This window comes from Plecotus auritus, assembly GCF_963455305.1.
Source record: "Plecotus auritus genome assembly, chromosome: 7".
Lineage (NCBI taxonomy): Eukaryota > Metazoa > Chordata > Mammalia > Chiroptera > Vespertilionidae > Plecotus > Plecotus auritus.
The window spans coordinates 105,835,332-106,079,134 of NC_137774.1; the positions used below are offsets into that span (position 1 = coordinate 105,835,332).

At 40.5% G+C, this 243,803-nt stretch overlaps 1 protein-coding gene and 2 pseudogenes across 8 annotated transcripts; 1 reads left to right on the forward strand and 2 right to left on the reverse strand.

Moving 5' to 3' along the window:
• Positions 1 to 53,158: 53,158 nt before the first annotated feature.
• COMMD10 (COMM domain containing 10) lies at positions 53,159 to 228,458 on the reverse strand. Of its 6 annotated transcripts, none has more exons than XR_013961113.1 (8): positions 228,303 to 228,458; positions 226,901 to 226,991; positions 224,994 to 225,104; positions 221,976 to 222,131; positions 197,402 to 197,512; positions 115,541 to 115,618; positions 54,723 to 54,782; positions 53,159 to 54,014 (listed from the first exon to the last, which is right to left on the reverse strand). XR_013961113.1 is itself a non-coding variant. In XM_080678525.1 (8 exons), exons 1-8 carry the CDS (start codon positions 228,341 to 228,343, stop codon positions 53,976 to 53,978), a joined length of 723 nt encoding a protein of 240 aa, XP_080534651.1. In that variant the 5' UTR covers positions 228,344 to 228,458; the 3' UTR covers positions 53,159 to 53,975. The 6 variants fall into 6 exon arrangements, 4 of the variants coding, with proteins under 4 accessions (XP_080534651.1, XP_080534652.1, XP_080534653.1 ...); XR_013961114.1 differs by lacking the exon at positions 115,541 to 115,618 and adding an exon at positions 176,001 to 176,077; XM_080678525.1 differs by lacking the exon at positions 115,541 to 115,618 and adding an exon at positions 81,509 to 81,622.
• Positions 67,090 to 71,372, reverse strand: LOC308254481 (neurofilament light polypeptide-like; annotated as a pseudogene). The gene is made up of 2 exons: positions 71,367 to 71,372; positions 67,090 to 68,202 (listed from the first exon to the last, which is right to left on the reverse strand). The product of its transcript is annotated as a neurofilament light polypeptide-like (transcript).
• Positions 222,525 to 223,088, forward strand: LOC308254482 (non-histone chromosomal protein HMG-14-like; annotated as a pseudogene). The gene is made up of 2 exons: positions 222,525 to 222,774; positions 223,048 to 223,088. The product of its transcript is annotated as a non-histone chromosomal protein HMG-14-like (transcript).
• Positions 228,459 to 243,803: the final 15,345 nt, after the last annotated feature.

Sequence of the window (243,803 nt, forward strand, 5' to 3'; positions counted from 1 at the left end):
GGAGGGATTGTATTAACATATAAAATGATCTATCTCCAAAGATTATATCACTTTCAAAATCTGAACCATCATTCTGAGAGAAAACTTAGAGGATGCTTATCTTAATTTTAGCCCTAAACGCGAGACAAGGTGTAGAGGGAGATACCTTTGACTGAATCCCATGCTTTGCATTATAAGTTTGCCCTTTGAGGGAAACTCTACCTGGGATAATAATACTGCACATCCAATGCTAGTTCTAGTTCACAAACTTGTTTTCTTGATTCAGAAAGACCTTGAAGGTTCCAGTCCATCACTCAGATTTGGTATTTAAAGATATATTTTTCTCATAGTGGGGAGCCTCTGACCAGACCTGAAATTATGTGGCTCTGAAGACTCCTTTCTATCTCTCAGACCCTAATCCCAGACCAAACTCGGGAGTTCTTCCAAATCCATGTGGAGGTGAGGAAGTGGGAGGCTTCATTTGGGAAAATGACGAGGTGCTTCCTTCCTTTTTGAGCTGAGTGAGCTCCCTCTTCAGGACTCCCACGGCCTCAGAGATCAAGGGTCAGGGGCCTCAGAAATAGGGCAGAATCAGGTTTCCTTTTGGACCACAGACAGCACTTTTGCATCCATTACTCAATCCATTGCAACATTTGAGTGTAATCTCATGTAATCAAAGTGTAAGAGATAGTGTTACTAATGGTTATCCGCTTCGGCTCTTAGGTCACTTAACTTGGATAAGTGACTTCATCTACTTAAGCTTTAGTTTCCTCATCCGTAAAATTGGTTTAGAAACAGTCCCCAGGTACGGTGTATGTGTAGTGCTAGGTGGGTACTAGAATTATCGAGGGATCACTTTATAGATTATGTAAATGTCTAACCACTATGCTGTACACCTGAAATTAATATAAAATAATGTTGAGTGTCAACTGTAATTGCAAATGAAATTAAAACTTATTCAATCAGATAATTCATTTTAAGTATCTGGCATATAGAAATTGTTTAGTACTACGTAGCTCTTGTTTTTGTTGAATCTCGAGTATGCAAACACTTTTCTTTGTCCCCCAAAAGTCTTTCCTGAGGACAGGGTATGACAGGATCTACATTGGTTGTGACCTACATACCTCCTCTGGGAAGGCGGTGGTTGGGGTGGGCATGAGGCAGTTCCCTGATTTTGCACCTGTGACTTCACTGCACCCAGGCCCAAAGCACCTCCTCTGCCATTTGTAGATGGAGGTGAGAAATGAGTCATTTTTGCCACCTTGCTCAAACCCTGATAATTTCAGTCACACCTATGTTCATTAGTGTTCCATGGCAAACATAAAATAACTTTTAGTTGAGGTTTGGGCACTCAAATGCACCCAAGCTTAATTAGAAAAAAAGAGGTTATATAACTGCACACAAAGAGGAATAGTCACCTGTGGCACCTGCAGCTGAACCAATGGAATCGAGGGTCACTCATCTGACTCTGCCACTTGCCAGCTGCATAGCTGTGGGCAAGTTGTTGAACCTGTCCAAGGCCTTGCTTCCGCCTTTCTGAGGTGTAGGTAAAGGCCTAGTAATAACCCCTTCCCAGGGTGATGCGGAGACAGTGTCGTGTAGTTAAATTTTGTTACTGCTGAATCCCCTGGACTTCTCTCCAAGACACTGTTTGCTGATAGGCGATTCTGTCACCATTTGGTATCTCCTCATCAACAGCAACCACAAACATGCAGCCCAACCTCCCTCGGGGCCCATCTCCAGCGAGCACTACGGCAGTATGGCCCTGAGACTCCAGATCAACACGGAAGACAGCGTGTCTCCCTGTCATCCACGTGTCAGCCTGGGGTGAGCTACAGTCACAGAGCCAGGACCGCTTCCACTTGGTTCCATTAGAGCTCTCTCACCCCTGAGAGGGTCCACATCCTGCTGGCCTGCGGTGGGAACTTGAATCAGGGATTGTGGCTTTGACAGGATACACAGAAAAGCCCCTTCCTCCCCTCCTTCCCTCGATGACTCCTTCTGCTCCTCCAGTGGAACTTCCCATCCCTTGTCCTTCAAGTCTCAGTCATAGCATCTCCTACCTCGATGTACTGTTCATTTTTTCTTACTAGTAAACTTTTAGCAATTAATAGCATGGACTCTGTCTCAGACTACCTGAGTTGAAGTGCTGTTCTACCACTTGCTATTTATGTGACTTTAGCCAAGTGACTTAATCTCTCTGTCTCAGTTTCTGCAACTGTAAAATCCTATATAATAAAAGGCTAATATGCAAATCGACCGAACAGTGGAATGACCCGTTGCTATGATGCACACTGACCACCAGGGGGCAGACGCTCAATGCAGGAGCTTCCCCCTGGTGGTCAGTGCACTCCCACAGGGGGAGCACTGCTCAGCCAGAAGCCAGGCTCACAGCTGGCAAGCGCAGCAGCTCCCACCACCTCGGCAGCGCTAAGAATGTCCGACAGTCAGACATCCCCTGAGGGCTCCCGGACTGTGAGAGGGTGCAGGCCGGGCTGAGGGTCCCCCTCCCCCCCACCCCACGCCGTCCCCGAGTGCACAAATTTCGTGCACTGGGCCTCTAGTATTATTATATAGCTCCTCCTTTACAGGGTTGTTGTGAGGATTAAGAGAGTTTATGCAGGTAAAGCAGTCAGTGCCCTGTCAGTAACATGCTAAACACCATATTACCATGGACTGCTTTATTGTTGCTCCCATAATATGCCTCAGTAATAACTCGTAATTAGCGGGTTCTTCAGAGGTTTTATCTTTCAGGAAAGAGGGAGTAGAGACTGCCCAGTCAGCAATCCACTCAGGACATTGAGTTAATCCGTCATGTTGCAACACACAGTTGGCCTCTCACTGCCTGTTTACTGTGATCCCAGAACAACCCAGTCCGTCCTGTTCTTGGGACAGTTCCTCTTTTGCTGGAACTATCTGTTTACTCACATTTCTGTATATCCACCCTTCCCCACTTACACAGAGAGAAATATGTATCTACTAGAGGCCTGTTGCATGAAGAGATTCGTGCAATAGGCCTTCCTTCCCTTGGCTTCCAGCACCGGTTTTCCTCCAGCACCCGGTACCCAGGCCTTCGCTCTGGCCAGAGTCTGCCTTCTTCGTCTTCGCTGCTTCGCTGCAGACTCTAGCCAGAGTCTGCCGTCTTCACCGCAGACTCCAGCCTGAGTCTGCAGCGAAGGCGAAGATGGCAGACTCTGGAGTTTGCAATCTTGTCTTCGCTGCAGCATTCCGCTCCTGTAGATCCCTTCGCCACCTGCTCCCCCCACCCCCCACCGCCCTCCCTCTCATAGCAGGCGTCCTGCCCCATCCTGCGCCTGGAGCAGCTGGGTGGCCGCCATCTTTGGCCTTCTAATTTGCATACTCACTCTGATTGGCTGTGGGCGTAGCGGAAGTATGGTCAATTTACATGTTTGTCTATTATTAGGTAAGATATTTTATAAACAGATATATACTTAATTTTTAAAGTCAAAATACCCAAAAAATGTCAACCACACGACCACCACCATCAGGCTCGAGCCCACATCAAGGCTCAAGATAGGAGAAAAAGGCAGCTATGCTGTGTCTCTAACTCTCTCTAAACGTGGGAGGCACACAGAAGACTTGGTTTTTCTTAATATTTTCCCTCAATAGCTCTCTCTTTTTTTAAATCCTCATCCAAGGATATGTTTATTGATTTTAGGGAGAGAAGAAGGGAGGGGGTGGGGAGAGAGAGAAACATCGATGTGAGAGAGAAACATCAATTGGTTGCCTCTTGTACCCGTCCCAACTGAGGATTGAACCCACAACCTAGGTATGTGCCCTGATCTAGAATTGAACCCACAACTTTTTTGGTGCATGGAATGACTCTCAAACCAACTGAGCCACCTGGCAGGGGTGATACCTATCTCATTAAAAACTACAACAACAGAGGAGTAGAATCAAAAGAGAATTCTCTAAGGTAAAAAGCTATGAAAATAATTTTCTCAATCCCCAGACACCATCCTCTCACTACCCAATGCCCCAGTCCCCAAAGCCCACAGGCAGCTTGAGAACAGAGCCCATTTCAGGAAGAGCCCTGGTGAAAGACATGGTGGAGAAAGCCACGTTGCTGTGGCCTCTGTCTCTCTTCCACCGTGACCTGGATCATTCCTCATGTCTTTTCCCGATCTGCGTGGCACTACAGTCATTTCCAAATAAGTGCCCACCAGCTTCCCAGTAAAACAAAAAGGCCATAGTTGGCACTTTCTTTTCTCTCTCCACCCATGTTGTTCATGCAGAAAAAAATATTTAAAGTCTACAAGTTGAAAAAGGCTTTTTTGAAATGCAGCTACCCACATTAAAAGAAGACTGTTTAATTCTAGATCTACAGCTAGAAGATCAAAAATAGGAATAATTAAAGCCTGAGATGTAACTGTTAAGAAAGGCGTTTTTATCCTCTCTGCCAAGTCTTTAAACAGGTAAACCACATATTTAAAGAAAGTACTAAGGTCTGAAAATCCCAATGGGAATTTTTTTTCTGGTTTAAGACATAATGAATTCAGTCTTCAGAGACCACAGAGCAGGGTTTGTTAAGCTCTCTGACAGTCAGCTGAATAATTATCTAGCAAAGCTTGTGTGTAGGTGACTCCCTGTGATTCAGCTTCTTTCCTGTTTTGAAACAGAAGGTTACTAACCTCTGGAACAAAATTTGGCAAAGTCAAGGAACGTCAGTTTTATGCAAACAGTATTTCCTTTTTGTGGCCTTCCTTTTCACCCTATGATATTTGATTTTTAAAAGTCTTATAAATGTAATGAATTCACTCGAGTACCCTTTCCAAACACCCCAGAAAGAATGCAGAATTAATAATAATAATAATAATGAAAAAAAAGCCAAACCAACCAGTTGAAAAACCTCCCTTTTCCAAGGTGGCTGGAGCCAAGTGAACTTTATGTCAAACCTCATGAACAGTCTGACAGTTTCTATCCCAAGGAGAAGGTGAAGCAGGCATATTAAGGGTCATATGCAAAATAGGAATTCTGAGGGAAAAATCTCTGAATTACTGCCAAACCTGTTGGTTTTTTTTTTTTTTTTAAACATGATTATAATTTTAAACTGTGACTTTAAAAGCTCTGAGTGCTTGGATGTTATTGCTATAATGTCTCCCATTGAGAGGTGGTGGCTGTGGTTTCCCTTTCACCTAACAGGAATGGGGACAGCTGAATAATGGGCTCATCCTTTTGTTGTGTGAAGCTGTTCATCAGATTTGGAAACTAACTTATTCAGCTTTCTTCCCCACAGGATGCAAGCACCTTCAGGCAGAGACAATGCATCTCATTATCCTAACTCAACTGAAGGAAGAACCAAGCTATGAACTCAAAATCAGACACAAAACCTGACGTGGAGCTGAAACCGTGCCTGGCTTGCTGGAGTCCCAGAAGAACTTTGCCTGGTGCCAGACAGGGCTGTGGTCTGCACCCAACCAGGCAGGAGATGTGGGGTTTGCAGAATAGAACACACAAAAATAATCACTTCATTGTTGTAAAGGAGAAAAATTATTAACAGCCCACCTGTTCCAGAGCTGGCCAGCTTCCCTCAAGTTTAGTCAGGCAGGATGTTGTGTTGCTCTCCACGGTTGCTGCTGCCGCTGCCGCCTGCACCTGCCAGAGGTCACACTGAGCCAGACAGCAGCGGGCAGGTGGTTTCCTGCTCAGCTCTCCTCTCAGAGAGAAGCGGAATTGAGGGGAAGGCAAGGGTCAGCAATGCTCTCCTGCACTCCTGTCCCCAGCTACACCTCATCTCCATTACCCATGTAGGGAAAGGTGGTTACACAGAGGGGCGACCCCCCCACAGTTGTAACTGTTCCCCCTGATGGAACCTTATTTCTAGACTCATCAGCCTGGACTGTGCTCCCAGGACTGTGCTCCCAGGACCGGCAGGCACGCCATCAACATTCACTGACAAACTCACAAATGAAGAAACAAGCGTGAAGGAGCAATCCTGCAACCACATGTCAAGTCGTTTCCCTGGGAATCAGGAGGTACATTGTAGAATATTTATTTTACCCTGATTTTTTCAGGTCACCCCAGTCCTAGAAAAGCATGTGTTGATGACTCCCTCTTACCTCAAGACAAGCTACCAACTTCTTGGGAAACTCCTCTGTCCTGACACCAACACCTGCAAAGCTTGGGGGTGGCATTCATCTCTTCACTCAGGCTGCTTGATGCTCAGTGCTCCAAGAACCATCAACGTAAGAGTTTCTTTCACTTTTTCCCTCCGCACTTCAAGATCTTGTGAAAACTGACCCCCAGGGTTGTCCTGATGCCTTGGCGTTCCCGGGTCCTACATCAAGAGTAGACCTTGGCTAGTCTGCAAGGCCAGTTTCAAATGGGTGGCACCACATAAACCCAGGAGAGCTTGCCACTCTGGATGCCAGCTGCCTCTGTCCTGAGGAAAATGGCACGTCCGCTCAGTCTTCAGCAGACACTGAGAAAATGTCTCAGCACAGCCAGAAAACAGATATTCCTCTAAACATCCTCATTCTTCAATACTATAAACTCTCCCGCTCTAATCCTTGGTGTTACCATATCATGTTGCAGCCAATCCCAGTCTTTCCCGGCTGCATGAAGGTCAGCCACGAGCTGTCTTCACCCCCTCCAACCCACTTTCTCTCTAGAAACTACAACAGTATGACACCTTGAATCAACCAATGAATACAGGAGGTCATTTTGAGGATTAACTTTTAGTTCTGCAAAACCTATAAATCAAATTTTTAAAAAATACAATATAGTGGAGTCATTTAAATCCCGTAGGGGCTAAAATAATAACTGATTTTGACAGGTGGGTGGAATGGTTACTCTAAATTTTGGAAAACCTGTATGAGCAAAAGTTAGTCATTGGGAAGTCATGAGAAGTCACTGGTCAAATATTACAATGTGGACCCATCTTCCCTAGCCAGGTCCCAGCAAAACTTCCTTTAACCGTATAACTAAGCAACTCTTCGGGGTTGGGAGGGGGGTCTCCTTAAATCTTAAGGAAATTGTTTCAGATTTCTTTTCCATGCATATTTTTTATTTACATAGTTTATTCCTGAGTAGCTTAGAGCTTCATAAATGTCATCTTTTGTTTTCTCATGACATTTTTGCAATTGTTTAGTAATGGGTAAAGTATCTGGCCAACTTGCTCCATTCTCTTATTAGTTCAAAACATTTTTCAGTTGATTTGCATGAATTCTTTGAGTTGACATATTATTTGCAAGTAAAAACAGTTTTGTCTCTTCTTTTTCCATATTTATATGTTTTATTCCATTAGCTAGGATGCTGAGTGATAGCAGTGCTAGTGTCTTGTCTTTGTGATTTCAAACTAGTGATTCACCATTGATAGGATGTTTCTTTCCTTTGTTAAAATGAGGCTGTTTTCATTTCTATTTTGTTAAGTGGTTTTTTAAATGATAAATGGGTCTTTGTTGAATTCATTACCTTTTTTTTTCTAAATTTATCAAGATGATGTTATGATCTTTCCCTCTTAATTCTTGATCAAATGAATTCCATTAATAGATTTCCTAATGTTCAAATACCTGGCATTCTAAGAATAAGCCCCACTTAGTTAAGCTGTATTATTCCTTTAGTATATAAATGGATTAATTTGCTAATGTTTTATTTAGGATTTTTGTATCTTTGTTCATAAATGTGACTGATCTATAGTTTTCTTTTCCCACGATATCTTTGCTTAGGCTTGGTGTATGGTTATGCACACCTCATAGATGAGTTGGGAGGCCTCCAAGTTTATTGTATGTTCTCAGGGAAGTTATAGAACCCAAACATTATCTATTCCTTGGTGACTGGAGCTTTATGACTAACTCTGACTAAGTTTTAAATGTTTGTGCAATTATTTATCTCTCTTTAGTCAACTTTAGACATTATACCAGGACAACCACCCATTTTTAAATCTAGATTTTCAAATATACTTAATGAAGTTGAACATGGTATGTTTTTATGTTTTAAATACCCTAACAGTCCCCAAGATGTGCTTCTGTGGTATGCAGATTATTTTGAGCTAAAGGCAACTGAGACCCTGTGGGCTCAAGACAAACTTCTGTCACCCACCTATAAACTTACAAGTACATTATATTAAAAATGAAGATAATATACAAAAAAATGCCCTAACAGAATATATGCCCCAATAAATTTAATTAATTTTTCAAATAAAATACAATATAATGATAGTAGTAACATACATTAATAAATATCAAAACTAATGTAAATAAATATAGAAAGAAAATAAAATTTAAAAAGTATTTATGTCCTTTCTTATTTCTAACTAGAGGCCTGGTGCACGACATTCATGCACTCGGGGTGGGGGGTTCCCCCTCAGCCAGCCTGTGCTCTCTCGCAGTCCGGGAACCTTCAGGGGATGTCTGACTGACAGCTTAGGCCGTCAGTCAGACATCCTTAGTGCTTCAGTGGAGGCCGGGAGGCTTCCACTATTGCCGCTGCGCTTGCCAGCTGTGAGCCTGGCTTCTGGCTGAGCGGCATGCCCCCTGTGGGAGTGCACTGACCACCCAGGGGCAGCTCCTGTGTTGAGTGTCTGCCCCCTGGTGTTCAGTGCACATCATAGCGACCAGTCATTCCACTATTCGGTTGCTTTGTATATTAGCCTTTTATTATATAGGATGTTTCATTAATTTCTTCCTTGTTCATAATTGGAGTTGCAAAGCCTTGGTCAATTTTTCTTTTTGCTTTTATTCCATTAACCCTTCATTTTCACATGTTTATTAATTCTTTCTTTTACTTATTTTGGGTTTACCTTATAATTTGTTATTTAGCTTCCCAATTCATAAGTTTAGCTCATTTTTAAGAATTTATCTTTCAATAGGGCACACTTAATCCATTTATGTATATTGTAATTACTAATATGACTGGATATATTTGCACAATCTTATTTTGCTTCCCATATGTCTTATTTTGTACAAAAAAAAAATATTTGCTTCTTTTCTCTTGTTCCCCATCTTTTAAAATTGATTTTTAGTTCTTTGAATTTTTTTGCTTCAGTAGTTTGGACATTATACTGCCTATTTCTATTTTGTGTGTGTGTGTGTGTGTGTGATTATCCTTACGTTTTAACACAAATTTAATTATATTTTTTCTCTGGTACTTACCAACATTTCTACATTTTCCCTGAAAGGCTATCTATTGATTTGATACAATTCCAATTATGAGTCTACGTTCACTTTCTTCTTCATCCCAAATCATTTGAAATTTTCATTCTAGGTTAGTTCTATTAATTATTTTTATACTGTGCTATCAAAACCTTTTTATATCTAACTACTTGCAGCGTTATTGGTGTACCACTTTCTTGTTACTTTTTGATCACTTTCTTAGGTTCATTTTTCTTCTTGCGAGAAACACTTGAGTATCTCTGCTCCAAGAAGGTCTGTAAGTGGTAATTGTTCAATTCCTTGCATGTCAGTGATTTCTATTTTGTCCTTCAACTTTAATGCTACTTTGGCTTAGCATAAAATAGTAGTTCCCTGCAGCCATTCTCTTTCCTGCGATTGGAAACCAATCAGTTCCCCTCAGTGGCTATTGTTTTGGTCTACTGCTATTTTTCTTTAGGTTTCAGTTTAACAAGTATTTGTTGAGTCCCACAATGTGCTGAGTACATTCCTAGGTGCTGGGGATATAGGGGTGACTAAGACGTAGGCCTGGTTTCACTCCCCATCACTGCAACTGTGCTTTCCCCAGTGACTGGCCGAGGGGCTACCAATGCTTAGGCTGGTCAACATGGTCTGATATTAAACAACAACAACAAAAAACACACAATAAACAACAGCAACCAAAACTGAGCTGTGCTGATTCCGTTCCCATTCTTATGCATTTGAATGGGGAAATGCCCAGAGAATGAAGCTGTAAAAATAACGCTGCCTGCTTCTTGGCCATCTGCCTACCAAGGGCAGAGCTCAGGGCTTCTGGTCCCTCTGATAAATGCTCTGACCCAGCTCTGACTGTCAAGCCACAGGTTTCTCACTATCACTTTCTGAGCGATGACATTTGGGAGAGGAAAGGCTAGCTTCTTGGTAAAATGATTCCCTGAAGAAAGGAAATTGTGGTTGGGGGAGTATTTATTAAATCACTGGGGGTACTTTTTCCAAATGCACATTCTGGGTCCTTACCCTAGAGAACAGGACTTGGCTTCTTGGGGATCATGGGTGGAAGAGGGGGGAGCAAATACACACATTTTGAAAAAGTCTTTCAGGAAATTATCATCTGCATTTTATGTATGACCACTCTGCCACCTCCTTGTTGACAACCACCAATGTTATCTAACCCTGCCATTTTATAGATGGAGAACGTGGCCCCTGAGGATAGGTGATTGATTAATCTAAGGCCACACAGCTAGTTAATATTGGAGTCAGGATGAAACTCAAGAACACTTGATTGCCAGACCAGTGCTTCTTCTGACATTACCCACAATTCATCTTTAATCCTTGCTCTTCTGGCAATCATCCCCATTACCACCACCACCACCATCATCGTCTTCATCATCATCATGGTCACCAGACACTACTGACCACTTTATATAAAACTAGAGGCCCGGGGCACGAAATTCGGGGGGGGGGTCTCCCCTCAGCTCAGCCTGCACCCTATCCAATCTGGGACCCCTCAGGGGATGACTGACTGCCAGTTTAGGCCCAATCCTGCAGGACATCCCTCTCACAATCCAGGACTGCTGGCTTCTAACTGCTTTCCTGCCTGCCTGATTGCCCCTAACCACTTCTGCCTGCCAGCCTGATCACCCCTTAACCACTCCCCTGCCAGCCTGATTGACGCCTAACTGTTCCCCTGCCGGCCCAATTGCCCCCAACTGCCCTCCCCTGCCAGCCTGATCGCCTCCAACTCCCTCCCCTGCCAGCCCAATTGCCCCCAACTGCCCTCCCCTGCAGACCCGATTGCCTCCAACTGCTCTTGCCTGCCAGCCTGATAGCCCCCAACTGCCCTGCCCTGCTGGCCTGGTTGCCCCCACTGCCCTCCCCTGCCAACCTAATGGCCCCCAACTGCCCTCCCCTGATCTTGTGATGACATGGGGGCAGCCATCTTGTGACAACATGGGGGTGGCCATCTTGTGATGACACGAGAGCGAGGCACCACCTAGGCTTTTATTAGTATAGATTATCTCCCAATTTTGCAGTAATCCTACAAAGCAAGTATTATCTCCATTTCTCATATTCTGACCATGTTCCTAACCTTTACACACTGTATACCTTGACATTTGGGTATCTATCATCAGCAAGTGCCTTTATATCTTTTGTCTTTTTTTGTTTCTTCACCTCTTGCCCTGATTTGTCTGTCCCTTGCAAATACCACCTCATATGCAGCCTCTCTAGTTAAGGCTCATCTGGCCTCAACTCCATTCTCTTTATATTAGAGGGCTTGAGGGTGGGGTAGGTGTCTCATTGAACTTGCAATTCAATTATCTTCCCTCCTCCTTCAAACTTCCCAGATCCTTTGAAAATCATGCCAGATTTTACCACCTGCCACCTGTACTTGCTACTGATATCTACCAAACGATTTTCCTTCATTAATTAATTACTTTAGCACCTATATTCCTGTCACCATTCTTAGTGTCTTAACCTTGTAGAAGAGTGACCCATTCATCACCTTGTTCTCTGAGTTCTGACCACCTCACCTCCATCTCAGCCACCCTCTCATGCTTGTGTTCCTAACCCTGTCATCACCACTTTCTGATATTAGTCCACTGATCCTACCACCTTCACATCTTTATAAAGACACAAAACAGATACAGATACCATATATATATTCTTCCCCTTCTACACCCACTTGCCTCCTTTTCTGCTTGGTTCAACATTACAATTACTGTTTTGTGAGCTCTCTTTTCTTGCCTTTTCCCTTCCATCAGCTTCATCTGGTGAAAACATGTGGATTTAGATATGTCTATATCCACATATTTTGTGATTACTCCTGAGATCTTCAAAGGTGTGGTAGATGCCGCAAAGGTGCTGGGGGTTTACCTTAAACACATCGCTGTACATCCCGAATAGGAACCCAGCACACTTGGCAGTTTATGATACTTTCCTAATGTGCTCTTTTGCACTCCGTGAAAAGATTGTTTCATACTCCCCACCCCCTTAAACTTTATACATGGCTGACTTAGCCTGAGTTCCCGAAAAGCTGTGCCTGAGATACAGGCTTACCTGCAGGTCGTTTATATGGGACGTGATCCCAGGGGTCCAGAGAGAGAACCTGAGGAGTGAAATGGGAAAAGTGGGAAAGGCAAAGATGCATGACTGTGTTGGCTGCTCCTATGAGCAACAGGGGGTCAATCCCTTGGGATCTTCTAAGGAACTTGATGGGATGCCACTCAGATTTTTCTGCCCAGGGAATGAAATGGGTGGGCATTTATCAATAGATTTCTGTCTTCATTGGTCAAGCGTGGCCCCTGGTGCTAACTCCCTTACATCTCCAGGCTGTCCCTGGAGGGCCCCGTGGATGCTGAGGGCATTTGCACAATGGTTCAGGGAGGCCCTGGGCAGACACTGTGACGTTGCTGCTGAGCAGGGCTGTTTTGAAGCCTGTACTGAATGGGTTCCTGCAACAGCCATAAAGTAAGGAGTGGGGCTGAGAGGACCCTTGCGCCTTCCTATCTGTCATGGACCCATTTAGTCCAACTGAATTTTTATTCAAGGCTGCAACCTCTGCCAGGACTTAAAGCAAGAGAGTGAATGAAACAAGTCCAGGTCCCCCTGCCCAGGTGACCTGGAGGCCATAATTGATATTCATCATCTATTTCTATCACCCAGTCTCCATTTTCCCCTCCTCAGCCAGCACTTAGCTGGTGTAAGTTGATTGCTTTATGCAGCGACAAAGACATTTATTCCCCAAGAGGTCTGATCCTTAATGTCTTGCCCTTATTAGGTCATGGTTGCTAAATTGCCCATTTAGCATAGTCATTGGAAAGGAAATTCTCTACTATAGATCCCCTGGGTTCAGACACAGACCCCTGCCCTCATGGCCATGGGGGCCTAGCAGCAATCCAGTCCTCATTTGATGGGGGCCTGGTATAGCATGGGGTATGAGGACATTGGCCTGAGTGGAAGGTAAGAGATAAAAAGATTAAAGAGCTTAGAAGGTAAGAAGTCTCAAAAGTTTTAATAGGATTGAGCGGAGATGCCAAAGACTTTCTCCACTAACTTCATAAGAAGGGCCTGTCTTTTCTTAAGTACCTACTATGTGCGGGCAGTTTAGGTGACTTGTTTTCATGTAAGAATGGCATTGTTACAAAAACATTCCCAGTTCTTATAAGAAGAAACTGAAGCTCAGATCTGACTTGCTGAGCCAGAGCACACCCCCAGGACTGACTCTAAAGCCCCTCCTGTCAGCCGATGCCTCCGCTCCAGGAAGGCATGTCTGTGAGGTGACACGTAAGAACATTCCTTCCACGGCCGGGAGACTCAACCTGATTAGGCCTGATTAGACGTGTGTAACAGCACACTCCCTGAGGCCTCTCTCCCCCAGCCTTCCTCCACTGTGGCTATTGGCTTTTTTCTCACTCTTCTTTTCGGAGTGGGGTGTGTTGGGCAGAGCAATAATGTGATTTCTTCAAATCCATCTACTAAATGCCACTTTCTCCTTCTTCAAGTCACTCTCTTCCCACGAGCTTCCCTGTCCTCAACAACCAAGTGTGTCACCCTCAGCAGGTTGGATGAAGTCCACGGGGCGGTCAGCAAGTGCTGTTCCTCCTTCTGTGAGGAGCCCAGGTCTGTGCTGGGAGCAGCAACACCACAGTAATGACAGCTCACAGCGTGTGGCTAGGAGCGGGCGGCGTGCAGGCCGGACCCGAACTAGAGACTCTCTCCAAGGAGAGGCAGGGACGGCAGCCAAGTCCAGAGTGTGCCAGTCCCACTCGAAAGTGCTGGGCGCCTGGGGACGAGCAACCAGTGGGGGAATCCCTAAACCTGGGATGTGTGGGGGAGACAGCAGCACAGCGCAGGGCAGGCAGTCAGGTCTGACCACGGCTCACTGACCAGAGCCGGTCAGAACTCAGCGCCTAGGTTTCCAGAGCACCTGCGAGGGAAGCTATGGACTGAGAGAAGCATCCTGGAGCAGGCGGGCTGACCTCAGCACTCTTCAGGGTCCCCACTGACCTTGCTTGTCCTGCCTGACCAGCGCCTCTAACTCATGTGTCATTTCTGCACTGTGCTGGCCCCCACGTGCTGGCAGCCAGAACACACCCTGAGCAGCTCCGGCCGGGAGGTATGGGAGTAAAGGCTCAGGCTCCATGTGTGCCTTTTCCGGCCAGGTGTGGGCCAGAAGTTCCCCCACTTACAGGGGGCTGGAGAGCACAGCCTAGGTGTGCCACACTTTGTGGATCCCCTGCCTGGAGTCTTGGGTCTGCCACCTTACCCACTTCCTGGCTGTGAGACAAGTCATTTAGCATCTCTCTGCCTCAGTTCTCTGCCTCCACAAAAAGGGTGTGTGAGGGTGAGGATGATATGACCTTCCTCCCAGGGTTGTGTGGATTGAAAGAGCAATATGTGTGGAGTTTCTAGAGAGTTGCAGAGTGGGGTGTGTTTTGATCCATTTATTTACTCTTCAGAACAATGTGACTTGTCACATTTTACAGATGGAGAAATTGAGGCTATTACTGGATGACATGCATGGAACAGGCGCTGCAATTTGAAACCCAAACGTTGTGACTCCAAGGCCCATATTCCTTTTGGTCTCCGTCAGAGGCACAGGCAGGCAGGCAGGTAAACAGGCAAAGGGAACCCCAGTCACGGTTGGGCCGGCCCTGGGCCCTGGCCAGAAATGGGGATTCCAAGTGGTGCTACTTCATTTTTACTTCTTCTCGGCCTCCTGGAAGCAGACCAGGGTGCAGAGCCAAGATTCCTGCTGCAGAGTGACAGGCCTGCCTCCAAACCAGACGAGCGTAGGAACAGAGGCACAGGTGATCTCTCCAACCCCCCTCCCCTCCCCGCAGGCAGGGCCTGTGGTGCTCTGGCCACCTGCCAAGAAGCCCTGGGCTCCTGAAAGGAAGGTGGGCTCCTGTGGAGCCTACACTGAAGCAGGAATCAGTCTAGTTCAGAATCCCATCAAAGCCCTTCCCTTGGCCTTCTCGAGGCTCTGTTTCTGGACAGAAACCAAGTGAGAGGATGGAGGCCGTGGAGGTTGTGCTCTGGGCAAAGGCTCCAACCAACCCCATTCTCCAAGCTCCCCCAGTCCTCGCCTTTCTCCTCAGTTTACTTCTGGCAGCCCTGTGCCAAGCATTCAATTACCCACGCTGCTTCTGCCTCCTTCCCAGCCAAATGGGTACCAGATGCACCGTGTAGACCTTGGACAAAGTGGGGAAGAAAAACTTCACTCAGACAAATCAGCAGAGAAAACACAATTAGGCAAAGAAAACAGAGCTGAAGAGGCAGCAGGCAAGCCAAGCGTCCAGGAGCCCACCTGCAGCACATTTCCAGGAGCCCCTCCAGAGCCATCCTCTGTTAATGCAGGCCACATGGACGCCACTGCCAGGCAAAGGGAGGATCTGAGCACAGCAAATCAAGACAGCCGCCCTGCCGGAACCGGTTTGGCTCAGTGGATAGAGCGTCGGCCTGCGGACTGAAGGGTCCCAGGTTCGATTCCGGTCAGGGGCACATACCTTGGTTGCGGGCACATCCCCAGTGGGAGGTGTGCAGGAGGCAGCTGATCGATGTTTCTCTCTCATCGATGTTTCTAACTCTCTATCCCTCTCCCTTCCTCTCTGTAAAATATCAATAAAATATATATATATAAAAAGAAAAATATCCTCAGGTGAGGATTAACAAAACAAAAAATATTAAAAAAAAAAAAAAAAAGACAGCCGCCCTGCCAGGGGCTGCGGGGTGGGACGAGGTGAGTTTGCTTGTGTTCCACCCTCTAGTCTCCAGGAAGGATGTAGGGTCTGTGGCTGCTGTAAAAACATGAGAGTTCGGTGCCAAGAAGTGACCAGAACATTGGCTCAGCTCCTTCCTTATATTGCAATCTAGACCTCCAGCCAGAGCCAGGAGATGCAATCACTGGAAAAGGAGGGGTAAAGGGCCTTTCTTTGGGAGGCCTGCTCCAATCATGGAGGTAAAAATAGCAGCTGCCTCCCTGGGGGGACAGAGAGGGGGCGCTCCCTGAGGTCTTGCCTGGAGCATCAAGCAGGCCTGGAGGGGCTTCTGCCAACAGCACATGCCAGGAGCCCCAGATCCCATGGTCCTGCTACTCCTGGGAAGCAGCAGCTGAATGCAGTGCTCATCCACCCTCCGCCAACATCACAGGCACTAAAGTGAGAGGTGAAGAGCCGCCTCTTACCTCACAGAGCACAGCCTTTCTGATCAGACAGGCATCACCTCAATTCTCAGTTCTGCCGCTCACAAGAAACTGTGCAACTTTTAGCAAGTTACTGAACCTCTCCGGACTTGCTTTTTCTTTTGTAAAATGGAGATGTACGCCTAAAGTTACTAGGAAGATTAAGTGAGATATGTGCATCCACGGTGCTGACCGTGTACCTGGCACACAGTGGCAACTCAATAAATGGCAACAGCTTGGTGCTGAGCTCATTAGGAGGACCTGCACACCTATAGGAACAGGAGGTGGGAGAGAGAAGAGGGAATATGAAGAAGAAATCTAGTGGAGAGGTGTGAGGAGATGAAAGAGCTACAGTTGAAAACACACAGAAAGTGTTGATAGAACTGCATCATCCACACCCTCTTGTAAAAAGAGGAGCAGACTCTGCCAGCTTATTAGCAGGGAAAGTGTTCTATTTTAAAAACCACCCCACCCCAAGCAGACATCAACTGCCCTGCCTCAAACATGGTGGGAATTATCACCCAGCTCTGTGTCTTCTCCATCCACAGCCTTGCGTGAGGCCAGAGCTGGCTCCCCACCCCTTTCCCAAGCCTCTCACCCCTGAGCAGCCTTTCCTCTTTCCTATCCTCCCTCCCTTTGTTACAGAAATGACACTAGATGCGAGTGGTGGATTCCACCTGGAAAGGAAGGTTCCCAGGGTCCTGCAGCGGCTCAGTGTCATGGCTCAGTCCCAGGAGCTGGTCTTAACAACACAGAGGTCTGGCTGACCTCCACGGCCACAGCCTCTGTCACGGGTCTGACAGCCCCACGCCCCTGGAGTGCAGCCGGCGTCTGCTGGGAAACCTTCCTTGGAGCTGACCAGGGCTGAGGACCTCGAGCGCTCATGGAGAGCTGGAGGGGGGCCATGTGGCTGAAACCTGGGCAAACCAGGCCACGTGCTGTCACTCATGGAGTTTGTGTTTTGTATCACTCACCCGGCCTAAGTGACTGCAGAAAGCACCGTGGGCTACATTTTGGGCTGGCACATCCTTAAGTTACTCCATTGCTCAAGGCAGAATTCTGCCAAACCTCTTATAAAGTCTGCCACCTGTTTCAGAACAATAGCTGATGAAGACAAGCTCCGTGATTTAATTCAACAGTGTACCAATGAACTTCATTCTGGCAAATGTCGCTCCTCACCAGTTTCCGTGCAGCTATAGGGTCCTGTGGGGGTCCCCAGGCAAGGGAATGAATGGGCTGGCTAGGTGAGCTGCCGAAGGACACCAGAGAGCAGCCCCTGAAGGGCAGAAAGGCAGCAAGAAGTCCAGCCTTTGTCCTCTGTGTCCAAGGACAAATCACTGTCCTGTTTTGAATGGCCTGTGAGCAGGGGCCCTTCTCCACGGAGAAGAGGACTTCGGGTTGTGGAGAATCAGCAAGCCTGAGTCTGAATTTGAGGCTAGCAGTGTTTTGTGTGGCCTCAGGAATGGGATTTAATCTCTTTGACCTGTTCCCCATAGCTCAAGTAGTAGGGTTTCTGTGAGGATTACGTGCTATAAACTAAGTATATACAGGGGCTGGCTAACAAATTCCCTTCCCTTTGGTTTGGGTTCACAGACGAAGCTTGCTTGGTCTGGCCAGACTTACTGGGCTGTACCTTCATCTCCCATGGCCCCATGCTCACATACAGCCCCTGGCTGCCCCATCCCCACCCCATGCAGCCCCTGCCCTGCCCACAATTGCCTGTCTCTGGCTCCTCAGTAGCCACAACAATGGGATACCCAAACCACAGTCCAGTATTCAGTCTGGTAGCATTTTTCTTCTTCATCTCATCTTGACTCACCCCAAAGCAGCTACTCAAGAGTTAGGATCAAAATAATGTCGTCTTGCCCTGACCGGTTTGGCTCAGTGGATAGAGCGTCGGCCTGCGGACTGAAGGGTCCCGGGTTCGATTCCGGTCAAGGGCATGTGCCTGGGTTGCGGGCACATCCCCAGTGGGGGGTGTGCAGGAGGCAGCTGATTGATGTTTCTCTCTCATCGATGTTTCTAACTATCTATCCTCTCCCTTTCCTCTCTGTAAGAAATCAATAAAATATATTAAAAAAAAATAATAATGTCGTCTGGGCAGCAGCAGAAAGGTCAGAGCTAAACTCTTTTCCTGTGAGAAACTGGACAGGACAGTATGAAGGGGGAGCATGTCCGTTTTTCAGGACACTCAGAGGATCAAAGTGCTCTGAGACCCAATTTGACATCAGATTTACTAGATGGTACCTTGGATTCATGGGGGAAAAAACTGATTAGATAAATCTGCAAGGAAATGTAAGTTGGCTTTTCTGATGAACAGTAACCCTGAAGCTCTTACTTGTTTTCTACTTTAGCATGTCCCCCGAGGCCGCAGGCGAGCTCACACCCTACCAGGCAGAAGACCCCTGCATTGGGCATACTCTGGGCCAGGACGACACTCAGGTCCCAAAGCACTTTGGCCTCTGAGCCCATGTCACTCGCCCGTGCCTGGATGAAGCACAGTCACATTTGTATTTGGGGCTGGCACATCCTTCTAAGTCCCTATGTTACTCCAGTGCTCAAGGCAGAATTCTGCCAAACCTCTCGCAAAGCCTGCCACCTGCCCCAGAACAACAGCCGAGAAAGCCAAGTGCCAGGGCGGCAGGGAACTGTCTCGTCCGGGATTATTTCTCCAGTATCTGCCCCAATGCCTGGCACCTACTAGGTGCCCAGTGACTGTTTGTGAGACTGAGTTCCTCTGGTCTGCTGTGGACCCAACTGTGAGTCAGACAGTTCCAAGAAAAGAGATATGTATCACAGGCAGACGTTTCCAACTCGGTTCTGTTGGGCTTCGAGTGCAGTGACAGAGCTGTGCACAGGAAGGAATGCGGAGACAGGGAACTGATGGAGTGTAAGGTGCGAGGAATGGAGAGGGGGGTGCAACAACAAGAGAGCTCACTTGTTTAGGAAAGGAGAGACACCTGGAAGCTTTAGAAAACAAAAATAGTCATGCTTCAGCCCTGCTGGAGTGGCTGTGGTTGAGCGTCCACCTATGAACCAGGAGATCACAATTCAATTCCCGGTCAGGACACATGTCCTGGTTGTGGGGTTGGCCCCCCTCCCCCGAGTAGGGGGCATGCAGGAGGTAGCCAAGCAATGATTCTCATCATTGATGTTTCTATATCTCTCTCCCTCTCCCTTCATCTCTGAAATCAATTTTAAAAAATAGTCAAGCTTCAGACAATGGGTATTAGGTTCTTCCCAGATGAGTGAGTGAGAGAGAGAGAGAGAGAGAGAGAGAGAGAGAGAGAGAAAGGGTGATTTCAAATTTTGGAATTTGCAGTAAAATTACTTATCAACCTCGCCTATCCCTGCCATTCTAATCCAGCAGCTAACAACAAAGAAGAGCTGCTTGCCACTCCGATACTGCCCAGATGCTACCCACTTGGCACCAGCAAGGCAGTATATCAGACACTCCCATCCCACGAGGTGTGCGGCTTGCCCTGCCCATGTCAAAGAGAAAGCTGAACTCCGAGGCCTGATGCCAGGCACACAGCCAGCCTTCCATCGAATTCTCTGCTGAACCCAAGTCAGCTGGGCTGCCTACCTCTTAGTGAGAATTACCTGCACTAGGACATGCTTCAGGGAAATTCACCCCAACTAAACCTGATTGGAAGGCGGAATTCTTTGCTCTTGAAAGCTACAAAATAACACCATGTGAACTTGGAAGGCAAAAGCAGAGGGCAGGTGATGAGGGAAGAAGTACTTAGGTGTCAAAGCCAAGACATGAATACCATATTTCGGCAATAAATGCTACAGGAGAAGTCCCTATCAAATCCCCTACATTCCTGCAGAGTGCGTAGCTGCCCCCATGGGGCTAAAATGTGATTTATCTCACCCTTACTCCAATAGCGTGACATTTTCTAAACATACCTAACTTTTTCTAATCAGTGTAACAGCATACATTAGTGCTAATTTTAATCTCTAAGAAGTGAGTGAACATGGATACCTAGAGAGATTTTAGTAATAATTCATTGGTACAAATAAATGCTTTCTGACTAACATAAACTGCTCTTAACTCATATTTTCCCTATCACCTCAGAAAACCTTATATTTTAAAACCTAGGTCTCTTGTTTCTCCATAATTATCCACAGTAACTTGTGGCTTCAGTATTGAAAGTTCTATGTAGCTGTGGTTCAGTTGCTCCGGTCCCCACCCTCTCGCCCCAGTAGAGTGTCACCTGCTTCCAGTCCCTGGCTTCTGATCTGTTTGTGCAGCTTAGTTTTAATCGCCCAACCTTCCCTTCAGACATGGTGCTCTCGTTTGCTTTTCAGTTTATAAAAGTGCCCCTCCATTGGCATCCTTTTAAGCACCGACTTTTGTCAATATTTTCCTTCTTTGATGCTCTGAGCATTGAAAAACAGGCATCTCATTATTATTATTTCTTTTCAAGCTGTGCTTATTGAGCTGTTGCTGTCTAATGAGCTATGTGGACTCCTACTTGCTGCAGTTCCTCTGTTCAGCGTGGCTTTGATTCTGCCTCTTTCTCGTCGTCAGTCTGTCCCATGGAAAGTTCAGCTTTTTGGTTGTGTTTCCCTTTCAGGAGAGAAAGCAGTCTTCAGGATGCCGGATCACTCAGTCCCCCCTAAACTGTGTTTTCTGATTAGGATGCAGTTACCTGCGTGACTGAGATACTAATTTCAGAGCTGCTATTCTTTTCCTCTTTATGCTCCCGAATCTGTTCAACTTCCTCTCTTTATAACCAAAGAGGCTGAGTGATTGGCAGGATCCCAGCAGTTTTTCCCAAGCCCGTACAATCTTCTACTTATGGTGTATGGGTTTTTAAACTGTTATACTATTGAAGGTGACTCACATGGTCCATTTAAGAGCTGTTATGATCAAAGAACTTCATTCTAGCAACCAAAGCAGAATTTTCAAAATAACTCACCGTCCCTTCTTTCTTTCCTTCCTTTCTCACACATATCTTTCTTTACCATTTCTTGAACATCTCGAAGACAATACACATTCGCAGGAACAATTCTTAAAATTCCACTTTCTCTTCCTTCGGTTTCTCTCATATATTCCATATCCCTTCTCCTTGAATTACGCTTCCCAAATTCCACCCTAAGGCTCACCTGTCTCTTCTAAAGCTCAAAGAATACCTCTAAAAATAGCAGACTTCCTCGGAGGACAAGGGAGAAGAAAATGGAGCAGAGGAAACTAAAAAACCAGGTTCCTCTTTTAAAGGAAATGGAAATGTTGGGAAATAGAAAAAAACACATGCAAAATATTTTTTTGTCCTATCATAAACCCAAGTGTACAGTGTTTTAATATGATCCAAGTGCTCTCCAGTACCTTTCCTTCTGATATGCTGGTGGGCAGGAGTGATAATGTGCAGTAGACCCTGCTGCTGGGGCTGCAGGTGATGAGGACAATGAAGGGATCCAGTGTAACTTGTTGGCCTGGGCACAAGAGGTGTTAGGAAGCCCTCACACTAGCTGTCACTGATGTTACAGTGAGCCAGTGCCATAAACCAACAATATTAGAGATCAGAGAAAGAGGTCTCGAAAGTTCCTGAGCTCATCATGTTTTAAATTATGCTCTTTGGAACACTAGGCCATCTATAATATTAAAAACGTAATATGCTAATTAGACCAAACATCCTTCTGGACAGCCTTCGAAGCCAGGGTTGCTGCTGCTGTGAGGGCCAGGGTGAGCCAGGGCTGCTGCTGTAAGGGCTGGGGCAGTAGCCAGGGCTGCCACCTCGGCCCTCAGAGCCCCTTGCACGAATTTCGTGCATCAGGCCTCTAGTATTATATTTGGGAGTGGAGGGGAGGGGAGGGGGAGAAAGAAACTATATGTTAAATAATTTTCTTTACTGCAGGATCACTCAGAAACTGTAATATGGTAATAGTATTTACATATCCTTAAGAGGAAGAGACCATAAAATGTTTCTTTAATGTATTTGATCATGGAACTCTTCTCTTTCTGGAACCCATATTTTGTACAACATCTATACTAATAAAAGGGTAATATGCTAATTAGACCGGGAGACCTCCGGACGTCAAAGTTATGATGGCGGGGCCGAGGCAGAGGTGGTTAGAGGCGATCAGGTCAGGAGGGGAGGGCAGTTGGGGGTGATCAGGCTGGCAAGGGGGGGGGGGAAGTTGGGGGCAAGCAGGCTGGCAGGGGGGGGCAGTTGGGGGTGAGCAGGTCGGCGGGGTGGGGGGCCAGTTGGGGGCAATCAGGCCGGCAAGGGGGGGCAGTTGGGGGTGAGAAGGCCGGCAGGGGGTGACAGTTGGGGCAAGCAGACTGGCAGGCAGAGTGGTTAGGGGCGATCAGGCAGGCAGGCAGGTGAGTAGTTAGGAGCCAGCGGTCCCGGATTGTGAGAGGGATGTCCCGAGGGGTCCCAGATTGGAGAGGGGGCAGGCCAAGTTGAGGGACACCCCGCCCCCGTGCACAAATTTCATGCACCAGGCTACTAGTAATTTAATAAGAGTGAATATATTTATATATTTGCCTTTATTTTTCTAGAGGTTTTGTAGCTCCACATGTTTTATTTGGTAACAATGTATAGTGTGATTTTGAGGAAACTACAATAGGATGCAAGATATTTCTTTATGTTTAAGACTAGAGGCCTGGTGCATGGAATTTGTGCATGGGGGGGGGGGGGGTCCCTTGGCCTGGCTTGCACCCTCTCGCAATCCGGGATCCCTCAGGGGACGTCCCACAGGGATTGGGCCTAAACCGGCAGTTGGACATCCCTCTTGCAATCTGGGACTGTTGGCTCCTAACTGCTTGCCTGCCTGCCTGCCTGATGCCCCTAACTGCTTGCCTGCCTGCCTGATCACCCCTAACCACTCAGCCCCTCCCTGATCGCCCCTAACCGCCTCTGCCTCAGCCCCCGCCACTGTAGCTTCATCCAGAAGGTTGGAGAGGGTGCAGGCTGGGCTGAGGGACACCTTGAAAATTAGCATATTACACTTTTATTATTATATTGTCAACATTAGAATTCAATTTTTCTAAATAACCTTAAAGCTGACTTAAAAAAATATATGCTCATCATAGAAAATTTGTAAAATATAGGTAATGATCAAGAAGATACTGACAGCCTGGTTGGTGTAGCACAGTGATTGAGCATTGATTATGAACCAGGAGGTCACAGTTCAATTCCTGGTCAGGGTATATTCCCCAGGTTGCAGGCTTGATCCCCAGTGTGGGGAGTGCAGGAGACAGCCGATCAATGATTCTCTCTCATCATGTTTCTAGCTCTCTCCCTCTCCCTTCTCTCTGAAATCAATAAATATATATATATTTTAAAAATAATAGAACTACTTAGAGATTCTCTTTACATATCACCAAATTGCTTTCAAGGAAGATTATTCTGATTGTATCATCAGCATTGTATAAAATAGCCTATCTCACAACAGATTGGTATGAATTTTTATGACATTTAAATTAAATTAAATTTATTTATTAAGCACTACTGTAGGTAATGCAAAATTTAAAAAAATTTAAATGCAGTGAAATTTCTTTCACCCCTATCTTCCAGGGACACCCCCCCTCCCCCAGAGGCAACCAATACTTGTGAATACTTTAAAGACATTTTGTGTACGTGGTAGCAAATATATGTAAATATATTCTCTTTTTCACAATCCTGCTTATTTCAGTTGAAAATATTACATGGATCCATTCCCTGTTAGGACATAAAAGATGTCCTCATCTATTTTAACAGTTGGTTGGCATCCCATTGTATAAAATGTGCAATTTTTAAACCAATCCTCTATTAACAGACATTTGTAATATTGCCAGAAAAAAATACATACTATTTCACATGTATGCAAAAATATCTAGGTCATCTTCCTAGAAGTAGAATTGTTGCTTTACAAAGTGTGTGAATCAGTAGCTGGCTAGATATTAACAAATGCTCTGTGGAGTCTGTGCTGCTTTATATTCAAAGCACTACTGTGAGGGGCCTGCTTCTGCACACTGGCCTGCCGGTATGCTGGTAAATGATTAACCGGCTTTCAGGGGAGTGAAAAACTTGATTTGTAGTGTTTGCTAATTTCCATGATATAAACACTTTCATTATGGCTGATTTCAAGCTATCAACATGAAGTCACTTTATTTGGTGTTGGGAAGAGATGTCCACAATTGACTCTTACACTGCCCACACAGAGTGCTGGCGAGCATTTTAATCGTCACCTGACTGAAAAATGAAGTGCACGAGATTGAGTATACTTTCCTCTATTTAAGAACATTTTTTTTCCTAGGCGCTGTTTATGTCCCTTGTTCATATTCTATTGCGGTAGAGGTCCTTTTCTTATTTGTAGACGCACTTGATATAATGGTTGTCTGTTTCTTATATGATTGGAATAGCAAATATTTTCCTTGGTTTATTTATATTTTGAATCTGCTTATGAAGGTTTTGCCATGAAGAAATTTTTTACTTTTATAATTGTATTCATCATTCTTTAAGCTACTTGAGTCGCATATTATAGTTAGGTCTTCTCTTTTCTAAGATTAAAAACCTAATTCTCATATGATTTTTTTCTCATACTTTTATAATTTTATTTTTTTATACATAAAATTGCTGCTACATTTTCTTTTGTTTGTGTTTTATTTTGAATGGCATATTCTCTAATGCCAATTAGGTCAAGTTTGTTGATAGTGCTGCTCATGTCTCCTCCTTACTGATTTACTTATTTATTTTGTCTGCTGGTTCTATTAATTGAAATCTTCAACATTTGTGGGTTTGTCTTTTTTTTCTTCTTTTTGGTTCAATCAGCTTTTGCTTCAGGTTTTTTGAATGTCCATGATTAGGTAGGTGCATACACATAACTTGGTATAACACTTATTCTTGTTGATATTTTGATTCCTTTATCATAATGTTAGTGGCAGTCTTCATTCCTGGAAATATTACTTGCTCTGAAGACACTACCTTCACCGTGCACCAGTGGGGTCCCTCGGCCTGGCCTGTGGGGATCGGGCTGAAACCAGCTCTCCAACACCCCGAGGGGTCCTGGATTGGTAGGGGGAAGTTCTGAGGTGACAGAATCGAGATCCCGCCTCTCTGGTTCCGGGCAAGAACCGCAGCTGCCAAGTCACCGCAGCTCGGCAGCTCCTGCCCCCTGATGGTCAGTGCGCATCATAGCTACCAGTCGGCCAGTCACTTAGGCTTTCATATATATAGACTAGAGGCCCAGCACACACGAAATCGTGCATGGTTAGGGTCTCTAGGCCTAGCTTGACCTCTGTCACATGGCCTCTGCGATCCTGCGATGCTACGTGAAGCTCCCCACCCCAGGATGCTCCATGATGCTCGCGGCCCCTCGACTGCTCTACACCCCTCGACTGCTCCATGAAGCTTGCTGCCACCCCGCGAAGCTCACCGCTGGATGCTCCGCGAAACTCCCCCAGCCCCACCACTGCTCTGCGAGGCTCCCCGACACTGCAACTGCTCCGCGAAACTCCCCCGCCCCGCGACTGCTTCACAAAACTCGCTGCCGCCTGGGTGACTGCTCCGCTAAGCTCACAGCCACCCTGCGAAGCAGCACGCCACCGCTGCTCAACAGTCCCCAGTCCCGCCCCACCGCCAGCGCCCCCTCATGGTGAGCGGCTCAGGGGCTGGGTGAGAAGAGGGACCGAGAGGTGCTCCATGCACTTCATGGTGATCTGTCGCCTGTTTGGTCGTGACGCCACCTAGGTCTTTATATATATTAGGATAGTCACCTTAGCTTTCTTTTCATTAGTGTTTATATGAGATATCTTTTCCTTTTATTTTTATTTATTATTTTTTTATTTTTTTATTTTCAGTGGCCTTTATTTTTTTAAAATAAATCTTTATTCAGATTATTACAATTGTTTCTCCTTTTTCCCCCCATAGCTCCCCTCCACCTGGTTCCCACCCCACCTTCTGCCCTTACCTCCCCCTCACTGTCCTCATCCATGGGTGTATGATTTCTGTCCAGTCTCTTCCTGAACACCCCCATACCCCTTTCCCCCTGAGAATTATCAGTCCACTCCCTTTCTATGCCCCAGATTCTATTATATTCACCAGATTATTCTGTTCCTCAGGTTTTTAATTCACTTGATTTTTAGGTTCACTTGTTGATAGATATGTATTTGTTGTTCATAATTTTTATCTTTACTTTTTTCTTCTTCCTCTTCTTTAAGAATACCTTTCAGCATTTCATATAATACTGGTTTGGTGGTGATGAACTCCTTTAGCTTTTTCTTATCTGTGAAGCTCTTTATCTGACCTTCAATTCTGAATGATAGCTTTGCTGGGTAGAGTAATCTTGGTTGTAAGTTCTTGCTATTCATCACTTTGAATATTTCTTGCCACTCCCGTCTGGCCTGCATAGTTTCTGTTGAGAAATCAGCTGACAGTCGTATGGGTGCTCCCTTGTAGGTAATTAACTGTTTTTCTCTTGCTGCTTTTAAGATTCTCTCTTTGTCTTTTGCTCTTGGCATTTTAATTATGATGTGTCTTGGTGTGGTCCTCTTTGGATTCCTTTTGTTTGGGGTTCTGTGCACTTCCTGGACTTGTAAGTCTATGTCTTTCACCAGGTGGGGGAAGTTTTCGGTCATTATTTCTTCAAATAGGTTTTCAGTATCTTGCTCTCTCTCTTCTTCTGGCACCCCCATCATCCTGATGTTGGTACGCTTGAAGTTGTCCCAGAGGCTTCTTACACTATCTTCAACTTTTTGGATTTTTTTTTTCTTTTTGCTTTTTCGGTTGAGTGTTTTTTGCTTCTTTGTATTTCAATTCTTTGACTTGATTCTTGTGTTCCTCTAGTCTGTTGTTGGGTCTCTGTATAATATTTTTTATTTCAGTCAGTGTATGTTTAATTTCTAGTTGGTCCTTTTTCATATCTTCGAGGGTCTCATTATATTTATCGGCCTTTTCTAGGATATTCTTGAAAAGCCTTATAAACATCGTTTTGAATTCTATATCCAGTCGTTTGTTTTCCTCCATTTCTTTCGTTTGTGATCTGTTTCTTTGACGCCGCATTTTCACTGCTTCCCTGAGTTGGTAGGGTATATTTGTGTGCTAGGTTTCCTATATGGCCCAGTGGGTCGGCCTACCAAGGTGGACACTCTTGGTGCACCCCTTTGTGGACTGTGTGTACAGCTTTGTTGTAATTAAGTCTTGATTGTTGTTGGTATCACTGGGAGGAATTGACCTCCAGGCCAGTTGGCTGTAATGATCAGCTGTGTCTACGCTGGGAGAAGTTCGGTGCTGGAGACAGCCTTATAGGATTAGACTTGCCAAATTGCAATAGCCTCTGTGCTCAGCTTGGATGGGGTGGAGTCTCAGGGCGGAGCAGACAGTCTTGGCTTCCAGTCAGCCTTGCCCTTGCACACGTGCGCGCCTGCAGACCTCTGCCTTCCCCGGCTCCCAAGTCTCCACCCGAGAGTCCAGATTCCCCTCACAAGAGCGTGGGTCCCCAGGGGCTCGCCTGGAACTGGGGTTCAGTGCAGTCAGAACTGGGGCTCAGTGCAGTCAGGAGCTTCTGACTCCCTTCCACTAGGGAAAGCCTGTGGCAACCTCCACAGCCTTTGTGCGCACTGGCATGCGCATGCCTGCAGACCTCTGCCTTCCCCGGCTCCCGAGTCTCTGCCCGAGAGTTCAGATTACCTCCCGTAAGAGCGCGGGTCCCCAGGGGCTTGCCTGGAACTGGGGTTCAGTGCAGTCAGAACTGGGGTTCAGTGCAGTCAGGAGCCTCCGACTCCCTTCCACTAGGGAAAGCCTGTGGCAACCTCCACAGCCTTTGTGCACACTGGCGCGCGCATCTCCAGACCCCTGCCCACCGGGGCTCCCCCGGGTCTCCCCCGGGTCTCCGAGTCTCCGGGTGCCTTTCTCTCTACCTGACAGTCCAGACACCCCCTGTATGAGCCTGGGTCCACGGGGTTTCGCCCGGGACTGGGGTTCAGTGCAGTCAGAACTGGGGTTCAGTGCGGTCGGGGGCTTCCTTCCCCCTTCCACCAGAGAAAGTCAGCCAGGCTCTCAGCCACCTTTCCTCTCTGTGCACACAAAGACCCTTGGCCATACCTCCAGTTCTCTGTGAGCTTTTCTCTTTCCTTCTAGTTGTAGAATTTTCACTCAGCCAGCTTTCCTGTGGTTCTGGATGGTGTCCGTTCTGTCTTTTAGTTGTAGTTTTGAAATTGTGTGAGGCAGCAGTTTAGGTGCTTACCTATGCCGCCATCTTGGTTTCTCTCTTCCTTTTATTTTTAATGTCTTTATATTGAAAGTATGTTTTTGTAAACTGTTACAAAGTTGGTTCTTGTTTTTCATTTTATGTATTTTTAATTGCAGTGCTTAGACCATTTATATTTAATGAATTATCAATATAGCTGAATTTACATCTAACATGTTCCTGTTTGCTTTCTATTTCTCACATTTGTTCTTTGTCCTCTTTTCCTGACTTCCTTTGAATTGAATATATTTTAGAACTCCATTTTATCTCTATTAGCTTATTAGCTATATCTCTTTATTTTTTAGTGGTTGTTCTAAGGTTTACCATATATATCTCTAATTTATCTCAGTTTACTTTCACATAATATTGTATATGGTTAAAGAATCTTAAAACAGTATGCTTTCATTTCCCTCTGCCCATCTTTTGTTCTCATATATTTTACTAATACATATATCTACATTTATTATAAGCCCCCAGACCATTGTTACCATTCTTGTTTTAAACAGTTAGTTATATTTACAAGACAGTAATAATTCAAAAATGTATTTATTTTCTATTTACCCAGATACTTTCCATTTCCTTTCTTCATTTGTGTGTGTGTTTTCAATTTTCCATCAGAAAAACAATTTCACTTCTGCCTGAAAAGCTTCCTTCAACAATGCTTTCTAGTGCAGGTCCAGTATCAATGAATTTTCTTAGCTTTCATTTGTCTGAACGTCTTTATTTTACCTTCATCTTTTAATGGTGTTTTCATTAGTTTTAGATTCTAGGTTGATATCTCTCTCCCTCTCCCCCTGCACTTTAAAGATGTTCTATGAATGTATTCCTGAGGAGTTGGCTGTCACATTTCTTTATTTCTCTACATGTAATGTATATTTTTACTCCTGATGCTTTTACCTTCTCTAATGATCTTCCTTTTTAATGTTTTTTATCTACACCTTTTCCTTTCCTTTAATAACTTATTTTAACATTTCTTGCAAGGTAGGTTCACTAACAACAAACTCCCTCAATTTTTATCTCAGAAATTCTTTTATTTTTTTCTCTTGAAGGTATTTTCACAGGACACCGAATTGTAGGTTGATGTGTTTTTTTCCCCCTCTCTCTCAATATTTTAAATACTTCACTCCACTCTCTTCTTGTTTCTAAGGAAATGTTGGATATAATTCTTACCTTTGCTCCTCTATAGGTAAGGCACTTTTCCCACTCTGTTTTCAATATTTTTTCTTTATCTTTTAAATTCTGCAGTTTGAATATGATATGCTTAGGTGTAGCTTTTTATTGTTGTTAATCCTCACTGAGGACATTTTTCCACTGATTTTTTTTGAGAGTGGAAAGGAGAGGGAGACACACAGGGAGAGAGAAATATCGATGTGAGAGAGACACATCAATTGGTTGCATCTGCACATGCTCCCCAACCATGGCCAGGGATGAGCCTGCAACTGAGGTACATGCCCCTTGACTGGAATCAAACCCAGGACCCTTCGGTCCGAGGGCCAATGCTCTATCCACTGAGCCAAACCAGCTAGGGTGGTATAGTTTATTATTTATTTATTTATTTATTTATTTATTTATTTATTTTCTTTTTATTTATCCTGTTTGGTGTTTTCTAAGCTTTGGATCTATGGCTTGCTGTCTGACATTAATTTGGGGGAAATTATTCATTATTGCTTCAAATACTGTTTCTGCTCCTTTCTCTCCTCTCCTTTGTACTTGTCCCGGAGTTCATGGATATTCTGTTCCATTTTTTTTTAATCTTTGTTTTCCATTTTTAAAGATTTCTTTTCACACATTCTCAAGCTCAGAGATTCCTTCATCCACTGTGTCCAGAGTACTAACAAGCCCATGAAATGCATTCTTAATTTCTGTTTGTGTTTTTGAATTCTAGGATTTCTCTTTAATCCTTATAATTTCCATCTCTCTGTTTACATTACCCATCCATTCTTGCATGTTGTCTAATTTTTCCATTAAACCCATTAGCATATTAATCAGTTATTTTAAATGTTTAATGTCTGATAATTCCAACATCCCTAGTATTGTGTAAGTCTAATTCTAATGCTTGCTTTATCTCTTTAAACTGTATTTTTTGCCTTTTATATGCCTTGTAATTTTTTACTGAAAGCCAGACATGCTGTATTGGGTAAAAGAAACACTGGTAGAAAGGCCATTAGTGATATGGTGGTGAGACATAAAGAAAGGGAAGGTATTATATGGTTCCATGATTAGGTCTCAGTCTTTTAGTGACCCTGTGCCTCTGGGCTGTGAACTTCCCAAGAGCTTCTTAGCTGTTGCACCTCTTAGGTGGGACGAAGTGGCTAGTGAGAGCTAGAGTTGGGTATTTCCCTCCCCCCATGTTGGCCAGGCTCTAACAAAGCCCCAATAGGTTAGGCTCTGGTAAAACAGTTTATCTTAAGGGCAGGCCTTGTCAAGAACAGAATGCTCTGGCCTATTTAAAAATAGTTCTTTCCCCCTCCCCCACCAGAAGCATGATGGAGGGTTCTACAATATTCATCATGGAAACCTGGTGAGGCTTCTAGAGGTAAAAACTCAGCCAAAGTGTGGAGGCTCCTCTGTACTTGTCCCCGCTGGGGTTTTTAGCTCTCAAACAGTTCAACACTGAGCCTCCAGCAATTTGTCACGTACAGTATAGGTTTTCTGCCTGGAATTGGTTCCCACAGAAGTCCCTGCTCTAGTAAGATGTGATTCTCTGTACCCTCATGTCTCCAATTTGGGGAACTGTTATTTGCCCCGGGACCTCACTTCTCTGACAGATCTAAAAACTTGTTCATTCAATTTGTTCAGCTTTAAAAAAAAAAAAAAAAAATTATATTTAGGACTCAGGAATGAGTCCCAAGCTCCTTACATCTCTTTATCACTGGTTTGCAGCCATTTGATTATGATGTGCCGTGGTGTGGTTTTTGGGATGTTTCTTCTGCTTGAAGTTTATTGAGCTTCTTGGAACTGTGGGGTTTAATGTTTCTGTTAAATTTGAGAACATTTTGGCCATTCCTTCATTTTTGTCTGCTTCACCCCACTCTTCTTTTGGGATTCCAATTATATGTGTGTTTGCCTGCTTCGTATTGCCCCACAGCTCACAGATGTTCTGTTCATTATTTTTAAGTCTGTTTTCTCTGTTTTATTTTTGGGTAAGTTTTTCTATATTTGGATTTATATTTCTATAACTTCTGGTTACTGATTTTTTTCCTTCTGCAGTGTCTAATCTGCTCTTAAACCTACTCAGAATATTTTTTATTTCAGATATTGTATTTATCATTATCTGAAATTCTATTTAATACAGATTTCTTCCATTTCCCTCTTCATTACATCCATGTTTTTTTTAATTACTTAAACAGAACATATTTATAGTAGCTGTTTTAAAATACTGTTAATTTCATCATCTCTTTCACTTCCAGCATTATTTTTATTGATGTTTTTTCTCCCAGTTATGAATTGCATTTTTCTGATTCTTTGTAAAGGTAATAATTTTTACTGGTTACCCAGACATTGTTTAACATTGTTGGGTGCTCAATTTTGTTGTATTCCTTTAAATAGTGTTAAACTATTTTCTGGAAGGTAGTGAAGTTGCTTTCAACATTAATTTGAACCTTTTAAAATATTTTTTTAAAGTTCTTTTTAGGAGGGCCTTGAGGAGCTCTTGGTCAGAGCTATTTTGCCCCACTTTCAAGACTTGGCCCTTTTGAGGTCTCTACTGAATGTCCTTCAACTTAACAAAATATCTTCACTCAGTCAAAACAATTTCCAGTCCTTTATGAGGTCTGGGAATTATTTATTTTACAGTTTCCCTGTAATTATTTTACTTTGGAAGTTGTTTTTGCCCAACTTTGCAGGAAGTTTCCCATTTCTCTACTCCTTATATTCATGTTTCCATTGAATTCTTTGAACAGAGCATGCACAGATTGGTAACCTATCAGAGACTCAAGGGCCACCCATGCACACGTCTGTAGCAGTTAATCCCTTGCAGACAGAAGCAGAAGAAGCTCTATCTATGTTTAATGGAGATGGAGGGAGATGCAAAAATGTTGTATCATGTCTTCACATTTCCCAAAACCAACACATTTGTCTTAAAGATTTAGAACTCATTCCTAAAAATAAGGCATGTGGGACCATATCTAAATTGCTTTATACCCAACATAAGTTTTCTGTCCTTTGCTTTATGTAAAGCAGGGAATACATGGTGAATGGGATTAGTACGTGAACACAATAAATGGCCCAGCTTCTTAAACTGATGTAAAATCCACTGTGCACTCTATGCCTCTGTAAATAGAGCTTAGACTTAAATCGCTATAAGGCAGTTGGGTCAGTTCCCACTACCCAATGACATTGAAAAAATTTAGGGGTAACAAAACGACACCTCTCATTCCCTCCTCTTGTCTCTTATCACTCTGAACAGAAATGCTCACAGGGAATATATTACTACAAAGACCTCAGACCATATCTCCAAATGCCGCCTGTGTTATCCAATGCTTCTTATGTCAACAACCCAACACTCCTCTCTGATTTGTGAACAGCTCTGGCCAGGGTGCTCTTCTCTTTTTTGGAAAGAGAATCCACTGCCAAAGAGACTTACACAGCACTTCTTAGAGTTCTTTCCTCCAAAAAACAGCACAGAGCCTGATAGCATACCTGGTCCTGATTTCCTTTCTGCTGAAGATACAAAAACTGGGAAAACAGCATTTTCTGAGATGAAATAGTGGAAAGGAAATAGATTATACATAATCACTTTAAATGTTGGTATCAGCAGAGTTGGAAAAATCCCCTGGCTAAATCCCACCGTGAAAAGCCGCTAATTTTGAGGCGATTAAGTCAACTGAATGATTTTGGATGGGCAGAAAATAGAAGTAACTATTCTGACAGTTGAAGTGCTCCAGGGAAGGAAACTTAATGTTTAAGTCTCTGGCAATAATTGCAAATAGAATTTGGTATTTTTTAAGCTACACAATTGGAACTGTTTCTTCTGATACAATTTACATTTCCATAATCCCTGCATGCCAGTAGTGTTAACATTTTATTCAGATACAAATTCACAGTTCAACTATTACTGTCTGAAAGCCATTAGATGGTAATCTCCCTATTTACCTTATCAAAAAAGGACCCAGGCATGATTGGACCTGGTTGGTATAATAATTCCTACAAAAGATTTCCTTTCCCATTTTCAACACAGTGGCCAATCTCTCAGAATGATACTGTTTAGCAGAGGCTAGTGGCCTGTGGGGTCAGTTTCAAGCTAAGAGAAGCACAAAACTTTCTCATTTCTCTTGCTTACAACTTTCTGCCTGGTTGGCAAAAAACTGGCAGAAGACACAGACAGGAAGGAGAAACAAAAAACATCTCATTGAACACATCACTAAAACTCTTTCCTTACGAACTGCCTGCGAGGACTTCAAAAATGTGGAAGAAGCTGTGATGGGGAGCTGGGAGCTCCTCTGGGACAGAGCTGTGTGTATCATTTTATTCCTATGTCCTCAGTGCCTAGTGTCCTGCTGGACAGAGCAGAGGCTCAACACGTGATACATGCCAGTGGGAGAGCCCGGGAGTCCCCGTTCTGAGAAGGAATGTGCCTCTCACCCGGTCCTTGCTGAAGTGGGGGAGCAAAGCAAATGGACCAGATGGAGCTCACGCCTCCTCTTCTCGAGGACATGTGTTTCCTGATGGACTCATCCTTCATCTTTATGGCCAAAATGTGAAGTCTTATTGTTTTTATCTATTCTGGTGTCTTGTTTAAGAATCAGGATATTTCCAGCAGAGGGAACAGTAAGGAGGCATAAGACTGAATAGTGTGTTTAGAAATGGTTCTCTCTCTGTGTTTTTCTTTCTTTCTTCCTTTAGCTGTCCAGAGTGAGTTCAGAGGTTAGAGTGGATCATGTTCCTTTATCCATGGCATATTGTCATAATGGGTCTGCTCAGTTTTCTTTATTTTATTTACACGTCTATTACTTTTTCTCATAGACTGGCTTTTGGCTTGTGACACACTAAGGCTCCTATTGATAACAGATAGCATCTGTAATAAACTTTTCTTTTTTAAAAAAATCCTTTATATGAAGACATCGGAGGGGATAACAGGGGTTGAGATACACGTGAATTGATCCTCTGTAGCTGTGTCTTCTCTGCAGGCATTTGTTATTTTGCCCGAAGTGCAAACACCTGAGAATCAGGCATTCTACCTGAGCACAGCACAAGAAACCAGAAGACGTTTCTGGTAGTCTCACAGGGATGGAAACCTGATTGGCCACAACGCACCTCATTTTTCCCTAAAGACACTTGTCAATTTCTGGAGCTATAAAAATTGTAAAAAGATATGTAGAAAGCTGTTGAAAAGCAGAAAGGCCTTTGGGGTAGTCTCACAGTAATGATGAAACAAAGAATAGAGTTCAGGGCTTACCAAGATGGGGGACCCAATGACCATGCCAGGAAGATTTGGAAGACAATCCCCTAGGAGCAGGGATGAATGTAAACTTAGCCCAAGTCTATAACTGATCCAGAGGTAGACTGGACTTAATAGGTGTACTGGTTAATAATGGTGGATTTTATAATCAAAGAAAACACAATAATTTCAAGAGAAACATCAAAAGTGCTTTATTCAAAATAATGTCCATCGCTAGCTACACATTTCCCTATCTTTCAGGTAATTTGTGGATACCGTCCCAATAGAACTTTTCTTGTTTTGAGGCAAACCATTCAGAGATCCAATTTTCCACTTCTTCATATGTTTTGAAGTGCTGCTCAGAAAGTGCGTGTGCCATTGATAGGAACAAGTGGTAATCTGAAGGAACAAGGTCTGGTGAATATGGCGGGTGGGTTAATACTTCCCAGGCAAGATCTTTTAACGTGTCTTTAACTGGTTTTGAAGTGTGTGATGGTGCATCATCATGAAGCAAAATTACTTTGCCGTGTCTTCTGGCACATTCTGGTCATTTAACGATCAAACCGTGGTTCAAATTGATTACTTGTTGTCAGTAGCGATCAGTATTAACTGTTTCACCTGGTTTTAGAAGTTCATAATACACCACACCTTCCTGATCCCACCAAACGCAGAGCATTGTCTTCTTTCCAAAGCGATTTGGCCTCGCAGTCGATGTTGATGGTTGACCTAGATCAACCCATGATTTTGTGCATTTGGGATTCTCAAAATAAATCCACTTTTCATCAACAGTCACAATTCGATGCAAAAAAGACTTTCTTTCATGCTGTTGAAGCAACATTTTACTGATGACTTTTCAGTTTTCCATTTGTCTTTTGTTCAGTTGATGTGGCACCCATTTTCCTTCCTTTAAAATCTTTCCCATTGCTCGTAAACAATCGGAAATTGTTTGCTGAGCAACAATTAATCTTTCTGCAAGTTATTTTTTAGCTTGACACGCATCTTCATCCAATAATGTTTGTAATTGTTGGTCTTCAAACTTTTTCGGTTGACCTGGACGTTCTTTGTCTTTCACATGGAAATCATCACTTTTAAAGTGTTTAAGGCAGCATTCACAAGTATCTTGAGATGGAGCATGTTCACCATAAGCTTCCTGAAGTATACGATAACTTTTTTTCAAAATAAAGTAATGAATTAAAACTTCCCGCAAATGCTCTTTTTTTGGCATGAAATTCAATATTTTTAAGTGTAAAAATATCTATGATGTTAACACCTTCAGCAAATTTGACAAATGAAGTTTTCAAGCTTGCTGTCAATACAACAAAATAGCATACATATCAAATCGCAAATATATCAACATATGTGTAATTCCATCTATTGAAAAAATCTGCATTATTAACTGGTACACCTAGTACAAAAGTGGCATATAAGCATTTTCTTAGCCCAGATCCTGATTGGATTAAGTAATCAGCTCCTATTCTGTAAGCCTCATAAAGGAAATGGTGAATCAATTCTGGTGAAAGATAACATCTCTAAAATTTTCAAATCCACAATGTTCAGCATATAATAAAATAAAACTAGAGTTAAGAAACAGGAAAGTGACTGATAATCAAGAGATAAAATGGTTAATAGAAGCAGATGAGAAACGAACCAGACGCTGAGGTTTACAGGCAAGAATTTCAAAATAAATAAGATTAATATACAAATAAAATAAAAATAAAAGGATGGAACTACTGAATGGAAAAAATGAAACATTATAACAAATAATTTGAATATAGATATAGATAGTTGTTAATCCTCACCCAAAGGACATTTTTTCCATTGATTATTTTTTTTAGAGAGGGTGGAAAGGAGTGTGGAGAAAGAGAAAGAGAGAGAAACATTGATGTGAGAGAGACACATGGATTGGTTGCCTCCCGCACCACCCTGGCTGGGGTTGGGGATGAAACCCAGGTAAGTGCCCTTGACTGGGAATCAAATCCATGACCCTTCAGTGTATGGGTCAATGCTCTAACCACTGAGAAATACTGGCCAGGGCTTGAATTCATATTTTAAAGAGTCATATTGACATTCTAAAACTGCAACATAAGTATCACAGAGGCTCTGTTTTCAGTTTTAGAAGGACTAATGAACATATTCTCCTTCAAATAATAGCTATACGCCCTGAAAAAATACAAAACAAAGGAAAAAAAACTATCTGAAGACTCTGGAAACTGAAAAACACGGCTGGTTATAGAAAGAAATTGAAACTTAGAAAAATGATCAGCACAAAACAAATTCCCTGTTCTTGTCCTTTACCCCAAGGCAAACAGTTGTGGTGGCAACAATGAAAAGTTCGTAAAACTCCAATAAGAAAACCCATTAACTTATTGTCCGGAGTTAGCAGGGACAGGAGTATGGGACAACCTTGGAAAGGAGTGAGCCAGAAAGAAATATACCCTAATTCTGCATGTAAACATAGCCCAGGTCTATAACTGATCAATGCATCATGCATTCTGGGTAGAATTAGAATGAACTTGAAGCTAAAACAGAGAACTAAATTGAGAACCAAGCTGCCACCCACCTCAGGCATGACAGTATGCAGTCTGAGTAATTATTAATATAAAAAGTCTAATATGCTAATTGTCCCTCTGACCATTCAACCAGTCGCTATGATGTGCACTGACCACCAGGGGGCAGACACTCCGACTGGTAGGTTAGTTTGCTGCTGGGGTAAGCCGAGCAGGACTAGGACAAACTGGACATGCCCTGGAGCCCTCCCTCAGTCCTTCCCCTGCCAGGGAGGGGTCCCGGATTGTGAGAGGGCGCAGGCCAGGCCGAAGGACCCCACTGGTGCATGAATCTGGGCCTCTAGTTATTAATAAGTATGATCCTCCATGTTCCAGCTTTTGAGGTCAGACTGGGCTCAAAAGTGGGATGTCAGGATTACCGTGGATCTGATCATCAACAGGAGTGTGTTGGGACTCTCTTATGGCTCTAGCTACCACCGGGGTTCAGGAATATAGTTTCAGTTGTTAAATCATCTATCATTTCCCAAACCCCTACTATGTTTCACAACCATCTGGCTCTCTGTCCTCACCAACATTCCAGTCACTTACCTTAGCAGTATATACATGTGCTGGCCTGGGGTCCTAGAGAAAACCATTTGCATTCTAGTTTCTGGACTGTGGGGGGTATATATCCCAGAGTCTTGGGACAGGCACCATGCTATGTGTGCTGCCATGTTTTCAGTAGCTAGCACAGTGCCTGGCCCAAAGTGGTTGCTTAATAAATATTTGCTGAACTGAGTTAAATTTATTTGAAGCCTTTGGAGAAAAATTCAGTAACTTTATGCCAATCCTCCAAGGACATACTTTTCCTGCTACCTATCACCTGTAATGGGTAAAACCTGTCTTACTGGTTGGCAGTCCCTCAGGCTTATGTAGATGGACAGTGGCTATGTGGCTTAAAGGGCCTTTATATACTTTACACACATAAAGTATGAGCTCCAATTGTTTTTATTCCTTGTGCAAGATTTAAATTCCTGCTGGAATCATTATACATTGTATTTCTGGGATCACCATACGCCGTATCCACTGCTGAACAAATACTTTCCCTACAACTCATTAGTTTCTAGGCATTTCCACAAGAGAAATGAAAGCATGTGCCCTCCCAAAGACATATACGATTGTTCACAGTAGCTTTACTCTTAATTGCCCCAAAATGGAAATAAACCAAAATCAGATCAACAGATAAACAGGTAAACATTTTGTGGCATATCCATACAATGGAATACTCTTCAGCAATAAAAAGGAACAAAATTTGGATAGATATAACAAAATAAATAGATTGAAAAAATATGCTAAACCAGTGGTCGGCAAACTCATTAGTCAACAGAGCCAAATATCAACAGTACAACGATTGAAATTTCTTTTGAGAGCCAAATTTTTTAAACTTAAACTTCTTCTAACACCACTTCTTCAAAATAGATTCGTCCAGGCCGTGGTATTTTGTGGAAGAGCCACACTCAAGGGGCCAAAGAGCCGCATGTGGCTCGCAAGCCGCAGTTTGCTGACCACTGTGCTAAACAAAGGAAGCCAGACACAAAAGAATACATACCGTATACTTTTTATTTACATGAAATTCTATGATAGGCAAAACTAACCTGTAATGGCAGAAAACAAATCAGGGATAGAAAAAATTGGCTGCCAAGGAGTATATAGGAGCTTTTGGGATGATGAAACTTTTCTATATCTTTTTTTAAAATGTATTTTTATTGATTTCAGAGAGGAAGGGAGAGAGAGAGATAGAAACATCAATGAGGAAAGAAAATCATTGATCGGCTGCCTCCTGCACATCCCCTAATGGGGATCGAGCCTGCAACCCAGGCATGTGCCCTTGACGGAAATCTAACTGGGCACCCTTCAGTCCACACTCTACCCACTGAGCCAAACAGGCTAGGGCAATGTTCTATATCGTGATTGTAATGGAGATTTTATGGATCTGTGTATACATCTGTGAAAACGTATTGAATTGCACAATTAAAATGAGTACATTTCATTGTATGCAAATTTAATCTCAACAAAATTGACCAAAAAATAAATAATTTCTAGTTTTTACATTTAGTTTTCAGACTGTCAGCTGATCTCAAGTCCAGGATGATGTACCACAGTGGAGCAAGCTATGCCATTCTAAGGCCCGAGCTCTCGCCAGCGGCTGGACTAGAGCCTTGGAACTGACTTCCTCTCAAACTCAATGACATCCCAGGACTAAAAGTCCACTCTTCTGAATGTTTCTGTTTACAAAAATTCTCTCCTAGGTGTTAGGAGATGATGGTGAGGTCTTGGCTAACAAAGAAGTCCCATGAAGAGCTGTTGAATTCCCAGAGCTTGGCACAGTGTCCTTTGAATGAATGAATAAGATAAAAGTAAAAGAAGAGTATTCCCAGAGGAAACCTTAGATTTCTAGAACACCACATATGCAAGGACTGAGAGAGTCAGGGTGGAGAGGGAGAAAAACAGTGGCTTTGAAGAAAACCATCAGGTCAGGAAGTGCCTCAGTACTGGTTCTCATTGCAAGCCCAGGGTATGAAGTGCATTTGCAAATCCTGGCAGCCTCATTCCCCACTGATTTCAGTGGGCCAGGTGAATAGAGCAGCTTTCCTAGTGAGGGAAATCTTATTTCCCATGCACTTGCACCTCCCAAAAGATGCATCTCCAGCGAGGTCTAGCCTGTAAAGTGTAACTCTGATTTCACTAAAACTCCTTGTGGAGCATCTGGCCTCTCCCAGGATGCTCACAGGCAAGCCTCTTTTCTCTGGACCCATGTGTCTCTTGCTTCCCACCACAGAGGTGTGTGCACATCCTGAGTCAATTAATCAGCATGAGTTCCTTCTCAATGACAGCCAACAAAGGCATTCTAAACATGGTCTGACGTAGCTAGCACAGCCCTTGGCTCATATGCATACCATCTGTTGATGAAAATTAATGACACACTGTATGTCACATATGCCCATATGTTCATTGTAGAATGCAAGCTAGAAGTCATGCTTTGGGGAAGCTTCAGAAGAGTATGTGGAGCAGGCTCTGTTGGCTCTCCCCTCTTAAAAGGTTCCATGCTTTTGGCTCCCTGGAAAAACATCTGATCAGAAATCACAAAATGTCCTACTAAGTAAACCTACATAATAAAGGAAATTCATTAGCACAATTAAGCTGCAGATGTTGGAAGGCTTATGAAGAGACCTTATGTGGGGGTGTAGGACCACCTCAGAGAAACCAGTAATGCTTTGAGGAGGGTAGGAAAGGGAAGATTTTGCTTGGCCCCCAAGCCTGCGATGCTGTGGACTAACAGGTGGCCAATTACCTTGAGGGATATATTTACTAGTATCTGACAGACTGCTAGTTGCTTTCCCAAAGGTAATAGTACTGGCAGGGGAATTTCCTGGATCCTCCAAATAGAGACTTTTGAACTACTAGGTAAGGGATAACCATGTTTTGGGTTGTTCCTCCCACTTGATGGCAGTTTGTATCACCACCCCTTCAAATCCCACTTGAAGAATCACTGGTAAGGCTTTGGACTGAGGATCAGGAGACCTGTCTTCTATTCCTGGCTCTACCAAGGAGGGGCCACATGACCTTAGATAACTCATATCTTTTCTGAGCCTCACTTGTGGTTAGATCATTTAGTATTACCCTAGTTCCTTCTGGGTCTTTCCAGGTTATTTTCATTTTGTCTTCCAGAATGTTCCTTTAACTTATCCTCTAGTACTATTCATTTACCTCGTCCCCAGTGGAGGACTAATGCTGCCGTTTGACCTGCTGGTGGGGCAAATGCTGCTGCTCCCATTTGGCATTTGGTCAATTTTAATAAATAAATGAACAGATTACTATATGCATAGATGAATTTCTAACTTCTTCCTGCATGCCGGCTCTCTCTGTGGGCTGCTATTGCTTCCCATCAAACAGAGATGTTAAAATTAACTTAAACCTGCTCAGTTAACCAGTTTACTCAGAAACTCTATGTAGTAGGCATCAAAGAAGGCAGATACATGCAATGATAAAAGACATATGACAACATCCCTGCCCATAAGAAACTTTAACTGTTTCCTTAATATAGCCTGTGACTATACAGAGATTTAAATAAGGGAAGTTTAACATAAAGAATTATTAAGTTACTAGTGGCCCAGTGCATGAAATTCGTGCACGGCGGGGGAGGGGGTGTTCCTCAGCCCAGCCTGCACCCTCTCCAATCTGGGACCCCTCGAAGGATGTCCTACTGCTGGTTTACAGGGATCGGGCCTAAACCGGCAGTCAGACATCCCTCTCACAATCCGGGACTGCTGGCTCCAGCCGCTCACTTGCCTGCCTGATTGCCCCTAACCATTCTGCCTGCTATCCTGCTCGCCCCCCAACAGCCCCCCTGCCAGCCTGCTCACCCCCAACTTCCTTTCCCACTGGCCTGCTCACCCCCAACTGCCCCCCTGCTGGCCTGCTCACTCCAAACTGGCCCCCCGCTGTCCTGATCACCTCCAACTGACCCCCACTGATGGCCTGCTCACCCCCAACTGGCCCCCCTGCTGGTTTGCTTACCCCCAATGGCCCCTGCCATCCCATCCTGGCCTGATCACCCCCCGGCGACCCAAGGTCCCAGCCCCTCCTTTTTTTCTTTTTCTTTTCTTTTTTTCAGCACCTCCTTGAGCGGAGGCCAAGGCCGGCTGGAAGCAAGTATCTAGGCTTTATTTATCTTCTATAATTGAAACTTTGTAGCCTTGAGTGGAGGCCAGGGCGGGCAGGAAGCTTGGCTTCCTCCAATGCTGGGTCAACCCAAGCCTCCTGCTTGCTCCAGCTCCATGGCCAGCCGCCATCTTGGTTGGGTTGATTTGCATACTCGCTCCTGATTGGCTGGTGGGTGTGGCGTGGTGTAGCAGAGTGATGGTTAATTTGCATGTTTCTCTTTTATTAGTGTAGATGATAAAACACTAACTATAATACATAAGATAACTTCATAGGGTCCCATAGGGCTGAGAGAGTGCCCAAAGAGGAATAAACTTGGAAAAGGATCCCCCTCCTCAAGGCTGGGGTTCATACCTCATTGGAGAAGGTATAGTTGAAATACCAATATATTGAATGAAAGACAAGTTGGTTGGTTTGCCCAGGCCAGAGCTGGTCTACAGTCACTGGGAGAGCAGGAAATAACCCTCTGGGAAGTAGGTAAGGCACAGTCAGTAACCAGATGTGCACAGAGAATGCCACTGTTTGTAGAACGCTTGGCACACTCAGTGTCCATTGTCAGGATTGCAAACCTGAGGGGCAGGGAAAGTGAGCAGAGGGAAGCAGGGCATAGGTGAGTCATAGTTGGTGAGGAGGGAAGTGGGCACCCTGGGAAAGAGGCCTAGAGTATGCAGTATCTGTGGAGAGGGCCACAGGAAAGAGCTCACCAAACTAGGCCAGGGCTGCAAGGTGGACAAAGGACTATGTGTTCTGGACCCATGGCTGGGGCAGAGCACCACCAGATGGCCTCACATTCACATTGGTGACCGACATTTTCTTTCCAGTGCCCTCTACTGAGAAAGCTTACCATGGTGCTCACCATATAGAAGAGCTTAAAGGGATTCCAATCATTATTACAGAGCAGGTATTAAAGGGGACATTCAGAGCTGAGGCAAAAAAGTTGATATTAAAAGAGCCCTAGCCCGGCCAGTGTGGCTCAGTGGTTAAACATCGACCATGAAATAAAAGGTCACTGGTTTGATTTCCAGTCAGGGCACATGTCCAGGTTGCAGGCTCGATCCCCTGTAGGAGGCGTGATGGAGGCAGCCAACTGATGATGTTTCTCTCTCATAGATGTTTCTATCTCTCTACCCCTCTCCTTTCCTCTCTCTCTAAAAATCAATAAAAAATATTTTAAAAAATAAACAAAGAGGACCTCTGTAATGAGGACGGGGATCCTTTTTCAAGTTTATTCCTCTGTGGGCACTCTCTCAGCCCTATGGACCCCTATAAAATTCTCTTATTTCTTATAGTTAGTGTTTTATCATAACTTAATAATTCTTTATTGTATTAAAGCATTACTTTTTTTTTTTTTTTAAGAACCCTAAACTAAGGCTCAGAAATTCTGAGTATATCTGTGTGATCTTGGGCAAGTGACTTGTTGTCTCAGTTTGTTTATTCATTTATAAAATAGAAATGATACTTGTCCAGTTTACTTAACAAGAATACTGTGAGGATCAAATAATATTAGGAGTATGAAAGGGCTTTGTAAACTTTAAAGTGCTGTACATTTTCAATGGGTCATTGCTGTGTGAGTTGTATTCAGTATTACACCTGCTGTTCATCAAGCTGGGTGATGTTCCGCCTGGTATTAAGGCCACAGAGATGAGACCGTCTTTTTCTTTTGAATTCCTGGCACCTAACACATTAGCTGGCACAAAGCACACAGTTAGTCTGTTACCAGAACTATACTGTTTTACTCATTTATTGATAGTCTCATTAACCGAGGCACTGAAGCTGAAAGTAATGCTGTGCCTGAACAGGGACAACCGTAGCTCCTCAGAGGTGGCTCACACTGAGGTGGCCCATCTTCCCTACCACCACATAGCCTCTCTGCCCCCTGATCAGCCTCCTCCTGAGGTCCTGGGGCAATTCCTTTATTGTAGATCCTGATACTTGAGCAGAATAAAAGAACTTACTTGTTGGTCTATTACAGTGGTCGGCAAACTGTGGCTCGAGAGCCACATGTGGCTTGCGAGCCACGGTTTGCTGCTCTGTTGACTAATGAGTTTGCTGACCACTGGTCTATTAGATAGTTAATCTACACCAATAAAAGAGAAAGATGCAAATTGACCATACCTCTGTGACACCCACCAGCCAATCAGGAGTGGGTATGCAAATTAACCCAATAAAGCTAGCTGGTTAATTTGCATACACAGGCGCGGAGCGAAGACTGAAGGCTCTGCCCGAGTGAAGACTGAAGACTAAAGACTGAAGACTGAAGATGACTGAAGACTGAAGAGGCTTGGCTTCTCCGCTGTGGCCAGAGCGAAGGCCTGGGTCCCGGGTGCCGGAGGAAAACCAGTGCCGGCAGCCAGGGGAAGGAAGGCCTATTGCACGAATCTTCGTGCAATGGGCCTCTAGTGAATAAATAAATATATAAATGAGTGAATGAACAAGCAGAATTGTCCAGCTAAGGTCTTACCTAGCATCCTATCTGGATATGATAATCATAAGACTACCAAAATGCATTTCTCTTAACTATAATGACTACACACACACACACACACACACACACACACACACATACACACACACCTTTGTCCATTTCTTTCTCTACTATTCCCTTCCTTCCTTTTTCTTTAACAAAATTAAGAAATCAAGGTATATATGCAAAGCAACTGCTGATTAATTAATTCATTTATTGTATTTCTGCAGCAGAAACCTCATAGTAGAATACAGCAGGGCTCTGTCTGGGCATCTTGGGCACTACTGTTGAAGGTCTCAAGCTGTCTGATTTCTGAAGAGTCTGTCTCAGCGTGAAGGGCAAGTTCCTGGTGGTCTGGGCTCTCACTCGGCCCATCCTGGGAATGCTGCTGATTGATGTAGGGAGGAAGCTGGGAACATGCTGAGGCTGGAGGGGCAAAACTGAGGACATGCTGCTGGGTCTGGGAGAGGAACCTCTGCCACATGGCTATCCACCCCCACAACAGCAGTCCCGAAGGAGAAGCAGGAAAAGACAAGCAAATTTACTCTGAAGCATATCCTGGGATATTTCAGAGCTCCCTGCAGGGGGGCTGAACTGCTCTTTAAAGCTAAACATCACATATAATTAGAGAAAATGGTTTTGTCCAGCCTATAACACATTTTATGGTGAAGTTCAGCCAATAAGCACACAGATTTGGGCATGGTAGTGGTTAATTGTTTGAGGCAGAAACAACTTGGCATTGCAGAATCTGTTTGCTCTGCTTTAGATACACACTGGGATGGGTTAGCTATTTTGGGGGTGAAACCAACACATGGAAGAAGTCTTTCATTCATTCCCATCTGAAGCAAATCCTGTGGGTTTCATTTGATGTGTCAGCCCCACTTGCAGATAACACAACACATTTAAAAAAGAAGGCACAAAAGTAGCCCTAAAGTGGCTTGGACATCTGTTACTGGAGCATATAAGGGTAACTTGATCAGTCAGTTAATCTCATCTTCCTTTTTCTGATTCATACTTAGCTGTGTTTGCATGGTAAATGCTGAGTCTGAAAAGAGAGGAGCTTCCTTCCACAAATTCAGCAAATGGTCAAGACAGAATCCTGTCAGACTACCAGAAGGCACATTCATACCTCCTTAGAGTGCTAGAGAACTAGAGGGAGAAGTTCAAGTTCTTGCTCAGAAATGTACAGGAAGATGAATGAGGTCACTTTCCATCCTGGCAAAAACTGGTCTCACTGGTCTATTGTAGCAGGTGAGTAGCCAATGAGCCTTTGAAATTGACTCAGCTGTGTCTCCCCTCTGTTCTCAGAAAAGTGGATATTTTGCTTATTTAGAAAGGATAGTTAGAAGTGTCAAGTTGATCTTCTTCAGAGGGAGTGGGACTCATTGATTTTAAAGCCCTCTTTTCTTACTCAATGCCCACTTGAGAGTTAAAAGGTATGAATGATGCCTTTGATATTTTTGTCCATAGCCCACTGCACGCTTACCGCTGAAAAAGAAAACAGATTTACTAAGAAGGGCTATAAGGGACAGGAGGGAAATTGTGATTGCATTTAATGGCACTTGACTAGACAACTTCCAAATGCCCAAATCTTGTCCTGCCAATCATTCCTCAACCCTTGATATTCCCAAAGGAGCTGCACACAGAAAGACTAATAGCAAATGAGAAACAAAGTGACACTTTCAGAGCTTGAAACCTAAGCGCTTGAAACTTTACCTAAAGCTAGGTTTAGAGCACATGGTTCACTCTCAGGGCCAATGATGGACCCTCCTGCCCTGCTCCTCTACACACCTCAGCTTCACCTCAAATTAGCTAGTTCCTTCCAGCCACATGGCCCAAAACTAAAGCAATGATGCATTATTGCAGCAGAGAAAGATGACTAGGCTCCAAGGGATCCCTAGTTCTACTAGCAATTCCAAGCCATGAAGTGTCACAGAGGATCACCAAGAGCAGACATGGTCTTTTTAGAGTACTCTGTCCATCAGTAAACAAGGCCAATCAATATTTTATAACTTACCAAACAGAATAGCAAGTCATTATCCCTTAAGAGAAAGAGAAACAGGAAAGTAGGCAAAAACCAGAAGTATCCCTTTCTCTATAGAACATTCACTCTCTCCCCACAAAAATGTTGTTTCAAGCCCCATACAGATAAGCTTATGAAATAGAGGTGGCTTCTATAGTAAAACTTAAAATACATATTTAGTCTTAGAAAGCTGATGAAATTAGTAATTATTTAATCATAAGAAAATTTTTTTTACTTCTCAAAAAATATGATTCTATAGAAAGAAAATTTGACTTTGTGAGGTCCTACCTTTTCAGGCAGACACTTTGAAATCCTGGAACCTTCAGCAAAGACTATAGTGCTAAATATGAAAGTTAATTTAAATGTTTTTGAGATTACACTGATTACAAATTTAACTGAAAAGGGGCCCAAAAGTATAAATGCATTTGGGGGAATAGCATTAACCAAGGAAAATGATCCAGGAAGACTCAGAAGCCAGTAGAGGAGAACCAAAGCACTATAAAATCAGCACATTTAGGCAAATTCTCATTTAGCGCTGAAGGGATAACCCTGCAGATGGTGGTCACACTCTATGGTTCTGTCAGGTCAGGGAAACTACTGACACATCTGAGCCCACCTAGAAGAACTTTATAAGACCTCCCTTTACGAGGGAGGCTAATGGCAACGATGGCCACTCCCAGAGTCCCTCAAGCATGCTCTGGGTAATTTGCAAGTCCAGAAAGCTGATGTACCCAAACTTGCTGACTTTTTATTACTACTCCAGTCAGTTTAGATCACACAGGTAAAGTACAGAACATACTTTTCAATATGAAACACCAAAACTCTGACAAAGAGGGCCTTTTCTGCCACAAGGTAGAAAGGTGTTATAGTCATTCTATCAAGAAGAAACTGATCCCTCATATTGGGCTCTATACTACAGGGGCGAGGAAATCCTGGCCTGAGGACCGTATAAGCCCAAGAAATCATTTGGTCTGGCCCTAGCATTAGGGGTGAGTTAATTAAATGTTTGCCCAAATATAGCAGGCTAATTTTTAAGTTGATAATTTTGTATGGCCCAAGAAAGATGTTATAAACATCCCAAATGGCCCTTGGCAGAAAAAGGGCTCCCACCCCTGATTTAAAGGCATGGACTTGGTTGCATAGGGAAAATTTTAAGTAAAATGACACTGAACAGCTTTCTGCCTGGCTCTCTGCATTTTGCTCATATTCTGCATTATCTGTGTGAGCTTGTTCAGATTCTTCTCCAGCCTATATGTTTATGATAACTTGGAAACATCTTGTAAGGGGAGACTTCTTTCTAAAACTTTGTCATTGAATTGCCCCACATCAGTGAGGAAAGCCTCTTTGTAGTCAGTGTATATATGTGTGTGCTTTTAGTCAAGACATATTGCTTTCTACAGGAAATTAAAATCTGGGTAATGAGCTCACAAAATCTATACATATTTTAACATAATCATAATATAAGGACATGTTGAGATGTCTTTCTGGAGCACTTCATTTGACCCTATCACATAAATCACCTCTGAATTTGGTAGGAACACAGCTGTTTTGCAGTTTTTGCAACATTAGCACCAGAACATGCCTAGGTCAACTTCATGACTATGGTAAATCTCAGCAGTGAGAACTTGCTCTAGCATTCTGGACAAGTAAAGTACAGAACATACTTTGTTACCAGGCTTTCATTCTCCTCCTGTATATCTCTTGCTCCATGAATGAAAAGATCAACAACTTCAGGAGATCCTCCCCAGATATGGCTACTCCCTAGGGAATTACCAATGTATTTAACTAAAGCAGTTTGAAAACTACTCTTGTAAATCTGAGGTTTATGATGGCATGGTCTGTTTTCTAGAATTCAGATGGTACTGTGCAAATAAGAGAGGAAGAGGGAGAAAAACTACTTATGTACTCCATTAGTTCACTCAGCCAATATTTCTTAAGTACCCTGATGTTCACAGGACTACTTACATCAGCATGCAATAGAGTGAGAGGCTGGATTACAAAGTTGAGCACATGGTCTAGGCTGTGTGATCATTTGGAAAATTACTGTGCTCTGCTGCCAAAGCATAACCACATTCTGGGACAGGAAGGGATGCTGAAGCTTCCAATGCTAAAGTGTTAGAGCAGCCTGTTTTGGGGGACAGCTTTCTGCTTTGTTAATGAGTATCCTGGCTGAACCTGCAGGAAGAATCTGAAATATGAATTAGAAATAGCACAAAAGAAATCTGGGAATCTCAGAAGCAAGGAGATATGGGAAAAGACCTTGAGAAATCACTGAGCTCCATGCCTCACAGCACATCTACATTTATTATAGACTAGAGGCCCAGTGCACGAAATTCGTGCACAGGGGCTGGGGGGTGTCCCTCAGCCCGGTCTACACCCTCTCCAATCTGGGACCCCTCGAGGGATGTCTGACTGCCCGTTTAGACCCAATCCTGGTGGGCCCAAACAGGCAGTCGGACATCCCTCTCACAATCCAGGACTGCTTTTCCTTAAACAATTCAGGTAGGATGTATTGTATTCTTTAAAATGCAGTTTCAGAAATAAATGCAACTATTAAATTTACTATTAACTGCTTTTCCCTTCTTTCCCTTACTTAGATTCCTTTGAAAAAATAATTTTAAAAAAAAGTATTTTATAAAATGAGATTCACAAATTCTCATTAAAAGATGCTAAAAATGACTGAACTCTGGTTTTACAAAGGGGACATTATTATATACTAGAGGCCCAGTGCATGAAATTTGTGCATGTGGGGGGGGGGTGTCCCTCAGCCCAGCCTGTACCCTCTCCAATCTGGGACCCCTCGAGGGATGTCCGACTGCCCATTTAGCCCACCGGGATTGGGCTTAAACGGGCAGTCGGACATCCCTCTCACAATCCAGGACTGCTGGCTACCAACTGCTTGCCTGCCTGCCTTCCTGATTGCCCCTAACCACTTCTGCCTGCCAGCCTGATCACCCCCTAACCACTCCCCTGCCAGCCTGATTGATGCCTAACTGCTCCCCTGCCAGCCTGTTTGCCCCTAACTACCCTCCCCTGCAGGCCTGGTCACCCTTAACTGCCCTCCCCTGCAGGCCTGGTCCCCCCAACTGCTCTCCCCTGCAGGCCTGGGTCCCTCCCAACTGCCTTTCCCTGCAGGCCTGGTCACCCCCAACTTCCCTCCTCTGCCAGCCAGGTCGCCCCTAACTGCCCTTCCCTGCAGGCCTGGTCGCCCCAACTTCCCTCCTCTGCCGGCTTGGTCACCCCTAACTGCCCTCCCTTGGAGACCTGGTCCCTCCCAACTGCCCTCCACTGCTGGCCATATTGTGGTGGCCATTTTGTGTCCACATGGGGGCAGGATCATTGACCACATGGGGGCAGCCATGTTGTGTGTTGAAGTGATGGTCAATCTGCATATTACTCTTTTATTAGCTAGGATAGAGGCCTGGTGCACGGGTGGGGGCCAGCTGGTTTGCCCTGAAGGGTGTCCTGGATCAGGGTGGGGGTTCCCTTGGGGTGTGGGGCGGCCTGGGTGAGGGGCCTATGGTGGTTTGCAGGCTGGCCACGCCCCCTGGCAACCCAAGCAGAGGCCCTGGTATCTGGGGTTTATTTATCTTCTACAATTGAAACTTTGTAGCCTGGAGCAGAGCCAAGCCTTCTGCTTGCTCTGTGGCGGCAGCCATTTTTTTGGGATTTATGTATCTTCTATAATTGAAACTTTGTAGCCTTAAGCGGAGGCCAAAGCAGGCCAGGGCTGCAGAAGCTTGGCTTCCTCCATCGCCCAGGGCAACCCTAGCCTCCTGCTCTTTCCAGCACCATGGCTGCTGCCATTTCTGTTTGGGTTTATGTATCTTCTATCATTGAAACTTTGTAGCCTTGAGTGGAGGCCTAGGCCAGCAAGGGCAGGCGGAAAGCTTGGCTTCCTCCATTGCCGGGGAAACCCATGCCTTCCTCCTACTCTCTGTGGCGGCAGCCATCTTGGTTGGGTTTATTTGCATATTCACTCCTGATTGGCTGGTGGGCGTGGCTTGTGGACATGGCTTGTGGGTGTAGCAGAGTGATGGTTAATTTGCATATTACTCTTTTATTAGATAGGATTCATTATTTTTCCTGCCTTGGAGATTTAAAACATTTTCTCTAATCCTGTAGCATCCTTTTCCTTACATATTGATAGACTGGCCCCGCTTCAACTTTCTTGTCTTTGCAGACTATTTCTTTTGAAACAAAAACTAACAATTTTCCACTTCCAATAAAACAAACAAAGCAGGCTATGAAAACTGCCAGCATTTCAATCTGAATCGTGGGCTGCCAGTCAGCTAGCACAACCTTACAATTCAGAGAAATGCAAGAGACATTTTAAAAGATTCGGGGGCCGGGCGGGGGGCGGGGGGGGCGCGGGTGCGCAGTGGCAAGGAAGCAATGATAAAATCTTGAAATTCTCCAAATTTATATATGCCACTAAACTTTACTATAAAATCCCTCAAATAAATGTGTTTCTAATATTAGCATTAAAGGAGGCTGGTGTATTGAGTAGAACTATTTGCATAATAATGACAAAGTTTCAGGGATGCAAAATAGACTCAACTAAACTTAAATTCTAATTCTTGAGCAGTTTCTGAGTAATGAGCCTGAACAAGTCAGAATTGTCCTGGCCCTCTTCTTCAACAGTGGAAAAGGAATTATGTAAAGATTTTTTTTTTCTGAGAAATTTACAATGTAACCTATGGTTTCTCAAAGTTTTCCTTCCATGGAACCACACTGGGGAAGTAGGGTGAATATATCCTCCCAGTAGCTGTGAATTTAGCCTGAAGTTGCCCATTTCTCTTTAACATTCATATATATTTGAACTGTATGACATAAAATATTTATCTTTCTGTAAAAATATAAATGCTCTAAATTACTGGTTACTTAAAATGTTACCCCGTATTAGTTAGACTATGCGCTAAACTGCTATATTAAGATTCCAAGTATACTTGCTAGAACAAGATATTTTATTTCTCATGTTAATAGGCTGGAGATAGCAGTTTGTTAAGAGTATATCAGCAATATTGCTCCATGAGGACATTCAGGGACCCAGCTTCCTTCCATGTTGTTGCTCCCTACCCTTTAAGGAATAATCTTTGCTCAGTCAAAGCTCACTCATCTCCAAATCTATGTTTCAGATTTGGAGATACAGAAAAGTAAAGATGAGTATCATTTCCACTTACATTTCATGGGTGAGACCTAGTCATATGGCTGCAGTAGCTGCAGAGGGTGGGAAACATAATTTCCAGTTTCCATGAGGCTGGCAAAAATTAAAGTAAAAGTGATGCTACAGAAATAAATACCACATATATTGATAGATGGATAGAAAAAAACTTCCATAAAACCTATTGAAATGTCACTAATAGCCATTTCTGAATTATGTGATTCTATAAATTTAGGTCACTTAAAATTTTTGGTATTTCCTAATTAAAAATAAACATATTTTATAATTGAAGAATTATATATATTATTTGTAATAGGTACAGAAATAGTATATTGGTTCCTTTCTAACAAGTAATTCTACTTTTTTTCAATCCTCATGTCAAACACTCATACAAGGCATATTTATTTGCTAAGATAGTATGTTCAAGTCCCCACTTATCCTCTCACCAATCTTATTTCTATTAAAAAGTAACATGCAGTTAATACTTTTGGGGAATGATATCTTCTTTGACTTGTGTATCGAAACAAAAGTGGTGCCTTAGGGAAGAAAATGACCTGCAATTAAATATATTTCAGGAAAACATATGTTCTTAGTTAGAATTAGACCTTCTACTTGTCCTTTCTTCAATGCCTGTGATCAGACTTCCTTGAACTATTTACTACATATTTGTTTAGGTTTAGATATACACTTCGAAACTATAAAACCAGCTCTTTTAGGGGGCATAAAATGAGCTACCATTAGAAAATACATTTTGAACTGCCACATTTAATTTAGATACCTAAGCTGGCTATGAAACCGACAAAAACTTCTACCTATCCATATGGTCAGGAAGGCCTAACAAATTCAACTTGAGATGATATATGTTTATTTGTACATAAGAAGTCTAAAAATATATTTATCAAAATGTTTATAGTAGGAAGTTCCCTCTGGGGTCTGGCAGAACAGAGAGTATAAACAAATAAGACAGATCTATCCCACAAGACACCTATAGAGACAAATCTCATTATATTAAAAATATGTCTTCCAGATATCCTGTCAATGGAAGTTTGAGTTTAAAAACTTTTAAAATCAATCAACTATGGACAGCAACTACAACATTTATTTTCTGAAATACTGAAATAATCCAAACTCCCAATTCTTATAAGCGACAACATAAAAGCACAAATATAAATAAGGGCATAAATTATATATATTGAATATTTATTTGGGAGACATTTAACACTTGTATTACTCAGATACCTCATATAAGAATGTGATTTACTATCAATAGCTCTGTTTGTTTAGGACATTTCTGAAATAAAATCCCTTCATGTGAAGAAAAGGCATTTTGAATCTCTCTCTCTCTTTCTCATTTTCTCCCCCTCTCTGACTTTCTGAAAACAATAAATTCAATCGATATTATTTTTTACAGACAGCCATGCTCATATTTATATATATTCATAGCATAAAGTACTGTGCACTTCAGTTCAACTACTTCTGAGACAAACATTTTATTGAATGAAAAGAATTAACATATTTACAAAGAGAGAATGTAAAAGCTATCTGTTTTGAAATTTTAAGGATAACCCTACAGCACTCATTACAATTCTTTTTCTTTATGATTTGAATCTGTCTCCCACATTATGAAATGAATCATTATTAATCTACAGTAGAAAGAAAAGCATAGCAAACCCTGAACTGTTATTAAATCATTAAATTCAGAAAAAAGTAAAAGTGTGCAGAGAAGCTCACACTGGAATCACTGGATAACTACTACCAGCTCATTTTTAATTTCTTTCCTATATTATTTCCAAAGCAAAGTATACTCATTATATTCAGGAAAATATACTGTAATGTGTTTGACTGCATGGGGCTGCTTTCTTATTTTTATCAATGTAATTGTTAAGTTCTGTATTCTACGGTTACTCAGTATACCTTTATATCCATGGACCCTCCTTGATACCTAAAGGTATCATCAAGTATGTAAAAAATGCATCTAGGCAATAAAACAAAAATAGGACAGTAAAAACAATATGGTGTTCACTTTTGTTTTTTTTGAAAGCAAAAGTATTCTTAACAATTGCTTGCTTGCTGTTGGCTCACGGAACTAGAGAATGTATATTAGAATCTTAGTCCTCAGAAAATTATTTCCCTTAGCTACTATTTGTCTTAGAAGTGATAAACCACATAATTTACAAGAAGAAAACTACTGAGTCCTTCAGAAAACACAACCTGGCAGTCTGTCTTCAAAGCAAAATGATGAGGTGGCAGGTGTGTGATGCGGAAAGTGGTCTTCAGGAACATCAGGTAAGAGAATCCAGCTGTGCCTGGATGGTCTCTAGCTATTTACAAAGACAGAGAGAGAGAGAGAGCTGGTAAAGAAAGAGAAATTCATATGAAGTGCTGTTTAGAAACATGCAAATAGAAGGGAAAGGATGGCATTGGCAATTATTCTTATTAAATCCATTCACAGCAATAAATACACCACTTAATTTTTTTTCTTTTTTTGTGATGATATTAGAGTTAGTGCTTGCTAAATTTTCAAATTTGTAAAGGAGGATTTCTAAATAATACTGTTTTAAGTACACCCAGCTGTGTCATTTTAAATGCTCATTATATATGACTTTTAAAGGTGTGTGTGGGGGAGAAATTCCTGGATTACAAAATCAGTATTTGGAAAGAATCATCAAAAATACTCAAAGATAAATCTTTAAGGCCTGGCATCTTCCTTTTCTTTGCAAACAGAAATTAAAATATTTAACATTACTTTATATCTAATGTGCCAGTGTGGCTAGGTACCACACAAGTCATTACTTATTGTTTACAGCAATACTCCTATTGCTTTAATTAAAACCATTTCCATTTTCTTCCTGATTTAGTTTGTCAGATTCTCATCTCAGCAATGCTTCCTACTGTGAAACATAAGGTGTTTACAAGTCAAGTTTAAATAACTTAGTTCCATAATAGGGAATATAAAAATAAGAATTCATAAATAAAGGAAACATTAGGAAAAAAACCCACTTCTCAGAAATTACTTTTAAAATACTAACCTTGTTATAGAAATCAAACAACTCCTTGTGATTGAATTCCACAAGAACTTTCTCCAGACTCTATAAGAAAGAAAAAGAATTTAATTGTATACAATTTATAGGTGTTTTTTTTCTATTCAGCTAGCCCCCAAATATGCCATCTTATTCTGAGTAGGTTTAAAAGAAATACAATATAAATGTTACCTGCTCTACTTAATGTCATTGTTCCTAGAACTCACAAACACACTTAATAACACTCCACATTAGCAAAAGGTTTCAACTCTATAGAGACATCTGTTCTTTAGTTGACTCTGCAAAGTTTAATAAAATAGATGCCAGCAAGAGAACAATTTCATTATCTATCTTTTCAAGACAGAGATAATACATGAGATTATATTTCATCTTTCTCAGCAGTCCATTTGAAATCTGGTAAATGCCACTACATAAAGACACCGGGGGCGGCATATCTGATTGGATCCATCCAGCCATTAATGCCTCACATCAGCACTGCTGCTGTCTCTAAGCATCTAACAGTTATGATCTTAACATGCTGAGATTGCTACCTTTTTCAATGTACAGACTCAGCAAAAGTTAACAATTAACACAACAGCTACAAAGCTGGGACTTAAACATGCTCCTTCCTTTTAACCCACAATGACTTAGAGAAGACCTCAAGAATAAGGGAGGAGGCAGCCGATCAATGACTCTCTCACCGTTGATGTTTCTATTGCTTTCCCTCTCCCTGAAATCAATAAAAAATGTCAAAAATTCTAAAAATAATAATAAAAAAAAGAATAAGGGAGAATATAGAAGTGGTTTTAAGTGTTTCATGTCTATATGTAAAGAGATTATCTTTAGAATTTAAGAATCTATGTTTATCCATGGAGTGGCCAAGAGCAATTGTTCTTTAGGAAGGTAACAATGGAGCCTAAGATAAGGCTAAAAATGAAAGGGGAGCTGGCCTGCTCCCCACATTGCCATGTTCTGGCATGAAACCCCAAAGAGTCTAAAATTTTAAATTCAAATCTGGCCTTCTAGGACATTATTAAGGTATATTATCCAGAAAGGAGTAAGATCAATTTCATTTAACAGGTTGGTAGCTTTATTTATGATTCTAAATTTAGACATACCGTAGGTCCTCGGGTTACATCGGAGATATGTTCCTATGGCGTGATGTAACGCGATTTTCGCTCTAAATCAAAACCCACCTACAGCACCTACGTCACTCACATGGAGCACACACACAGCAGTAATGAAGTGAAACAGTAAAAAAAATTTAAAAGAAAGATAACAATTCCTGACCTTTATTTGTGGTAAATAAATAATAAAAAACATAAAGCACATATGTATATACGTCGAAATGACAGAACTTTTTTTTTTTTTGTAAATAAATGGGAGAAGGCGGCATAACCATGGAATGATGTACATCGAGTCCGATGTAACCCAAGGACTGTCTGTATGGTCCATGGCTCCATTTTTACTGTTGCTTCAGGCCTGAAAATATTAGGAAACTAATATTTCCTAAAACTTTTCCATGACATTTTAAAGGAAAACACTCCTAGCTTTCCTTTTTTTTAAATTTTTTTTTAAAGATATTTTATTGATATTTTTACAGAGAGGAAGCGAGAGGGATAGAAAGCTAGAAACATCGATGAGAGAGAAACATCGATCAGCTGCCTCCTGCACACCCCACACTGGGGATGTGCCCGCAGCCAAGGTACATGCCCTTGACCGGAATCGAACCCGGGACCCTTCAGTCCGCAGGCCGACGCTCTATCCACTGAGCCAAACCGGTTTCGGCTCCTTTTTTTTAAATTTGTGGATATTGTACCAACCTTTCAATCCTTGAGAATATAATTAGAAAGTCACAAATTTGCTTAATGGCAAACCAAATTCAACTCTCTAACTTTATTATTTATTCCTCCAAAAATGTTTGGAAGGGTCTGTCCATTAAGGAAGTTATGTTTTCAAACAACTTCTTTTCAGCTTACTGTGAGGACCCAAAGCTGAAAAGAAGTTGTTTGAAAATGGTAGTCTAGACCCAACAAGGATGTAAGAAAAGCATTATGTTTAATGAGAGTTCAACTGTTCGTATTTAAGGGGTGCGTCTCTTTGGATTGTCTAGCTCTACATATATCTTCAAACACTTTATATCGCCCTGGACTTTAAACCAACTCCGGGTTCATTAGTATCTTTGTTAAGGGAAGAAGAGGAGTAAATAAATTGGAATCCAAACCCTCCCTATCTCAGCTATCAGTAGCAACTCTAACAACAGGCTTTCTGGAGGAAGACGTAGAAAATCCTGGCTGAAGTCATTTTATAGGCTGAATTTGACAATGGATTCAATTATTCACTTGCTTCCTGTCTATCACTGTCATTAGATAATGAGACTTGATTAGTTGGTCCTACCCTGCCTCCCCACCCCAAAAGAGTCAGAAAGATCATCTGGATAATAAGATGTAGCCTATCCTATATAAAAAGGCTAATATGCAAATCGAATGAACAGCAGAACGACCGGTCACTATGATGTGCACTGACCACCAGGGGGTAGACGCTCAATGCAGGAGCTGCCCCTTGGTGGTCAATGCACTCCCACAGGGGAAGTGCCGATCAGCCAGAAGCTGGGTTCATGGCTGGCGAGCGCAGCAGCGGTGGCGGACAGCGCTAAGGATGACCAACTGCCAGCTTCTGTGGGGAGCAGGCCTAAGCCGTCAGTCGGACATCCCCCAAAAGCTCCTGGACTGCGAGAGGGTGCAGACCAGGCTGAGGCACCCCCCACCTCGAGTGCACAAATTTCGTGTACCGGGCCTGTAGTTATATAATACTAACTAAGAGAAATATCTTAGTGCCATAAAACTACATTTTCAAGTTATCAAATGTATCATCAATTTGTCAATCATATACCAAAACTACTTTTAAACTAGAACTAAACAACTCTAATCTTACTTGGGGAAACCAATTAAATATAAATATTTTAATATATGTATATATAACATATATATCTAGATATATGTACACACACACACCTTTAGATAGTATGGTACTTCATTTTTTTAAAAATATATTTTTATTTTTTTGTAATATATTTTTACTGATTTCAGAGAGGAAGGGAGAGGGAGAGAGATAGAAACATCAATGATGAGAGAGAATCATTGATTGGCTGCCTCCTGCAGGTCCCACACTGAAGATTGAGCCCGCAACCCAGGCACATGCCCTGACCGAGAATCAAACCTGATCTACTGACCAGTAATTGAACCATGACACTCAACCACTGAGCTACGCACGTGCCCTGACCGGGAATCGAACCGTGACGTTCAACCACTGAGCTATGCCGGCTGGGCAGTACTTCACTTTTTTACATAGTCAAGTGTTTAAGAAAAAAGTTTACAAGAACATTACATCCTCATTCTTCCAGTAACCAGGTACAAAGGATATGTTTATACAAGGAAAACTGTATTTTAAGTAAAAACATGTTAGAGAAAGAGCAGAGAGTTTATATTGTCTTCCAAAGGAATATAATGACTAGATAATTAATGAAAAGTATTTCTGGGAAGACTTTTTGTTGCTTGTTTATTTAACAGAAGTATCAGTGGATACTGCTATTATTTACCATAACTCATTAAAAACTTACTAGATTTGTGTGTGGTTTTTGTTTGTTTGTTTGTTTTAATATATTTTATTTGATTTTTTAACAGAGGAAGGGAGAGGGATAGAGAGTTAGAAACATCGATGAGAGAGAAACATCAATCAGTTGCCTCCTGCACAACCCCACTGGGGATGTGCCCACAACTGAGGTACATGCCCTTGACCGGAATCGAACCCTGGACCCTTCAGTCCACAGGCTGACGCTCTATCCACTGAGCCAAACCAGTTAGGACTAGATTTGTGTGTGTGTTTTTTAAAAAAGAAGTAATTCCATAATATCTAACTAGGCCAAGATATTGTTATACATGCCCTCTACATAAATGAATACTTTTTAAACATAAAAATAAAGTAAATAAATAAGATAGCTTTGTTTTATTTCACTTTGTTATTGCTATTGCTTTATTGGAGATAAAGAGGGTGGTGGATTTGTACTGTGTCATCCACACAATTGCACGGTCCCTCTTAAGACAAAAGTAAGATGGAGGCCACTGCTAATGATACCTGCTCAAGTGAGAATAAAGCAGGGTAACATTTTTTTAGTCTCCTCGGTTCTACACAATCTTCCTTGATCTAACTTTCTAGTTTTATTTCCCACAGGACCCTCAAAAAACCCATATTCCAACCAAACTGATGTACTCATTATCTCTCACATATCCCACACTTTCTTCCCTATTTTTGCTCATGTGGTCTCCTACTTTCAGATCAACTGTGGTTCTAAATAGGTAAGATAAAACAAAAAACTAAAAGAAAGTATAAGTGAATATCTCCATTACCTTGGGGTATATAAAGACTCCTTCAAAAAGACATGAAAATATACTAACTATGTAATCTTTAGTTGCATATAAGCTGTTAGTAAATAATATACTAACTATAAAGAAAATGATTGATAAGTTAAAATACATTAGATTTCATCAAAACACATCATCAAAAGAGTTAAAAGGTTAGCCATCAAGACTCATATGTAGAATACATAAAAATCCCTACAAATGAAAGAGACAAAACTCAGTTTAAAAATGGACAAAAATATATGTAAAATCATTATATTATACATCAAAAACTAACACAATGTTATGTCAATTATATCTCAAATTTTTAAAAAGCCACCTGGGTGGTAGTGTTTGGCTTGGGAGAAGGAAGACACTATCAGAAGATTCTTATGATGCCAAATAGATTGTTCAAAGAGACTCCACTCTAGCTAATGTGAATGCATTTGGAGGCCTGGCTGGGGGTGGAATGCAAGAGGTGGAGGAATTAATAATTAGGAACACAGCCCTTCTCCTGGTAGACTTCCTGGCAGTTTCCCTGGCTGAGAAAGGTGTCCAAGAATGCCCTGGATTGACAGATATTCTCTGGTTAAAGGAAAAAAAGAAAAAAAGACAAGAGACTTGAACAGACACTTCACAGAGGAGGATGTCCAAATAGCCAAAAACATACAAAAATATATTAGAAACCATATTGCTGGGAGGGATGGAAATTTGTATAACCATTCTGGAAACTTGTTTGGCAATCCTATATAATAATAGAGTAATATGCAAATTAACCATCACTCCGCTACACCCACAAATCACGCCCACCAGCCAATCAGGAGTGAATATGCAAATAAACCCAACCAAGATGGCTACAGCCACAGAGAGCAGGAGGGAGGCATGGGTTTCCCCAGCGATGGAGGAAGCCAAGCTTTCCGCCTGCCCTTGCCGGCCTAGGCCTCCACTCAAGGCTACAAAGTTGCAATGATAGAAGATACATAAACCCAAACAGAAATGGCAGCAGCCATGGTGCTGGAAAGAGCAGGAGGCTAGGGTTGCCCTGGGCGATGGAGGAAGCCAAGCTTTCTGCACACCCTGGTTGGCCCAGGCCTCCACTCAAGGCTACAAAGTTTCAATTACAGAAGATACATAAAAAAAAAATGGCTGCCACCACGGAGCAAGCAGAAGGCTTGGCTCTGCTCCAGGCTACAAAGTTTCAATTGTAGAAGATAAATAAACCCCAGATACCAGGGCATCCGCTTGGGTTGCCAGGGGGCATGGCCGGCCTGCAAACCACCACAGGCCCCTCACCCAGTCCGCCCCTCGCCCCAAGGGAACCCCCACCCTGATCCGGGACACCCTTCAGGGCAAACCAGCTGGCCCCCACCCATGCACCAGGCCTCTATCCTAGCTAATAAAAGAGTAATATGCAGATTGACCATCACTCCAACACACAAGATGGCTGCCCCCATGTGGTCAAAGATCCTGCCCCCATGTGGACACAAGATGGCCACCACAAGATGGCCAGCAAGGGAGGGCAGTTGTGGGCAATCAGACCAGCAGGGGAGGGCAGTTAGGGATGACCAGGCCTGCAGGGAAGGGCAGTTAGGGGCAAATAGGCTGGCAGGGGAGCAGTTAGGCATCAATCAGGCTGGCAGGGGAGTGGTTAGGCTGGCAGGCAGAAGCAGTTAGAGGCAATCAGGAAGGCAAGCAGGCGAGCAGTTGGGAACCAGCAGTCCTGGATTGTGAGAGGGATGTACGACTGCCCGTTTAAGCCCGATCCCACTGGGCAGTCAGACGGGCAGTCAGACATCCCTCAAGGGGTCCCAGATTGGAGAGGGTGCAGGCTGGGCAGAGGGACACTCCCCTCCCCCATGCACGAATTTCGTGCACCAGGCCTCTAGTATTTAATAAAGTTGAATATATGCACAACCTATGACCCAGAAATTCATTCCTAAGTATAATATAGCACTCAACAGAATTGTACCCATTTGGATACCATGAGATCGGTAAAAGAATATTGATAGGATCATATTCAAAAGAACCAAAAAATGGAAGTAACCAAAATTTCTTTTAGCAGAAGACTCTATGAACATTGTAGTACAGTAATACATTGAAATATTATACAGACATTAAAATAAACTACAGCTAAATACAATATCTTGTATGACTCTCACAAACATAATGTTAGAGACAGGAACTGAAGAACGCATACCGATTGATTTTGTTTATATGAAGTTTAAAAACAACAAAATGTTTTAGAGAAAAATACTTAGGTGTTAAAACTATAGAGTAAAGCAACCAAGATACTATTAGAATAATGACTTCCTCTGCCAATGTAATGCCAGCAGTGATAGAGAAGTGTGAAAACTTCAGATTTGATTTAGAGGTAGAAGAGATAGCACTTAGTGACAGACTTAAGTTGGGGCGGAGGGGTTGAAGGAATAGAAAAAGTCAAGAATGACTCTCAGGTTTCTCTGGCAAGAGAAACTGCATAGATGTAACTAAGATAGGAAACTCTAGAAGAGAAGATTTGAAGGGGGGAATCAAAAGTGCAGTTTCAGACATAATTAGCTTGGTGTCTGTGAGATTTCCCTGAAAACATGTGAAGTAATTCTGGAAAGCCAGAAAAGAGATTTAGGTAAAAGAAAAACATTTGAAAGTTACTGATATATTGATATTTAAAATTGTAAGAGTGGATGAAATTGCCTTAGAAAAGAATGCAGTATGAGAAGAGAGGGTAACCTGGGCTGAACCCTCTTTAGGAATGCCAATATTTAGGGTAGGTATGTGTTCCATAAATGATGAGTATCACTAGATTAGCATGTGTTTTCTATGTGGTATGTGGTAATATATGGTGGGCATTTATTACATGGATCAAAGTAATTTAGTATGTTAGTATACAGGCAATAAAACTGGTGGCTTATTTTAAAATATGCCTTCAGTCTTCCATATTCCAGTAAAACCCATTATAATCACTAATATTGTTAACTAAACATACACAGACTAGAAGACTTACTCTCTTTCTTCTGCCTTATACATATAAGATTACAACTCAGGACCCATTTAGGAAATTAATTACTTAAATTGTCTAAGCTGGTCTCATGCATTAATAATAATACCAAACTTAAACTTCTGCACCTTATCTGAAAACACTGCAAAGTAAAAATGAAAGTGCAAAGATTAACATCCTGCCAATTTCTTAAAAGAGAAGATATATTGTTCACCCATTCCTTTTCATCTTTAATTTGTAATCCTGTCTACAAGTACCTGGATAATGTTGCACATAGCCATTAGCAAAATTTCCATGGAAACAATCTAGTGAGGGCTTCAGAGGGGTCTAGCTTGATGAAAGCTGACAGTAAAAATGTCCTTTGCTTTCCCATTAGTTAGGAATTAGGAACACATACACATTTTCCAAGAGAGAAATGTATTAGCCTCTCCATAAATTATCTAAGCCGAAATAGCCTCTAAATAATACAGATATAAACCAGATAAGAATTAAATCAAATTTACATTGCTTAGCTTTTAAACTTAAATTGGATATCAGAATTAGAAATGATACAATTATCTTTTCACCTAGAAAATTATGAGTGGAGGATACTAGTAAAAGTAAAATTACTACTACCTTATAAGTAGGAAGTGAATGAAATAAAGGATCTCCCTGAGGATTTTCTACTGTGAAAAAAAATTATGTAAAACTGTGCATGAAATACACTCACTAAATGTGTAATCAGAAGTATCTATTTCAGCTGTTAAAACATTTAACCCGTTATCTGTATATGCCCTTTCATTCTGGCTAAAATATTACTTTGTTTTTGTATAGACAATACAATGTGTCTGGCAGTCATATCATCACCATTTTCTGTCCTCTTAAAAATTACAATGTCCTATGCATGAGCAGATCACAAACTTGGGGCCAAAAAAAATGCACCGCATATAGTAAAATTAATTGTAATTTATTCTGTGTATGCTGATATGTCATTATGATTTTCAGCTTTGGCATTGAAATATTTAGCTATGGTTGCTGAATATAATCAGCAAGATAAGAGGTTTTGAATATGATTACATGAAGCTCCTTATATATAGTGAGAAATTATATTAAGGTTAGCACTGAGAACTATGAAATGGAGCTTTTTTCCTGTAATAAATATTATAGGTGATGCTATCTTTTTTTGGGAAATTATACTTTATTCTAATTATAAGTACTTATCTGATTATTGAAGCATTATCATTACAGGTTTAGAATAGCTGCATTACTTAACTTTTCAAAATGTGTATTAGTATCCTAGCTGACGAATTCCAGGTAAATTACAGATACCAAACAGAAACCATATTATGTTTCCAGTATATAGTTTTAAAGACTATGAGCTCAATGCCATTTGTTCATCAAATCACTTTATTGTCTTCATACACATAAATTTAGATGAGGTGTGTGTACTTTCAAGAGCTACAGTGTATTTTGCATCCTAAATTAAATAACCTAATATAATTTGCAGTGTTAATAAAAAGTAATTAAAAACGTATGTTGGTTTTATTTTTTTCTATTTTGTGCTGTCATGTCAGTGTTCAAGGAAAAGAGGAGCAATATGTGCACCTAAATGAGTATTAATTTCAATTTAGTTACAATTTACATCTCTTCTAAGCTAACTGAAAGCTCTGTTTCTGCAAAATAAAAAGGGTAATTTCAGCATTTGCTTCATGTTATGAAGGGTACTGAATTTATCATATAGGGGGACACCTGAAAATCCACTGTTAACCTTAACATAATAATGGGACACCCCCTATCTTACTCTCAACACACTGGGCCCAAAGTCTGAAAAAACAGGCAAACACAATAACTCATTTAATTATGGGGTCAATAAAGGCAGTAACTGTTTAGAAGAAATTGTTAACTTATAATCATGTTGTTCCATTACAGATTTTTAACTTGTAATGGTGACAGATGAAGACTGAGCTCATTTTTTCATCCAAATTAATTTCCTGCTAACCTAATTAACAGATTACGATTTGCAAAATCCTCTTGGAATTATCAAATAAACTAACAATGCATATTCTAAAAACCGAAATGGTTCTAAACACATTGATATTTTTTATAATACTGAGTATATCAGGCGCTCATAAATAAGGTTTCTATTTTACATTTGATATACAGTGTTTGGGGAATATTACTATGAATTCAACACAAATAGTATTGGCAGATAGTTCAGTCTGTACTTGAGTAAATGGTGGAGCATGGGTTTTATTTTTAATTTTGGGAAAATAATAAGATTGGAGAATTTAACTTATAATTTTTAAAACATATTTATGGAAATACTGATTTATCACACAGCTCACCCATTTTAAGTAAATAATTCAGCAGTTTTTAGTATATTCATAGAATTGTACAACTATCACCACAATTAATTTTAGAGCATTTTCATCACCTAAAAAAAGAAACCCCATACCCTTTAGCTATCATCTACCAACACTCCTAACTATCCTTGCCTCCCCGCTCCACTCCCTGCCATTCTAGGCAACCAGCAATATACTTTCTGTGCCTATAAATTTGTCTCTTCTAGAAACAATATAAATTTTAAATAGATCCCTGATGCACCCCATTATTTAAGGAACGAGCTATAAAAAAGTGGAGCTCTGAAAACACAAAAATTGAGGAATGCCTTGAGAGGCAGGATAAAAACTAGAAACGTGCTATCATGGACCCTAAGGAAAGACAGAGTTTTAAATAGGAAAGGGTGATTTAAGTATCAAAGGCTCCCAAGAATCAACTGAGAAAAGGACTAATACATTTTAGATTCAATGACAAGGAGAATGTTACTGACACTGGCAGAAGTATTTTTGGTGGATTGGTGAGGAGAAGCCAATCCCATTTGATTAGAGGGGTGAATATAAAGTGCGGAAGTCAAATGAATGTAGACCAGGAGTTGGTCAACTATAGTACACAGGTCAATTCTGGCTAGCTGTCAGCTTTTGTAAATAAAGGTTCATTGCAACACAGACACACTCATTGGTTTGTATATTTATTTTCTACTAGAGGCCCGGTGCACAAAATTCGTGCACGGGTAGGGTCCTTAGGCCTGGCCGGCGATCAGGGCCTATCAGGGCCTTCCAGCTGCTGGCTGGGGCCTTCCTTCTGGCTGCTGGCCGGGGCCTTCCTTTGTTCCACACCGTCTCCCAATGGTCAGCGCACACCATAGCGAGCAACAGAACTCCTGGTCACCCGGTCAAACTCCTGTGGGGACACTTTGCATGTTAACCTTTTATATATATAGACTAGAGGCCCAGTGCACAAAATTCGTGCATGGGGAGGGGTGTCCCTCAGCCCAGCCTGCACCCTCTCCAATCTGGGACCCTCAAGGGATGTCCGGACATCCCTCTCACAATCCAGGACTGCTGACTCCCAACCGCTTGCCTGCCTGCCTGCCTGCCTGCCTGATTGCCCCTAACCGCTTCTGCCTGCCAGTCTGATCACCCCCTAACCACTTCCCTGCCTGCCTGATCGCCCCTAACTGCCCTCCCCTGCTGGCTGGTCACCCCTAAATGCCCTCCCCTGCTGGTCTGGTCACCCCTAACTGTCCTCCCCTGCAGGCCTGGTCGCCCCCAACTGCCCTCCCCTGATGGCCCAGTCACCCCTAACTGCCCTCCTTTGCCAGTCTGGTCACCCCTAACTGCCCTCCCCTGCTGGCCCGATCGCCCCTAACTGCCCTCCCCTGCCGGCCTGGTCACTCCCAACTGCCCTCCCCTGCAGGCCTGGTCACTCCTAACCGCCCTCCCTTGCAGGCCTGATCCCTCCTAACTTCCCTCCCCTGCTGGCCTTATCACCCACCACTGCCCTCCCCTGCTGGCCATCTTGTGGCAGCCATGTTGTGTCCACATGGGGGCAGCCATCTTGTGTGTTGGAGTGATGGTCAATTTGCATATTACCTCTTTATTATATAGGACTAGTGGCCCGGTGCATGAAATTCGTGCATGGGGGGTTGTCCCTCAGCCTGGCCTGTGTCCTCTCCAATCTGGGACCCTTGTGGGATCGGGCCTAAACCGGCAGTTGGACAACCCCCTTGCAATCCGGGACTGCTGGCTCCTAACCGCTCACCTGCCTGCCTGCTTGATCGCTGCTAATCACTCTGCCTGCTGGCCTGCTTGCCCCCAACTGCACCCCCATGACGGCCTGCTCACCCCCAAATGGTCCCCTCTGCCGGCCTGCTTGTCCCCAACTGCCCTTCCCTCCTGGCCTGATCACCCCTAACCACCTCTGCCTCGGCCCTGCCACCATGGCTTTGTCCGGAAGGTCATCTGGAAGGTCTCATGGTCTAATTAGTATATTACCCTTTTATTAATATAGATAGGATATGACATACTGCCATAACTATAACATATGTACCAGTATCACTCTATGAGAATACATACTTCATGTGATAGGAAGGCATCTAATACATTACACTGTATATGTTGTAGGAAATACTGTATTCGTAGCAATAATATACACCCTGTGGCTTCCCTTCCTGATTTGGGAATGGTTCCCCAGTTCTTTGAACGTTTCCTGGCCCCAACGTATTTTTTTTTTTTTTTTGGTCATTCAGTGTAACTTTATTTACTGTTTATTGCACATGATTTGAGGTCTTTAATTTCTAACCACCAAAGATTCAAAGGACTATTTTTTCCATGAAGTTTAACATTAACATTAGTGAATTCATGTATTCATGTGTTTTTATTGTAAACATCTGAATTATTCACATTGTCATAGATCCTGAACTCATAAGCGTGGACCGTGCACAGGCTGGCAGCAAGCTAGGAAGTCACTCTGCAAGCAAAGAGATACTCTGCATAAGGAGAAAAGTCATAGCACAACATTGAATGTCCAACCTGAGTCACCTCAGAATGTTATATATATTGACTTGTTAATTCATATAGTATCGGGAACTCAACTGCTTGGTTGGTGACGGGGTTGACCTGGTTTTGGGAGAATTATTCCTGAAATAATTAAGGAAAGGGAGGACTCAATCTTTCTTCTTTGTTGCTTGCTCCTCCCCAGCACCTTCATCTTTCTTCTCACCCTCAGCTTCTTGGGCATCTTCTCCTTCACCTTCACCTCCTTCCTCCTTTGTGTCCTCAAATTCATCCTTGGCACCTTTTTCCTCTTCCTCTCCTTCCTCTTCCTCAGCCTCTTCCTTCTCCTTCTCCTCCTTTTCAGCTTCTCCTTCAGAAGGGGGTTCATCCTTAGCTTCCTCGGCTTTTGCAGCCTCAATGGTCTCCTCCACCTCAATCTGCTCCTCCTGGAGGTGGCTGGTGTATTAAGAAGGAAAGGAGCCAGTGGACATAAAGTAGGAGCTGGTCTATAAACCACCGTAGGCAGATCAACCAAAGACCTGGGAACTCTGGGAGTAGTCGCTGGCTATGCTTCCCATGCTGGTGAAACTGAGCCGGCTCTCCTCACCTTCCAAGAGTTTCCTGTAAGCTGCAATGTCAATGTCCAAAGCCATCTTCACATTGAGGAGGTCCTGGTATTCTTTTAAATATCGTGCCATTTCACTCTTTGTAGTTCTCAACTCATTTTCTAATTTGTTGACTGTGTCCTGCATAGCACTAACGTCTGTATTCTGCTTATCTTCTAGCTCTTGCAGCTGCTTTCCCAGCATTTCGTCCATACCCCAGCTTGCTTCCATCTCCAGGGTCTTGGCCTTGAGCAGGCAGCGCACCATAGGTGTTGTGAAGCGGCTCTTGTACCATTCTTCGGCATTCTGCATGTTCTTGGCAGCCAGCTTCTCGTACTGGGCGCGGATGTCCTTGAGCATAGCAGAGAGGTCGGACTTGGAGAACACATCCATCTCCACAGAGATCTGAGCATACTGAATCTGTGCCTGCAGCTCGGTGATCTCCTCTTCGTGCACCTTCTTCAGAAAGGCGATTTCGTCCATCAGGCTGTTGATACACTTTTCCAGCTCAGCGCCGGCAAGAGCCGCCTCATCTGCACCTTTGCGCGCCTCCATCAGCCAGCCCTCTGCATCCTCATGGTTCAGCACCTCTTCCTGGTAGCAGGCCTGCAGGTTGCTCCCAGCCCCTTTGGAGCCCCGGTGCCTCCTAACTGCCCACTTCCCTCTCCTCACCAGGGACTGGGTGCAGCGGGGCGGGGCACAGGCATCCCATTTTCATTAAAATGTTCAACCCGGGCCTGCTCCACCAGTGTCCGCAGGTGGCCCAGGGGCAGACAGTGATCCTGGAGACCCTGGCCACCCCCGCCTGCCCAGGTCCCTGATCACTGCCTGGACCCCGTGGGCGACGTCAGACGCTGCCCGCCAGGCCTGCCTGGTCCCAATCGCCACCTGGACCCCGCAGGTGACATCAGGCACTGTCCATGCCACCTGCCTGGGTCCCCAATCACCGCCTGGACCCTGTGGGCGGCGTCAGGTGCTGCCCGCCCGGCCTAATGGGTCCGATCGTGGCCTGGACCCCGCGGGTGACATCAGGTGCTGCTGATGCCGCCTGCCCAGGTCCCTGATCTCGGCCGGGTCCCCGCAGGCAGCATCAGGCACAGCCCGTCAGGCCTGCCCAGTCCCAATCGCTGCCTGGACCCTGCGGGCGATGTGAGGCGCTGTCCATGCTGCTTGCCCAGGTCCCCGATCACCGCCTGGACCCCGAGGGTGACGTCAGGCGTTGCCTGCCCCGCCTGCATATGCAAATTTACCTTCCATCTTTGTTGGGTTTATTTGCATATCACTCCTGATTGGCTGTGGGCGTAGCGGAGGTATGGTCAATTAGCATCTTTCTCTTTTATTAGTGTAGACTAGTGACCAGGTGCACGAAATTCGTGCACATTAAAAGGGGATTAATTAGAGGAAATAATTTAATATTGCTATTTGCCCTTTCTCTATAATAGAAGTGTCAGAGATGAAAGAAAATTAGTAAAATATATATGAAAACCTTTCTCCTGTCAGAGCCTGGGGCTCACCACGGGACCCAGAGTCAAGTCCCCGCCCACCCACATGCGCCTCAAAATCGTGTGAGACCCAGACCTGGCCGGCCCCACACATTGGGCTAGATCTAGACCTGGCCAGTCCCACCCTTGTGAAGCCCTGCCAGGCAGTGGGCGTAGCCTCAGGTCCCCTGGCCTGGCGCCAGGACGGGAGGCATGGCCTGAGGTCCCCCAGCCCAGACTGGGGTGGGGGCATGCCTTGAGGTCCTCCGTCAAGCCTGCCAGGTGGGGGACACGGCCTGAGATCCCCTGTCAAGCCCCGCTGGGTGGTGGGCATGGCCTGAGGTCCCCCGTCAAGCCCCGCCAGGTGTGGGGGGGTGCAGCCTCAGGTCCCCCATCAAGCCCCACCGGCAGGGGGGCGCAGCCTCAGGTCCCCTGGCCAAGCACCGGGAGGTGGGTGCAGCCTCAGGTCCTCCGTCAAGCCCCACCGACAGGGGCGCATAGCCTCAGGTCCCCTGTCAAGCTCCGCTGGGTGGGAGCGCAGCCTAAGTTTTGCCCCGACCCAGCACTGGGGGATGCACCTTGAGGTCCCCCGCCAAGCCCCACTGAGTCGGGGGCACAGCCTGAGGTCCCCTGACAAGCCCAGTCAGGCAGGGGGGCACAGCCTCAGGTCCCCTGGCCCGGTGCTGGGGCAGGGGGTGCTGCCTGAGGTCCCCCGGCCTGGTGCCAGGGTGGGGGGCACGGCCTGAGGTCCCCTCGCCTGGCGCTGGGGTGGGGGAAGCAGCCTGAGGTCCCCTAGCCCAGCACCAGGACGGGAAGCTCACCTTGAGATCCCCCATTAAGCCCCGCCAGGCAGGGGGCATGGCCTCAGGTCCCCTGGCCTGGCGCTGGGGCGGGGTTGCGGCCTGTGGTCCCCCGGCCTGGTGCCAAGGCAGAAGGCGCAGCCTGAGGTCCCCTGTCAAGCCCTACAGGGGCAGGGGGAGGGCATGGCCTGAGGTCCCCCGGCCTGGCACTGGGACGGGGGAAACAGCCTGAGGTTCCCTAGCCCAGCACCAGGATGGGAAGTGCACCTTGAGGTCCCCTGTCAAGCCCTGCCAGGTGGGGGGCCCAGCCTGAGGTGCCCTGTCAAGCCCTGCCAGGTGGGGGGCGTGGCCTGAGATCCCCTGTCAAGCCCCACAGGGCAGAGGAGGGCGTGGCCTCAGGTCTCTGCTGATTGCTCGTTAAGACTCCTTATGGGAACTTGGCCTCAGCTGTGGGTGCAGCCATCTTTGTGACAGAGTGATGGTCAATTAGCATATTCCCTCTTTATTAAATAGGATGGCTGCTTTCCTGTTACCACAGCAGTGTCATATTGCCTGCAAGCTTAAAATAGTTACTATTTGCCCCTTCGTAGAAAAATGTTTGCCAACCCCTACTGTAGACAAATGTCTTAAATTATTAGTTCTATTTACCAAAAGTGACCTAATAAACAACCATATTCCACATTATGTTCACTACTGCTAGTTAAAAAAGACCTGTCTACATGTAAGTGGAAGTAAGTAAAATAGGCTGTGTTGAATACAGCATAATTACTCATCTCAAGATTGAAATTTCAGGCCCTCTTCACTACCATCTGATGCACTCCTATTTTATAGGAAAGGCTGGTGACAGCTACAGAGGCTGTTAGACCATATTTTTGCAATAAACAGGATGCATAACTTAGCAGCTCTTATTTATATAAATTTTCAAACATTAGTAAAGTCTTACATCATGCAAATCTCCTTAAGAGAACACAAATGTGATTTAAAAATTGATATTAAAACATAAATTTTGTCCCAAGCTTTATCTCTTTTCTAAAGTTCATTAATAATAAGTGCTTTTTTAAAGGATTAGTCCCAATTATTTTATTTTAATCGGTCATGTATTCATATAAAGTTCATAAAAATTTTGTTGGTCAGTTTTAAAACTACATTTTATCAACATTAAGAAGCCAAAGGTTTGAGTCAGAAACATTAAAACTGGACTGTTCGGCTTTTGCAGTCGGACATCCCCCAAGGGGTCCCAGATTGCAAGAGGGTGCAGGCCGGGCTAAGAGACCCCCTGTTCCCATGCATGAATTTCATGCACCTGGCCTCTAGTAGATATATAAAAGCCTAGGTGACCAAACGACCGGTCGACCAGTCACTATGACGCACACTGACCACCAGGGGGCAGACGCTCAACGCAGGAAATCAGAGACAATGAACAAAAGACTTAAAAATGTAAAAATATAATTATTAACTACATCAAGTTTAGAAGAATAATTTTTTAAATGCTACCCATTTATTAATCTTAGACTGGAATATTGAAAATATCAATGAAATGGCAATTAATAACCTCTTTTACCTTCATGTTGTCCCATACACCAAAAAGTTGCGGGTTTGATTCCCAGTCAGGGCACATACCTAGGCTGTGAATTTGATGCCCTGTTGGGGTGTGTACAGGAGGCAACCACTGATGTATCTTTCTCACATCAATGTTTCCCTTCCTCCTTTCCTTTCTAAGAATAATAAAAACATATTCTTGGGTGAGGATTTAAAAAATAATAATGTATATGTGTGCAAACCAAGATGTTTTACAATCTAAGAAATCAAAATAGTTGACAAAAATAATTTCTCAACATATAACTCCATTCATGGAAAAGTTGCAGAGAGGTGCTTAAGAAGAGGCTAAAATATCTGGAAAAAAACAGTATAGTACTTAAATGGTATTTTTAGAAAAAGATATGAAATAACCCTAAAAATTGAAAATATATAATTTAGTATATAAAACCATAAAAATTAACATGAAAATACCTGAAAAAAGATATGAGGCAAAAATATGGCTCAGACTAATCCAAGTTTTTCTAACTTAAACAGAGTAAGATTTTTTTATTTTATTTACTGCTTGAAATCCAAAGGTCAACATAGTCTATGAATTAAAATGTGAAAGTTAGAAGGAGAAATAACAGTCTGCATAATGACCTCAGTATAATTTGGTTCACAAATTGGGTTTGAATCACAGGTTTGGTGCATGGCCCAAGGTTTCTCCAAGTGCATTAGCTTTCTCCTGACAGACTTGATAGGAAATCTTTCCTCTAGAAATACTATGTTCAGAGAAGACTATTTCAACACTTTAAGATATTCACATGTAACCATTTACATCACAGTAAAAATAAACTTTTGTTGTCAGTACACTCTCTTTAATGTTCTACTTTAAATATTGACAGGTTATATACATCAAGAGATTTAAATTGAAGAGTGTAATAGAGGTAGTTCTTTAGAAGGTAGGTTTATTTTGTTGTATGAACTAAGACCTATTTAGTTCAGCTATAATGTCTTCTAAGATTAGCTATAAAACAACATCAAAATCTGTAAAATATTTTATATCTTTATAAGAAAGCAATATTAATTCTTAGGACCTTGACCAAATTCCAGTAATTGCTTTCTATTGAATTTTTCTCCTACAGTTAAAAGAAAAATGTAACAACTCAATTTTAAAATAATACATAATTTGGATCTATAATTTACTAATACCACAAAAATGATGTAAAGTTTCCAATTTTAAATGAAAACATATGCATTATATTGAAGGGTCTGTGTAAGCACAAAGATTTTTTTTTTTTTTTTTAGAGAGAGAAAGGGAAGGGAAGAGAGAGAAACATTGATCAGCTGCCTCCTGTACGTGCCCCAGCTAGGGATCGAACCTGCAACCTTTCAGTGTACAGGATGACACTCCAACTAACTGAACCACCTGGCCAGGGCAGCACAAAGATTTTTCTTTTCCATGTTTTCAAATTAACTTTGGCCACCCTAGTTTCATTTAGAGTAAAATATATTTTAAATATTTGATGCAATTCCTAAATATGCTCTGTCCAAGTTTTTCAAAGTCTTAGGGTTACTCTTTTCCCTCTTTAATCCATCCAACTCTGATGGATGTTTAGAGTTTAGGCCTTTCAAAGATTCTTCATTTCTGGCAGAAGTTCACATACCCTAGGTTGCCACTTCAATCCTTCCACAATTCAAGTTGAATTCTCTTCTCCCTACTACTTCTCCAAGGATGCTATGCTATACAAATTACTAATTTTGCTAATTACTACTCTTGAGCACTTACTAGTATGTATTTTCTCAAAACAATGCCTTTGTGTCCACTGCCTCCTTCAATGAGAATATACTCCTCTAACTAACTTCCACATGGCAAAATTCTGCCATTCTTCAAGGGCTCAGCTAAAACTCTTCTTCCATGAGGCCTTCCCCCATCTCCCAGCAGGCATGCATCTCTCCTTCTGAGCCAGTAGTGCAACACCTAACACAACCTACCTTGTGCTGCATTTTTCCCCCTGAATATATCACTTTTCTAGAACAGCAATTTTCAACCTTTTCATCTCATGGTACTAATTAATTACTAAATTAATTATTAACCTAATTACTAAAACTCTGTGGCACACCAAAAAAAATGTACTTGCTTATCTGACAAAAAAAATAGGTATAATTTTAATTCATTCACAAGGGACGGCTATTGTTGTGTTGGCTGTTGTCATTTTTTAATTTGAGAATCTAAGGAAAAGAGGTCATTGCCCCTGACTACATAGTCAAGTATTGCATGTTTTAAAAATTCTTGTGGCACACCAGTTAAAAATAGCTGTTCCAGTAGGATGAAATTGTCTATAGGGTAAAATCTTGTCTTCATTTTAGTTTAGCACAATGTTATTAAGTCTGTGAACTCTCGTGTCAAACTGCTTGTGTTTTAAACTTTTCACAAGTCATTGTCTTGAGTAAATTGAAATGTGCTAGCCTCAGTTTCCTCATTTGTAACATGGGGATAATAACAGCACCTACTTGACAGGAACATGAGGATTAAATAAGTACTGCATGTAGAAGCACTTAGGCTAGTGGCCTGGTCTAGTATTCAGTAGGTAACCAATGACTGCAAGCATTTGCAATCATTATCATCATAATTTTAATGCTCCACATGTACCTAGCCTAGATACCTGAATATAATAAATGTTTAATAAATGCTTGCTAAGTAGAATAGATGTTTTTTGGCTTTCCGAATTGAATGGAAAATAAAGCCACATATATAATGCTGAGAGTGAAAATAAAAACTCTCTCCAATGTAATGTTTTAAATAAGCAATAAGTAGATAAACAATTATATACATGGAGTTATGTAAATGTTGTCCAAATAAATTACTTTCTGGAAAATATAACATTACTGTTTGGATATAGCCTAAATATGACTACAATTCTGAAAGCTATTTTCATACTAATATAGATAATCTGAGAGGCCCTTTATATATATAATGAAGGTAGATTTCAATTGTATCAGAACAGTCTGAAAAACCCTGACTTTCAGGAAGAGTGAAATAGAAAATCCAGTATGCAGAATATTATGTTCTAGGCAGAGAGCATGCAGAGGGTTGGGTTCTTTTCTCACATGACATTGCTTCTTATTAAAACAGCAACTCCCAGATATTTTTAGATGTATTGACTTTTGAAGACAGACCACCAAATAATGCAACTGTTTTGTGAAGCAGATAAAATGTCTTTAATAGAATAAGTCTATGAAGTTTATTTTCAATCGATTTTTATCAGAAATACTTTCACTACTCTTTTGCATGAACATGTGAAAACAAAATGAAATGCCAACTACTCTGAATATAGTCAGTATCAGATTTTCAGGACATGAACTTATTCACGGTAAGCATTACATTTCATTTACATAATATAGATTTCCTTTAAAGAAATACATATTATCAAGGCAAAAACTAAAAGAACTGACCAAACATTGCATTTAAATGACACCTATGTTAAAAGGGGCTCAAGACATTTTGCAAAACCTGACAGAAATGGTATCTCTTTCCATCAAATTCCAAACTAGGAAAAATCCATGCTAAGAAGAGCAATTGAGAAATTAGCAATATGATGCAGGAGTCTTGCCCAACAATCATAAAGGGGGTTATAATGTGTGTCTGTTATGTCAACAGTTGGGTCTCAAAACTATAAGCTTCTATTTTCAAATTAAGCCTTGATTTGTCTGTGACACCACACTGTAGTTAATGCCCCCATCTTCTGATAAGAGAGGGGACTGAGAATGCAATAGTGGAGGTAACAGTAATATTAAATGCTGTGAAATGAATTGTAAAATGACAGAGCTAGATTTTAGTGCAGGGATATCCTGACTAGCTGAACTTTCACTAAGCAGTAATTTTTGTACCTACTGAAGGGAATGAACCAGAATATTAAACAGTACTGTGGCTGCATACATACATTCAAAATTAGACATGAGTTATAATTGAACAAACCTGCCAAATAAAATCTCTTTCTTCTCCCAGCACTATGTTCTGTACTTTAGGATTCACTGAAGGAAAATGTACACCTCTCTGAGAAAGCAGAGCTAGATGGATCCTATATGGCAAAATGTAGATGAAACCTGGAACAGTTAGACTTGATTTAGGGGCCACACTATTAGTTAACAGTTCTGAAGCTCTGGCATTTTTAAACACCAGCTTTCTCCAACTCTTAATCTTCCCAGGAAGTATGATTTGCTGCAATTTAAATATATCTTAATGTTTAACATGTTTAAGAAACAAGTCCTTGAAGAGCAAAATAAAAACCATTTATTTTAAAAAATGTATGTGTATAAATAAAAACTTGCTTATATATTAGTGAAGAACTGCTATAAAACCATAGAAATTTTTAGTCATGACAACTAAATATCTTACCTCATTTGAAGTTTTTTCATTACTAGATTAACTGTTCTATTGCAAAGACTACAGAGACCATTTCCAAAGCACTGTTTTCAAATTTTATACTCATTTTTAAAAAGCAAACAATGGTGTCTGATACTACAATGTCCATTTTAAATGCAGGATTTAAAAATATTTAATGTAGAAATGTTGTCAAATATTGTAAAAATGAGCCAAACTATATCAAATTATTTTGAAAATGAGTAACAATGCTAATATTAAAATTTTCATTTTGCTAGTACAAAATATAAACAACAAAATACATAGGCATTTATTCCTTAGTTCATTGCAGAGTAAAAGACTTGAAAATGCAGGAGAACAAAGCTGGAGGAATCCTGCTACCTGATATCAAACTATGCTATAAGGCCATAGTAATCAAAACAGCATGGTACTGGCATAAAAACAGACACATAGATCAATGGGACAGAATAGAGAGCCCAGAAATAAACCCACACCTTTATGGTTAATTAATATTTGATAAAGGAGGCAAGAACATACAATTGGTAAAGATATTCTATATTAATAAATGGTGTTGAGAAAATTGGACAGCTACTTGGAAAAAAATGAAACTAGAGCACCTTCTTACGGCATACACACAATAAACTCAAAATGGATTAAAGACTTAAATGTTAAGACTCCAAACTATAAAAATCCTAGAAGAAAACATAGGCAGTAAAATCTCAGACATTTCTCATAGCAATATTTTTTCTGTTGTATTTCTCCAGCAAGGGGAATAAAGTAAAAATAAACAAACTTAAAAATGTTTGCACAGCAAAGAAAACAATCAAAAATATGAAAAGAAAACTCACTGAATGAGAGAACATATTTGCCAATGATACATCCAATAAGGGGTTAATATCCAAAATTTGTAAAGAACTTACACACTCAAAAACCAACAATCCTATTAAAAAAATGGGCAAAGGACTTGAATAGACACTTCTCCAAAGAGGACATACAGATAGACAACAGACATGAAAAGATAAAAATTAAACCCACAATGATATATTACCTGACACATGTCAGAATGGCCATCATTAATAAATCAACAAACAACAAATGTTGGTAAGGATGTGAAGAAAAAGGGAACCCTTGTGCACTGTTGGTGCAAATGCAGATTGGTGCAGCCACTGCAGCATGAATGGACCTGGAGAGTATTATGCTAAGTGAAACAAGCCAGCCAGAGAAAGACAAATACCATATGATTTTACTTACATGTGGAAGCTAATGAATAAAATAAACTAACAAACAAAATACAAACAGACTCATAGACACAGAAAACAGACTGACAGCTATCAGAGGAGAGGAGGCTTGGAAAGCTGGGTGAGAAAGGCAAAGGGATTAAACAAAATGAAAAAAACAACTTATAGACACAGATAACCAGTATGGTGATTATCAGAGGGTAAAGGGGAAATAAATGGTGATGGAAAGAGACTTGACTTTGGATGGTTAACACACAATACAATATACAAATGATGTGTTATAGAATTGTACACTTGAAATCATAATAATTTTGATAACCAATGTTACCCCAATAAAATGCCTAGACTAGAACTTGGCAACTAATAAAAATTAGACTAGAACTTGGCAACTAATAAAAATTAGACTAGAACTTGGCAACTAATATTTAGATAATAATCCATTTTATAATATGTGAAGTTATACATTTTCAAATAATTAACATTGAAAACACTGGCCCTGAGTTCAGTCTTCAACTCTAAGAAAATCAAACCTCAACTGCTAATGATGAAATCCAGGCATTATATCTTACTAGAGGCTGGAGGAGTGGCCTGTGGGGATCGGCCCACTGTGGGAGCACCACTCATCCCGGTCAGCCAAGCGGCTGTGGACCCGCCCTCTGAGTGACTGCTCCCGCTGCGAGCCGATCTGTGGGAGCGCACTGACCACCAGGGGGCAGCTCTTGCATTGAGCGTCCACACCCTGGTGGTCAGTGAGTGTCATAGCGACCGGTCGACCGGTCGTTCTGGTCATTCTGCCATTCGGTCACTGGACTTTTATTAGATAGGATTACATTATTGGTGATTAAAAAATTGAGAATTATGGATAAAATAAAAAAATATGGGTATGTATGTCACCTCTAAATCCTCTTAGGTCTAAATTTGAATCTGGTAATGATTGCTCTACTTAAATATAATTTTAAAGGGCAACAAGAATAAATTTGTCCATAACATTTATTAAACTCCCACTCTGTTGAGAATTACATTAACTGACACCTGGACAGGTTTTAGGGATGTAAAAATTTTAACATAATAGGAAAACGTGGGCCAAATCCTAATATATAAAAACCCAGGGTCCGTAATGTCCAAAACGACTGAAGGCTTGACCAAACGCCAGGCTAGGGAGCTGAGGGAGCAGGAGTTGATCAATCAGTGGCAGCAGTGACTGGCAAGCGGCTGGAAGGCAGACCTCTTGGTCCCTCCTCCCGGCCCTCAGACTCCAATCAATCAGTGGCAGAGGTGGGGCGGAACTGGGGACTGGCTCCCTTAGTAGCAGGACAATCTTAAGAGGACAGGCCAGGCACCAATAGACCAGCGCTGCCAGCATGACCCCAACAGTGCTGTCGGCCTCCTGGAACTCGGCCTCGGGCACTGCGGCTGCTTCCCCTCCCTAGATGCTCCACAAGGAAGAAAGGATAACTGCCAGCAGTGCCAGGGGTGACCAGCAGTGACTGGTCCCTCCATGCTTCCTCCAGGTCACTCGGGCCCACCCCACTCCAGATGAAGTGTGATCACTGCACACGAAAGGAATGTAGTAAAAAAATAAAAACCGATGACCAAGCGACCAGAGGGACAACCAAACACCAGGTGCACCATGTCCACTTACATAGCGCTAGACACTTGAATGTAAGCAGACAGAAGGAAAAAAGACCTTCAAGGCCTGTCAGCGCCTCAAAGAGGGTTTGCATTTAAAACCAAGTGAGGTGGAGGAGAAACCAAGATGGCGGCATAGGTAAACACCTAAACTGCTGCCTCGCACAACAATTTCAAAACTACAACTAAAAGACAGAACGGACACCATCCAGAACCACAGGAAAGCAGGCTGAGTGAAAATTCTACAACTAGAAGGAAGGAGAAAAGCTCACAGAGAATTGGAGGTACGGCAAAGGGGCTTTGTGCGTGCAGAGAGGAAGGGCGTCTGAGAGCTTGGCTGACTTCCTCTGGCGGAAGGGGGAAGGAAGCCTCGGACCGCGAGCTGGGAAAGGCAGAAGTCTGAAGGCGCACACGGGCCAGTGCGCACAAAGGCTGCGGAGGTAGCCATAGGCTTTCCCTAGTGAAAGGGAGTCAGAGGATCCTGACTGAGCCCCAGTTCTGACTGCAGTGAACCCCGGTTCCAGGCGAGCCCCTGGGGACCCACGCTCTTGTAGGGGGAGTCTGGACTCTCGGGCGGAGACTCAGGAGCCGGGGAAGGCGGAGGACTGAAAGTGCGCACACGCGCCGCGCCGGTGCGCACAAAGGCTGCGGGGGTTGCCACAGGCTTTCCCTAGTGGAGGGGAGTCAGAGGATTCTGACTGCACCGAGCCCCAGTTCTGACTGCAGTGAACCCCAGTTCCAGGCGAGCCCCTGGGGACCCACGCTCTTGTGGGGGGAGTCTGGACTCTCAGGCGGAGACTCGAGCTGGGGAAGGCGGAGGACTGAAAGCGCACATGCGCGCAGGGGCGGGGCTGACAGGAAGCCAAGACTGAGACTCCACCCCATCCAAGCTGAGCACAGAGGCTATTGCAATTTGGCAAGTCTAATCCTATAAGGCTGTCTCCAGCACCGAACTTCTCCCAGCATAGACACAGCTGATCCTTACAGCCAACTGGCCCGGAGGTCAATTCTTCCCAGTGATACCAACAACAATAAAGAGTTAATTACAACAAGGCTGTACACACAGTCCACAAAGGGGTGCACCAAGAGTGTCCACCTCAGGTTAACTGGGGAAGCAGACCCACTGGGCCATATTGGAAACCTAGCACAAATATCTACCTTACCAACTCAGGGATTCAGTGAAAATGCGGGGTCAAAGAATCAGATCACAAACGAAAGAAATGGAGGAAAACAAACGACTGGATATAGAATTCAAAACCACCGTTATAAGACTTTTTAAGAATATCCTAGAAAAGGCCGATAAATATAACGAGACCCTCGAAGATATGAAAAAGGACCAACTAGAAATTAAACATACACTGACTGAAATAAAAAATATTATACAGAGACCCAGAAACAGAATAGAGGAACACAAGAATCAAGTCAAAGAATTGAAATACAAAGAAGCAAAAAACACTCAACCGAAAAAGCAAAAAGCAAAAAAAAAAATCCAAAAAGTTGAAGATAATGTAAGAAGACTCTGGGACAACTTCAAGCGTACCAACATCAGAATTATGGGGGTGCCAGAAGAAGAGAGAGAGCAAGATACTGAAAACCTATTTGAAGAAATAATGACCGAAAACTTCCCCCACCTGGTGAAAGAAATAGACTTACAAGTCCAGGAAGCCCACAGAACCCCAAACAAAAGGAATCCAAAGAGGACCACACCAAGACACATCATAATTAAAATGCCAAGAGCAAAAGACAAAGAGAGAATATTAAAAGCAGCAAGAGAAAAACAGTTAATTACCTACAAGGGAGCACCCATACGACTGTCAGCTGACTTCTCAACAGAAACTATGCAGGCCAGACGGGAGTGGCAAGAAATTTTCAATGTGATGAATAGCAAGAACCTACAACCAAGATTACTCTACCCAGCAAAGCTATCATTCAGAATTGAAGGGCAGATAAAGAGCTTCACAGATAAGAAAAAGCTGAAGGAGTTCATCACCACCAAACCAGTACTATATGAAATGCTGAAAGGTATTCTTAAAGAAGAGGAAGAAGAAAAAAGTAAAGAGAAAAAATTATGAACAACAAATACATATCTATCAACAAGCCAACCTAAAAATCAAGTGAATTAAAAACCTGAGGAGCAGAATAATCTGGTGAATATAATAGAATCAGGGGCATAGAAAGGGAGTGGGCTGATAATTCTCAGGGGGAAAGGGGTATGGGGGGGTTCATGAAGAGAATGGACAAAAATCATACACCTATGGATGAGGACAGTGGGGGGGAGGTAAGGGCAGAAGGTGGGGTGGGAAAGGGGTGGAGGGGAGCTATGGGGGGAAAAAGGAGAAATAATTGTAATAATCTGAATAAAGATTTATTTAAAAAAAAAAATAAAAAAAAAAAATAAAACCAAGTGAGGTGACATCAGAATTACCCAAGCGCGCCCCCACCCCCTTCACCTGCCCAGATGCCTAGGGTCCCCTTACAGCTGGGCTGACCTCTGCTCAATACTCCCCTGCCCAATGCGCGGTGACAACACGCAACTCCACACCAAGCCCGAGCAGGACTCACAGCCGGGCTCCTGCAAACCGTCCACGAAGACTTCGGGTCCCATCTCAGCATCCATCCCCAGGCTCTGGGCAAATGGACCCACCTCTCGGCCTACCAGTCTGGGATCCGGGTGGTGCGGGCTCTGGGTGGAGACACCCCAACGGCAGCGCCTCACGACAGCGTTCCCCGCTCGGGTCTCTCCTCCTCAGCAGCGCAGCATCGGCTCCCCATGTGTGGGGATACGATAGGGTGCGCTTTTGATGGGGGGAAGTCAACAAAATAGGGGGGAAGGTATTAAGGGTCTGTAGGGTTGGGGTGGTTGACCGAGGTAGGTTTGGAGTGTGCTGGGGAAGGAAGAGGAAGGTCTGAATGGAAAACGGCTCAGCACAGTACCTTTCTTATTGCGAACCAGGACAGCGCAGCCTCCCAGGGGCCATTGCAGCCTCCCAGGGGCCGTCGCAGCCTCCCAGGGGCCGTCGCAGCCTCCCAGGGGCCGTTGCATCCCACCTGGCAAATAAATCTCTGCTCAGTGGAGCCTCTCTCACACCGGGCCCCGGGAGGAGAGCGCACATGCGGCATCGCCCTCCATCCTCATTGACCAGTCGCTCAGACGTGCACTGACCACCAAGGGGCAGACACTCCAACCAGTAGGTTAGCTTGCTGCTGGGGTCCAGCCCATTAGGACTGAGCGAGACGGGCCAGACATGCCCTGGAGCCCTCCCACGGTCCCTCCCTGGCTAGCCTCCTGTGTCCCTTCCCTCCCCGGCCCCAATGGTGCACCAGTGGGGTCCTTAGGCCTGGCCTATGCCTTTTCACAATCTGGCCTGAGGGACAACCCCCTATCCAGTGCACATATTTCGTGCAACAGGCCTCTAGTGTCAAATAAATGCCCTGAAATGAAAACTCTAGGCATGTTAACATATTTTTTGAATTATCCACCTACAGGCTATAATGATCAATTTGACAAAAGAACCTTACTAATATATGGAAGAAAACACACACACACACACACACACACACACACACACACACACACACACACACAGAGCAACATCACTCTAACCTTACTTTTAAAAAAAAGAAAAGGAAAATCACCATCGCCCCCACTCACACCCACCCCAGTGAAAATCAAGGAAATCCTCCAAATACTTGTAGAAGAACTACTTATTATTATCCTGCCAAAATTAGTGAAACCGTAAAAGGAAAAAGCAATTGTCACATCAAGTTTTTCATATTCACTATCTCCATGGGTACACCTTTGATTTCTGATTGCACCTAACTTTTCTGTTCAATAAACAGTTTCGAACATTATAATCAACTTCTTTTTAATCAAAACTAGTCATACTGGGAAATTAGGTAGTACTGAGAAATGTATTTCATTATGGTAGTTTTCTTTTTAAGTATGTTTTTAATCAGTTTTCGATGCAGGTGCATCTGAAAAGAAAAGCAACAAATTTCCATGGGATACTAATGTCTCTAAAGTAGGAACTGGTTTTGCTAGAAAAAAAGTAAAAAACAAAAATGAAATCAAATTTTGTAAGTCTCGCCTGGCTCGATGTTGAACATCAACCTATGAACCAAGTCATGATTTATTCCCAATCAGGGCACATGCCCAAGTTGCGGGCTCAATCCCCAGGAGGGTGGAAGGGGGCGGGGGAGTGCAGGAGGCAGACCATCAATGATTCTCTCTCACCATTGATGTTTCTATCTCTCCTGCTCCCTTCCTCTCTGAAATGAATAAAAATATATTTTAAAAAATTTTTGTAAATCTCCATGAGGCAGTTCATGTGCAAAACAATTATACTGATTTGTTAATAATTTCTAATTTTTACAAAGAGAATATGTTGTTTCACATCTTCCTATTTTTGAATAATTTAATGAGAAATACATAATAGTTATATCATAAATAAACCAGAATTATGTAAACTATTTCCTTATTCTCTTCTAAATACTTATTAGTAAGCTTTGTTGCAAAATAAAATTATGAAAAACAAAATAAATAAAATTATGAAAAATATGACAAATTCAAGCCTGAGGTCTAATTTTAAATTAATTCATTTTCCAAAAATGTAATTAAAATGAGATTATAAACAAATCAATCTGTCCACTTCAGCAGATACTAATTTACTTGTACATTGCTTTGCATGACTATTAATATGATACCTGATTTTCTCTTCTTATTGAATCTTGTCTATAATAAGACATTGAAGTTCTTATAATCCCTGTTTACTTCTTTTAATATTGATTATAAAACTGAACAATCAAAATGTTGACATGTCATGTTACTTTTGAAAATAACATGCCTACTGAATAAAATAGGTCAATGCTGTCTGACCAGCCTGGCTCAGTGGTTGAGCGTTGACTTATGAACCAGGAGCTCATGGTTTGATTCCCAGTCAAGGCACATGCCTGGATTGCGGGTTCGATCCCTTTTAGGGGGTGTGCAGGAGGCAGCTGATCAATAGTTCTCCCTCATCATTGATGTTTCTCTCTCTCTCTCTCTCCCTTCCTCTCTGAAATTATATATATATATACTAGAGGCCCGGGGCATGAAATTCGTGCATGGGTAGGTTCCCTAGGCCTGGCCGGCGATAAGGGCCAATCAGGTTCCCCAACTCCTGGTCTTCCCTCACCACTCGCATGCCGCCTCCTCCTTCCCTTGCTCCCTCAGCGCCCTGCTGCCTCCACTGGTCATCCACCATGTTTCGCGTCGACCCTGGTGGTCAGCCCATGTCATAGTGAGTGATTGAACTACCGGTCTCCCGGTTGAACTCCCGAGGGGACAATTTGCATATTAGCCTTTTATTATATAGGATACACACACACACACACCACACACACACACACACACACACAGTAATAATAGGGTAATATGCAAATTGGTCAGGATGCCTTCACGCATAATGACCGATCAGCAGGCTGCATGCAGAGCAGGCGCAGGTGGGGGAGGACGTGCAGCACTGGGGACTTGCGTCACGCCATCACAATCCATCACCAGGAGGGCCTCCATGCGACCTGGCCCGTAGGCGGCCCCTGGTGGAGGTGTGCGGAGGCCTGCCCAGCACTGATATGATGAAGCCTGTGTGTATCCCTGCCCAGCACTGACGTGACGCTGCTTATGTGTGTCCCCACCCAGCGCTGACGAGACGCTGCCTGTGTGTGTCCCTGGCCTGGGACATGGCAGGAGGGCATTTGGGGGTGATCAGGCCAGTGGGGGGAGGGAAGTTGGGGGCAATTAGGTTGGCAGGGGAAGGCAGTTGGGGGCAATCAGGTTGGCGGGGGCAGGGGGCGATTAGGCAAGCAGGCAAAGTGGTTAGGGGTGATCAGGTAGGCAGGTGAGCAGTTAGGAGCCAGCAGTCCCAGATTGTGACATCCCCCGACAGGTCTTGGATTGGAGAGGGTGCAAGCCGGACTGAGGGACACTCCCCATGCATGACTTTCGTGCACCAAGCCTCTAGTGTGTGTGTGTGTGTGTGTGTGTGTGTGTGTGTGTGTGTGTGTATCCTATCTAATGAAAGAGTAATATGCAAATTGATCATACCTCCGCTATACCCACAAGCCACCCCCACCAGCCAATCAGGAGCAAGTATGCAAATTAACCCAACCAAGATGTCTGCGGCCACGGAGAGAGCAGGAGGCTTGGGTTTCCCCGGCAATGGAGGAAGCCAAGCTTTCCGCACACCCTGGCCGGCCCTGGACTCCACTCAAGGCTACAAAGTTTCAATTATAGAAGATAAATAAATCCCAACAAAAATGGCAGCAACCAGGGAGCTGGAGAGAGCAGGAGGCTTGAGTTGCCCCCAGCGATGGAGGAAGCCAAGCTTCTGCAGCCCTGGCCTGCCTTGGCCTCCGCTCAAGGCTACAAAGTTTCAATTATAGATGATACATAAATCCCAGATACCAGGGACTCTGCTTGGGTCGCTGGGGGGGGTGTGGCCAGCCTGCAAACCACTACAGGCCCCTCGCCCAGGCCACCCCATGCCCCAAGGGAACCCCCACCCTGATCCGGGACACCCTTCAGGGCAAACCAGCCGGCCTCCACCCATGCACCAGGCCTCTATCCTATCTAATAAAAGAGTAATATGCAAATTGACCATCACTCCAACACAGGAGATGGCTGTCCCCATGTGGACATAAGATGGCTGCCACAAGATGGCCAGCAGGGGAGGGCAGTTGGGAGAGACCAGGTATGCAAGGGAGGGCTGTTGTGGGCGATAAGGCAAGCAGGGGAGGGCAGTTGGGAGGGACCAGGCCTGCAAGGGAGGGCAGTTGGAGGTGATAAAGCCTGCAGGGGAGGGCAGTTGGGGGTGACCAGGCCTGCAGGGAAGGGCAGTTGGGCGGGGGGGGGAACCAGACCTGCAGGGGAGAGCAGTTGGGGGGGGGGGGGGAGCCAGGCCTGCAGGGGCGGGCAGTTAGGGCTGACCAGGTCTCAAGGGGAGGGCAGTTAGAGGTGACCAGGCCTACAAGGGAGGACAGTTAGGGGCAAACACGCTGGCAGGGGAGCACTTAGGCATCAATCAGGCTGGCAGGAGAGTGGTTAGGGGGTGATCAGGCTGGCAGGCAGAAGCAGGTAGGGGCAATCAGGAAGGCAGGCAGGCGAGCAGTTGGGAGCCAGCAGTCCTGGATTGTGAGAGGGATGTCCGACTGCCCGTTTAGGCCCGATCCTACTGGGATCGGGCCTAAACGGGCAGTCGGACATCCCTCGAGGGGTCCTAGATTGGAGAGGATGCAGTCTTGGCTGAGGGACACACACCCCTGTGCACGAATTTTGTGCACCGGGCCTCTAGTGTGTATATGTATATGTGTGTGTGTGTGTGTGTGTATCTATATATATAAAAGTCTAAGCGACCTAAGGACCAAACGACAAATTGGTCAGTCGCTATGATGCACACTGACCACCAGGGGGCATACGCTCAACACAGGAGGTGCCCCGTGGTGGTCAGTGCCTTCCCATAGTGGGAGCGTCACTCAGCTGACCAATGGGCACCAGACGCCCGGCTCACGGCTAGCAAGTGCAGCTGCGGTGCCATGTGCCTCTCCTGCTTCCAGGGCAGTGCTACGGAGCAGCTGCAGCAGGCACAGTGGGGCTGGGATGAGCAGAAGCAGCGTGGTGCCTGGCCTGGGCTCAGGCTCCTCCCTGGCTACCTGCCGCTTCGTGTACTACTACATCTCTTGAGAGGCCAGGCTTAGGAACCCCACCAGTGCATGAATCCATGCACCGGGCCTCTAGTGTGTGTGTGTGTGTGTGTGTGTGTGTGTGTGTGTGTGTGTGTGTGTATACATATAGCACTAAATATATCAAAATAATCCATTTGTTACCATAATACAAAAATATCACTTAAGTAAATGCTTTTAAATAGGATGACTAACAGTAAATATTACCCAAGAAATTTCTCCCAAGTCAGTAGTTTAAATGTTTTCTTGTGGGGGAGGGGGAAATGCTGAAGAAGGTTAATGCTCAATAATTTGCTTTTATAAACTCATTAAACACTATCAACATTTAGCACATTTCCTCCTTTCAAAATTGTTGATAAACCTCCAGTAAATGGTTTCATAATCATTTTAGTTTCTCTTAATATCAAAATCTGTACTTTCATTATTATTATTTTTTAATTTAATAAATCTTTATTGTTCAGATTATTACAATTGTTTCTCCTTTTTCCTCCCATAGTTCCCCTCCACCCGGTTCCCACCCCACCCTCTTCCCTTACCTCCCCCCCAGTGTCCTCATCCATAGGTGTACAATTTTTGTCCAGTCTCTTCCTGCACTCCCCATACCCTTCCCCCCTGAGAATTATCAGTCCACTCCCTTTCTATGCCCCCAATTCTATTATATTCACCAGTTTATTTTGTTCCTCAGGTTTTTAATTCACTTGATTTTTAGGTTCACTTGTTGACAGATATGTATTTGTTGTTCATAATTTTTATCTTTACTTTTTTCTTCTTCCTCTTTTTTTTTTTTAAATATATTTTATTGATTTTGTACAGAGAGGAAGGGAGAGGGATAGAGAGCTAGAAACATCGATGAGAGAGAAACATCGATCAGCTGCCTCCTGCACACCTCCCACTGGGGATGTGCCCGCAACCAATGTACATGCCCTTGACCGGAATCGAACCCGGGACCCTTCAGTCTGCAGGCCGACGCTCTATCCATTGAGCCAAACCGGTTTCGGCTCTTCTTCCTCTTCTTAAAGAATACCTTTCAGCATTTCATATAATACTGGTTTGGTGGTGATGAACTCCTTTAGCTTTTTCTTATCTGTGAAGCTCTTTATCTGACCTTCTATTCTGAATGATAACTTTGCTGGGTAGAGTAATCTTGGTTGTAGGTTCTTGCTATTCATCACTTTGAATATTTCTTGCCACTCCCGTTTGGCCTGCATAGTTTCTGTTGAGAAATCAGCTGACAAGCGTATGGGTGCTCCCTTGTAGGTAATTAACTGTTTTTCTCTTGCTGCTTTTAATATTCTCTCTTTGTCTTTTGCTCTTGGCATTTTAATTATGATGTGTCTTGGTGTGGTCCTCTTTGGATTCCTCTTGTTTGGGGTTCTGTGCACTTCCTGGACTTGTAAGTCTATTTCTTTCACCAGGAAGGGAAGTTTTCAGTCATTATTTCTTCAAATAGGTTTTCAGTATCTTGCTCTCTCTCTTCTTCTGGCACGCCCATAATTCTGATGTTGGCACACTTAAAGTTGTCCCAGAGGCTTCTTACACTATCTACAACTTTTTGGATTCTTTTTTCTTTTTGCTTTTCCGGTTGAGTGTTTTTTGCTTCTTTGTTTTTCAAATCTTTGACTTGATTCTTGCGGTCCTCTAGTCTGCTGTTGGGTCTCTGTATAATATTTTTTATTTCAGTCAGTGTATGTTTAATTTCTAGATGGTCCTTTTTCATATCCTCGAGGGTCTCACTAAATTTATCGGCCTTTTCTAGGATATTCTGGAAAAGCCTTATAACCGTGGTTTTGAACTCTATATCCAGTCGCTTGTTTTCCTCCATTTCTTTAGTTTGTGATCTGCTTCTTTGCCTCCGCATTTTTGCTGCTTCCCTGAGTTGGCAGGGTAGCTTTGTGTGCTAGGTTTCCTATACGGCCCAGTATGTCGGACTCCCATGTTAACCTGAGGTGGACACTCTTGATGCACCCCTTTGTGGACTGTGTGTACAGCCTTGTTGTAGTTAAGTCTTGATTGTTGGTATCACTGGGAGGAATAGACCTCCAGGCCAGTTGGCTGTGAGGATCAGCTGTGTCTACGCTGGGAGAAGTTCAGTGCTAGAGACAGCCTTATAAGGATTAGACTTGCAAAATTGCAAAAGCCTCTGTGATCAGCTTGGATGGGGTAGAGTCTCAGGGCAGAGCAGACAGTCTTGGCTTCCCGTCAGCCCTGCCCTTGCGCACACGCCTCCAGACCTCTGCCTTCCGCAACTCCCCTGAGTTTCCGCCTGACAGTCCAGATTCCCCCTGTAAGAGTGTGGGTCCCCAGGGGCTTGCCCGGAACTGGGGTTCAGTGCAGTAGGAACTAGGGTTCAGTGCAGTCAGGAGCTTCCGACTCCCTTCTGCTAGGGAATGCCTGTGGCAACCTCCGCATTCAGTCTTCTCTGTGAGTCAGGGGCTTCCTTCCCCTTCCCCCCAGAGAAAGTCAGCCAGGCACTCAGTCACCCTTCCTCTCTGCGCACATCTCCGTACCTCAGCCCTCCTTTGCCGCTCCTCTGATTCTCCATGAGCTTTCCTCTTTCCTTCTAGTTGTAGAATTTCCACTCAGCCAGCCTTCCTGTGGTTCTGGATGGTGTCCGTTCTGTCTTTTAGTTGTAGTTTTGAAATTGTTGTACGAGGCAGCAGTTTAGGTGCTTACCTATGCTGCCATCTTAGTTTTTCCCTCAGAATCTGTACTTTTACCTTTTACTTGAAGAGAAAATGGATCATGTTGGCAAAGGAGGACACATTTACCTCTTTCCTTTCCCCCCAAATGCCACACAGAGTCTATTTTTTAAAAGAAGAAACATTAACAGTTCAGGTAAATAAGAAAGAATGGCACTGTGTACCAGAAAATTTGAGGAGTTCTATAAACTAAATATCAGAGGAGATTTGATTAAAGAAAAAAAGTTAAATGAGAGAAAACTAAAGCTAAAATAAGCAAAAGAGAAACTACTATAGAGGCCCAGGAAAAACAAAGTTCATGGTCAATAAATATCAGAAGCAGGAGTTTATTTTCTCAAATGTGATTTATAACTTGAAGAATCCCAGAGTGGGTAATGGGATTAGAGAAATAGAACAAAGACACAGGCTATTTATGAGAAGGGAGTCTCAAACCCAGATGATAAACTCCTGCAACAAGGAACACCCTGCCCAATCATACTACCTCCCTTTTCCCTGCACATCACTGGATGAAAGTTTTTGCAATAAGAATCTTAACTCATAGACACAGACAACAGTATGATTATTACCAGAGGGAAAGGAGGTGGGTGTAGGTAAAAAGAGGTAAAAGAGGGGATAGATGGTGACAGAAGAAGACTTGACTTTGGGTGATGAACACACAATACAATATACAGATGATGTATTATAGAATTGCACACCTGAAACCTATATAATTTTATTAACCAATGTCACTCCAATAAATTCAGTATTTTTTTTTTAAAAAAAAGAACCTTATTAACTCAAGAAATAAAAAGGGATGGATTCATTTGGGCTGAGAGGTTACTACTCTCCAGCCACCAAAACTATTCAATCTATATTTTTAAGTATATATACTAACAACCAAGAATCACTAATTATTTCAGGGAAAATTAGCAAGGAAGTCACTGAATTTAAACTGAAGAAATAATATTTAGGAAGAGTAAAACAAGCAGAAGAACACTTTAAATATAATTGACATTCTCAGTGAGATAAAAAGATAGTGCATCAATAACATCAAGAAGAACAGGCTATTTTAAAAAGAGTTCTATGAAATTAAAAAAATGCCTAATAAAATAATGAAAAAACAAAACCTAAAAAAATTAACTGAAAATTTAAAGGGCTCAGCTAAGATCAAATTATTGAGCTAGATAAGAACAAGAGATTCTCTGTAATCCACTGCAAAATGAGAAAAACATAAAGAAAAATGGAAGACAGATTCAGAAGCCCTGGTATCTATCTAACAGAAGGATCAGAAAGAACTGGTTGAAAAAGTATTCACAGAAATAAAAGAAGAAAATTTCCCTTAGCTAAAGATAGATTCAGACTTTCAGACAAAAGGGGGCAGAGACACCTGAAGAAGAACACTAATAAAAAAAAGACACTTAATCACTCCGTAGTGTAATATCAGAACTCAAATACAAATTTCAAAAGCTTCAGGGGGGATTGTGGGAGGACAGAGGGAGCGAGGGATGGAAAAAGGTTATCTACAAAGTTATGAAAATCATATTGATATTGGAATTCTTTTTAGCAAATACCAATAAAAGTCAGGACAGTGTCTTCAAAATTCTAAGGTAAAATTATTTAAATATAAACTTCTGTCAAGCCTAAATAGCAATCAAGTGAGAGATTAAATACACATTTTCAGTCATGCAAAAACTCAGACTAGCTTAAAGCCTTCAGATACGATCTAAAACAATTACTAAATGATTAATTCTAGTAAAATAAACAAATCAATGAGAAAGATGAGAAATAAGTTGTGATGTCCAAAGCCAATAAAGCTAAATTTAACCAAACTAAATTTAGTAAAATTAAAATGTAAATAATTATTGATTGATGCATAATGTTTAAAAAATAACAATCTACAATTAAAGTACAAAAGTATTTTTTAATGAATATCAGGGAGGAAGAAATACATATATACTAAAAAACTCTAGACATCGTTAGAAAAGAATACCAATATTCAGTAAGAGAAAAGCTTTTGGATGTCCTCAAAATATTCCTTTTATTCAGTTATACAAAGAAATTCCTGACAATGGGAAAAAATATCCAATTTCTGTGCTTTTAGATTGAATATGAATTTGTTTTTCTCTATATATACCCGTATTTGTATATCAATAACTCCTTGCTGGTGTGTAAACATCACCATTATACTGTTCCTGGAGCTGCTCAACCCTTTTTAAAACTAATTGGACAAAACTTATTATATATCGCCTTGAATGTCCTATATGGCAGAGAACCAAATAATGACATCAGGTATATAAAACTGTGCCTCAAAAGCTTCAGTGTTAATTCTTAGAGAACTTTATCTTGAAGTTAAATTATATAAAAGCAGTCCATATTTGAGAATCTTCAAATTATATACTACTAATGTTCTAACTGAATTGACCTTGATCCACAATAATCTTCATTTTGTTCAGTAAATAAGTTTGATGTCTTATTTTTCTTTATGAGAAATTTACCTAATTTTGAAAAGAGCTGTATTCACAAAAAAGAACACAAAATTCTAAACCAGCTCCATGATTTCAGGTAGAGGGCCCGCTGCTAAGAATGCTCATAGAAATTAATTTTGAGGGTCTAAATGGAGCCTTCAACTTATAATGTACTCATTAAGAGCAAACCAAGGGGCTAAGCTGCTTTGTCCTCATTGTTTTGCTAAAAATGCCTTCCGGTGCATTTTCCTTGTATAAATTTCAGATAAAAATAAATGTTTCTACAGCACAGGGCATGTGGAAATGGATAATCAGAAGTTTAAAGTATTAAACAGATGAAAAAGAAAAGTCTACCTTTTTACTCAATAAACAACAGGCTACATATTTAAAATGTCTACAAAGGATCTTTGCAAGATCTAGAAGACATGTTTGTATCTTGCTTGAAATATCAAAGTGAGAGGGAAAAAAAATACGGCTTTGTGAAACATAAATCCAAGAACCATTAATCAAGACTCTTCGGCCTTAGCTGGTTTGGCTCAGTGGATAAAGTGTCAGCCAGCGGACTGAAGGGTCCCAGGTTTGATTCCAGTCAAGGGCACATGCCTGGGTTGCGGGTTTGATGCCCAGTAGGGGATGTGCAGGAGGCAGCCAATCAATGGTTCTCTCTCATCATTGATGTTTCTATCTCTCTTTCCCTCTCCCTTTCTTTCTGAAATCAATAAAGATATATAATTTTTTTTAAAAAGACTCTTCAGATCTCAACTGTCACATGAATGCATGGGAATGGCAATTTCTATAGTACCCAACATATGAAATATAGAATCTATTACAGATTAAAACCAACAATACCCAAATTTACTTTAGCATAATTATGTCCATGCATACTGACCTACAGGAACTGGTCTTCATCTACTCATTAACTCCCAAACGAATAAAAGTTGGAAATTTTACTACTTAAAAGTTTCTACTAGTCTCCAAGGTCAGTCTCATTCAGTGATACAAGATCATTTTGGACTTTACTACAGTGTAGTTAATTTCATTACATTTAGATTCTTTCTTCTGACCACAGAAGCCAGACATGTTTCTGTGGTCAGAAGCCAGGCACAGCAGTTGAATGAAGTAAAATCTGGACTTGCCACCCATGGGATATTTTTCAAATGCTTTTGGAAATTTTATAGAAGGTAATTTCAGTCATGAATATTTGAGCTAATTTATTTAGCCAAGAATGAACACAAAATAGCTCCATATACATATCCATGATAAATTAAGGAAATAAAAAAAAAGATTGGGTTCTAATTATAATTTTTCTGACTACTATAATCACATTACTAAATATTTTTAAAACAAGAAATATGTTCTTCCACTTAATGAGATCAACCTTTCTCAATGTTTTAATAAAGCATAATAACTCTTATGGGCAAAAAAGATACAAAAGACTAAATAAATCTGACTTTGCTGTTAGCATATATGTATACTATTAAATATCAATATTATCTTATACCATCATTAAATTCAAATTAAGATTATAAAATGCAAATACTAATTGTTCCTAAATCATATCCCACCAATATATTAGCAAATGAAGATGTCTTCAAAAGAAAAAGTAGTTTCTGGTAGATTTCTAAGACTGGGTTGCCAACAGTGAATTACTCTTGAAAATAGAGTTGTTTTCAATTTGTGAAAAATTTGTACAATGGGGAGCAAATGCTTAAGGAACAATGAAAACAAGAATTAAAACTCTACAAAAAATTAAGCATTTGTAATAATATAAGGGCTTCAAAAATAATGCACAAGCATAAGAATGAAAACAGGTTCCATCTGTCTTCTTGCCTGCTTGGTAGCATTAACTAGGAGCTCTGTGCACACGGGAAGGCTTGGACACAGGCAAGCTTCAATTTAGGCAGCAGCTGTAGCAAGCAGGTAGGAAGCCAGCTGTCAGGCTGCAACCCCTCAAAGGCCAGAATAGCGTAGGCTTATTTGTGGAGTGCCAAGATGTACAACAGAAACCTTACCCCTTCCCATATGGTTCATTCCTTTTCTTCTGAGACGAGGCTCTGGTTTCTAGGCTGGGGGTGTAGAAGGAGGTAAGGGAGCCAATTGTCCTAGTTTCATGTAAGAAATTTAATTCATCCTCCTGTTTTCAGCTCTACATCTTTTTCCTGCCCTTAATACTTGCGGATCTCAGCGCAGAAGCTCTTTTCGGTTCAGGCAGGCTGATCCGTTTCCTCTCACTTTTTTCTGCAGCGTCCTTACAGCCTGCTTCATCAGTCATCTCATTCCCATCTTTCCTTCTCCCAGTAATTTATTGAAAACTACCAAATACTAATGAATCTCTCTGATTTTCTTTGCTGCATGGATCTATTTTTTTTTACTGTGCTCCTATGCTTCTATTTTTGTGAGGTCTCAAGGGAACATGTATGCTCAGGCCTCCATCTTTTATCAAGTAGGACTATTATTAAAAATTTAATCAAACTACGTCTATTTAGTACCTGTAACTGTGTATAAAAAAATCGTATCTGCTAATTTGTAAAACAGCTAACATTTCTAAGATCTAAACAAATTTTAAAACTCCATAACATTTCAAGGTAATATAAATTGTCTATGGATGGGAAATCAGTTATTTTCACACCTGAAGGATAGCAAATTCTTATTACTATCTATAACCAATGCTTCATTAAGAAAACCTAATCCAACTAGTGATCTCAAAAAAGTTCAGTTTCTGTTTCCAGTTCAAAGACTTCCTCACAAACTAAAAGATAAAATGCTTTTTCCAATTATTTCAGTAATTGAATAATTATCAATTAGCTGCAAGATAATGAAAGCTAGATGTCTGAAAGTAAAATTTTTTCTTATTTTCCCCAAAGAAGGCAATGAGTGAAAAGAATCAACTACAATAGTATATGGAAGTTTGAAGGAGTATAAATTATCATTATTCATAAAGTCAAATTTGAAAAATAACAACAATATAATCCTTAAAAATTAGAAAACAGATATTAACTTTATGACAAATATACCACTGACTTACAAATATGACTGTTAAAGTGGTTTCTGTGAATCATAATTAATGGAATAATTATGTCAATTTTTTACTTTACTGCCATTGTCCCATTCTTGGTTCATAAAATCAGATGTGGAACAGATCTCTAGCAAGAACTTCCAAAGATACAGAAATAAAACAAGAAGCACAAGTTATATAAAGATAGCTTAAATTATGTACTGAAATATATACTCTTTTTAATATTTAAATTAGCCATAGAAATAGAAAAACATTTTTAAAATTATAAAATAATATTGTTTATTTTATATAAACCCATTGAACATCTCAGCCATATTGGCATCATCTTTTAATCTTTGAGAATTTTATGTACTGGAGGAGGAGGGCCATGGTAGGAGCAGGGAGAGGATCTAAACTGACCTTAACTATCTCTTCTCATTTCTAAATTCTTTAGTCAACTTCACATTCTCAATTCTTTTTGGTTGTTGTTAACCCTCATCTGAGGATATTTTTCCATTGATTTTCAGAGAGAGTAAAAAGGAGGGAGACAGAGAGAAAAACATTCCTTGACCAGAATTGAACCCATGACCCTTCACAGGCTGACACTATCCACTGAACCAAACAGGCTAGGACTCTTTTTAAAAAAAACAAACAAACTGATTTTAGATAGAGGAAGAGAGAGAGAGAGAGAGAGAAACAGTAACTGGTTGCCTCCCAAACACACCCCAACCGACATTGAACAGGCAATGCAGGTATGTGCCTCGACCAGAAATTGAAGCCACCACCTTTTGGTTTATAGGATGGCATGCCAACCAACGGAACCATACTGGCCAGGGCGTTGATTCTTTATTTATTAATAATTTAATACTTTATTGCTGTTACAAATAAATTACTTTTAATTTAATATCACTGTGATTTCAAAATCAGATATTAGACAACTGTGTTTAGAATTAAAATCCTACATTAAGACAAATGTACACCAGAAAATCAGAGTGTGTGATCTGCCATGCTCAGGTCATCTGATTTATCCAGATGTCTGACAGATGAGAGATCCAAATGGTAATCCACTATAATCACTGGAATAATGCTTGGGAACCTCCATAATTTGTCATAAAACAAAAAGTAAATAATTTTAAAATAACAAGTAAATACTTGCAATTATTTATATATTTGAAATAGCCCCAACAACAGGAGTACTAAATATATACCAAGGTAAAAAGAATACATGGCAAAGTTTTGATTTTAAAGGAAGAGTATAGCTGATAACCATGCTTCGAAGTGAACTAATAAAATAATATTTTTTCTTTCACTAAAAACAATAAAAATTGCTAAAACAGTATTACTGACATTTAATACAACATAAAATTGTAATAATGGGTATTGTACTATTTTGGGTTTTTATTTTAGTGTTGTTTTTAAAGATGGGTAGAAAAGTAAAGAAAAATAAGATTATCTGCACAGCCAGTCCACAGCAGTTTTCAACTTTGGTTCTAACAGAACCAATAGAAACTTCTATTAAAATTTTTCTACGATCAGGGCCACTCCCAAATATTCTATAAATCTTCAGGCCAGGACAGATGACCGTTTAATGAATATTCTAATGTCAGCAAGAGGTAGTAGAAAGTATAAGAAAAATATACCCAGGTTTTGATCCTTTATGCATTTAAGAAAAGCAATACACAACAAACAGCATGGGTTTCTGGTGAAAAGCAGTGCAAGTGAATTAAAAGCATATCACAGTATACCTGGTCGACTTTAATACCAAAGATATGTTGGTTTGTAACTCAGGAATCTGAGGGAAAAATACTTTGATGATCTCTTGGTCAAAAGCAATCTCAGTGATAAGGAAGACTTTATCTGTTATTATAGGAATCTATTGTAGTGGCCTCACAAGGTACCCCCACCTTTGGATTTATTTGATTATGTGGCCTAGAATTTGTTAGCAGTATTGTGGTTCAGTTTGAAATTCATGTCTCCAATCCTTTTTACATTTTTGAACATTTTTAAAAATACTTATAATGCTTTCCAACAGACTTTATTTTACTTTAATAATTTCTAATTTCCATAGCAATTAGTAAGCTCATATGAATATCACAATAATTACTACTGGTCTTATGATGCTAACATAAGTAATTTACCAACCTTCAAACTACATATGCATATTAATGAAATTCTTTATACTTCAGAAATTGCTCTGATTACAATAAATTGTATGTCAGACATTTGCCTTTGTTTTTCACTCTTCATATATAAATCTGAAACTTTTTATTCTAGCTCAAAAGCATCAAAATAGCATCTCATCAGAAATTCATTTTTCTTATAACTATGTGATCACCTTTAAAAACTAATAACTACACAGTAGAAGTTATTGGAAGACCAAATACTCAAATAATTCCAGGAAACCTATCTCCTTCTTGATTGTTTTGAAACCTAATTAATACTATAATAGTCTTTAATTTTTTTCTTTTTATCTTACTTCATATGTAGATTTTTAAAAAGTTCATAGGATTTTATTTTTGATGCAGGGGGAATACTATAACATTAAAAAAATAGTAACTTAAGAGCCAGAAAAAAACCTATTTTCTATTTTTTTGCTAAAGATCTAAATTAAATTGTCTGAGATATGAATAGATTAGAAAGTAAAAAAAACAAACAGACAAATCTGAGTTTGTTTTAAGCTAAGAGAATATTTCCTTTAAAATATGTCAATTCCTGGAGAAAGTAGATTATATAAATGTGCTTTTATTTCAAAAGATCATTTGTAAATGGTCTAAGGTGGGGACTGCTAATCCCACATATAAGAAGCTTTATGACAGGGAGAGAAAGAGTTGGCTTAGTTACTAAAGTTATCATAAACCACAAACTTACATGTGGAAAAAAAGAACGATTCTTTTTTTTAAAAAAGTCTTTGTTCAGCTATTAAAAAAGGAAAAGAGAAATGTGCAATTTTTTCTTAATTTTACATAGTTAGTTCAAGCCTTTTGACTAAGCAAATCTTATAAAAGTAAGAAACTCTTTAGACAAATGTATAATGTAAGGAGCTGTTTGGTAAATCATTTGAAGATTTAAAGTAGGAAAACAAAATGGTTAAATCTGCATTTTTTGAGAACCAAGTACTTGCCAAGTGTCTATCATATGCCTAACTAATTTGAGACTATGGTAGTTCCTAAATTAAATATGTGAAAATTTAGAGAATAACTTCTACCACATAGAATATTTTTTCAAATTAATATCAAGTAAAAATTTCCAAATAAAAGCTTTCTGGTTGGACTATCAATGAGTTGAGTTTCTTACTTGACAGTTCAAACAATTTGTGACAATGTTATTTGATTCAAAAAAGGTTGATATAAAGTGTGGTGTGCATAAATCAGGAAATGCATAAATATAATACTGGGGTAGAAAATGACATGTATGCGTTTACCTAATTATTTTTATTTTCTGCTTTCTGTTTTTTTTTGGGGGGGGGCTCTTCCTTGGCTTTTTATTTTTTATTTTTTTTAAATTTCTTTGTTGATTAAGGTATTACATATGTGTCCTTATTTCCCCATTACCCCCCACCTCCCATTCATGCCCCCACCCCCCTGTTGTCTGTGTCCATTGATTAGGCTTATATGCATGCATATAAGTCCTTTGGTTGATCTTCTGCTTTCTTATATATGTAAAAATGAGTATGTACACAGGATACATAAAAATAAATTAGACCTATATAGAGGATGAATAATCCTAAATTTTTATTGATAGGATATACAATCAAGGAAAGTTGGAATGAAACAATACCATTTTCTGACAATAACATTGGAGACTATTTCATGACATTAGAATGTAATTATTTCTTAAATTGACATGGAAAATAGGATCCATGAAGGAAAAGAATGAGAAATAAGTCAGATAAATTAGATCACATTAAAATTAAAAATTTCCTTTCCTCAAAAGATAGCTTAAGACAAACCATAGAGTAGGAAAAGATAATTTCAACATATACAATCCACAAAGGGCTTGTATTTCGAATATGTACAAAGCAATATGAAAAACAGTTAACCTGATAGATAAATGGACAAAAGACTTGAAAAGAAAAAAAAAAAGACTTGAAAAGGAACTTTATACCAGACAGTATTGCTCAGTGGTTGAGCTTTGACCCATGAACTAGGAGGTGACAGTTTGATTCCAGGTCAAGGCACATGTGTGGGTTGCAAGCTTGATCCCTGGTAGCGAGCATGTAGGAGGCAGCCAATCAATGATACTCTCTCTCATCATTGATGTTTCTATCTCCCTCTCCCTTCATATCTCTGAAATAAATAAAAACATATTTTTTTTAAAAAGGAACTTTATATTAGTAAATATACTAGTATAAACAGTTAATAAATATGTCAACAAATGCACAACTCATTAATAATCAGGGAAATGCAAACTGAAAAACTCAGTGTGATATTTCTCTACAAAATCACCAGAATGGCTAAAATTAAAGATACTGACAATACCAAGTTTTGAAGAAGATGTGTAGCAACCACAATTCTCATACACAGTTGACCAAATCAATTTATACAAAGTTTATAAAACAGACAAAACTACTCCATCATATTAGAACAGTTGGAAGAGTGGTTAACTTTGGGGAGCAGAGAAAGGACAGTGGCTAGGAATCAGTAAGAGGGCTTTTGTGGAAGCAGATAATGTTTTCTTTCTTCAATGGGTGGTAGTTACACAAGTGTGTTCATCTATATATATAAAAGCCTAAGCGACCATTATGATGGAATGACCGGAATGACCAGAACGACCGGTCGACCAGTCACTATGGTGTGCACTGACCACCAGGGGGCAGACACTCAATGCAGGAGCTGCCTCCTGGTGGTCAGTATGCTTCCACAGGGGGAGTGCCGCTCAGCCAGAAGCCGGGCTCATAGCTGGTGAGTGCAGCTGCAGTAGCAGGTGCAGCGGGCCGGGATGAGGTGAGCAGCATGGTGCCCAGCCCTGGTTCAGGCTCCTCCCTGGCCACCTGCCACCTGGCGCACTGCTACATCCCCTGAGGGGTCCCGGATTGCATAGATTCTGGGGCTTGCACATTTTGTGGTCAGCCCTCATTCTGATACTTATAACTGTGTGACAAAGCCAATTACTTAACTTCTCTCTGCTTCAGTTTTTCCATCCATAAGATAGGAAAAATGGTACTACTGCTTAGAAGGATCATGTTATGTACTACTTTTTATAATCAGGGCAAAAAAATGTAGCTGCCCATATAACAGCAAGATGCCTTTCACCTATATGAAAATTATGGTCACTGGTGCATGCAGCATCCCGGATTTCGAGATGGGGCCTAAACTGGCAGTCAGACATCCCCCAAGGGGTCTCGGATTGCAAGAGGGTGCAGGCTGGGCTGAGGGGCCCCGCCCCCCCCCCCGTGCACAAATTTCATGCACCAGGACTCTAGTTTTGTAATAATTCATGACCTGATGTATGTTATATTTCAATCAATCATATAAAGACCAAAGGCTAACTTTAGCAGTTTTAATCTAAAGACAAATTTATTATTTTCTTAAACAATGGGCAAATCTTTCTTCTAACTTTTCTCTTTTTAAAAAATATATATATATTTTTTTTATTTCAGAGGGGAAGGAAGAGGAAGGGAGAGGTAGAAACAATGATGAGAGAGAATTATTGATAGGCTGCCTCCTGCATGCCTCCTACTGGGGATCGAGCCCACAACCCAGCCATGTGCCCTGACGAGGAATTGAACTGTGACCTCCTGGTTCATGGGTCAACACTCAGCCACTGAGCCACACTGGCTGGGCTCTTCTAATTTTTCACAGAATCATACCTACTACAGGGGGAGATAAAACTATCCTATCTAATAAAGGGGGAGTATGCTAATTGACCATCACTCCATCACAAAGATGGCTGCACCCACAGCTGAGGCCAAGTTCCCATAAGGAGCCTTAACGAGCAATCAGCAGAGACCTGAGGCTACGCCCTCCTCCACCCCCATGGGGCTTGACAGGGGATCTCAGGCCACACCCCCCACCCGGCAGGGCTTGACAGGGGACCTCAAGGTGCACTTCACATCCTGGTGCTGGGCTAGGGGACCTCAGGGTGCTCCCCCCACCCCAACGCCAGGCCAGGAGACCTCAGACCGCATCCCCCGGCCTGAGTAGGGCTTGACGGGGGCCTCAGGCCACACCCCCTGACTGGCGGGGCTTGATGGGGGACCTCAAGGTGCACTTCCCGTCCTGGTGCTGGGCTAGAGGACCTCAGGCTGCTCCCGCCGCCCCAGCGCCAGGCCAGGGGACCTCAGGCGGTGCCCCCCACCCTGGCACCAGGCCGGGGGACCTCAGGCCGCACCCCCTGCCCCAGCACCGGACCAGGGGACCTGAGGCTGTGCCCCCCGGCCTGGCTGGGCTTGACAGGGGACCTCAGGCCATGCCCCCCACCCAGCGGGGCTTGGCAGGGGATCTCAGGCCGTGTGCCCCACCTGGCAGGCTTGATGGAGGACCTCAAGGCATGCCCCCGACCCGGTCTGGGCTGGGGGACCTCAGGCCACACCTCCTGTCCTGGCGCTGGGCCAGGGGACCTGAGGCTACGCCCACTGCCCGGCAGGGCTTCCCAAGGGTGGGACTGGCCGGGTCTAGATCTAGCCCAATGGGGGGGGCTGGCCAGGTCTGGGTCTCACACGATTTTGAGGTGCATGTGGGTGGGCGGGGACTTGACTCTGGGTCCCGTGGTGAGCCCAGGCTCTGACAGGAGGAAGGTTTTCATACACATTTTACTAATTTTCTTTCATCTCTGACACTTCTATTATAGAGAAAAGGCAAATAGCAATATTAAATTACTTCCCCTAATTAATCCCCGTTAAATATGCACGAATTTCGTGCACCGGATCACTAGTTTTAGTATAATAGCTAACATGTTCTCATTTTTAAAAATCATCATTAGCAAGTATATTATTTATTTTAATTTTTATATAACTGTCACTAGAAACTTAAAAGTCTTCAGAGAAATCAATTGGGAAGTAATAGTTGAACATGAATGCTGGAATAATTATTTCAGTACAATCCAGAAATGAACAGGAAAACAGGATAAAATGAAGTATTTTTAACATAAAAGAAAAGCTAAGTTGTTTTTAAAGAATTGTTTAAGATACATATGAAAGTCACTACTTCTGAACTGAACAACACTACTTTGTACTACCTGCAAGGCAGAGAGGTTGTCTAGAATCAGTTGTACTAAACTGTGTTAAGATAAAGAACCACTTCATAATGAACTGAATTTTATAAAGGAACTGGAGAACCACAAACTTCACCACCAAATTTTGAAGGGCAAAACCTTGTTTCTGACACTAACCAGCAGCATCTCAGGATTGCAAGTGTATTTATTTCAGAAGCCTAGGTTATATTCGCATATTTGCTTTGTTATCAGCAGCAAGTAACCTGCCTTTTGTGATCTATCCCTTGGCATACTGGTTTGAATCAAATGGGGTTAAACCAAAGCAGTTGATCAGAAATGGATGGCTTTGAGATGTTACAAGTGGGGACCCAAAGTAGATATATATAATATTGTAGACCTACAAGTTAAAATATATAGTTTGTCTGAAGTTATGGGGCAGGCTGAAAATACAGTGAATTGTTATTTCCTAAGCTGGACAGGAAATGTCTCACTGATAAGGTGACATTTGAGTAAATGCAAATTGGAAAGAAGTGAAGGGATAAACCATACAAATATCTGAAAATATTCCAGACAGAGAAACCAGCAAGTGCAAAGTCCCTGAGGAGAAAGTGTACATGGTATCTTTCAAGAAACAACAAGAAAACAGTGTGAGTGGAACAGAAAGGTAGTAGTGGGGATTTGGGCTCTTGTTTTTGGATAGGAAGCCATTTGAGGGATTTGCACAGAAAACCAAAACTTCAAAGTATTTTGGGCTTTAAGGGTTCTAGAAGAATCCTTGGTGACTGGAAAAGTGAGGTTTTGCATAAACAGAAGAGGCAAAGAGTAATAAACAAAACTAGGATCACAATCAATAAATTTAACATGTCTGAAGGGCAGGGTCTCTATTTGGCAGTGTAAAAGGTAGTGAGAAGCAGCTATACTTTTCACTGGTATTGTGGTTGGAAAGACTGGAGTCTGAGTCAGCTTCTACTATGGAAGCCAGGTGACAGTGAGGCAGAAGTAACAAAGGAAGGTAGGAAAAATTGCAGCAGAATCACAGTAATATAATGAATTCCTCAAACAATACTCACAGGGAAAGACAGAGATTGTCATTGGACAGCTTGCCAATCAATTAGGATAGCTTTGCTAACTAATAAACATTTATGGCAGACATCTGAAACACCGCCTGTTTTAGAAACAAGAAAAAGTACTGGATAGCACTGAAAGGAAAACAATTTCAATTTTGTAATAATTGTTAAAACAAGGTCACATGAACAAGTAAGAGACCCATAGTTCACATATAAATCCTCATGGTAGTAATAATCCAATGCATATGGCTTTGAGATGGGTAAAATTATTACTATAATACAGTAAAATGTATGACAGTAAAAGGAATACAGTCAATGTAATACAGTAAAAGGAATGATATAATTGCTTATACAAATATATTTTAAATGAAGTAAAATTCAGTGTTCAAATGGAGAAGCTATCAAAGTGTTCAGTAATGCTGCATTTAAATAAGGCAATTTGGCTATAACTGTATTTATCTGTAAATAATTTACACAGAGTTTATGAACTAGCTAAAAAATAGTCTGAGCTCTAAAAACATACCCAATAGAATAATTTTGTCTCTAAGCTTAAAAAGTGCTGATTTTAAAAGGGTCTCAGAGTCCCTTTTGTGAAGAGATCCCTTAAAATATAAAAGATTGGCAAAGCACAGGGAGCAACTGACTTGGAGACTTAGCAGTGCTGGAGAGGAGGGGGAGGGAAGGGCAACAGCTCCACTAACCAGCCACTCAAAAAAGTGTTGGAGTCAGAGTAGTCGCTGAAGGGTCTGAAGCTTTTTCTTCGCTGGAAAACTCTCACCTCGTCTATCCAACTGTCTACATCCTACCAATGAATTTCAACCATCGGGGTGTTATTTGTAAAAGGACATAGAAATCAATCATTTGTATGCTATAATTTCAGATCCGTGTTTTTCTACATATTTTGTCATTTATTTTTCCATTTGTGAAATGTGCCAGAATCTACACATCTACTTCAGTTGTTTACTAGAGGACCAATGCACGAAATTTGTGCAAGAGTAGGCCTCCCTTCCCCCAGCTGCTGGCACCGGCTTCCCTCTGGCACCCGGGAACCAGGCTTCCCTCTGGCACCTGGGACCGGGCTTCCCTCACAGCTCCGGCTTTGTCCAGAAGGACGTCTGGAAGGACGTCCAATCTAATTAGCAAATTACACTTTTATTATTATAGATTTATTTATTTTCTACCTATCTACTTAAAACACACACATACTCACAAACACACACACAAACACAAAGAACACAATTAAGAAAAGATAGTGTGGTCTAATAACAGGAAGCTCATAAATTAAAAATATAAATTAACTGGAGAAAAGGCTGATAAGGAATATTTGCTCCTTTCTTTAAGGACTCTTTTTGGTCCTTCAAGAATCAGGATGATAAAAACTATAATTTCTCTTACCTGCTAACTGTAGGACTGCTGCTTGTTTGTTAGATTTGGAGTTCCAGTATGAATCAGTTACCTTCCTGGATAGCTGCAAAGCTGTCACTTACATATTTCAGGTATTTCACTTTCCTGCTACACCTCTGGGTTAGATTCACTATTTTTTGGCTCTCACCTCTTCATCTATTGTGATTTTATTGGAGATGCATTTTCAGAGTTCTTCATGTCTGCATTACCTTTGCTTGCTGTTACATTTCATGGTGGAGAGTTTGGCTGGGTATGTAAGCTTCTAGTTTCAAAATCATTCTCCTACAGAACCCTAATAACATTTTCTCCATTGTGCCTTAGAATTCAGGGTTGCTGATGAGAAGTATAATACCAGTTTGATTCATTCTTTTGTTGGTAACCACTTTCTTCTCCCTCTTTGGAATCTCTTAGGGTTTTCTTCTTTATGTTTGGTGAACTGAAACTCCAAATGTATGTATTTGCATGGCAGTATTTTACTCATTCATTCTGCTTAATACTTGCTCAGCCCTTCCATTTGAAGATGAATAACATTCTTCAGATCTTGTGATTTTTTAAATTCTTTCTTTAACTTCTGCTCTGTAGTGTACATACATTATTTGTGTCCATCCATTATCTTTGAACATCCTTCTATGTTTTCACACATTATGTTCTTAAAAAACAAGAACATTATTTTGTTTGTTAGAAAATGATAGATGCTATTGCAAATGAGAATGAGAAAGTAGAGCAGTGTAAGGAAGTTCAGATGATGAGGGTGGGGTGGGGTGGGGAGAGAGTACAGGTTGTGATTTTTTAATGGGATAATCTAGGTAGACCTCACTGAGAAGCTAACATGTGAGCACTGAGAAAAGTCTATGTGGCTATGTGTGAAGAACATTTCAGGTAGGAATACTAGCACAAAGACCCTAAAGCAGAAAGCCCATGGCATGTATCAGGAGCAGTAAGAATGTAAGTGTGGCTGAAGTAAACTGAGTAAGGAAGAGAGAGTAGTTTAAAATAAGATCAGAGAGGAGACCTCGAGGAGGCCATGTCATTTAGGATTTTGAGGCTAATGTTGAGATTTCTCAGTCTGAATGTCATTGCCATCTCACACCTGTCAGAATGGCTATCATCAACAAATCAACAAACAACAAGTGCTGGCGAGGATGTGGAGAAAAAGGAACCCTCGTGCACTGCTGGTGGGAATGCAGACTGGTGCAGCCACTATGGAGAACAGTATGGAGTTTCCTCAAAAAACTACATATGGAACTCCCATTCGACCCAGTGATCCCACTTCTAGGAATGTATCCCAAGAAACTAGAAACACCAATTAGAAAGGATATATGCACCCCTATATTCATAGCAGCACAATTCACAATAGCTAAGATTTGGAAACAGCCTAAGTGCCCATCAGCAGATGAGTGGATTAAAAAACTGTGGTACATCTACACAATGGAATACTACGCTGCGGTAAAAAAGAAGGAGTTCTTACCATTTGCAACAGCATGGATGGAACTGGAGAGCATTATACTAAGCGAAATAAGCCAGTCAGAGAAAGATAAATATCACATCATCTCACTCATTTATGGAATATAATGAACAACAAAAACTGATAAACAAAAACAGATCCAGAGACAGAGAAACATTGATCAGACCGTCAAACCTCAGAGGGAAGGTAGGGGAGGGTGGGGGTAAGGGGGAGAGATCAACCAAAGGACTTGTATGCATGCATATAAACCTAACCAATGGACACAGACAACAGGGGGGTGAGGGCATGAGTAGGGGAGATGGGGGGGAGCAGTAATGGGGGAATAAGGACACATATGTAACACCTTAATCAATAAAGAAATTTTTTAAAGAAATGAAAACAAGACAACATAATATCAGGTATCAACTAAGAAGTAAATAGAAACATTTCATATCATTGTTACTCAAGAAAACTAAGGTGGGGGGGGGCAAAGGGGGAATAAGGACACATATGTAATACCTTAATCAATAAAGAAAATAATAAAATAGATTTAATGTTCTAGTTATGAAAATTACATAACTTATTTCTATCATATGCTCAGAAATTGTAGGAAAAACCACAATACTACAACATGCAGGTAAAATGTAGGTAAGTGTTACTGAAAAAAATTATATACAAGATTGGTAAGTTGAAGTACTCTTAGAAAATATTTCAACTGTTATATTTATTAAAGAAAAAATGTAATAAACACTTTTTACATTTCTTGCAAACCAACAATGTTGTAAGTCTTACATCTCCAGATTTGTACTGATACCATCAACTCCTTTTGAGCGGAGTTAGGATAACAATAGAAACCTTGGGAAAGATTAAATGACAGCTAAGCTAAAGGGTCAGAATATAATATCATGGTTGCTTCAAAGCAATTTTGTTAGTTGTAATCAAAGCAAATTTAATAAAACTAAAAAAAATCAGCTGCTAGAATGTTACAATCTCCTGTTTTGAATAAATTCATGTTATCAGGAAATCAATATGGCTTATGTTGCACACAAACAAGTCTGAAAATAGCAGCACCCAGAGCTCCAACAGGATGTCATATCCTTGAACTTTTAAGACCAATATGAAAGGCTATTTCCTGGAAGAAATGATGATTCTGAGCAAGACATTTCTTAAAATACTATTTCCAGAATTACTTGTTACCACCATAATAAAGCATTATCAGGAAATAATCAGCCTGATTATTCACAGCATTGATAACATAGAAAAAAACTGCTCATATTTACTGGACCGCAAGTAAGAATAGGACATTTTTATGATTAATAGATTAAAAGGCAGGAGTTTCCAATGAACCTAGATTGGGCAACTGTCAAATGTTCAATGACTGTCCTGACCACTTTCAACGGGTTTGATGTAGTTTTAAAATGTTTCCCTAAATGTTGCATCTGTTAATAGTTAAGAACCATCTTAAATTCCCATTAAGTTTTATTCAACAAACCTCAAGGTTCAGCTCTGAGAACCTCGTAAGCATGTACCCTCTATGCTATAACAGGATTAATAGTGTCTTTCAGCATTAATCTAACAGTTGGTTTTGAAAATTTTTTAAATGTGTAAGCTCCCCAGGAATTCACCTTTAATTGAACAACATCAATTCTACATGAGTCATAAAAACCCATTTCTACTGGCTATAATATGAACACTCAAACCTATATCCCTTATATGGGGCAAACCTCCAGGGAATGAGCCCAACAAAGCACTGGACTGTGAGGGGGACTAAGTTTTGACAAAGTACCACTGGATAATACTTACACCATTAATCATTTCTGTCACTTACCAATATAGATCGGTTTAATGTCTTCATTTGTTTAGACTAACCAGTTGATGATGCTAAACTGCTTTGAAGCCTTTGCATTTAGCTTTCCAAGCTTTTGTTTTGCTTTAAGCTTAAAGTAATTCTAGCATCCTTTAGCAGCAACATAGTGCATTAACAAGTTGATTATTTTAAAATATCTTCTATTAAAGAGATCAATGTTTTTAACTGTTATCTGTTTAATTAAAGTGAACAGCAAAGCTTGTTAAGTGTCAATCACAAATTTATACTCAATTTAAATTATGGATTTCAACCAAGAATGCTATATTAACATAACTCTTTTCAAAGAAGGATCTTAGTAGATTTTTACACACTCTCAGTTAACTAATAATCCTAACAAGATTTAAGAACAACTTTAAAAAAAAATAAACCTCATGTGTCTCAGTGGTTGAGTGTTGACCTATGAACCAGGAGCTCATGGTTCGATTCCCAGTCAGGGCACATGCCTGGGTTTCAGGCTTGACCCCAGTGGGGGGCGTGCAGGAGGCAGATGATAAATGATTCTCTCTCATCATTGATGTATCTATCTCTCCCTCTCCATTCCTCTCTGAAATCAATAAAAATATTTTTTTAAAAGAACCTCCATTTCTCCCATTCAAACTCTTATTTCCCTTTTATTTTGTTTCATAAAAATGAGTACAAAGAAGAATAGGAAGATAACTGGAGACCACTATATGAGGCTAGGGGTGTGTCTTCTTTTAGACTGAATAAAGGGAAGACAGAATGGTAAGTGAAAAGGGTACATAATTATGAGCATGGAAGTGAATACAGGTAAGTGCAGAAAATATAAAAAGAAATGGAAGAGGTTAACATGGGAAAAGGAAGACAGATAAGTGGAGAAAGAAATAAGGAAAAAGAAGGGAAACATTAGGAGGGCAAATTAAAACAGAATGGAGAAGAGAAAAAAAATGAAAAGCCTTCAAAGAAGTACATTTGAGACAGACCTTGACAAACATATAAAATAGATGGATCTTGAGAATATCACGCTAAGTGAAATAAGACAGAAAAAGTTAAGAACCATTTGATTTCATTCATATGTGGGATATAAAGCAACAAATAACAAACAAGACAAACAGACAACTCATAAACACAGACAATGTATGGTGGTTGCCAGAGGGAAAGTGGGGTGGGTGGGTAGAAAAGTATAAAGGGGGTCAAACACATGGCAACAGAAGGAGATCTGACCTGGGTGGTGAAACACAATGCAATAAACAGGTGATGTATTATAGAAGTGTACACTTGAAACCTATCTAACTTTATTAACCAATGGCACCCCAATAAATTTAATAAAATTTTTAAAATTCTGATTAAGTTGAAGGAATTTCTCAAGCCACATTAATAAAATAGCTTAAATTTTTAAATAATTAAAATGTTTCCTTTAATTTTCATATTTATGTTTATAAAATAATGCTCTGAACAAGAACCAAGGACACAAACTGAAGTGATGTATTGTCCAAGAAACATTCCTAATGGAAAAATAGAAAAAAAAAACTTACCATATTTTTAAATTATGGTAAATACTGACCACACTGTGACTACAGAAAAGTGCAGTTGTAGTTACTACATTCTGCAACATAAAACATCCTAGATATGATTTCAGTACTTTTAAGACTATCAGACTATAGTTAGAAGAAAGCCAAAACCAGACCATCAGACCATTTCAATTTGCAACTGAAACAGGTGTTCAGGGAAAGCACAGCTATCAAAAACAAAAACTTCAAACTTCACTCTTTTAAATTGAACTGGAGAATTTCTTGTATTGACTGCCAGGAAATACCACCCTACAGAAGTAAAAACTTTAATACCTTAATTACTGAAATAATGACTTTGAAAAAAAAATAGTTCAAAATAATAAACTGTAAATAAGAATTCCTACTTGTAGATAGAGCATGATTCTCCAAATATCAAGATGTTTGAGCACATAATAAAATATAGTTTGGCCAAAAATAAACTAGCTGAAATTAAAAAGCTCTACTACAGGAAACAGCAACACCAAAAATTCCAGATGAATTTATTAACTGGATTAATGTTGGGATGGCTATTTTATTTATTTATTTATTTATTTATTTTTTGTCACACAAAACAACAAAAGGTAAGTGTTGACGAGGATGTGGAAAAATTAGAATTCTTGTACACTGTTGGTGGGAATGTAAAATGGTGTAACTGCTTTGGAAATCAGTATGGAGGCTCCTCAAAATATTAAAAATAGCTCTGGGTGGTGTGGTTCAGTGGTTGAGTATGTCTCATGCACCGAGAGGTTGCCAATTCGATCCCAATCATGGCACATGCCCAGGTTTCGGGCTTGATCCCCAGTACGGGGCATGCAGAAAGCAGTCGATTGATGCTTCTCTCTCATGGATGTTTCTATCTCTTTCTCTCCCTCTCCTCCCCTCTCACTCTAAAATCAATAAAAACATATATTTTAAAAAGAATCAACCAATGAATGCATAAGAAAATGGAACAACAAATCAATGTCTCTCTCTTTTCTCTCTCTCCCTTCTTCTCTCTCTCTCTAAAATTAATTTAAAAATACCGTGTTTCCCCAAAAATAAAGCATCCTCCGAAAATAAGACCCACTTACAGGTTTCCTTCTGAGTGAAATATAAGGCATCCCCCAAAAATAAGGCCCCCAGGCTCTGTCTCAGAATGAAAATTAATTTACCATAAACTGGTCGCTAGGGCCACCCCGACTGGCGTCTAGCAACCAGTGACGTTACGCGGAGTCCTGACATCACTGCTGTGTGGAGGTGGAGCGGAGGTCGGAGTGAGCGGTGAGCGCGGGGCGGGAGAGAGGAGGAGACTTTCGCAGATGCGTGTAGAAGAACAGGAGGATTAGAGTGGACGGGACACGGCAAAGGTGGTGAGTGCTGGTCTGTCTCTGGTGACACTACCTGATGCTTGCGGCCACCTTCATGATGACTGAAGGTTCTCAGTCAGTGGCAGACCCTGCTCCAGCCCAGATCCAGGCCCCAGCAAGCCCAGTGACAGTCCCCAGGCAGGCCCCAGGGGGTAAATGTCTGATAAAGGGGTAGGGGGGATGTCTGGTGAAGGTGTTCAGTGGCACAGGGGTGGGGGGAGGGGGATCACTTAAAATGACACAGGAGGATCAGAGGGGACAATCAAAATGACACAGGAGGATCAAAAGGGGTTACTAAAATGGTAATCCCCCCTCTGATTCTCCTGTGCCATTTTGATTCCCCGCTCTGGTCCCCCCTGTGTCATTTTGAGTGATCCCCCTCCCCCCACCTTGATACCCCAATTCCTTTTTTTTTTACCCCTACGGTAGAAATGAGCGCAAAAAGAAAAAGCTACTCCGTGGAGTACAAGAAAGGAATCGTGGAAGACTCTGGGGGCCAAAATCTTACTGCTTTCTGCAAAGAGAAGATGTTGAGTATCCAATTGGTCCAAAATTGGCGAGCAGAGTATGGTAACCTCATTGAACAAGTGGACAAGGGAAATGCTAAAAAGCGCAAGTGTGGATCAGGTCGGCAACCATTATTTTCCGAGCTGGAAGACCTGATCTGTGAATGGGTTGTTGACAGGAGAGCAAAGGCTTTGGTTGTGAATAGGGCTCAGATTCAAGAATTTGCCCTTGCAATGGCACCACAGTTTGACATAGCCCCCGAAGACTTCAAAGCATCACAACACTGGCTGGATAATTTCCTTCAGCAAAGTGAACTGTCTTTAAGAAGATCTACAACATTGTTTAGGTTGGAAGATACTCAAGTTATTAAGCGAGCACTTGCATTCAAGTCCTTTATTGATGATGCTGACTTCTCTAAATACAATCTTTCCAACATGATTGCTATGGATGAAACTGCAGTGTTTATGGGCCAATCATCTCAAACAACAATTGAACAGCGGGGTGCCTCCTTAGCATACATTCCCTCCACTGCTTATGAAAGTGCATGTGTTTCCTGTATTTTGGCAATTCGTCTGGATGGCACTAAAATCACACCTTTAATCATTTCTAAGGGCAAGAAGGAAAAGATTGAACGTGTTTTGGGCGTTTTTATTCTTGAAACTGAAAAAGCCTGGGCCACACAAGCAGTTATAAGGAAGTGGGTCGATTTAATGCTGCCGCTTGTTATGCGAGGGAGCCAAAGAGGTCTGCTAGTCTGGGATGCAGCCAGCACTCACCGCGCTAAAGACATGAAGACATTTCTTCACGAAAGAAAAATAGATCAGATAATGATTCCCGCAGGAATGACGGCCTATCTCCAGACTCTTGATATTGCAATAAACAAGCCATTCGAAGACAATTTGCACATGGAAATTAATGACTACATTGAAAATAGAATGGAGAGAAATCAGCGTGGAAACTTTGTGAAACCTAAACTGCAAGAAGTTGTGACTTGGGTGAAGAATTCATGGGAGAAAATCACTGACAGTTGCATTGCAAATGCACTGCGAGCAGGCTACCTTGACAAGAAGTACTCATTTAAAGACAGTGCTATTGCTAAACATGAGAGATTTGGTCCACTGATTCTGAAAGAAATGGAGTCACAAGAAATTCACCAGGAAATTCAGAAATTGGATTGTTATGATGATGTTCCAGAAGATGATGACATGATTGTCATTGAATAAATGAGTAAATTCTTGATACTGTAGGATTCACAGTTTGTCTGGTTTGTGTTGACAACTACCGTACTACCGTACCGTATACAGGTAATAAATTTCCTTTATTTTCATTTAACAATAAATGTGTACTGTATTCTCCTTCATGGAAAAATAAGACATCCCCTGAAAATAAGACCTAGCGTGTCTTTGGGGGCAGAAATTAATATAAGACACTGTCTTATTTTCGGGGAAACACGGTAGAAATACCATATGATTGTGCAATTACACTTCTGGGCTTTTATCTGAAAGATCTGAAATCAGGATCTTGAAGTGATATTTGCATTAATGTTCACTGCATCATCATTCACAATGGCCACGATGCAGAAGCAACCTAAAGTGTCCATCAACAGATGAATGGATAATGAAAATGTGATATACATATATAATGGAATATTATTCAGCATTTAAAAATAGAGAAGGAAATCCTGCCATATTCAATAATATGGATGAGCTTTGAGGACATTATGTTAAGTTACATGAGTCAGTCACAGAAGAACAGATACTACATGATTCTACTTATATGAGATCTCTGAAATAGTCAAACACATAGAAGCAGAGAACAGAATGGTGGCTGCCAGGAGTTAGGAAGAGGAGATAAAGTTTTAATTATGCAAGATAATTAAATTCTTGAGATATGCTGTACAACACTGTCCCTACAGTTGACAATATTTTATTTAAAGAGTAGAAATCATGCTAATTGTTCTTAGTACAATAAAAAAAAAAAGGAGAAAAGAAACTCCTGGACCATTACCACTTAGCAAGCAATGGAGAAACAAATAACAAAAAAACGGATGTACTGAGGCTGCTGTACTGCATGGCCTCCTCTCACAAAGCTAAGTAGACACCTATGCTCTTTGAAACCCACTTTCTAATAAATGTAGTTCAGAATACCTAGACATGGGAAAAACAAACTGTATTTAAAATACATTGGAGACTGTCTGCGAAATCCAGTTAATGACTCTAGGATATCAGAGGTAAGGAAAGAATACTGGATAAAATTTAATAAAATATATACACAATGGACTGAGCCATAAAGGTATTCTTGAATTAACTTGGTGTATCGGATATTGAAGTGATCATGTATTTAATTGGGTTTAGGATAGGCTAAAGGATATTTCAAATAAATACCTTTTAAATTACTTTGTGTGCTTTTTCATTTTAAATAACCCCAAATCTTGACTAACCCACACAGAATGTTACTTTATGTCACCACACAGAATTTTACATCATACACATATGTCTTTTCACTTGCTGGACAAATAACTGTGCTTATATTTTGTTGCAAAACAAACCCATACTTGATTATATATTGTCATATTTTGTTTTCCAGTTGTTTCACATATGAATCATTTGCCTCCTCAATTAGATGATAAGCTTCTGTAGGGCAAATCATATTGTCTTATCCCTTTCATCATTAGCAGCTAACACAATGTTGGATTATAGATCTGCTCAATAAGTGCGTACTGAATTGAACAGTACCCTTAGTCATTGCCATTTCTTTTCTCTGAAGTACAGTTGAATAGATTTAATGCTGTAGTAGCACTGTCAGCTTTTATACTTCATCCTGCTTCTGTGACCACATTGCTAGAAGAAGGCAAATCTTTATATTGATTCAATGCTGCTCCTGCTAGGATTATCAACAATAATCACAATGCCCCAATGCCAGTTCAAGTGGTAAGTTTTATTATATACAAATATCTGTCACCTAGAGATTGAACCCAAAATACCTATATCAGACTTAGTCATTTTTATCTGCACTTGACCCAAAACAAATGATCAATCTTAAATATAAGTTCACTGCCTGAATCTTTCATTCTATAAGTGAAAATTTTAAAAAATATCAAAATGGGAAATACTAAAAATAATTACATTTTTAGTTACAGAAACCTATTAATTTATTAATCAATGTCACCCCAATACATTCAATATAATTTAAAAAAAGAAAGATTATCTAGCCAGTTTGGCTCAGTGGATAGAGCGTCGGCCTGCAGACTGAATGAAGGGTCCCAGATTCGATTCCGGTCAAGGGCATGTACCTCGGTTGCCAGCCCTGGAGTCAAAATTAATTACTTTTAAAGTAGATAAGTTGTAAATGTTCTCTATATATTGGCATTAATATGCCCAAATGTGAAGGCAAATTAATTTCTTCTAAAGTGAAATTCCTCTACTTTAAATTGTAATGTCTATAGGCAGATATTTATTTTACACTACTTTATAAGAAGATAAAATAACCTATCTTAATCCTATCACAAGCTGGGAGTCAAAATAAAAAATATAATTATCATAATAAGTTAATTTTCCAATTATAAAACTATGTCTCAATGCTTATTTAATGAAATTTTTTTTTCTTTTTCAATACAGAAATATTGAACTGAATTAAGATGTAGTTAAAACTTCCTTAATCAGGGCTAAGTTATAACATGAAACTAATAGAGAGTCACAGTGATCCTAAAAGGTCCTATTTTAATAAGCTTGAAAGGAAAAGGATCAGAATTCTGACTAAATTGTCATTTACAACAGAAATTCATGAAAAACCACAACACATGCAACCATTAAGACATTTATTTAAAATCATAGCAGGACTATATTATCTCTTCAGTTTTCATTGAAACTTTGAAGAAAAAAAAGGCAATGACTTATCAAAGGTTCTTTGATAAATCTATTTTATTACACATTTTATATCTTTATTTCTTTTTCTTGATGTAAAAATTATTATATGAACATAATAAATGATTTTTCTTTCTTTAATTACTTTGCTATATGAATTAAAATTAAAACTTTGTGTCGTGCAAAATAAAAAATAATGAAAAAATTTTTTAATTTTATAACTTGGCCGAAAATATGAATGATGTTACTATCAAAATTGTGGTTTTGTGGTTCACACTACACTTTTTTCATTTCTCCTAACCTCATGTTTTAAAGGTGAATTAGAAGTGTATTTTAAAATCAAACCACTACAATGGCTGTTATCTTTTGGCTGAAAAACTCTTATTTGTACCAACCTCCAATGGCAAAATTGAAAATTTGTTTCTAATTTACGAAAAGCAGGGAAAAGGCCAAAATGAACACCTAAGAAAGTTATAATGACAGTAACTGTATTCACATTTATCACTACAATGAAAAAACACACCTGCTAATCCTGATCCCTATAAAAAATTTTAAGCTCCATTGAAATGTAAGCATATGTGCATTATTCTGATGACATTTTATTCCCTCTTTTGCCTTGTTGACATTTATAACATGACCCAGTTCAGCTATAATTATCATAGTGAAAAAGTAGCTGCACTCTGATAAGTGATTTTACCGAGACATGCTGTCTGGTTCCCACTGGTATACACATGCTGACATCCCTGGGTGAGAGAGATTAATTCCTTCTACTTGTCTTTTTCATGATAAAAGGCATCGATAGTGACTTTTTAAAAATTCCTTGCTTCTAAACTGAGAAACTGAAAAGCTGTGAATGCTAGGCTTCACCAATCAAGTAAGAAAACTAAACACAAGCTAAAGAAAATATCCTGAAGTTGATATGTTGGGAAATGAAGATAATAGGAAAGAAATCACCTAAATTGGTGGTCTCAGTATTTCTGTCCATGTTCTCTACTCCTCACAGGTAGTAGTGGACTGGCACCTGGAAGGCATCTGAGACAAAACATAAAAGTGGAATTTCAAAGATAATACTATTCCATGTTAAATGATCAGGAAGTGTGAATTAAATTAAAAAAATTTTACAGGTAGATTAAAGATATAAAATAAAGGATCTTTCAAGATAGTGTAAGATAGAAGAAAAATACCTAAAAATGAACTGATGGAGAATTTACCAGAAAGTTACTGAAATTATTGGTAGCAATAAAAATGTCTTCTCAAATGAATCCAAGACATGTTGATTGAAAATCTAAGGCTCCATCAAGGAAAATACTAGGTAAGAGGCTCAGGGTCCTGAAATAAAGAGAAGTAAAGAGAAAGAATTTCTCTCAACAGGCAGAATCCAGTACTCAAGTAGTGATATTTTTTAAAGTGATCAACTCAAACTTATGCCAAGGACAGTGAGCCTGTAGTACCAATAGAAACGGGTCCAGTTTACCACTCTTATGAATCAGGAAAGCAAAGAGAGTGAGACTCAGGTACAGTATACAGAGCACCTTGGGCCTGGGACAAGGAAATAATGAAAAGTAGAAAGAAATGAAAGTGAAGTTAGAGAGTTCTGAAAAAAGAGTGTTTAATGCTTTAAACTATCAAGATCAGCAATTTGCTTATATGTAAAACCTGTAATAGCATATTAGGGGTTATAATAAATCATAATTACTATTTTTAAGAATAAATATGGATTTAAGTGCTGCTGAAGTTACTCTGAATTCAGAGGTACCAGGATGTCTGTGGCAGGATGTAGAGGGTGAGTAGAAGGAGAGTAAAGACTAACCCTGGGCCTATGGAAAGGAGACAATTTGTTTTCATCATGTGAGTCATGATGTACAACCATAGCAATGATGACCAAAGCGAATGCCATGCAATATTGAAAGCTCCAAATCTGCATGTGAGAGCACCAAAAGACAGTGTCTCTAATAAGGAAAGAGCTATACAGGACATAGATTACAGAGGCAGTGGTGAGGGTCGGCCCTCATGCTGAATGCATGAGAAGACAAGTCAAGGAACATGTGGGGCCTGTGTGCACTGGTGAAATAGCATGCATATAAAAATAAATGGGGTATATTGTACAGGGGAGGTGGAAGCCTTGCACTATACAGGAAGGGCATGAACAAATATAATTGAGTTACTACTGTTAATGTGACTACATATGATCCCCCAGAATGGCGAGGTATGGAGAAACTCAGGTTAGGCACAATTTGTGTCTTGATTGTCTGAGAATGTTTATTCTGACAGACATAATGAGGTAAAGAGAATGATTTAGAAGAGAGTGGAGGTAAGGGGAAGAATATAGTTCCTATATTAGACTTAATCCAGATTACTGAGAAAAGCAGTCTTCTACTCTATGACCCTTTTTATGACATTCTTAATGGTGTTGTCTGGGGTGAAGATGGAGGTTTTCTTAACAAGATGATGACAATCACAACAAATGATATTTGCCTAATGCCAGCTACTGTAAAAAACACTTAATTATTCATTAACTCAATGAATTCTCACTAGAGTGTTAGAAGGTAGATGCTGCTATTATTAACCTCACTTGATTAATAATAGAACTGAGTCAACTCATCAGCCATCTGCACCTTGTGTAGGAGAAAGATGAACCTGGACAGGCTTCACTGTCAAAGTATAGAGCCCAAAGCCAGCACAGTTACCATCAACTAGGAGGGAATCCATAGAGGCAAAGAAACAATAGAAAGAGAGAGGCTAAATCCTTGAGCTAACAACCAAATTTTGCAGGCACAAGGGGAGACCTATAGCTGTTCAGGCTAAATTCATAAAAAATATGGGCAATGAGAAGCTATAATCTGTACACTGTGCAGAGACATTTGCAATTTCAATTCAAGCAAGTTAACTGACTACCAGATCAAAAAAACCAAGGTCCTCAAAAGCATATAACAAAACTCAGAGTCACTTCAACATGCAGGGTGAGGCAAATGTAGGTTTATAGTTGTGAGTACACAAAACACAGTTTATTCTTGTATTATTAGTTACTGTATTATTTTCCATATGAACATCTGTAAACCTACTTTTGCCTCACCCTGCATGTTAAAGTGACTCTGAGTTTAAGTATAAGTAACATTTTCCATTTCTTTGCATGTCTAGAAATATTTAAGGAAAACATTATCAGTGAATGAATATACAAAAAAAATCTCAAGAGAAAAAGGGAAGCTAAAAAAAAAAATAGGAGACTCTAGATCTGAAAAATACAATAACTGAAACAAAACATTTACCAAATGAACACAATAATAAATTGGAGTTAGCAGGGGAAGAATCAGTAAATTTGAAGTTGAATTAATAGGAATTGCCCAATCCAAAGGTGAAAGAGAAGAAAAGACTGAAAAAAAATGATTATAACACCAGAGACCTGTAAGACAGTATGAACTAATCCAACATAAGTATAAATGGAATCCTAGCAGAACAAGTGATAAAGGGAAATTTAAAATACTCATAAATATAATGGCTAATAAATTCCCAAATTTGATGCAAAATAATAGGTTAAGACCCAAGAAATTCAGTGATATCTAAGCAGGATAGATACTAGGAAAATTTATGCTAGAAACAACACAGTTAAACTCCTGAAAGCCAAAGATAGAAAACTAATCTTGAAAGAGACCAGGAAAATTCCATAAAGGGGAAAATGAAGACTGACAGCCAAACTCTTTTCAGAAGCTAAGGGAGCCAGAGAAATTGAAACAACAGACTTAAAGTACAGAAACCAAGAATTCTATTTCCAGGAAGTTCATCCCTCAATAATAAAAGTAAAATAAGGACACACTCAGATAACAAAAATAAGAGAAACTGTTGCCAGCTGACTTGAATAATAAAAAATGCTAACAAATTCTTCAGTCTGAATGATACTAGATGACAACTAAGGTCTACAGAAAAGAAGGATGAGTAAATATAAACATAATATAAAGAGTATACAAAATTCTCCTTTCTTCTCCTAATTAAAAAAAAAAAAGATTATTTAAGGCAAGAGTTATACAACTATATGAACTTTATGTTAATAATAATAATAATAATATAATAATGATGATGATGATGATGATGATGATGTATTAACATCAGTCCATCTATTGTAACAAATATACCACACTAAAGTATAATGTGAATAGTAGGAGAAACTAAGCAGGGTGAGAAGGGATAGATGGGAACTCTGTACTTTCTGTTCAATTTTTCTGGAAGCCTAAAATTGCTCTAAAAGTAAAGTCTATAAAAACTTTAATTACTAACATAGGGTAATATAATAGTGATTATACCATAACTCTAACTTTTGAATAATTGTTTGGTGTAATAGCAAACAGAGCATCACTAAAAAGAAAACACCTAATAAACTAAGTAGTAATAAAAGAGAATTTCCAAAAGACATACAGACATGTGCCATACATTTCAGTCAACAATGGACCGCATATACTATGGTGGTCACATCCTATCTAATACAAGAGTAATATGCAAATTAACCATCACTCTGCTACACCCACAAGCCATGCCCACCAGCCAATCAGGAGTGAGTATGCAAATTAATCCCAACAAAGATGGCTGCAGCCACAGAGCAAGCAGGAGGCTTGGGTTTCCCTGGCAATGGAGGAAGCCAAGCTTTCCACACACCCTGGCGGGCCCAGGCCTCCACTCAAGGCTACAAAGTTTCAATTATAGAAGATAAATAAATTCCAACAAAAATGGTGGCAGTCACAGAGCTGAAGAGAGCAGGAGGCTTGAGTTGCCCCCAGTGATGGAGGAAGCCAAGCTTTCTGCACACCCTGGCGGGCCCAGGTCTCCACTCAAGGCTACAAAGTTTCAATTATAGAAGATAAATAAATCCCAGATACCAGGGCCTCTGCTTGGGTCGCCAGGGGCGTGGCCGGCCTGCAAACCACCACAGGCCCCTCACCCAGGCCGCCCCACACCCCAAGGGAACCCCCAGCCTGATCCAGGACACCCTTTAGGGCAAACCAGCTGGCCCCCACCCATGCACCAGGCCTCTATCCTATCTAATAAAAGAGTAATATGCAAATTGACTGTCACTCCAACACACAAGATGGCTGCCCCTATGTGGTCAAAGATCCTGCCCCCATGTGGACACAAGATGGCCAGCAGGGGAGGGCAGTTGGGAGGGACGAGGTCTGCAAGGGAGGGCAGTTGTGGGCGATCAGGCCAGCAGGGGAGGGCAGTTGGGAGGAACCAGGCCTGCAAGGGAGGGCAGTTGGGGGTGATCAAGCCTGCAGGGGAGGGCAGTTAGGGGTGACCAGGCTGGCAGGCAGAAGCGGTTAGGGGCAATCAGGAAGGCAGGCAGGCGTGCAGTTGGGAGCCAGCAGTCCTGGATTGTAAGAGGGATGTCTGATTGCCCGTTTAGGCCCGATCCCAGTAAGACATCCCTCAAGGGGTCCCAGATTGGAGAGGGTGCAGGCTGGGCTGAGGGTTACCCCCACACCCCGTGCACAAATTTCGTGCACTGGGCCTCTAATAAGATTATAATGGAGCTGAAATTTTTCTATTGCCTACTGACATTGTAGTGCAATGCATTTCTCATGTGTTGGTGGTAACAAACCTATTGCACTACCAGTCATATAAAAGTATAGCACATGTAATTCAGTAGTTGGCTATACTATATAGGTTTGTGTAGGTATACTAAGTTTGGGAACAAGGAAAGAATGTATCTTCCAATCACTTCTATTCAACATTGTATGGGTAATTCTAAAATCCTATGTAATAAAGCCTAATATGCTAAGTGTCCGGTCGTCCATTTAACCAATCAAAGCATAATATGCTAATGATATGCTAAGGCCGCTCAACCACTGACTATGACGTGCACTGACGACCAGGGGGCAGAGAGTTGACTGGTCGACCAGTCACTATAATGTGCACTGACCACAAGGGGATAGACACTCCGACTGGTAGATTAGCTTGCTGCTGGGGTCCAGCCAATCAGGACTGAGCAAGACGGGCCAGACATGCCCTGGAGCCCTCTTGCGGTCCCTTCCCAGCTGGCCAACCTCCTGCGTCCTTCCCTGGCCCTGATCATGCACCGGTGGGGTCCCTTGAAGAGAGCCTATTTCAGCCTGATCCCACAGGCCAGGTTGAGGGACCTCCTGGTGCACGAATTCATGCACTGGGCCTCTAGTGTATAATAAGGAATCAAAAACAATGAAAAACAAACATATTTGAAATATAGAAGTAAAATATATTCTTAGACAACATGATACTGTATACAAAAACTTGTAAGAAATTAAAAGAAAAACTACTAAAACTAATAAATATATTTAGTAAAATTAAAGGTTACTACCAACAATTTGAAAGTGAAATTAAGAAAATAATTCTACTCATAAAAGCTTTAAAAATAATAAAATCCTTAGCAACAAAGTACAAAACCTATTTACTGAAAACTACCAAATATCACTAAGAGAATTTAAAGAAAATATAAGCAAATGGTGCCTCATTCCATGTTTATAAACTGTTTGACTATTATTAAGATGAAAAATTTCCCAACTTCATCTAAAAATAAAATGTAATTTGCATTAAAATCCCAGTATTTTGTGGAAATTGACAAGCTAATCCTAATTTTTATACTAATGCTAACAATGTAAAGTAGGCAAAATAATTTTGACAAAGAGAAAGGTAGAAGAAATTATAAAACTCAAGTTAAAAACCCTACTATAAAGGTGTGATAATCAAGACAGTGTAGTATTGGTCTAAAAATGGCCATACATATCAATGTAGCAGAATAGAAACCCCAAAAATAAATCTTTCCATTTATGAAAAATTAATTTTAGACAAAGATGCCACTATGGAATTATATGGAAGAAAGAAAAGCCCATATGGCTATCCAATTGCCCAGTACCACGTGTTGAAAGACTAATATTTCCTCTATAAAATTATAAAACTTCTGGAAGAAAATAAAGGAAAAAATCTTGGGCTAGCAAAGATTTCCTATATATGACACCAAAAGCATAATCTATAAAAGAAAAATTTGATCAACTGGACCATAAAAATTAAATCTTCTATTCTTGAAGACAGCATAAGAAAATAAAGATATGCCACTGTTTCGGAGAAAACATTTGCAAATCTGATTTCACCACAGAAGATATAAGAGGACTAATCACATGAAAATACACCCAATATCATTAGTTTTTAAGGAAATGAAAATCTAGAACCATAGTAAGATACCACACACATCTATTAGAATGGATATATTCTTAAAAACTGATAATATCAAGTGTTACTGAGGAAGAAAAACCTACTTTCCTACTTTGCTGGAGGGAAGGTAAAATGGCATAGCCACACTGAAAGAGACCAGCAATTTCTTAAAAAGTTAAAAATAAATTTACCATATGTCCCACCAATTCTACTCCTATGTGTTACCATAAGATAAATGAAAACATGTGCCCATACAAGGACTTGTGCATGAATGTTACAGTATTAGACTGGAAAAAAAATCTGAATGCCCCCCCATTGTTAAATGAATAAACAAAATAGGATATACTTATATAATAGAATATTATTAAACAATAAAAAGTAACCAACCATTGATATATTCTACAACATTAAGGAACCTCAAAAATAGTATGCTAAGTAAAAGAGTTCAAACACAAAAGACCATATAATACATGATTCAGCATATAACTGCTTTATCTGATTCCCAATATAAGTATAAAACTTCATGAACAATCCAATTCTTATTCTTTTTATTCTTCAGTACATGTCTCCTTAATATCAAACTCATACTAATTTCAAAAGAGTCTCATAAACTGAAGATTCACATATAGATTTCTTGTTTTTTTAATCCTCACTCAAGGATGTGCTTAGAGGGAGAGAGGGAGGGAAGTGGGGATGGGGAGGAAGGAAGAGAGAAACAGAGAGACAGAGAGACAGAGAGACAGAGAGAGATCCATGTGAATCCTTACGCACCCTGACTGGAAACTGAACCTGCAACCCAGGTATGTGCCCTGACTGGGAATTGAACCTGCAACCTTCCTGTGCACAGGATGACGCCCAAATAACTAAGAAACTCCGGCAGGACTTGCATATAGATTCTTAATTGATATATAAAATGTTAAAATAATATTCTCATCTATTCTATATTTAAATTTAAAAGATTACTCAAATCATACTGTAATACTTATTCACCTTAGCCCTAGATTTTATCATAGACCATGGAATTACCAAATATGCAATAGGACTTAAAAAATAAAATTTAGTGTTAATTCAATCAACAAATATTTATAGAACATCAATTATATATCAGGCATTAGCTGGGCATTGGAGATACAATGATGAGTGAAAACAGAGATGGTTCCCCCCTACATGTAGATTTCCTAATCCTAATGAACAAACATAAAGCGATTTCCCTAACAAAGTCATCTATTTGAGCATCATGATTTATGAACTATTTCTCAATGAAAACATATTGGTTCAACTTACAAAAAAGAATTGAGTTAAACTTCCAAACTATCTTAGAGAACAGAAACTATCATAATAAAGTGAACAGACCTGGAAATTGAAGTTTAAAATGCTTTGTTCTTAAAAATATACTACAAAAGAAGAGAGTAATAGGTAAAACCATTTACATGGACTTGTAACGTTGCTTCAATGATTTCCTTTTAAAAAAATATGTAAAATAAATTCAGCACTTAGAAACATAAAAATGCTTTTAAGCAGTTAGTCAAGGAGCACCAATTAGAATACCTTCATTCTTAAGGATATATGACTACCTTATTTTAACCAGATTATTTCAAGTGTTGCCTTTTAAATCATTCCAGTCTGGCTTCACCTCACCTCACTGCCTCCATTCCAATGATTATGAACATCTTTCAGAGATCCCCACAATATGTTATAGTCTCGTCAGGTTTTTTGAACATACTATTCAAAAATAACATGGCTTCTCTCTGGCTCTGACCAGTCTTACATTTCTGCTCATGTCTCAGATTAGATCTTTCCTAAGGTCCCCTGGAATAGGCTAAAGCTCCCTGAACTGTGCTCTGAATACACCATGAGCTTCCCCTTCCTAGAATTCCTAAAATTTCTAATTATAAATGTAATGTCTGATTCAACAATATGTTTGCAAGTACTATATTCCTGGAGCACCTAGTTTGAAACTCAATAAATATTTGTTGAATAAATGATGTTCAGTTAAAATATGAATAAACATACTTATTATTTCTTGCCGCATGTATTACAGTGCAGTGAAAAATCTTTTCTCTAATTAAAGAGCAGGAAGTTATGCTGTCATTTTGTCTGCCCCGATTGCTGTGAAACGTCCTGTTACTTTTGTTTTCCCAAGAACTGAATGAAGACTTAAGTCTGATACTGCAGAGAAGAATGTGCCTTGCATAGGAGTGACGTGAAACACCCAGCTAACAATTCTCTGGGTGAATCTGACATTTTAAGGAGAATGTGGCAGTAGTTCACATATCTGCATCAAAAATGTCCATGTTTTGAGAAAAAGTGATTTTTCTTAAGTTTCTTTTTGTTTTTGCCTTTGAAAGACTGAATATCTTCACATTATGGCTAAAAAATTAATTTTTGACTTTTTTTCTTTATTTTCCTATCACCATTTATCCCTCCATACCCTCTTCCACCCCCACCCTGCAATCACCACACTATTTATTGGTGTCCATGAGTTTTCTTTTTATTTCTTTTTTGCTCAATTCCTCCACCCTATCCCAACACCAGTCCTCCCACCAGAGCTGTCTGCCTGCTATCTATCTATGAGTCTGTCTCTATTCTGCTTGTTAGTTCAGTTCATTAAATTCCACATATGAGTGAAATCATATGGTACTTGTCTTTTTCTGACTGGCTTATTTCACTTAGCATAATGTTCTCTAGGTACATCCATGAATTTGTGACATTTAAAAAAAAAAGAAAAATCTTTTCTCTAGCATATATCCTATATAATAAAAGCGTAATATGCAAATCAACCATACGGGAATGACCAGTCGCTATGACATGCACTGTCCACCAGGAGGCAGACAGACATCCCCCAAGAGGTCCCAGACTGCGAGTGGGCACAGGCCGGGCTGAGGGACCCCCCCCCCCCACCCCCCAGTGCACCAGGCTTTATACTTTTCTCTAGCAGATATATATTACACCTCTCATCACTGAATAAGTAAAAATCCACTGACGTTTCTGAAGTAGTTCTAAGATTTAATTTCCTCATATTTTATCCTGTCTTTTATCTTTTTAAGAAAAATATTACTTGATATAGAATAAATCTGATTCCTGTATAGACTTGCAATGCATAGATGGACAGCAAAAATATGTGAAAGATGTCAACTTGAAAGAAATAAACACAGAAAAATAAAACTAAAATAACACAAAATACTATTAAATATTTTATATAGTCTAATCAAGAGCAATCTGCAAATATCAATAAACTAAAATAACCATAATGTAAAAAAAAGTCTAAATGTTATTTTCTTTTGAATTCTAGTTTTTTTTGTGAACAAAAGGTCAAAATCAATAACTGAGATAATTGTAAGATTATCTTTCTGTCCAGCCTCATGTTCCTGAATAGAATATTAAATTCACTCAAAAAACACTGTGTGAAGTTTGTGACTACAAATAGGTTCTATCCTACTTCTAAAAGCACATTTCCATTTAACTAGATGAGTCAATGAGTCAACTTAATATTATTTGGAATGTAAGAGTTTGATAACCTAATGGGTATAGAAACCATAATTATTAGCCAAAATAATTCTAACCCATATTACTACAAGTTTCTATGTTTTTACAAAAAGAGATTTCAGGATGAGTATATTTTCAAATTAAACTATTAAAATTTAATTCCAACAGTCAAAACTAACTTTTCTTAAGATCCACATGAAGTGTCTTACTATTTATGCTTTTCAACTTTGGTAATATTTTCAGGAGACTAGAGTAACAGGATTAAATTGGACTTAACTATGACTAGAGAGGAAGACATTACAAATTCTTCTTAATTGTGCTCTGTGTCCTCCCTCTACTCTACTCTTTAATATCGCATGGAGCATTAACATTTTCCCTCCTTTCATCACATCTTTACTTGGACTATAGCACAAATAGTATCAGTGCCGGTGCACCGAGGCGTACCTACACCCACTTGCTCACTACAGGACATGCACAGATCAATACATGCGGTCACCAGCTGCCACATAGGTTTTATTTTATTTTTCTGGTGGAATTATCTGTCTCTTTTCCTATTTATCTATCTATCTATCTATCTATCTATCTATCTATCTATCTACCATCTATTCTTCCTCTGGTAAGAAAAAAAAAAAAAAAACCTGAGAAAATAAACAAAGGCCCAGCTAGCATGGCTCAACGATTGAGCATTGACCTATGAACCAGGAGGTCATGGTTTGATTCTCAGTCAGGGCACATACCTGGGTTGTGGTCTTGATCCCCAGTGTGGGGTGTGCAGGGGGCAGCCTATCAATGATTCTCTCTCATCATTGATGTTTCTATCTCTCTATCCCTCCCTTCCTCTCTGAAGTCAATAAGAATCTATTTTTTTTAAAAAAGAAAAGAAACAAGGACTCCAAACCACCCTTATTTTCTTCCTGACTTACTACCCATTTAAACAAAGAATGGTGACTAGAACTAAAACATAACATCCAAAAACAATCAGTGGGGTCACCTCAAAAATAGATCACTAAACTGAAAGTACAAAAAATTTAATTCAAAAACAATTTTATAAAAATAGGAGCTATCTTATACTTTCAAAAAGCAATATAACTTTCAATCTATGCAGGGCTCATGGTCAAGTGATGCAGTTATCTCTACTTTGTCAAAATTAAACACCAGTAATTTAGTTGTATAGCCTACCATACACCTAGGCTATATGGTATAGTCTATTGATCCTAGGCTATAAACTTGTACAGCATGTTACTGTACTAAACACTATAGGTAATTGTAACTCGTTGAGTTATGATATTATGATAGCTACAATGTCACTAGGCAAAAATAATTTTTTAGTTCTATTGTAATCTTATGTGACCACCATGTTATTGACCAAAACAATGTTATCTAGTGTGTGACTGTATTTCAATCAATCTCTAGCCCAATAATTGCTGTTTAATAAGCACAAGTAGAGGTTTAGGAAATCTACTTCACTTACTTTTTCATAGGATTATAAAATATAATCATATGTCTTCTAAACATTATGATAAAAGCTTGCTAACAAGGTGGCACATATTTGCATTTCCATGTTATATGGATTAAGGTCTGGGGTCTTGAGGCCATAATTTAACCACAGGAAAATTATGGGGACATGGAAATGCTAAAAAAAAGAAAAGGATCAGAGATTCATAGTGCAATTCAATTTAACAAATACTGAAGACCTATTATAGCTTGCTTTTAAAGGTCCAAAGAGCACCTTGAACAAGGGACTCTGTGTTATAGTATCCACTAGAGGCCTGGTGCATGAAATTCGTGCACAGGGGGGGGGGTGGTGTCCCTCAGCCCAGCCTGCACCCTCTCCAATCCAGTACTGCTGGCTCCAAACTGCTTGCCTGCCTGCCTGCCTGATTGCCCCTAACTGCTTCTGCCTGCCAGCCTAATCACCCCATAACCACTCCCCTGCCAGCCTGATCAATGCCTAACTGCTCCCCTGCCAACCCTAACTGCCCTCTCCTGCCGGCCTGGTCACCCCTAACTGCCCTCCCCTGCTGGCCTGGTCGCCCCTGTCCTTCCCTGCAGGCCTGGTCCCTCCCAACTGCCTTCCCCTGCAGGCCTGGTCCCCCCCAACTGCCCTCCTTTGTAGGCCTGGACCCTCCCAACTGCCCTCCCCTGCAGGCTTGGTCACTCCCAACTGCCCTCCTCTGTAGGCCTGGTCGCCCCTAACTGCCCTCCCCTGCTGGCCTGGTCACCCCCAACTGCCCTCCCCTGCTGGCCATCTTGTGTCCACATGGAGGTGGCAATCTTTGACTACATGGGGTAGCCATCTTGTGTGTTGGAATGATGGTCAATTTGCATATTACTTCTTTATTATATAGGATATCAAAATGGCAGTATTGTTTACCTCAGACATTTGCAAAAATCAAATGAGGTGATATGTAAAAGTGCCTGTAACAGGGTAAACACCCAACAAATGGCTGTTAATTCTAGTCTCTTTATTAATATAACCAATGTGCTTCCTTTCTTTAGTGACAAACATTTTTCTTGTTTTCAAAATTTAATCCTAAATCGGCAAAATAGCAACACATTTATTCATTAATGTAGGTGGTAAATTTAATAACTGTGGGTACTGGAGTTTTAGAATAAATTACTCATTTCTAATCCCAGAATATTAATGTTAGATTATAAATACTTCTTCTAATTCTTCTCTTGCTCATTTTCAATTCTCTCTGTGGATCTGCTTTCTAGGAAATTTGCTTTCCTTAGGCAACACAAAGATCCAGGAAGCAATAGCTAAAACTTTAAAGACAAAGTGTGATTCTATCAGTTCAAAGAGGATATTCACATACACTCACAATAACCACTGTTTAGTCTGTACTGTACTGTTATTTTCTGTATGATAAGATCTTATTTCTACAGAATGAGTTAAGGTTATGTACTTCCATAAAAGCAGGTATTTTCTGAATATGAAAACTTTAAATTCAACCCAAAATTTGCTTTAAAATACTCTACTAAATGAAAAGAGATGCATGTAAAATATGAGAAATTGGTTCTTTGCCTCTTTAATAATGAATTCAGGTATATAAATAATAAAATATCTAAAGCATCATTCATGTTTTATCAATCACATTCATTCAGTGACACTGCACTGCAATAAAATATTAATTCACATAAAAAATACCACTGTATTATGAAAAGGCCACAAATTTTCTAGACTGTAAAATTAAAATATAAGACTGATAAACATGCAGGACATCTTTATTCCTCTAGAGCAGTGGTCGGCAAACTGTGGCTCGCGAGCCACATGTGGCTCGTGAGCCACGGTTTGCCGCTCTGTTGACTAATGAGTGTACCGACCACTGACCTAGACTCTCGATTCCAATAATTACAGGCTGTTGTTGTTCCTTGTGATTAAGCCTCTATCCCAGTGGTCGGCAAACTCATTAGTCAACAGAGTGGCAAACCGCGGCTCGTGAGCTGCATGTGGCTCACGAGCCACAGTTTGCCAACCACTGCTCTAGAGGTATATGCTGTATATCAAGAAAATAAGATGGCAAATGTTTAGTAAATGTAAAAAGACTTCTAAGGAGGTTATGAATATATTGGTCCTTAACCTTTTTTGGATTACATACTTGATTTTGCTCATAAATGGTATAGAGTAGACATTACAAAAAAATGTGTATGCACATACATATAAAATGTAGCAGACAATCTTAGGAGCTTCATAGCCTTCTAAAGACAGAACCCACACAGGTTAAGAATCTTTATGTAGACCCTCAATATTTTTTTCGTAATTTAATAAATCTTTATTGTTCAGATTATTACAATTGTTCCTCTTTTTTCCCTCCATAGCTCCCCTCCACTCGGTTTCCACCCCACCCTCAGCCCTTACCTCCCCCACACTGTCCTCATCCATAGGTGTACGCTTTTTGTCCAGTCTCTTCCTGCACCTCCCACACCCCTTTCCCCCCAAGAATTGTCAGGCCCCTGATTCTATTATATTCACCAGTTTATTTTGTTCCTCAGATTTTTAATTCACTTGATTTTTAGATTCACTTATTGATAGACATGTATTTGTTGTTCATAATTTTTATCTTTACCTTTTTCTTCTTCTTCCTCTTAAAGAATACCTTTTAGCATTTCATATAATACTGGTTTGGTGGTAATGAACTCCTTTAGCTTTTTCTTATCTGTGAAGCTCTTTATCGGACCTTCAATTCTGAATGATAGCTTTGCTGGGTAGAGTAATCTTGGTTGTAGGTTCTTGCTATTCATCACTTTGAATATTTCTTGCCACTCCTGTCTGGCCTGCATAGTTTCTGTTGAGAAATCAGCTGACAATCATATGGGTACTCCCTTGTAGGTAATTAACTGTTTTTCTCTTGCTGCTTTTAATATTCTCTCTTTGTCTTTTGCTCTTGGCATTTTAATTATGATGTGTCTTGGTGTGGTCCTCTTTGGATTCCTTTTGTTTGGGGTTCTGTGCGCTTCCTGGACTTGTAAGTCTATTTCTTTCACCAGGTGGGGGAAGTTTTCAGTCATTATTTCTTCAAATAGGTTTTCAGTATCTTGTTCTCTCTCTTCTTCTGGCACCCCCATAATTCGGATGTTGGTACACTTGAAGTTGTCCCAGAGGCTCCTTACACTATCTTCAACTTTTTGGATTCTTTTTTCTTTTTGCTTTTCTGGTTGAGTGTTTTTTGCTTCTTTGTATTTCAACTCTTTGACTTGATTCTTGCAGTCCTCTAGTCTGCTGTTGGGTCTCTGTATAATATTTTTTATTTCAGTCAGTGTATGTTTAATTTCTAATTGGTCCTTTTTCATATCCTCGAGGGTCTCACTAAATTTATCGGCCTTTTCTAGGAAATTCTTGAAAAACCTTATAACTGTGGTTTTGAACTCTATATCCAGTCGTTTGTTTTCCTCCATTTCTTTCATTTGTGATCTGTTTCTTTGTCTCCGCATTTTGGCTGCTTCCCTGAGTTGATAGAGTGGCTTTGTGTGCTAGGTGTCCTCTAGAGCACAGTGGCTCAGCCTCCCCAGTTACCTGAGGTGGACACTCTTGGTACACCCCTTTGTGAGCTGGGTGCACAGCCTTGTTGTAGTTAAGTCTTGATTGTAGTTGGTATCACTGGGAGGAATTGACCTCCAGGCCAATTGGCTGTGAGGATCAGCTGTGTCTACGCTGGGAGAACTTCTGTGCTGGAGACACTCTTATGAGACAAGACTTGCAAAATTGCAAACCCTCTGTGCTCAGCTTGGATGGGGCGGAGTTTCAGGGTGGAGCAGACAGCCTTGGTTTCCCGTCAGCCCTGCCCTATGAGGCCCCTGGGTCCCAGTGTCCCGTGGTAATCGCTGCAAGCACCTTTGATAGAAAGCCACCCTCGAGTTTCGCCCGCTGCCAGACAGTCCAGTTTCTCCCCAAATGAGTTGGGGTTCCCAGAAACTTGCCCGGAACTGGAGTTCAGCATAATCAGGAGCTTCCGTCTCCCTCCCACTCTAGAAAGCCAGCCACGCACTCAGCCTCCCGTGCATTCAGCAGTCAGTCCTCTCTGCACGCGCGCCTCTGGACCTCTGCCTTCCACAGCTCCTGAGTCTCAGTGTGCTTTCTCTTTTCCTGACAGTCCAGATTCCCCCCAAATGAGGTTTCCCAGCGTCTCACCCGGGACTGGAGTTCAGTGCAGTCGGGAGCTTCCTTCTCCCTCCCGCTTTAGAAAGCCAGCCGCGCACTCAGCCGCCCTTGCACACAGCCACACGTCCTCTCCGCGCGCGCATCTCCGTACCTCAGCCTTTTGCAGCTCCTCTGAGTCTCAATGTGCTTTCCTCTTTCCTTCTAGTTGTAGAATTTCCACCCAGCCAGCTTTCCTGTGGTTCTAGATGGTGTCTGTTTTGTCTTTTAGTTGTAGTTTTGATATTGTTGTGCGAAGCAGCAGTTTAGGTGTTTACCTATGCCGCCATCTTGGTTTCTCCTAGACCCTCAATATTGAGTGAATATTTTCACTGTGACCCCAGGTCCAGGGCCTGTGATAATTTGTTATTTTGCTGAGGCACACATTTGAATCACACTAAAATAAAGCTGAAAGGCTGATATGAACTAGCAAATCACCCAGCTAGTGAGGGAGCCTGGCGTTCACATCTCAGTTGGACTTTTGCATCTTTGCAATTCATCATTTAGTAGAATAATTATCAAGACATGCTTTAGTGGTAATCATTAGTATATTCAGGTCTTTGAACTTCTCATAATGAAAAGGGTCTACTGCTTGCATAGACTAAGGCTCCCTGGCAAGTTATATCATGATAATTCTCTAAAGGAAAGCAGGCTTATAAAAGATAACAAACTAATAAGAGAAATGAAGTACATTATCTCCATAAATAGTCATTTATTAACATATTAAATCCCTATTTTATAGAAGGTACTTCCTAGCCATTGTGTAGTTCACAGAGATAAAAGATACAGACTCATTTTTCTAAAAACATTCAATATTATTATGCACCAAGTTTATTTCTGAAAATATTGACTACCAAAAAACCACATGACCAAAGTTTTATTACAGTCACTCTTCAAAAAGTAGTTATGTGTCAGGTATCTATAATAATAAAAGGGTAATATGCTAATTAGACCGGACGTCCTTCCTGATGAAGCCGGGGCCGGAGGAAAGCCAGCCCGGGTCCCGGGTGCCTGCCGGCAGCCCAAGGGAAGCCAGCCCGAGTCCCGGGTGCCAGAGGAAAGCTGGTGCCAGCAGCCGGGGGAAGGACGGCCTACTCTTGCACGAATTTTCGTGCATTGGGCCTCTATTCCTATATAATAAAAGGCTAATATGCAAAATGACCGAATAGTGGAACAACTACTTGCTGTGATGCGCACTGACCACCAGGGGCAGACACTCAACACAGGAGCTGCCCTCTGGTGGTTAGTGTGCTCCCACAGGGGCAGTGCTGCTCAGTCAGAAGCCGGGCTCAGGGCTGGCAAGCGCAGCAGCGATGGCGGGAGCCTGTCCTTCCTCCGCGGCAGCACTAAGCATGTCCGACTGCCAGCTTAGACCACAGGGAGCAGGCCTACACCATCAGTCGTCGGACATCCCCCGAGGGCTTCCAGACTGCAAAAGGGTGCAGGCCGAGCTGAGGGACCCCCCCTCCCCCAAGTGCACGAATTTCGTGCACCAGACCTCTAGTTTATAATATTCTTCAATTCCTATAATCATTAAACTTCTAACCTGGGTTTGCTAATAGACTTCAATGTCTATACTCACATATACCACTGTCCTATTAAAAGAAACCATTAAAAATCCAGTTAGTTTTCTTAAAATAAAGATGGCTGGAATCATAAAATGTGATGAATTCATTATCTAGTTTCAACAAAATGCCAAGAATAATTACTTGAAGTAATATACAGGTGGCATTTTTTTTAAATCAGAAATTCTATTAGACCTATCACCCTGGCCTACCACTTTATACCCTCCTTTCTCCATGTACCCCCCACACCAATGTCCCTTTCCCTAGCTCCTCCTTCATTGGAACCTCATTTCTAATCTTCAATCTCCTTGCAAGACCCACTTTGTATAAAGCCCCAGCTCCAGGCAATCAGAGCTATCACCACTGGCTTAGATTTGAGGATACATTTACTCAATACTCCTCAAAAGATAGAAGGCTACCACACCTTAATAGAATTAGTGATTCCATTCTCCACTCACTCAAAGCATTTTATTTGTACATCATTTACTTGAAACAGCCTAATGTTAGTTTGTTGCTCTTTCATTAAGTTAGTTTTTCTAAAGCAGGATTGTCATGTTGTAATATCTTTAAGTATGAAATATATCTTCTTTATAGTACAAAACATTAGAGCATTCTAAAAGTCCCTCCTCATGTCCCCTTCTAGTCCTGCCCCTTCTAGGGTAAACACTATCCTGACATCTAACATCAGAGATTGGAACTTTATATAAGTAAGATTATCATAAGTATTCTTTTGCCTCTGGCATCTTTCACTCAACATCATATTTATGTGATTCATCCAGTGTTAAATATAGCTGTAGTTCTTATATTCTCACTATTTATTATTTCATTTATGATAATATTACAATTTATCCATTCTACTGTCCATGGGCACTTAAATAGTTTCTATATTGGGGCCATCATAAATAGTATTTCTATAAACATTTTTGTCCATGTCTTTTGGTAAACACAGATATCTGCATTTCAGGTAGGCATATTCCTGGAAGTATAATTTCTGGATTATATGGTATATGCATGTTCAATTTTAGAAGATATTGACAAGTAGTTTTCCAAAGTAGGTTATTAAAGCCTAATTTTTGTATTCATTCATTTTCTAAAAAATGTGTTAAGCAAAAATGTGTAAAGGTACCACGGTTGACACTGGTGAAAACAGCCAGCCCAGAGTTCCTTTATAGCCACAGCAAACATGTCTTTCTACTTTCATTTTCCCAAATACCTAAGGCGTACCAGGCATTGTTCTACAGTTAGAGACCAGCAGATTAATCAGAAAGACAAAATCCTCACCCTCATGGTTCTCATATTCTAGTGAGATGGAATTCACAGTGTTGTAGCAAAATAAAAAACATTTGAGAATAATAGGAAGCAAACATATAACTGAGAATACAAAGAAAACTAAGTAAAAATCAAATAAATGTTTTTTTAAAATGTCTAAACAAATTAAATCCTTAAGTTTTCTTAATATCTGTGTTGTAAAGGTGTAAAAATGGCTTAACAACTTAGTTTCTTAAAAGAAGCTTTCTTGACCTTATTTTTTCATGATTTTATATTTTTCCAAGGTCTGAAATAGAAAGGAACATATATACATATAAACACACATATTTGCATATATGAATACACATATATGCACACATGTATGTATGTATATAATATGTATATATTTTTAAAACTAATCATGTAACTAAATAAATATACTTTTCTTCAACAAATCATGTAACTGAAAGAAAGACTAGAAGAATTACCTAATGAAACAGAATGCTGGAATCTTTTCCCCCAGGTAAGGAATAATTACTGCACTGCTTTTAGATGCCAGAAAAAATTCAGTAACACCAGATGCTACTATAGGTAGTATGGCTAATTAAGATTTAATGTACTTTACTGCTTCAAAAATTAAATGGGAGGGACTGCAGGGAACTGTTCTATATTGCTAGGAAAATTATATACGGTCAGAAAAATGAAAAGCAAATGTCCATGAAAATTTATGTTTTCTTTCATTTGTTCAAACAATGTTTTCACTTATGAGGAAGGCTCCTCCCTTTCATTTGGAATTTAAAATTTATGTTGTACTTTATAGAGCATTCAGAGTAAGAAGGTTTTGTATACAGCAAATGTATGTCCATCTAGGAAATCAATGTTTAATTTGGAATAAAAAGAAGAGCTGCTGGAGCATGGCAATCATTTTATTACTGTCTGATTTAGCAGCATCTAACAGAGATGGAAACTTTTATCATGCACCTTTAAGTACTAAATTCTCAAAACAAACAGAAGGCTTACCATGGGAGGCAGAGAGTGATCAGACTATATCCTCTAGTTACTCTTCCAGTAAACAGCATGTGTTGTCTAAAATTGCTATGGGAACCTGGGAGCTCATGAGGAAAATCGAGTTTTAGTTGAATGTCTTCTTTAATATCCTATACTACAACCTTCAGAGTAAATAAAAAGTTTATGTGCAGACATCCATTATTAGAAAAATCAAATATTAACATTAAAATGGAGTACAATGATATTAAACTTTGTAATTTAATCATAGTACTGAATTCTTATGAAGCATGGAAGTAGATTGATCACATGATATTTGTTTGCATAGAATTGATTTTAACATATTCTGTAAATTCAAGTGAATAAAAGAGAAGACAGATTTGTGCTTCAGTTCCCCTTCTGCCTACAGTATAGAGAAAGAAGGTTACATTATTAGATATTTTCTCTTCAAAAATGGCAAGTATTCTTTTAAATATTCAGCACAATCAGGAACTGGGTCCAAAAAGAAAGTTAATAAAGAATTACTGAAAAGGGCGGAAGAGAAAAACACCTTAATGAATATGATATATCAGAAATAATAACTTAAACCTCGTTGTAACATTTCTCTATATGAGCCATCCACAATACTTTTCAGAAAAGTGGAATTTAGTGCACTAGAAAGAGAATTTGATTGAAAGTCCAAGTATTATGTTCTAGTTCCCCCCTGTGTTATTTACAACTGTGTAACTTGGGGTAAATAAAAAACCTTCCTGGCATTTGCTTTACAGACTTAAAAAGAAAGAGCAATTTTTTATTCTCTTCATTTAATGCAGCAGTGTAGTCAGGGTCCCTTTATGAAATTAAAGTTATTTCCACAGCAACTAACTGATATCAATACAGTTTTAGGAATTCTTCACAGTATCAGTCAGAGGCAAGAGACTAGCTTTTAAAGGTGAAAATCTAGTAAAAGCATCCACCTATAATATACAGCAAGGAGAAAACCAAAATGTACTTGAAAATTAAACTGCTCCTTCTAGGTTTTCTTTTCTCTCTCCAGCTGTGACTAATATTAAACCTTTCTCTTTAAGGGTAACAAAGGACATTTCTGAGGATAACTTCACTCAAGGCTATAAAATGAAGTTTTTAAAAATGTGTGTGAAGTGTGCGCATATGTGTGATAGAAAAATTATCAAAACAACCAATACTATGTGTACAAGATAGAAGAGGAAGGGAGAAGAGGGGAAGGGAAGTAGAGGGAAAGGGAGAGGAGGGGAGATGAAATAAGATACGACATAAGGTGACTATACCTTTGGTTGTCAAGCTTCCCTTAATAATCACAAGGAAAGCATCCATGGCTTTATACTGAACTGACCTGAGAATCAGGGTCTTGTACTTCAATTCTACCTCTACTACTAACTCTATATTTAACCTAGGTAGGTCATGTAATCTCTCTGTGCTTCTGTATCTGAACTGAACTCTACTCAAAGGGTAACTGGTGATTCCACGGAAGCCCATATAGTAATTTCATTTTATTGCACTTTCAGAGAGAAAAAGTAGCAGGTCCTTCCATAAATTTTGTAAAACTCTCCTTATAATTCTTATTGGCAAGAAAGATTTTAAAAAACTGTTTACTTGAAATACAATGACATTTTAGCAAGTAAAAAAATGTTGCCTAGGGTGTTACTTTCATATTAAATCTGCAAAGCACATTACCATCAGATGGATGGGGGCGGGGAGGGGGAATGAATGAAGTAACCTTTATAGTCTTCCAAAACTAAAGATTATATGATTATGAACTAGCCTGAGAAATGTGAAAGAACCCCCACATTTTAAAATGCCAAAAGTGTTTATTGCAGAAAATATAAAAAATGAAAATGATAGATATTTGTTTGCCAAAAACAATAATCCTTTCTTTTTTTTTTTAATATAATTTATTGATATTTTACAGAGAGGAAGGGAGAGGGATAGAGAGCTAGAAACATCGATGAGAGAGAAACATCGATCAGCTGCCTCCTGCACACCTCCCACTGGGGATGTGCCCGCAACCAAGGTACATGCCCTTGACCGGAATCGAACCCGGGACCCTTCAGTCCGCAGGCCGACGCTCTATCCACTGAGCCAAACCGGTTTCAGCAATCCTTTCTTGATTTATATATAGGGATGGGGCAAAAGTAGGTTTACAGCTGTTCATGTGGAAAATAATATAATTAGTAAATAATAATATAAAAAACTGTTTCATGTACTCACAACTATAAACCTACTTTTGCCCCACCCTGTATTCTTATATAAATTACTGACAGTATATAAAGAGAAAACACTTACCATCTAGATGTTATTTTTAAGTAAGCACATACTGAGAGACAGGGATACAGGTATAGCAATGTTCCCAGGCTTTATTTAGAAGATCATCTGTCACACTAAAACAATATCCATTATTTTTGAGGTTTTGTTTAGTGTCATTTTTTCTTGATAAATGTGAAAATTAGTAATATGCTATCCTTTATATATGAAGATATAAATCCATCATGCAGAATATATTATATTAGCTATTTTTCCAATTGTATTATATCATGTCATCATCCATATGCACATATTTAATATTTTTGTGACTAATAACAGCATGGGGAATGCTTCCATGTAAGCATGCCACACATAATAGTCATAAATAGTAAACTTTCTTTCTTAAAAGTAAGCCAGTCCGATACCAACGCATAACACTGACTCCTTAATATCATGTAATAATTACCTACATTAACCAAAGCAGGCATGAGAGTATTGACAGATTTGGCCATTACATTTTTTTATATTAGAAAGTAATCATTATAGCTTTGTATGTCTAAGACTGTTCATCCATGAACTAATTCTCATTGATATCAAAACAGTTAAAGAGGCAAATAATTTTTGCTACTATGTTAATTATTCTAATTCTCTGAATATGAAAAGGCTTTAAAATATCCATCTGTACTATATATTATTGATAAAGCAATGGGCAACAGACTCACTTGACCACCCACTGTGTAGTTGTGTACATCTATCCTGGCATATTTGTATAATTTACATTGAGATCAGTTTTCATAAAATGAATAGTCTCAAGTTCAGGAGAATTCTTTGTCTGCTTACCATAACCACATTTCCTCATATTGAGTCAATCAGCTCACCACTGTAAAGGGCTGCAAGTTATAACAGGACTTTTAGAGTGAAATCTTAAACATTTGTTTTTCTTAAATATAAAAACAAAATGAAAAAGCTTGAAATTTCATTTGTAGCTCAATTAGGCTTCAAGTTAAACAGTTCCCAAAACAAGCCAATGATCATGGTACAACTTATAACAGTCAGCAGCCTGAGAATATACAGTATTTTATTCTGCTAGAAAAGACTTCCATCATTTTATTAAATGAGTTCTGATTGTTACTCACTTGATTGCCTGGCCCTCATTAAAGAAACTAGATATAATAGAAAAGCAAAGAGAGACAAATTCCACTAAAGAATGAGTTATGTTACAAAAATATATTTTCTTCAAGTTGAAAACAATTTCCCAAATAGAACCAATATTATGAACAGCAGTTAGACTTCCAGACTCATTTGTAAAAGTTGATATGAGCCTTAATTTAGTTGAACTACAGAACCGTTTTCAAACTTCTAATCTCAGGTACTGAGGACCATTTGGGAACAGGGGTGGCAAGGAGTAGTGTTCATTATTACTGTTACTAAGGTGGGAATAATGTCAGCTATTGCTTACTGAGCACCCACTATGTGCTAGGCATTGTGATAAATGCTTTACATGTTTTACCTCATTTAATTTTCATAACCACTATATGAGATAGGTATTATTTTAATCTTACAGGTTAAAAAAATCAGGCTTTGAAAAATTAAGTGGCTTTCTCAGGTCATGTCGCTGGGAAGTGGTTAAGGCATATCCAGGTCCATATGACTTCCAAAGTTATGCTGTCTATCACTACTACATTGCCAACCTTCAAAATACCTACTACTTTCCTTTTCACAGCCCAAATTCCCAATTCTTCAATACAGGTGATCCCAGCTACATATTAGAAAAAAACATTCTGATCTAGTTTAGACTGGATATAAATAACTAAATCCTAGCAGAAGTAGTAGGATTATGACTTTTAAAAAGGCAACAACTTCAATCGGGAAAAAAGGAGACATATGTAATACTTTAAACAATAAATAAATAAATAAATAAATAAATAAAGCAGAAGAGAAAAAAATAAAATAAAAAGGCAACAACTTAACAAGAAAGAAAGAAAGAAAGAAAGAAAGAAAGAAAGAAAGAAAGAAAGAAAGAAAGAAAGCAGAACAGAAAAAATAAAATAAAAAGGCAACAACTTAACTGAATCCAAGAATGGTATATTACGTAGTGAAACAAAAGTAAGCAGAACAGCTTGTAAAGCAAAGTAGATCAGCCCTACCAAAAAAGACATCTATACTTGTCTGGCATCTTTTCTTTTTTGGAAATATCTCTACTCCATTCAGTGTGAATCTGATGTAGCTATCAATCATGTGGTCTTGCTACTCCAACCCCTGATGGCCATGAGAACCAAGCAGGACCAATATTCCCTTCTTCCCCTGGAGATTTTCAATTCACTGGGAAAATAAAGTCACACTTATCTGAAATCTGGTACTATAAGAATGATGTATATCTGGACACATGTAGTCCATGGAAGAGTACCTATCAGAGAATAAACTCAACACAGTCAGAGGAAAGCAGAATTGAACGGTGCCAAGCCAAAGCTGTGATGAAAGTGCTTGACCCCTTGAATCCTGCCATGACTAAAGCTAGAGATTCACCTCATTTCGTAGTACCTCTTGGACCAGTAAATCGTGACTAAGTTAATTTGTTAGGTCTCTGACACTAGCACCCAAAAGAATCCAGACTAACATAGGTTCCAGAGAGTTTGCTCTTGTGGTCATCTTCCCTCAGGAGTATTTCCATTAGTTCTTTTCTTCATCCAGTTAAATACCCAAGAATATGGTAAGTAAGAAGAAAATGCAAATCAATTTCAAATCAAGGATGATTAGTAGAAGGTACCAGTAAATATAGGGATATAGAATGAAGTTGGGGCAGCTAAAAGCAATGTTAGTAAGTCTTTTCCTACTTAAAATATCTATATACAAAAATCTGGAAATAAAATGATTCTCACTTATAAACTCATTTTCAGTCATGGTATTTGATAAAAAAGCACAATTTTACAATGTCAATGCTGTAGAAAGTTATATAATAAGGCAACAACAGAGTATAAAATGTAGGAATGTGCTTATTATAAATCAAATATATCCAATGAGTATTTGTAATATGTTTGTTTTTTTTTACTTTTTAAACACATTTACATGATTTAAATATTATTTTTAAGTTTTTGTTTCCCAACTTGTATTTTGTATATTTAAATAATATAGAAAGTAAAAATATAGTTATCTGAAAGTTTTATAAAATTTAAGGTTTGCATTTCCATGCTTTTCTCTTTTTGGATTAGTACACCTCACTTGCAAGTATTAGCTGCTTTTCCTTTTTAATATTTCAGGTACAAAAGTTACATATAACTTAGAAAATATAATAAGTTAATCCTAAAAAATGTGGTAGCAATATATCAGTATGCCAATTCAAGATGATTTGGCATTTACATTCTAAAGAAACTAGAGCTCTTGGTTGCCAGTGACAGAAAACTTAACCCAACTGGCATACACACAAAGATAATGTATTGTCTCATGGGATTAAAAGTGTAAGAGTAGGGATAGCTTCTGGCATAGTTGTATTTTGGCATCAAAATATATAATCAGGTCTCAGTTTCTCTCTCTCCACCCTCCTCTCAGTTCTACTGTCTGACATGTTGGTCTCCTTCTTAGGCTCCATGTGATATGTGAGGCTGTGGTACTTGAAGTGCTAGAGCCATCTTTCAAAGTATACTAATAAATACTTGCTCAATATGAACCAATCAGTGCATCTAAGGAGATAAAATATGCAGACTGCTTAGGTGTAGGGGACACACACCATATCTGAGTTGGAGGGTGTGACTTTACCCTAAGAGAAGGGAAGGGATGGATTCTTCAAAGGAAAACCAAGGAATGTTTTTCAGAATATAGGAATACAAGGCTAATACAAATTATATTCTTTCATAATAAAGACTATGTAAATAAACAACAACTTCTACAAAAACTGCTTTAAGTTTTTTAGTTTGCTGAAAATTATAAACAATCTCTTAAAAATAGTACTCATTAGATTTTTATTATTTTTTCTGATACCAATAATTAATTACTTAAGTATTGGTAATAATTTTCTCCTTTCAAATTCCTTTTATGTTAACTGAAACTGAGATTTTGACAGCTGTAGCTATCAAAAAATAGAATATATTTTCAAATAGCTAGAGATTAATACGTTTTTTTGCCAAACATAATTGCACTAATCAGAGTTCTTGGTTGCAAAGAGCAGAAGCAATCTCTGTTAGGCAGAAAAGAACTTGGGTAGCACAAATTGATGCTAAGAAACAGACTTGGGAAACAAGATGGAATTAAAGAAGTCTCAGAAGCAACCGAAACCACGCTGGAGAAAAAAATCAGCTTAGGCAGCCTCTACTGAGAATGCTGGCACCCCAACCATTGCTGGCACCAATACCCCCACAGCATGCTGCTCTAGCAGCTAGATGAGTGGATTCTTCACTGTTCCCATTTCTTTGCATCATTTTTCTTTCAGATATGAAGCTTCATGCAGAGATTTCTAAACAGTTGAGCATAAGTCATGTGTCCCAAACTCTGGCTATATCAAGAGCCATGAGAGGGACTATCTGCCCATTTTGGCTTTCACAGTGGGAGGCCTCAAGCACTTAGAATAAACCTAACATATAATGAGGCCTTACTAAATATAATTTATTATTCTCATAAAAGCATGGTTTAAGGACTTATATGGCAAATACTGTTGCACCATGACACTATAATGATGATAGCATCATCTTCATTAAAAAGAAACACAACAGTCCTGGCCAGGTGGCTCAGTGGGTTGGAGCATTGTCCTGTGTACCAAAAGGTTGTGGGTTCGAGTCCAGTCAGGGCACATATATAGGTTGTGGGTACCCAATGGGGGCACGTGAGGGAGGCAGCCAATCAATGTTTTCTCTCACATCGATGTTTCTCTTTCCCTTCCTCTATCTCTAAAATCAATAAACATGTCCTTAGGTGAGGGTAAAAGAAAAAGAAATTCAATAAAAATAGTTCCAAAATCACATAATTATTGGTAGAAAACAGGCAAAAACTGATTACTCTGAATCAACTATTTTGGCTCTAATTCTAACAGACAGATTCCTTAAAAATAAACTCCATTCTAAAAATAAAAAATAAACTACATTCTGCCCTGGCCAGGTGGCTTGGTAGGTTGGGGCATCATCCCATATACAAAACAAACAAACAAACAAACAAACAGTTGCAGGTTCAATCCCTGGTTGGGACATTTATGGGGGGCAACTGATGGATGTTTCTGGATGTTTCTCTCTCACATCAATGTTTCTCTCTCTCTCTCTCTCTTCCTTCCTCCCTCTCTAAAAATCAATATAAACATATCCTTGGATGAGGACTAAAAATAATAATAATAAATACATAAACTCCATTCCCTATCCCCAAATGTATCCTGCCTGTACAACATACTTGAAGTCAAGTGGATTTAATAAGGCAATAAATAATCCTGGGAGGCAATCCAAATTTGACATTCTGTGGTAGATTATGTCAGGTCATGAACAAATTACTTCTTTCACCATGAGTGGTAATTGGTCAAGTAAATTCAGTCACTTTACTGCAAAGTATGTACCAATATCAATCTAGGTTAGTTTCCATTATAGCTATTGGAAATTAACAGCGTCAATCTTCTACTGCAAACTAACAGAATGATGTGTTAGCTCAGTCCTAAAGATTCCTGTCCAAGCTATGGATATATATTCTTGGAAGGAAAAAGCTGTCATTTGGCTCCTATATTACCAAAGTGCTTCAGTGACTGCAAGGCAAAGGTCCATTATTATTCTCTTAGAATTTTACCCAAGTCACAGAGCAACAGTCTAAAGAAAATAAAGTAAAAAAATAAAAGTAAGTATTTAAGATGAAAATTTGCCTTAAAACATACAGTTATTGTTTTAATTAAAGTACAAGTACTTACAGGCCAGCAATTTTATTTATTAAAAAGTTTGTGTTTTTTAAAAGACAGAATTTAATTATTACAATATGTTCTCTTGACCCAGTTAAATACAAACTACATTCATTTCTACATTTCCGTTGGGAGCTTGAATTAGAACATGCTGGAATATATTTACATGTAAATGTTAATACATGAAGTAATTAAGAGAGCCATTAATCTAATCTATTTGTAGTGCTAGCCGATATTCTGTCACTCTTCTTTGTCATATCCATATGTTAAATCAGTTTATGGAAATTGTTTTTACATTAATAATGTAGCTTGCAAATGAGGTAAGGTTACTTTTAAACACTAAAATATTTTCAGAATTCCCTCTAACATTATTTACCAATCCACAAAATATGGTAGCAATCTCTGTGCATATGTGCAGCATTAGTTTGTATTTAAAAGCACATTATTATTATTTTATGTATAAATGAAAATTCCACAGAACAAATACACTGTCACTGGTATCTGCTCCTTTATAGATTCTTTAATTTATCTTATTTTTTAGCTGTAGTTTTAGTTATCAAACCTTTATTATAAAGGTTTTATAATATTTTATTTACTATATCATTAGGAGCTGATACCTAATATATTTATTAGGTAGAAAAGTGAAAATATAATTTATGGGGCCTGTTTTAAATATATGTATTCCTACACTATTTTTAAAGTATATTTTAAAAGAAATTTGAGTCATTTATCTACATTTAAATTTTTCATTTAGGGGCATACACTCAATAAAAATGTGATTTAATTCAAAATGCCATAAGAAACAAAATACTCAACTTCCTAAGAAAAAATTTAGAATTATTACATATTAGATTTTACAGATTTTTTTAAAGTAAAAAGCAGAGGACAGTTAAGAAAAAATTTAATATGCTGTGCAGCTATTATTCAGTATTAACAATAATAACTCTAGCAGAGGAACTCATAATTTCACCTCCACTTAAAATTTATTACACTTTCAAGGAAAAGAAGTTCTTATAAGGTTAAAGATATAACTGAGCTAGGGAGGATAAAGTTGCTCACTTATTCAGTCATTTCTTCAACAAATATTTCTTGAGCTCCTTAAAAATATCAGGTCGTATGGACAATGAGATCCCTACTCTCTGGAAACTAACATTAAAAGACATGAGAAGAAAGACATTAAATTATTACAAATGTGGTAAGTGCTAATGAGAGGGGTGTAAAGTAAGAACACTAAGCCAAGTCAGGTCAAGTGAGGGGAAATCTCTCTCAAGGAATGACACAGATAAGTTGACAGAAAGTGGGGGCTTCGAGGAGAGTGTTTTCCAAGTATAAGAAACCGACCTGTCAAAACCCAAAAAGGCAAAAAAATATATATTTTTTCTAAAATGATGGGGGTGTGTATGAATATTGAGGAGCAGTAGAATGGTACGAATAAAAGGCTGAGGATGCAAGGAAGTTGTTAAACATTAAGCAAGGAAGTGAAACAAATTTACAAAGGCAGTCTGGGTTATAGGAGAAGAAACTGTATTACAGTCTGAAGACCATGAAATAAACGATTTGTTTAAAAGTTTGTAAGAAGATGAGAAAGAGGGTTATACCTCAAATGACAGATGAATTGGTTGGCTACTTTGATTTGATGCTTGGATTCATTTGAGCATGTTTAAATGTTGATAGCAAGAGGCCCAGAGAGAGGAAGATAGTGAAGATGGAGGAGAGAAAAATCACTGATAAGGAATGGAACCCAGAACTCAGGAAACTGAAAGGAATGGAACCCAGAGCTCAGGAAATTATGGACAACTAATAAGCCCAGTGTGTTATTTTCTCCAACAATGCTTCATGACAAATGAAGTCAGACAGATTCATCCAGAGCAAGAGTTCTTGCTGGTGGGTGTAGGGTAGACTAATGGGGAGACTGCTTCAGGACACTGAAAAGATCCATCAAGTGATGAATCAGAGTCTAAAACGAATACAGGAGAAAATGAAAACAGAAAGGGTCAACTAAAGAGATCTCAATAAAACAAAATAGAAAGACATAATCAGAGGAAAGATGCCTGTTTATTATTTCAAAGTTGGAAATTTTTTTATGATGGTTCAATATGTGGCTTTGTATAGGTAGAGATCAATGCTAGGGCTAAGGAGGTCAAGGGATTTTCCCACCATGAGTATTCTTTATGCATAAGACCCTTATCCTTTTATGATGCTCTATTGGCTAAGAATTCTTATCAATAAGAGGGTACGGAACTCCTCCATTCCTGGTGCTCCCAATCATCCCCACAGACTTTAAAAGGCCAAGGAGAAAGCAGAGTGAAACATGAGAGCAAATGAGCCAAAACAACCAAATAAATAAACTCATAGACACAGACAACAGTATGGTGGTTACCAAAGGGGAAGGGAGGTGGGGGAGGACTAAGAGAGTAAAGGAGGCTGAACATATAGTGACAGAAGAAAACTAGACTTTGGGTGGTAAGCACATGATACAGTATACAGGAAGTGCATCATTGAATTATATACCTGAAACTTACATGTTATTAATCAATGTCACCCAAAATATTTAACTTTTTAAAAAGAAAGAAGTTTGGCGGTGTGGCTCAGACGACCCATGAACCAGGAGGTCACAGTTCAATTCCCAGTCACATGCCCAGTAAGGCATGTGTAGGAGGCAGCCGATAGGTGATTATCTCTCATCACTGATTTTTCTCTCTTTCCCTCTCCCTTCCTCTCTCTGAAATCAATAAAAAAAAAAAAAAATTAATAATTTAAAAAGAAAGAAAAGAGAAAAGGAAAGTCAAGGAATAGAGTGGGTAAGCTTGCTTTTAGTTTTTCAAACTTTTTATTTTTTTTAATATATTTTATTGATTTTTATACAGAGAGGAAGGGAGAGGGATAGAGAGTTAGAAACATCGATGAGAGAGAAACATCGATCAGCTGCCTCCTGCACGCCCCCCACTGGGGATGTGCCCGCAACCAAGGTACATGCCCTTGACCGGAATCGAACCTGGGACCCTTGAGTCCGCAGGCCGACGCTCTATCCACTGAGCCAAACCGGTTTCGGCTAGTTTTTCAAACTTTTTAAAAAGACACGGACTCTTTTGTTCAATGAATATACTCCATGGAAATACAAAAGATAAAACAGAAAAGTACTACTCTGCTGGACGTAGGACCAGGAAGGGGTCTGTTAAACTCCCTTTGCTCACCTTCTTCCTTCCATACCCTTATATTTAGTAGCCAACTAGGAACACAGAGTCGAAAGTAACCTTTTGTTCTAAGTATACAAAAAAGTGAAAATTCCACACCTCCTTAAAACACATATCCTTGTTGGGATCAATACAGATCACTTAGGATGAGGCAATACAGACTATGAGGCAAGCAAATTATGAAGAAACTTCTCACACCTCCCTTTCTATACTTTTTAAAAAATATATATATTTTATTGATTTTTTACAGAGAGGAAGGGAGAGGGATAGAGAGTTAGAAACATCGATCAGCTGCCTCCTGCACACTTCCCACTGGAGATGTGCCCACAACCAAGGTACATGCCCTTGACCAGAATTGAACCTGGGACCCTTCCGTCCGCAGGCGGACGCTCTATCCACTGAGCCAAACCCATTAGGGCTCCCTTTCTGTACTTAGCAATAGGATTTACTCGTTTTTGGAGAAAAGTCTATATGGGTCAAGAGTCTGATTAGACATTTTGTATGTAATTTCTTTCAATTCTTGTCAAGAAATCACATTATTTCTATTTTGCAAAACAGGAAGCTGGGGTCCAGAGAAGTCAAGTCCACAGTTACAAAACTAATACCATGTTTCCCCGAAAATAAGACAGTGTCTTATATTAATTTTTGCTCCCAAAGACACACTAGGTCTTATTTTCAGGGGATGTCTTATTTTCCATAAAGAAGAATACAGTACACATTTATTGTTAAATGAAAATAAAGGAAATTTATTACCTGTATACGGTACGGTAGTACGGTAGTTGTCAACACAAACCAGACAAACTGTGAATCTTACAGTATCAAGAATTTACTCATTTATTCAATGACAATCATGTCATCATCTTCTGGAACATCATCATAACAATCCAATTCCTGAATTTCCTGGTGAATTTCTTGTGACTCCATTTCTTTCAGAATCAGTGGGCCAAATCTCTCATGTTTAGCAATAGCACTGTCTTTAAATGAGTACTTCTTGTCAAGGTAGCCTGCTCGCAGTGCATTTGCAATGCAACTGTCAGTGATTTTCTCCCATGAATTCTTCACCCAAGTCACAACTTCTTGCAGTTTAGGTTTCACAAAGTTTCCACGCTGATTTCTCTCCATTCTATTTTCAATGTAGTCATTAATTTCCATGCGCAAATTGTCTTCGAATGGCTTGTTTATTGCAATATCAAGAGTCTGGAGATAGGCCGTCATTCCTGCGGGAATCATTATCTGATCTATTTTTCTTTCGTGAAGAAATGTCTTCATGTCTTTAGCGCGGTGAGTGCTGGCTGCATCCCAGACTAGCAGACCTCTTTGGCTCCCTCGCATAACAAGCAGCAGCATTAAATCGACCCACTTCCTTATAACTGCTCGTGTGGCCCAGGCTTTTTCAGTTTCAAGAATAAAAACCCCCAAAACATGTTCAATCTTTTCCTTCTTGCCCTTAGAAATGATTAAAGGTGTGATTTTAGTGCCATCCAGACGAATTGCCAAAATACAGGAAACACATGCACTTTCGTAAGCAGTGGAGGGAATGTACGCTAAGGAGGCACCCCGCTGTTCAATTGTTGTTTGAGATGATTGGCCCATAAACACTGCAGTTTCATCCATAGCAATCATGTTGGAAAGATTGTATTTAGAGAAGTCAGCATCATCAATAAAGGACTTGAATGCAAGTGCTCGCTTAATAACTTGAGTATCTTCCAACCTAAACAATGTTGTAGATCTTCTTAAAGACAGTTCACTTTGCTGAAGGAAATTATCCAGCCAGTGTTGTGATGCTTTGAAGTCTTCGGGGGCTATGTCAAACTGTGGTGCCATTGCAAGGGCAAATTCTTGAATCTGAGCCCTATTCACAACCAAAGCCTTTGCTCTCCTGTCAACAACCCATTCACAGATCAGGTCTTCCAGCTCGGAAAATAATGGTTGCCGACCTGATCCACACTTGCGCTTTTTAGCATTTCCCTTGTCCACTTGTTCAATGAGGTTACCATACTCTGCTCGCCAATTTCGGACCAATCGGATACTCAACATCTTCTCTTTGCAGAAAGCAGTAAGATTTTGGCCCCCAGAGTCTTCCACGATTCCTTTCTTGTACTCCACGGAGTAGCTTTTTCTTTTTGCGCTCATTTCTACCGTAGGGGTAAAAAAAAAGGAATTGGGGTATCAAGGTGGGGGGAGGGGGATCACTCAAAATGACACAGGGGGGATCAGAGGGTGGAATCAAAATGGCACAGGAGAATCAGAGGGGGGATTACCATTTTAGTAACCCCTTTTGATCCTCCTGTGTCATTTTGATTGTCCCCTCTGATCCTCCTGTGTCATTTTGATTGTCCCCTCTGATCCTCCTGTGTCATTTTGATTGCCCCCTCTGATCCTCCTGTGTCATTTTAAGTGATCCCCCTCCCCCCACCCCTGTGCCACTGAACACCTTCACCAGACATCCTCCCTACCCCTTTATCAGACATTTACCCACTGGGGCCTGCCTGGGGACTGTCACTGGGCTTGCTGGGGCCTGGATCTGGGCTGGAGCAGGGTCTGCCACTGACTGAGAACCTCAGTCATCATGAAGGTGGCCGTGAGCATCAGGTAGTGTCACCAGAGACAGACCAGTACTCACCTCCTTCGCCGCGTCCCGTCCGCTCTAATCCTCCTGTTCTTCTACACGCATCTGCGAAAGTCTCCTCCTCTCTCCCGCCCCGCGCTCACTGCTCACTCCGACCTCCGCTCCACCTCCACACAGCAGTGATGTCAGGACTCCGCGTAACGTCACTGGTTGCTAGACGCCAGTCGGGGCGGCCCTAGCGACCAGTTTATGGTAAATTAATTTTCATTCTGAGACAGAGCCTGGGGGCCCTTATTTTCGGGGGATGCCTTATATTTCACTCAGAAGGAAACCTGTAAGTGGGTCTTATTTTTGGAGGATGTTTTATTTTCGGGGAAACACGGTAGGTAAAGGGGTTAGATTCAGAGCACCATACACCAGTGGTTGGCAAACTGCGGCTCGCAAGCCACATGCGGCTCTTTGGCCCCTTGAGTGTGGCTCTTCCACAAAATACCACATGCGAGCGCACACGTACAGTGCAATTGAAACTTCATGGCCCATGCGCAGAAGTCGGTTTTCAGCTCTCAAAAGAAATTTCAATTGTACTGTTGATATTTGGCTCTGTTGACTAATGAGTTTGCCGACCACTGCCATATACCAAAGCCCCAAAGTCCATTATATTCCATTGCCTCCAAGTTCATAAATGTTATGTTGTTCCTCTTTTACCACTTATATACAAAATTCTCTGGCTAAACTCCCATAAAATGTTGTCTCATACATAACATTAAAAACAGCATTGTAACTGTTTTGCTTAGTGCATAACAAAGTCACTCTAACAGATCTCTCTGCTCAGTCTGGGTTGTTGTTTTTTATTGGGTGGGATAGGGGTAAATAATAATAATGCTTGTAACTGCTGCTAGAGTAAAAGTCAATGTTACTTCTTTAGTGTTCATTATGTCCTAATTCCACATCTACCGGATTCATGATATTCTATCCTAGGAATTAGTGTAAACCAGTCTTATTAACCCAGAAAGGTTAGCTGGAGATGAAACTGCAACCACTAGAATGTATCTACATAAAGTAATAAAGGTATGGAAATAAATATTTGAGAAAATAATCACCAAATAACAGGATCGTGAAAAAAAAGAGCTCAAGTCAATTCAAATTATTCTAGAGAAAAGTTTATTTTAATCAAAAGCTTCAAAAAAGAATTAAGAACAATAAAGAAAGTATCTATATATATAAAAACCTAAGCGATGAGCAGACCGGTAGCTATGATGTGCACTGACCACCAGGGGGCAGACGCTCAATGCAGGAGCGGAAACCACAGGCATGGAAACATGGAACAAAGATGAATGGCAGAGGAAAAGGGAGTGGGAGGATGGCGGGAAGAGATTAACCAAAGATTTTATATGCGTACTAGAGGCCTGGTGCATGGATTCACACACCGGTGGGTCTCTCGGCCTGGCCTGTGCCCTCTAGCAATCCGGGACCCCTCAGGGGATGTCAGAGAGCCAGTTTTGGCCCGATCCCCACAAGCCAGGCCAAGGGACCCCACTGGTGCATGTGCACCAGGCCTCTAGTGGGTATATAATTAGGGAGTGAATACAAAAGAACTGACATGCTAGATTTGAAAAACATTGAGTTGAAAAATATAGAACTCTGAACCAAATAGAAATGTCTGCCATTTTTCCACATCTGACTACAGTAATAAGTACATCTACTACACTTCCAGAAATAAAACCAAGTAAAATGAGGTCTTGGGATATCTCATCTATCATCCATAAAACTTCTTTCAATAGTCATTGATAGTATTTATCTCAAAAGCATCATAAACTCAGTCCTCTTTAAGGAATTTAAGAACAACACAGGAAACTGAAAAAAAATAATTAAAATCCACACAAATTCTAAAAGGAATTTATATTTCCCTTAAAATGATGCCAGCAACCTCTGTAATGCATGAAAACACATAATCTCAAAAATGTTCAACACCATTTTTGATTGGCACTAATACTTTTTAGGTATAGCTCTGCTTCTGTACAATACCTTAACACAACGATGGCAGAGAGATCTCCTCAGGCACCACAAATGAACTGCTCTGTAGACTATCAGCTTTCCAGAAACCCAAAACTGAATGTAAAGTCCATATTCATTCATTCATTCATTCATTCATTCATTCATTCAATAAGTACTTACTAAATGCTACTATGTGTCTGGCACTGTGCTTTAACAAGTATGATCATATCTTGGTGAACAAAACAGAAATGTTCTATTTCCTCAAATGCAAATAAACTGTTTTCTCAGAAGAGAGCTTTCTTTTGAAAGAAAATCCCAAATTTAGACTGAATACTACTCTGAAAGTCTTTACCCTTATTAATTTCAAGGAGGACTATAATTCACTTTCATGTGGATATGGATTCCTTAAGTCCTTCCAATAGTCTCTTGGAGAATTTGGGAAATATCACATTAAAAATAAAAACAGATTGACTTTCATTTTAATGAGTTCATATTCTATGTAGTCATTGAAATTCTAGAGCATGAGCTAGCTAAATCCATATTTTTAAATCTACTTTACACATTTAAATTTTATTCTCAAGGAGTTTGCTAAGATCAAGGTTTTAGATCCTGTAGAAACTTTTTTTCTTTTCAATTCTGGCACTATCCCCTTAGTATTGGCTATGAATACTAACATTTCACATTTCAACTATAATGTTAGATATTCTGTGTTCATGGTAATTACTAAGTTCTGGTGCACAAATTCATGCATGAGTGGGGTCCAACTGGCCTGCCCGATGGGGGCCAATTGGGGGGGTCCATTGGGGGGCAGGGCCAGCAGGAGCAAGGGGCTGCGGGTGGTTTGCCAGCCTTTGAGGGGCCTGCTGGGGGATGGGGCTGGCTGGGGGGAGGGGCTGCAGTCTTTCTGGTTGTTCTGGTCATTCTGCCTTTTGGTCACTGGGCTTTTATTATATAGGACTAGTGGCCCAGTGCACAAAATTCATGCATGGGGCAGGGGGTGTCTCTCAGCCTGGCCTGCACCCTCTCCAATCTGGGACCCCTCAGGGGATGTCCAACCCTAAACCGGCCGTCGGACATCCCTCTAGCAATCCGGGACCGCTGGCTCCTAACCGCTCACCTGCCTGCCTACCTGATTGCCCCAACCACTCTGCCTGCCGGCCTGCTCACCCCCAACTGACCCGCCCCCCGCTGGCCTGCTCGCCCCCAACTGGCCCCCCGCTGCCCTGCTTGCCCCAACAGTGGCCCCTGCTGGCCTGATCGCCCCCAACTGCCCCACCTGCTAGCCAGCTTGCCCCCAACTGCCCCCCGCACCAGCCTGCTCGCCCCCAACTTCACCCCCACCGTGCCGGCCTGCTTGCCCCCAACTGCCCCCCCTGCCACCCTGCTCACCCCCCAACTGCCCCCTCCCACCAGCCTGATCACCCCTAATCGCCTCTGCCTCAGCCCCACCACCATGGCTTTGTCCAGAAGGCCATCCAGAAGGTCTCCCGGAAGGTCTCCCGGTCTAATGAGCATATTACTCTTATTAGTATAGATATTTTCTGATGAGACAATGCTTCTCTCACCAGCAATATCTTCATGATCATGTATAAATTTATTATTTTACCTGACTGTCTGGACAATCTGCCTTTTTACCACTTGGTTAGAATTGTAACCCCTTTTTACTTGACTTTCTAACTTTACATCTTTGTGGGCATCAATATTACTTCAAACTTGCCAAAACAGATTGCTTTTCCCTCAATCCTTAATAGCCCTGGAGTTTTTCCCAAGAACATTGCTTTATTTCCCTAATTGTTCTTCAATTCTGAGGAATCTCCTAAATTTTGTAGCAATAATTAAAGTTTCTTCTCTGTGTAATCTTATTTTACTCTAGTAACAATTTTCATTACCGCAACTGACCGCTTCTTTGACCAAACTCCCTCAAGACACAGCTGAGACCTACATCCCCCCCACACACACACATACACACACACACACACTTCTTCCCCATTTCCATTAATACTACAGTTCATCAATTTACATAAACCAGAAACTTAAGGATTGCTCTTAACCAGTTAACTGCCACGATATTTTGAATTTAATTAAAAAAGTTCTGCCGTTTGTGTCTATAGACACTTATGGCATACAAATAGTTAATTTCTCACCTCTTTCTCCCTTACCTCCCCCTTCCCTCCTAGCCCCAAATTTACAAACAGGCTAGTCTACTTTCAGTTCCTGGAATAAATATTTTTTTATTTTGTTCAGGGCCTATCTATATTTAATTGTACCAAGTAATGCTACTCCATCCTCTTCTTAAGAGACCTAGTTCCTTCTCTTTTTTGGTTTCTACCACAATGTCACTTCTTCAGAGACCACTATACTTAACATAATTTTCTCTCTGATCTTCTCAATCTTCTTCCTCTTGTTTGTGCCCTTTATATGATATATGTCAACTACATTAATTTGTTTACCTGTTTTTGTCAGTATATGGCAGGACAATGTAAGCTCCATGAGGGCAAGAGTTATGTCTGTCTTACTCTTTATCTCCAGTTCTAAATACACCTGGTATATGTTTAGTAAATATTTACTGAATAAATACACTGGAAAGTTTAGATGAAGAAAAGCTGAGATTCTGGACAGTTTTTGTTTTTTTAAACACAGTGTGGTAAACAAGGTCATGGGTGCTAGAAATTACAGATTACTTTCTTTCTTTCTTTTTTCCAAATATGTTTTTATTGATTTTTAGAGAGAGAGGAGGAAAGGAGAGAGAGAAAGAGAGAGATCAATGAGAGAGAAACATCGATCAGCTGCCTCCTGCATATCCACTACTGGAGATCAAGCCACAACCCGGGCAAGTGCCCTGACCAGGAATGGAATGGGTCAATACTAAACCACTGAGCCACACCAGCCAGGCAAAGATCACTTTCTTAGATTAAAACATATCCCTTCTTAATCTCATTTGATGATTTCAAATGGGCCTACCAAGATCTGTAACAGTGGTTCTCCAAGTGTGGACCCTGGACCAGCAGCATCAGGATCACAGTGCTTTCTTAAAATGATATTCTCTAAAAATGTTTGTTAAATTTAACTGAACAGACTTCCTTTTATCATTTCCTTCTTTCTTTATATGGATTTTCATGATTAACTATGCTTTATGCTTTTAAAATACATGACTCAAAAGCAATGCATACTGTACACAGGTTTAAACTACTCTGAGTTTTATAATTTATTTCACATTAGTTATAAATCACTAGCTTAGTTTTAACTTACTATTTCATACAATTTCAGAATTTGGGAATATAAAGCATAATTTTAGTTTATAATGAAGAAATTGATAAACAAACATCTTTAGGCATAAAAGTCAGTGTTTAGAAGTCACATAGTATTGAATATCCAGACTATATACACACATACTACTTAATATGTTTCTAAAGATCTCAATTTATCCAATAGAGAAGTACACCTAAGAAATAAAATTAATTTGTGATTAAAATAGATGTGTGGCAGGAATAATAAAGATTTTTTTAACGAATATTTATCCCTTTTCTCCTCAAATGACAACAACAAAAAAAATGTCTTTAGTCTAAAAAGAATAAAAATTCAGTCAGTAGCCAATAGGATACAATATATATAAACCCACTAAATATCCCCAAATCCAAAGAACTGATTTTATGAAAAGTGTTTTTAAAAATTCCTAATTTTAGCAAGGAAAAAAATTTTTTTTGTTGGCTTGTTAATCCTCATCTGAGGATATTTTTCCATTGATTTTTTAGAGAGTGGAAGGGGGAGGAAAGAGAACGAGAGAAAGGAGAAAAACATCAATGTGAGAGAGACATATCGATTGGTTGGCTCCCACACACATCCTGGCAGGGGTAAGCATCGAGCCTGCAACAGAGGTATGTGCCCTTGACAAAAATCAAACCCACTCATTTGGGTGGTCATGGGTTGATCAATCGATGCACTGAGCAAAACCTGCTAGGGTGAAATCTATCTTCTTTTTAGCTTAGTTTTATTACATCTGTTTTTCAAAAACATTAAAATTAGAGGCCACAAAAAGGTAAAAACTAATGATTTCTAAAACATTTATGAATGAATTACTAATAGAAAATGTCACAATAAATTATACTGTCATTTAGGCAAGCATTATTAAAACTGTAAGGCACCACTAGCGTCTTATATGAAAAAGTAAATCCATATTCCAAGAATAATACAGAAAAGACGGAACTGAAAAAACAATGCCTGTTCCTTCTTTTTTACTGTATTTCAGTGGCCTAGGACCTAAACAAAAGGCAAATAAATAACTTAATTGGAGAAGAAATCTGGTGAATATGTTAAAAACACATTCTAAGCAATACAGCAATAACAATTAAAAATTCAGGTATATTAATGCTATTAGATTTAAACAATATCCATACTGTTTTTTATAAACTTGAATATAATTAACCTTCCATTAAAAAATGTTGGTACAAGAGATTAAAAATGGTGACAGAGTAAGAGGATGCTGCATGGACATGCTCCCAGGAACAAGCTGGAATTACAACTGAAATACAGAAAGGCTTCCTGAATAATCACTGGAAAACTCACAGGAGAGAACCCTGATATCCAAGGACCGAAGGTGGAGACCACATAGAGTCTGGTAGGAGGGGCAGAGGCGCAAAAGGGCTGGAATAGTTCCTGGAATAACAATTTTCATTACCGCAACTGACCAATTCTTCAAAAAGAAAGAAAAAAACAATTAAAAAACAGGAGGACAGCTTAAGGGAGCTGTGGGACAATGTGAAATGTAACAATATTAGAATAGTAGGTGTGCCAGAAGAGGCAGAAAGGGAGAAAGGAATAGAGAAGGTGTTTGAAGAAATAATGGTAGAAAACTTCCCTAACCTGGTAAAGGAAAAAGTCACACAAGTTTAGGAGGCACAGAGAACCCCAAACAAGAAGAACCCAAACAGATCCATGCCCAGACACATCATAATTAAAATGCCAAAAATTAAAGACAAAGAGAATCTTAAAGGCAGCAAGAGAAAACAAAACTATTACCTACAAAAGAGTTCCCATAAGGCTGACTCCTGATTTCTCATCAGAAACTCTACAGGCCAGAAGGGAATGCCATGAAGTACTCAAGGTAATGGAAAGCAAGGATCTGAGACCAAGATTGATATATCCAGCAAGGCTATAGTTCAAAATAGACGGTCAAATAAAGAACTTCCAGACAAAAATAAAAAGGCTAAAGGAGTTCATCACCACAAGCCAGCATTACAAGAAATGCTAAAGGGATTGCTGAGAAGAACAGAGAGAGAAACCTAGCCACACAGAATTAAAATGGCTATAAATAAGTACCTCTCAATAATAACCCTAAATGTAAATGCATCAAATGCTCCAATCAAAGGGTGTAGGGTAGCTGAATGGATACAAAAACATGACCCAACTATATGCTGCCTACAAGAGACCCACCTCAAAACAAAAGTCACACACAGGATGAAAGTGAAGGGATGGAAAAAAATTTTCCATGCAAATGGAAAAGAAAAAAAAAAGCTGGAGTAGCAATACTCATATTCGACAAAATAGACTTTAAAAGCATCGTGCTAACCGAAATAACCCAGTCGGAGAAAGATAAATATCATATGATCTCACCCATTTGTGGAATATAATGAACAACATAAACTGGTGAACAAAAAAAGAGGCAGGGGGGGATATACTAGAATATAATAGAAATAATCCTGTTATTTGCAAATTTTTTAATATTTCCTACAACTTTTCTGATATCATACTATATTAGTACAATTTTGGTAATATTATTATACTTAAAATCCTTTTATTCTTGTAATGTTAATGTTTATTGCATGTAATATTATTATATGTAAGATCATATTTCTTTTTTTAACATGAATTATTACTTTTTTATTTTTTATTTTTTTATTAAGGTATTATATGTGTACATATCTTACCATTGCCCCCCCCACCCCACTCCCATACATACCCTCACCCCCCAATGTTTTGCATCCGTTGGTTATTCTTATATGCATGCATATAAGTCCTTCGGTTGATCTCTTATTTCCCCCACCTCTCCCTAACCTTCCCGCTGTAATTTGACAGTCTGTTTGATGCTTTACTGCCTCTGTATCTATCTTTTTGTTCATCAGTTTATAATGTTTTTTATTATCCACAAATGAGTGAGATCATGTGGTATTTTTCTTTCATTGACTGGCTTATTTCACTTAGGATAATGTTCTCCAATTCCATCCAGGTTGCTACAAATGGTAAGAACTCCTTTTTATGGCAGCATAGTATTCCATTGTGTAGATATACCATAGTTTTCTGATCCAGTCATCTGCTGACGGGCACCTAGGCTGTTTCCAAATCTTAGCTATTGTAAATTGTGCTGCTATGAACATAGGGGTGCATATATCTTTTCTGATTGGTGTTTCTAGTTTCTTAGGATATATTCCTAGGAGTGGGATTACTGGGTCAAATGGGAGTTCCATTTTCAGTGTTTTGAGGAAACTCCATACTGTTCTCCACAGTGGCTGCACCAGTCTGCATTCCCACCAACAGTGCACGGGGGTTCCTTTTTCTCTGCATCCTCGCCAACACTTGTCGTTTGTTGATTTGCTGATGATAGCCATTCTGACAGGTGTGAGATGGTATCACATTGTCGTTTTGATTTGCATCTCTCGGATGATTAGTGACTTTGAGCATGTTTTCATGTGTCTCTTGGCCTTCCTTCTGTCTTCTTTCGAAAAGATTCTATTTAGGTCCGTTGCCCATTTTTTTATTGGATCATTTATCTTCCTTTTATTAAGTTGTATAAGCTGCCTGCAGATGTTGGAGATTAAACCTTTATCAGTGATAACATTTGCAAATATGTTCTCCCATACAGTGGGGTTTCTTGTTGTTTTGTTGATGGTTTCTTTTGCTGTGAAAAAGCTTTTTATTTTGATGTAGTCCCATTTGTTTATTTTCTCTTTGGCTTCCACTGCCCTAGGGGCAGTATCAGTGAAGAAGTTCTTTCGGCATATGACTGAGATTAAAAATATGGAACGCTTCACGAATTTGCGTGTCACCCTTGTGCAGGGGCCATGCTAATCTTCTCTATATCGTTCCAATTTTAGTATATGTGCTGCCGAAGCGAGCACAAGATCATTTTTCTTGAATAATTGGTGTTTATTGCATGTAACATTATCATGTTTAAAATCATTTTTCTTGAGATATTAATGTTTATTGGATGTAACATTATTAAAATTAAGATCGTTTTTCTTGAAATAAAAAAATCTTAAAAAAATGTTGGTACATATAACTTAAAAATGTACAGAAATAAACTAATAGTCTAAGTGTACACAATAGGTACAATGGATTATTAACCCTAAATGAAAATACAAAAACTTCATTACTGACTGTTCAAAGATATAGGGGGAAAATCTAAAACCCTATTTTAAATTAAATGCTAATACATTTACAGTAAGCCTTCATTAGCACTCAGTAGCAATCCTATTAAGAACAAGAACAAGAAAAGCTTTCTTAATTCCTCTCCTTTGAATTGGAATCAATTTAATTCTACTTCAAACTTGAGTCACCACTGTACAACCTGCATATAAACATGCATCAAATTCACTGTACTATGACTCCACACTGCTTTATCCAAACCCATCTTTCAGATGTCACCGATTAGTTTCTTTTTTTTTTTTTTATCAGAACCAGTCTCATTTCTTTATTCTTTGTAGAGTCTATGGTCCTAAGCTCTTCATTGGCTTTATTTAATGCTCTCAGTAACCCTTATTCAAAATATTGGTACTATTACTATTACTATTCTATTTTACATATGAAAAAAAATCTAGTGTTGAAAAAAGATAACATCCAATATAACAAAGCCAACTGGACACAGAGGATAGACTTCAAACTAGGTTTGTGAGGAACCAAAGTCCATAGTGCTCTTAACTATTCTCCTATAACACAATTCTAATTCATTCTCTTCTGTCTTTTAGTTCTTCCATTTCTTCCTCTCCCTTTAATTGCAGGTAATATCGAAGACTGTCTCTTCTCTACTGTTTTTCTACCCTATTTCTTTAGTAAGCTCATATATTCTGACAATTTCAACAAGATCACAGACGAGATTCAAAATATATATTTTGATCCCTTCCCTTCAGTGCTGTATTTCTTAACCCCCAAGACACATATTCAATCAGATGACCTAATATTATCCCCTAAATTCAGCACAGATGGTTTCCAAATCCATTACAACATAAACATCTTAATTTCCCACAAAAACTCAATTCATCTTAGTTCTCATCCAACTTATTTATTTCTGTCCATGGAAATACCATTCTTCTACATGCTCCTTCCCTTCATTCTCCATACCAGCAATTTTCAACCAGTGTACCACGGCTGAAAATTTAGTCAGGGGCACTGCCATCTTTTCCCTTAGACGGTCAAATAAAAAAATTACAATAGCCAACACAATAGCTATCTGATGTGAATGAATCAAAATTATATCTATTTTTGTCAGATTGGCAAAATATATATTTTTGTGTGTTCCACAGATTTTTAGTAATTAGTTTATGTGTGCCATGAGATGAAAAAGGTTGAAAATCGCTTCTCTATACTATAAAACTACTCTCTAGTTCTATTGCTCAAGGGAGATCCCTATCCACTTTCACCAGGTGAGGATGCATCTCACCACAAATGCCTTGTGTGTTTGAATCTTCTACTTCATTCCTATTACCACAACCTAACAACCCAACTTACCCTATCATCCTGGCCCCAGTATTACCTACTTTAATCCTTCATGCTCACCACCACAGACTGATCTTCTCAAAATACAATATTTATCAAGTCATTATGTTTTAGAAATCTAGAAAAGCGCTCTAGTGCCTACATAAAATCTACCTGGTTTGCAAGGATCTCCTTAATTCAACCCCAGGTTACTAACAGTTTCTACTACGTGCCTTCTACTCTGCTCAGGTCCTTCCCTTTGTTCTTCCCAAGCCTTCTAAACTCTCTCCATCATGGAATACCAGTTCTTCTCCACACCATCTTTCCATACACTTCTACATCTCACTTCTTCCATATGTCTTGAAACAAGACCACTCTACATAGGCTCAAAGGTGCTTGCAAACAGAAAGAACTAGGCTAAAGTCAGGAAAGCTGGTTTCTAAGTCTGGTTCTGACATTATCCAATAGTGTGACTCTGGGAAGATTTTTGAGGTAACAAACTTCTGATTCCTTATCAGTAAAATGAGATACTAAATTAGATTATCACTAAAATTCTTTAATTCTATAATACTTATTGTCTTAATACTTTAACAGTTAATCATACATTAATGGTTTTATCTACATTTAATCATCTTTACTAGGTTATAAAGTTCCTGAGGATAAAAGATATGTATTATACAGGGGTGTGCAGAGTAGGTTTACAGTTGTAAGCACATGAAACAGTTTATAATCTTGTTATTATTTATTCTTGTATTATATACTAGAGGCCCGGTGCACGAAATTCGTGCATGGGGGGTGGTGTCCCTCAGCCCAGCCAGCACCCTCTCCAATCTGGGACCCCTCCAGGGATGTCCGACTGCCCGGTGGGATTGGGCCTAAATGGGCAGTCAGACATCCCTCTCACAATCCAGGACTGCTGGCTCCCAACTGCTCGGCTGTCTGACTTCCTGGTTGCCCCTAACCACTTCTGCCTGCCAGCCTGATCACCCCCTAACCACTCCCCTGCCAGCCTGATTGATGCCTAACTGCTCCCCTGCTGGCCCAATTGCCACTAACTGCCCTTCCCTGCAGGCCTGGTCACTCCTAACTGTTCTCCCCTGCAGGCCTGGTCACCCATAACTGCCCTCCCCTGCAGGCTCGATCGCCCCCAACTGCCCTCCCTTGCAGGCCTGGTCCCTCCCAACTGCCCTCCCCTGCTGGCCATCTTGTGTCCACATGGGGGCAGCCATCTTGTGTGTTGGCATGACAGTCAATTTGCATATTACTCTTTCATTAGATAGGATAGAGGCCTGGTGCACGGGTGGGGGCCAGCTGGTTTGCCCTGAAGGGTGTCCCGGATCAGGGTGGGGGTTCTCTTGGGGTATGGGGTGGCCTGGCGAGGGGCCTGTGGTTGTTTGCAGGCTGGCCATGCCCCCAGCAACCCAAGCAGAGGCCCTGGTATCTGGGATTTATTTATCTTCTATAATTGAAACTTTGTAGCCTTGAGCAGAGGCCAGGGCAAGCCAAGGCGGGTGAAAAGCTTGGCTTCCTCCATTGCCAGGGAAACCCAAGCCTCCTGCTCTCTCCAGCTCCATGGCTGCCGCCATTTTTGTTGGGATTTATTTCTCTTCTATAATTGAAATTTTGTAGCCTTGAGCAGAGGCCAGGGCAGGCCAGAGCGAGTGGAAAGCTTGGCTTCCTCCATCGCTGGGGAAACCCAAGCCTCCTGCTCGCTCCGTGGCTGCAGCCATTTTTGTTGCAATTTATTTATTTTCTATAATTGAAACTTTGTAGCCTTGAGCAGAGGCCAGGGCGAGCCAGGAAGCTTAGCTTCATCCATCACCGGGGAAACCCAAGCCTCCTGCTCTCTCCAGCTCCGTGGCTGCCGCCATTTTTGTTGGGATTTATTTATCTTCTATAATTGAAACTTCGTAGCCTGAAGTGGAGTCCAGGGTCGGCCAGGGTGTGTGGGAAGCTTGGCTTCCTCCATTGCCGGGGAAACTCAAGCCTCCTGCTCGCTCTGTGGCCACAGCCATCTTGGTTGGGTTAATTTGCATACTCGCTCCTGATTCGCTGGTGGACCTGGCTCGTGGGTGTCACAGAGGTATGGTCAATTTGCATATTACTCTTTTATTAGATAGGATTTTTCCATACAAATAACTTTAAACCTACTTTTGCCCACCCCTGTATTTAAGCATTAGGAAAATAAAAGAATTTTAGAAATTAAGGTATTTTTATAAGTATAAAGTTTAAAAATTATATAATATATATATAAAATAATAAAAGCATAATATGCTAATTAGACCAGACGTCCTTCTGTCCTTCCAGATAAAGCCGGGCTGCAAGGGAAGCCTGGGTCCTGGGTGCCTGCCAGCAGCCGGAGGGAGGCCCAGGTCCCAGGTGCCAGAGGGAAGCCAGTGCCAGCAGGCGGGGGAAGGAAGGCCTACTCTTGCACGAATTTCATGCATTGGGCCTCTAGTATATACATACATACATATATATATATATATATATATTTAATTTTATTTTTTTTTTAAATCCTTACCCAAGGATACTCTTTCCATTGATTTTTTTTTTAGAGAGAGTGGAGGGGAAGGATGAGAGAGAGAGAGAGGGAGAGAGAAACATTGATGTGAGAGAGACACATCGGTTGGTTGCCTTCCTCATGCGCCACAGGTCAGGGATAGAGTATGCAACCAATGTATGCACCCTTTACTTGGAAACCGAACCCCAAGCCCTTTGGTCCGAGGGTTGCTATTTTAACCACTGAAAAACCTACTATTTACCATTAGCATTATTTTATAAAGCAAAAGGATATTAACATGAGAAAGACAATCTCAAAATATAAGCAAGCCTTCTGAAGAAAGAATAGTAGACAACCTTATATTTTTCACCACCTAACAGCACAGGTCCTGCTACAGAGTGCACTGAAGCACATTGTTTTCCATAAAAGAGAAGTAGAACAGAAAGCCTAGAAAACTGTCTACATTCACTTCCACCTCATTGCAAAGGTGATAAAAATGCATTCGACTTGACTCAAGCCATGGGTTTTCTCAAAGTTTTAAATGCCAAGGTTCTGAGGACAAAAAGAATTATGAGGCTTAAAAATAAGTTAAAGAAGCTTTTGGTATCAACAGATCAACGGTTCCAGTTTCACTATGTATTTTCACAGATAGCAGTGTTTCTCTAGCAGACGTCCTCAAACTACAGCCCGCGGGCCACATGCGGCCCGCCAAGGACATTTATCCGGCCCGCCGGGTGCCACTGCCTGTCCTGCTTAGCAGCCGACTCGTCCCGGGCCCGCAGTGCGCATAGGAATTTGTTCATAGTTGTTTTTTTTTAAACTATAGTCCGGCCCTCCAACAGTCTGAGGGACAGTGAACTGGCCCCCTGTTTAAAAAGTTTGAGGACCCCTGCTCTATGGTTTTTTCTTCAAACAAAATCTTCATATCTGATGCAAACAAAAGAGTGGTTAAAGATTCTCGCTCTATTATCTTGTACCTAAGAGACTCGTCCATCTTCAGTGTTCACCTGTCTTCCCAGCCTTATCTGTCACATTTAATTAAAAAGAGCGAGAACCTTGTCTTCCTCATGTTTAGATGAAACATCTGATATCATGATGCTAAATTGCTATTTGAGGGTCAATATACAATGAATTTATTAGCTCATAACCAATGCCAGAAAAAGTATAAAATATTAATAAATAAATTTGAGCTAAGTTTTCAGAATAAATTTACATTTTCAAATTCATAGTTTGTCCTCAAGACAGTGACTGGCATCAAAATTCATAATTCTGAGACACGTATATCTAAATACTCACTACAGTATCTTCCATATCTGTATTTCTAATTTAGTCTATTTACTTAGAAGATGATGGGATCAATAGTCTAGGGAGAGGCAAATAGACAGAAAGCAATCTACTGTTTGCTGTCCAATTGCACTTGAAACTAACCTCTGTAATTCATTCCTTGGAAATAAAGTTCATGGTTTTATGCAATAACTCTTTTAGGCCAAAATACTTGGAAAAATCTCTCTTTTAAGGATTATATAGTATCCTGATTGATCTACACTTTACATGGTTAAGGTTAGGTTATATATTGCTATTGCCCAAAGATAAAAACAAAAATAAATATTCTCAATTTTGTCACTCACTTCCTTTTAGATCAAAATATAGTTATTGGAACAATCTATTCATATTGTAAATGAAATGCTTTCTAACTATAAAACAATGCTACAAAGGAGGTAAATTAAGTATTTTTCTGGGCAATCTACTTACTGATTTTAGTCATTGCATAAACTCTTCCCCTTACTCAGGCTATCCATTCCTTTATCTCACGTACTTTTTAAGACCTAATTCAAATGTGTACTCCTTTGTGGAGCCTTCCCTATGGATCTAGATAAGATTAATCAAACACATCTGTGTGCTCACACTACACTTTGAATAAACCTCCATAATTTAATACCATTTATAAGTATATAGTATGTCAGGCACCAATTAATTGCATTGTTTCAAAGCCTTTTTTCTCACATCACTGTGAGTCTGTCCGGATGAGGAAACCTTAATACCCATTTTCATCCACTCAGCACCTATCCCAGAGGTTGGCAGATAATAGGTTTTAAACAAATGTTCATACTTTATTAAAAGTATACTTTTTATTAACAGAAATATGTATAAATTGCATTTGCATAAGATATTAAATATATAATTTGATCAGCATCTTCAAGTTTTATTATTCTAATGCAAAATTTGATTTTTTACTTTCCTCCACAATTGAAATTGATATAAATAATTGCTTAGGCCCTGGCTGGTGTGCTTCGGTTAGTTGGAGCAATGTCCTATATACCAAAAGGTGGTGGATTTGATTCCTGGTCAGAGCATATACCTAGGTTGCGGGTTCGATCCCCTGTCGGGGTGCGTATAGGAGGCAACTGATAGATGTTTCTCTAAAATTAATTTTTAAAAATTAAAAAATAAAATAAAAATAATGGTTTAGCATAAGTATGTTGTCCACATGTCAGATCCTCATTCCTGGCTTTTTTTTTTTTTTTTTCCATTTTACATAGAAAATCAAGTGCTGAAATAATTTTATCTCTAAATCAGGAGAGTTATTCTTTGAATGCTTTATTACATTGGAGTCAAACAGACTTGTGTTCAAGTTACTCACTAGACACATGGTTTTGCTCAGTTTCTTCATTTATAGAATGGAGATAATAAATACTATTTCACAGAGCTATTGTGAAGAATAAATTAGATAACATATTTTAGGCTCTGGCACACACTAAACAGTCAGTAGACAGCAGCTGTTGTCTCTGAGATATATATTTAGCCCTAATCTAGCAATGATTATTATGGTCTTCCTTTGGACCACTGGTACTCAAATAGATTATGTAACAAAGAACACAAAAAGTATTGGTATAACTCATAAAAATACAACTGACAGCCCTGGCTGGTTTGGCTCAGTGGATGGAGCGTTGGCCTATGGACCAAGGGGTCCCGGGTTCGATTCCAGTCAAGGGCACATGCCCAGGGTTGCGGGCTCGATCCCCAGTGAGGGGCGTGCAGGAGGCAGCCAATCAATGATTCTCATCATGGATGTTTCTATCTCTCTCTCCCTCTCACTTCCTCTCTGAAATCAATAAAAATATATTTTAAAAAAATACAACTGATATCTACCACCTCATTCTGAGATTTTTGTATTGGTGGAAGGACAAGGGAAATAAGGTACAAGAACAGAGAATTAGAAAACTATCCTCTATAATTTTGATATCACTATTTTAAGTATTAAATTTATTAAACCTTATATTTATTCCCAAATCCATTTATTAACAGTCAACATGTTGGATTTGTCAAAATGCCAAATTCGAGTATTTCCATTAAAATAGACATTTTATTCAATAATATATTTGTCTATACAGCCAGTTTTCTAATCAATACTTAATTAAAATCATGTATTATTTTTAAATCCTTATAAAGATTAAAATCTAGAAAAAAACTTCTTCCCTCTATAATCTATTCCTAATTTGGGGTTTATTAGTTTTTAAAATCGTTGTCACTGCATGAAGAGAACTCTGTAACATGATCACCATGGCCAGTCATGCTCAGGGCTCAGAGCTGTTCTTCTACTATGTCAGAAAGGTCTCAGTCCTGCGTGCTGGTAAAAGTTCCTATGTTCTACTGTTGTTCAACTTAGCTATTTAGTTCAGCATTTTAGAACAGTCAGTAAGTGTGAAATAAAAATACTGCAGTAGCCACAGACCCGTTCTTTAAAAATATAATAACAATTGAAGGTCTACCATTTGCCAGGAACTGTTTTAGGCATATCCCATTCTCATGGAGTTTACATTCTAGGAGAGGAAAACAAAAATTAAACAAATAAACATACTAATATGTAGTATGTTAAAGGATGATATTTCTCTGGAGAAAAATAAGACGGATAAGAAGTCACAGGTGTTTGTGGCAGTTATTTATAATGTATTCAGGGAAAGCTTCTCTTTGATGTGTTATTTGACCTAATGGAGAAAAAATAGCAATTCATGTGGATATGAAGGGAAGATGCATTCTAGAAGAGGATACAAAGGCCATGAAGCAGAAGCATGTTTCCAGGAATAACAAGGTGACTTCCATGGTTAAAGAAGAGTGAGTCGGGGAAGGTGGGAGCTTGGTGGGGGTGGAGGGTGGGGTCAGGTAACAGATGAGTTAAACAGGCAACACAGGTTTTATATCTCGTAGGATCTCATATGCTATGTTAAGGCCTTTGGGTTTTAGTTTGAATTATAAGGGAAACCAAAACCCTTAAAGTATACTGAGCAGAGAAATAACATAATCTGAATTATGTCTAAAACTTATGACTATTGTGTAAGCTACAGAGAACAAAGGTAGAAGCAGGGAGATTAAAAGCACAGATGAAAAATTCATGTAAATGATTAGCCACAAGAGAAATAAAATTTCCTGAACTTAATTAATGAACATGGTGACCTAGACCCTCTATTCCCTGTGACAAGATTGCAAAGATGTTAGCACCTGTTACCTGTCAAACACAACAAATTTGTTTGCCAACAAATTAGTCAGACCTCAGGAAAAACAACACTGTCTGCATAATAAATGACACTTCATTTACAAAAGTCTTTTCATAACGTACATTAATCCTTAAAGCTTTAAATGTATATCCCTAAATCTGTCAGATTCATGAAAATCAAAACTACAAACATAGGAATAAGTTATTCCACTTCCAGGAATAGCAGACTAACACAAACTCTCCTACTAAAGATCAATTAGAAAAACTTGACAATAACTAAAAACAAAGATGAAAACATATTTGTTTGAAGGCACTGGGGTCATGTAGGCTCTCACAGGCTAACAACAAAGTAATGATTTGTAGTTCAGGATCCAGGAGCAGCCCTTTTGAGAAACTTGGCCTTTGGAGGCATTCCTGACTTCCTCCTTAACAACAGTAAATATTTAAATGGTCTTTTTTTTTTTTTTAAGGTAAAGTAATCCATCTTATTAGCAATTAAAAATAAATATTAAAACTACAATAAAATACCACTGGACACTCATCAAAATGGCTAAAACTAAAAAGACATTACTAAGTTCTGGTAACAACGTGAAACAATCACAACTTTTATATACTTAGTGTGTGTAAAATATACAACTGCTTTAAAATTAAATGTATACATAATACAGGTATATATGTATTTTTTTAATAGAAGGTAAAAGTGACTTCAATTCTCCACCTTTTATTAAAGACATTACCTCTGAAATGACTCAGTAGCATCTTCCATCAATAATTAGGAGCTATTTCTGTACTCCTTGAATCTGGCCTGTTCTTTGACTTACTTTGGCCAACAGAATGTGGTGAAAACAACAGTGTGCCAGTTCTGCACCTCAGCCTAAAGAAGCCTGTGTCATTTCATGCTCCCTCTGAACCAAGTGAACAAGCCTAGGCTGACCTACAAAATGGTAAGAAATATGAAGCCCAGTCACCCCAGAGCCACAGTGAATAAAACCATCCTAAGCGAGCCTGCCCCAGGAAACTGCTAACACATGAGCAAACTCAGCTGAGATCAGACCAGACCAGCCCAGCCAGTAAACTACTTTACCCACTAACAGACTCATGAAGAAGAATAAATGCTTACTGTTTTAAACCACTGAATTTTGGAGTGGTTTGTTACATAGCAATAGCTAACTGATAGTACCAGAAGTGAGAAACTGTCATTTTAAAAATAAAATATGTGGTATTGGCTTTGGAACCAATGGCCTAAGACTTGAAAAACGATGAGCAAATAGTTTGGAAAAGCTGTAAAAGGGTAAGAAATTTTTCATTGGAGGCTGAAAAAACAGGAACTGTGTGTTTTGTAATAACAAAGCAAATGACAAAATTATGCTGTCAACTATAACTCAGAAGATGAAAAAATTACTTAATAACCATTTGGATTTGCCTGAGATCTCTAGATAAATACTGACAGTCAGCTGGTTGTTCCTACCTATCTATAATAATAAAAGCATAATGTACAAATCGACCAAACGATCGAACAGCAGAACGAACGTCTGGACAACCTTCTGGACAACCACGCTATGACCTACACTGGCACCAGGCCAGCCAAGGCAGGTGCAATGGGATTGGTCAGGAAGCCCACCATTGCCCCACAATCGCCCAGCAGAGGGAGGCCCAGGCTACCCTCTGCGGGGCAATCAATGGGGGGGCTTCGCGATCAATCACCCCAAAGAGGGAGGCCCAGGCCACCAGCCAGAGGGGCGATCAATGGGGGGCTCCACGATCACCCCGCAGAGGGAGGCCCAGGCCATCCTTTGCGCAGCAATCCATCGTGGAGCCCCAGCCAGGTGGGCAGGGCCTCCATCTGCTGGGCAATCGATCATGGAACCCCACAATCAATCACCCCAAAGAGGGAGGCCCAGGCTACCCAGCTGGCGGCCACAGGAGGCTCAGGCCACCTGGCTGGATGTGCTGTGGTGGATGGGTGGGGCCTCCCTGTGCAGGGCGATGGATCTGGGGGCCCCGCGATCGATCGCCCCAGAGAGGGAGGCCCAGGCCACCGGCCAGCGATGCTGTGGCGGGTGTGCGGGGCCAGCCAGCAATCGCCCTGCTGAGGGAGGCCCAGGCCAGCCAAGCGATTGCACCCCATGCCTGTCACCAGCAGAGGGAGGAGACTGGTGGCGGCAAGAGGCGGGGGTGCAGCGCAACACAGACGGTAAGCAGTGGCAGCGGTGAGGGTGGGGCCAGCTGCTGGCAGCCAGGGGAAGGAAAGCCCCAATAGGCCCTGATCGCAGGCCAGGCCTAGGGACCCTACCCAAGGGGTCCCAAATTGTGAGAGGGCGTAGGCCGAGCTGAGGGACACACCCTCTTCCCCCATGCACAAATTTCGTGCACCAGGCCTCTAGTCTGTGATAAGGTAATATGGCATGAAAAAGAAGAGCTAATGAAAAACTAATTATTAGTTTACAAGTAAAATGTAGTAGGAATTAAGAGGGGCCAGGACTTGCTGGGTTGAAATATATAACTGCTTCTCATTTCCAGTCTTTCAGCTGGCAAAACATTCTCCAAATATAATATACTAGTGGCCGGTGTATGGATTCGTGCACATTGAAAGGAAATTAATTAGAAGGTGGCCGGCAGGGCGGGACTGGGAGAGACGGCTGGACACACCCTGGAGCCAACCTCCCGTGGTTCCTCCCCAGCCAGCCATACCTGGGGTGGCATCCTGGCTCAAAGGGCGTCTGCAGTCACTGCAGCTCAGCAGTAAACCAGATTCGGGCTGACAGTGCCCCAGCAACAACATAACCCACAGACAAAGGGGAAATCGTGCAGCCCCACAAGGAATCGGGCTCCCTCCTCTCTGGTTCCGGGGTACATCAACCGAGAACCGTTGCTGCCAAGTCACCGCAGCTCGGCAGCTCCTGCATTGAGCATCTGCCCCCTGGTGGTCAGTGCGCATCATACCTACCGGCTGGTCGGACGGTCGCTTAGCCTTTTATATATATAGAATAGATTCTGGGACCTTAGATCAAATCAAGGGAGAATATGAAAACTCTTAGTTAATGCCACTAAAAGAAATATGGAGGAGCCTGTTAGACCTTCTCATTTAAATAAAAGGCCTTTTACAGCCTTAAAGGAATTGCCTCACAGCAGTCTGACACACCCAAAGTAAGTCTAGAGAAAGAGGCACATCTCAAAATGATTTAAGCGTGGCATTTGGCATAATGTGATACCCAGTAATTCCACTCTCAGGCAGACACCCAATAGGAATAGGTGATCATCTGTAGCAAGAGGCATGTATAAGAATGTGCTCATATTAGTTAAAAACTGGAAACAATCCCAATGCCTATCAACATTATTATGAATAAATAAAATGTGATCTGATTATATAATAAAATACTACAGAGCCATAAAAATAGACAAACTATAGCTAAACATAACAAGGATGAATGTCACAAATAAAATTTTGAAGAAACCAGAAATATAAGTACATAATCAATAGGATTCCTTTTAAAATGTGGTTAAAAATAAAAGTGAAAACTAAAATGTAGTGCTTAGCAATGTAAGACTTGGGGTAAAAATATAAGAAAAACAAGAAAATATTACCATAGAAAGCAGATTACATGAGAGGGAAGAGAAGGGAAAGTTATTTAGAAGAAGCCATGGAGACTTCTGGCATTCTGGTAATATTTTACATCTTGAGCTGGGTGGTAATTACACAGATATTGGTTTTGTGATTAACTGATCTGTGTTTTCTGTACTTTTCTGTATATACATAATTTAGCATGTGAAAGAGATGTGAATAAGTGAGACCACAGGTCAGACAAAGAACTAAATATGTCCAGATTCATAAGCACTTTATAATAATTTTTTTCTTTAAAATGATATGCTGTGCTGAGATTTTGTTCAATGCATGTAATCAAAGCAACACTGATTTAATCTGTTAGCCTGTTTAAGAGAGAAAAAAAGGATTTCCTTTTTGCTTAGCCATTCAATAAAATCTAGCAGGTACCATATTATGAAATGAACTGCCACTGTCTCTCATTAGGGGCAGTAATAGTTAAGATGTGTGTTCAATAGCAATTCAAAAAGTCCTGATAAAATATTATTCCTCCATCATTTATCTAGTTGCTCTTCAGAAATCAAAATTTTACTGTGATGGGAAACATTTAAGTAGAATTCCCTCCTGGCCTCACTATAGCTGAAAGCAGAAGACCTAGTTCCTTTCTGCCAGAGAAATACCAAAACAGAGAGCCCACAAGATCTGACCTCTCTCAAGGCTTCAGTACTGTATCCCAGCTGACTATCAACTTGATATATGTGGTGAGAGACATGTATACACAAGATGACAATATGCTATACTACCTAGCTTCCATTAGAACTTTCTCTTTTAAGAAAAGATACCACTATAAAATAAATGCTGAAAAATCATTACTAATGTAACTCGTATTTGTCCATTTTTTCATATTCTACTGCTACAGGTTTTGCAATCTATAACACAAAGCATAAAAGAGTTACAGATTGATTCAGTTAAGAGAACACTTTTCTTTAAAAGTGTAAACTCATTTGCCCTGGCCATTGTGGCTCAGTGGTTGAGTGTCATTCTGTGCACCAAAAGGTCGCCAGTTCGATTCCTGTTCAGGTCATGTGCCCAGGTTGTGGGCTTGATCCTGGGTAGAGGTGGGTGTGGGAGGCGACTGATAGATGTTTCTCTCTCACATAGACGTTTCTCTCTCTCTCTCCCTCTCCCTTCCTCTCTCTCTAAAAATAAATTTTAAAAAACATAATAATAAAACTGTAAACACATTAAATAAGAAAAAAGAAAAAATTCAGCTTGAATTAGCACATAACAACTTCACCTAAATTTAGAATGTACCAGTCAGCAGATGTTAGTACTGGATATATTATAAGACTATCTATCTATAATAATAAAAGGGTAATATGGTAATTAGACCAAACATCCTTCCGGGCATCATTCCAGATGTCCTTCCGGACGAAGCCGGGCCAGAGTGAAGCAGCCCCGGTCCCAAGCGCCTGCAGATGGGGGCCGGAGGGAAGCAGCTTGGGTCCTGGGTGCCTGCCAGCAGCGGCCAGAGCGAAGCCCAGGTCCCGGGTGCCGGAGGGAAGCCGGTGCCAGCAGCCAGGGGAAGGAAGGCCTACTCTTGCATGAATTTTCGTGCATCGGGCCTCTACTTATAAATAAAACTATAAATTTTCCTATGAATCTGTAACTGTGAAATGGGTTACAGGTTAGCAGCATTATACTTTGAAAGGGATTACAAATCAGACAAAATGCAATTTTAAAATACAAGCCAAAATGTTGAAGATTGTGGCATATTTAATTCTCCAAGTATAGATAATATCTTTTATCCCACACACCCCTCTTACAATATGAATTTAACATTTCTCCATAGAGAAGTGGGGTCAAGATCCCTCCCCCTTGAACCTGGCAGACCTTTGTGATTGCTTCACCCAATAGAAAACAACAGAAAGTATGCTGTGTGGCTTCCGAGGCTAGGTCATAAAACTGTCATGCACTTCTGTCTTAGGATGCTCATTCTTAGAGTTTAGATGCCATTGGCATTAGAACTAGGTGTAGACTATTAGTTAAAACCCTAAAGGGCATTGAGGATAGTGTTAATAGAAGCCTATAAGGCCCAGGAAGGAGTTGTTGGTGATGGGTTAAAAGAAAGTAAGGAAATGTGATTGGAAGCTGCAGGAAAGGAGATCCTTGTTTTATTTTGGGAGGACACTTGGAAACACTGATACCGGCAGAAAAATTTTAAATAGAAAACGTTCCTAATGAAATCATTGACCGAAAGTGTCACTGGGCTTCTTCTGGCTGCATAAGATAACATATGAGAGGAAACAGATGAGCTAAAGAACGACTATTAAATCTCAAAAACTAAGGACTTGCTGGGTTAAACAATAACAATGTGAAGTAACAAGCACCTCCAGATGACAAATTATTCTCAAATAATAAGTGGCTTCCAGGTAAAAATCAAATTCTAAGATCTTAAGTGCCGGAAACCAATCATTCTACCACTAATAGAAAGATGTGGACAGGAAACTGGGAAGGCTGGTCAACAACCTTAAATGTTTTAATCACTCACTGTTTAGTTGAAACATTGTTAGCTAAAGCAGCCTCCACCTCTGTTTCTCCTATGTAAATTTCTGTTATTGGAATTTCCTGCCTAAAGGTTATGGGCGTATCCCATAGTCTCAATAAAAGGGATGGCAAGGCCAGAGCAAGGGGTAGTCCTTCCACTAGAGTTGGGCTCCCGCCTGGCCCCCAATATTTCCAAATTAATACTTTTCCAAGTCTCTTTTCATTTGTGTGCGGCCTTCTCCAGAACCCGAACCCTGAACCGGAACCCTGAACCGGAACCCTGAACCACGCGGGACGTGAAAGGGTTCCCACACTTAAGAACATATGTTAAGACTATAGAAAGATCTAACAGAACTTCATAGAAATGTTCAGATTAACAAAAGGTCTTATAAAGTATATTAGTTTTTAACTGCTACATAAACAATTACCACAAACTTGGTGCCTTACAACAACATCCAATTATTAGTCAGGAGTTCCGAGAGGCCTAGCTGGCCTCTCTGCTTTGGGACTCACAGGGGTACAATCAGGTGTCAGTCAGGCTGGGCTCTTATAAGGAGGCTCTGGGAAAGAGCTGCTTCAAAGCAGGTTGGTGGTAGATTCTGATTCTTGCCTCTGATCTGTTTCCTTGCTGTCAACCATGAGCCACACTCTGTTCCTAGGGGTTGCCCTCATTCTTTCTCACCAATTTCTCCATCTTCAAACCAGAAGCATATGGAGTCCTTTGCACATTTTGAATCTTTCTCACTTTTTCTTCTGCTACCATCCAGGGAATACTTTTTGCTTTTAAAGATCATACCTCATCGGGCCAGGCCCACCCAGATAACTCTCCATAGTTTAAGCCAACTGACTTGAGACTTTAATTTTATCTCTTTAAGTGATAATTATCTGTTTAAACAAAAATAATGATATAGTGTGGAATTTATAAAATATGTAAGACAAATGTATGAAAACAACAGCAAAAGGCCTGGAGAAGAGAAATGGAAATACATTATTATAAAGCTCTTATCAGTGCCTGGAACTGGAGGCAAAAGGAAAAATGGGTGCCCCTATTCACATGTTTCATGTGTATTTTAGTGGTTAATATTTTTCAGAACATACATTGAAAATTTAAAACTCACAACACTTTAAGTTTAAACATTTACTTATATCAACAATAGAACTTGTTATAATTTTACTTACCTGGCTTTAATGAAAGCAAACTCATCAATAATGTTTTAAAAATCCAGTTATTTGCTTGTTATTTTCAACTGAGGTAAATGCCACGTTAAACGCTTTTCTTGACCAAGTGACAACTGTAATTTCAAATCAGGTTCAGTTTACTGACACTTGTTTCCCAAGACCCCACTGTGACTGGTATTATTATTTTTTTAATGTTTTCAAGGTCACTTACACATTTGGATAAAATTGCAGTAAGCAAATTTCATGAACTGCTTTTAGAAGGTCCAAATATCATGCTGACTTTATAATGAAATTATTGATTCTGCATGCTGATAAAACTATTGCAGAGGAAATTTCTACAGAACTCAGTCCAAATATTTAAGAATAAAGTCAGTGACTATTTTTGGTAAGTAGATGTATTCCTAAAGTAACTGGTTAAAAATTGAAAATCTGAAGATACTTCAATTAGTTTTTCATATCTACATTACAAATGTTAAATTAGGATGCCTAAAACCTCCCTAATTTTCTATACATTTTCCCATAATAATTAAAACTCTTATCTGGTGATTCATACATTTTTAATTTAATGTTTTAAATTTTATTTCTTATTTTGTATTGAATTTATCGGGGTGACATCCTATCTAATAAAAGAGTAATATGCAAATTGACCGTACCTCCACTACACCCACAAGCCACCCGCACCAGCCAATCAGGAGCAAGTATGCAAATTAACCCAACCAAGATGACTGCAGCCACGGAGAGAGCAGGAGGCTTGGGTTTCCCCGGCAATGGAGGAAGCCAAGCTTTCCGCCTGCCCTGGCTGGCCCAGGCCTCCACTCAAGGCTACAAAGTTTCAATTATAGAAGATAAATAAATCCCAACAAAAATGGTGGCAGCCACAGAGCTGGAAAGAGCAGGAGGCTTGAGTTGCCCCCGGCGATGGAGGAAGCCAAGCTTCCGCAGCCCTGGCCTGCCTTGGCCTCCGTTTAAGACTACAAAGTTTCAATTATAGAAGATACATAAATCCAAAAAAAATGGCTGCCGCCATGGAGCAAACAGAAGGCTTGGCTCTGCTACAGGCTACAAAGTTTCAATTGTAGAAGATAAATAAACCCCAGATACCAGGGCCTCCACTTGGGTTGCCAGGGGGCATGGCCGGCCTGCAAACCACCACAGGCCCCTCGCCCAGGCCGCCCCATGCCCCAAGGGAACCCCCACCCTGATCCGGGACACCCTTCAGGGCAAACCAGCTGGCCCCCACCCATGCACCAGGCCTCTATCCTATCTAATAAAAGAGTAATATGCATCTTGACCATCACTCCAACACACAAGATGGCTGGCCCCATGTGGTCAAAGATCCTGCCCCCATGTGGACACAAGAGGGCCACCACAAGATGGCCAGCAGGGGAGGGCAGTTGGGAGGGACCAGGCCTGCAAGGGAAGGCAGTTGTGGGCAATCAGGCCAGCAGGGGAGGGCAGTTATGGGTGACCAAGCCAGCAAAGGAGGGAAGTTGGGGGCAACCAGGCCTGCAGGGAAAGGCAGTTGGGAGGGACCCAGGCCTGCAGGGGAGAGCAGTTGGGGGGGACAAGGCCTGCAGGGGAGGGCAGTTAGGGGTGACCAGGCCTGCAGGGGAAGGCAGTTAGGGGTGACCAGGCCTGCAGGGGAGGGCAGTTAGGGGCAAACAGGCTGGCAGGGGAGCAGTTAGGCATCAATCAGGCTGGCAGGGAAGTGGTTAGGGGGTGATCAGGCTGGCAGGCAGAAGCGGTTAGGGGCAATCAGGAAGGCAGGCAGGCGAGCAGTTGGGAGCCAGCAGTCCTGGATTGTGAGAGGGATGTCCGACATTGGAGAGGGTGCAGGCTGGGCTGAGGGACACCCCCTCCCCCGTGCATGAATTTCGTGCACCGGGCCTCAGTAAAAGAATAATATGCAACTTGACTGTCACTCCAACACACAAGATGGCTGCCCCCCTGTGGTCAAAGATGTCTGCCCCCATCTGGACACAAGATGGCCACCACAAGATGGCCAGCAGGGGAGGGCTGTTGGGAGGGACCAGGTCTATAAGGGAAGGCAGTTGTGGGAGATCAGGCCAGCAGGGGAGGGCAGTTGGGAGGGACCAGGCCTGCAGGGGAGGGCAGTTAGGGGTGACCAGGCCTGCAGGGGAGGGCAGTTAGGGGTGACCAGGCCTGCAGGGGAGGGCAGTTAGGGGCAAACAGGCTGGCAGGGGAGCAGTTAGGCATCAATCAGGCTGGCAGGGAAGTGGTTAGGGGGTGATCAGGCTGGCAGGCAGAAGCTGTTAGGGGCAATCAGGAAGGCAGGCAGGTGAGCAGTTGGGAGCCAGCAGTCCTAGATTGTGAGAGGGATGTCCCAGATTGGAGAGGGTGCAGGCTGGGCTGAGGGACACACACCCCCGTGCATGAATTTCATGCAGTGGGCCTCTAGTTGGTTAATAAAGCCATACAGGTTTCTGTACCAAAGATCCCTGTTGGGTGCAGCCAACAGACCTTTCTGCAGGACTTGAGCTTGGCAGGTGGTGTTGTCAGTGGGTGAAGGACCAGGTTCATACACTCCCAGGCTGGTGCTGTAAGAATAAGAGTGCTCAGTCCTGGGAAGATGGTGCCTGAGGGTAGTGTGGGATAGGAACTCAGCATAGGGACCTCCGTGGCTGACCCTCCAGATCTCTCCTCAGGGCCACGCCACCCAGATCTTCAGCTTATGACTCCCATATGCCATGAGTCGCCTTCCTTCTCCCGGAGCCCTGGGTGAGTGTCTGAGAGCAAGATCCTGTGCTTTGACCATTTAAGAGAGCACTTGGGTTTCTAGCAGGTTCCCTCCTCTTCCAGGTGGCAGAGTCCCCATTGATTTTCACTGCTAGATGCTATACAGGCTCCTCTTCCCAGCTCTAGTGCTCTGGTTTGAGGATCGCAGTATGGGGTTGAGATCCTACAGCCATGGTCAGCAAACTGCGGCTTCTGAGCCACATCCAGCTCTTTGCCCCCTTGAGTGTAGCTCTTCCACAAAATACCACGGCCTGGGCGAGTCTATTTTGAAGAAGTGACGTTAGAAGAAGTCTAAGTTTAAAAAATTTGGCTCTCAAAAGAAATTTCAATCATTGTACTGTTGATATTTGGCTCTGTTGACTAATGAGTTTGCCGACCTCTGTCCTACAGTCCTCAAGTGGTACTTTTTTGCAGCCAACATATCCCTCTGGCTTCTCAGCCATGCACATGGGTACAGGGGCCAACCCTCTCCACATCTCTGCCCTTCCTACTAGTCTCTATGTGGCTTCTGTAAATCCATGGTTACAATATTCCTGTTCAGCTATAATTCAGTTGGTTATTCAAGATACTTTCTCTATAATTTAGTTGTAAATCCAGTTTGGCTCCAGAGGAGATGAGTGTAGCTTCCACCTATTCCACAGCCATCTTGTAATCTATCAACTTTTTAATTTTAAACTTGAGAAGGAATATTTATAACTCTAGCTAAAGTTTTACATTCATCAAACATTCAAAGTTTCTCCCATTTGTTATAATTAAAGGGATAGGATTTCTATAAAGTGTACAGCTTTTTATTTGGTGATATTTTTTATTGTAGAGCTTTATTAACTTTTCAAACAGCCACTATAAGTCCAAAATTGTTACCCCAACTCCAGAGACAAGTTAAAATTTTGTGATCCTAACAAAAAATAACAAAATAATTCTAAGGTCAAATACCACTAGTATGCCTAATCCACCAAGAATGTCTAACAAATTGGTATACATAAAGCAATGCATAATTACCCAATATACTCAGTTCAAGGTCACATGCAAACCACATTATAATTAAATATTCAGTAGTTTAAAAAGATACCACCTTTAAAAACGAGAATTGCCACAAATTCAAAAGAGAAGCTACTGCATTAAGATTTCCTTCCATTGCCCTGGCCTAGTCGCTCAGTTGGTTGGAGCATTGTTCCATACACCAAAAGGTAGCAGGTTCAATTCCCTGTCAAGGCACAAACCTAGGCTGTGGATTCAATCCCTGGTCAGGGCGCATATGGGAGGCAACCTATCGATGTTTCTCTCTCACATTGATATTTCTCTCTCTCCCTTCCTCTCTCTCTAAAATCAATAGAAACACACCCTCAGGTAAGGAATTAAAAAAACCAAAAGATTTGCTACCATTATGGTGCTAACAGAAAACTCTGACAAATTCATAGTCTTTTATTATTTGTGTTTGAGTGAACCATTTCCTCAAAAATGTTCTGAGAGTCCCTTTTTTTTATATTTCTAAATATAACTTTTCTTTAACTGTTAAAAATATTACATATATTCTAGTACCCCTAAAATTGGCATAATCTCTAAAGATGTACATAGTTGTTGAATGACTAGCTCAAAGTCATTCAAAAAATAAAAAAATTTGATTCAACATTTTGCCTGAATACTTACTTAGTATTCTCTTCTGATTCAAGTTCAAATGCTTGAGGAAAAGGTCACTAGCACCAAAGAACAAATTTCAGCAAAGTCTTTTGATAGACCTAACCGTCCCCTAAATATTTTCTTCCAATTGCTGTCAAATAACAATTTATCATAGATATTATAGAGACTATATAAAACAGAAGAAATTGTCTTCCATATGCCTTTTATGTTAACAGCTAGTTTCACATTTTGAAAAACTCAATAATGATCTTATAAAGAGCTGGGCATTTCCATTCTCCTACTCTAACCTGGAAAGTCCTCTTTTAAAAGGTATCAATGATCTAAAACTGTGCTATAATAGACACTTTTACATTTTCTGTCATATTTAATTCTCAGAAAAACCCTGACATAGCTGTTATTCTCCAAATTTCCAGATCAGAATTTGAAACTGTTAGATAAGTAACCTACTTGAGCTTCTCCAGTAGAATTCCAAGGCCTGTGTTGTTTTTACTATGTAATGCTATGCTCAAAGTCATTCACCTAATTCTCTATTATCTATCTGTCAAAATGTAATATGAGATATTTTTTTTAGCTGGATGACAGAAATCACTTAACTCAATCCCTTTATTTTGTACATGAAAGCACTAAGATCAGAAAGGTGAAATGCTTTGTCCCAGGATACCTAACTACTTAGTAACAAAGTCTAAACCCTTTCTACAACAATATTAATATGGAGGGGGGGAGGGAAACAGAAAGAAAACCATGGTAATCTTCAGCCAGATCTTTTAAAGTATAATAAATTAAATGTTACAGTTGTTCTAAAAAATTTTAGAGCCTTAATTTGTTAGGATAATTTTTATAACTCTTCTTATATTAATGAACGTGTTATGTTTTAATAACCTAACATGGAGAAAAATTAATAGATGAGTAATACTGCTAATATAAATAAAGGCAAACTCCTGCCATATAAAACAGTATAAGTAGAGCCTACAAGAATGACAACCATGGGAGACCTTGAAAATAGGTGACTGACTGGGGACTCCAGTTTCCCCAACACAGTTTGGTTGCCCCAAGGGCTTAAGAGGTCAAGCAATATCTCAGCTGACCTGTTGCCTACTCACACTTCAGTTGAGTACTCTCTAGAAAAATCCAGTACAGACTCTATTCTACTACCAGAAATTCTCTGATTCTGTAGGACCATAAGTACTTCAACACTTAGCCACAACAGGAAAAGAAAAAAAAACAGGAACAATTCTCAGTCCAATCTTCTATCAAGCTCATGCTCTCACTCCTCACATCTGGGAAATTGAAATAAATCACTTACCCTCAAGAGAGTTTCACAGCCATCAAAACAAAATGTTTAAGAGCAAGATAAAACTATACAGATTATGAGAATAGGGTTTACTGGACTAGCCATGGACCTCAATGAAGACCAATGGCAAAGAACTCACTGTGAAAGCATGGTGGCTACTTTATTAAATTGTACCTAATTTTCAGCCCTCTGGGACAATAAAAAATGCGACTCACTGCTTATTAATTTCAAGGGTCCAATGAGACAAAGCATAAAAGTACATAAAATAATACCTGGCACATAATAAGTGGTCAATAAATGTTATATATATCATCTTATCTTCTTGATTGTTTGAATGTGATACTATCAGGTATAGTGGTTACTGTTTGTCCACTGCAACTATTGAGAAACACAGCTTTGATAAGCTCCACCCATCCAGTCTGACTAGAATTCAGGAAAAGGTGGCAGCACTTACATCAGCGGTTCTCAACCTTTTTAATGCTGCGACCCTTTAATACAGTTCCTCATGTTGTGGTGACCCCCAACCATAAAATTATTTTCGTTGCTACTTCATAACTGTAATTTTGCTACTGTTATGAATCGTACTGTAAGTATCTGTGTTTTCTGATGGTCTTAGACTCTACAGCAGCGATTCTGTTATGAATCATAATGTAAATATCTGTGTTTTCCGATGGTCTTAGGCGACCCTGCTAGTGGTTCTCAACCTGTAGGTCGCGACCCACAGGTTGAGAACCGCTGCTGTAGAGCCTAAGACCATCGGAAAACACAGATATTTACATTACGATTCATAACAGTAGCAAAATTACAGTTATGAAGTAGCAACGAAAATAATTTTATGGTTGGGGGGTCACCACAACATGAGGATCTGTATTAAAGGGTCGCGGCATTAAAAAGGTTGAGAACCACTGACTTACATAGACTCAATGAGGTCTCGCAACCACCTGCAAATTTTATATAATATTATGAAGGACTTAGATGTTCCCTCAGCCTCCAAATAGAAAGGCAATTTACAGGTTTACTTCTTAGCATAAGCAAAATTTTATGAGAAATGGGTATCTATTTTTATGAATTACTACTAATTAGGCCCCAGTTTTAATTGTATTTTTAGATTTTTCTGTATCTTAACCTATTCAATGTCTCCCCATCTCCAAAGATTACCACCCATAAGAAAGAGCCAAAATATATAGGATTAGGTAGTACTTTATTCATAAAGGGCATGTATATCATCAAAGAGAAGCATAAATACACTATTATGTGGCAGCAGTCTTATTATTAAATAGTCGTTAGCATGCCAACTTAAAATATTGGAGGAGGTGACTTTTATGTAACTTTTGCATAAATGAATATCCAATATCCACTCTCAAAGCCAAGAAATCTATAAATCCTTTTACATACCTATATACAGCAAAAAAGGCTTGATAAATTTAAATCAAACCAGTCTAGATGCATGCTTACAATTTTCATATTTGCTTGTACTTTAGCATCAAAATAAGTCAATGTACATTACAATCAGTTGAAAAGTAGAGCAAATAACCAAATTAAAATAGGGGTGAAAATCTGAGCATCATTCACATGAGGATGAAGAACTTTCCGTTTCTCAATTTAAAATGAGACCCTCTTATAATTACAACATATTTTTATTAGGCTATTTCTTCTCTCATTATAGCATTAACAATTAAATAATACCATTTTCCTCCTCTCTTAACAAAAAGAATGATTACAGTGTTCCTGCCTCAAAGGACTCAATATTCGTAAAGAGTTTTAGGCCCTGTAGCTGAAAGCTACCACGTAAATACTAAGTACTATAATTGAGAATAATGATATAAATTAAATATGGTTTAATATAATAGAAAATTACATTTATAATTGGCACATTGCCATACTACCCCTGTGGATTTGTTCTTTCAGAGCACATACTCTACGAAAGGTCACTGTGGGTGGAAAAGAAAAATCCCACAGGGAGTTCAAGTAGCCTACAATAAAATACTAGTAATTAAGGATATGGTGTTTTTCCTCCATATTCATTTGGGAATCATCTCTACTAATTAAGAGAAAAGGAACAATGATTTGTTAAAAACGATGGCTAAGACAATTCAATCTCAATTCTAATAGCCTGGCTACAAAGTAGAATACTATAACACTGAATACAAACTATTGTACAAGCCACCAAGTCAGTATTCAACTACCTTCCAAGATAATACATTCCTAAAAATATCTTCCTGAGTAATTTATGTTCCTAACAAAATGTTAAATTACAACATTACAAATTCAAATTCAATTAACATTAAGTGTCTACTATGTGAGAATTATAATAATCATTTTACAGACATGATACTATTTAATTCTATCAATAAACCTAAGAGGCAGGGATTTTGTCAAATTGGGAAATTTTCCACAGAAAGATTCAGATTCTTGACCACAGTCTATGAATTTAAAATCAATATTCTCACTTTAAATCCAATGTTCCCTTCACTGTGTCAAATTAAGGTATCTCTGACTATGCTAATTAATAATCAACTAACAAATCACTTAACCTCACTGAGCCTGAATTTTCTCATCTCTAAACTTAGAGGGTTGAAATATAAGGGTGCATATATTCTTTAGAATTAGTGTTGCAGGTTTCTTTAGTTATAGTCCCAAAAGTGGAACTGCTGGGTCATAAGGCAATTTCATTTTTAATTTTTCCACATACTGTTTTCCACATTGGCTGTACCAATGTACATCACCACCAACAGTGCACAAGGGCTCCCTTTTCTCCACATCCTGGACACTTGTTTGTTGATTTATTGATAACAGCCTTTCTGACAGGTGTAAGGTGATATCTCATTGTGGTTTTAATTTGTATTTCTCTGATGATTAGTGACATTGAGCATCTTTTCATATGACTATTAGCCACCTGTATGTCCTCTTTGGAAAACTGTTCAGGTCCTTTACCCATTTTTTAATTGGATTGTTTGGGGGGTTTTTTGGTATTGAGTTGTATAAATTCTTTATAAATTGTGGATATTAAACCTTATCAGATATATTATTAGGCAAATATGTTCTCCCATTCAATGGGTTGTCTTTTCATTTTGTTGATGTTTTCCTTTGCTGTGCAAAACTTTTTTAGATTTACATAGTCCTATTTGTTTGTTTTTTCCTTTGTTTCCCCTTGCCTGAGGGAGACAGATGAGAAATAATATTGCTATGAGAAATATCTGAGTTTTACTGCCTATGTTTTCTTCTAGGATATTTTTGGTTTCAAGTATACCATTTAAGTCTTTAATCCATTTTGAATTTTTTCTTGTGTGTGGTGTAAAAAGTTGGTCTGGTTTCAGTGTTTTGCACACATCTGTACAATTTTCCCAACACTATTTACTGAATAGACTATACTATCTTTATCCCATTGTATGTTCTTGTCTCTTTTGTCAAATATTAACTGACTATAAAGATGTGGGTTTATTTCTGGGCTCTCTATTCTGTTCCATTAGTCTATCTGCTTGTTTTTATGCCAGTACCATGCTGTTGATTACTATGGCCTTGTAGTAAAGTTTGTTATCAGGTAGTATGATTCCTCCAACTTTGATCTTTCTCAAGATTGCTGTGCATATTCTGGATCTTTTGTGGTTCCATATATATTTTTCAAATATTTGTTCTAGTTCTATGAAATATGTCATTGGTATCTTAAATAGAAACTGCATTGACTCTAAAGATTGTTTTGGGTAGTATGGACATTTTAACAATGTTAATACTTCCTATCCCATGAACATAGTATAGACTGCCACTTATTTTTATCTTCTTCAATTTCTTTCTTCAGTATCTTGTAATTTTCCGAGTACAGTCTTTTACATCCTTGGTCAAATTTATTCCTAGGAATTGTATTTTTTGAAGCAATTGTAAATGGGGTTGTTTTCTCAGTTTCCCTTTCTGATAGTTCATTATTGATGTATATAAATGCAACTGATTTCTGGATATTTATTTTGTACCCAGATACTTGACTGAATTCATTTAGCAATTTTAATAGTTTTTTTGTGGAATCTTTAGGGTTTCCTGTATACAATATCACATCATCTGCAAGAAAATATTTTTTTAAACTTAATATATAATATTTTAAAAGTTGTTTATAGTTTGTTACTTCATTAATTAGATTTGGGATCAATACTTTTTAAAACAATACGTTACCAGGGTTTGTAAAAATTAGATTATATTAATTCTACATGTCTGATATTTTGTTAGTAGCAGGAGTGGGATAAGTGGTAAGATAAAGAATATTGCTTCACTAACCCTATTTCTACCCCTCTGTTCATCTATGACCCTAGTTATGATATGTTCCACTGCCTAAGGATATCATTCTCCATTATAGGATAACGTGACTGAAATACACTATTCTCTGTGTGCTCACTAAATAGCTACCTTCAGACCCTCAATTATATATCCAGATACAGAACAAAAGCACAGAAGTGATAATGCTGAGCTGATGCTAAAAACAAACAAGAAAATAGCCAAACCAGACTCACAATCCTTAGGAATCTTAGGATGGCCACATTCCAAATACAGGCAATCCTCGGGTTACGTAGAACTCGATGTACGTCGTTTCATGGATACATCACCATCTCCCATTTATTTATAAAAAAAAAAAAAAGTTTTGTCATTTCGACGTATGTACATATGTGCTTTATGTTTTTTATTATTAATTTACCACAAGTAAAGGTCAAGAATTGTTACCTTCTTTTAAATTTTTTTATTATATATTTTATTGATCTTTTACAGAGAGGAAGGGAGAGGGATAGAGTTAGAAACACCAATGAGAGAGAAACATCAATCAGCTGCCTCCTGCACACCCCCCACTGGGGATGTGCCCGCAACCAAGGTACATGCCCTTGACTGGACCCTTCAACCCGCAGGCTGACGCTCTATCCATTGAGCCAAACTGGTCAGGGCTTCAATTTTTTTTACTGTTTCACTTCATTACTGCTGTGTATGTGCTCCATGTGAGTGACGTAGGTGCTTATGTAAGTGGGTTCCGACTTAGGGGGAAAGTCGCATTACATCGTGCTGTAGGAACAGATCTCCGACGTAACCCAAGGACCTACACTAATAAGCCAGATATGCAAGATGTGAAGATCTGATTAAGCCCTTTAAACCTTTTATATAGAGACATAAGATTTTTATAAAAGAGTACATCATTTTGGGTCATTAAAATTAAAGACAGTTGAAAAGTTCAAAAAAAGGAAAAAGAAAAAGAACATGACATAAAGAAAAGATTTTGTGTTGAACTTGTTACAAAAATATTCACTTTTCCTAATACCATAAAACAGCCAACAGTGTCCAATAACCTGTTCTAAGAAGAGAAATACGTTATACAGTAAAAGTGATTCCTCCTCTTCATGTACATTTAATTTCCTCTAAATATTTTTCATATAAAAAAAAGAAAAAATGTGAAATAAACATAATTTGCACAATATGTTGAAGATATATTTAAACATTTATATGGTACCTAACATCAAACATGCTCAAAATCTCATTTAAACTAGGCCAGGAAGGAAAAGTGTGTGTCAATTCCCTTTGGTCAAATTTTGAACAATGCAATTTACTCATGAGAAAACTTAACCTAACCTGTATTCTTCCTTTTTTACTATTAAAACAAATTATATGTTCCCACTCCCATCAAAAATCCAACCCTTCCATTTATGCTCTGGACCTCATTATCTTCTCACTTTCTCAAGAAACTTATATCTCTCTCTGTCCTGCATCAATTTCTCCTCCAACGGATCTGAGGTATCAGCATACAAACCTCCTCTACTATCTCGTCACTGAAGTCACATTCTGCTACATTGACTATCCTATTTCTTTTCTTCTTGAAAGAGTTTACTATATGGTTGCTTTTCCTTTCTCTCCTTAAATTCTTTATTTAAGTTTAATCAGTCAGGTTTCTTCTTTCACTCAATTGTAACTGAGGTTACTATTTGTCAAGGTCATTAGAGAAGTCAATCTACCAAACCCAACAGTCACATGTCTCTCCTTGACTTAGAGTGTAAAATTGTTTCAACTTAAATAAAGAAAAAGAAAAATAGAATCCATATAACTATAATTTTATAATGAAGAATAACAATAAGATAATCATTGCATTTTAGAACAACTTTAACTCTTTGAAACATATACACATATTATAGGATCAAGTGCTAAATTATTAAATAAGCATAATTCAGTGTCCTAGCAATGAATATAACATAGAGGACTCTGAAGTAAAATTGTCTAGTTTCAAATCCTAGTTCTGCTGTTTATTAGCTGTATAACATAAGACAATAACCTCTATGTGTTTTCATTTCTCCATCTATAAAGCAAGAATATAAGTATTCATATCTGATAGAGATGTTGGAGGTAAAACTATGTCTAGCACAAAGTAACCACAAAAAAAAGGGCTTCCCTTCACCCCTTCTCCTCACTCAGATAGAATCTGTCATAAATTTTGAAAATAAAAATAAAGAACTTTAACTAAAAAAAAAAAGTGGTCTTGAAAGTCCTAACTTCATTTAACATCATAATTACCCATCCATAAAGTACTTTCTGTAACCTGAGCAGAATTCAATTTAACATTAATAGAAATGAAAATTCTTATCAAGATGATTTCATCCCAGTTGAAGAAACAAAAAGTGTAACACAGGACTTTCTTAAATGATCTACCAAAAAAATTTAGAATCACTTATTAACAAAACATAATTTTCCTGATCAGCAAATTTACTGGGGAAAATGCAATAAAGCAAAAATAATACAACATTTAAATATTTCAGTGTTTTTCGGATATTCAAAGTTAAAAATTTTGATGCCATTCAAAATTACCAATATTTGTTACATATAATACTGCTATTCTCTATAAATAAGGAAATTTCAATTGTCTATGATTAGCCTAGAATTAGTTACACAATAACTTAATACAGCCATGCAACTATCTTGGGGATTTTTAGTCTCTTTTGTCATAAAGAAATTAATACAAGTGACAGAACGTAACAAAAAAAGTCAACAGTGTAGAAGGCTTTTAATATATTTCATCTTGGCAAATGATGACATACAAATTAAACACTGAAATCATGATGATTTAATTTATTTGTTATGTACAATATCTGATTAATAGGCATTAATTTTGTTGATGGAAACAAGCAAATTCTATTGTTATATACAGATTAGAAATGTAAACACAAGCATTTCCCACAACTACTGACTTCACAAATTATTTTGAATGTTATTTCAAATAATAATGTGACTACCAGAGGTTAGGAAAGCAAAGAGCTCTACTGCCCCCTAATGAAATAGACCAAAAAAGAAAAAAAACAAACAAACCAAAAAGCAAGCAAACGAAGCACCCCAGAAAACTCCTTTTGAGATATCTGTGAAACAGGAAAATAATCTTACTTTGCTAAATGCAATACACAAACACTAAGACAATTAACTGAAAACAACTAGAATATATATCAAATACTGTAGGAAAAATTACAATCACCCAGTTTCCATGATAAAATTAGTAGCAAAACAGGAAAGCCTTGAGACAGAAATGTTCTAAGAGAAAGGAGAGCAGTACAAAAATGTTATCAAATGTGATAGCAATTAAAGTTTCACTGCAGGCTGCACTTTTCATGTGTATGTTGGAAGTGAATGAGAAGAAAGAGGTTCTTAGAAATCACACTCTTCAGTGAATTACAGTAAGTTTTCAGTTCAGCAGCTCAAAAATAAATATCATCAAAATATTCTCTCAAATTTACATTGACTACAATCATCTCAAAATAATTTTAGTATATGTATATTTTCAAGATACCTACCCTATAAAATATACCTTTAAAATAATTTTACCTACTCCTTCCTGTTTTAAATAAATGCCAATTTCATAAGTATAACAACTTTGTACTTCATGGTACTTTGCATCATAAATTAACCAGGATTAACTTTTAATGTTCCTCTTAATAATAGCTTCCCTTCCTTTAACAACGTTGGTTTTTAAAACATCATCCATGCTCATATTCCTTTTACCTAATATTCCAACTTGTCAAGAATTCCGGCATTCTCATTTCAGAAAAGAACAAGTGTTTAGGGAAAAAGTAGTGTGTGGTCCTTAATAACAGGAGTTACATAACAATTAACATCCAGTTACCAGATATAAGAGTACAAAGACTAGAACTCTAGAACATAAAAACGGAGAATGTAAACAAACAAATAACAACAAAAAGTAAAAATTCCAGGCAGGTTTCACTAAGGAGAACAGAAGTGTAGACGTTAACTGTTCTTTATGACAAAGCACACCACTTCACTTGGAGATGGCATGTTTCTGTCCAGGTTTATAGTGGTTGTGCACTCCCTCACATGTATATCGTTTAGCAGATGTGAGAAACAGGGACTAATTCCACACAATGCTATAAGGAACACAGGCAATACAGAGAAAGAGGCTTACTTAAATCTACTCACAGAATGAAAATAACCTTTACATTTTGTGCTGCTCTTTTCCCCTGAGTGTCCATTTATTAATGAAAATGCTTCTTCAATGGTAAGATATGTACACATATAATACCTTAATAAAAACATTAAAAAAAAGCTTCTTTTTCTCTGCAAGTTATGAGTCCATTCAAAATTTTAGAAAAGCAACACAAATTACAAAGCCTCTGTATTCAAACCTATATTGCAAATGAGTTAGATCTCACATCTGTATAGACTTCCTGAATAATATGAATTAAAAACATGACTCTTTGACTAGAAGCATTACTCGTTTATTCCTACTGCCTAAAAATATAACAAAGACATAGAGATATTTTGAAGACATCAAAAGTTGCTGGGAGTACTTAAGCATCCCAAAGTCAAGCATTGCCAAAGTCATGATGCTTAAAGCATACAATATATGGTCCAACAGTATCCTTCTAACCTAGAAATTGCATTTAGCTACCTACACATGGTAGTCAAGAGAAATACAATAGTGAAGGTATATAGCTACTCAGAGAATGAATGCATGTATGTACATATGTGTGTGTTTTCACTCATGAAATAGTTCCACTCTACACCAGTGAGTTTCAGATTATCATCCTAAACCTAAAGGAATGCCTTCCCTAGTGTATGAGAGAGAGATAAAAAAGACTTCCCACTTGTCCTTTGCCTCAATTCCCAGTAAGAATAAATATAAAAAATATGATTAAGTAGTTAAAAAAAAAGGAAGAATGCAAAAAAGGGGGGAAAAGACAAAAGGTTAATTTAATCAGAAATGACAGCTTTGGTTTAAAACAGAAATTTTTATTTATTTATTAGTCCAATAAAGTTTTATTGATGATGATGATGGAGATGGCAGTAGCCAGAATTTATTGAGCATTTACCATAAAAACTCAGTAAAACAGGTAATATTATGCTCATTTACAGATGAAGAAACAGACACTCATAAAGATTAAATAACTTGCCGAAGGTTACACTGCTACTACATTGCAGGATACCAATCAGTTTGACTCTTAACCACTAAGTTTATATTATTTTACAATGAAAATGTGTGAAATGAAATGATACTTTTGAAACACTGCAATATACTGTATATCCCAAATCAATTTTTGAGATCCAAGATGGTGGCAGATTAAGTGGACGTTACACTCACATCCTCCCAGGACCAAACTGGAATGACAACAAAATATTAAAAAATCAAGCTGAATAACCCCCTGAAGACCAGCTGAACAGAAGTCTTATAATCAGGGATTTACAGAAGAAGCCACATCAAGATTGATAGGAAGGTCAGACACAAGAAAAAGGGATGGCACTGCTCCCACGGGCAGCAGCTGAGATTCCGATGTTCCTCTTGAGAAGTGCAGGGTCTCAACCCCAGGCCTGGCTCCCAGCCCAGAGTGCCAGAGCCAGGAAGAGGTGCCCACTTAACATCTGGCTGTGAAAATCAGCAGGGATTCTGTCTGTCAGAGACAGGAGTCTGCCAGAGACACAGGCACTATCCTAAAGCAGCGGTCGCCAACCAGTGGTCGTGGACCACTGGTGGTCCATGAGGTCCGAAAGGTTGGCGACAGCTGTCCTAAAGAACCAAAGCACAAAATCTCATCTCATTTGCAGTGACTCATCCAGCGGAGGAAGGGCAGAGCCAACTGGAGTCTCATGAGGAGAAGACTGGGGGTTGTGGCTCTGGGGAGAGAGCTGAGGAAACAGCCACCAACACCCCTGTGCTAAATCACTCTCAAGCACTGCATACGCCATCTATCTTGGGTGGAGCACGCCCCTCCATACAGCATCAGCCTAGGGAAATGCAATAGCCACACCCTTTGGACTCCCTGTCACCCTACCCTGTGGAGCTTGTACCCTGCTGAGGAGTCAATGTAGAGGTCTGAGAGAGTCTGGGGGTGTCAATGACTGAGTGGTATGGCTTTGGGGTTGAAGCCATTCCCCCCACTTTCTCATGAACCTGACTGGCCCCTCTTCTTCAAGAAATTCTCAAGTCCCATCCTCTGGGCTCCAGGTGGCTCCACCCTCTTGATTCCTGGTGGCACCACCATGTTAGGTCTGGGCAGAATCTAGGAAAGACTGAGTGGTATGGGTCTGGGATGGGGGCCACTCCTGCCATCTTTCCCAAGGCTGACTGGCACTTCTCCTTCACAGAAGATCCACTAGCCCACCCTCCAAATTTCCAGAAGTCTCACCGTATTGAGCTCAAGCTCCTAGCAGAATCTTGGACAGAATGAGTTGTATGGCTCTAGAATGGGGGCTATTTTCCCCTCACATACCCAATAATTGCAGAGCCCTCCATTCACACAGCCAAATCTTGGTCTATTTGAGCCTAAACTCTGGTGGTCTGACCCTGATAACTACCTAAGACCCTGCCCCATCACAAGAGTCTGTGAGCATCTGGCAGGTAGCAGCTAGACTTAGTATACCCTGGGACAAATGCTGATTGGCCTCAGACCCGGCAATGGCACTGAGTTTGAACCGGTATCACTCCCCACTACGTGGTAACTCACTGAGAACATACCTCATGTAATCTGAGTACTGCCTGAGGCTCTTTCAGTGACTAAGTCTATGAGGCAGCCGGCAGGCTGAGTCAGGTGGAGGCAGATCTCGGGGTGCATTGGGATTTTTGCTGACCTGATCTAGAGCCTGGTGCTGGTAAAAAACTGGCCTCAGTGCACAGTTTTGTCCTTCCCATACACATCCAGGCCCAGCAGAGGCAGCCACAAACTGTGGATTGCTTTGTCGCTCCAAACAGGTTGCCCAGGGTCAGTCATAGGCAGCATCAAACATTAGACTGCACCTGAGTCCCTCCAAAGATGCTCCAGAACAAACAGACCAAGTGGGCAGCTTCAGATAACATCAGAACAGGATCCAATTAGCTTCACAAGTGGCATATCCAAAGGGAGAACTCGGCATATCCAAAGGGAGACCTTCTGTGGCAAATTAAGCTTCATGTGGTCAGCACCTGCACAGCAGCCTGTACTCTGTGATAGGGGTCAATCCTCAAGTCAGCCAGCCTGAGGGTCAATCCTAGACACAAATGGGCCAACAGAAATCAAGATTCAAGTACAAAAGGCAGGATCATGTAAACCACACAAGGGACATTCCTAAAGCACTCAGATCAGGTAATCAGGAGACTGCGCTACTGGACCCCACAGGACACCTACTATATAAGGACATCCTACCAAGACTAGGAGTCATAACAGATCTACCTAGTCATAGAAACAAACACAGAAAGGCAGGCAAAATAGAGAGACAAAGAAATAGACTCCAAATTAAAGAACAGGATAAATCTCCAGAAAAAGAGCTAAATGAAATGGAGGCAAGCAATTTATCAGATACTAGTCACCCAGTGCACAAAATTCATGCACATTAAAAGGAAATTAATTAGAGGAAATACTTTAATATTGCTATTTGCCCTTTATAATAGAAGTGTCAGAGATGAAAGAAAACTAGTAAAATGTATATGAAAATCTTCCTCCTGTCAAGAGTCTGGGGCACACTGCGGGACCCAGAGTCAAGTCCCCACCCACCTGTGTGCACCTCGAAATAACGCGAGACTCAGACCCGGCCGGCTCCACCCGCATTGGGTGAGATCCAGACCTGGCCAGCCCCACAACCATCAAGCCCCACCAGGCAGGGGGCACAGCCTCAGGTCCCCTGGCCTGGAGCTGGGCAGGGGGCAGAGCCTCAGGTCCCCCTCTTTGGTGCTTGGAAAGGGGTCGCAGCCTCAGGTCCCCCAACAAGCCCCGCAGGGTGGGGGGGTACAGCCTCAGGTCCCCTGGAACATGCTGGGTGGGAGGCGCAGCCTCAGGTCCCCCAGCGCCGAGCCGGGGGGCGCAGCCTCAGGACGCACATTGAGGTCCCTTGTCAAGCCCTGCCAGGTGGGGGACATGGCCTGAGGTCCCCCGGCCGAGCGCCAGGGCTGGGGGCGCAGCCTCAGGTCCCCTGGCCCAAGGCGAAGGGCGTGGCCTGAGGTCCCCCATCAAGCCCCACTGGACAGGGTGCGCGGCCGGAGATCCCCCGTCAGGCCCCAGCGGGAGGGGGGTGCGGCCTCAGGTCCCCACGCCCAGTGCCATGGGGCATGGCCTCCGGTCCCCAGTGAAGCTCCACTGGGCAGGGGGCGCAGCCTCAGGTCCCCCACCCCGGCCCAGTGCCACGTGGCCTCAGGTCCCTGCTGATCACTCGTTACGGGAACCCTGCCTCCGCTGTGGGCGCAGCCATCTTGTGTTATGGGAACCCCACCTCTGCTGTGGGTGCAGCCATCTTGTGATGGCATGAGGGTTAATTTGCATATCACCTCTTTATTATGTAGGACTAGAGGCCTGGTGCACAGTGGAGTCCCTCACACCGGTGCACGATCGGGGCCAGGGAGGTACCACGGGAGGGCTCCAGAGCGTGTCTGGCCCATCTCGCCCAGTCCTGATAGGCCGGACCCCAGCAGCAAGCTAACCTATCAGTCGGAGCATCTGCCCCCTGGTGGTCAGTGCACATCATAGCGACTGGTCAAATGGTCGGACACTTAGCATATTAGGCTTTTATTATCTATATTAGAGGCCCAGTGCACGAATTCATGCACAGGTGGGGTACCTTGGTCTGGCCGGCGATCGGGGCCAATCACGGCCATCATGCCCAGTCCCAATTGGGGACAGTGGGGGCTGGCCGGCTGGAGAGGGACCGCAGGAAGGCTCCAGGGCGTGTCCAGCCCATCTCGCCCAGTCCCCATTGGCTGGACCCCAGCTGCAAGCTAAACTTCCAGTCAGAACATATGCCCCCCTGGTGGTCAGTGTGCATCATAGAGACTGGTCAAGCCAGACACTTAGCAAATTAGGCTTTTATATATGTAGATATATAAATGACAAAACAACCAGTTGACCGATCACCATGATGCACACTGACCACCGGGAGCAGATGCTCAATGCAGGAGCTGCCCCCTGGTGGTCAGTGTGCTCCCACAGCAGGAGTGCCGCTCAGCTAACCAACAGTCGCTAGACGCAGGGCTCATGGCTAGCAAACGCTGTTGCAGCAACACAAGCCTCTCCCAATAAGGACAGACTATGTGTGAACCTGCAGCAGGCGCAGCGGGGCCAGGATGAGCGGGAGCGGCAGGCGGCGTAGGACTGCCAGTTTCAGCCCAATCACCACAGGCCACGCCGAGGGACCCCACCAGTGCACAAATCTGTGCACCAGGCCTCTAGTATAGGATAAAGTTCAAAGTAATGGTTATAATGATACTTAACATCATGGAGAAGGACAAAGAAACCATGAAAAACTTGTAACACTAATTCAAAAGAATTTATGCATCCCTATGTTCATTGCAGTGTTATTTACAACAGCCAATATTTGGAAGTAGCCCAAGTATCCATCAATGGATGAGTGGATGAAAAAGCAGTGGTACGTTTACACAATGAAATACTACTCAGTCAAAAAAAAAGAAGGAGGGAGAAACCAAGATGGCGGCATAGGTTAGCACCTAAACTGCTGCCTCGCACAACAATTTCAAAACTACAACTAAAAGACAGAACGGACATCATCCAGAAGGACAGGAAGGCTGGCTGAGTGGAAATTCTACAACTAGAAGGAAAGAGGAAAACTTCACGGAGAATCAGAGGAGTGGCAAAGGGCTGAAGTACGGAGACACGCGCGCAGAGAGGAAGGGCGGCTGAGTGCCTGGCTGACTTTCTCTGGCGGGAGGGGGAAGGAAGCCCCCGACTGCACTGAACCCCACTTCCAGGCGAAACTCCGTGGACCCAGGATCATACAGGGGGAGTCTGGACTGTCAGGTAGAGAGAAAGGCACACGGAGACTCGGAGACTTGGGGGAGCCGCAGCGGGCAGGGGTCTGGAGGGGCGCGCGCACGAGTGCTCGCTGAGAAGACTGAATGCGGAGGTTGCCGCAGGCTTTCCCTAGCAGAAGGGAGTCGGAAGCTCCTGACTGCACTGAACCCGTTCCGACTGCACTGAACCGGGCGAGCCCCTGGGGACCACGCTCTTATGGGGGGAATCTGGACTGTCAGGCGGAACTCAGGGGAGCCGCAGAAGGCAGAGGTCTGGAGGCGTGCACGCAAGGACAGGGCTCACAGGAAGCCAAGGCTGTCTGCTCAGCCCTGAGACTCCGCCCCATCCAAGCTGAGCACAGAGGCTTTTGCAATTTTGCAAGTCTGATCCTATAAGGCTGTCTCCAGCACCGAACTTCTCCCAGCGTAGACACAGCTGATCCTCACAGCCAACTGGCCTGGAGGTCAATTCCTCCCAGTGATGCCAGCAACAATCAAGACTTAACTACAACAAGGCTGTACACACAGTCCACAAAGGGGTTCACCAAGAGTGTCCACCTCAGGTTAACTGGGGAGTCCGACATAGTGGGCCGTATAGGAAACCCAGCACACAAAGCTACCCTACCAACTCAGGGAAGCACCGAAAATGTGGAGACAAAGAAACAGGTCACAAACGAAAGAAATGAAGAAAAACAAATGACTGAATATAGAATTCAAAACCACGGTTATAAGGCTTTTCAAGAATAACCTAGAAAAGGCCGATAAATTTAGTGAGACTCTCGAAGATATGAAAAAGGACCAACTAGAAATTAAACATACACTGACTGAAATAAAAAATATTATACAGAGACCCAACAGCAGAGACTAGAGCAGCTGTGGGCAAACTACGGCCCGCGGGCCGGATGCGGCCCGTTCGGCTGTTCTATCCGGCCCGCGGAGCCGTAAGAGCGGAGGGTTCTCTTGCTCTCCCCTCCGCTCCTTTACTTTGAATTTATATTAGTTCACACAAACACTCCATCCATGCTTTTGTTCCGGCCCTCCAGTCCAGTTTAAGAACCCATTGTGGCCCTCGAGTCAAAAAGTTTGCCCACCCCTGGACTAGAGGAACGCAAGGATCAAGTCAAAGATTTGAAATACAAAGAAGCAAAAAACACTCAACCAGAAAAGCAAAAAGCAAAATGAATCCAAAAAGTTGAAGATAGTGTAAGAAGCCTCTGGGACAACTTCAAGCGTAACAACATCAGAATTATGGGGGTGCCAGAAGAAGAGAGAGAGCAAGATATTGAAAACCTATTTGAAGAAATAATGACTAAAAACTTCCCCCACCTAGTGAAAGACATAGACTTACAAGTCCAGGAAGTACAGAGAACCCCAAACAAAAGGAATCCAAAGAGGACCACACCAAGACACATCATAATTAAAATGCCAAGAGCAAAAGACAAAGAGAGAATATTAAAAGTAGCAAGAGAAAAACAGTTACCTACAAGGAGCACCCATACGATTGTCAGCTGATTTCTCAACAGAAACTATGCAGGCCAGACGGGAGTGGCAAGAAATATTCAAAGTGATGAACAGCAAGAACCTACAACCAAAATTACTCTACCCAGCAAAGTTATCATTCAGAATTGAAGGGCAGACAAAGAGCTTCACAGATAAGAAAAAGCTAAAGGAGTTCATCACCACCAAACCAGTATTATATGAAATGCTGAAAGGTATTCTTTAAGAAGAGGAAGGAGAAAAAAGTAAAGATAAAAATTATGAACAACAAATACATATCTATCAACAAGTGAACCTAAAAATCAAGTGAATTAAAAACCTGAGGAACAGAATAATGTGGTGAATATAATAGAATCAGGGGCATAGAAAGGGAGTGGACTAATAATTCTCAGGGGGAAAGGGGTATGGAGGGGTGCAGGAAGAGACTGGACAAAAATCGCACACCTATAGATGAGGACAGTAGCGGGGAGGTAAGGGCAGAGGGTGGGGTGGGAACCGGGTGGAGGGGAGCTATGGGAGGAAAAAGGAGAAACAATAGTAATAATGTGAACAATAAAGATTTATTAAATTTAAAAAAAAAAGAAGGAAATCTTACCCTTTGCAGCAGCATTGATGGACCTGGAGAGCATTATGCTAAGTGAAGTAAGCCAGTCAGAGAAAGACAAGTACCATGATTTCACTCATATGTGGAATCTAACAAAATAAATGATGAACGGATTGGATCCAGAGATTCGGAGCAGGAAACAGAGTGCAGAATCTCAGAGGGAAGGCTGCAGAGGGTGGGTAGGTGGGAGGTAATCAACCAAAAACTTTGTATGCATATATGCATAACCCATGAACACAGACAATAGGGTGCTAAAGACCTGGGTGGGGAGGGAAGGCTAGGGGCGGGCTGTAGGAGGTCAATGGAGGGAAAATGCAGACATATGTAATGCTTTCAACAATAAAGAATAATTTAAAAAACTAAAATAAAGAAACAAACAAAATAGAAACAGACTCACATACCGAAAACAGATTGTCAGCTGCCAGAGGGGAGAGGGGATTGAGTGGGTTGGGGTGAAAAAAAGTTTGAAATATTAAAACCAAAACAAAACCTCATAGACACAGACAACAGAATGGTGATTACCAGAGGAAAGGGGGGCAGAGGTGGAGGGAGATAGAACAAGGATAAAGGAGAGACAAATGGTGAAGGAAAGCAACTTGACTTGGGGTGGTGAACACACGATACAATATACAGATGATACAGATGCTGTATTATAGAACTGTACACCTGAAAGCTATACTGTATAATTTTATTAACCAATATCACCCCAATAAATCCAATAAAAATTTTTTTAAAAGACCCAATTCAATCTTGTTAATCCTTGTTTAATTTTAATTGAATTGTGTTTAAATTTTCAACCCAGAGAACAAAGACCATGCTAACGAAAGAAGTACAAGACCTAGTAAAATTTTGTAGACATGTAACCTGGGCGAGGCACTGGACCCAGTCCTTAAGGAAGACAGAAATGTGTATGACATGATAAATAATGGAAGTGCTAACAAATAAGTCATAATATTCCCATCCTTCAATATCCTTCAAATGTTCTAAATAATAACGTTTCTTCCATTATTCTCTGATCACATGCAGCGATATTAATCTCTCCTTCCTCAGTTCTTTCTACCTCATTCTCACCTCTATTTTATGTCTTAAAATAAGACAACATCTCATTTGTTTGGGGGTGGGGAGGAAGGTCACTCCCCCTTTCCTATTTTAAAAAGATAATTATAATTTAAAAATATAAAAACAGTTCTCATTGTATCTGAAATATGCATTTCTCTCTATGCTATAGTAAGAAAAACTATTCCATAAAACTCTTTAACCTTTGAAAACACACAGAAGTTTTCTGAAACGAATACTAAAGAAATCACCATGCAGTACAAAACTAATCCAAAATTCTATTTTGCAAGAGTTGAAATCTAAACATATGCACACACCTACTACAAAAACAAAAACACAACGCAGATCATCTTCATATTCCAGTATTGGCTGAACAACAACAATATTCCCTCTACCATATGTATTCAGCCTAAACCACAAAACACCAGGAATATCCACAAATACCCAAGATGTTAAAATTATAATTTTATATGGCTACTACAAATACATATCTCTCAACAAGTGAACCTAAAAATCAAGTGAATGATTTTTACTACCAATATTTTTCCACTGCAGAATTTAAAAGAAGACATTAAGAAATGTTCTTGCAAGAAAGGCACCTTACAAGATAAGCTATTTCTTCAAATAAATAACAAAGTGGTATGTGTAAATATGACATCAAAACCTGTCACAAATAAGGATCAGTCGATTTGTTAAACCTTGTTTAATTTTAATTGAATTGTGTTTAAATTTTCAACCCAGAGAACAAAAACCGTGCTAAAGTACAAGACTTAGTTTTAAAAAAAAATACATCATCTCAGTGTGCTACCATTTCTTACCTTTGAATCTTCATTGCTCACTCCTAGCTGTAATACAGCTTGAGGAGATTTTAGTTTTGCTTGAGCAGAGTGAGCCATCTGAAGGTTAAGCTGCCATCCAACCGTCTCTAGCTATAAAAGAGAAGTGCAGATTAGAATCAGATGATACAGAAGGAAGAAAACACACAACTTTAAGCAAATCTCCACTTAGCAGGAATGAATATAGATAGCCTGGACTTCATGGAAAGTCAGCTCCACAGCTCCTTTAACCTGCATACTCGGCAAATTCTTCCTTCAGGCTCATTATATTGGCCTCATGCCATGCCTGTCAAATTCAACAGTAAAACTGGTCTTTAAATACAATCTGTTCTAAAAATAAAAATTCCAAGATTAAGCAACAAAGCACACTAAGAGAGTCAATGGTTTTTAAATAGTACATTACTATTTTAAAATAGTATATTTCAAAGCCAATGATTTTTAAGTAGTTATGAATCTTAACTAGTAAATAGTATATATTGGTCATAATCACTTCAATGACCTTCCTTTATCTTTCGAAACTCCTTGTATTAGGTAGAACACAAGGAAGAGGTTTTTTTCTTAATTTAGAGGGAAATTGAAGTACCCAGATGGTAAGAAGTTCACACATTAGACACAGTTAGTGAGACTGGAATAGAGCCAAGTAAAGAATTGCTATCTACTAGTGAGCAGGTGCTTCCCAATAGACTATCATGCTTTCTAAAGTACTCTAACTTACTATGGTTCCCAGTTATGACACAAACTAATTAGAATATTTCCTTTGAATTTATTAATTAGCATAACAGCAAAAGTTAATCAAGTAAGGCAAACATAGTAAAGACAGGTTAAAGCAGCATAAATGTGGCTTTATTGAACTTGATAGATTATTGGTTTCTCCAACCTCAGAACTATGAGTATAAAATTTTAGATTTAATTTCCAGTAAAGCTCAAGTATCATTATTTAGGGAAGTATTATGAAATGCAATTGTCACATGCCTCTGACAACCTGACTCCAATTTAGTCAACTACCTTAGCTGCATTGGTAAGAATGGCAGCCTCAGAAGAATTTTTACTTAACCAGAATACTAATTTCTAACTTGAAAGCCTGTTCAACAGTTAGAATCACAGCAGTGACTCAAAGCCAAATTGGAAAGAGAGCAATGGAAGTATTATCTATTCGAGAGAGGATGTGATGTGAAAATAAAGATACAGTTCTGTTCTCTCTGGCACTGAACCTTTTAGAAGTTATGGGGAAGATGTTGCAGAAACATAATCCATAATACCACAAGTAAAATATCAATTTAATAGTGCATGTTAAGTAAGGATCCTTAATGCATTGAACTTTAACACTGATTACCATAAGTCTCTAATACCAGCCCACCACTGTTTTCAATAGTTACATACAACAGAGCCTACAATAAAACAGGGGGGGAAACAAGACATAACCACTCTCATATATACAGTACAAGTATATATACGTGTCATCTTCTAGGAATTCATATGAACCTATAAGACACTGCTTTGATCTAATTTAACTGATTTTATCCCTGTCTTGTAAGCACTTAAGATAAATGATGAAGATAAATATTGCATTAAATGAACAGCATACCCCAATGTGGTCAGATTTTGCATAAATTAATATGTGCTTAGTCACTGCATAGAGGTATATGGGGGAATTAAAAGAACTTAAAGCTTACGCTTTGGTTCATGCTTAAGCTGCACTCACGAGCTACCTAACCCTGGTTAAATCACAATCTTCTAAACTCTCAATTTACTCATATGAAATAGAAATAAATCTACCTGAACTATCTACTTTTCTAAGTTATTGGTAATATCAAATAAAAAATTAAATTCCCATATTCAAAGTGTTTTGGAAATTACAAAGCATTGTAAATGTAAGGCATTTTGATCACCTATTTTTTTTCTATAATAACTTTCAAATAGAGTAGGCACTTTATATATAAACTAAAGGCCCAGTGCACAAATTCATGCACAGGTGGGGTCCCTTGGCCTGGCCAGCAATGGGGGCCAATCGGGGCCATCTCACCCAGTCCGGGGGGAGGGACCACAGGAGGTTGGCCAGCCAGGGGGGAGGGACCACGGGAGGCTGTCTGGCTGGCCAGGGGGAGGGACTGCAGGAGGTTGGCCGGCCATGGAAGGTTGGCTGTGGAAGTGCACTGACCACCAGGGGGCAGCTCCTGCATTGAGCATCTGCTCCCTGGTGATCAGTGCACATCATAGCTACCAGCCAGTCGACCAGTCATTTGGCATATTAGGCTTTTATATATATGTAGATTGAACTGAATTGAAATGAATCAAAGAACACTCACAAGAAAAGGTAAATTTTTTTAAAGTCATGACTGAAAAGAGTTTTGTGGATTGGCTTTCTTTAATTCACATAGCCCTTCTACTGAGTTTTGTGATTTAAAAAATATTTGTCCCAAGATCACATGAAAGATTCATTTGAAAAGAAAAATAACACTGCCAAGCTCAAATGTAAGTAATGCATATATACAGACCCACACAAAAATTTATAGAAAATAACCAGTATTCAGAAACCTTAAATGAAGAAATATAGAAAGAATAACTAGAGTTATGAAAGAACACTTTACAGTTACACAGAACAGTAAGAGAAACAAAACAAACTCTTTTCAGTGAAAATAGGAGACAAAACCAATACTACTTGAGAGAGCTATTCTTATTATCACCATTTAACAGATTAATAATGTAAAATGTAAAAACTAAGTGAATTGGCCCAGCCAGTGTGGCTCAGTGCTGAGCGTCAACCTATAAACCAGGAGGTCATGATTTGATTCCCAATCAGGGCACATGCCAGGGTTGCAGGCTCAATCTCCAGTGTGGGGCATGCAGGAGGCAACTGATCAATGATTTTCTCTCATACTGATGTTTCTCTCTCTTTCTCTCCCTCTCCCTTCCTCTCTGAAATCAATAAAAATATATATTGTTTTTAAATTTCGTGAATTAGAGTAAAGAATACAGGGTATCCCCCAAAAAATGTATATACACTTTAAATAATTCTTAATTCCAATGGGTTAAATCTGAAAAGAAAGAAACATTGGAATTAATAACTATTCAAAGTGTGCCTACACATAAGAAAACATGCTCAAAGTCACTAATCATCCGAGAGATGCAAATCAAAACAACAATGAGATACCATCTCACACCTGTCAGAATGGCAATCATCAACAAATCAATGACAAGTGCTGGCGAGGATGTGGAGAAAAAGGAACCCTCGTGCACTGCTGGTGGGAATGAAGACTGGTGCAGCCACTGTGGAGAACAGTATGGAGTTTCCTCAAAAAACTACGTATGGAACTCCCATTTGACCCAGTGATCCCACTTCTAGGAATATATCCCAAGAAACTAGAAACACCAATTAGAAAGGATATATGCACCCGTGTTCATAGCAGCACAATTTACAATAGCTAAGATTTGGAAACAGCCTAAGTGCCCATCAGCAGATGGGTGGATTAAAAAACTGTGGTACATCTACACAATGGAATACTACGCTTCGGTAAAGGAGGAGTTCTTACCATTTGCAACAGCATGGATGGAACTGGAGAGCATTATACTAAGCGAAATAAGCCAGTCAGAGAAAGATAAGTATCACATCATCTCACTCATTTATGGAATATAATAAACAACAAAAACTGATAAACAAAAACAGATCCAGAGACAGAGAAACATCGATCAGACCATCAAACCTCAGAGGGAAGGTAGGGGAGGGTGGGGGTAAGAGGGAGAGATCAACCAAAGGACTTGTATGCATGCATATAAGCCTAACCAATGGACATAGACAACAGGGGGCGAGGGCATGAGTGGGGGAGATGGGGGGGAACATTAATGGGGGAATAAGGACACATATGTAACACCTTAATCAATAAAGAAATTTTTTAAAAAAATGAAAACAAGACAACATAATATCAGGTATCAACTAAGAAGTAAATAGAAACATTTCATATCATTGTTACTCAGGAAAACTAATCAAATAAAATCCTATAGCTACCAAAAAAAAAAAAAAAGTGTGCCTACATATTTTGGGGACACTCTATATATATGGAAGTTCCTTATATTATTATTGCAACTTTTCTCTAATTTTGAAATTATATCAAAATCAAAAAAGTTATAAGAAACTGATCCAAGTAAGGATCAGCAAAGGATATCAAATCTAAGTGGTGAAAGTTTGATGTGGAATGCAGAGTCACAAGGTATCTACCCACAATGGTTTTTTAGTTACAAAAGAAAAAGTAATGATGCAATGGGGAAAACAAACAGCATCTTCACCAAGAGATCAAAATTAAGATCACCAAAAAGTGGCAAATGAGTTCTGTCACAATGCAAAATTTAGAGGTTGTGGAAACAAGGAGAAAGTAGCAAATGTGACTAAAAGCAGCAGCCAGAAAGGAGAAAAACCATAAGAGTATGGACCTAACTTTTTTAGATGCTGGGGACATCAAAATCAATAAACTTACCATCTCTGACCCAAAAGCTCCAAGTCTAGTAATGAAGACAAAACATGTATAAAACAATTGTGATATATCAAAAAATGAGGAGACATATACCATGTTCATGAATTTAAAGTTTCAGTATTGTTAAGATGTCAATTCTTTCAAAAGTGATTTACAGATTTAAGGCAATCCAATTAAATTCCCAGCAGGCACTTTTTATAGAAACTGACAAGCTGGTTCTAAAATTTAAATGGAAATGCAAATGACCTAGAAAAGCCAAAGCAATTTTTTTTTTTAAGTTGGAGAAGCTACACTACCTAACTCTAAAATTTATTATAAAGCTACAGCAATAAAGACAATGTGGCACTGGCAACAGGATAGACATTTATACCCATCAATTGACTCCTTGTGAAGATGCCAAGGAAAATGATGATGGAGCTAGCTACTAGATGCTTACATGGAAACAAAATGAACAGCAACCCTACCTAACACCAAACACAAAAATGAACTCAAAATGAACATAGACTAAATGTAAGTACTAAAATCTTCAAACTTCTAGCAGAAAACACAAAAGACAATCTTTGTGATCTTGAGATAGGTATTAGCTAGAATATTAAAATCATAAACCATAAAAAATGTATAAATTGGACTTCATCAAAATTAAAAATTCTGTTCTTCAAAAGTCACCACTAAAAAAAAGGAAAGGTAAGCCACTGACTGATAAAATATTCACAATACATATACCTGACAAAGAACTTATATCGAAGCTATATAAAGAGTGCTTACAACCAATAAGAAGACAAAGAAATATACACAAAAAATGGGCAAGTATTTGAACAGATAACTGACAAATATACAAATGGCCAATAAACACACAAAAAATGATGTTCAACATTTTTATGTTCAATATCCTCACACACATTAAAATGCTAAAATTTAAAAGAATGGCAATACCAAGTGCTGGCTAGGATGTAAAAAAATTGCTGATTAGAATGTAAAATACTATAAACTGTCTGGCAGTTTCTTATAAAACACCGACCCTACAATACTGTCAACCCACGCCTAAGTATTACCCAAGAGAAATTAAAACATACATCTATACAAAGCTGTGTACATGAATGTTAACAGGTTTATTAAAAATAGCCCCTAAATGGAAATAGCCCAAATACCCATCAATGTGAATGGATAAACAAATTGTGGTATATCCTTATGATAAAACTAGTAGCCCTGCACACGAATCCGTGCGCGAGTAGTTTGCTGCCACTTGCCTCAGCTGGCTACCCACCCAGTACCGCTGGTAGCTCTCCGCTGCCCCACCCTCCTGGCCCTCCTGTAGCTCTCCTCCTGCTGGCCTGCCCTTCTGTAGCTCTCCCCACTGCTAGCTCACTGCCCCACCCTCCTGTAGCTCTCCACCACTTGTAGATTGGTCGTGACATTACAGCATAACGGATAATTAGCATATTCCTCTCTTATTATATAGGATACTACCCTACAATAAAAAAAAGCAAACTTTAGAAGAAAGACCAAGATGGTGGCATAGGTAAACACCTGAAATTGCTGTCTCGCACAACAATTTCAAAATTACAACTAAAAGACAAAACGGACATCATCCAGAACCACAGGAAGGCTGGCTGATTGGAAATTCTACAACTAGAAGGAAAGAGAAAAGCACACTGAGACTCAGAGGAGCTGCGGAAGTTAAGTGCAGAGGTACGAAGATGCGCGGAAAGGGCTGGCAACTAAGTGCACTGTTGTCTTTTTCAATCGGGAGGGAGACACAAGCTCCCAACTGCTCTGAACTCCAGTTCCGGGCAACACTCTGGGGAATCCACATTCACACGGGGAGAGACTGGACTGTTTAGCTTCGGGTAGAACTCGAAAGTGGCTTTCCTTTAGAGGTGCTTGCAGCGATTACCGCAGGACACTGAGATCTGGGGGCCTCTTAGGGCAGGGCTAAGGATCAGCCATAGCTGTTTGCTCTGCCCTGTTGATCCCGAGACCCCGCCCCACCCAAGCTGTGCACAGAGGCTTTTGCATATGAATGGCCTGGCCCTTTGCAATCTAAAATTACCTAACAAACGGCAGCTGGGTCAGAGAGCCCCAGAACTTCCAAAAGAAGGCCCAAGGCCCCACAGCAGCTTGCATTGCTTCACAGCTGGGCCTCATCTGGGCACCTCCAAACCCCAAACAAAGAAGAGGAATCTGCAGATCTCTCCATAACTCCTGCTGGGTGGCCTCAGGCAGAGGATAAATTTGCAGCTCCTTTGAGATCCAAGAGCCAGTGTACCCAGTGGTCAGAGTGGGACCATCCAGATTACAACTCCTCAGATCCATAAGGGACACACTCAAGGGGCAGACTCAGTGAGCACCAAAGCCCCACTGAAGCAAGTCTTGCCCCATAAGGGTGTCTCCAGCACAGAAGTTCTCCCAGCGTAGACACAGCTGATCCTCACAGCCAATTGGCCTGGAGGTCAATTCCTCCCAGTGATTCCAACAACAATCAAGGCTTAACTACAACAAGACTGTGCACACAGCCCACAAAGGGGTGCACCAAGAGTGTCCACCACTGGGCCCTATAGGACACCTAGCACACAAAGCCACGCTATCAACACAGGGAAGCAGCCAAAATGCAGAGACAAAGAAACAGATCACAAATGACAGAAATGGAGGAAAACAAACGAATGGATATAGAGTTCAAAACCACGGTTATAAGGTTTTTCAAGAATCTTCTAGAAACCGCCAATAAATTTAGTGAGACCCTCGAAGATATGAAAAAGGACCAAGTAGAAATTAAGCATACACTGACTGAAATAAAGAATAATATACAGAGATCTAACAGCAGACTAGAGGATCGCAAGAATCAAGTCAAAGAGTTGAAATACAAAGAAGCAAAAAACACCCAACTGGAAAAGCAAAAAGACAAAAGAATCCAAAAAGTTGAAGATAGTGTAAGGAGCCCCTGGGACAACTTCAAGCGTACCAACATCAGAATTATGGGGGTGCCAGAAGAAGAGAGAGAGCAAGATACTGAAAACCTATTTGAAGAAATAATGACCAAAAACTTCCCCCACCTGGTGAAAGGAATAGACTTACAAGTCCAGGAAGTACAGAGAACCCCAAACAAAAGGAATCCAAAGAGGACCACACCAAGACACATCATAATTAAAATGCCAAGAGCAAAAGACAAAGAGAGAATATTAAAAGCATCAAGAGAAAAACAGTTAGTTACCTACAAGGGAGTACCCATACGACTGTCAGCTGATTTCTCAACAGAAACTATGCAGGCCAGACAGGAGTGGCAAGAAATATTCAAAGTGATGAATAGCAAGAACCTACAACCAAGATTACTCAACCCAGCAAAGTTATCATTCAGAATTGAAGGTCAGATAAAGAGCTTCACAGATAAGAAAAAGCTAAAGGAGTTCATCACCGCCAAACCAGTATTATATGAAATGCTGAAAGGTACTCTTTAAGAAGAGGAGGAAGAAGAAGAAGTTAAAGATAAAAATTATGAACAACAAATACATATCAATCAACAAGTGAATCTAAAAATCAAGTGAATAAAAAATCTGATGAACAGAATAAATTGGTGAATATAATAGAATCAGAGGCATAGAAAGGGAGTGGACTGACAATTCTCGGGGGGAAAAGGGTTTGGGGGGTGCGGGAAGAGACTGGACAAAAATCGTATACCTATGGATGAGGACAGTGGAGGTGGGGGTAAGGGCAGAGGGTGGGGTGGGAACCGGGTGGACGGGAGCTATGGGGGGAAAAAAGAGGAACAACTATAATAATCTGAACAATAAAGATTTATTTTCAAAAAAATGCAAACTTTAATATAAGCAACATGGATGAACCTCAAAATCATACTCAGTGGAATAAGCCAGACAGAAAAAGTACATTTGTATGATTCTATTGTTATAAAATCTTAGAAAATGCAATCTGTGACAGAAAGCAGATTCTGGGACCAGGTTTAGGGGATGAAGAGGCTGCCAAGGGGCATGAGGAAACTTTTGAGGGTGATGAAAATGCTCTGTATCTTGATCTCATGGGTATACAACTATCAAAATTCATCAAAGTGTACAATTTAAAAGGATACTGATTGGAATGTGAAAGTTATAATTTATTTTTTTTTAATATATTTTATTGATTTTTTACAGAGAGGAAGGGAGAGGGATAGAAAGTTAGAAACATCAATGAGAGAAACATCGATCAGCTGCCTCCTGCACACCCCCTACTGGGGACGTGCCCGCAACCAAGGTACATGCCCTTGACCGGAATCGAACCTGGGACCTTTCAGTCCGCAGGCTGACGCTCTATCCACTGAGCCAAACCGGTTTCGGCTAATTTATTAATATTATGTTTAAAAAGATACAATATACTAAAGGCTGTAATAGAAAAATGTATAGATACAATGGGAGAACATCTTTAGCTGGCTGCTACCAATCACCTTTGCCATCCTCCTCATTGGCAAGAACGGAAGGCAATGAATCTCCAAGGAACAAGCCACACTACTTGCATCCTAGAGAAACAATCCTCTATTGTGACATCTATCCTATCTAATAAAAGAGTAATATGCAAATTGACTGTCACTCCAACACACAAAATGGCTGCCCCCATGTGGTCAAAGATCCTGCCCCCATGTGGACACAAGATGGCCACCACAAGATGGTCAGCAGGGGAGGGGAGTTGGGAGGGACCAGACCTGCAAGGGAGGGCAGTTGGGGGCGATCAAGCCTGCAGGGGAGAGCAGTTAGGGGTGACCAGGCCAGCAGAGGAGGGAAGTTGGGGGCGACCGGGCCTGCAGGGAAGTACAGTTGCGGGGGACCCAGACCTGCAGGGGAGAGCAGTTGGGGAGGATCAGGCCTGCAGGAGAGGGAAGTTGGGGGCGACCAGGCCTGCAGGGGAGGTCAGTTAGGAGGGACCCAGGCTTGCAGGGGAGGGCAGTTAGGGGTGACCAGGCCTGCAGGGGAGGGCAGTTAGGGGTGACCAGGCTGGCAGAGGAGGGAAGTTGGGGGCAATCGGGCCTGCAGGGAAGGGCAGCTGGGGGGGATCCAGGCCTGCAGGGGAGAGCAGTTAGGGGCAATGAGGCTGGCAGGGGAGGGCAGTTAGGGGTGATTGGGTCAGCAGGGGAGGGTAGTTGGGGGGGGACCATGCCTGTAGGGGAGGGCAGTTGGGGGGACCAGGCTGGCAGGGGAGGGCAGTTAGGGGCAAATAGGCTGGCAGGAAAGCAGTTAGGCATCAATCAGGCTGGCATGGGAGTAGTTAGGGGGTGATCAGGCTGGCAGGCAGAAGCAGTTAGGGGCAATCAGGCAGGCAGGCAGGCGAGCAATTGGGAGCCAGCAGTCCTGGATTGTGAGAGCGATGTCCGGTAGGATCGGGCCTAAACGGGCAGTCAGACATCCCTTGAGGGGTCCCAGATTGTAGAGGGTGCAGGCTGGGCTGAGGGACACACACCCCCGTGCACGTATTTCGTGCACCAGGCCTCTAGTTAATATATAAAGACAATGTCAGGATCTCAGAAACGACCATTATGCAATATGGTATCCATATTATATAGATGTGAATGTTACCATATATCACATAGTTGCAAATAGATAAAACTTGTTTAGTCAATACTGGAATTATCTTGCACCCGGGTGACTGCCTACCTCCACAAAGCATACTGTACAAATCACACTGCATAAAGCTACCCATTAGGCAGTGTCTAGGGGACATCGAAATACGAAAGTAGCCCTAGCTGGTTTGGCTCAGTGGATAGAGCAACAGCCTGCAGACTGAAGGGTCCCCGGTTAGATTCCTGTCAAGGGCACATGCTTGGGTTGCAGGCTTTATCCCCAATAAGGGGGGGTGCAGGAGGCAGCCAATCAATGATTCTCTCTCATCAATTTTTGTTTCTATCTCTCCTTCTCCCTTCCTCTCTGAAATCAATAAAAATATTTTTTAACATATTTTATTGACTTTTTACAGAGAGGAAGGGAAAGGGATAGAGAATTAGAAACATCAATGAGAGAGAAACATCGATCAGCTGCTTCCTGCACACCCCCTACTGGGGATGTGCCCGCAACAAAGGTACATGCCCTTGACCAGAATCGAACCTGGGACTCTTTAGTCTACAGGCCGACGCTCTATCCACTGAGCCAAACCAGTTAGGGCAAAATATATATTTTTTAAAAATCCAAATGTAACTAAACCAATGTCTTTTTTTTTAATATATATTTTATTGATTTTTTACAGAGAGGAAGAGAGGAAGGGAGAGGGATAGAGAGTTAGAAACATCAATGAGAGAGAAACATCGATCAGCTGCCTCTTGCACGCCCCCTACTGGGGATGTGCCCGCAACCAAGGTACATGCCCTTGACCGGAATCGAACCTGGGACCCTTGAGTCCGCAGGCCGACGCTCTATCCACTGAGCCAAACCGGTTTTGGCCCAATGTCTTTTTTTAATGCCGCTGCTACATCAAATCATAAGAGGTACAAATGTTTTATTACAAATATCACAACTTAGAGATACTTCTTAACTTATACCCTCAAGTTTAGATGCCACAAAAGTCAATGTAGGCCCTGGATGGTTTTTCTCAGTGATTAGAGCATCGGCCCTCAAATGGAGAGGTTGCAGGTTTGATTCCAGTCAAGGGCATGTACCTCAGCTGCAGGCTCGATCCCAGCCTATGTTGGGACATGTTCAGAAGGCAACGAATTGATGTGTCTCTCTGGCATCAATGTTTCTCTCTCTCTCTCTCTCTCTCTCTCTCTCTCTCTCTCTCTCTCTCTCTCCCTCTCTCCCTCTCTCCCTCTCTCCCTCTCTCCCTTCCTCCCTCCCTCCCTTCCATTCTCTCAAAAAAATCAACGGGGGGGAAAAAATATCCTCAGGTGAGGATTAACAAAACAAAACAAAAAAGTCAACCTAGTCTTGCTGCTAGGGTGGCATGGAACTTAATTATACTCAACCCACAGACTTAACCAAAATACCTAATCATGGTCTTTTTTCTTTTTTAAGTATATTTCTATTGATTTCAGAGAGGAAGGCAGAGGGAGAGAAAGAAATAGAAACATCAATGATGAGAGAAACATTGATTGGCTGCCTCCTGCACACCCCCTATCAGGGATAGAGCCCACAACACGGGCATGTGCTCCTGACCATGCCTTTGTCTGGAATCAAACCCAGGGCCCTTCAGTCCACAGGCTGATGCTCTACCCACTGAGCCAAAAGGGCTAGGGCCTTAATCATGGTCTTGATATCCAAGTTGTAAGGTGTTGAGGGAAAACATCGATGAATCAACCTTCAAACTGTTTGCTACCTCTTTATATACCAAGAATATATGAAGCTAATAGTACAAGTTTGAGGACACTGAAATATAATTCAACTAATGCTCTCACAACTGGCAACACTCTGAAAAGGTACATCAAAATTATTTAGCAAGTATACATCTTTGAATAGTATGAAATAAGAGTAATTTTGCTACCAGCACAGTTCTTTGGCATTAGTGAAATCTTTATTTAATTTATTAATGGTTCTGGTTTTAACTAATTATGTATAAAGCAGAGAATACATTTCAATGCCAAATAAGATTGATCAAGGTCTCTTGGATCTAAACCTCTTTAAATTGACTGCTGCATCAACAGCTAATGATGTCACTTTTTCCCCCTAGAGAATCTGATTCAAGCTAAAGCAATTCTCTCTACTGGCATATTCCCACTTTTAAAGAGGACAAGCTGTAAATGATTGAATCTAGTATTCCAGCAAAATTCAAGTCATGAAACAGGTGAACCACAAAAGGCTTAAAGTACAACCAAAATAAAAACACACACACAAAAAAAACTAGGAAATAGCCCTAGCTGGTTTGGCTTAGGGGACAGAGCCTCGGCCTGCAGACTGAAGGATCCCAGGTTCGATTCAGGTCAAGGGCACATGCTCGCATTGCAGGCTTGATCCCCAGTAGGAGGCGTGTAGGAGGCAGCTGATCAATGATTCTCCTCATCGATGTTTCTATCTCTCTCTCCCTCTCCCTTCCACTCTGAAATCAATAAAAATATATTTTTAAAAAAACAACTAGGAAATACAAAATACAATCCACACCCTCCTCTCTTTACTGTTCTTATCTCTACCAATAAATATAAATATCCTTTTATAAGAAAACCTAAGAAACTAAACTTTAAATAGGACAATTTATAAAGCACGGATATTGCTATTTATTCATTCAACAACTATTTTTATAAACCCACTGTAGAGGTGTTCTCTCTTTTCCGCGTCTAGCACGGAAAAGGAACAGGTCCGGTTCCTGAGTGGAGGAGCTGGGGATTAAGAAATAAAAGAAAGAGTCCAGATAGAAAGATAGAAACAAAGCTGGGAGCCAGGTGGGACGCCATCCTCTCTGATGGAGAGGCAGGGACCCCGGAGCCCAGGCAGCACATTTATTTTATACCCCCAAATACCAGGAAGTATCACCAAAACTTAGGATCAAAGGAGCTTATTTGCATTCTTGAGTAGGCCCTAGTATTCCTGGTGCTTGCCTGGATTTACATATCAAAGCCCGCTCCCAGGCACCTGGACAAAGGTAAAAAGTCAGTACTGATAACGCCCCCCACCTTCTTGGGGACGGCGTAACCGAGACGCATCGGGCTCAGCTGACAACAATTTAAAGAAATGCCCATGTGCCTTCCCAGGCAGCCCTCTACAACCCACTATATCCCAAAGGCATTTAAAGCAGTGAAATACAGCAGTGAACAAAACAGACAAAAATTCTTGCCCTTGTGAAGCTCATTGTTTAGTAGTAGAGACAGACAATAAAAAAAATAAGTAAGTAAAATATATAGTGGGCCAGATAATAAATTTTATGGAGAAAAATGAAGTAAGAAAGTACCATAGAGCCCTAGCTGGTTTGGTTCCGTGGATAGAGCATTGGATTGGGGACTGGAAGGTCCCGGGTTCGATTCCAGTCAAGGGCACATGCTCGGGTTGCAGGCTCGATCCCAAGTAGGGGGCATGCAGGAGGCAGCCAATCAATGATTCTCTCTCATTATTGATGTTTCTATCTCTCTCTCTCTCCCTTCCTCCCTGAAATCAATAAAAATATATTTTTTTAAAAAAGAAAGTACCATAGAGTTGGGGGCACTTTTCATTATGATAATCAGGGCAAGACTCACTGATAAATGTGACATTTAAACAAAGAGCTGAAGAAAAGGAAGACCAGCCATATGAAAATCCAGAAAAAGAACATTTGAAGTAAAGAGATTCAAGTATCCAAACTGAGCCAGATGTAGGATGTTAAAAGATGAAGGTCAAGAAGATAGGTAGTGGACAGAGGGGATTATAGAGCACCTAAGGTCTTAAAGGCAATTATAAGAGAGGATCATGTAAGGCCTTAAATGCAATTGGAAGATTGTAAGGGACATGGAAAGCCTTTGCTGGGTCTGGAGCAGAGAAGGGGTAGAATCAGAATTAACAATTTAAAATAATCACTTTTAGAGTTTCTATTCTGGTAATAGTAGGAAGTAGTTTACATTAACCTCCTTACAAATAAAAATTATGGCCTCTAGACAAATATTTTTAAAAAACAATAATTTGAAGGCACTGTAGAATGACTAAGTTCTCCAGGCAGAGAATTTGACTTATAAAAGAAGGAAGGAATCCCACGCAAGACGAGAGATGCACATTTATTTGATTTTTCCCAATCCGTGCAGCATGGGATGGCTGAAAGTCTAATACAAAGCCTCAGATTTGGCTTGAGAGGTCCATGATCCGACTCCTAGATATTTATCCATGAGAAAAAAAAAAAAAAAAACATGTCCACAGAAAAAGTTGTACACAAGTGTTCATAGCAGTCTTATTTATAATAACCAGAAACTGGAAACAACCCAAATGTCCATCTATAAAAGTATGAATAAATAAATTGTGGTATTTTCATACAATGGAATACGACTCAGCAACCAAAAAATTACCAATACAAGGAACTACATGGATAAATAATAAATGTTTTAAATGTTGAGATATTAGCCAGCCACATTTATTTGGGTCCATTTATATTAAGTCCAAGAACAAACAAAACCAATCTATGGTAATGGAAAAGAATTGAAAGCGGGCACTTTCCAAGTCATGAAAATAGTCTCTATTTTGTTATGGATAGTAATTAAATGGCTGTACGGTCTTTTACTTGATTCATAGCATACTAATAATAACTAAAGTAACAAAGGAGGCAAAAACTTGAGTTGTATGGGGATATAATTATTGTAAAATAAGTTTCCTATGAATGCAGAAGATAATGTTAAGGAGCACTTAAATGACAAATACAAATTTCTAATTTTTATACGCTATATAAAATACAGGTATTTAACAATTAATGAAGCAAATAATTAGTTGTTACACTTAATAAAGTTAATCATATGATGGCTTTAACAGGGATATTTTTTAAGAATGTTATAAGAATATATTATCTTAGTAACAATGGCCATCCATTTTTAAATGTAGATTTCTCAAGAATCTACAAGAAAATAAGATGACATTTCACTTTATAATGAAACTAGGGGCCCAGTGCACGAATTCGTGCACCTTGAAAGGAACTGTGGGCCACGAGGCTGCAGTGGGCACAGGGTGGGTCTCGGCCCATCCTCCGCGCCCCCACCCGGACCCTCCCACCACTGCCCTAGGTCCCCTGTCTGCCGGCAGCCCTGCTCCCACTGCCACTGCTCCCACACACTAACAGCGCGCCAGCCCCACTCGCACCCGCTGATGGCGTAAAGCGATTGGGGCTGACGCTGGCAGCCGGTGCAAGTGGGGCCGGCGCCGTCAGCGGGTGCAAGCAGGGGCTGCTGTCCCGATCACCCCTCAGGAGCAGGGGGAGGTGGAAAAGCCCTGAGGGGCGATCGGGGCCAGCAGCCACTGCTCGCACCTGCTGATGGGGCCAGTGCTGGATGCCAGCAGCGGGTGCAAGCAGCGGCTCTGGCACTAGCAGGGGGTGCGAGTGGGGCTGGCGGCAGCGGCAGGTGCTAGTACCAGGGGGAACCATGGCGTGTGGGAACGAAGAATTTTCAGTAACCACCAGAGGCTCGCCCCAATGATAGTGACCGGCACCCCACTTTGGTCTGGCGCCCCCGCTACCTGCTCTACCATTCCACTGCGGCTGACACCCATGTTCTGCGCTCTGCCACCTGCTGCCAACACCCACCATGTTCCATGCGTGCCCCCTGGTGGTCAGCTCACGTCATAGCAACTGGTTGTTCGGTTGTTCCACCGTTCGGTCTATTTGCATATTAGGGTTTATATACATAGGTGAGAAGATATGAATAAATTTGCCATGTAATTGGTAAAATTAAGACTACTCTTAACAGGAGAAAATCACATTAAATACATTTTGAACATTCAAACAAATGTAATTGTCAAATTTATATTTAAAAACTCCCTAACAAATACACATAAATGCATTTAAGAAAGGGAATCAGTGCATGTAGTCTTTAAAGAGCAGGTTACTCAGAGTGCTTAAAGGTGCCTTATATATACTTATTATATCTGACACTTATAACTGATACTAAATAAAGAGTAAAGTTAGCTTAGAAACGTAAAAATATTTTGGAAAAAAATATTATATAAAAAGAATACAATTATTTTCCTTATGGTCTCAGGAAAAAAAGATGTATGTCTATAATATTTAACATGTAAGTTTGTACATTTAGTTTAGTAGAAATATATATATATATATATACATATATATATATATAAAGAATTTATAAATAAAATTTCAAGAGTAATATTAAACATAGCATTGAAGTTCTGTCTGAAAGGGGATTCATGATTTAATAAATGTCATGACCAGATAGGCATTATAACAAAAATCAAATAGGAAAACCCTTTTACAAGAACTCTGCTGGTAGAGTCAACACTGATAAAAATAAATAAATAAATAAAGAGCATACAAATTATAATAAGTGGTAGTGACATTTCAGTCTCATGTCTACAAAGAGGTTAAGGAAAAAATCTATTTTTTAAAACAAGAGAGTGAGACGGAATAAAATATAAAAATCCCTTCAATCATATCCTGTAAAAAGCTATCACTAAAATTAATTTTCAAATAATAAAAGATGAAAAGAGGTGTTTTTAAAAACTGAATTTAACATAAGCACCTGTTGATTTTTTAATTTATTATTTAATTCAACCTGACTCTTTGAATTTAGAATTATTACCCACAGGTCTTCCACTGCAAGTACCACCTAGACAGTTCACATGAGTGAGCCCCTAAGTTACCATTAAAACATCAGTCAGTCATTGTAAATATACCTTTTGTTCATTATATAATAAATCATTGACATATATTTTGTTACAATTTAAATGACATGACCTATTTTCACACATGAATATGTTTAGTCACCATATCCTAAACAGTTATTAGGATAAAAGAGAAAGATAACATCATAACTGCCAGAGGTAGCATGATATAAAAGGGACAAAGCTTAAGAGACAGACAGATGTGATTCCCATCTCAGCTTCACCATGGACTGCTTGGGTTATCATAATAAAATTACACTTTCTAAAGTTTTATTTCCTTCCTTTTCAAAAATATGAACCACACACACATGTAAACCACCCTTCATAATGTCTGTTACAAAAAATAAAAATTTTGCAGGTAACATTTAGGCAGTAGTCCTATATGATAAAAGGCTAATATGTAAATCAACCGAATGGCGGAATGAACAGTCACTATGACACGCACTGACCACCAGGGGGCAGACGCTCAACGCAGGAGCTGCCCCCTGGTGGTCAGTGCACCAGAAGCCAGGCTGACAGCTGGCATGCGCAATGGCGGCAGCGCTAAGGATATCCGACTAACGGCTTAGGTCCGCTCCCAACGGGACTCCCAGACTGCGAGAGGGCGCAGGCCGGGCTGAGGGACCCCACCAAGTGCACGAATTTCATACACTGGGCCTCTAGTCCTATCTAATAAAAGAGTAATATGCAAATTTAACCATCACTCTGCTACACCCACAAGCCACGCCCACCAGCCAATCAGGAATGAGTATGCAAATTAACCCAGCCAAGATGGCTGCAGCCACAGAGAGAGCAGGAGGCTTGGGTTTCCCCGGCAATGGAGGAAGCCAAGCTTTCCGCACACCCTGGCTGGCCCAGGCCTCTGCTCAAGGCTACAAAGTTTCAATTATAGAAGATAAATAAATCCCAACAAAAATGGTGGCGGCCACGGAACAAGCAGGAGGCTTGGCTCCACTCAAGGCTACAAAGTTTCAATTATAGAAGATAAATAAACCCCAGATATCAGGGCCTCTGCTTGGGTCGCAGGGGCTCTGCGTGGCCGGCCTGCAAATCACCACAGGCCCCTCGCCCAGGCCACCCCACGCCCCAAAGGAACCCCCACCCTGATCCAGGACATCCTTCAGGGCAAACCAGCTGGCCCCCACCCGTGCACGAAGCCTCTATCCTATCTAATAAAAGAGTAATATGCAAATTGACCATCACTCCAACACACAAGATGGCTGCCCCCATGTGGACACAAGATGGCCACCACAAGATGGCCAGCAGGGGAGGGCAGTTGTGGGCAATCAGGCCAGCAGGGGAGAGCAGTTGGGAGGGACCAGGCCTGCAAGGGAGGGCAATTGGGGGCGATCAAGCCTGCAGGGAAGGGCAGTTAGGGGTGACCAGGCCTGCAGGGGAGGGCAGTTAGGGGTGACCAGGCCGGCAGGGGAGGGCAGTTAGGGGTGACCAGGCTGGCAGGGGAGGGAAGTTAGGGGCAAACAGGCTGGCAGGGGAGCAGTTAGGCATCAATCAGGCTGGCAAGGGAGTGGTTAGGGGGTGATCAGGCTGGCAGGCAGAAGCGGTTAGGGGCAATCAGGCAGGCAGGCAAGTGAGCGGTTGGGAACCAGCAGTCCTGGATTGTGAGAGGGATCCCAGATTGTAGAGGGTGCAGGCTGGGCTGAGGGACACACACACCCCTGTGCACGAATTTTGTGGACCTGGCCTCTAATATAGTATGATGGCTTAGGAGTGTGACCACTTGTGTCAAATCCCAACTCTGCCACTTACTTAGCTGCATAACAATGGACCAATTATTTAATCTCTCTAAACCTTGATTTTATTTTAAATAGAAAGTATAACTATTAATGGGTTTTATAAGATATAAAGCACTTAGTGGAGTAGTTGGTCAACAATAAACACAAAAAATGTTTGCTATTATTATATTACCTTAATTAAGCATTTAAAATAATGTATTGGCTATCCTCTCATATACTCTAAATTGACAAAAAATAATTTCCATCATTCTCAAGGGGCCAATATGCAACTAATCATGTTCATCCAACTTTTTTTTGCACATTTTATATAACTGATTAAGCCACATTTTAAGCAGAACTTTATGTAAATGTAACATAATATGGAGAAGTATTACTTTAAAAAATATATATCATCTAGAAGATACTGAAAAATTATTTAGTTAGAAGCAGAAAAATATTTTAACTCTACTTGTATAAATGCAAAAATATGGACCCTGTAAAATAGCAGAAAATTATAGAGAACAAGCAAATATTAAAAGTCAAGTAGAGACTTACTTTAAATGGAGATGGTTGAAAGAAGAAAGAATTTCAGTGACACAAAATGCAAAATTTAAAATCTGTACAGGACATAGGAAAAAGTAGAAATTGAAACGAAAAATGAAGCAGTGATGTGGAGGACACTTGAGAGCTCTTAGTGATGTGGAGGACACTTGAGAGCTCTTTTTTCAGTTTTTAAAAAAGAAAGAAAAGGAGAGAGATTAAAACAAAGGGCATTTTCTAAAAACCTATAGCTAATATCCTACTTAATGAGAAACTGAATGCTTTCTCTCTAAAACTGGGAACAAAGCGTGTTGTTTCAAACATACCCCTCATTTTCAACATCATATTAAAAGGCCTAGTCAGTGCAATAAGGCAAGAAAAACATATAAAAGCTAAAAAGACTAGAAAGGAAGAAATAATACTATCTCTATTCATGGACATGATTGTCTACAAAGAAAATCACAGGAAGCCACACCAAAAAAATGCCATAACTAATTAGTGAGTTTGCACAATCATAGAATACAAGATCAATATACTGTACAAAAATCAATTGTGTTTCTATATACTAGCAACAAACAATTAGAAACCAAAATTTTAAAAATAGTACTATTTTCATCAACTCAAAAAAAAAAACTAAATACTTAAGGTACAAATTTAACAAAATATGTGCAGGATCTGTATGCTAAAGAATGCAAACACTGGCTTGAGAAATAAAAAAGGACCTAAAAAAAGCAACTATGGTACATCTACACAATGGAATACTATGCTGCTGTAAAAAAGAAAGAACTCTTACCATTCGCAACAGCATGGATGGACCTGGAGAGCATTATGCTAAGTGAAATAAGCCAGTCAGAGAAAGATAAATATCACGTGATCTCACTCATTTGTGAAATATAATGAACAACATAAACTGATGAACAAAAATAGATCCAAAGACAGAGAAGCATCGAACAGACCGTCAAACTTTAGAGGGAAGGCAGGGGAGTGGGGGAAGGAAGGAGTAAGAGATCAATCAAAGGACTTGTATGCATGCATATAAGCATAATGAATGGACACAAACAGTAGGGAGGTGAGGGCATGTGCTGGGGGGGGTGGGAGTGGCTGGAAAGAGATCAATGAGGGAAAAAGGAAACATATAAAATACTTTAAACCAGTGGTCACCAACCTTTCGGACCTCATGGACCACAGGTTGGCGACCGCTACTTTGAACAATAAAGAATTTAAATTTTTTAAAAAGGGCCTAAAAAATGAAGATATACTCAATACTGTTAAGAAGACCTTTCTCTGCAAAGTGATCTATAAATTAAAAATAATCTCTATAAAAATCCCAGCAGGATTTTTTATCCCATGTAATAAAAGAGTAATATGCAAATTGTCCCCTTGACCGGGAGTTCGACCAGAGTTCGACCAGGGTGGCCCCCCGACCGGCCCCGCCCTTGATCAGTCCCCCGACTCCAATTGGGGCAGGACCCACCCATGCACGAATTCATGCACTGGGCCTCTAGTTGATATATAAAAGCTGGTTTTCAAATTTATATGAAAGTGCAAAGAAACTAGAAAAAAAAACAATGATGAAAAAGGACAAAGCAGACTCACAATACCTGATCTTAAGACTTACTACAAAGCTTACAAAGCAACAATAATTAAGGCAGTGTGATATTGGCATAAAGACAGACAAATAGATCAATGGAACCAAAAAGAGAGTCCAGAAAAAGACACACAAATATGTCAAATGATTTTGACAAAGAGGCAAAGATAATTCAGTGACAAAATGTTATTAACAAATTATGCGGGAGAAAAAGAACATCCATAAGAAGAAGAAGAAAAAAGGACTTTGACCTGCACCTTATGCCTTATACAAAATTACTTCAAAATGAATCTTTGACTTAAATGTAAAACATAAACCTATAGAACAATTAGAAAAAACAAAAGAGAAAATCTTTGTGACACTACATTAAGCTACAAATTATTAGATACAAAACCAAAAGCAGGATCAATAAAAGAAAAATGGAACTTTATCAGAAAATAAAAGCTTTTGCTCTGCAAAAGACACTTAAGAAAATGAAAAGAAAAGCTATGTACTAGAAAAAAATCTGTAAATCACATATCTGACAAAAAACTTACACCTAGATTGTATAAAGAACTCACAAAACTCAACAGAAAGAAAACAAATACACTCCACACATTGTAACAACCAAAAAAAAAAAACCACCATACATTTCTATATGCTGGGATTCATGCCTGTAATCATCCTTTATATTACTACAAAGGGACTTCTTTATCTGTCATAATGTGGAAATATAGTTAAACAAAAGATTTAAATAGACACTTCACCAAAAAATAATATCAATGGAAAGTAAGCACATAAAAAGATCATCAATAGCCCTAACCGGTTTGGCTCAGTGGATAGAACGTCGGCCTGCGGACTCAAGGGTCCCAGGTTCGATTCCGGTCAAGGGCATGTACCTTGGTTGTGGGCACATTCCCAGTAGGGGATGTGCAGGAGGCAGCTGATTGATGTTTCTCTCTCATCGATGTTTCTAACTCTCTCTCCCTTTCCCTTCCTCCCTGTAAAAAAATCAATAAAATATATTTTTTAAAAAAAAGATCTTCAACATAATTTGTTATTAGGTAAATGCAAATTAAAAACACAAGATACTAAGACTATAAAATAAAGCATCGGAGAGAAACCAAGATGGTGGCATAGGTAAACACCTAAACTGCTGCCTCTCACAACAATTTCAAAACTACAACTAAAAGACACCATGGACATCATCCAGAACCACAGGAAGGCTGGCTGAGTGGAAATTCTACAACTAGAAGGAAAGAGAAAAGCACACTGAGACTCAGAGGAGATGTGGAAAGCAGAGGTACTGGGACGCGCGCGCAGAGAGGACTGGCAACTGAGTGCACGGCTGGCTTTCTCAATCGGGAGGGAGACAAAAGCTCCCGACTGCGCTGAACTCCAGTTCCAGGCGAGACTCTGGGGACCAAGACTCATACGGGAAGAAACTGGACTGTCTGGCAGCAGGCAGAACTTAAAGGTGGCTTTCTCTCAGAGGTGCTTGCAGTGATTACCACAGGACACTGAGACCCAGGGGCTGATTAGGGCAGAGCTGATGGGAAACCAATGCTGTCTGCTCCGCCCTGAGACTCCGCCCCATCCAAGCTGAGCACAGAGGCTTTTGCAAGTCTTGTCTCATAAGGGTGTCTCCAGCACAGAAATTCCCCAGCATAGACACAGCTGATCCTCACAGCCAGTTGGCCTGGAGGTCAATTCCTCCCAGTGACACCAACAACAATCAAGGCTTAACTACAACAAGACTGTGCACACAGCCCACAAAGGGGTGCACCAAGAGTGTCCACCTCAGGTAACTGGGGAGGCTGAGCCACTGGGCCCTATAGGACACCTAACACACAAAGTCACTCTATCAACTCAGGGAAGCAACCAAAATGCAGAGAGAAAGAAACAGATCACAAACGAAAGAAATGGAGGAAAACAAATGACTGGATATAGAATTCAAAACCATGGTTATAAGGTTTTTCAAGAATTTTCTAGAAAAGGCCGATAAATTTAGTGAGACCCTCGAGGATATGAAAAAGGACCAATTAGAAATTAAGCATACACTGACTGAAATAAAAAATATTATACAGAGATCTAACAGCAGACTAGCAGGGGACCTCAAACTACGGCCCACGGGCCACATGCGGCCCGCTGAGGACATTTATCCGGCCCGCCGGGTGCCGCTGCCTGTCCTGCTTAGCAGCCGACTCGTCCCAGGCCAGCAGTGCGCATAGGAATTTGTTCATAGTTTTTTTTTTTAACTATAGTCCAGCCCTCCAACAGTGTGAGGGACAGTGAACTGGCCCCCTGTTTAAAAAGTTTGAGGACCCCTGGACGAGAGGATCGCAAGAATCAAGTCAAAGATTTGAAATACAAGGAAGCAAAAAACACCCAACCGGAAAAGCAAAAAGACAAAAGAACCCAAAAATATGAAGACAGTGTAAGGAGCATCTGGGACAACTTCAAGCGTACCAACATCAGAATTATGGGGGTGCCAGAAGAAGAGAGAGAGCAAGATACTGAAAACCTATTTGAAGAAATAATGACTGAAAACTTGCCCCATCTGGTGAAAGAAATAGACTTACAAGTCCAGGAAGCGCACAGAACCCCAAACAAAAGGAATCCAAAGAGGACCACACCAAGACACATCATAATTAAAATGCTAAGAGCAAAAGACAAAGAGAGAGTATTAAAAGCTGCAAGAGAAAAATAGTTATCGTTACCTACAAGGGAGCACCCATACGACTGTCAGCTGATTTCTCAACAGAAACTATGCAGGCCAGAAGGGAGTGGCAAGAAATATTCAAAGTGATGAATAGCAAGAACCTACAACCAAGATTACTCTACCCAGCAAAGCTATCATTCAGAATTGAAGGTCAGATAAAGAGCTTCACAGATAAGAAAAAGCTAAAGGAGTTCATCACCACCAAACCAGTATTATATGAAATGCTGAAAGGTATTCTTTAAGAAGAGGAAGAAGAAGAAAAAGGTAAAGATAATAATTATGAACAACAAATACATATCTATCAACAAGTGAACCTAAAAATCAAGTGAATAAAAAATCAAGTGAAAAAAAAAGAAACAAAAAAAAAAAAAATACAAGATACCAGGACAAACCTAATACAATGGTTTTAATGAAAACAAATGACAATACCAAGTGCTGACAAGGATTTGGATCTACTGGAACTCTCATATAATGCTGCTAAAATGCAAAATAATACCAACCTGTCACAAATACTTCCAGAATATAGAAAAGGAGGGGACCACTTTCCAACTCATTTTACAAGCCCAGTATTACCCTGATACCACCAAAGACATCACAATAAAAGTACAGACTAATATTCCTCATGAACACAGATGGGAAAACGTTTAACAAATTATTACAAAATCAAATGTAGCAACACATAAAAAGGATTATACATCATGACCAAGTGATATTAACCCAAGAATACAAAGTTGGCTGAAAATCATCAATTATGCTAACACAGAAAAATAAAAGCAAAATCTGTACAATAATTTTAACCTCCATTAAGAGTGACTAAAGGTAACTAAAGAGATTTGTGACCTTTTTGTCACTTTATTTTTCCTAAAGTGTTCATTTTGTTCACTGTTTGTAACTCAACAAATATTGGCTACGCTACCTTATGCATGCACAACGTTCTGCTAAGCACTAATACAGAAACACAAAAACAAGTAAGTATGTGAGTCAGTAAAATTACAGAGAGTCTTAGATGCAGGTACATAATTAAAAGAGTAACCAACTCTGTCCAAGGCCCCAGAGGAAAAAACCTTTCATTCCTATCCTTAAGTTATAGAAGCATATTTTAAACTGTAAATTGAAATTAAGTCACATTGTGGTAGCAAATATGTATGGCAATTAACTTCACAGGAAATATTGTCTATATACCCTTCTGTCCAATTGTACCTCTCTACAAAATATTAAAAAGCTCTTCAGGTATAAAAATCTATGCCATACATTACTGAAAAATATCTTTGGTGTAACATAACCTATACCTTGTGGGGAGCGAGAATCCTCTGCCTGAATTTTTCGACTGTTTCTTGACCCATGGAAGACCAAGTATTGACAAATGCTTCTGCTTTGTCTTGTGCAAGATGAATGTTCTCTAACTGCTGCTGCAAAGCTGCAGGCTTCACATTGTGATATACTGCCTATTAAAGAGAAAATAAATTACATATATCTCTAATATTCATACAGAGACCCTGATGTATAATTAAATACAAAATTAATAATTTAAAGTAAAGCAAAAGAATATTTTATATTTCTATTGCAGAAATTTATTATTTTACAAACAATATACCATTCCAAGGGTTGAAAGATTTAGGATTAAATGCTTAAATTATTCAGGCTAAACTTTTTCAGTTTTGCCTGAGGTTTAAGTACTCCATTTAATGGGAAAATTTCTTTGCCTTAATTAATGGTGCCCTAATTATTCATTTCCTGGGTTCTCCCACCATCCCATCATGGTCCAAGCAGGTTGGGCCAGGCAATGCCCAGGCAATTCAGGTTCACAAAGGCTCTCGGCTCCCCACCCCACTGCCATGATGCCCAAGAGGAAAATCAGCTCCACTGAGGGTAAAGCAAAGGAGGAACCCAAGAGGAGATCTGTGAGGTTGTCAGCTAAACTTGCTCTGTAAGAGTGGAAATGAAGCCAAAAATGGCAGCAGGAAAGGATAAATATGCAAATGAAAGGGAAAAGGGAAACAAAGGGAAAACAGATCAAAATGGCTGACCAGGAACCTAAATAAGAACTACCAGTGGAAAATGGAGAAACTAAAAATGAGGAGAGCCCTAGTCAGTTTGGCTCAGTGGATAGAAAGTCGGCCAGCAAACTGAAGGGTCACAGATTTGATTCTGGTCAAGGGCACATACCTTGGGGCAGGCTCCATTCCTGGCTCTGGTTGGGGCAAGTGCCAGGAGGCAACCAATTGATGTGTCTCTCTCACAGCGATGTTTCTCTCTCTCTTTCTCTTCCCCCTCCATTCCACTCTCTCTAAAAATCAATGGAAAAATATCCTCAGGTGAGGATTAACAACAACAAAAAAAGTAAAAATTAGGACAGGCCAGACTCAGATGAAGCAGGAGAAAAAGAAGCCAAGTGTAATTAATATCATATACCATGTCTTATCAGTGGTATCGGTCTCCCTTTTTGTACAATCCAGAGAGTAATTTTACCAACTATTTTGTAAATGCCCATTTTTTAGTAGCTTTAGAAACATTTTTTTAAAATGAGGGAATTCAACCTCATCCCATTTTTTTAAATATAAGTGATTTTTTAAGAGGTGAAATCATTTGCTGGTTGTTTATTTTTTGATACAACCGAAACATAGTGGTATATTAAATATGAGAGGCTTTGATTATCTTGGGTGTCAACATTCCATAGATGAGGGTAGTTTTTCTGTTCTATGATACAAAGCATATTAAAGTGGCAATTTGAAGTCAGTCATACATTTACTATGTCCTGAACATTTTAAATTACTTTTATTCTTATTTTCATTTCTGGTAAAATTGTTTCCTAAAGAAAACCACTTCTTGATCTTGGCTCTCCCTGTCAGAATTTTGTGCGCTCTGTAACATCTTTGGTGTGGTAGTCCAGTTTTCCTAGTAAGTGTGTTAACGTGCTGTGAAAGATTGAAAATTTGATTCTGTAGCATATATGACATTAAACAGTAAATTAGTGGGACTTTGATGTATCAACATTTGAAGATATTGGTTCTTGATATTCTATTAATGAAAATCAGCCTCCAAATTTTAAGCTTGGAAGTCACTGGAATAACTGTTTAGAAAAGAATCACAATTACATGACTTTAGGTTTTTGGCATATATGTTAAGAATTGTGTACAAACTGAAATGTTTGTGTACTTATCCTCAAAAAAACCAATTAAATCTCAATTATGAAAGGAAAAAAATTCATTTCCTTATTTCACTTAATTAGTTCAAAGAGTTGTACAATGGTTTTGTTTCCCAACTAACAAAAATTTCTAAGAAGCACTTTCTCAAAACTGACCTCCCTCTCCCAACTTCGTAGATAATATATAATAAAATATTGTAAAAATTTTAACAGTGATATCTGTCCTATTACTTACATTATTCTGGAACAACTTTCTCATAGGCCCCTTGATGCTCTGTCTTACTTGATTATCCTTTTCATCTATTGAAGGCCTACTAAGGATAGTCATCATTATGATCTGTAATTTGTATAAAGCTGTATGTGTAGATGCCTGGCAGCTTGTCCTTTTAACAGTATCTGTCCCTAGAATGTTCATGAAGCTACAGTACTATTTAAAATTTAATTCCACAAGTATTCTATTTAATCAATCAACAGGAATTTATAGAGAATCTATGTTAAGCCCAGGAATGTGCTGGGTTTATATAAGATGCACACACAAGATCTTTGCCTCCCACAAATTTAAAACTTAGTGAAGAAGATATCACTGACACCCATGAAATAATGAAAGACTAACGAAGTGGTCTATGATAAGCTAAAGATAAAAGGAACCCAAATAAGAGGAAGAGTGCAAGTATAAGGGTTCAAGGCTACAGTGAAATGAGATGTGAGAAGAGATACAGGCAGAAGGGCAGCTCAGTAGGAAGAAATAATATGACTAAAAGTCCTATGACAAATACTTCTTTTCTAAATGTTTTATTTACCATCTTAGTCAAAGAAATCCCCCAAAATCATTTGTTACAATTTTTAAATGAAGTGTGTTAATTTTTCCAAATTATTATAACAAGTAACAATGAATTAAAATCTTTTATAACTGTCTCAAGTCAATAAAGTCTTGATTCATACTGTCATACACTTACACTACTCAACATTAAGACTGTTTTGCAAAATGCAATACCCTGTGGGGGAAAAATCATACTTTCAAATGTTTTTTTTACTACATTGAAATTCTTAATTAAAATATATTCACAGCTTCCCTTTGCACACTTAAGAAAAAAAAATGTTACACCCATCATAGCAATACAAACATGTACCAGACACCAATGATTAGGAACAATAAAAATACCTGTTCTAAAATGAATGATATTGTTTCAAGAACTAGGTGAAGATCTTGTTTCTCTAGAGAAAATGCAGCTTGAAGTTTTTCTTCCTCTTCTTCACTGAAACTGTTCTCAGCCTACAACACAAAAAGCAATCTACTAGCACACATTCAGGTATTCCAAACTCAGATCCTCAAAAGAAGATCCATTTAGTCATATACGGAATGTGAAATTGAAAGAAAGAGTAAATCCAAGTAAAAAAAAAAAAAAAAAAAAAAAACTTGTGCGTTTGCAAAGTTCAGTATCTCAAAATCAGCACAGTTCATATCTGGATCTTGCTATGAGTCTCTGCCTTGAAAGCTTAGGATTATGCACAACCACAAGTTCTAGTAAAAGAGCACAGTCCAGTGTGACTGGAGCACTTCCAAAGTGGGGAGAATACAGGTTGTGGCCATAATATATTATTATAATACTAGAGGCCCAGTGCACAACATTCGTGCACTGGGTGGGGGGGGTCCCTCAGCCCAGCCTGCACCCTCTTGCAGTTGGACATCCCCTGAGGGGTCCTTAGCACTGCTGTGGAGGCGGGAGAGGCTGCCGCCACCGCCGTTGCACTCACCAGCTGTGAGCCCAGCTTCTGGCTGAGTGGCGCACCCCCTGTAGGAACACACTGACCACCAGGGGGCAGCTCCTGCGTTGAGTGTCTGCCCCTGGTGGTCAGTGCACGTCATAGTGACTGGTCATTCAGCCATTCTGTCTATTTGCATATTAGGGTTTTATTATATAGGATAATGTTAAGGATTTTGAACTTTTTTCCATGCGACAATGGAAAATCACTGATGGCTTTGATATAATCAATTCTTTTTTAGGAAAAGAAATATTTGGAAAGATAAATGAAATAGCAATAGGAAGGGAAAGACTAGAGGCCTCAAGATAGCAGTTTGAAGGTAATCATTGCACCCATAGAAGAGATAATAAGAATCTGAACTAGGACTATAAGGAGAACTTGGATTTGAGAGACACTTCAGAGGGAGGAAGGGCTTTGGGGCTGGCTCCTGGCCAGGGGGAAAAAAAACGAGGAACGAGTCCAAGTTCTTGTTTAACAGGGATGCCTGGCACCAGGCAGAACAGTTAGTGGTACTCGATAAACATGTGATGGATGGAATTAAATGTTTTATAACCTGATAAAAAAGTTAACTTAGATTGGTGAGCAAGCAGTGAAATACTAAACATCAATATGTCAGAAATAACCACACCCTTGAAACAAAAGTGAAAGATTAAATATTGATTGACAGCAATACCACAGAATTATTTTTAAGAGGAAGAATTAAGTCATAAAATCGGAATTTTCCCAATGCATATTCCACAGAACCCTGGTCCCAAAATATATGCCATCATAAAACAGTTCCAAGGCCAAAAACATTTGTAAAATTATGCACAGCCTTAAATATTTATTATAAACATTACTATATATTCTGAAAAGTTCCATAATAAAAAGAATTAACGTTAATGAAGACAGAGCTTCCAAAACTATTTTTGACCATGGAACATTATCAAATTTTCATGAACAGACTGTTGAACCTCGGAGGGAAGACAGGGGAGGTTGGGTGGGAAGAGATCAACCAATGAACGTGTATGCATATATGCTTAACCAGTGGACACAGACAATGGGGTGGTAAGGGCCTGGCCGGGGGAGAGGGAGGGCGTGAGCTGGCTGGAAGAGGTTAATGGGGGAGAAAAGGAAGACCTATGTAATACTTTCAACAATAAAGATTTTTAAAAGAAAATGTTAACCAGGAAAATATTTTTCTAGAGACCTGGTGTTCTCAAAGACTTCGAAACATTATCCTTCGCAAAAAGTTCTTTAAGTAGAAACACAGTTTCAGTGGAATCACGAGAAAGTATTATGTTATAGAAATGCAAACATACAAACCTTCAGGTGAAGTTTTTGAAGAATTCGGGTGAGCAATCGTGGAAATCTTCCTATATCTACTGCATTTATCAGCGACACTGCTTTTTTCATGCTAAATAAATTAGTAAAACAAAGTTTTTAAGTGAGCTTTCCAAGTGGAATTGTACTTGTTATAAGTACAGTTGTCTATAACTGCAGTTGTCTGTCAGTTTTCATTTCAACAACTCTAATTGCTATAAGGAGAGTCTGAGTGAAACAAAGAAAAATAGATGATGGCCAGCAAAGGAGGCAGGGCATTACCAAATGCCCGCCCCCCCTCCATCCCTCCCCCCCACACACACCCATTCAACTATTGTCGAAAAGGTCTATTCGGCAAATTTTCTCCTTCTTTTGGGCAAGGCAAACTACTAGGAAAGTTTGCACTCTGTGGGGAATGGCATTAATGTAGCAGTACAGTATCCACTTAACCCAAAATGCAAATCCAAAATGAAAGGAGTGGGAGGAGGGAAGTGGCTAGTACACCATAAATATAAAGAATAGGATGCTGTGTGGCAGATAATTAAAAAAAAAAAAATACTACATACAAAAATCATTTGGGGTCACTAAGTACACAGTTGTTTTAAAACCCTGCTTCAACAGTAATAAAGAACTTTAAGTTATGTGATAAAAACAATCCTATCGCACCGTGTTACTGTGGTTTACTGATGTGGTGTCTTGTTACCCAGACGTTGGTGTGAGGCAAGTTACTGGCTGTCAGAACTCAAAGACTCCAGGAAGAAGGAAAAGCTTTGAAATGGCAACTGTGTTCTTTAACATTCCTGCCCAATTCAGGCACAAAGAAGTTATTTTCCACCTTGCCTATATATTTCAGCGCTTTTCCCACATCCACACACCACCACTTCACTAGGATTTAATTACTTTTCGTTACATGAAGTCATTCTCACCTAAATTTATCACCACCATGGACAGCTGAACTTACTTACCATAAACAGAAATTAACTAAAAAGAAATAAAATGAAAACAAAAGCCATGTTACCAAATCCTGACTGTATAATGTTAGCAGCCCTAACCCCGGCCTGGTCTATTCAGCTGGATGGAGAGGGACACTGACACGGGTTAGGGCTTGCAGACCGCCCGGCACCGACGGGCGCCTCTCTCGGGGTCCGGGATCAGGAAGAGCACAGGGCGGAGCGGAAGCGGCTTCCGCACGCCGCGTGCTGACCTAGCTGGGACCCACGGAGGTGACCCACCGAAGGCGAGGCGCCCACCGTCCCGGGCCGCCTGCGGCGCCGCACCGCGGGTCGGACAGCCCGCGCCACCGTCCCGGCCGGCCCCCGCGGGCACCGAGGCGACAGACGCAGGACACCCTTGCCTCCCGCGCCACCCAGGGGCGGCCGCCGCAAGTGCCGGGCCAGGCGGCTACCTGGGGCTCTCCCGCAGGATCAGCGCCGCGGACGCCGCCATCCTCGAAGCTCCCTCGCCTGCCGCTCCTTGTCAGCTGCTCGCGGCCCAGCCAATGGCGGCGCGCGGACGGGAACCCGGAAGGGCCATGCCGCGCCGCCTGCGGGCTCCCGCTACCCGGCCGCGTCCTGTCCTGCGGTCCCGAGGGTCAGGGAAGTGCCAGTGTCCTCCCTGCCTCTCCAACCTGTTCGGAGTTAGGGCTGTACCCGAATAAATTTATTTATATTTGTATATTTACTAATTATATATACCTGCATATGGATGTGTATGTTTTTGTGTATGTAGTATGTTTGTATAAGCATATGCATTAGGCGTGTGTATATATGCATGTTACATACACGCTCTGCAGGGCGCCACGTGGAGCTTGCAGTAGTACCTTTGGTCGCTCAGCAGTATTCCTTGAGCGCCTGCTGTGCGCCAGGCGCTGTGCTAGGCACTTGGGATACAAAGGAAGAAATTTCTGCCCTCTTGCTTTCCGCGCAGCACAAATGGACGGGTATTTGTTGCTCCCTCTTTGGGGTCCGACACTGACCTAGGGACTGCATAGTGGGAGAGATGAAACGCCGCAGAGAATGCTATTAAGTATCTCACAAGAGAGTAAGTAGGGCAACAACGCGGGTTCACAAATACCTTGGTTTACCTCAGAAAGACTTGTACTGCGTGAAGGGGATTCAAAGGTGGGAACAGTGATGAGGCATCGGAGGCAGGATCAGGAGAGATTCCTAGGGCAGGTGACACGAAGAAGCCTTGAATGATGGGTTGTGGCATGTGTGCTTGATCTGGTGAAAATGTTTACAAGCAAAGGAATTCTTGTGATGAGAGCTGGGTTTTGGGGGTTTTTGTTTGTTTGTTTGTTTGTTTGTTTGTTTTGCTTTAAGATTACTGTCAGCGGAATGATGAGTGATTGGAAAGAGGTAAACAAAAAAGCCAAATAGGAAATTTGCAATAATCTATGGAAAGCAATAAAATTCTATGGTAGTAAAATGGCATTGGTGAATAAAAAGAGAGTAGATGGATTAGAGTTACATTTCAGCTATAGAATCTTCCGGAGCTGGCAAGAGGTTGAATTTCATTTTCCTATCTAATTACGTTTTACTTAAATTATTATTTAAATTAGTTGGCACTCCTACAGCAGCCCAAAAACATCCTAACTGAAAGGCGAAGCCAGATTGCAAATTAAAAGTCAATAATCCCCACATGGATAATTGAGTCAATTATACAGTGTGCTGAACACATACAAATACATTTAGTTCCACAGCACTCCAAATACTCCCCAACTGATGCAATATGTAAAAAAAGGTGTATCTGAATCTACATAAAATATAGGTTCTGATACAAACACATTACCCTACCTGGCACAACTTTTAAAGATTCCTAGTTCAATCACCTTTTGAGTCATTTTCCATTTGTCTTGATCCGTTGCCTAAAGTAGAGCCACTAACCAGCTAAAACCCTCTGTAACCTCTAGTGAAGTTTTTGTCCTCCTCAGTTACCTTCAAAACTGTAACTAGGATTTTGAACAAAAAAGCATCAAGTTGGAACAAAGCATTTTCACTGATGGGTGATGATTTCTTATTGTCACTTACTAAAAAGGCTTGATGTAGTAAATAATTTTACCCCTTAAATGAGACTTTCACCCAAAATATTTCTGTGGTCTCTGGAATATAGGCATATATATCCATTAAAAAAGTCCTTGTAGTTGTCTACCTGTTGCCACCTGCTAGAGAATAGGAAATGTACCTCCTGGAGACATAATTCCATAATCACACTTTACCCCTAGTCCCCAAACTTGTCAGTGCATCTTTATGATGGATCCAGAGCCCAGAACTGCTGCCCCTGATCTTTTATGGCTACTAAACATGCTGAATGCCCCAGTTTCTTTCATACGCTTGTCTTCATTGCAAACTTCCAACAATTCACTTTTTTCTTTTTTACATTCTGTGTTAGCCTGGGTTCTCTAGAAAACAATCTGATTACATGCTAGTGCTTCACCGGGTGCTATAATTGTAGGGAAGTAGGCGTGAGGGCAAAAGGGAAGGAAGGAAGGAAGGAAGGAAGGAAGGAAGGAAGGAAGGAAGGAAAGAAGGAAAGAAGGGAAGCAAATAAAAGGTAGTTATGTTATCCAGCTGGTTACAACTTCAAAACTTAGCTCACTTCTTGGTACTGGGGGGTATTCTGCAAGAGACTATATCCAATCATTGTGTCTTGGAATAGCCAGGAGGTAGGAGTAAGGGGAAGGAAATTTGTCTGCAGACTTTTCTATATATCCTCTCTCTTGTTGGTCAGTATTTGTCCTATAGCTCATACCTCCCCTGAACTTCTGCAGGATGTCACCTGGTGCCTCTAAAAAAGCACTGGGAAGTCCAGAGCTTCCGTGAGTCCAGTCTGGTGGAGTAGGAACTAAGCCCTGGAGCTGCAGGAGAAAAGGAGTCCATGGCCTAATCCCTAACCATACTCACCTCCAGATGTCTCCTTCCCTACCCCCTGTCCTGGCATGGGTGGCAGCAAGTGGCGGGGGCTTTACGGCTTTGGGAAAAGTTGAGTTCCCAGGGACCACTTTCTTGGAAAGCAAAGCAACACACTGAAGCCTAGGACATAGGAGGCTGAGCGTATCTGGGGAGGCACATAACTTGGAGACAGTTTTAGTCCTTGAGTGGAATCTCAACACACGAGTTGCCTGGGTCCTGAGTGCTTCAAGCTCTTTAATGATGTAGCTTTTCAATTCACATGTGCCTAGTTGTTTTACCAAAGTCCATCACACTACAGGTTAGAGGGAGATTGGTGACAGCCTTCCACTGTGTCAGGAGAGTTAATGCTTCCTTCTAGGTGTGATCTTTGTCCTGTTTAGAGCTTCTCCCTTTTGGTGGGTTCCTTCTCAAGGACTCCGTGCAGTCTCCTGCAACACAGCCTCAGTCTGTACTCACCCTCTCCCCTATAGGCATGATTTATAGCTTTAACACTCAACCAAGATGACCGAAGTCTGAGCCTTCCCCCCACCCCCCAGAAGTCTCCTCCAACCCTTAAGTAAACCCTGGGTATAACAAGAAGCCCTGCCCAAATCCATCCTTCAACATTCCAGCCACAAATGATATCTTTGGAGGAAGGGTAACACCTACTTACCCACCAGGACAATATCTGAGCTCCAGGAACTCAATCCAGCTGAAATGACCTTTTAAGTAGTAAATAATTTTACCCCTTAAATGAGACTTGATATATATACATACAGATATAGATATAGATAGATATATCTTGATATATATATACAGATATAGATATATCTTCATATATATATATACACACATATATATATGTGTATATATATATATATATATATATATATATACATATATATATATATATATAGTCAAATAGGGGGGTACAGGTATTCCATTATGTACCCTAGATTGTTCTGTCAATGGGTTAGCTAGGTATCTGGTGCAGGTCCTTCACATTGTAAAAGCCTGTATTCCTACAACGCACCTTGAGTTTCTCAGGTGCATTTACCAAAGGTAATTTAGAAGCACTGGCAAAGGACTAACACTACTTGCTACCCATGTCCTATCCCCAGATGACAATCAAGTACAAAATTCATATCAGCTGCTTTGTTACATTTGCTTGCAGAAGCCACTGGCCCAGTTTTCCCCCTTCCCACCATGCTAACACACACCTCCCCCCTCCACACTATCGCTCAGTGTTTAGCCTGTTTTTAGCTCTGTGGTCAGCACTTGCCTCATAGGTGTGATAGAACCAATTGGGATAAAGTGAAGAACACACCCTTCTAAATGGTTAATGTGTAATTGTTTGTTTCACACTTTCTCTCCAGATTCTCAAGGGAATAAAGTTTTGAAATTATATATTTTTATTTATGAGTTTGTTATGTGAATGTTCCTGTTTCATGTAAGATATATCAAGAATAAGGGATGCATGAATATAATGAATTATTTGAAATTTGCATACCAGGTTGTGATGTAGAAAGGAAGCAAGAAACTTAGAAAATAAAGAAAATGTACTATTAAAGCTGCAGGCCAATTTTGCCCATAAAAAAACATTATTTATGTTCACCCATCCTTAACTAAATGGAGGACTGGGAAGAGTATGAGAGGTAAGTGTTGTTGTTTTTTAATGTAGCAAAAATATACTTTGTGATATATGAACAGATCTCTGTCTAATCTACTCTCAAACTTAAAGTTAAAAACCATCTCAAATTATCACCCCCTCATTTTAATTTGCACCTAGTTTTCTCCATTCTACCTCCCAGAGGCCTGTTCCATTAACAGGACTGATATTTACACATAAGATGTGAGAGAGATTGAATGGTTTCTTCAGTAATTTTCACCAGTGAACACAGTTTGAAAAGAATGAGATGGTGCTCCCCATAGAGACCGGTTAAGCGAGGCACGATTACAGATCCGCTTTTACCCAATGACTAGTAAAGGAAATAAAAATAGCAAACAACACAAACAGGCTACAGAAAAAGAAAAATCCATGTATCAATAGCACACACACAAACCAGGAAAGAAGCATAACTTAATCACACACTCGAAAAACTGTCTGCTAAGGAAAGAGACAGAATATCTATCTGTATTGGCTAAGCTGGAGTCTAAAGGTGATTCCCAATCAGTTGAAACAGACGCCTTCTCTTTCTTTCCTGGAGAAGGAAAAGAAGGTTGTCCACAAAGCCACGAGAATTCTCTAACAGCCCCCAGTTTGGAGAGGAGCAGAATGAGAAGTAAATAGTCAGCGTGGGGGACGTCTTGGGAAATCTAGAGAATGTGAGTCTGTGAGGGCCAGGGCAGGATTTGGTGGAGGAGCCTCCAGGAGTCACTTTTTTGGTGCCCCTGGGGTAAGGGAAAAGTAGAGCAGTCGGCAGAAAAAACAAAACTTTATATAATATCCCAAATTATGAAAAAAGAGCTAGAAATTTGAAAAGCAAACAGAAGAAAAGATACTCTGAAACAAAAAGCCAGTGGGAAGGTTACATTGAAGGCACAGTGAAAAAAACCTTCCCGCAACCTCCCCACCTCACGGTTAAAGGAACACTGGCTGAAAACCACAGGCAATCTAATCCTTCCCCGTACTAAGTGGAAATGAAAGAATGAAATAGGGAAGTGAACAGCTAGGGCTGACTCAGGAGGAATCGGGCCTCTGGGTGCCACAATTAATGAAGGGCTCAGCTGAAGGGTGGAGTATCTATCCCCCTCAGGGACTGGACATGCCCCCACCCAGCGGAGTGAATCCTGATACAGGACGGTTAACTAAATCTCAGAGTTGAGAAAGTAGAAATTAAATCCACCAACTAACGCTACCCTCAGCCCCAGCTTCCCCTGAAACTTTTGTAGAAAAGTAGATAGAATGCTATATTGAGCTATCAAGCTGGCGTCCTGGATGGAAAAACAGATCTCACATTAAAAGCAAAGGCACTAAAGAGCCTTTGGCACTGCATCAGAGAAAACAGAGGCCTGGGCAGAGCTGTCCATGCTAAACACAGTAGGGTGAGAAGAAAGGGCATGACAACTGTGCAACTGCCCTACAGAAAAATCTATGGAAGAGAGGTAAACAGCATGCAAAAACAAAAGATTAAAATTCAATCTGGAGTAAAATATAACCTAAGAGACTGAAGAAAATCCCATGTGATTGCTCCTTAAGATAAAACTTAATAAAAATAAGTTCAGTGGAACAAGAGCTAAAAGACAATTTGATAAAACAATACATTGAGATGTAAAAGCCACTGCAAAACCTGAGAAAGAAACTGAGACTAAAAGCTCACCATTTCCTAAGTAATGCATAAATTAGAAATGGAAAAAAAAACAGATGACAAAATTACAAATTGAGTTACTGACAGAAAGGAAGGGCTATTCATCGAGAAGGCAAAGGAAAGAGACAAACACAAAGTAGATACTGAGAACAAAGAAAAGCCATCCTAAAGATAACTCTGTCCCCAAGGAAAGAACCCAAGGAATAGACACAAAAATATATTCAAGTATTGAAATAAGGAGTCTGACTTCATTTTTGATGTTTGATTGCTGACAGCTTTCAAGTCCTCATCACTCCCTGTCCTCTTCTGCTCCACATCTGGGCAAACTGATAAGGAAGCCCAGGTGCGCCCTCAGTTGGCATTGGCAAGAGATCAAACCACCCAAGCCCCTGACTGCCTGGGAGAACCCTCATCCTGGCCCCACTGGGTAACCGCCACGAAATCCCAAGCCAGTCTCCCTTCTCTGCTCTCTCAAGCCGTTTTTGAACCTACCTAGGGGCCTCCGCTACTTGTCCCAGAAAGCCTCCTTCTGTGAGTAATAACCATCTTGGTATGTGTGTGGCATCATAATTCTCAACACCAAACCAAACTTGGGGTGGGAAGTCATCTCACCTCTATGGCATGATCACCACAAATATGTACTAGAAGACAAATTCCCTATAATGTTGGAAAAAACTGAAAGAGCATATTGTTTTCTGGAAGACCCTGATATAGAATGATGAGACAAATTCTGGGGAAATTATCAAATTTCAGGACAGAGAAAATAATTTTCAGGCCTCCAGGTGAAAAAGGTAAGTCTCTTACAAGAAGAAAAAAAAAAAAATCAACAAGTCTCAGACTTCTTCAAAGTTTTAAGAAAAATACATTATGTCACACCAAGACACTATTCAGTTATTAAGCAAAAGTCAGATATTCTCAAACATGATTGTATTCATAATGTTTATGAGTTCTTTTTAGGAAAACTGGTAATTGTAAACAAGTCAACCAAGAGATTAATGAAAATAAAGAACTCAGAAATGGAGGTGCTATGGGATGTAGTGAACATTAAATCCATATAGAACTAAGATTTAGTTAAAATGGAAAGTATGTTTGTGAAATTAAATAAATAAATAAATAAATAATATATATATATATATATATATATATATATATATATATATTAGCGTTTGATAATGTAAAATTAATGCATGCTAAGAGACCTAATTTTAAAATAGACAAAATAAGTGAAATAAAGTTTTGAGTATTAATTTCTTAATCTTTCATGCTATCTTAAAATAAATATATTACTTAAAAAACAAATCGACTACCTAACACTGCTTCCTTGCAATGCCTTTCTAGGTATTTAATTCAAGAGCACTCCTTAACTAACTTTCCTACATGCTAATGTCAGCTCAGATTCTGCTGGGATTTTTTATTGGACAAACTGTTCGAAAAGGTTTTTATTCAATGATCATAAAGGGACTTGAAGACCAAGATGATGATGATGATGATGATGAAGATGGCAGTGCTGGTGGTAATGGGAAGACAAAGGAAAGGAAAAGTCTGATAGTATCTTGAATTTATTTGAACAAAAGTTTTATTTGAACAAGGGTTCAAGTGGGATTTGTCACGTGGGAATGAAAACATAAAAATGATAACCAAATATTTAAGTAAAAAAAACTTAAGTTACTACCTAGGAAACCCAGAAGACCTTTCATAACCATGCCCACTTTACTCTCATATTCCCCTCAGCATGGAATCCATGATGTCTCTCACCTTCCTCCAATATGTATTTATTGAGAATCTACTCTGTGCCAAGCTCTGTGCTAGGGATCTGGTATTTTAACAACACAGTACGTACTTCCTGGTAAGGAACTTACAAATCAATGTGAGGCCAAGAAAAAAAGGGGGGGGGGCGGGCAATACTATAACCAGACAATCAGTGGGTCCATGCTGCCTGTCACTACTTAAGCCAATTAAGCAGAGTCAGAGTTGAATCATATCAGCATTTGCTCCAATATTGCCGGCAGTATGGGGAGAGCAGCAGGTTATCCACAAAAATCTGCTCTGCACCCCACCATAAGCCAGCTGCTTATAAGGGGTAGAAGGATAAAGATTTCATGGGGAAGTAGTCAAAAAGGGCAAATGAGCAGTTTACAGATACGCAAAAGAGCTGGGGTCTTCAAAGGGCTTAGTGAAATGCAAGGGCTGGGGATCTTCAAAGGGCTGTCTATTCTGGTTTCTGCAACAAAGTTGTTAATCTTTCCATGATAACAGCTAGCTCCAAATGGGGAGGATGGGCTGCATTTCCAGGTGAGCTCCCAGGTCCCTTTTGTAACTGCCAGCCAGGTTAGAATGTGCCTTTTTAAATCAGAATAAAACAATCACGGTTAACAGAGCATGATTAATGTTTCTTACAATTCTAGCTCGTTCCCCAACATTCTATTTCTGCCCCTATAATACAAAGTTAAAAAAAAAAAAAAAAGTGCCGTGATTGATGTGAGCACAAGAAGGGTGGGAGCTCTGAATACACAGTGATAGCAACCACTTATCAGGCTCTGCGTACTGTGTGCCCAGCATTGTTTTAAATGCTTTACAAGCATTATTTCATTAAATCTCACAGCCAGCCTGGGAGCAGTTCCACTTTGACCGATAAGGAAACTCACAGGAGCGCTTAAGCAAGCTTTCCCACGGTCACTCAGGGAGTGAGAGGTGGCTAGAGCCAGGATTTGAACTCCATATGCTAACTCAAGACCCAGCACTCTTAACCACTGGCCTGCCTAGAGGCTGATATAACAAGGAGTGTGCAAGTGGGCTGAAGACTGAAACTTCGTGATGAATGATTAACAAAATGACAACCAAAGAGGCTGGGAAGGAATAGTCAGAGAGGAAGGAGTGGTTGAGACAGTTTCAAAGAGCAGAGAGCATGGCCAGCAGAATCAAATAGGGAGAGGAGGTCAACCAAAATGGGGAGATGAGGTCCTTGGGGATCTTGTTAAGGGAAGTTTAGCTGAGTGGAGTTGGGGGGAGCTGATACCAGATCTCAGTGAGTTGGGAAATGAATAAATAAGCGATAGAGAAACAAACACAGTAAGTGTGGAGTATTATTTCTGGAAGCCTAGCTGTTCAGATAAGGGCGAGCAATAGATATTAGGCCAAAGAGACTTTTTCTACACTGGTTTTACTTTGGTTTTTCTAAGAGAGAGACTTGAGCATGGATAGCACATGGGTGCTAAGTTGACCTGCCTACCTTCTCTTCCACCTTTTTTTTTTTTTGCCTCTGATTTTTATTTGGGGTCATCCTCTTCTGCCCCTCAATGCTCTTTTGGCAGGACTGCTAACTTGGTGGGGGGTGGTTCCCTGACCTACCCTAGGACCTCCTGACACTCTCCCTGCAGACATCAAAACTTGAGTGATTGACACCAGAACAACAACAACAAAAATTGGAGTTGATTCACCCCAACAATGATGAGGAGCCTAGCTCTGGTTATAAAACCTATGTATGATTGTTCAGGCCTAATCTTAGACCTAGAAAACACTGCCCATGATGCAATGCTACCCAACTCCACAGAGCACAGAGCTGCTTGGGCACCTGTTTTTCCCAAGGTGGGTTCACATTTCCATACATGTGGGGGGGGGGGGCTTTTCTTTCTTGGCTTAAATTAGAGCCGTTTGCAGATACAAATTGTAGCTATCCTATGTCTATATCCTGGTCATGAAAAGCCCCCAAAGAGTAATAGTTCCAAGATATAGGAAATGCAGAGGAGAAATAACAGTGATAAACACAGTAGCGCTCCTGAAGAATCAGGGTAAATGGGATTCAGAGGTCATTCCAATTGTGGCCTTCGACAGGAGAGAAATGTGTTTCTCTGAACCCAGAGGGATGAAGGCAAGGAGAGGCATGGATAAAGATTTGTATGAGGATTTGGAGCAGGGAGGTCATAAAGATGTCAAAATTATCTGTGTTGGGTGACCTCTAACATTTCTAAGAAGGAGGAAACCTTGCTGAGAGGATGAAGAGGTAGGGAGTTAGAAGCTAAAGATTTAAGTAGCTGCTGTGGAGGATGTGAGGAGCTGACTGAACAAAGGGAGCCAAGGCCATGGGAATAGGTAAGAGCATCAGTCTGTATAAGTTGGCACTTTCCCATAGACAAGTTGAGAAAGAGACAGTGGGAGGCATGCATTTTATCTGAAGTATTTTCTAAACTTCATTTTTTGCTCAATGTATCCTTTGTTTTCCGTTATAATTTTGAAGCAAAAAAGTACCAAAATAAAAAATATATTTACCAAAATTTAAAGCTTGTCATAAGTTTGAAAACATTAAATTAAAAACTGAAATAAACTTTTTTTGGGGAAAAAAACACACAATCTATTCCAATAGTGGTGTCTTCCCTTCCTTGCATGTAACACCTAAATTACATATGAATGGCCAGCAGAGGGAGCCAAAACCACGCATGGACATTTTCTCTTTCCTACATAGCTTTTAGGAAAATGGATTAAAAACTGCAAAATGCAAAGGAACCTCATCTTCTAAAAATATATGCAAAAATCATTAAAACAATACCTTAATGCTACTCTGCCACCAAATACTGCATAGAAAATTTCAAAGCTAGAATGAGATTCTAAATTTCAAATAGTTCAAAGAAGCAACATTCCTCCCTCATTTCCTTCCTCTCTCATTCTCTCTCTCCTCTCTCTGGGACATGTTTGGAGTAACTCCTCCAAAGCTAGGTAATTTGTATTCTATTTCTGTGGAAACATTCTGTGAGTTGTGTCAACACTTTTTCACTTTTCATTGCTGGGAGCATATTGGTTCATTCTGGTTCCAGTTGTGTTGAAAGAATAGGAGGGCCTCTAGCTCAGACCTCTTGGATCAGGCAATAGGTATGTAACCTTAGGAAAGAGAAGGAACATATTTTTTGTAGAAGTTTGTTGAAAAGGAATTGGCTGCAAATAAATGTAAGCATTTCTCCAGTTTCTGCATGATACCTGTATTAGGGTGTTTTGCTTTTAAGCAAGAGAATCCAACTTTGACTAACTTAAGGGGGAAAAGGAATTTATTGAAAGGATACTGGTTTGCATTATCCTTTCAATAGTCTATAACTAAAATTTGGGGGAAATACTTTATAATTAAAAATTATATAAAATTTTATTTTGTACAACTTTATTTCACAAATTTGAAAATGTAGGTAAAATGAACAATTCCTAGAAAAATATAACTCTTCAAAATTAATATAAGAATAAAAGAAAACAGATTATGACAAATTTTACAAATCTCTATCCTATCTAATAAAGAGGGAATATGCTAATTGACCATCACTCCATCACAAAGATGGCTGCACCCACAGCTGAGGCCAGGTTCCCATAAGGAGCCTTAACAAACAATCAGCAGGGACCTGAGGCTACGCCCTCCCCCGCCCCCATGGGGCTTGACAGGGGACCTCAGGCCCCACCCCCTGCCCTGGCATCAGGCTGGGGGACCTCAGACCGCACCCCCCACCCCAGTGCCAGGCCAGGGGACCTGAGGCCATGCCCCCTGCCCGGCAGGGCTTGACGGGGGACCTCAAGGTGTGCTTCCTGTCCTGGTGCTGGGCTAGGGGACCTCAGGCTGCTCCCCCTGCCCCAGCGTCAGGCTGGGAGACCTCAGGCAGCACCTCCGACCAGGTGGGGCTTGACAGAGGACCTCAGGCCGTGCCCCCCGCCCCAGCACCGGGCCAGGGGACCTGAGGCTGCGCCCCCCTGCCTAGCTGGGCTAGACAGGAGAACTCAGGCTGCGCCCCTGCCCAGTAGGGCTTGATGGGGAACCTGAGGCTGCACTCCACTCCTGGTGCTGGGCCGGGGGACCTGAGGCTGTGCCCCCCACGCCTGGCGGGGCTTGACGGGGGACCTCAGGCCATGTCCCCTACCTGGTGGGGCTTGATGGAGGACTTCAAGGCATGCTTCCCGCCCCAGTCTGGGCTGGGGGACCTCAGGCCATGCCCCGCATCCTGGCACCGGGCCAGGGGACCTGAGACTACACCCCCTGCCCAGCAGGGCTTGACAAGGGTGGGACTGGTTGGGTCTGGATCTAGCCCAATGCGGGGGGGGCAGGGGGTGGGACCAGGTCTGGGTTTCACGCGATTTTGAGGCACATGTAGGTGGGCGGGAACTTGACTCTGGGTCCGGTGGTGTGCCCCAGACTCTGACAGGAGGAAGGTTTTCATATACATTTTACTAATGTTCTTTCATCTCTGACACTTCTATTATAGAGAAAGGGCGAATAGCAATATTAAATTATTTCCTCTAATTTAATGTGCATGAATTTCGTGCACCAGGTCACTAGTATATATATATAATAGAGAAATATGCTAGTTAACCAGGACACCATAACGGGTCAACCAGACAGGAGGAGGTTGTGCGCGCAGCATTGGGGGTGAGGCGGCAGGGGCCTCCGCACGCCTGTGCTGGGCGAGGGCCTGATCAGCAGCAGCCGTGGCTGCGTCAAGGGCCGGAGAGGGAGGCAGGGCCCTACCGGCAGCGGAGGCTGAGGCCGCGGCTGCTGCAGGGCCTGGTCAGCGAGGCAGGGCCCCACCGGTGACTCGAGGGTGGGCGGCACCTCGTGATTTTGAATCGCACGCTGGGCTCCTAGTAAGTGTATTATTAAAAACCTTCCTATAAAAAAACAAACAAACAAAAATCCCTTCCAGGCCCAAATGGCTTCACTGGCAATTTCCACAAATATTAAAAAATAACAATAATAACAATGTTACCTGAAACAAAGATGACAGGAAAAAAAAGACAAAGCAGTCCCAAGTTCACTGTGAGGATCACATAACCTTGATACCAAAGCCCAACAAGAGTCTTCCACTTCCAGAAAGAAATTTTTTTATATTCCTCTCAGTAAGTATAGCTAAAAAGGTTTGACGTTGTAAATAAAACAAATCAGACAATTCTGTAATGTGGAGAGGGGCAGGCAGACTAGATAGAGACCTCAGACACAGGTGCTGAATGAATGAATGAATGAATGAACAAATGATCACTAAGTGATGTATCTATTAAGCATGCACAGCTATTAAATGCATTATTGAAGAAAAACAAATTCTGTCCCCAATCTCTTTGAATTTAGTCTATCTCAACTACGCATTGGCCAATTTAAAAAGAACAGACAGCTTATACAAAAGTGAGAGGGGGAGAAGTCTCCTAAAACTATAAACACAAAATAAAATCCTTTTTATATAAGAATAGTGATGATGAGAGAGTCATTTTCCTCCCACAGAGTGAAGAAAAATACTGTGGAAAAAGCAGAAGTTTAGGAAATCTGTGAATATGAAAAAGAATATTCCAAATTTGGGATTAAAGTATAGATTCTGAAAAGGAAACAAAGTATGAAAACTGCTTAGGCTAGATCAGATATATGGGCCACTTCCCTAAATAATCAAAAACTGTTCTAGACCCCATGGAGAGTGAAGGCAGAAGGAAAAAGTAGAAAGGAAAGAAACAAGAATGAAACGTTTTCTTTTCATTATTTTATACGAGAACGTAAGCTAATCTAAAGCATTCAGTGCCTAGAACAGGGCAAACTACGGCCCGCAGGCCGGATCCGGCCTGTTCGGCTGTTCTATCCGGCCCACGGAGCTGAAAGAGCGGAGGGTTCTCTTGCTCTCCCCTCCGCTCCTTCACCAGCAGCAGTGTTAACATGGCAACGTCGGGAAACACGGCCGCAGCTCCTTCTTCTGAGTGGGCGGATTTATATCCGCCCATTCAGTAGAAGGAACAACCTCTCAATCTTCCAGAGGCTCCTTGTAATGCCCGCGGACGCGTCCCCGGACATCACCCTGGGAATGCATAGACACGTTATTGTGGTGATGTAGGGAGACATGCCCTTGGAGAGCACAGTATCAGAGCATTAGCTAAAAAGGAGACCAACAACACTGTTCCCACTGAAGTTGATGTTTTAAAAACCAAAAACCTTTCAACCCAGTCTACATTGCCATCTACATCTACGTCCCGGGCATAATTTGGAAGTTGCACTAAAGAAAATGTTTAATTTACTGTTTACACATTTTGTTCTTTTCTATTTGTTTTAGTTTTAAATTATTTTATTATATTTAAGTTTAATTTGAAAGGCTTTTGTACCTTTCCTTTGTTAGGCAATTTTATTTTGCCTTTGCCATCTTTAATATAAGGTATGTTATTGTGCTATGATTCCTCCATTTTTTGAAGTTTCAAATTATAATAATTAGTGTTTACATTCTTGTTAAAATGTTTGAAATGAATAAAACTATTGAAATTAAAAAAAAAAGATCGTACCCTTTTATGTAATGATGTTTACTTTGAATTTATATTAGTTCACACAAACACTCCATCCATGCTTTTGTTCCGGCCCTCCGGTCCAGTTTAAGAACCCATTGTGGCCCTCGAGTCAAAAAGTTTGCCCATCCCTGGCCTAGAACATACTAAAGGTCAATAAAGACTAGACAATTAAGAAATCCACACATCGAATGGTACCCGCTCACGGGGCCCTTGGCTGTACAGCCCTAAGGGGCATTCTTGGCAGTGTTGCCTATGTTGTCTATGACGTGGAAGGCAGCCCCTGCACGTAAGCCACAAATAGCCTTCATAGCCAAGCACTGCAGCCCTGGTCATGTCGATGTTCAAGTTTCCTAGGCGTTATAGAACCATAATCTTGATATCTACCAAATATCCAAGTTGGCCTTGTTCACCTTCCAGAAAAGCAAATAAATATATAAAGGAGAGGTCAAATGATTTTTCCATCAGTTAGCATCCCAAGGTTTATAGCTGAAATGGATCCAGGATACTGTGTGTGTGTGTGTGTGTGTGTGTGTGTGTGTGTGTGTGTGTGTGTGTGTGTTGGGGGGGGGGGTGGGTACAAAAGGATTGTCTGGACACTATGGCTATTCTTTAATTCTTACAAATTAGACTCAGATAAAGTCATTCTGCAAACTGATGTGATATGGCATTCCAATTTGTATAAATTGGTACAGGATGACTTGTCTAAATTCTTCAGTTTGTAACAGTTTATATTTAAATGACCTTCTGTGAAATAGCTTTCCTTACCATTTCTATACATATTCATTTAGACACCCTATCAGCATTCAAAGATAGCCAAGCAGGAAGAAAAAAATCCTAATACAATGACAAGACAATTTCCTTAGTTAATGTAATCAGATAGTTAGGCTATATTCTCTGTTAATCTGAATTTAGTTCAAATAACTGAAGAGTTTTGCTCACTCTGTGATAAAAATGACACTTGCAAAATAGGTTTCTGACAATTCACATAAATTTATTTTTGCAATAATCGTTTAGTGCAGGAGGCTTTTAAAAAATGCATAGAATTGGCATTAGGTCAGGATGAAATAAACTGATTCCTAAGAAAGTTCTCCATCAAATGTCTTTCCAGGTTTCCATGAAAGCAGTATGAGGTGTCTGCTTAATAACTGTGCAATTCATTTTACCTTATTTTATTTATTGCTTTACTTTGGAAACTTACCAACATAATTTGCCAACACACTTTTTAAACCAGATTATTTCATCTAATGATTAAGACTGAATGACAAGAGAAGACAAAAGGGAAAGGTACTTTAGTGTTATTTTGCCTTAGATTCTTTTTTAATATGAGAATTTGACAACTAGTGTTAAGGCAGTGTTTCTCAAACTTACCTGCTCCTGAGATTTACCTGGGGAGCTTGTTTAAAAATATGAATGCCCAGGTCTCATCCTCAGAGGTGG

Excerpts from the sequence above, each read along its gene's own strand:
- COMMD10 (XM_080678525.1), bottom strand. The coding sequence starts at position 228,343 with ATGGCGGCGTCCGCGGCGCTGATCCTGCGGGAGAGCCCCAG. Across the intron at positions 225,105-226,900 it reads TTCAAAAACTTCACCTGAAG|GCTGAGAACAGTTTCAGTGA; the intron begins GTTTGTATGTTT and ends TTTGTGTTGTAG. Across the intron at positions 81,623-197,401 it reads TGAGCAATGAAGATTCAAAG|GTGGGATGCAACGGCCCCTG; the intron begins GTAAGAAATGGT and ends TTTATTTGCCAG.